The sequence below is a fragment of the Leuresthes tenuis genome, unplaced genomic scaffold (genome assembly GCF_036924035.1).
Source record: "Leuresthes tenuis unplaced genomic scaffold, fLeuTen1.0.hap1 SCAF_24, whole genome shotgun sequence".
Taxonomy (NCBI): domain Eukaryota; kingdom Metazoa; phylum Chordata; class Actinopteri; order Atheriniformes; family Atherinopsidae; genus Leuresthes; species Leuresthes tenuis.
Genome location: NW_027325378.1, coordinates 11,700,456 through 11,923,378, shown reverse-complemented (window position 1 = coordinate 11,923,378; position 222,923 = coordinate 11,700,456). Strand labels below are relative to the sequence as shown.

Sequence of the window (222,923 nt, the reverse complement as noted above, 5' to 3'; positions counted from 1 at the left end):
TCTTTTTTTTTAGACTGTGGCTCGGTTTAGTCACCCCATTTCAGTCTCTCACAGTTTTAATGCTAAATATGGTTCTGCGACATGTTGTTGTACATCTGAGGTTGTATTCATCGAACTTAAGACCCAGTAAGACTGGAAGACATTTTTCATGATGTGTCAATATGTAAAATCTCGGAGTTTAAAAAGGATGAGAGTAGATGGGTTATTATAGTTGACAGTAATGTAGAGAAACAGCTTCCATCATCTAATCAAACTTAAACAACATGACTCTAAACCAACCTCCTCTGAAGGAAAATGGGGGATATAATTATATTATTCTGTTATGGTGTGGCACGTTTTGTTCCCACATTTAGTACCCAGAATTAAATTTACTCCTTTAAAAATCCCCTTGTTGTAGATTCATACACCACCAAACACAACTTTGACCCTGTCAAAGTATTTCAGAGACCAACACAACACAAAGTGCAAAATGTCCTCAAATGAAAACAAATGTGGGAAACACAGCACATCGGCAGCAGAGCAGAAACTGCTTTTAATATAACTTGGTTACTAAAAGTTTTTTTCCTTCCACAGAGATTTATTGTGCGTCTCTCTCTCTGAATAACAGTTTGTCGACAGCGTCATCAGTCTGTGGCTGTATTTTAGGACCACAAAGTGTCCTGAAAATGTGAGCGAAGCAGCTTGTGCAGTAGATGTTGTACAAGCCTTTCATTACACTAGTAAAATACACATTCTCTGTAGATGAACTCACACTTACAACAAAATATAACCTCAGAAGAAATCATTAGAGAGTAGAGTGGAAAACAGTTTAGTTTTGTGTAATGTGCACGTGACTGCAGTCATTTCTTTCCAATAAACTTTCCGTTTTGCTTAAACAAAGCTTGTGCGAGTGTTTTGCTGCATTCCACAGGAGAATGTTGTCTTTATTACTAATGCTCTCCGGAACCAACACGCTCTCTGACCTTTGAGTGGAACAGACTTATATTTATCTTCAGAGCAAAGTCACCCTTCAGACTCGACTTAACAGCATCTACCACTGATTCTGCATCTTGATCATTTCGAACAGCATCAGCTGTCACTATGCAAGAAGGGAAAGCAGAGCCAGCGTGGTAAGCTGTCCAAACCATCTAAAAAATGTGTTGTACTACTGTTGGTTTAAAGTTTGCTTATATCATTTTGTCTGTCATGGAAGAAGAGAACTGAAGGCCGTCCTTCAGAGGGCAGAGAAGGAGTGAAAAGCAAGAAGCAAAGAACATCTCTCTTCAGCACCAGCTCTCTGAATGAAGCTCAGTTGAGCTAAAAACCAAAGATGAGAAGAGTATTTCTCTGGAGAAAGAGAGGGCCAGAGTCCAGTGAGCTGAGGCAAAAGGAGGATGAACTCTGCCAGCTTAAAGATCTCCTGACTAAGACAGATAAGCAGCTCAGCAGGGTCATGAAAAAGAGTTTTCCCAGGACACAAGACCATGCGACATGTTGGTCCAGCTGAAAGAGATGGAGTCAGCTCTCAAGAAGAAGAAGAAGAAATCATCCAACCGTACAGCAGATCCAGCTTCAGGTAGACAGCCTCAGACAGTCGCTTTCAAATGTATCTTTAACTCCCTGAAATGACAACCACCGTTAACATGATATACAGAGCTGTTTATACAGGAGCTCATGGTATGAATTAGAAAAATGGCAAATTTGATAAAAAGATGAAGATCATTTGAATGGACAAAAGCACTTCCGTTATAGTGTAGCTAACCCTGTTCTTTGAAAAAATCTTCCACAACTTAAGGCTACGTGTGGCTAATGTCTATAAAGGTCAGATTGTGCAACGCTCAAAGGAATTGCCTAACAAAAGATATGTGTCAGACTCGACAGGCCTCAGTTAGTATGTTAAATGTTAAAGTTCATGACAGTACAGTTAGAAAAAGATTGAATAAATGTGGAAGAACATGGCAGCACATCTTAGGTTTGCAAAGTTGTATCGGAACAAACCACAGGACACCTGGAACCAACTCTCAAGCACAGTAGTGGAGGACTGATGATTTGGGCTTGTTCTTGCAGCTTGTTCACCGCATTCCCATGGGTGCAACCTGTAGCGCGGTTTCCATGGTTTCAGGCAGTATGGAAGCCAAAACAAAATGACAAGAAGTCAAGACCTGAAACAAATTCATTGTCGGAGGCTATCAGTGACCTTCCATGCCTTCATCACTGCAAATCTTTGACACGATGACATAACAGATGCACAGATTGGCACAATTTCGAAGATGAAAATATTGTTTACCACAAAGTACATATAAAATAAAACTACACATAACTGTGAGACATCGACAAGACGTCACTGATGAAGAGAAGCCAGCAGAGAGGAGCTGGCAACATTTCAGCCTCATCATCAAATTCAGGTCAGGACGGATTCAAGGGTTTCAAGCTCAGCATCTGAATATACACTGTGAAGTACCGGTGATGAAAGTTTCTCATTTACACTGGAGCAGACTTGTTGACTTGTTGTGCCAGAGGAGCACAGGTGTTTCTCATAACTTTAACAGGCATGAAGATACAACAGTGGGGCAGTGATTTTACATCTGTTTTCATTACTGCGGCACGGTGAAATGTATTCGGAAAAGTGCGCTTGGGGCAGTAAATTGTTTGTGTGATAGGGTTAGAGGTTGATGTTTAGTGCGGCGGCCATGCTGTCAGTCAAAGAACAGAGAAAGTGACACACAGACAGAAGAAAACAGGCAGCTTTGGCTTTTTTTCAGGTAAATGTTTGAACACGTTTTATTTGTTTAAATGCGTCCCATCTTCACTGAAGTGAAAATATAGCTTTTATAATATTTAGATTTATACAGCATTCATCATATTAGTTACACCGGTAGTTGTTTAGTCATTGTATGATGGTTTTAATGCTTGTGTATTGCATCTTTATTCTTTTTTCCTCCCAAAGAGCTCCGGTTTTTGCACAAAATTGTCGCTTTGTGTTGCGTTATGCTGGTTTATCATGAACAGGATCTCTTTGACTTCATCCAATCATTGGTCGCCATACTGAGTTGATGCTGCTAAATCAAAAAGTCACAAATAAGGGGTCTCACGCTGACTTCTTCCCACTTAATGTTTGCCCTTGGTTTTAGAGTTTGAGGGGGGCACTGGTAGGGAGAAAAGAGCACTTGAGTCTAGATAGTCACTAGAGCTGTGTGGGTGACTGCAATGGCCAGCAGGAAATCAAAAGGAGTAAATATGGCAGATAATACCAGAATGGAGGCATAAAGGCGCCTAGGACAGCATCCATAAACGTGGGGGGCAGAGGTCACAGTGGAGACGCAGTGGGAGGCAGGCGGAGCTTATTGTGCCAGGCCTGGCGAAGTGAAGGACAGGGTGAATGGGGATTAACCCCGGCCCAGTACCCCTCAATATCCCCTCCTCCACCACAGGGTCTGTGGAAAGTTCCGATGTAACCACCAACTTTATGTGGGTCTCTCTGCAGCCGCAACTCAGCTCCTTCTCTCCTCTCACTTATTTATTTTACAAGCGCAAGTTTTAGAGCAGTGAGAGAGCTCAGCTGACATCAGTTAGAGGGGGTGTTCAGTTTGAGAACAGAAGTGACTTCACTGAGGCTGGAGCCTGCTCAACACACTCACACACAACCCTGAAGGGGGTATCAGACGTATGAAGGGGGGTTGTTTTCTTTACTCATTTAAATGTGCCCCCACTTCACCTCACTGAAGGAGGCTGAAGTCACTCAGAAAAACACACACAGTGCAGCTTGTGCACACACTCGAAGTGTTGTCTTTGATATAGTAACCAAAGAGATGAAGACCCTGTTTGATGGAAGTCTAGATTCTAGAGAGACCTAAAGAAAGAGAAAGGCTTTGGGAACTATTTGTTTTATTTCTACTCTTTTTTTCAGTGTTTCAGCTCTAAATTTACCCTGAGCTGCAGACAGATTTATTGACATGTGCACCTGGAATATTATTTTGTATCTTGAGCACCCTCGCTTAAGTTTATATAGAATATTAAATAGAATGAACACTGAATTGATTGAATTTAACCTAAAAAAAATTAAAGAGGCGTTTCCATATTTCTCTATGTTACTTCAGATAATTTTTTTCTTTTTTATTCTCCAACTTCAGCTTCCTCTAAAAGTTGCAGTGTAGGCTTCAATCCACCAGAGGGCAGTATTAATGTGCTGCTCCAGCTCCAATGTGTGTCTTCAAAGTTTGTGTTGAAATAGTTTTGCCTTACTCTATTTAAAAAGTATAAAAAATCTCATGAAGTTTTCAAATGAAACTGGATTATTAGCAAAAACATGAAAGCGTAACATTAAGTGGAGCTGTACTGAAATATGTAACTTATAATGCGCTTGTTGTATCTTGTTCAATGTTACACTAAATGTTAAACAGGGTAAGAAGAAAACTAAAAAACACAAGTTAGATGTGTAAATCACAGCGTTATTATTATTGTTTTCGTGTGTAGAAGCTTTTTTTTATTTAAAAAAATGACTTCTGCTGCTTTCTCACAAAAACAAAAATTGATTTCCACATCAATTTTAGCACACGCATGGTGTGACACGTGTATATTCGCATGTGTGCACGTCTTCATGTGAGTGGGTGTGTTGGAGTGTCCCGCGCAGCTGTGCGAGGTTCTGATCTGAAGCAGGCTGTTGGCTGATGTGAAAATATTATTGCAAGTGTTTATTATTGCTTCAGTGTGAAACAGTGGGAGTGTTGTGTGTGCTGCACGGGTTGGTGGAGTAATGGAGTGCTTGCGTGTGTGAAGGGATAGTGGAAGGTGGGCGGATGGGGTGAGGGGGGGGGTTGTCTCCCCTCTCTTACTCTCTGTTTCCCACCGGCCAGCCCCCGGCCTGTGGCCCATTGCACCCTGGGTAATGGGGAGGCCTATTGGAGTTGATTAGTTCCGGCTGGATCCCAGATAGAGTTCTGACAGGCAGGAGAAACGAGCTCTCAGCGTGACCCTCCACTTCCCCCACACACCCCTGTCTTAGGCACAATGGGCAATGCAGGAGAAGGACTTTTTAAACAACTGCAGCTTCACTCTACTCCACTCCCCCCCAGTCCAAAACTGTGCTATTATAACTACAAAAACCACATGACACTGCTGCACAAATACAGCCTTTAGAGCCTCAACTTCTCTCCAAATGTGCGTGAACTTTTTTGATTGTTTCCCCCTTTTTTCTTATCTGAGGACTCTGTCAGCATCACACAAATACTTTCTTGCTGTATATGGTGATAAATGTTGGAAATGCAGTATGCTCAGTGTGATGCATAAAGAATTGGCTGCATACATCAGAATCAGCCTCAGCGCTTTGTATTTTCCTTGACAAACCATCACATCCACCATGCTGGACACCTGTGGCATGAACTGACATCCATTAGACACATTCCTCAGTAGAGCAGCATCATTCCTTTCAGCGGCTTTATCCCCTCTATCCTCTTTACACCCACCCCCTCAAAAAAAATCCTCTCTGTCTTCTTCTCTCTTTCTCTCCTTCTTTCTCCACACATAATTGATTAAGGGCCGTTTTCATAAATCAATTTGGGACGCACATCAGTCAGCCCTGAATGGAGGAACCTCCCCTCTGTGCAGTGGTATTAATCTACCTCAGCATGCCCTGCCACTCTCACTTACTTATACACATACATGCACACACACACATGTACATTCACACATCTGTATAGTTTGCTTCCTGTAGTTTAAGCTTTGACAGTCGCAGGTTGCAAAACATGAAATATGCAAATTCTACGAACAACTGCGACCTGGAACAAGCAGTCTGATGGACACGGGAACACTTTCCACTGGGTCTGAACAACTCATGCTGTTATGGAGAAATTACAAGAGAAATGTTGACGTTTGAAAAGATTCATTGAAATCAGAGGCAAGCAAAATAAAAATTTTCTCTTTTTCTCTATGGGATTCAAAGAAAACAAATTCTTTCCATATGTCTTTGCTGTACATCCGTACAGAGACAAATATGTTGTTTGTTCACTCAGCAGTCTGTCTCTAAGACAATTTAATGTAACTGCTGTTTATAATTACAGCAGTTTAATTGTCATTATTATCAAGTGACTTCATCTCCCTTTCTTTCTCTTGCTGAGTCCTTCTCTTCCATTCAGAGCTGTTGTTTTGGGTGTTTTGATATGAATGTAACCATGACACCGCCCTTTCTTATTAGAAAAATCATGCCAAGTTGCAATGGATTCTGGGAACAAGGAGCCTGCAACAGCTGCAAGTGATATGCCTGAGTTTTCTCTCTCCCCTCAGAGTGGATTTTCATACACTTTGCCCTTTTTCTCTCTGACTTTTTCCTTCACCTTGATGTTCCTCTTTGTTCCCCTGGTGCCCCAGCTTCTATATGATTCTTGTTCTTTTACCTTGCCTTCATCTCCCCACCCTCACCCCGCCATCCCCGTCTCCGTGCTCCAGGGTGTTGGCTTTAGTGGCAGTGAAAGCTGCTTTGCCTTTAAAAACAGTTTGTCTTAATGAGAAGGAGGGGGTGAATGCAGGAGAGAAGGGTTGGTGGGTCACAGCTGAAGCCAATTGCATGCCTTTCCTGTCTGAGGCGCTGCAGGCCCGGGTCAAGCCCAGGGTCACGCTGGCCCGTCACTCTGACTGGGTCCCGGTGCCGGTTCTGAATTGCCGCCAGCATGAATGTGTGTACAGGACAGCATGTGCATGTGTTTTTGTATGAGTTAAGAGAAGAGGGGCAGGAGGCACATCTGTTTCTGATCCCCCAGAAAGCCTAACTCTCCTGACCTGGAGGTGCTGGCATGCCTGCGAATGGCTGAGAGGGAAGGAAGGGGAGGAGAGGGTGAGCGAGCAGTCACGCACACAGTATGCGTGGAGTACAGCGTGGCGTGATTTGGCATGTTTTACCACCACCTTTCTTTACTTTCCTCCTGTCTTGCCTTCATCACACTCACATTTTCATAATATCTACTAGTCCTGAAATTATCCATGAGTGTACAATGTAACATACACTGTGCCATAATTAGTTCCTTACCATTTTAGGTATCAAATTCAGTGTCAAAAGTCTTTAAATCTTAATAAGAGATATAAGAATACATTTTACTGCCAGACCTGTGTTGAAAGCCCAGTGAGCATGACCAGTTGGGGTAATGGCCTGTTTATTCTGGGTTGCTGATGTCTACATGACAACCCACACAGGAGCTCATTTTTGCCATTTAAAACAATGCAAACCTCAAAAATCTTTTAGCAGTTTGAGTTAACGCCATATATAGTGATTTCTACACCTCGTCACCATGTCAGCTGAGCCAGTCAGGAGCTGTGTCAGACCTGTTGGATAGCTGGGCATAGCTTTTTCAATTATTCAAGAGGTTATAGGTGTTTATTCATGTCTAGGCCTTTCACTCATTTTTGGTAGTTGGTATTTTTAGGATCTGACCAGCAGATCAGTGTGTTACAGCTAATCAGCAGCAGGCAACATTGGGCAGCCATCATGCATGCAATGACACATTGCAACATGGATATTCTTCAGCTGAGAAAATAATGAAAGAACAAACATCCGTCTAAGATAAAAGTGACAAATTCACTGTATGTAGTGTTGGATTCAAATAGCTAGAATGTGTCCTTATTCTGAGTTGCTTTTAGCTTGACTCCTGCATCTGAATGTTCAAACAGGCTCTCTGATTGCTGTCTACTGCAGAAGACACTGACTATCAATAAATGCTTAATCACATTTCAAACTAAAACAACAACAACAAGAAAAGCTTTTTAAGTTGCATGTACCCAAAAGGAGTTTGAGTTTCTTAAGTTCATAGAGTATAAGACTTCTGTAGAGTTAGAGTAACAGCTGTTCACAAGGGATAGAAACAAATAACTTGATTCTGGAAAAACACATGTTTTTGCTTTATTTTCCTTTTAGACATGGATACTTCTTCAAACAACACCTCCAGAAAACCATTATTGAACACGGAATGCACAAGAATTCAAGTTAAAATCTCAACAATGATGCCTTTCAAGCAAAGGTCATGTATTTAGTAAACTTTTGTGCAGTTATAACTGGCTGAAGTAGGGAAGCTGTGTTTGCATATCATTTAAGTTCTTTGTTCCTTTTTTGCAGACTGATGTAAAATGTGGCAATTCTCGAGAGCCATTAGCAGAGTTACAGAGTGGTAAATCTGATATGTGGTGGTGTTTTCTTAAGCTTTTCGTTTTTGGATGATTGCAAATGTTACTTTTGATTGCAGCATTAAGGCTAATTCATATTTTAGCAGGTACAGACCAATTTGGGCTACACAAACGTACACACTCATACCTCAGTGCAGTTCCTGGTTGGCCTATAAGATCAGCCATAATGACTTCCCCATTGTGCATGTTGTTTAGGCTAAAACAGAATTAAGAACAGTATCATTAAGGTCCAGTTTGAAGCTTTGTGTGTCTTCACTCAAATTACACAGACTCTGGAACCAACATGTTTTTATGGCTACACTGTCTAATAGAGATGTTAAATAATCAATATATATAGTTTTACTAGTATTTTCCCAAAAAATATAGCCAGACAAATTTGGTAGCTTTGGAAAATATAGAGTAAAAGCTTAATTAGGTTTTACTGGCTGCTACATGCCATCAGAACAGAAGTTGTTTTCTCTGTTTTTTAGCAAAAAAATGAATTGCACTCTTTTTCTGCTTCTCTCTGCTCCTTTCTACAGAAACATTTCACCTGTTTTCCTCCTTTGTCTTTTCTTGCTCTCCTAATTTAATTTCAATACGACAGTTTCTATTTTTTCCTGTTTTAAATGTTTTTTTTGTTTTTTTTTACCACAGTAAAATAATGAACATTTTACACATTTCTCACCCCACGTCTCCTCTTCCCTGACTCCAAGCCCAAGTGTCTGTGCGGAGAAGGTAAAGTTGAGATGAAACACCACGTCAGTCTTTGAACAGAGCCCATTAAACAGGCTAATATTAACGAGCATGACTAACAAGCTGCAGGAATTGCAAAGTTGGATCACACTCACGCACAAACACACACTTCTACATCTTATAGTTTCACTTTTTTCTTCCTTCCCATCGGTCTTTTGTTTCTGGCTGCTCTCTCCAAATTCTACGCACATTTTGTGCTTGATATAAACCAGAGCTTTTTTTCTTCTTTTTTTTTGCATGCTTGTGCCAGAGGAAAATTCGACTTTATTTAGTTGCAGACATGGTTTATTTCAGTTAAGATCAGGTTTGATACAACTCTCAAAAGCAGTTGGGTTTGCTTTTGTTTTTGTCAAATGATCTAAATGACTGTATTTGGAAAATCAAACCGGTTAGCTTACCAAAATGTTGATGCCAGCACCATTTCGTTGCAGAGCTACAGAAAGTATCAGGTCAAAGCTGAAGCAGTTCTCCACAACTTCCGAGATCAACAAGATGATTTGGCCCTATGATGGTCCAAATCCAGGAAGCCAGAAAAAACACCTTGGCTCAAGCAAGCTACTATTGAGCCCACAGGATTGCACAAAGCACACTGGCCCAAGTTAGAGTGTAGAAACTGAAACCGGACTGCATTTTGCCAGAATTCAGGTCACAAGTTATGATTTGTTGTCACTCCTTACGTAGCTAAATGTGCCAATTCTCTTCCCGATCTGGCATAAGTTCGTAAGAACAAAACTGGACTGAAAGTGGCAACAGTCCCAAGTCCAAAACCTGTTGACCAAAAGCAAGCTGATCCAAGGTCAGGACTGAGCAGGAACTGGAGGCTGAACATGCTACAGTAATCTTGCTATGGTACCAAAAATTGACCAAATATTTAATACAGTAAAGTCTCATGAATATATCTTGCAGTAGCTATTTGAAAAAAAGAAATAAAACAGTTTGCTTTGTACTCATTATAAGTTGAGGCCATGATAAGAATGAAAAAGTCTCTGCCTTGTTAATAACTTTGTTATTGCATTTACTGTTTTAAAATTTGATGCCGCAAACACTTAATATTGAGGTAGATGAATAATTGAGGTAGAGGCAAAGACAGACTGAGAAGTTTGTTACAAGTTATAAGTTACAAGTGCTTGTGTTCTGGACGAGTCTGGAGGCTAACCCAGCTGCCATCGTACACCCTGGACAGGTCGCCTGTCCACCACAGGGCCACAAAGAGACAAACGACCATACACTAATAAAGGCTCAAACAAATTAACATATCACAATTTTAAATTTATTAAGCTATAGAAAACTTCCCAACCTTCCCAACCAAATGGGGATTGTAATTTCATGCTATGACAGGTTCAGCTAAGCCAAGCTAGAATACAGCAGGATAGCTCAAAAGTCAGCCAAGGTGGATTAAAAAAAAAAAAAGAAAACCCAGCAATGTACACCATAACACATAATTCTTTTAAAAACTTTTTGATCACACTGAGCTCTTAGGTGCTGGCGGGGGATTTTGTGACCTATAGGGCGAGTCAGGCAGCTGTCGACGTGTTGATGGTGAACTAAAGATAACCAGCTGGCTGTAGCTGCACTTCTTCTTTGAAGTTACTCTTGTCTTGCCCCTCTGTCTGTTTTTTTTTCTCTCGATTTTCTTCACTCTTGAACTTACTGCCCTAAAGTATATGAACACATAGCAGCTCACTGTCCACAATTCACGAGTCCCTGCTTCACAGTTCCAGGCTCAACGCTTGGCACACCTGAGCCAATAAAGGGTTTTTGCCAGGAAAATGTATTCATGCTCTCCTTGCCCTCGCCCTCTCTCTGCCTCTTGTTTTCCCCTTTAACCCCACGACACTGGAGTCCCTGGGGCCTTAAAAACTGCCCCATACTTAACTTCTCCCAAACCCACCATTCCCTCCTCCCCAAACCCTTCTCCTGTCCCCCAACTCCTCTCTGGCTTCTTCCCTGAGGGCCTAAAGCCACTGAGCATTTAACTCCTCCTTCTCCTCCCCCTCTTCCCACCCTCCCGCTCCAGGCTACTCCAGAGAGGTTCTTTATAGCCCTGTCATCCCAGCCAGAGCAGTAAAAAAACACATCTGGAATCACACTCTACATTTCTACGCTCTCGCCTCGTGTTTAAGAAGCCCCCCCGCCTTGCTTTCCTCGCCCGCCTCGCCTTCCCTTTCGTTCTCTCCTCACACACACAGACACACTCATGGCGAGGGCCACGCCGCAGGAAAAACACTCCCATAACGAGCTACAAACACTGAAATAACACTGTTACCCTAAGTGAGATGTTTCTAATGAGGGCTGGAGAGGAGCGTGACAGTGAGGCACACATAGTGGTAGGGGTGGAGTGGGGGTGGGGAGGTACACCGTGAAACAAGACACAGGCATGTTGGATTTAACTGTACTCATCCGCCCACACAAGCTGAGGCCATTTTGGATCATGGTCAGGCTTCAGTTTCCTTTCTTGGCTGCCCCTGTAGTCCATCTTTGGAGGAATCTATGACCTTGCCTTCGCTCTTTTCAGCTTTTGTGTGAGAAAGTGTCTCCTGGTCTGAAGCGTGACTATATATACATTTAATGAGGGCCTGTGTGGTTTAGTAATAGGTGGTTGGGCTCTGCTATGGTAGAGGGAGGAAATGTCCGCAACAGATAGTGAGCTTACGAGAGCAGAGAGAAAACAAATTGATTCCTGTAAATTGTCGCATCATTTGTTCTGATTGAGACCTGTGTGAATAAATCTGGCAACAGTGTCTGCACATGTCACACAGGTGTATGTTTCGTAGTTTGCATTTGAATCACTCTATGAGGAATTTTGAGCAACTGTTGCTCCGCTCACTTCTCCGTTTTTCTGAAGTGGCTCCAATGACGGATGATAAAGGCAGTTTTACTCTCCCTCTTTTCATTTTTCTTTTTTTTTTTACTGTGCAGCCTAATCAGGATGAGAAAAAGGGCGAGAAAAAGGGGGAATGATTAAGTAGGCGGGAAGTGGAAAAATCCAATGTAACTCCTCCTATTTCACATTTTCTGAAATTAAGTTTTAGAAGTGAGAGGAATAGCTCCACAAGGGATTGTGTTTCATTTGGAGCTCAGGCCTTTTTAACCAAGAACATGTGCCACCTCTGGGCTCGATGTATATATGCATGTATGTTCATATGAGTAGCAGGAAGAGACAGAGGGTCAGGTTTCGGAGCGGAGGGGAGGTGCTCGGTGCTGTAAGGGAGACAGAGCCGTGCTGCGGTAGGTAAATAGGGCCCTGACCCAGGCCTGCTAGTGGAACGCTCTCTTCTCCCACTGCCAGAATCTTTTTTGTTTTGTTTTTGTGTTGTTTTTTTTTTCCCCTTTTGCCAGACTTGAGGGGGTGAGGAGAGGTGGGGCGAGGGTGGGGTTTAGTTGTGTGTGGGGGGGCTAGCTATTAACGAGCACCATCGTTTTTTCTAATTAGTGCTTTGGGGAATATTTTCTTAAGAACCGTCGACCCTCCCTGTGGAGCTTTTTGGGGGAGAAACATGCATGATTGTGCAAGCATGTGCACATGCACATGCGTGTGTGTGTATACAGTACGTGAATGTATGTTTACTTAAAGTTCTGTGTGGATTTTGCCTTTTTGTGCAGAAATTGACTTTCTCAGTTCAATTTGTAACCTTTATTGGTTAACACACACCTGTATAACATCCTACAGGTAACTATGGAAACATCAACACTGTCACACACACTCTGAAGTCCCAGTTCATTAAATCAAGGGGTTTCAGATCCTCTCTCCTTCCTGTATTCTCAGAACTCAAGAGCACAAGGAAATTTTCCTTTCTCTTTTCTTCCCTCTCAAAACTTTCTTCTCTCTTTTCTTCCCTCTTCTGCTGTTTCTTTTCAGCAAGTCCGCTGCTCTCGTCCTTGCTTTGATCCCCCCTCTCCTTCTTCTCCCTCCACCCCTCCACCCCTCCCGGGGCCTCTAGCCAGCTCACTGGAGCGGTTTCCTGAGTCTGCCCAGATTAATGAGTCCAACTTAGTGTGTATGTATGTGTGTAAGGGAGAAGGAGGGAGAAAGAATGCCTCAGTGTACCACAAATTGTGAGTGTGTGAGTGCGTGTTTTTTTTTTTTGATGTTTGGTTTCCAAACCAAACTTTATTTTGTGGAACTTTTTTCAAAGAATCATCAAAGTAAGTGATTCCGCAGAGGACTGGCTCTCTTGTAGCATCTGGGCTGTTTTAAAGAATTCCCCGATCACAAAGCAGACGGGATACGATTGCAATCAAGCAGCAGGCGTCTGCAAAATAAGCCAAAGTGGCCCAAATGTTCCCAGCCTTGCCTCCGTGACACAATAAGGGGGTCAGTTTATAGAGCTGGGACTGCGAACTTCATTCACACGCGCTGCAAGTGTACAAACTGAGAACAATCACAATACAACTGATTAGCATTCCTCCATGAAAAGCCAGAGTGCTAAAAATAATCTTCTGATTGGAGCCATGTGGTGAATTTGGGGTGGTAGAGCTAGGATTGTGTGTGTGTGTGTGTGTGTGTGTGTTCTGTGGTGGGTCGTAGAGAACGAGGGGAAGCAGCAGAGGGTGGTATGAATCAAACTGGAGTGAAAAAACAGTTTGTCTTTTCTCTGAGCTCTGATAATAATGCCACGTGAGTCCCTGCTGCACTGCGTTTATTTACTCTCACAACTCTCAGTGTACACACTTTCACTCTCACACTCATACACACCGTTGTCAGCACTGCACACGCACAGTCCCTGCACAGCAGACTTACAAATATGGATATAAACATGTAATCACAACCATGCGTGGTCCAGTTTAGCTCGCAGTTTCTCACTCCACTCTGACACACACACACACACACACACACAGATGGGAGGAGGCGTGATGGAGGAGAAGGAGCTCATAATGGCCAGGTGGTTCCAGTTAGTATATGTTCTACCTGAGAGTGTAAGCAAAAACAAAAAAAGACTGAATTAGTTTTCTTGGCTATGTAAGTTTCCAAGTTATTCAACTTGGGTGGTTCTCATAAGTTACAGTAAAATGACACAAAAAACAAAAGCAGCAAAGTTTAGAGTAGAAAAATTTGAGACACACTGCTACTTTGAATGTGAAAAAGAGTTTTAAGCCCTTAAAGGGGTATTCAAATAATTTGATATGCAGGTCCATATATCGGAAAGGCTCCGGAGAGATGTTTAAAAAAAGAAATGGTCAAAAATTGAAGCAGCAGATGTTGAGCTAGCTGTAATGCCGAAGTGTGGATCCTATTTTTCCAATAACTCCAGGCTGTGTACCTTTTATTGGATCATTTATATTTGGCTAATCTCCACATCTTTCATACTCTTTTGCCCCCAGGTTAAAATGTGGAGCCTGTTAAGAATATAGCCTTTACGCTCAAGATTAGACTTCAGAACTTTTTATACAGGATGAAACAGATGACAGGTACGAGTGTCCTCACAACACGGCTTCACTTCCACACTGGCCACCTGTACTGCGACAGGTAGCAATCTGTGTCTCTCTGGGTGAGTGCTTTTAAAGAATGAGAACGTCTGCATTTGGAGGTTGGGCAACTAAAACACACCACTCTCAATCAGGAAAGGCAAGTTGCTGCCCTGTTAAGGCAACAAAGCTTCTTCATTAGGTCGTCATTGTTGGCTTTAAACATGACAACAAATCTGTATTTGATGAGTCGGAAGGGATTTTTACCTTTTAAATTTGTTTGCTTATTGTCATTAATGTTTTGATGTCTACACAGTGAAATATTCAAAGCCAATACAACTATTTTTTTTAATTTCATGTCCACATCAACCAGTGTAATGAATACTCTGTATGTCTTGTATGTCTTTCTACACATTTCTACAGAATCCAGCTTGAGATATTTGACATCTTTGGAGTCTCTGCGGTGAATCTGAAAGCACATATTGACTCCAAAGCCCCCCACTTTGAGACACACCCTTATCTTGCTGTCATAACTGAGGGTGCTGCCATGGCAACAGAGAGAAAATACTGTGTCATCTGTCACATCTGCTCTGAGGATGTGACTGCTCTGAGTATTTCCAAAGACACACTGTAAATCTTTGTGCTGGCTCGGGGTTTTCTTGTCGCGCCCCATGAGGTCCATCCACACTCATCCACGCTGCAGTCACCATCAGCATGTCTGACAGCGATGTGAGTGGTTCAATTTGCTGTCCCTCCATCGTTGTGAACAAGCAGAGACTCCACTGTTTGACAGTCTGGAGAAAAGTAGGCGGGATATCCTCTGGGAACGTGTGGTTGGACAGAAGGCTAGGAGGCAGTGTCTGCTTATTTGATAAGAAGTCGTCCGTCAGGAAGGAAAATAAACAGCCGAGCGTGCTGCTACTGCAGAGCCAGAGGAAGAGCTGTTACTAGAGCACAACACAATATTTACACTGCTGCGCCGACACACACTCATAGACACACACTAACACTTGCCAGCACATATACCTGCACGGATTAAGGCAGAACAAACACAGAAGCCAGTGTACTTACAGCATACAGATGCTCAGAGAGGAATCAGTGACGGATGAAAACAGTAATTGAAAAACATCATTTCAGCTGCAAAAACAACAGAGCTTGTCAAAATTGCACTAGTTTGCCCCCATGTGTAGACATGCATTGACATTTATTTACTGCTTTCTTTTCCAGGATTACTGAGTCGTCTGGAATTCTGACTCCTTTTGCAGCATCACTTTTGTTTACGGCAAACATTTCTGTAAGTCTGAGCCCACTCACCACCAACACATATTGTTTATGTTTCAATGAAGCAATCTGCAAAGTATTTTCTTGTGTTCAGGATTCAGACTGTTAGAGACCCTCGATTTTCAACTGTTTCTTGTACCTCGGCATGCTGACGTCAATTTATCACAGATTATCACAGAATTCCAAGCACAGCACACCAAGTCCAGATAGTACAGCTCTGTCACTAGCCCACATCTGTTGCTGAATGGATTTGTTGTGAATGTGAACTGTACATGCACCATAGTGAATAACCCTACACAAAGCCATAATCCAGACAAATATAAAAATAATAAGAATATATAAAACCTCACAAACACTGAGTGCTGTCCCTTAGCAGCCTTCATGAAGCATTTTTAATCAAATATCCATCGGCGGGTCACAAGAACAACAGTCTGAGCAGATATCTCCCTCTCCCCAGCCACCACCTCCTCCAGCTTTTCTAGAGGGAAAACGAGGGTGTTGCCAAGACAACCGAGAGAAAGAATCTTTCCAGCAAGTCCTGGATCTACCCCATGGCCTGACCAGATGCCCAAACCACCTGAACTGGCTCCTTTACATGCTGAAGAGTGGCACCTCTACTCTGAGCCTGTCTGAATGGCCTAACTCCTCGCCCTCATCAGCCCAGCGACCCCTGCAAGAACGCTAATTTCCGGTTACCTTCACTTCAGGTATCCACCAAGACAATGCTTCATTGCAACCAAAAATTAATACTCGCCTCTGTGTTTAGCATGAGTCAGTCACATTTTGAATAGAATATTCCAGAAAATGAGAACAAAAATCACAAAATCTACATCAGAATTCTTTTTTTTTTTTGGTTACTGTTAGCTTGGATACAAGTCAACACATGACATTATTTGATTTCACTGGACTTTAAGGGCTATAACTTAATGTCCAGTTTCAGTTCTGCATCAGATTCAACTAAAAGAATTCACAACATTAATTTGCTGTCACCTTCAAGCTACATGTGATACACTTGAGCATCTTGTGCTGACTTTGTTCAGCGTCCTGGCATCAGACGGTTACATCCTACAAGGTGTCATTCATGTTATTGCGCCCGACCCATGCACTCATACTCTGCCAGTATGTGAAAGCATTGTGTTTGTTTAGATAAGGAAGGAGGGGAGAGCCGAGGGACTGTAAGAGTCCTGAGCTCCTGGCTCTGAGCCCCACCCTCTGGCTGTGACTGACAGATAGCATCAGTGCAGCTCCTTATCAGCCTCCTGCCCTCTGAACTGGGCAGGAGGCCTTGTAATGTTGAGGGAAGGCAAAGGGGGGAGGGAGGTGGCATGCCAAATTAAGAAGGCATTGAAAACACACAAACATATGCCGTCATATAAATATATGGATAGGTAACGTTATCCAAATAAAACTTTGTTGTGTTTTGTGATTTATGCATCCATTATTGTAATTAGTGTGCGTCAAACGAGAGAAATCGATTCACACAGCCAAAAAAAAAAGAAACCCCTTATTTCTGTTAAATAACTTTGTCTAACTTTCTTAACTTTCTCCTGCTTTCTTGTCAGAATTAGTCATAAAGAGAGTTGGTGCCAGAGGACGGCTTGTGGATGAGTGTGAGGGTGTGTGTTATTGCTCTTGGATAGTAAGCCACTCCATGTTTGCGGCCTGTGTTTGGGAGTCTCTGTAAGTCATTTGGTGTATTTTTTGGAAAGGGGTGAGATCATGCTGACACTGAACATAAAGACGCATTGAATGGAGTGGGACCTTAGGCCAAGTCTGGAGGTGCAGGGGGAACAGAAATCTCTGTATGCACACATACACACACACACACGCACACATATACACAGAGTTCCTCTCTTAGGGCTGTGAGTGGAGAGGGCTCCCGAGGGCCAGGGGGACTATCGTTTTCCTCGTTAATTATGACCGTCTGGCAGGCTGGAAAGCAGGAAGTCAGAGAGGGAGAAATGAAAAGAAGGAGGGATGGTAGATAGATGATAGGAGGCAGAGGGTGGAGGGGAAGGGGTGAGAGCGAGAGTCAAAATAAGGGAGGAGAAGCAATAGCCAAGATGGATGGTGGGAAGGAGGGAAGCGATGGGGGAGTGATAGAGAGGCAGGTCCAAATAAAACCATATGCAGGGAGGGTTTGGATGATAAAACCAGGTGCTTGATAAAAGGTGGAATGTCAGATTCTAAGCCATGACAGTTTTTTGGATGTTTCCCCCTCCCTTCTTTGCTCCTCACTCCCCCAACTCTTGATATACAACATACACTCCCCGACCTTTGCTTTCATTCAACCTTTTGACCCTTTCAGCAACTCTGGCTTGAGCCTATAACTTAACTTTACTATCCACCTTTTTGTGCCATTCTGCTTCTCTGATGGGTCGTTCTTCATACGACTCCTTTAAGAGCAAACAGGGAGAGCGAAAACAAGAGGAGGTACGTTTGGCAGCGTGGCACAACTGACAGATATGAATGTTTGTCGTCTGAAAAGTGAAGCACTGTAAGGGCAGCTCAGGCCAACCCCAGGGCCAAGAAGTTATACGAGCTGAGCTGAGCAGAACGGGTCTTGGATTTAGCTGGCTCCAGGTCCAATTAGGACTGTCTGCTGCATCTGGACACAGTTAGGAGTTTCAGTCAAAACTCACACTTCACTCCAGTTGGGATATAAAGTCCCAACTTTTAGGCTGCAGGCCACTTAGGCTTTAATACCACAAAGAGCAGGCATACGGCTGCCCTGATAAAAACCATAAAGAGGAGAAAGCCGTGTGAGAGGGAGTGAGGCTGGAGTGCTGCCGTCAGGTCGTGTCAATAAGTGGATTCTTTCCATGTTGCAACACACTAGTTATGTTTGAGGGTTTGCGGAGGCCAAACAATTACTGGAACAACTGCACGATCTCTCTGCTAACAAATAAGTTTGAGTTGCTATTAATATCTTGGATACCGATGATAAAACAGTGCACCTATATGTGTTAATGCAAAGCAACCTCACCTTCTGCTTTTTTACATTCTACATCCTGCTTTACTGATTATAGTGAAATCTCTAAAGTACAGGAAAATGTTATCACTCTCTTTCTCTGCATCTAAAATGAGAATCACCAGCTCAAGTTTTCAAGTGAAACAAGTAAGTACATTTAAATCTCTTGAACACAAGGAAGAACACTGATCAATGCATTCCTGCACACTTAGAACAAGTGACAGCGATGACAAGATTAAAAATGAAAGATTTCAGCTTTAGCCACCGATGGTGACCCACTTTGAGGTACAGAATAGATGTCAAGTTGTAAAAGCTCTCAAACAAATCAGTAAACAGAATAAACCAAATGAAACTCATAAAGCCAAACGCTGTCATACACTGCTGTCACAGTCCAACAACATAAAAAAAGTTGCATAAAAATGATAGATTTATAATCTCTTACAATCTGAATTACTTCTGAGAAGAAAAACAGCATCTAATCAGAGCAGTCACAGAGCACATTCCACAACATGACATGCACAGTAACTCAGCCTGAGGTCCGACCCCACCTGAGCCTGGATCTCTGTCTCAACATCTCAACAGCACAATCACACTGGAATGAGAACCAATAACAGCCTATTACCCTCCACATGCCTCCGACACACACACAGGCACACACACTGAAAGTAAGCTTTACATCAGTAAGAATGGAAAAGAACAATAAAATCTCCGGATATGAAAAACTCCCTTGGGCAACGATGCACATTCAAAGTACAGGATTCTTCCCTCATAAGCACGCATTCATATACTTCTAGGGGAGACGTGTTAAAAGAAAAAAGATGCCATAAATCTCCCCCTGCGCCAGTTGTTCTGAGAAATGTGATTGAGTGTCTGGATATGAAGCCGAAGGCAGAGTTCAGCATCAAAATCTGAGGAAAGCAAACCAAGAGGAAAGTATGCTCATTTCAAAAGTGTATTTGTACATTTCATGACTTACTTCATTACATTTATTTGGCAGCTGTAGCTGTCAGCAAATAGAGCAGGTTTCATGCAAAACAAACAAGCTCATTATGATAGTGTTTATTGTCCAATAAAAAAATTTTGAGAGTGAAAACTTTAAGCCAAAACTCTGCAGCTGTTAGTTTTGTTGGATGACATTTTTCTCTAACCATCGGAGCATTAAAAAGGCACGACTGATGCAAATCAGTATTGCTTAATAACTTTGCAGTGATGTACAACTAATCATGAAGAGACACATAGATAACCTTTAAGAAAGTATATACACTGCATCTAAAATCTCCTGGACTAAAGCGTTTTCCAGTTAATCTCACAAATGAAGGTCAAGCTGTTTTTTTTTTCTCAGCGATGCAGTGATCTGCCTCAAAATGTGGTCTCACAACAGTTAATTGAAACAGATATCCTGAATCTGTTATCCTTTCTGGTAAAAATCATGTATAAAACCAAAAAATTGTTTGCCCTAGCATAAATGTTTTATCACTGGTTTGTTGGCAGGTAATTTAACATGGCGTGACTACGTGGCCTGTCTCTGGGTGCCAAAAAAAGTGCAACTGTAAATATTCTCTGACAAGAGATGTGAAGTGGTGCGGTGGTCAGTGTGCTGATTTTGTCAGGAAGCAGCCAAAACTATTAAACCGTTTGCTCCACTGATCGTTACCAAAGCTTTTAACTTGGCAGCTAGCTAAATTTGAATGTAAAAGATGAATTGCACGTTGCATTGCATGTGCCATATGGGAATCCATAGTGGTGTTATGCTTTCTGAAAGGCAGACGGCTGGACCACCAGCTCTACCAGTTAGGACCAAGTGATCCACAGCTTGAAATGCTGCTGCAGGGACATTGGTTGTGTCAGCGCTTGTAATTTGAAGGTTTAGAATGTGAAGATTTAAAAACTGATATAGCTACAAACAAGTATTTGTAACTCACGCCCTCTGGCAGCTGGTGTGGAAGCACATGCGCTTCTGTGCATGTAAGTCCTTTTAGTGCTTCCAGCAAAAACTGATGTCATAGTTTAACTTGTTGTGGTTTTCCCAAGATGGAAAGCCCCATCCCCGTTGAAGGAACCTGACCTAGGTTCCAGCTTCGTTTCCCTTTGTTGTAGACTGAGATGTAACTGCAATCACCCGAAACCCAATGATTTCCTTATGTTGTATGTACGCCTCAAATATTCAAAAATTGCATTGACATGACACTCAAATTGTCCTCAAATTTTCTATTCAGTTATTTAGATATCACGTTTCATGTTGGTCACTGATCGGCTGCTTGAAACAAAATCTTAGGCAAATAAAGCAAATGTGTAGATGTTATGTTAAGTTGTGTTTTCCAAAAAGTAAAGCAGTTCCTTTGATGGTTGAGAAATGCTCCCACATCGCAAGAAAATAGCTGACCCAATGTAAATGCCTGCTGAGTTTGGAGGGTTTTGAGTTTTATGGATTTCAGAACACCGGGACATCTTAGCAATGTCTCTGGTTGTGTTCTGAAAAAAGCCACAGGCTTTACCTACGATAATGCAAAAATGTTCAGCGAAAATAATTCCCAATCAGAGAGTTTTTGTCTGGTTTGAACAACTGAAGCAAAAGCAAAACCGACAACTCACAGGTTGCTTAAGTTTATTTAAGGGATCTCTATGGCAAAATCTTTTAAAAATGTATGGTATTAACTGTCAGGAAGTTGTTTACATGATTTTGACCATACCACTGGTCTTGTGACTCTTACTTTTGTCCTACTTTATCCTCCAACAGATTTTCGATGAATAATGTGCACAAAGTTGCAGTTCAGAGGTCAGAAAACGCTATCGTTCAGTTAAGACAGTTTCCCATGAGGTCCTTCTGGATATTTTTTTAATCTTTAGGAGCAGAGGACAGAAAATTAGGCTCCAGTCAGTGTGTTACGTTCTCTCATGAAGCTCTGACATATGCTCGGCAGTTTCTCAGCTCACATGGGTGTATTTTTAGACGTATATGCTAAAATAAAACGTCTGGAAGCAGAGCTCCTGCTGTACTGGTGATTGTGCCTCCCATCATGCTTCACTTAGTCCTTTGTCAGATGCAGTAGTGGTGTTGTGTGTCATGAATCGAAAGGCCTTTTATGATGACACTAGAGTTACCTGTTGTTTGAATGTTTAAGTTTTCGTTCGGACTTGAACCATGATGGAAGGTGCTGCGACCAGCATTGCATTGTTCATGTGTGCTGAAGACTCCTGAAACTCCCAGTGAGCTTTAGTTCATTGTTATTTTGCCTGAAAATAGCAATTTGTCTCACTGACGGATAGCTTTTGATTTTGTATTCAGGGCAATACTCACATGTCCAAACATTGTAAAAAACTTTAGCCTCTGTTATCATTCCTTCTGTATTTACTGGCTGCTAAGTGATGACTGTACGGATTGAGCACATAGTAGAAGAAATTGAACAAAAACTTCATTCTAAACGCCCCTATACACTGGGTGATAACAGCAATCTTTCCAGATCTTTCCACTGCGATGCAAAAAAATATTTGCAAGTAGAGGCAGGTCATCGGCCCACATCTGCATTACTGTCATGTTTTCAAGATGCAGCAAAACAAAAAAAACAAGCCAACAGGGTTCTCAGTGCCACTGGTACTTTTATTCTTTAACTTCATTCTCATGTTTTTTACTGAATCTTGTCTGCCATCATGTTTATACATCATTTTAATGCTATACTCTGATTGGTAGGTTTTCAGGTACCAGCAGCTAGATACATACTCGTCTGAGAGATTTAACATGTCCGTATTCTTCCGCCAACTTGTTGGACCAGTCGCCGACATCAGAGTTTGCACCCATTGCATCTCACTCTGGCTGGCTTTACAGTCTGCTAACGACAGTGTCTTATTGAACCTTTATTAGCTTCGGATGTGGTCACACAACACGGGATACATGAAATCTGCTGTATCTCAAACGTTGGAGAATCCACCTCTCTGGGCTTCAAGCCAACCTGATTTAATAGAAATACGTGACAAGAGGACAACTTTGTACAGTGTGTTAGTATTACTTGCTCGCACGTCAGAACCACTGTCATTGGACAGTCAAGATGCCGTTAGGTCGGGCAACACACACAGATCCTCTCACTCAGTTTAGACGGTCTGAAGAATCACAGAAGTCCGTGGTTGGATGCATGAGGGCTGGTGGAGTAAGTAGGACTCACTGTTGAGTAGAATTGACTCTCCCTTGCCTTTAACTTAGTGTAGTTTTGTTTTATTTTGATGTTTGACTAAAATAAATAGATTTTCTGGAAATACAATATATGGTTCAGAAGGTCCGATGTTACTTAATTTGATAATAGAGGGACAAGAGATTTGGATTTCTGCGCTCCAGCTAAATACATAAATCGCTAAAATCCTTACAAAACTGGTGAAGTCCTACCAACCATTCCCTGTTCAACACTGTCATTTCATTGTACGGCTGCTGGTAGGTTTTGGGTGTGACCACAGCTGATGATAGAGGCTCCTGAATGGTTAGTGTAAATTCTGCAATGACATCAGTTGTATCAGAACAGCAGAGAACTTCTTTACTGGCAGGATGGCAGAAAATGAATGTGAAGGATTTGAATTTTCCCTAATCTCCCAACTGGCTTTGCAAAAGTCTTATTTTAACCAACTGGCTCTGCTCTGATGCTCTAAATGTCTGGAGCATATGATAGACAGTGAGTATGGTTCATCCATTCACCTTCCAAGTACTTTTTTCTTAATGTGCCAGCTCTTTTTCAAAAAGTTCACGGGGATAACTTTCGAGATGATTTTGTTGAGCCAAACATTTGGCATTTTAGATTAGCAGTCTTCCAAATCTCTGACAAAGCCAAAACCAGGCCTGCCTCGAACAAAACGGTTGCGTTAGAAGAACCAGATAGAAACGACATGAGCTTTAAGTACCATCCAGCTTAAGCAACAAGTTTTATAGATCCCGAAGCACTGCTCACAGGTTATTAACACAATGAGATTGGTGAGACAATTGCTGCATGAATATTAGATGCTGCTTCGGTGATAGTCATTTACCAAAATGAACCAAATAAAGGCCATTAGACATGTGACAGCAAACATATGCTTGTCACTGTACGAACTGTACTGTACGTGGAGAAATTTTTTTTACTATCACATCCTTTATCAGTATGTCTGTGCTCATACTGGAGTCCCTCTAGAAAGGGATGGCTACTGGGATAAGGGATGGTTATTACTGCGACCAAAAGCTTGGTTTATGTACAGTACGATGCTGGTAATGTGGAAAAGCTTTGATTCGTGAATATGAGAGTGAAAGCGTGCAGATTTAGAACACTTTTACACTGCAAAACACAGCGTGTGTGCGTGATTCATTCTGGTTTTGTCACACCAAGGAAGTGACACAGCTGCTAAGGTCAGCAGATACACAGACCGAGGGAAAGAGCAGGTCGTCGTCATGGTGTCCAGCTAAACAATGGACTGATGTGCTTGAAGAGATGGTGTTACACAGATGAGACCTTTGAGGAGAAATCACCTCATGCTGTACACACACACTCACTAATGAACAATACACTTTTCAATAAGGAGACACACTGGATGAATGCACACCTGACAGCCGACACCTAAAACTTGCTTTCACTCAATCCAACTCAGAGTCTTTGTTAGGAAGATGCACAAATCACACCGCATGCTCACACACTACTGGCCCTCCTGTCTCTGCTTCTCACTCTCCATTACTTTCATAATAACATTTATAATCATCTACATGACAATCTGTGTGGGGCTCTATAGTGCAGCTCGGGGGCAACAGGGGTTAGTGCTGAAGGGAAGCGGTGCATGCTGGGATTGCGGCCTGCTGAGAGAGTGGCATTCTGGGAGGCGGTGTCCTGCAGGCAGGGCCTCTGGGGGATGCAGTATGGTTAATAGGCCTTTCATGGCCAGCCCACAAAGGCTTTTGTCCTTGGACTAATTCATCCTGCCCAGCATGGAAAGATGGAGAGGGGGGGGGGGGGGGGGGGGGGGGTACTCCATGGAGGGCTTTTTTTTTTTTAGGGTGGGGAGTCCCCATTTTTTTCACCCATCTTTTTGCTCCGCAGTGTGGTGCAAGGTGGCGCTAGTGTGAGGAAGCCACGTATAAACAGAGCCCTGCTCAGTAGCAACAACACCAAAACATTGGCAGAGTCTGCAACAGTGGAAAACACCCGGGATTAACGACTCCCTGAAAACATTTTAGAGATTAAATATCCTGCTGAATTTTATCATCATGAGATGAGGATAGTTTTTCAATCAAGCGAAACAAGCTGAAAAACTCTCAAAGAGAAAAACTGGGTGTTCACACACACCTGAACAAGAGCAACAGGTGTCATAAAATACCACAGGACTTCTGCGAACGGAGCCCCGCCTGGTTGCAATAACCCCTCGGGTGCATCGTAGTGGGAGTTCCTGCATTCACAGAGGAGATAGGCGGCTAGGCTTCCCACCACCAGTCCCTCTATCAAACTCTGTGATGTGGGAATACCCAGTTATTAATGAACTGGACAGAAGCGGCTCCCCTGGTTTCAAAGTGTGCTGATTGAAGTGAAGAAGAGAATTCAGAGTGAGCAGGGGAGGGGGGGTTCAAGCTGTGATCGCTGTGCTGTGAGAGAGAAGAGTGTGTGTGTGTGTGTGTGTGAAAGAGAGAGAGAGAGCTGCATGGTCCTGACTGGACCTGTCCCGACCACAACAACACAACATTGCACAGCACAGTACACAGCTGCGCTGGAGGGCCTGCAGGCCTCAATGGACGGGGGTCAATACAAACTCTGTGGGGACCAACGCATACCAAATCAGGGGGAACAGAGCAGGAGGAGGGGGAGGGGGCGCACTTTTCTCTCCCAGAACACCTTAGTTTGGAAAAATTAAGTTTAAAGGACTTTCTTTTAGTATAGACCCGTATCCGTGACTTAAAAGCCTCACTCTGGGTTATACTTTTACGCACAATAACTGGAAACTCCAAACGTGCGGTGAGTAGGGACCCAGACAGAGGAGAAACGGCGGTGCAGTACCCAGCTCTGGGATTTTGGGAGCCAGTCCCTATTGTTCAGATCCCTCCTCCTGCTTGGGAAGTGGGAGGACCCGAAAAGGCGTCGCAAAAGGGAGAATTGTTTGAGAGCTCAGTCATCCAAAAACGGCCTTTCAATGTGAGAACTTGGGCAGCCGAAGAAAATGTCGGTGGCATCGCAGTAAATTACGAAAGCAGCGAGGCTTCAGAGGGAAAAAAGAGAAGCAAAACGTTTCGGGTTTTAAGGGACTACAACTCCGAAGACAGACGAGGAGACGGTCGTGTGAAGTGTGAGCACCAAGCAGAGCAGTTTGGGTGAGTTTTATCCTTTCATGCGGTCCATGTTGTTGCGTCGCTACGCTGCTATGAACATGTATTACAGAGTTGTACATAAATGCACCAGCTTCTATGCTTGTTTACTGCCTGTCGGAACTCTCCCCCAACCTATATGCTGCAGTATTCATGGAAAAAGATGTGATTTTGGGAGTTTTACATCTAGCTCACGCCGGTGAAAACTTTGACTACCACTTTAGCCACATTCGTTATGTTTTCTTTTCCCTTTTTTTCTTTTACGCTTTCCGACCCACGTAAACGTTGCCAGACACTTTCCGCATCACACACGGTCACTATTTGGGTCCGAGTGCGTGTTCTGGCTCTCTGTTGTAGAGTTGCTTGCTGTAAGAAGAGTTAACTTTGTTGTCGGACGTAGCCTGTTGTTGATTGGACGAGCCCTGCGTCCATATTTTCCAAACTTTTCCTTAATTCCCTACCTGTGCGGACTGTTACGACACCATACATGTAAAAGAAGAGACATAACCCCCGCGTGACACGTCTCGGAGATAACTAGTGGTGTTTCTAGACGTTTGAGTTTTTTTTTCGTGTGGAAATGTGTGTACGTTCTGCAGGCCGCAGCGTATATGGCTCCCATAGGGTAAGAGAGAACAGACATGAGGTCTACAACCAGATTTACCCCCATAATGTCATCAGGATATACAGAAATTGGTTTGCAGCAAGATGAGCATTATGACGCGTTATGACGTTATCCCGCACAATGCCATGTTTAATGCCCGTCTTCTGATCAGTTTAATGGCGATGCTTCTTATGAATTTGCGTCGTAAAGCTTTAATATCACCCCCAAAATTGGAGGCTATTTTCAGCTGTTTGGCAGCTATATGTCCTGTAACGTGCTGTTATTGCACCAAAGGGCTCGTGGGGGATTGTGGAGTGCCATCCGCGCACCAAAACAATGCTACCTGAGAGCAATCCCCTCAACCCAAACTCCTGAACCCCGGAGTCAGAACGACTGACAGCTGCTGGAGGTACCTTACAGGAGTGTACGTGCTGTCAGCTGAGCCTGGCCCGGTATCAGCCTCTCATTCAGGTCTGATTTAATGAGAAAATGTTTGCCAGTCCCCGAGCTGCTAATGAGTGGAGGGGCGGAGGAGGAGGCCCGCAGGAACAGCCGCGGGGGCTCAAGTTTCCAACCCCAGGTGTCGTTTTGTGATTTGGATTACATTTAGCCTCCGCTGCCTACTTGCATGGAGGAACCTTGGCGATTCATTGGCAGACATGGCATCAGACAAGAGAGCCTGATTGTTCCCGCTGAATCAATGTCACTTGGATTAAAAGTCGAAACGAATGGCCTGGCCTCCTCCAATTAGGCCCACAGCCTATGAGCGAATTAATTGGTCTCAGCAAAAAGGAGCCTTGTTAGTTGCTTGCAGGGTTTGTTGTTTTTGTTGATCATCTTTGACAGGCGGGTGGATCAAAGTTGAACTAAATGATTCCAGTCTGATTAACTGCCTGTTTCTCACACTTCTTTGGCCCCTTTGATCACATGGGGAGCAGAAATACATGGGTTCACCATCAACCTCGCAAGTTCATTAGCAAATATCTTGGAATATTGAAATATTAAGGTTCATGATACTTTATTGATTGGTTTAAGAGGCTTTTAGGGTGCCAAATCGAGATGTGAAAGAGCAGAGATGGTCTTGGTGGTGGTCTTTTAATCCAGAGTGCAGCAAAAAATAATGTGAAACTTTTTGAAAGTTGTTTCAAGTCATTTACAAGCGATAACATCACATTTATTTCAGCTCTTGTCTCAGCAAAGTGAAGATTAGTTGCTTTTTTGATCGTTTGATAGGAAGTTTAGTTTTAAAGTTATTCCAAACTTTTTTTCTTTCAAACAAAACACAAGCTTTTTCTTTTAAGAATCTGCTTTTTCAAGTGCCTTCACAGCCGAAGAATAGCTGACGACTATCAGGTAATGAAAAAACCTCTAATGGGCGTGTTTCATGTTACAAATTGGAGCATTGTGATATGTTGATGTCCAAATGGAGTAATAGGTTTTAAGAAAGGTATCCCTGACCGTATGGCTGTAATGAATACCTTCAAAACCTTAAAAGGTATCCAGAACTGAAGCTGAGAAAAAAGAAACCTCAAGATAGTGATAGAAAGCTGAGTCTTATGGGACTTTTACCAGCAGGGCCTTCACTACGGACCCTTGAAGTTGAATTTTCATTGATTTTGGTTACCTGCCAAACAGACAGTTGAGACACAAGCTGAAAGTTTTCCACTATTTTGGCTATTATGGCTGCTTAATAGTTTTTATCTATCCTATGTGGGCAGAATTTTCATATGTATCAAAGCGTGTGTCTGCAGCCACTAGAAATAGAGTTCTTCGCTCATTTCTTGGTGTTGTTTCAAAACTGACATCGCCATACTGCAGTGTGATGTAAGATATAAGTGGAAGGGTAGGATTCAACTTGCCTGGCTTTGGCATGGTGTGTTTCTTCATCTGTACTTTGGTTTTTAGATTCATTTCAAGGTTGCAAACAGACAGCAGATCCGTAAAGTCTGCTGTGACTGCTTGGATCTCATGTTTGGAAGCCAGCAGTCCAGACTGTGGTGCATGAAAGCTATATTGTTATTGTAGTGGGTGTAACATTGGCGTTAATTGACAAAGGAGGGAAAAAAATCCTTCCTGAGGGCATGCTTTCATCTCTCTGACACTCGTGCAGTCATAACAGCCTGCAGACTGAATCTGTGGGCCTTTGCTACATGTGTGTGTGTGTGTGTGTGTGTTGTCCAATCAAAACCATCTCTTTGCGCTGGAATGTATCACTTGTCATTTCGGTCCACATCCGGCCTCACCTGTGTGGTTGTTTTGGGATTTGTGCGTTAGAGGAAGTGCTCAAGACGTTGAGAGGGAAGAGAGAAGGCTAGTTAATCATTTCAGCTGAATTTTATGGGTTTTTTTTTAAGTTAAGTTTTTTTAAAACCAACAAGAAACGCACTCTTTGCCAGATAAGCTTGCTTGATTTTCCACTGGCAAACATTGTTGGCCTGCATTAGCCCCCCAGCGCTGACAGATTGGAGGCTTGGGCTCAGACCCTCGTGCCCCCAGGAGAGTTTCCGTGTCCAGTCAGACATCGGATAACCGAAGAGGGACACCTGGGCTGGCAGGTGGCCGGGGTCCAGACCCCCTCCCCTGGGGCTGCATACCTCTCTTCTCCTGATTCTTCCCTGCTAGCCAGGACCACAGAGAGGGAGACAGGAATGTGATGCCAAAAAAAAAAAAAGAGGGAGATAGTGAAGGAGAAAGTTCTGACAGAGTTTTAGAGGCTAATTTATCAGGATAAGATCAAACAGATTATCAAAAGGTAAATGCCGATAAATTCAGTGTAAGGGAAGAAAAGACAGGAGGGCGGGTGATAGGTATGCAACTTTTTCCCCGCAGGCAGCACTTGTAAACCATATCTGATTATATATATTATGAATAAAGTCATATTTAAAGATATTGTCTTAACAGCTTAATAGGAATTAAGCAAAGCCTTTAAACCAGTTTTGTTGATTTGTTCCATTACTTAAAGTAAAACTTAAGAAGCTCTTGACTGGATAATGAAGTTACTCCAGCAACATGCGCGCACACATGCAAGCGCACATGTTGAGAGCTGTGTGAGCGTCGCTGGATCATTGATCAACTCCAGACTCGTGTAGGAAAGCTACGTGTGTGTGTAGACAAATAGTCCTGTGTGTGCAAAGCAGATATTTGGACAAAGATTAGGGGGTGTTATTACGAGCCAAGAGCAACCCAGACGCTCTAATAGATCATTCACACAGGCTCAAGATTGCGCTCTTCCTGGGACTCTTCAGTTGTATTCATTTTCTCCTCCCTTCTCTGTCTCACTCACTGATGAAAATCTGTCTTATTTTGTCTGGTTTTATGTCTGCCTGAAAACTGTCTCGCTGGAATATTAACTGCACATTGTAATAATTTCTCCGGCATGTGAGACAGAAACAATAAAAGCAGCAAAAAGACATGTCAGAGAATCTGGATTGTGTTCCAGGGCTTTAACCAGTAATCAGATTTATTGTGTTGCACCAGAGAGAGAAAACTCATCATTGAAGAATGTCAAACTGGCAGGAGAAGACATGATTCAACAGAATAAATCACTGGGCACCAGATTAGTTAGTTATTGGGCCCCTGAGGTTATCAGAGCTGGAATTTTCCATCGACAGAGCGACTCTGTCTGCCGTCCAAGTTGTATCTGTGTGAAGTTTTATTTCATGAAGTTTCAGAGCAGGATCGTGCACAACTGTGGCTCTGAGTGACAGGACAAGTGGTAACTGCAGCATGTCACAGACCAAGCTCCTGAAACTGAGGGCTCTCTTTGAAACGAGCCTCCTCCAGCTGTTTCTCCTCTTAAGAAACAGTTTCAGACTGAGCGGCCTTCACTTAACAACCAGCAGTCAAACCCAGATGCGCCATCTCGAACATGGCTGACGCCCCACGGCCTCACTTTTGGTTCAAAATCCTGCCTCATATCTGTTTTTGCTATAACGTTCTCCTTCGACTGTTCCATATAACTTTACAGGCTTTCTCCATTCCCTCAACTCTCTTTCCGTCCCCCCCTGCCTTATCTCTCTTTCCTAATGCCTTCTCATATCTGTTTTTCATATAATATTTCGCCCGCTCTGCTTTTCTCGTCCTTCCTTCATCGCCCACTGAGAGTTGTGTGGCCAGGCAGTCTCTCGCTCTACTTTTTTATTTTTTTTTCCTTTCTCGGGGTTCCTGCTGAATAATGGGGAGAAATTGCTCTTGATTTATAATTGGTTCCATTCACTCTGATGCATGAGCTGCCAAAAGAGTTGGGGGCCCCTTTAACCCTCCCCACATCCCTCCTCCCTGCCTCCGCCCCTCCCTCCCAGCGATGCAGGAACACACAAGGAGCAGGCTGCGTATACAGTGTGCGCAGCTATGAAAGTCTATATTAGCATGCATGAATGCTGCGGCATGCATGTACAGTATTTTATCTTTCGGGCTGGGGATAAGTGGTAGCCTGTTTTTTAGCCCGTTGACATTTGGCGTTGGGAAAACTTCCTGAGGTTTGCATATTTTTGTGCTTCTGTGAGTATACTTTTACCATGTAATAAGAGTTTGTGTGATTGCTTGCTTGTGTGTCAGCAAGTTTGTGTGTGCAGGGAAAGAATAGTTGTGGGTAAATTAAATATGTAATTGTGTGACTGCATGCATGTTTGTGTAATAAGTGCTCTGATCTATCTATCTATCTATCTATCTATCTATCTATCTATCTATCTATCTATCTATCTATCTATCTATCTATCTATCTATCTATCTATCTATCTATCTATCTATCTATCTATCTATCTATCTATCTATCTATCTATCTATCTATCTATCTATCTATCTATCTTACACATCTTTCCCTCTTCTCCTCCTACCCTCTTCTCCTCCTCTCATCCTACCCTCTTCTCCTCCTCTCATCCTACCCTCTTCTCCTCCTCTCATCCTACCCTCTTCTCCTCCTCTCATCCTACCCTCTTCTCCTCCTCTCATCCTACCCTCTTCCTCCTCCTCTCATCCTATCCTCTTCCTCCTCCTCTCATCCTACCCTCTTCCTCCTCCTCTCATCCTACCCTCTTCCTCCTCCTCTCATCCTACCCTCTTCCTCCTCCTCTCATCCTACCCTCTTCCTCCTCCTCTCATCCTTCCCTCTTCTCCTCCTCTCATCCTACCCTCTTCCTCCTCCTCTCATCCTACCCTCTTCCTCCTCCTCTCATCCTACCCTCTTCCTCCTCCTCTCATCCTACCCTCTTCCTCCTCCTCTCATCCTTCCCTCTTCTCCTCCTCTCATCCTTCCCTCTTCCTCCTCCTCTCATCCTACCCTCTTCTCCTCCTCTCATCCTTCCCTCTTCCTCCTCCTCTCATCCTTCCTTCTTCTCCTCTCAGGTCCACCTCACTCACCAAGCAGCCGTGATTATTATCCCGTTCCCATGGCCCTGGTGGGCACGTTGGCATCCCACACCAGGCGCAGGAATGTGGGTGGATGTGCTCACCACGGCACCATAATTAGCTCTCCGTGGTTAATTTGCTTCGTTATCTAAATTATGCAAATGCTGCAAAGCCTAATTGATTAGAATGCCCCCCTCTCCATCGCAGGCCTGTCCAGATCCCTCTCGTTAATCCTCGAGACGCTCTGCAGCTCGTTAGTGTCAGTTTTGAGGTTGTGGGGGGGATGTTGAAGGAGCGTTTGGACAGCATATAACTCGTTAATACTTTGTGAACTGTGTGGATATGTGTGTGTGTGAGAGAGAAAGTATTATAAAGAGGAGGGGGTACATTCTCAGCCTCGTTAGGGATACTTAGATGCTTTTGATGTGTAATTTTATGGCATAAGAATGAGTGATGTTTTGAGGAGAGGATTTGGACCGGTCCCTTTTCCACCTGTTGAGCAGGGTTTTCGTGCCAAATAAGACTCCATAAGGTTCTTTTCTTGTCTGAGAAATCTCTGAGCTCGGAGGGGGCGGAAGGATTGCTGGGAATCGATTAAGCATTTGTTTTCTGCCAAGTTTCTGGTTGTTCAAACTAAAATAGAAAAAGTATGGAGACCGTCCACTTATAGAGCTTTGTGTTAAAGACAGCCACGCCAAGTAAAAGGTATTTTAAACAGTTTTGATTTTGTGAAACAGAGCTGATTGTTTATGGTGGAATTAGAAATGGAAATAACACAGTCAATTGGGCTCTGCGTCCAACCATTATCTTTTATTCATCTTGTGAGGATCAATTATAAGTAAAAACAGTGGGTAACGGGTAGAAAACTGCATACATTTGTTCCCACTCCTTAAAAAAAACATATATGAATTCAGTGTTGAGTGAGCTATGAAAGGATCAGGCAGCATGTTTAAGCTTCTCAAATGCGAATATTTTAGTCTTTTATGATTTGAAACTAGTTTTTGGGTCCTCCAACTTAAACAATCATAATAGTAAGGAACTTTCATATCAGAATAAGCCACAAACTCCATATAAGTGGGCTGGAGGGAGGGTCTATGAAGTAAATCCGAAGATGTAGAAGCTGAAGACCTGCATTTGAGACCATTGGGGGACTTTTTGTTTTGGTTGGTTTCTTATATATGCATTTTTTAACTTTAATATGCGTTCACTCAGTTTTATTAGATTTAGGCAGCAGGGGATAGTTGCTTATGAAAAGTTAATGGTTGGTGTAAGATTTCACTCTTTAATGATGTACACCACGTTTTGTGTGGCCTGGGTGACAAGTCCTCTGGAGATTTTGCATGCAATTATTTATACAGCCACTAGATGTCCCTTACTTTGGTATGTGACTGTTAAAGTCCAACCGATGCAGGATAGGGAATCTGAGGCAGACACAGAATGTAAGGTATAAAAAATCTGATATCTACTTATTGGCCAATACTCCTTGTGTATATCTACATGCAATATTTGAAAGTTACATTTCCAAACTAGCTTCTAACTTGTTGTGAAATCAACTCTGTCTTGAGAGTTGATTTGATGAAAAGTCTCCCCGCTGGCTTTGTGAAAATGCAGTGGTTGACAGAGCATTTACAGGTGGTTAAAACAAAAAGAATATTTCTCAAAAGTCACGTGATTGTAATCTGTATGGATGGTGTTGTTTTCTTTTTTTTTTTTTTTCTTTTAAAGCAACCTCAGCACTCACCTCATCCTGCTGCTCTCAGCAGAAACCCCAGGCCAGGCTGAGAGGCCAGCAAACAGATTGACAGAGTGAGGGGAAAATATGTTGGGACATTCAGGGACTCTCTCAAACACTCCCTCTCATTGACGAGGCTCTGCTCTCTTCTCCTGCTCGCCTGCCAGTTGACATCCTCTCTATTAATTTGAGTCGCTGTTCGGCTTTCTCAGTCAATCCCCACCCCCCACTGCCTCCATAAACCCCCCTTCAACCATCTCACATCAATCCATAAAGGCACTGCCCCCCCCTCCCACTCTCTTCTCTGCCTCCACAAACTCTCTACTCTCAAACCTCTTGGTCATTGAGCCCCCCCTCTTCTCTGTGGTCATTGAGCAGGGCCCATCAGCTCTTCTCTGGGCCCTTCAGAGTAGCGTCTCCCTTTTCTCCAGGGGTCTGCAGGGTCTTTGTCCATGCACCGGCTCACTGCTTTACAATGACTCTACACTCTATTAAGGTGCGTTCTGCCTGTTAGCGTCGCCAGGGGCAACCGGCCTCCCGCATGGCAGCTATGCGGCGCGGCATTGTGGGCTCTGGACCCGAGCGGGGCAGTTGAACCCCCGGCACTCCTCACACTTGACACCGCATGTGTTTATCTAAAGGGGGGGGGGCTTTGTGGTGTTTGGAGAACCTCAAGGGAGGGAGGGGAGGGATGGGGTGTAAAAAGACGTAAAACTAGAAAATTTGGGGGGGGGGGGTTTGGGAAGGTGATAAATATTCAACAGCTCAGCTCCTCAGAAGGAGTTACTACCCCGATTGCCCTTCACCACCTCCTCTCTCCTGTGTGTCTCCTCCATGCCAGAAAGCAGATGGAATGTGAGAGCTCAGGGAGGAGGCTCCAGTCTGATTTTATCCAATTAGCAGGGTTGTCAAAATGAATTTATCCACAGAGGCAGGGGCACAATGGGACCGGCAGTGGCCCGAGAGAATAAGGGACCTCGGTGGGTTTACTTAGCACGCTCACAATGAACTTCTGTCAAGTGACTCTCGCACACAGCAACATAGAAGACATTCACATACCTACACTCACGATACATGTCGGCACACCACCAACACAGCGTAATACTGTCTGTTAGCTGCTCTTTCATGCAGTCCTCTACACGGGACATCCCACGAGGACGTGCCCTCAGACACCTGCATTCAGAGCTGCTTTAAGGTCTTTAGAGTTGTGTGCAGGTCAAGGTACAGGTTATTCCTAACAAGTCTTTACTTCTTTAGGCTGGACTAAGGCGCATGTTTTCACATGCAAAAGCAAGCCAAGATGCTTTCAGGTCCCTCGGTGACGACCATTAAAATGTCACAGCCTTTGAACACAGTCCTGTAAAGGGCGTGCTATAAGGAGGCACAAGCTCATCGAATTCACTCAGGGAGACAAAATGTTTGGCCACATAATGGCTCAAATCCAGCAAACTAGAAGAGAAAAAAATCAAAGTTTGGCATGAAGGAAGTCTGGATTGAGCTTGGTCTATGTTTTGCCAAAGTACAATTGGCTATGCATGCTCACCGGTCGGTCCAAATGTGCCCCAAATACACATGTGCAAAAAAAACTGACCAAATCTGGCAATCTTCCATGGACCACAGCTGATGCCCAAACACCTATCTATTTAGTTATTTTTATTTATATATATTTTTTAATGAGAATGCAGCATCTGTCATATGTTGCAACATGTGTCACGGGGGCAGGGCGAAACTTTTTCACTACTGATAGCTAATTTAGCCTTACTTGAATATTTGAGTCAAAGATTCACAATTGACGTCAGAGTATCTCTACAAAAACTTGCTGCCCTGTAATTTTTTTTTTTTTTGCTTTTTTTCCATGTCTCATGAGTTGAGTCTGTGCTAGGCAGATGTTATCAAAGTCTCAACTCCTCCACATATTCACAGAGACAATTCTTCTGCTTCTGCCCTGGAAGTGGCAGATTTCTGATATTTAGACAGTTTATACTAAAACACAGTATATCGTAAAACTGTTTGCCATGCATCAGTGTTCCTGATGGTAAGGCTACAACAAAATGGTTACAGGCGCATATTCTCACCAACACACACACACACACACACACACACACACACACGCGCACACACTGGGCTCTTAATTCGGGGGAGCTGTCTGCGTCCAGGCTCTGTTTTTTATCAGTTTCACTGATGCGTAGGAGGCTCTTCTCCCTCTATGTCTGTGACTTCTCCTGGAGGAATGGATGGAAAAAGCTGGACATAGATGTCAGCCAACTTTTCATCTTGAGGCAGGGTATCCACTAAGCAAACACAGGACCCAGCTGACTAATGAATGAGACAGACAGGCTCAGAGGAGTACGGCTGTTTTTAAGGGAGTGATGATGTACAAGGGGCCTTCTCATACCACTGCTGCAACAAAGCGCTATCTCTGTCTCTGCCCTGTCTCTTGTGTAGCTTCATTTTGTAGACAGCTGGACAGGTAAGAGGCTGCATGGCTGTGCAGCACGTCCTGCCGTGTGTCCAGTTGGTTGACTGACTGGTGTGGTTTACAGCTTGCGACTCACAGTTGGGGACAGGTGCTCAGTATACATGTATGTGTCTTTTATGGGCAGCTGTCCTGGGCTGTGTGCATACAGCAAGCAGCCACAGAAGCCACAGGCTTTCAGCTCTGCTGGCTTCTGGACCCACAGTAGCTTGCTGTTTGTTTGCAGAGTCAACCCACTACTGATGGACCACTCTGTGAGGATGAGGGGGTCAATCAAACTGTACGTATCTGCGAGGCTCAGCGTAGGGATGTCCCAGTTTTTCAGTTCGTGTTGGCACTGTCTGTGTAACAATCCAACTGCAAGATTGTGAAACTAGCTGTTGGGACTTTTAGGAATGCTTTGACCCATTAACTTTAGCTGCAGCCGGCAGTTTATTTTTTCTAGAAAAGAAAATATCCAAAGATCATATTAGAAATAAAATAAACAACGAGCACATCGGAGCATTAAGAAACGCTATTTACCCCCAAATACCAAAAGCAGAACTAATGGTTAGCCAGAGCAATGACTTAAAGTGAATAAGTGTTGCTTTGTGCTTGCAGGTTGTGTAGTTTGACTCACAGGATATACTGCCAGTGAAAACCTGCCTAATAACGATTAAGTGGAATTCTGCTCCCTCCTCTGCTTCTGGCATTTTGCTATTTTAAAAATCTCCTTCACTCCAGTCAATAACAACCTGAAAGCTAGCAAGCTACGTACTTCCAGACTTTCATTCACAAGCGAAGTTAATCTAAAGCTGATTTAAAAAAGAAAGAAATGTGAGTCAGACACGTTTCCAGTTTTTAAACAAATTAATTTGTTTGTGAAGTGTCACAAAAGTACGGCGGTATAGGCTACGTTACCAGTGTAGCCTACGTAGCTAGTGTGGGTGTTATTCAGTAGATGAAGTAGTTGTCCTGAACCCTCCAGTAGAAACGGAGAGAACTTTTCCCCTGGAATTAGTTCGGGAAAGACAGCGGTCGGTTTCATGAGTTTTTGGTTGTCGGCACAAAGCAGAAGCAGCGGGTAAGTCAGACCCTCAGGCCAGACGTGCTTTGCAAACTTGTTTCTGTTTCCCTGTAATGTGCATGAAGTCAAGGCAAAAACAACCTAAAGCAAAATTTTTTTTAATGCATCTTTAACATTTTTATTCTGTTTCCATCCATCTTTTCTTGCTTACATCTTCCAGATGAAAATCAAAATGGGCACCTGAAACCCTGAAGTGAATGTGTGACTAAGACACTATTTCGTGCGCTTTTTTTTCCCTGCTGCTTCCCAGTTGACCAAAAACCTCATTGTTTTTCCTCATAGGTTTTGCCCTGCATAAAGTTTTCGTGTGAATGCCGTACTGCTTTGCCTCTGTTAATATTCTCAGAATTCAACAAATCAAAAATGTTTACACTTTCATAATATGCTATTAAAACGCAGCAGAGCAATGTGTGGTCTAGTTTCGAAGTTGCAGACGTTAACAGCTGTTTTTCCATTAGCATACTCCTTTACTCATTTTCAATAAACGTGCCAGGCAACTAAACATTTTTACTGCTTCCATTAGATGATGAAGGTGCGCTGTAAGAGTTTCCATTCTCTTTCTGTCCTGCTTTGGCCCCCCCCCCCGTGTGTGCGTGAGTGTGACTGAGCTCCATTAATCATCCCTCTTGCCGTATTAGGATCAGGGTAAATATGTATGTGAAATTTGTGCTCTGCTCCCACTTTGCAGGACAGTTTGTGTAGGACAGTGGAGTATGTTCAGTGACATGTAGTGTCTGTGAGTGAATGAGTGGGAGAAAGAGGTTCAGTTTTGCAGGACCACCCTCCTCATCCTGACGGGAAGTTGTTAGTTTAACCTGACAGGAAAGAATTCAGGAAACTTGGCAGTAAGCGACAAGGGAGAGAAAAGCTCCCCTCTCTGCATTAACTGTTAATAGACTGACCATTACCATCGCCTTCTCCATTTTCCGCCCAATGCGTGCTGCTCTGAGGTATTAAAGAGCACTCCTTTCCTCCATCTTAAACATACTTCTCACTGCTGTGATATATACCCCCCCTCCTCCTCCTGTCTCTCATTAGTTGCTCTTTGTCCTAACTCTTGAATGCACCCTGTGTTTTTCCCCTCTTCTCCTCTTCTCTCCCTCCCCTTGCCTCCCTCCTTCCTCCTCTTAGTCCCTCTACCTGTATCGGTTACACCTGAGCGGGAAGGCAGGAGCGGGTCGGGTTACGGCCCGCAGAATGAGGGCGCCCCTTTGATGAGCGCTGGCTCGAAGGGTGCGGGCGCAGGCGGAGGGGATGGGGTCAGCGGGGAGATGGGGGCTGAGAGAAAAGAAAGGCTTTATTTGTGTCTGCAGATCTGCTGCTGAGGGTACTGCGGAGTGCACCGCCTCACCTGGCTGCTTGTTTGTGTGTACACAAGTTAGATTTTAGCTTTAGCAGTCAGAGTGGTGCATGTATAAAGCCAAAAGTTTCAAAGTTGAATTTTGGTGGTTTTGTCGTTGGCGCAGATCTTATGTGCGTTTATTTAAGTCAGTCAGAACAACATCGCTTATGCTGTTTGTGTTGAGTGCGCCAATTATGTAGATTACCCTCTAACCACCTTCCATTGTGTTTTTCAGGGGGCAGTGTATGGAAGATGTCTGGAAAGCGAGGCTGGTCTCCTTGGATGAAAAAGAGAAGAGCTCCAGTGTTGTATGCTCTGGGTGCAGTACTCCTGTGCTGCCTGCAGGGCAACGCTTCAATCGCTGGTGAGTAGAGTTGTAAAACGGTGGCTCCTCAACATATTTGTCCCTTCTCTGCTAATTTTCTAAGCAGGTAAAGGACAAGAAGTGAGCTGTGTGGATAGGCGGCAATTGCCAGCATGCATAAACTGAAAATGAAAAGTCGCCTTGTGTTGCAGAACTGCAGAACTGCAGAACTGGTGTTTACGTCTTCTGTTTAGTCAATTCTCCAGTCATGAAGCTGCTGGTCATGGTTTCCAGCATCATTACACAGTATGTATGCTCTTTAGCGACCACTGGAGTGTGCAATCATTTCCAATGATTTCCAGCCGTATTAATCAACTCCTTAAGTGGCTTTGATGAACCAAACGGACTGTATTGGTGTAACCAAAACCAGCCCATCCTGGATCCGCCAGTTGGTTTGGGATCTTTTAAGCTACATATGGAAAACGGGCGCTGGTTAGTAAAGTGAGAATTTACTGCTTTTGTCTGGTTTACACTGTACAAACCTGAAAGCCTCTGGTTTTAGCGTTAGCGGGACAAAATCAGACACTTAATGGCTCAAATGTGCGCTCTAATGATTTATACAATAATGCCAATTAATTGAAATAATTGCATATATCTGAATAAATTCTTAGGTAGTGGTAAGACTGCCACAGAAATCCACAGATTTTTTTCTTTTTACTGCATGATTATGATATTATTGCAGTATCCATAGAAAACGATGGTACAAGTGTAAGGAGGAGGAGTCTTACGGCACTTAAAGCTAATAGACAGCGCAAAGTCAACATTATGTACTGAAAATGCAACACCTAACATCTGCTGTCAACACACTGTTAAATTAAACAAAATCACTCACAGTGTTATCACATGTGAATTATCAGTGTCCGATTTTTGATATCCCAGTTATCATCTATAACGTGGCGGCCCTGGGCAGGAGGTACCGTGTGCAGTTTGACACATATTCATTGGGATATGTCTTCATGAGCTGATTTCTACTGTAAAAGACTGTCGCCGTCTTCCAGTTTGGGTCTTAATGCTTTGTATTATCTTTTCTCCAGATGAGGTGCCAGTGTTCACCGAGGAGCCTTTGTCCGTGGTGCAGAAGTTGGGAGGCAGCGTCACCTTGCGCTGCAGTGCCCGACCCGCCTCGGCCAAAGTCAGCTGGCGTCTCAATGGCGAGCAGTTGATGAATGGAGATGTGGGTGTGGTAGTGGGGCCCAGCAGCCTGTTCATCCCTTCTCTCTCCAACCTAACTCTGGGCAGATACCAGTGTGTGGCCAGCACCGGCGCTGGAGCCCTAGCCAGTGTGCCTGCTAACGTCACTGCTGCCAGTGAGTATCCACCCACACAGTGCTGTGACAAATAAACACAAACACACAGGCCCCTTTTTGGTTTGTTAGAGTATCCAAAGAACGTCTTTGACTTAATTTTCTCCCAGTTGAACAAAAACAGTGAAGGGGGTGGTATTTGTTTGCTTAAAATCTTCACCAACACAACATTGTAAACCCTGTACTTTTCCACTCCTTGTGGCCAGCCTGAATCTAATCATTCAAAGGACAAAAACCAGCTAAAGCTTCACATCACGGATGAGCAATATAACTCATTTTGTGTCCTCAGACAAATCAGCTGCTTTTATGCAACATCACATTCAGCTAATAGAGTTTAAATAAATGACTCCTGATGCTGACGTTTTTAGTGCTTCACTGTTGTGGTCTTATATTTGATATGCATCATGGGACTGAGAGGGGGCCTGAAATTGTGAAACTTGAGCTTCAGGAATGGAGGGGACCCATGGGCCGGGGGCCAGACTGAGTTGGGAAGGAGAGGACCGAGGCTAAGCATGGGGGCCCCCTGCCTCCATTGGCCCCTTTGCTCCCCACAACACCACATTCCTCTCCACAGGGCCTGACAGCAGGGCTCGCCAGAAATTACGGCCCCATTATTGGGTAGAGGGCTGAGGGGCAGATAAGAGCGTTGTGTGTTTGCGTGAGGGGGTGGACAGAGGATATGGGTGTAGGCATCGGCAGAACACACCATTAGGTGGGAAAAGGCAGCTGTTAACAGTATTGTTTTACATGTAGGGATGTGATTGATGTATGAGGCAGCTTTAACTGGAGAAGCTGGAGGTGTTTTAGGCCAGTCGAGACAAGATTCTGACACAAGATGAGACGTGATGTCACATTCTCTGTCTCCTTGAAGCCCTCCGTAACCTCACACTCTCACACAATTCTTTTCACAGTTTTCACTCTTCGCCCTGTCACTTTCTCTCCCTTTGCGTCCTTTCATTATCCCCTACTTTCCCTCCTCTTTTGACATCTTCCCCTCTTGTGTCTTCATTTTTCCTCTCTTCGCCACAGAGCAAGTTTAAAGATATTAAAAGTTCTTGATAGTGCCAATAGTGGATGAATCGTGCTGGGATAACCATATGTGGAGCCCGAGTGGTTGCCCCGCCCATACAAAAAAAAAAACGTCTCTAAATTAATGACTATTTCTCTTTAGCCACCCCCAAATTGCTTAAGGAATTACTCCATGGGGAGTGTGTACGTGCTTGCCTTTCCTTGGGAGCCTTCTTAGTTGTACGCACATGTTTCTTGTGATCAGGGTAGGTTGATCCCAGACCTCCACACTATCTGACTCTGAAGTATCTGCACTTTTTTTTGGCACAAGTTAAAAAGCTCCCCGCTTGAATTCTTGCGCTGACAATCACACACACCCATGTATCTCCACAACGTGAGCGCACAACACGTTGCACAAACACGTTATAATTCAGAGAGGCACACAAGCAGGCCTCCCGCTGCCGCACATAAAGATGATGGATGCACTGTCTCTTTCGAAATATTTAAGTGGGCCCTGCCGAGCAGCCCTGGTGCGGGAGGTCCACTTCACTTTATGCATACAATCAATCCTCCATCCATGCAGGATGCTCTCACAAAAACATCATGCACACACCTGAGAGGCACCCTTGTGGGGTTGTTCCCATGAAGAATGCGGGGCAGTGGAGTTGCGAGTATGTGTGTGTGTGACGAGTTAAAAGGTGTAAATGGAGGAATTTGGGAGTAACAGACAAGAGGAGGATGGTAGGATGGGTAGATACGAGGGGGAGGCTGGTGTCTGAAAAAACAGCACCTGATTGATTTAGCAAATGGAGCGCCACATAGTCTCTCTCCACTCAACGCGCACACACAGCACTAAAGCCTGACATGTCTTGGCTGGGATTCTCATCTCTCAGAATAAAAGCTGACAGAGTCTGAGATGGAGTCATGTTGTGTCTGTGTGTGTGTGTGTGTGTGTGTGTAGACCCTGATCTCCCCCATTTCTCCCATTAAAGCTCCTCCAGATGCAGGCTGGAGGACAGCTCCGGTGCATGGTGAATTAATCAGCTGCCTGCTGTGGATGTGTTTGTTCTGTGCTTTGAGTAAATCACTCTGATGTCCCTATTTGTAGATATCGTGGCCTTTACTGAACTTTGCTCATTGAATTAGAGCTGTATACAATGTCTGATCAGCTGACTGTATATACCAGAAGCTTGGTCTTTTTTCTTTTCTTTTTTTTTGCCACAGTGAGTTTCTGGTCCAAGAAAAACAGACCAGTTATAGCACCTCTGGAAAGAATGGAGAGCCTGTGTTTGTTAAGAATAAATCAACAAAGACTGGTAGACGTTTAATTACGTTCCTAGAGAAGTTTTATTTATCTTTCATTTCACCGTTGGACTCCTTCGTGACAAATTTCTCCAGTTGTTACTTTCCTCCCCCTGTATGTTCCTCTCTTGCCTCTTTTTCTTCTCTTGTACTCATTTCAGTTTCTCTCTGCTTTAAATTTATAGAATAGCAGCATCTCCCCTGCCAAGACTCTTATGGGTTCTGTTTTTTTTTTTTTCCGGCCTCTTAAGAGCAGAGTTTTGTTGCTTCCTCTCAAACCCAAACCGAATATCTTTTCCTGAAACCCTATCGGATGGAGCACTCTCACCTTTGACCCAGTGGTCAGGCCTCCTGACTGCTCAGGCAGGGGTTTAAGGAGGTCAGGGGTCAGAGGAGTGTCTATGCTGTACAGACTGTGTGTCTGCGGGACAGCACATGGCCCCAGTAATCCCACTCCCTTTTTTCCCACAGACTCTGAACCAGATCCAGTCCTGGTATGATGTCTGACAGGATTAATGACACCTACTTGAGTGTAACTAACACCATATTTAGGCTTTTGAAACGCAATAGCTCAAAGTGAAAAAAAGTCAAGCCAGCTTTTATAAAATTCCTGTAACTTTGAGTGGATTGTGCTAAGCACTGGGAAAGAAATGACTAAAGAGAGAACTTTAGGGATGGGAATGTGGTTGCAACACAGCAGAGGAGAGACACTCTATGGAAACAGCACAGTTACTTTTGCTCAGAATACTGTGGTTTTCTCCTTCTGAAGCCGAGGACGGACTGTATACATGTGCAGTTAGATGTGATTTACACAGCTTATTAAGCTGATGAAAGAATGGTGAGCCGTGTTGCTGTTATGCGACGGAGCTGACTTTTCCCTCGCCTGTGTGTTTTTCAGAGCTGCGGGACTTCGAGCCTGATGACCAGCAGGAGATCGAAGTCGACGAAGGCAACACGGCGGTTATTGAATGTCACGTCCCTGAGAGTCAGCCCAAGGCTCAGGTCCGCTACAGTGTCAAGCAGAAATGGCTGATAAAGTCCAAAGGTACCTTGCTGCCACTTATGTCCACTGTGATCTTCCATGATGTTCAATCTCACACAACTTCCCTCTTAATTCCCGTACTATCTTCGTAATTTACCGGAATGCTATAATCCTGCTATCTGACCCTTCATAAAGGCGGTGATAAGGCTGTTATCTGGAGAATGTTGAAACATGGGAATGCAGTTGTTTATTTTTCAAACTATTTACTTCTAAGTTGCTTGGAAGAGAAGAAAAGCTCTAGTGGTTTGTGTATGCTGATGATGCCTGGGAGCTGTAGGTACTGATATCTACTGCTTATCTGTGAGGAAATGAATACCACATTGAGGAGCAGAGCTGACTGTTCTGGGTCATACTCAAGGGCGCCACTCTGTGGCCTCTGCTGGTATTCTATCTATTTTTTGGAACAATACATCGGGTTTATGTTACAGTGTCTCGAGAATATGGGTTAGATTTTTGTCTCGTTCGTATCCCAGAATTTCCTAATGCATTTCCTTTTATATCTTTCAAGCTTTAAACCAAACACCTGACTGTGCCGAAGGTTTGATTACTTGTTTGTCAGATTCCTCTCACTCCAACGTGCCTTCTTTCCTTCAGGGAACTACCTCATCATGCCATCAGGAAACCTGCAGATAGCCAATGCCACGCGGGATGATGAGGGACCGTACAAGTGTGCGGCTTACAACCCCGTCACTCAGGAGGTCAAAACTTCAACATCCACCGATCGTCTGCGCATTCGTCGTGAGTCTTTATCTCTTACGCCGATGCTAAAAGACGGCAAGCCTTTTACAATGACTGTCTGTGCTTAAGGATGAAATGCACGATTACCTGAGCTCTGTAATTGTTATTTCCATTTTTAAAACCACCTTTATTCTGATAGATATTTTTTTCATTTACACTACAGCAATTTGATTTCTCTTCCAACACAATTTTATAGTGTTAAATAGTTAAATTTAACATGATTTTCTATCAGCATGTTAAGTCTGCTTAAAAAGGAAAAAAAAAAGCTTAATCTGAAGACATAATATGGCAGTTTGCAGCTGTTACACGTGTCTCGCATACACTTTACTTTCATGATTTGTGCTTGCCAGCACACAGTTAGTCACACACGCTGACGTGCACAATTCATGCTTTTGCATCTTCACACTTTCATCTCCGATCAAAGTCTTAGATTAAAGTGTGAGGACATTGCGTTTTTATTTAGCTTCTTTGCCATCTGGATTTATTCACAACGATAACAGGCATGCAGCTGCATCATCATTCATATCCCGACTGTCATCTCTGACAGGCTCCACGTCAGAAGCAGCTCGGATCATTTACCCGCCAGCTACCCGTTCCATCATGGTGACCAAAGGCCAGCGGCTGGTGCTGGAATGTGTGGCCAGCGGCATCCCCACGCCGCAGGTCACGTGGGCAAAGGACGGGCAGGTCCTGCGCTCCCATAACAATACAAGCTTCCTGCTTAGCAACCTGCTTATAGACGCAGTGGACGAGGGGGACTCGGGCAAATACATTTGCAGAGCGGACAACGGCATTGGCTCGGCGAGCTCTGCCACGGTCCTCTATGAGGTGCAAGTGTTTGGTAAGCAAACTGGAGTTATTGATTAAGGCTTGTGAGGTTAGTTTGTTAAATGTGAAATCCTCTAAAGGCCTTTCGTATTAAAGGTTTTGTCCATTGACTCAATGAGGTGCATTTATAAGCAGAGTTTTGTCTGTGTCGCGGGTTTGAGAAAGAGTCCTGTTAGGCGGAGTTGGAAGAGTCCGTATGTGCGCAGAAGCATGGAGGGTGGAGACAGAGCTCTCTCTTCTATACCAGCACTTGATTGAATATGTCTGGGCTATGGATGACTGTTTTTACAGTGATTTTGCCTGTGTGTGCGTGCATGCTTGTGTTGTTGGCTTGTCTCTCTGCAGCTGGCTCTAATTAAAGTCAGAGTGCTGGTGTAGCTGTAATGAGCTCTGTCTTTCTCCCCTATTCACAAGCAGCCAACCATCAACTAGCTGGCCTGCCTGGCTCTACAAACACCCCCCTCCCCCGAATATATATCCTACAGACACACTCCCTTGATTGTTTTTTTTACTTAAATGCATTTCTAAAGCTGAACTGACTTGCCTGAAAATTATTAGTAACTTGGATTATCATCAGCTCCACACAATTATTAGTACAAGCACATCTACTGTACAAACATTAGCGTGAAGAATCTCACTCTCTTCCTCCTCCGCCTCCCGCAGAGCCTCCTCAAGTGACCGTGGAGCTACAGCAGCAAGAGGTTGTGTTTGGAGAGACGGTGCGCTTCACCTGCCAGGTCCATGGTAAACCCACGCCGTCTGTGATATGGCTGCACAACGCCCAGCAACTTGCCCCGTCTCCGCGCCACTGCCTCTCCCCGCAGGGACTGAATGTGTCCAGGGTAGGCCCTCAGGATGACGGCCTGTACCAGTGCATGGCAGAGAACGGAGTCGGAAGCTCGCAAGCCTCCGCTCGCCTCATCACGGTATCAACCGGTAAGAGTGTAGCTTTGTGATTTGTCAGGTTACATTCTCTTATTTGGCAGCCTTCAGATGTGATAACGTGTTCTTTTGTAGGGATTTCGTCTCGGGGGCGCATTCGCCCGCCCAGCCCAGACAAGGTGCTGAGAGAACAGCCTCCTGTAAGATCTGGGGCCACTGGTGCCATGTTGCCTCTAGACTGCTCTGAACGGCCAGGGCAGCTGTTGCCTGCAGAAGCCCCCATCATCCTGAGTCAGCCACGCACAGGCAAGGCTGACTACTATGAACTCACCTGGAGGCCGCGGCGTGAGCGAGGAGCCCCTGTGCTGGAATATATGATCAAATACCGAAAGGTACTACGAGGAGCTTGTTGTGTAAACTTTTAACTTTCTTCAAAGATGTGCACTTTGAGCGTAAGTAACTAACCCAATTTTCCTTCTGAAGGAGGGAGACCCTCTAAGTGATTGGACCTCCAGGAGTATCTCGGGTTCTCTCCATAAGCTGACTCTGGCCAAGCTGCAACCAGACAGCCTATATGAAGTAGAGATGGCTGCCAAGAACTGTGCGGGACTTGGACAACCCGCTATGATGACTTTCAGAACTGGCAAAGGTACGACACAGGCATTAGTCACAGCCTGAACAAACGTCAGACAAGAAACGCTGCGCAAAGACAGAAACCAGCCATGAACTCATCCTACAAGCGTCCTTATTTCTGCTTTTAATGAGCTGCACCATTACACCAGATAAAAAAAACATTTGCTCAGCTGCTTTAGAAATATATTTTGACACTTTTAAACTCTCTTGGCTTTTACCAAACTACAGAAAATAATCAGCATTGTTCTCCTATTTGGCTCAGAGGACACTTCCTCAGTCATACATGTGCTCATATTTCTCTCTACAGGTCGCAAAGTTCTGAAAGTGCAAATTGATCCACCAAAAACTCCCGCTGTCCCTTCACCAAGCCTCTCACGTAAGTGCACACCAGTATATCAGCCACAACAAATCCCTCTCTGATTAACAATACTAATATATATGATCTTAGCTAATATTAACATGGCTGCATTCCACACCACAGTATCAGCAGTTGCCGCTGACTAACAATTCTAACTCTCTCTTGCATTTCTGTCTCTGAAGGATGAGCTCCCAGTAAGTGCTGAATGCCATGTGACACATGGAGGTTACATTGTTGTTGTCTGTTATCGGTCTGTTGTTGCCATTTATCTGAAACCACACCTGCTCCTCCTGCAGCTCCCGAAGCTCCCGATAAGCCCACGGTCTCCACGGCTACGGAGACGTCGGCGTACGTGACTTGGATTCCTCGCGGTAACCGCGGCTTCCCTATCCAGTCATTTCGGGTGGAGTACAAAAAGGTGAAGAAAGCCGGGGAGGACTGGGTGACGGCGGTGGAGAACATTCCTCCGTCGAGGCTATCTGTGGAAATCACGGACTTGGAGAAAGGTTGGTCATGAAAACCCGCAAGCTGCACAATGTTGTTGTTCACAGTAGTTTACTCTGACACGCTGGAGGTGGAGGGAGTCATCAGATGTTGTACCATATAATTAAAATGATGATGCCCTGCGTAATTACATTCCTATGGTCGGTAAATTTATCACTATAATGAGTGTTGTTAGAGTCATTCCAGTGATTACTGCCATTAATCAAAAGCATAACTAGATCACAATCAACACAACATTTGCTTTGAGAAGGAAAACTTAAAACAACATCATTAGTCAATACAAGATTTGAAGCCTCGAGAGACAGATGCTGAAAGCTTTGTTCCTCTGCCTGTAGGTACATCCTATAAGTTTCGTGTTGTGGCGGTGAACGTGATCGGTTCCAGTCCCCCCAGTGCCCCTTCGAAGGCGTACACGGTTGTGGGTGGGAGAACACACGAACGCCCCGTGGATGGACCTTACATCACCTACAACGAGGCCATCAACGAGACCACCGTTATTTTGAAATGGACAGTGAGTATCCAGAAGGTTAAAAAATGGCAGCATTAAAGAGAGTCATTTCTTGTGATTGTGACCTGATTTATTTCCCCTCTCAACAGTACACTCCCGTAAACAACACGCCCATCTATGGTTTCTACATCTACTACCGGCCAACAGACAGCGATAATGACAGCGACTACAAGAAGGATGTGGTGGAGGGAGACAGATACTGGCACTCAATCACCGACCTGCAGCCGGAGACCTCTTACGACATCAAGATGCAAAGCTTCAACGAGAAGGGAGAAAGTGAATTCGGCAATGTGGTGATCCTAGAAACAAAAGGTGAGGTCATTTGTGGGGGGAAATGGATTTTTAAGTACATCTAAAGGCAGTGTAGTCAGAGAAAATCTGTTCTCTCGTGAGTTTGTTAACAGTTTTTTTTCACTTTTGGTTTCTCCAGCTCGGCCTCATCACCAGCGGCCCGTTCCTTCAGAGGAGTCGGGCTTGAAGCCAGAAGACCCCAGACTAGTGCTTCGGCAGAGTGACCTCCCCTACCTCATAGTTGGGATCGTCCTGGGAGCCTTTGTCTTCATCATTGTCACCTTCATCCCCTTCTGCCTCTGGAGAGCTTGGGCCAAACAAAGTGAGTGTTCCCCACAGCTCCTCAAGTCTTTCTGAGATTTCAGTTATCTGCCTCTACATGTGTCTCTTTCTTTTTTTGAATTCTTATCTCAGAGCAAACGTCAGACTTGTGTTTCCCCGCCGTGGCTGCCCCGGTGTCCTCATGCCAGTACACGATGGTTCCTCTCCAGGGACTTGCCCTGGTTGGACACTGTCCGCTGGATGCGCACATGGCGGCTCCACATGGCATTTACGCGGCTAATGGCGAACACTGTCAGAACGGAAAGGCTCACCACCCAAAACACTGCCTTCCAGGACTGCAGCAGGTACAACGCTGTTCACTCCAGCTGACACTCCGGATGTACCAGTTATCCCAGTTTCAGGAAAAGGAGTCTTTATTGTTGAATCATTATAGATTCACTTGTGTTTTGCAGGATGAGGTGGACTGTGGTATGGAGTGTGACACACTGCTTCCACAGATGGTGTCAAATGGACAGCTGCCCGTCTACCACTACTCCAGCAGGTATGTTTTGATGTAAACTCACATTCTACAAATAATCAAATCATTGGGAACCCATAAAAATAAAACATATTTGATGTAATTATGAAATAAAAGAGGAAAATACATTTCAAACACCTTAAATTAAAAGAACCCACAATTATCCCCCGTACACTCGTGTTAAAAATGATATCTTCCAGCTCTTATAAATCTGTTTTGCTTGTTTTCCCCAGTGGCCCCGATTATCATGAACAAACCTGCTGTTCTCCCGAGGACTCCACCCTTCAGCTCCTGGCGTCTTCCCATCAGCTCACCAGTGCACAGGAAGTGGGAGGAGACGACAGCTTCTGTGGTGAAGACGGAGCAGAGGACATCACCCAAAGTATGCGCTGATCCTTCCACTGATAACTACAGAAGCCCAAATGTTTCAAATGATAACTTGTATGTTGGCTGTGGTAAAGCCCATAAATGTGTACAGACACGTTCAGAAAGTTTCTCTTTATTTCCAGGTGGAGGCTGACGTAGAGTCAGGCTTATATTTACTCACCAGCTCTCTCTCTCTCTCTCTCTCTTTTTTTTAAGTTTCTCTCCATCTTCTGTCTCTAGAAGATGAGGGAATTTTCACCACATCGTCTTCGATGGCCTCAACACCACAATCCCAGGATACAATACAGGAAGTGAACATCCTCCCGCACGAAGCGTCCCCTGACAACGCAGGGACAGTCGACACTACAGATGCATGAAAGACAGCTGAATGAACAGAGGAACACAGGAGAAAATATTTATTTTTGTATCACAGATATTTATATATTTATGCTTTTGTACATAAGTGTCTGATTATACTGTATATATGGATATTTTCATATTGAAAAAGACTTTATTCATACATCTGCTCACACCACGTCTCGGACAAAGGGAGTTATGACGCCGAACCCTGTCTTCGTTTCCAGGGAGGGATGTAGTTTTGAGACATTATTCCTCGTGAAAAAGAGGGCTCCTCCTCTCGGTTCAGCACTTCACGTCTAGACTCCCCTCCACTCCTCACATCATTCCCCGTAGACATCCCTCCGTCCTACGCGTTTGGACTTTAGGTACTTAGCTTTACGCACAACAGAAACAAAGGGACCATTTGAATCAGTCTGATGCCGTCACTGTGAGGTGCTGTCGCTCTTTACCTCTGTTGCGTTACCATGTTCTCAAGACACAATTGTCATTTTTGTATAGCAGTAACACAAATGTATTATGCATTGCTCATGATTAACAAACTATTAACAAGTGTATGCAACCTAAATCGTTGTTTCAGTAGTGTACAAGAGATTATATATATTGTATAGTTATTTATTTTCTTTTGGAGTTTTGTTATTTTTTTAAAATCACTGAATGGGAGAGATTCTGGAAAATAACTCAGTCATCGATAAGCTGAACTTTATACTGCAGCCACTTCTTTGTTTACTTATTTGCTGGTTACCAAATGACTGCCAGGCGATGGTGCTGTGACAGGCGTGTCAGTATTATTCCTCCATCACTGGTCAGTGCAAAAGTATTAGTCTTCGACAGAGACATCTGCGATTGAAATGAAGGAGATCCTGAATCTACACTCCCTTAAAAGCGCGGCCATTCTATGGCCGCACATGCTGGAGCACTATTGCATGTAAATAAAAGCTTATGAAATTTGTTTGTCGAGTGCATCTTTTTTTTCAAAAGATTTTGGCGAGAATTGTTTAAAATGAAATTTTTTTTTGGATCGAGACTCTTACCGCTGACTGAGGGCTTCTCTCATCGTTTAGATTTAGTAAAATACCTCAAATTCTCCACTGGGGCAATTCTAATAGGAAGCAAAGACATTTCACAAGTTGTAAGTAAATACAAAGGTGTCATTATAAACTTTATTAATCAATCAATTTTTTTTTTATTTACAAATACATACATAATCTAACAATTCTGATATGAAACATCGGTATTTACAAAATAGCTTTTGGAAAAAAATATTCTGTACAGAACAACCTGATAAGTTAGTAAATTACATAAGTAAATAACTGTGCAGAAAGTTTCTTAATGACCAAAAATACATTGAATTCAAGCTCTGAACTTATTTCTGTCTTGTTTTGTTACAAGTCGGTTTAACCAACATTTCAAAACGGGGCTTTAAAGAATCCTATTTTCATGTCCCCATAAGAATTAAGATCAATAAAAATCAAATAACTATGTAATCATACATGTCAACGAGAACACATTTTAAATTGAAATTGTTTAAACAAGTAAACAACAAAAATCTTCATTCGTTGGTGCTTCACCGCTAATTTCTTGAAACATTGAAAGAAACATTTCAAACAGAAACTTAAATTCTTTGCTCCAAAACACCAGTCCATCAAGGTGTTCAGGCTGCAGCATGAGGTCTCCTTACACCGCCGAGGTGCCGTCGTGGCCCAGGATGTGGCTGATGTTGTGGGCGGGGCGGTTCGGCTGCTTGCCGGAGTCGGCAGCCGAGGTGTTGGAGAGAGACAGCAGGGGAGACATTGGCATGGCCGAGCCGTCGGTCGGCATGCCGGTGGCAATTTCAGGGAACAGAGAGGTGAGGCTGAAGTTGGAGATGTGAGGGGTGATTCCAGATGAGTTGGCAATGGGCATAGGAGGCATATCCGGAAGCAGGGGGAAACTGGTCTGTCCGAACCCCACAGGGCGGGGGGGCGAGAGGATGGAGCCGAAGCGGTTGTTGAGTGGAGGAGCGCTGCCCTTGTCAGCACTTGGACTTGTAAACATTTGGTTGGGGAAGTATTGTAGAGTGACATCGCTGGGAAGGCTGGGATGAGCAGCTGGAGAATAAGAGGGATAGAAGGAGGGTAAAGTGTTTTGGGGCTCTACTGGAAGAAGGGATGGAGTCCGGGAGGAGCTGGGCTGGCTGACTGGAGGGATGAATGTGGAGTTTGCATTGATGGGAGGTGGAGGATTCATTCCACCCTCAGAAATAAAAGAGAAACCAAAGTTCTGTGTTAGATGTTGGTCAGTCACCAGGTTGTTGTCTCCAGGAACCTGCGCATTATCTGCCATAAGGCGCACAATGGTGCTGCGTCGCGTCTCTCCTCCAGATTGGGGTCGGCTCAGCAAAGGGTGGCCATCGGGCTCAAAAGGGTTGGTTGGTCTCAGAGTACCTGACCGAGGTCGGTCACCAGGTCTCAGTTTAGTGGGCTGAGTATCTCGGGCAATATGACGAGAGTGTTGGCTAACAGCAGTGGGTGGTCTGGAGGGCGCTGAGGTGCGGCCAGGTTCAGAGCTGCTATGTGGGGTTGGAGGGTGGGGGAGCCCGACTCGCACACCTGGGCCTGCGTGCATATTTCCACTGACCTGAGAAATGTGGCCTTTGTTGCCCTCTGCAAGTCGCATAGCTGGGGCCTTCTGAGTCTGGGGCACACTAGGGCTGGAGGCCTTGGCTTGAATGTCTCCTGAAGAGCTTCCAGGCACACAGCTGTACTCCATGCTGACTGGTGGGCAGCACTGCACGGCTCGCTGGTGGTTGCTCTGCTCAGGAAGGTGGGGGGAAAGGAGGCTCTGCATGAAACTCTGGTGACAGCCTTCTTGTTCCCGAGGTAGTGCTGGGCCAACCTGTACCCCCTGCAGGCCAGGGTGACCTCCACTGAAGCCACCACGGTTTCTGCCATCTGCTGTGGGACCTACATTCATCCTGAACCCTCCCTGCTGCTGCCCTGGAGGGCCCCTTTGGGAAGGAGGCACTGACTTAGTGGCCATGTCACTTCCACGAGACACTTGAGCCTCAAAACCACTGAGCTGATGTGTTCCCCCTCCGCCGCCCATCGTCTTGAAGGGTGGACACTCCGAGACGCGCTGAACATCAGTGGACCCTGGATGCTCGGAGGGAAGGCGGTTCTGTGGGTTGTGTGCAATGCTTGCCTTTCCCCGTGACGACTCCAAGTAACCACGGAGATCTGGTTGCTCCTGAGTGGCGCCACGGCCAGGTTGAAGGTGGACAGCCATGCGCTGCTGCTGCTCGCCACTAGTGGAACTTTTACCGATGAGCGCCTCTGCAGAATAGTTGGACACACGGTGACGCTCCTGGCGAGATGGAGCACAGGCCAGCTCAGATGAGCGGGACACCGGGTTACTGGGAGGAGGAATGAGCTGCTGCTCCAGGCTCCTGGAGTTCATCATCCTCTGCATAGCATTATGGTCCTGACCAGACTGAGGAAGAAAAAACACATTTTTGAAATATCAGTAACGCGAGGCTTGTCACCATAAATCAGTGACAACCCAAAACACACACGCAAATACATAAAAAGCACAGAATAGGTTAAAAAACAGACTAATAACAAGATAGTAAAATAATTTCATCGTATTCTACTTTTCTGTTTAATTTAAGAATTCCAACAGGGAGCTTGAGCTGGAGACTGAACACGGTGAGGGAGTCGTGCTCGTCTGTAGAGAGCAGTGACTTAGAGAAACAAGACCGTAGTTCCTCAGCGACTGCATTCTAAAATACTAATTTAAACACCTTCACCTCAGTGGAAACTTATAAAAAAAAACGTGCCGTGCTGCAGATTCATCTTGACACCAGCTCCTCCTTTCAGTGTCGATTCGATTTGTGCTTTTACCCTGCTCCCCAACAGCTTAAATTGTCTAATCTCCACCAAACTTCATTGGAAACTCTCGCTTTATCATTAGCATTTGATAAGTTGGGTACTTCAACTATTTGATCAAATTTAGATTTAAATGTTTTAACACTTACATTTTGCTTAGAAAAAAATAGATTCACTTTTATACAACCAATGCAACAGTACTTTTTCTAGATAAATCACATGTCAGACTGCATAGTGTGTAACTGACCTTGAGGTGGTCTTGCTGAGACATGTGGCTGCTGTGGTGGGCCCTGGATCCTGCGCCCTGAGCGTCACAGCTCTTGTCCTGATGCCTAAAGTGCTGCTGCTGCTGGATCTGCTGCTGCAGGTGCTGCTGGTGTCTCGAGTGGGAGCTCTGCTGCTGTAACTGCTGCTGCTGCTGCTGCTGTTGGTGTTGTTGATGCTGCGGAGGTTGTTGGTGTGCCTGTTGTTGGTGCTGTTGGGGATGAGACTGTTGGTGTTGTGCTGGTTGTTGATGCTGTTGTGATTGTTGGTGTGGCTGTTGTGGGTGCTGTTGGGACTGCTGCTGTGTGCGCTGTTGATGCTGAGTCTGTTGCTGATGCGAGTGCTGCTGAACTCCAGACTTTTCCAGATGATGCTGCTTCTGCTGCATGCCTGCAGGTGAGCCAGCCTGACTTCCTCTGACAAGTCCTCGTTTCTTCTGAACATGCTGCTGCTGCTCTTGTTGTTGTTGTTGTTGCTGCTGCTGCAGCGCCCTCTGGTGTAGCGAGTGACGATGTGCAGAATCTGGCTGTGTTAGGTGGTGCTGCAAATGATACAGATGGTGTCTCTGCTGCTCCTGCTGTTGCTGCTGTTTCATGTAAGGGTTCCCTCCCAGATGCTGGCCAGGCTGGCTTATTATATGCTGCGGATGACCCTGGGTCAGATGAAGCACCCCCACCTGATTCTGCTCAGGTCCTTGAGCAGGGCAGTGACCTTCAGTGGGGTGAACTGCTGGACTCATGAAAGCATTTGTGGAGAAGAGTGGGCTTCCACTTTCTGCATTAATCCTAGTCATGATGGCCGAGGAGGTGGATGGCAGCTGCCCGGCCATAATCTGACTGTGGTCCGGTGCTTTTACCTCCATATGGCTAACAGTGTTAGTTGGTGGAGGGCAAGGCTTGGGACGTTTTCCTGTGTTTAACATGACTTCTTCTTGAGCTTGCCGCTTAGAAATTATTTTTACTTGTCGCTCACCCACACCACCTCCAGGCTGGGCCCTCATTAATGTAGTCTTTAGGGTGGTGTATTCATTTGCCTGGGCAGCCCCTGGACAGGGTGAGAGGGCATTGTTTGAGGGTTGGGATATACGAGCAGAGGTCCCCACAGGAGAGGGAACTGAGCCCTGCTGGCCAGCAAAATTAGGGGAGCTGGGATAGGGCTGGTGACTGGAGGTGGGCCTAATCAGATTGTTGACACTGAGGCTCGCCACTGTCCCACTCTGGGATGAGCTCTGGGACTGGGCCTGGGGAACAGGCTGAGACTGTGAGTATGCAATATTTTGTTGATGTCTACTTCCAGTTGTCCCGCTGACTGACCCCTCCCCAATTTGTCCTCTGACAGACATCTCAACAACAGGTTTAACTGTTCCAGCATCCATGGGTTTAGTCGCTTTAGCCTGCTGCCCAGCTAAGCCCCTCTCTTTATTAGAGGACATTGGTGGGGTTTTGGGGGGCTCCCATGTGGCTGTGCTGGGGTTAGATGAAGAAGCGCTGTCAGCAGAGCAGCCTGCACCTCTCCTCCCAGGGCTGTCCTGTTCAAGCATGGCCAAGGCAAGCATCTCTGCCTGCTCAGATGTAAATGTAAATGTCCCAAAAGAGCCAGATGACACACCGATACTTTGACCACGTGGAAGCATTGATGCCACAGAGAATCTACCACTGCCAGCCCCTGCAGACATGGGAGAATCTGTCTGTCTGGTAGAACTCATAGGGTGCTCCATACCTTGATCATCAAGGTTAGTGTATACCTGTTGGGAAAGTGCAAAGTCCTTTCTTGTGGGATCATTGGCTGCTATTAAACTGTCTTTTTGGGATGTTGAGGAATGCCTCTCCTCTTGAGCCTCCCTGGTAACTCTAGTGGCCTGGGGTGGTTTCATTTCAACAGGATGGCATGAGGAGTGGTTGGGCATAGACAACTCAGTCTGCTGTGTCAGAGCTCTTGGAGTAGTGGGTCTTTTCCTAATCTCTGAATTTGTTGTGGAGGCTGTAACAGAGCTGTGGGCAACAGAATACACTGGAGCAGGTGATGACAGTGCTACAGTTGTGGATACAGAAGATGAAGTGGTGGAATGAGACTCAGATTTATTACAAGGCATTGGCTCTTGTATTTTAGATCTATGGGAAAGACATGGCGACACTGTGCGGATAGTCTGATTTAAAGATACTGGTGTAGTGGCCGTGGTACTACTGGTGCAGACTTGAGATAAACCTGCAGCTGCATTTGTAGCAGAAGTGTGGCACGAGTCAGTGGCAGCTGCAGACGTGACCATCGATTTGTTTTGTTTGGAAACGGCAGAAGCTGCAGTCGACTTAGTCTGGGTTGTGTTAGTTGTTACACTGGGTGTTGACTGTTTAACCTCTGGAGCAGAGAGTTTGGTTACAGATGAGTTGTTGCCAGAAGCTGCGACTGGTTTACTTTCAGTAGATAAAGCTACACTAAACGATGGCTTTGCCGACGTCGCAGTGACGGTTGTAAATGTGGTTGTGATACTACTAGTGTTGGTATGACTGAAAACTGAATCGGTCGGAGATGCAGTGGCTGAACTTTTACCTTGTTGATGAGACTGACCTAAGACAGCTGGGAAACAGGATGAACTAACAGTAACACTGCCTGTAGCTTCAATGCTATCTGCAGTTGTGGTAGCTGTGGTACACACAGGGTTAATATCTGTGACTTTAACAGTTGAGGACTGCAAAACTTGAGAAACTGTAACCTGAACTGTCTGACTTTCTCCTCCAGTAGCCGTTGATTTTGCCAAAACAACAGCAGGTTGAACCTTATTGAGCTCTTTCTTCTTGGCAGATTTAGTCCTTCTAGCTACTGCTCTCTTTGTATTCAAAGCTGTGCGAAGTTTCTTTCCAGAAGGCTTTGAGGCATTAACCACTGAGCCTGATTTGACTGGGTTCACACAAGGGACCTGTAGTTGTTGGACAGGTTGTACAAGCGTGACTCCAGTAGTGGGTGCTGGAGCAGGAGGATGCTGCTGCTTCTGTTGCAGTACCGATAATGGAGCAGGTGGAGGCAAACAACTGCTCTGGCTAGAAATATTAAGAGGGAGCCCCTGAGAGATGCTCTGGTTCAGACTGCTAAGGGCCCCCAAGCTGTTGAGGGCTACATTAGTAGTTGGCTCCTCGGTGGTGGTGGGCTGGACCAGCTGGAGGGTACTCTGGCCACCCTGTGTGCTGGCTTTGTCAGAGGTCTTCAGAGGCTGCAGAGCAAACACCTGACCGTTCACAGTGATAGTTTTTGGAGTTGTAGGAACTGGTGGAGAAGAGGATGCCTGGGTAACCTGCACGGTATGGTTCACTTGAGGCTGAACAGGACGAGGGAGAATGTGCACAAGCTGCTTTCCCCCTACGCTCTGTATGGGAGTGGCAGAAACTGTGCTACTGGTTGAGGATGTTTGAGTGGACACAGCAGGTACTGGAGCAGGAACCATCCCAACTTGTGGATTCTGAGGAGCAGGTGCAGCCTGATTTGGTGCTTGGATGATTACAATATGCTGACACGGTGTCTGATTTGTTATTTCTTCCCTCACAACTGGCTGGGCAGGGCAGGCACTGGCCTGCTGCAGAATAACAACACTTGGATTGTTTGTATTCTGAGATGCTGTGGCACCTGAAGCAGTTGCTGTGGCTGGGTTTACTTGCAGTACCTGCATGGTCTGAAGGAGGGGCAGCACAGTGGCTTGTGGCTGGGGCACCAGGGCTGGCTGAGGGAGAGGCTGAGGCTGCGGGATAAGGGCTGTTGGAGGGTGGGGAACTAATGATGCTGGTTGAAGTATAGCAGGCTGAGGCTGTGACACGACCGCAGGGTGGGCCACAACAGCTGGCTGTGGTACTATGGCTGACTGGGGAAGAACAGCACAACGTGGTTGGGGGGCTAGGACAGCCTGAGGCTGTGCCTGGTTTAGAACTGCTGGCCGTAGCTGGGGCGGGTTTTGATTGGGCTGTGCTTGAATGTGACCTGTAATGGGTGCCTGCTGTACAGGCACATGTGGTTGCATCTGTATTTGAATGGGATGAACAGATGGTTTGCTGCTCACTGGACACACGGTGACCTGCTGGACAGCCTGGGTGGTACTGCTGACCTCTTGAGAGGGGAGACTCTGGCAGACTGGTTGCACTGTGTTTCCAGCCATCTGCAATGTCGTCCAAGTAGTCTGAGTGCTACCTGCAGCCCCAGCCCTAAGAAGTGTTTGGCTAGTAGGCATAGCAGTGTAATTTACAGTCCTGATGGCAGTGTCTTGTGAAACCCAAGAGCAAACCTCTGAAGTGTTTGCTCTGGTCACAGTTTGGGTGAATGTGGGGTGCGTGGACACAGGCACAGCAGAGTTTTCAGTGGGAACCTGTGAGACTGAAGTAGCTGCTACAGTGAGGGTATGAAGGGGAGCAGGCTGCGTTTGCTGGGGAAGGGTTGTGGTGGCAGCAGGGATCTGAAGGGTGATGTAAGACACAGAAGGTGGCAGAGTGGGGGCTGCAGTCGGTGTCTCAACCACACACTGCTCTATCATTCTCAGACCTGGTGTAGACTGAGTGGGTGCGGAGGCTGACACAGGCAGAAGTGCAGGTGTGGAGGAAGACGTATTAACTTGCAGCACGGCTCCATTAACTCTTAATCGGGGCTCAGATGTTGACTGAAGAATTAATGTTTCAGAGGGCTGCTTCCCTGGACTGGTCTGTTTTCCTGCAGGGCATATCCCATTGCCATTGGAATAAACAACAATCCCCTTTGGGAGCTGGTGAGTGGGAGTCACTTTTGCCACTTTGGCATTGCGCTGTTTGCCCTTCCAGTGGATAGTAGGGTCCTCATGAAGGTTAATATCATGAGCTTTGAGGAGCTCAATGTAGTGAGCGCTCTCCTTCCTCAGTTCCTCCAACTGACGCCGCAGCCGACGTATCTCCTCTGCTGCAAAGGGATCCCAAAAAAAAAAGATATTACCAATCAGGGTCAAACAGAGTCACATTTCAAGTGTTTTAACATACCCTTAAGCATCCTGGTTAGGATTTTTTGAGGATCCAAGTTGCACATGTAAATACAGCTATGTGAAAGAGAAGCTGCACCCCATTTCCATTCTACAGTTTTACTTATCAAGACAGGGTTTAATAAATAAATAATCTAGTTCAAAGCAGGTTCAACGTATTCAGGGGTACTCCAACAGCCCTAACCCCAACAACAGATATTTTGTGAAGTCCTGATTTTTCAATGCAGAAAAAGGCATCGGATGACAAAAATCATATATTTCCTGCAGGCTGAAAGTTAACACAGCTGCTGCAGCCAAGGCAGGAATGAAAGCTGACAAAAATAAATAAAAGCAATCAGCTGCCAACATTATGGATGCTTTAATAAGCTGATTAGTTTTACTGTAATGTCATTAAAGCATGTGTAGATCTGTTCAATTTGGGACAGTGCATCACATTAACGTTGCAGATGTCAACGTTGTCTGTTTGAAATGCTCTTTGCATTGAATAAAATAACACATATGAAAGTGATTCATAATCAGTCAGTGGGCTCATTGTAAATGTATAAATTAACTTTCAGTTATCCAGGCCCTTAAAATACCAAATGGTTTCAGTTGTCCCTAGACACAAGTGTCCTTGGGGAAAAAACTGAACTCCATGTTGCCTCTATTGCATCCATCGATGTGTGAATGTGTGCGAAAGAAAAAAGCACTGGGTAGATAGCCCGTAATATGGCATAGACTTAAATTAGCTGTACGAGTGTGTGTGTGAATAGGTTAACGTAACTTGTGCTCCGAGTGGTCAAATAGACTTGAAAAGCGGTAAAAAAAATTACAGTCCATTTACTAATTAAGATGAAGTTATGCTGCTAAGCCACTACTTCTGCTTCATAGCACAGGCCTAAGGTCTTAAAATGTGCTCAATACAACTACAGATGAACAACAACACAGTATATTACAGAGTCACTATTATCTAACAAAAACTAAGCTAACTTGATTGTGATCAAAACTATGGCAACACTCAGTACCAAGATATCTATATGCATATCAGTGTACTCTATTCTTTACCAGCACAGAATGTTCTGTAAAAGTGGAAAAGGGGATTATATGTTACAATATCCCAGCATTCTTCATTACCTGAAAATTCAGGTATCCAAAACAAGGATAAGAGTCTATGCAAGTTCCTGCAAGCAAAGCATGATGTTCACGTGTGGAACATAAGGCCAAGATAATCTAAAAGTCCAATCAAAACCAAGATAGTTGTACACATAAAACAAAACACGCAAAACAATAAATACAGAGTTTACATGCCATAAAAACATCACTATGACATAAATAGTCAGATTAATCGTGTTGGCACTATTGCGAAAGATATCAGAAGGGTGCCGAAACATACACATTACTTCATCAAACTTTCAAGAACAAATACACTACGACCACAAAAAGAGAAAAAAAAAGAAAAATCCTACCTTGTACTTTATCTCCTCCCTCCACAAGCATGGTGTCGTTCTGCTTCTGCAGTTCAGTGATGTAGCGAAAAGCTTGGTCCAGTATCATGTTCTTACTCTGTATTGAAAATAAAGATTTAAAATAAAAATATCCCAGTCTCCTATAAAGACAATAATTGCAACTGATAAAAAGGGGAAAAAAAAGAATCACGGCAGTTTGTTTCTCACCTGTTTAAGTGCCTGAGAACATGGCAGGAGATTACCAATACGGTTAATTCCTGCATTGATTTTCTCTTTTCTGTGTCTCTCAACTATTAAAAAGACAGAGAGAGATATCGTTTAAAATCCAGTTGGATTTCCAGTTACCCCCCCACCCACACACACACGAAAAGAAAAAAAATCTCTAAGCAAAGTGGTTAGATACACGTGAATAACAGGAAACATTAATTTACCTGCATTGTGAGATTCTTTGTTTTTCTTCTTTCTGAAAAAAAACCCCAAAGAAAACAAAGTCACCTTTTTATGAAATCTGAATACAGATATTATTGTACATGCTGAGAGCTGGGTTAAAACACTGGACTGGCTTACTTAGGTTTACGACCAGGTGCCTGAGTTTCAGTCATCTCTGGCATCCTGTCTCAACAGTTGCCTGAATGATAAGGAACCAGCCAACGCATTCAACAACTGGACCTTAAATCTTTCCTGTGCCCGTCCTGCAAATAAAACGTAGAGCAGTCGTACATATTATGAACGATTCATGAGTGTCATGTATAGAGACAGCTGCATAGTAATACAGCAGAAGCATATGGCTTTAATCAGCTAGAAGCGATACATACAAATAATTCAATACAACAGTAGACATCAGTAAAACTGAATATTATGTTACTCTGAGGTGTTGCTGCTACAACTGGATGCTAACCAGCTAATGTAGATTAATTTAGCTTTACAGCCCATCTAAACTCATGCACCTTCACATTACAGCATAATTAGTCTGTTTGACGAATTGCTAAAACAGTTATTTGTCCTATTTTATCGTAGCAGCGTCGACAAGCAACGTTGTTCAAATAAGCATTAGGTCACTAAACCAGCAACAAACTAGCAACCTGAGCAATTACCTATTCAGCTAGCTTTCTGTTAGCTAGTTAGCGTAAAGCTAACGTAGCTTAGCGTTACCTACATAATTATTAAGCAAATTAACGACGGTATCATTCACGTCTGTTCTCATAAAACGTTACTGAAGAGTATTTTCCACCAACCACTAGACTTGGCATTTTGAAGACTGTTGGTTCCAGTAAGAACTTAGACATTGGAAGCTAAGTATTAGCTAGCAAAGCATTCAACTCAAGTCATCTCTCAAAACAATCTAGATGTACCTAAATCCGTGCAGGAGAGGGAGGGCTCTGAGGGAGGTGACAGCCAATGGCATTCTGAGTTGGAGACGTTTCAGCGAATCACAACACGTGAAGCGAGTTTACGACGAATGCGCCCATAATCAGTGATTGTACGCAGTAAATGTATTTAATTTTTTCCCAACGTATTTATGTGTATGCCATTTCAAGCAATTCACCATGCAAATAAACCCAAAGAAGATGACCAAGAAATATTTTACTGCAAATAGTAATTCCTTTATTAAGACGTTAAAAAGTCTTACAATATAGAGCTCCAGAAAAGATAAAATTCTTCAAAGAAAGGAAAACATGCGTATACTACAGTGGAGAGGACAACTCTCCTTGCATGCAGAGGGGTCGGAGCTTCCTCTGGGTAATACATTGTTAAACAGAGATCCTAGCAAAACTTCTGCGCTATCAGCTGAGGTACCTAATAAAGGTGTGTGTAACAACAGAAGCTGACTGAGGCAAGAAGTTAAAGGAAACCATTTTCCAAGATGGCTACATAACATCCCAAAGGTGGTGAAGGAATTGTGTCTCAAAAGACTTCTGTGTTTGGAGACACGCATGCACACACACCTTTTAGTAATCTACTTGAAAATAATGCCCAAATAAATCCATTCAGCCAATCTATGGTTATTGATACATTCCTCACAAAACAATGTAGAGTGTACATCTCAGAACTACTTCAATACTAAGTAACATTTTGTTTGGTACCCTCATTTCAGATCGTTTTCACTTTGAATTGTAAACCCAGGAGAATCCCCGAACCATTTGCCATCTCATTGTGAAAAATAAAACAACAGTTCAGGGGAATTAAATTAACAGGCTGGAAATGAAAGTTATCTGGAAATTAAGAGCGGTGACCACATTTTCCCAACACCATTAAACCGTTCAGCCTTCCTTATGCCCATATCGAGTATGTGGGGAGGGGGGCATTTCAGCACCTCCCCTTTGGACATGCGAACCAAGTGGTCGGACTCACTTCGCATGGATTCCAGGTTTCAGGTAGTGAGAGATTAGTTGCATCTGTTCCATGGAAGAACGCCACGTCACATTGACCAGCTTGAACCGTGTGTCTGTCAGTGATGGTCTGTCAAACACTTTTACCTCTTCAGACCAACTGTTTCCTTTTGCACAACAAAATAGATATGTCGCCATCAGGTTTCATAACCGCATAAAAACAACTGAAATCACAAACAGTACAATCCGAAAACACCACAACCCCCTTCCCCCCCTCCACCATGTCTAAAACTGTCTGGCATTTTATCTTTAGGAAAACTTTTGGATACTCAGATTTCTTTCATTGTCAATTTTTTTGCCCAAAGGAAAGGGGAGCAATAAAATATGCAAAAAAAACAAAAAAATCACCTTTTCAAAATAAATGCAGCATTTTTTTTTATACTTGAAATTTGTTTTCTATCGTTTAGCGTCCTTTGAAGAAACTGTTGAATGCGTTGACCTTGTGGCATTTGTCACAGTTCTGTTTCTGAGCTGGCGGGCACATACGTGCTCTTTCCCAAAGCTGTGTCCCTATTCCGTCTTCTGAAGCTCTCCGCTGGGCGGTGCGCATGGACTGCGCAGGCTTTTCTGCAACACGTGGGCATCTGCAGGCTCTATCCTCTTGTAGTAATTCTTTTTTGTTTCGATGATCTCAAACCCAAACTTCTGGTAAAAGTCAATGGCTGACTCATTGCTGATCTGCACATGACTGTGGAACAGGAAAGTAAAAGGTTTGTTAGTTGTTGGCACCTTTGGAAAATTGTTAACATACACCAGTTACAATGACTTTAGCGTAAGCTGCTAAATTCTCTATATTCTCTGCTTTAAGACACTTACAGGTAAATGTTGTCAAAAGTGCCGTCCTTCTCACAGATGTTTAGCACATGATTTAGCATCTTTGTACCTGGAGCAATAAATAAAGGCAAAGTTTAATAGGAAAGAACAAAACAAAACAAAAAAGGTGTCAATACAGTCTTTTTTTTTTAAATAAAAGATAAGAGGGTTCCTTACCAATTCCAAGTCTACGATAGGGTGCTAGACAGCCGAGTGTCATGATGTACAATCTCTTCTGGTTCTGAGAGTGGTCCACTCTGCAGCACACAGCCCCAACTGCAATGTCATTGAAGTATGCTGCAAGGAGAAAAACATATCAAAAGACATATTTCTGAAACAACTCCAACATACAGGGACATACTTTTGACATATTTCACCAGAGATTGAACCCTGTCTGTGATAACCACTTTTAAATTCTCAGCCTCTCAACAAAAAAGCGAACAATGTCTTTCTTCTGTTTACAAGAAGATGTGGCAGCAAGTTGGTTATTTCTTACCTAGCTTTGCAAGCTCTCCAACTTCCAGCACATCTTTGTAAAACTTGTCGTTGTAGCTGACAGGAAAGATGACTTGGTTCAGGCGTTTCAGCTGCTTAATGTTGTGGGGCGTAACGTCTCCCAGCTCGATCCGGCTACTGGAACAAGAGCAAAACGGTCAAATAGCTGGCAACAGGTGCGCCATAATAGTTGAGATTATCTGACACACAAGCTGTAAGCTACACAGGAATGACATTTACAACATGATTAAATATCAATATATCTTCAGGGACAAGTCCTACCAAACAACTTTGAGTAATCACATCATTAATCTTAAAATTGGAAAAGTAAATTGCCAAATGCTGAAGATTTAAGAGCCGCTTGCTTCAGCAAACTGAATACCTATTGCAGGTTGCTGGTCAGGCATAAGAAGTCCAAGATGTCAGCCTGTACTTTTAGAAACTATAGACAATAAATTAGACTGAAAATTTGATTGACAGCCTAAGCTGCAACGCTTCCACACAAATGACATCCCACCTAAAATTGAATTTTCAACATAAAACATTACAAAGCAACATATTTGATACGTGTTAAAATAATGTGTTAAGTGTGTCAATTCAGGATTTGCATCATTGTTTTATAAGTGACCCTGAAAGAGCACTCCACTTAGCCTTATTGAGGGGTTCACAGAGGTAAATATAGTACGACTACGCATCCAGAAACAGCTGATGATCACGTGTGTTGTTCACAAGGATGTACAGTAACGTCAGTGAAATCCTATCTGCACGATTTAATAAAAATTAGTGATAATTATCCCATGTCAATTAGGAATTTAGCCGCATATAGTAAAGTTCAAACGTGAGGCACAGCTTCATGTAATTAAAAACACGAAGGAAACCCGCCAGTGAAATACTCTAACAGATCAAGTTTGATCAATAAGACTGAAACAAAGTCTGAAGTTGCAGTAGCGTAATACTGGCAACTTTTTTAACCAATACAAGTTCACAGCTGAACTTCTCCCGTAACTTAGTTCACTGACTTGGCTACTTTTTGTGTTGCAGAAGTTTAGAGCAAAGAGAGATCCAGGGCTGCCTTCTCAATTTAGCTAAACTAGGTTTACTGACTCAGCTTCCAACTAGCACCTAGCAGGTTAGCTTAGCTTATTAGCAACCCAAGCGAACCTATAAACCGCTTGACATAATAAGACCATCCGTTAAAGAGCTGCTCCAGTGACGGTGATGTAGTTTGTATTTTTGTCTTTAACATAACTAAAACTAGCTTAGCGTTCTAGCTAGCCTCGTCGTCACCTCCCCGCCTCCCTTATAGAAAAAAAAACAGACATGAAAAACTTTACTGGTGCTAAGCTAGATATTCGTGACTCAAAAGCTCACACTCACCCTTTCATTTTAAACAGATATTATCCCTTATTTTCGAGTAGGCTGAACTTTGGCGTTGTTTTGGGTAAAAGGTAAGAATTTAGACAGAGTTCGGGTTGGGGATGCCTCCCGTTTAACCCTCCACATGTAGCTAGTTGCGATGGTTGCAGCTAGCTTAGCCGTCACACTTCTACCACGACTGTGTAGAGACTGTCAACCCTGACCCCCGCATGCGCACCAGCACTGCCGCGCGAAAACAGGACTTTTCCACCCGGTTTTAGACTCTCAGGCTGTATTCCGTCCAGAACAAGATTAGTAATTTTAACTGTGGTTAACCTGAGTTCACGCTGTACGCTACTTGTCAGTAGTTCGATTTGAGAACACACATTTAGTAATGGGTAAAATTACAAAAAGCAGGGGGTTTACATCTAACCAAAAACAATAAATCAGTCCTAACTCAGGGTACACACATGACAATAATGATAACTACTTTAATTTTAGGAAGTTTTGTTCTGAATAAAATATGCATGTATATGTGTAAAAATAATAATAATTAAAAAAAACTGAATATGCAAACTAAAAAATGCTTAACTTTATATTACAAAAACAAACATTTTTCACGACTTCAGAGGGAAAGCATATTTATTTGCACTAACATCCCTTAGTGTTTCTGTGTGACAGCTAGGTTCCTGAATACACGGAACAAAATGTGAGCGTCCATTTTGGTTCAACTGTTGCTGCAAAGATAGTCAAATACACGAGAGATAAGCTTAATGGCCTACTTGGTCTAATTTATATGTACATCCACAATAGTTTCCAGTCGTCTTTTACAACTATGCGTACATCGATGTCCAAAGTGGTGTGTTATTTGTATGGGAAGTTACTTTAAGTGTACAAATGTGCAGTTACATATTAGTAAAGATCATATTGAGTCTATGTTTGTGGTTTTATGAGTGTGGTATATTTCTTATATGTATATTGCTCGTGTTGTAGGCATCAGTGAACACTGCACTGTTTAGTTTGGTAAATATTAGACGTCAGATTTAATATAATAAAGAATTGTTTTAAAAAACTACCAATACTAGGACTTCTTAAAGGCTGGCGACAGGTCTACTGACGAATATCGATCTAGTGTGGCGTATTACCACTTTAGGATCTTTGTTGTGGTCCGGGAGCGGATCCAAAATGGCGGCAGTTGCACGGCCCCCGCAGTAAAAAAAAAAACTGAACAGCGAGTGAATGAAGTCAGCTGACTCCAGCCTGCTGTCACGCACCGCAGTATCCAGCAATTCTCTCTCGAGGCAAGACAGCAAAGGGGACACCTCACGACCAGACGGTAAACATGATATTTATGTCAAAATACGTCGCGTACATATGTTGTAAATATATATAAGGATTTAGCCGTTGGATGGTGATAAAATCGTTTTGCTCTCTCGAAGTGATCAAACGGCAGAGGCAGCCAATTTTGAACGAGGCCGACAATTCACTCAGTGTTATTATTTCAAACGCTACCAAATAACCTACACAGCCAGCTTACAGTGTTTTTCTGTGTGGGGTCACGTTAGAATTACAGACCTGCCTATTCGTGATTTCACGGACGGAATTCAGTCTCTCCCCCCCGTGTTAATAAAGCTAGCTAGTTAACAATGTCGAGGAAACCTGCCAGATAGCACTGAAAACAGCTTCCAGGCAGAGACTTGTTTATTATTTGTCATAACCAGGCTTTCATTTTTATGTCTTTGATGTCACTGAGGTAGATCTGCTTTAAAAACGATCAGCAGCGTTGCTTGCTTTCACTTGGTTGCAGTTCACACCAGCATGTCAGGTTGTTTTGTGGTTATTTAACACATATATGCAACATTTCTGAGCTTATTCTTGCCCGCACATCATCTTTTAGTACACATAGTGTACTATCCCTTTGCTCAGAGGCCTATCTGAGTACTCGTGTCTCCCTCGTTTACAAACTCTCTTACTTTTCCCATTTTTAAAACAACACAAGAGACTTTTCCCTCATTAACAATCCACCACAGTAATCGACCAGCACATCAGATGATTTTTCATAGAATAGGGGTACACTGTCTTTATTGTGACTCATGCTCATTTTCTGCAGAGAACTGTAGTCAGGTGGGATAGCTTCTCCACACTTTTCCGCACGCAGTGATAATTTGTACTTCCCAGTTTTGCAACATGCCCGTTTTCCACTTCCTTAAAGCAGCTCGCAGAGTAACACCAGTCGGTCATGTGCCAAAATCATATGACCAAGTGTCTGTTCATCACTGTCATTTGAAGTTAGGCAAAAATGCTTCATTAGGATGTTTTTCTTCTGAAAAGCTGTAATGAACCTGCTAATGTTGCTGTAATAGACCTATTACAAGGCAGTATATTGTAATTCTTTTGTGATTTGTACCATTGTTATTAGTTAAGCAGGCGGACAGTTGTCTCTGATACAATAATCAATGGAATAACTAATATTATTATTCCACTATGTGCTGGAAAGCTTGTACAACAACCCCTCAGAGTTCTTCTTCAGGTTCAACACACAGATATCATCCTTTGGAAAGGCAGGGGATTTTCTTTTTCATCCGACACCAGACAGTTAGAGCGAGACCTTAGTAGGTGTTATCACTGCAGTTCTCCTATTGCTCTGTAGGTGGAGCTGTTTTACCAAAGTAAAGATGAGCAAGCAGCCTAGCATGAACAGGAAGGTTTTTACATCACCGGGAAGGGCAAAAAGAGGACGAAGAGAGGATGAAAATCAGGGGATGCAGAAAATATATAGTGTAAGCATCTGGGTTTGATCCACAGAGGCTGACACATAAAAACAACTTAACTGTGTGCAGAGCATCTGCAGTAAGCACTATGGGGGATGGGTTTATGTCACGACTGATGACAGCTTGAGCTTGTTTCTGTTTGCACAGCGCAAGATTTAGCATACATGCTATGTAGATATCTTAGAAGGGTATCACATCTAATGGGAGTCTGTTATATGGAAGACCAGCATGCAGTGCTCACATGCATGTGAGGGGAAAACATCGTAGCAGTAATTTGCTGCTCTGTAGGATTCCCCTCTAATGTTAGCTTGACACAGCACACAGACTGTAGTAGTGGACCTGTGATGTGTAGCTGATGGGGAGGAGTGGGAGAAGAGAAAGGTGGACAGCTCACTGAGAAATAAGGAGTCACGAGCATCAGTGTTGCTGTATTATCCGTCAGGTTTCTACAGAAGGCGGCATTAGCAAGGTGCCAGGGCAGCACCACATGAATATAATCTTTAATTTTTATACATTTAGAGCATGTTTTTTGTGAGTTAGAATGCAAAATAAGCCAATTGCTGACTGGTCTATTTCTGGGCTGGGTGGGCTTTCACCTAAAGGCCACTTTAGGTGAAAGATAAGGCACAGAATAACCTGTAATGCAAGGAAACAAAATGGTTTTCTAAATTGAGTTGAAGCATTAAATCACTGCGTTTGTTTAAAAAAAAAAAAGAAAAAAGCAGAAATGAAAGTTGCAGTTGTGGATTTTATTGTTTTCACAGTAATCAATTCACGTTTGCTTTAAAGTTGCTTTAAAGCTGCCAGGAGACACTGAAATTCTGACTTGATGATGTTTTCAGTGATTTTTGTCGCTCATAGGTCTCTTCTTCCCTTGTTTCCTGTCAAGACTACTAACCTGCGAAGATGGACATGTCCAAGCTGCCCAAGATCCGGGACGAGGAGAGAGAGAGCCAGTTTGGATACGTCCATGGTGTCTCTGGACCAGGTTGGCCCACCACACTCGCACTTAAATGCTTAGATATCTTTATAAAACTGTTTGTTTTATGAATTACAAAATATAGCTCTTGAATTTTTTCTCTTCTTTTTTGTACACCGTTTAATATATCTGCCCTAATAGCCTAATAATAGCTAGTATGGTCACAGGAACATCAAGCTGCTTGGTGACGAGCTTGTGTGTTTCATTTAATCACGCTTGGTAAAGTTTTTACTTCCTTTTTTCCTGTGGAAAACAGTAGAATGAGCACTCCTATCTTTTTAAACAATCGGAATAACTAACATATGATGTTGCAGACTCCTAATGTAATGTGAAAGCACCACAGTTTGTTTGGAATATCACTGCAATCCACTTATGCATCAACACTAAGGAGTGCGAATAGTCTAATCTCTTCTAGAATAACCTCATACTGGGGTTGGGGACGTAAACAGAAAAGTTCATCAGTAGAATATTATTTCCCTAAATGCATGTAGTTTCATCATAAAACCTGTGCTTGCGTTTCCAGTGGTGACGGCCACATCCATGGCAGGAGCAGCCATGTATGAGCTGGTTCGTGTCGGCCACAGTGAGCTGGTGGGAGAGATTATCAGGCTGGAAGGAGACATGGCCACCATCCAGGTGTATGAGGAGACGTGTATCCTTACTGCTAACACATGTCCATCATATGGTTGCAGCTAACTGCTTCCTGTTTGGAAAAAGTGCCCTAAAGCGCTTATCGCACAACCATACAGTGTAAACGCTTGATTTTGGTCTCTTTTGAAAGCTAAAACACTCTAAGCTTTACCCCCAGGCAGTTAGAATCACTCATAGCGTGTTGTCTACTGTCGCCTGTGGAAATGAAAAGCACCTGTACTCTCAAGTGAGGTGTCAGTCAAAAGCTAAGTAGACTGGCTATATTTTGCAATGACCATATCAAGAATGTTTACATGCAAACTGGTAAACATAGACGGCTCCTCTTTCAAAATTGAGCTTATTTATTTCCTGAGAGAGGATTCAGCCGGCGTGTCAGTTGGAGATCCGGTTCTGCGGACGGGAAAGCCTCTGTCTGTCGAGTTGGGTCCAGGAATCATGGGTTCCATCTTTGATGGTATTCAGCGACCCTTAAAGGACATCAACGACATCACACAGAGCATCTACATCCCCAGAGGGGTCAACATTGGAGCTCTCAACCGAGACCTCAAGTGGGAGTTTTCTCCTTGCAAGAGCCTGCGGGTACGAGTCAGTGATGCCTTCAGGTCTCCACCTTAAAAAAGATTTTATGGAGTAGCTTCACTGTGATTCTCTTCCCTTTTCTCACTGTTAGGTCGGCAGTCACATCACAGGAGGAGACATCTATGGCATGGTCTACGAGAACTCCCTTATCAAGCACAAAATCATGCTGCCTCCCAGGAACCGAGGCACCGTGACCTATGTGGCTCCACCTGGAAACTATGACGTCGCGGTGAGTTTCGCACTCCTCCAGCTCCGTCTGTGCTTTTCAAGCAGCTGTTTGGTGGTGATAATGTGTGTCTTTTTGCCAGGATGTGGTGATGGAGCTGGAGTTTGAGGGCGTTAAGGAGAAGTTCACAATGGTGCAGGTGTGGCCTGTCAGACAGGTGCGGCCTGTCACAGAGAAGCTGCCTGCCAATCACCCGCTGCTGACCGGACAGAGAGTGCTGGACGCCCTTTTCCCGTGAGGCCAGACCTCTCGTTGTTGTGTAAAAGTTTGTCCTAAAGTCAAGGCCTTTTGTTTTTGACTTTCTTTTCTGGGTGAAGATGTGTGCAGGGAGGAACCACTGCCATCCCAGGAGCCTTTGGCTGTGGAAAGACTGTCATCTCTCAGTCACTGTCCAAGTACTCCAACAGTGACGTCATCATCTATGTAGGCTGCGGGGAGCGTGGTAACGAAATGTCAGAAGTACTGCGAGACTTCCCTGAGGTCGGTGATGGTCGTCATAGCGTTACATCCCTTTTTTTTTTAAAGTGGATATGATTAAACTGGTACAGAGCTTAACTCGCATCATTGTCTGATCATCAGCTGACCATGGAGGTGGACGGAAAGACGGAAAGCATCATGAAGAGAACAGCGCTGGTGGCCAACACCTCCAACATGCCTGTCGCTGCCAGAGAGGCCTCCATCTACACAGGTAATCCTTAAAAAAAATACCTTTTTTTTCCCACAGTAAGAGGTATAAAATAACAGCAAACGTATGCCTCGCACAGTTCCAATGCTTAAGTTTTCCTGAGCTCAGTTCTTGATTGTTGTGGTAGGAATCACGCTGTCCGAATACTTCCGAGATATGGGATACAATGTCAGCATGATGGCTGACTCCACCTCCCGTTGGGCTGAGGCACTCAGGGAGATTTCTGGTCGTCTGGCTGAGATGCCTGCTGGTAAGTGTACTTTCTGAAGGAGGTAGAAATATATATATATATATGTACTTTTGAAATGGATGTACTCGTGTTAACAAACTCCTGTTGCACAAATTGAAGCTCCCAATAAATGCATTAGATAATGCAGTTGGGGTTTGATGCACTCTGCATGTATACACAGGACTGGACCCAAACTAGCCTATGCTCGGAAGTTGATTAATTTTGCATCATTTTGTAAGGACGGTCAAGTCTTTTTTTTGTTTCTTTTGTCAGACGGCTTAAAAATGTCAGAAACTGTGACAGAAAATCAGCCCATTAGGATTTCATATCTACTCAGGGACGTTCTCCTCTGACAAAATCACCGTTCAAGTAACTCAAAGGCAACGCCTGCGCAGTGACTTCAGCTAGACTTACATGTACGATGATCTCCAACAGACAAAGTTAGAAGCAGCAGAACGTCTTGAAGGTTTTTTCTCACACAGCATGGCGGCGGACATGCTTCTGTCAATAACTCGATTCCCCTCTCGTGTGTATATACTGGGACAAGATTAAATGGCCAGGCCGAGCTTTCGTAGCTCAACTCATCTGTGCTCGTAACCTGTGCTGAATGACAGACCTCACGATGGATTACATCACCCTGAAAAATTGTGTTGTGGTTTTAGTATGTCAAATAGATCAACACAGCTTGAATTGTGAGGCTTTGTAATGCTTTCCACATATTCTGCATCAAAATTTGAGCCTGGTGAGTGCTTTTTTTGGGGGAACTCTGCTTCATACAGCATTGTGTTCTGTGTCTGCCCACAGATAGCGGTTATCCTGCCTACCTGGGCGCCCGACTTGCCTCCTTCTATGAGCGTGCTGGAAGAGTGAAGTGTCTGGGCAACCCTGAGAGAGAGGGCAGCGTCAGTATTGTGGGAGCGTGAGTACCGCTTTCTGTCACTAGAGGGAGACTTTGTTCTCCACATCTTTCATGGGCCAGAGCACCTTAATGAAACTGTTTTCTTTGTTTGTAGCGTATCGCCTCCTGGTGGTGACTTCTCAGATCCCGTCACTTCGGCCACACTGGGTATTGTTCAGGTAAAGATTCAATTCAGGTCATACTTAATTGAACCGATCACCACTGTCAGCTGGAGCTGCTTTATCATGTGCCTGGTGCGTCTTCTCCCAGGTGTTCTGGGGTCTGGATAAGAAGCTGGCTCAGAGGAAGCATTTCCCCTCTGTCAACTGGCTCATCAGCTACAGCAAATACACTAGAGCTCTGGACGAGTATTACGACAAGCACTTCCCCGAGTTTGTGCCCCTGCGCACCAAGGCCAAGGAGATCCTGCAGGAGGAAGAAGATCTGGCTGAGATTGTGCAGCTCGTCGGAAAGGTAAATCAGGAAGGGGTTAAAAACACATTCTACAAAAAAAGAGTCACTCACTTCACCGCCGTCATGACGTTTATCATGAATGAAGTAATGATTATCATTCTCACAGGCTTCACTGGCAGAAACTGATAAAATCACACTGGAAGTGGCCAAACTGATCAAAGATGACTTCCTGCAGCAGAACGGTTACACTCCTTATGACAGGTAATAGCACAGCCTCAGTGGCATGCATTCAGTGTTTTTTCTCTAAAATAAACGCGTCTAAAAATCAGCTGTTTACTGATTCATCTGACTCTCCTGTCCGTCTCCTCAGGTTTTGCCCCTTCTACAAGACAGTTGGCATTCTGTCCAACATGATAGCTTTCTATGACATGGCACGGCACGCGGTGGAGACCACAGCCCAGAGCGACAACAAGATCACCTGGGCCATGATCAGAGAGCACATGGGAGAGATCCTCTACAGGATCAGCTCCATGAAATTCAAGGTGTGTTGTGGTGTATGTGAGAGTTTATAGTATGAACCCGCTGCTTCCGTTTGGGACCTCTTCAGACATCTTGTTTTGTGAGACGCTCTCTGAGACTGCATTTGTGTGTGTGTGTGCAGGACCCAGTGAAGGAAGGCGAGGCCAAAATAAAGGCAGAGTACACACAGTTGGTGGAGGACATGCAGAACGCCTTCCGTACGCTGGAGGAGTAGGGTCCCACTCTGACAGCCTTTCCACTTTCCATCTCTTGACCCGCTCCACTGCAGAATCACATTCCACCTCTGCGTATTCCCAAACCCAGTGTATGCTCCCCTGTGCTCCTTTGTGAGTGACTGCGTGTGTGTGTGCGCAATTTCATGTGGAGGGTAAAGAGAAAGATGTACTGTATTCATTTTTTATTTTTTTTTGGTGGCCTCACAAAGCCATACTCTGGATCCTCTGCATGGTCACTGGTCGTGTGTATGTGTCTGTGAGAGTTAAATGTGTGTGACAGGCAGATTTCATCGCCCTGTTTCTTCCTTTCTCCGTTTACATGATTTATGTGTGTAGCTGTATTGCTCTTCCTGAAGGGGATCGTTGAGTTGATGTATTGTAATTCACAGACCATCTGTACAGAAGAGTATTGAATATAAATTTAATAAGATCAGTCTATTTATTGCCAGCATTTTGACGTAAAGGCTTTCCTTTTTTTTTTTGTTTTTAATGGTTGTGTTTCACGCTGTGCAGTGTTGTGTACTTTGCTGTGTGAATGTGTAAGAGTCAGACTCTGATGTTCTGCTGTCAAACTGTTCCATCATGGTACTCCCAAAGAATTAAAACATGGGGGAGAAAAAAAACAACAACAAAGAATTGTGATGTGTGAGGATCTCATTGTTTCTAATGATGCTGTCTGTTCTGCTGAACTGGTTTCTCCGCATTTCACAGACACGTCGGAATTTGCAGCCCTTTGAATACACACTTGGATTTCATTTAAAGCACAGCTGAATTTAGTGCTAGTGGTTAAATGTTTCGATGAACTGATTTGGGATAAAAATATATTTTGCATTGTCTTGAAATCCACATCAATGCTTTCAAATGATACCGGGTGCTCTTTCAACTATTTTTGAGCGCAGTTTCGACGATCGCAACTTTTCCCATGTAAAATGCTACGATATTGGCATCAGCTTGTGCTTAAGTGGGCTGTAAACCGGAAGAGAGAAGTCGGGTTGGAGTCTTAGTAGTTGAGAGATGAGCGTCATCAAAGAGGTGACAACTCCCACAAGGTGCCGGATGAGACTCACCTGCGACAATAAGGCGGCGAAGAGGGCATTAAACGCACCAGCAGAGCACCACAGCAGCGCGAGACATTTTTTTAAATTTAGTTTTTTTTGTTTTAATTCTATAAATCTCGGTCAGGTTGACGGAACAGAAATCCTGGGTCCTCTCCGTGTCAGGTAAGCGACAGGTCTAATTTTGTGTTAGATAACCCGCACGAGGAGATGGAAAGATTGAAGTTTTTTTTTCTAAGGTGATTGATAACAGCGCGGGGCTTTATCTGATAATCACTCGTCTCGTTTTGTTAGACGATAACAGACGCTGTGAAATGCTACTCTATGTTGAATACAAATCTGATAATTTAATGACACGTTTTGCAATTTACTCCAGGTTTCTGTTCACTGTTCATACTTACACATCCTAAGTATAGCTCTCCAGTTAAACTGGTTCTGCAGCAGTGACGCGGACCTCTGCTTTGGTGCTGCTTGATTTGCCTGATTGATGACGCTGTAGAAGTTTTGAGGCTCTTAAAATGTAACTCTCAAAAGACCCACGCATGGTTTTTTTTTTTTTTTCCTATTTATGTAATTTCTTGCAGTTCCACAGATGCCAGCACGGGGTTTAAATTTAGGCTAAATCACCCGTATTCCTGTTTTGAATTAATCTTGAATATATGCAGAACTGTAGATTAAATGTAGAGAATTATCATTCCTAAATTTGTGGAAGGCAACACCGAGAGCTTATCCCAGACATCATATTTACATTTCACAGATATTCACAAATATCCGCGGTGCAGGTTGGTCCAGGTGTAGCCTCATTACTTAAAAGTTAAAAGGCGATGTTGAAAGTCTGTTTTCCAGACAACCTTCAAACAGGTGATACTGATTTAGTCTTTTTGTACATGTCTGCTTTATATTTGTATAAATTCTTATTTGAAGTGTGACGCCAGCATTTTAAAATCTCTTGTTCTCAAAGAGATTATGGACTCTGGTCACACCTACTCCATCTCAACGTGTAAAGCAGAAAATGTTCATGTCTCAGCAGTCCAGCAGATGAGATGGACCAGTCATCCAACCGGTCGGGAGTGGGCAGTGATGATATAACAGATGAAACGGCATCCCTGGTGGACATCGGGTGGAGCTCTGAGGAAGATGTAAGGGGGGGAGGGGGATAAAAAACAAACTCCACACTGTGTCAGCTAACATGCAGCTCCTTAAAGAATCTGAGAGTGGCATGTGTGACTTTTACAAAGTATCCTTCTTATAAAGCTCAAGTGTAGCTTGAATTAAACTGAGATGGAAAATCATTCACTGCCCTCTTGTGGCTCAGATTCCTTCTCTCCACCGACAGTACAAGAGTGATGTGTATGTTTTACCTGACGCAAAGCCCATAGGGCCAATAATACGGTTTATCATCTACTCAAACTCACCGTAGATCTCTTTTTAGGTTCTTTTACTTTTTTATTCCTTGTTTGAATCACATCGGCTCTATTCAAACTAATTTGGCTAAAATAGAAAATAAATCAAACAAAACAAAAAAGGATTCATTTGAACTGTATCATTAATGTTCACGTCTCCTCCGTCAGAGCTCCGATACTCAGGGACAGTGTCTAGCAGCGCCTCAAGCTCCTCTGCAGAACTACAAGCAGAGGCTTGAAGAGTTTCAGAGGCTGTTCAGAGAACTGCCTGAATCTGAGAGACTCCTAGTGGGTAAGTATTTAAGGCTGCCTCTCATGATGAAAGCTGAAAATGCACATTATTCTGTTAATCTTTCAGTAAGTTTCTGTTCCACTGAAAACACAAAGTCTGTACTATTAAGGGTGGATAACTCGCCATGTGAAACAGCGTATTCACTAAAACCTCTCGGGCTCCTAAAAATGGTCGTTTTAAGTTGTATCTAAGGGAAACTTGAGTTTATTTCCACGGCTGTATTGCTGAATCGGATGGATTGAGGCTGTGGAAATATTCTCCCAGCATGCTTTTTAAGCTAAGATTTTATAAGCAGTCTGTATCATTGCTTTCCTTTCTTCATTATAGTCCGCCTATTTTGTCACCCCCTATGAAAACTCTTTTGTAATTATTCATCTTCTCATTGCCTTAAAAGGAGTCACATTCTATGTGTGCTTACATTGAACCAAAAGAGGTTAAATGACACTTCAGGGATGCTCCGTTTTCTCCACAGACTATCCGTGTGCTCTCCAGCGAGACATACTCCTTCAGGGACGCCTCTACCTTACAGAGAACTGGATCTGTTTCTACAGCAATGTGTTTCGAGGCACAAAGGTAATGACACTGTTCAGGAGTACACTGTGGAAGTGAGCAGTCCACACATCGACACATGCAGGCAAAACGTAATGCACAAAAATAGCACATGACTGTACTGTATTACAGAGCTGAAAATAGTCCACTTCATATTCGTAAGGCTTTTTTGCATTTGAAAAAAAAAAAAAAAAAGATCCACTTTAAGTGTGACAGCTTTGTTCTAAAGTACAAAGCGCATTGTGCTGTAGTTATGGGAAACAAATTGTCCTGAAACACAGTTATGATGCTTATGGCTTTGTTGCCGTTTCTGCTTGTAGTTAACCAAGCATTATAAGAGGTTCTACAAAAATACAGCCCATATTTGCAGTGATTTACAGTTAACTTGTAGAAGACAGCTCATATACAAAAGGTAAAAAGTACTGATTAAGTTTCCAAAAAAAAGGACTTCTACATGCTGGAAGATCAGTTTTTCACAGTATTCTTTAATGAACATCATTCCTTTTTTTTCTTTTAGATGATATTGTCTCTTCTAGATATCACTGGTATGTCCAGAGAGAAAACTGCTCGACTGATTCCCAATGCTATCCAGATTTACACGGGCACTGAGAAGGTATTTGGGTCGGAAAGCAGTTTATCAGAATGCTCTTCACATTTGATGCACAAACACAAGTATGCTGTATATCTTCGTTTTCTTTCACCCTCAGTACTTCTTCACTTCCTTCTCAGCGAGAGAGAAGAGCTATCAGAGTGTTTTCCGCATGTGGCAGAACACACTGTTGGACAAGGTATGGCTCCCACTATCTATACATTTCTACAACGCAGACACTCGTGAGTGCCATGTTCCTACTTCATGTTGGACTAACAACTGCTCATAGTGGTTTAGCAGTTATCCCTGTTTCATAGCTTCCACACACATGTCAAGGTAAATATATTCTGCAAGACTTTTTTTTAAAAGGCCGTCCACGCTATAGACATTTCTGTTGTCTGGTATCTTGAATGTCAGGCCTTAAAGGGGAACTCCGGTATTTTCAAACCTAGACCTTATTTCTGGCATGAAATATGTTTATCTACTCACCGAGAACAGTTTGGTGAAAGTCGGCATCCTTCGGAAGCTATTTAGATTCTTCGAGATCCATATAACGGAGTGAACAGGGCAAAGACGATGAAGCCTCTAAATAAGGCATTAGCTGTCTTTATTTCACCAATACTTTAAGACGAATGAATGAATAAACGCGTACTATTGCACTGTTAGCTCATAGCTGCAATGTTGTTGTTATTTGCGGCTATCGGGGGGGCTTATAGAGGGCTTTCTACACACTCGTCTACTGGTATGACGTCATCGATGTTCGCCCCTGCAGCATCCCCTTTAAACCTTCCAGAATATCAACAGGTCTGTTACAAAGCACTTATCTAAAAGGTTCAGAGTACGCGTCGTACTGCCTCAGTCACAGACAGTCTTTGAGGTGACCGGTGTTCTTCTGCTCCTGGCACGAAGGCCAAAGATCTGCACACCGCTGCATACATTTGTTTGCTTTTCCACAACCTAAGGTAACTTGTTTGGAGGATTTAACCACGTGTGTCTGGTATGTAGTTAGAAATAAATCCATCCCAGCTTTTACCTAGTTTTTTGTACAGTAAGAGTAAAACTTAGATGTGCTCTCTTGCACTTAGAGTTGCTATTTGCAAAACGGCATGTAAGATGTCCTCAACTAATAATTACATGAGATGTTGAAATATTTGAAAGGCTTGGATAACAATATTTCAAATGAGTTTCAGTGAAATTGTTGAATACTTGCGTAAATGTAGTTGAAACTTTTTAGGCCTGGACGCAGTTGAGTTGTGCGCTTTTTGTATGTCATTGCTGGAAGTAGTTGGAGAGTTTGGCCAAGATATAGAACAACGTCTCCCTTCTTAACCACGTCTTTACAGCTATGTTCATAGCAGACAGTTTTAGCGGGTTGAGAGAGCAACTCTTGTTCATCTCACTCCTCTCTTCTGTGGGATGTTCCTCGTTTGAGATCAGTTTTATAGCTTTGTGTGTCCATGTAAATTTGGGCACACATTTCACTCAATAACCCTCTAAGACTGTTGTGTGGTATGAGAGAGCATAGATGCTAGCCTGAAAGCTCACACTACAAGATGCAGATACTATCTTTTCCCTTTTCTGCCATTCATCCATGGAAAGCTGGTACCAGTCCTTCTAGTCATGCATTGAACTGGCCGAGGTTAGGATAGCCTTGCATTACAGCGAATAAGTAACTTTAGCAGTGAGCCAGAGGACGAGAGATGAGTCAAATTATATTATAATTCCTGTTATATATTGGCTTCATTGTTGGTCCATTGTTGGTTTTAAGTTTCTAAAGGATACTTTTCTGAACTGTTGTTTTTATTGGTGAGGTTTTACTGATATGTACAAGTTTCTGTTGTGATGGTGCTTCTGGTGCTGCAACTGATGCTTTATTCAGTGATAAATGGGAAATTGAACTTTCAGTTCTGAAGGAAAAATCTGGGAATGCCAACAAGAAGTTGGATTTCCTAATGAGTAATATAAAACATTAAACTGTTTGACTATTTTTTTACCTCATTATTTGAATATAAGATTAATGTAAATGTATTGAGCTATTCAGTTTATAGTTTTTAGTTAACTAAGAGCCAGTAATGTTTAATTTAACTTGAGTGAAGCAGAATTTTCACAAGACAAGTATTATGAATCTGACTTCTCAAAGCGAAGTTGTTGTATTTTAAACTCACAAAAAGGGACTATCAGAATGCACTCTGTTAACCTTGATCACATAAGGCAGGCTATGCACTAAACCTTTTTTTTTTAATTACTTTGATTTGGTAGAATAGAAGTACTTTATTCATCCCAAACTGGGAAACTTCTTTGCAGTAGCAACATTTACACCACATCTGCTCAAATAGCTATGGTGCCCTCGTTTTAGTTCTTTATAGCTCTTTAGCAAGGACAATCATTCAGAGGAGCTCATTTAAAAAAAGTGAGAAATGAACTTGAGCTTGTTCATTTTTAGGATGGTGAACTTGGTTCATAATTTGAAATAGTCAACTTTGAACTTGAGTGCAAATTCAGGTTTAATCCGTGTAAACTGAACATTGACTTCTTGTAAAGTGTGAACTAGCACAGCAGGGTTGTATTTCATTTCATTAGTTGGCTGGTTCATTAGATAGCCAAATATATGCTTTACAGCTCAGATAATGTTTTTTTCTTTCTCATGTCTCTTGCAATAAAAGCAGGTGAGACAAAACGGTTGAGGTGTCATTTTTGAGTCGGTTTATGGTGAATTATGACCATACATATACATGCTGCAATGTTGCTTGAAAAAATGGTGTTAACAGAAAATCAGTTTAAATATCAGAAGAATATTTTTTTTTGCCAACCCTTTGCATTGTTGAGAAAGAAACTGCCATAAACGGGAAACGCAAACGCAGCACGATTTCCTCATCTGTCAGCGAGGATTATGAAATAACCGCCAGGTAGGACTTTAACTCTTTAATTTGATCTATGCGCAAACGAGCCTATTTTTGAGAACAGGCACTATGGCAGCCCTCCCACAGGGGCGTGGGTCTGTTGATCCGGGACACAAACACCTGTGTTAAAAACATGAAAGTTCATTGACCCCCTGCAGGTGTGGCCACGAGCGCTAATTTGCATCGACCACCTCCCCCCGGCTAACCCACACGGAGCGCCCTCGTCGCTCCGCTTAACTCGGCGCTGAAGCTGTCTGTGGGGTCGCTTGAAAACGAAAACGGTCGCTAAACGACTGACCGAGCGAGCTTTTATCTCATTTTCGTCTGGCTAATTCTGGGCGGCGCGTCTCTACGCTCAAATCCAGGACTTCCCGAATGTGCGACGACACCACGTTACACATTGCTGTCTGACGGCCAGTTAAAGCTCACAGCTGCGGCAACATGACCGCTGACAGGTGAGTGGGTCTCACGCTTTCTGTAGGTTTTAAAATGGAACGCTACAACCCCGTTTGAGGTCCTTTTGTGGCAAACCGTTCAGTTCCCCGTCGGAATTAACAGACCTCCTTCTACCACTTTATATGTAAAGTTGTTTTTCCTTGACTACCTGCAGCCCGTGTCGTTCTACTCGGATACTTGCTCATATTAACTGCTTTTGGCTGTCGGGGGTTAACACTGAAATGTGAGACGAGGACCAGAGCGCTGGCAAACAAGATGTGCAGGTTGTTTATCTGTCATGGAGATAAGATTGTAAACTATATAGTGCAGAGGTTAGACGTTTCCAGGATATTTGCACCTCCTTCAGGTTAGTTTTACGTTCACCTTCTGGTTCCTGCGTGTGGAGGGGAAAGTGTACATTGGACTAGTTTTAAACATGCCTTGAAGCTGATGTTTCCATGTTCTTGTGTCGCCTCCTTCCCCAGCCTCTGACCAGCTTGGAGTTGTGGCAGATGGTTAAACAGCATTATGGGAATGATCTGGGTCTGAGTCATGAAGAGATGGAGAGTTTACAGGTACCAGCGGAATCAAGCGTCCAGACCAGGTAAGTAAATTTGCATCTGCTCTTCTGAACTCGAGTCCTTGCAAAAAGAAAGTATTTCTAACTTGATTTGAACCCGTTTGTCTGCAGCCTGCCACAGAAGCCTGGTGGTGGTGATGGTCTCAGGAGGCTGGAGCGCCCCCAAAGCCTTCGACTCCCAGGCTTGGAGCATGGGCCACTAGAGAGCTCCACGCCTCAAGGGGAGGACCTTCCCTCCCCAATTGTCTCACAAAGCACTCCCAACGCGGTATCTAAAGTTGTTTGTCTAACACTGGGTGACTTTTTATGTATTTAGAATAGAACTGTATTTTTAACTTTTTTTTTTTTCTTTTTGTGTGTCCTGTTTTTCCTGCAGGATGAGTCTCACAACACGCCACATCAACAGCTTCGCCCTTCTCTCTCGCAGGACCACCAGGCTACAGAGAGGCTGTCCAAATGCTCCTCCAACTCTCTTGACCTCAACGCAAACGAGAACAACTTGTCCGAGCAAAGCGGCTCAGAGAGCACCGAAGAAGGTGGCAGACCACAACCCTCAAAGCTTGACGACTTTTTTGTTTTTTCACTTTCGACTACTTTGATGAATGTTTCCCTCTACTTTCTTTTTGAACCCAACAGTGGAAGAACAAATCGGCCAGCCCCAGGCACCAGGTCGACTGTATCTCAACAAGGTTTTCCACATCAGTGCAAGCAAAATGTTTGAGCTGCTCTTCACCGACTCCAGCTTCACCCGCAGGTTTATGAGCGTCCGTAAGATAACTGGTAAGGCCTTTATTCTGTTTTTCCCTTTTGTTAACCTAACCCGCTCAAAAGCTTTTGAGTGCAGTTTCCAAGGTTGCCTTTTATGCTTTCAGATGCCAGACTTTCTGCTTGGCAAAAAGACCCCTCCGGAAACATAAAGCGGACTCTGAGCTACACTATAACCATCAGCAACCCTCTGATTGGGAAGTCCTCCACTGCTACAGAGACCCAGGTGTGCACACATCCGTGTGACGCGTTTCCGCTTGAGTGGATAGATAAACAGGGTTTTTGGGTGAATTATGGCCTGCTACTCATGCATACCTAAATCATCTCTCAGATGCAGCACAAAGACTCCAAAGATGGCCAGTATTACGTCGTTGATTCAGAGGTGTACACTCATGACGTTCCCTATCATGATTACTTCTACACACACAACCGGTACTACATCATAAGCAACTCAAAGAAGAAGTGTCGACTGAGGTGACGTATAACTTTATCAGTTCATCTGTCGACGTTTAGGTTTGCTCCGACTGACTTGAAATGAACATTTCTGTCGTTATATGCTGTCAGGGTGTACTCTGATGTGAAGTACAGGAAGCAGCCATGGGGCTTGGTCAAGTCCTTCATTACCAAAAACTCCTGGAGCGGCATTGAGGATTATTTCCGACAGCTCGGTGAGTGTAAAGTCTTGTCTGGACACTGCAGAGGCAGCACTTCCCTGTTATTTTATCTGAGCTTGAGATTTGATATGAACCATTTCATATCACTGCTGTGTATTATATTACTGCTGTGTTGGCAAGAGGGAGAAATGAAAGATAAAGGGAAATATTACCAGCTTGGCTGTAGTCGTTCTTTTCAGTCACTTTGAATGCACAGCACACAAAGCTGGGGCTGGAAGCCGTTAGTGACTGTATAAATTTTTTTTTTAACAAGGATTTTCTTGTGTTCAGTTACTCACATGGATTACATAAAAGATGGGTTTAATATGGAATACCACTGATGGTCACTTGCTTTCTCAAAAAAAACAACTCTGGGTTGGCTCTGAGGAAACAAGTCAACATATTTTTCAGCAAAACTTTGTCACCGGCTAAATTCCCTCCATCCGATCAGTGTTTTGGTGCTAATCGCGACCTGCTTCATTGACATGCTTTCTACAACAGTTTCTTTTCTGGGTCTCGTGATTCCACAAAAATCTGCGTCGACATCTTCATGTAGCCAAAAATGTGACAAAGTGGACTTTATGAAGTGCATAAACTGTGAACGAGTTAAGAAAATGTAGTTTTTCTCTTACTTTGTGATATTGTTCTATTGAGCATGTTTGTAGACTTTATTGGTGAGAGCCTGTGAACGGGTGATTTGCCGTATTCGTACATTTATCATTAAGAATAGTATTGCTGGCGCAGCTGCTGCTCCTGTTGCTGTCACAGTCTTACTTTCGCATGTCCATTTGTGGAGTGTGGCAACGTTGTAGTCGGACTAGTGTCTAATTAATGGAGCTGCATACATGCCTGTTAAGACATGTTGACACATTCTAAGCAGAAAGGCACAGGTGTGCTGGTGATGGCTGCATTCCAGTTGGGGTGAGGTGGTACTGTTGTATGTGTTTGTTCATTATTAGTTTACAGGGCCACTAAAATGGGTGTAGACATTGTTGGTGTTGTTCATTATACCTCTGCTTTTCATGCCATCTCAACTGTCTGCTGTGAAAAGGCCTATTGGTCTGCAGACATAAAACATGAGATGGCATCAGGAACTCTCTTTATAGTTGTTGCATTGTGGAAGCAGAGAAAGAGGGCGCATTGGGGGCGTTTGATCAACATTTTTGGGAAACAGCCCAGGAAGTTAAATGACTGAACTGGTATATCTGCCAGATGTGTATGCACTGTTTTTTCTTCCCTTTATCCAGACAGTTTTACAGCATCTTAGTTGGATTAAAATATGCTAACGCTTTCCACCCACATCTCCGCCTCTCAGCACTTCCTTAGAAACTAGAAGGGGCGCCAGAGCGATTGCAGAAAAATAATTTTGAGTAGCCATGTTCTTGAACAGCTTTCTGCATGTGTAAATGATATGATCAATAACAGAGGCACGTTACTGATTAGGCACCCCCTCACCACACAAAACACTCGCGCTACATAATCGAAAGTCATTGTAACCTTTTTACTGTGATCTGATTACTGTAACCTTATTGTTATGAATGGGCGGCGCCAGTCATGTGTCTACATACCCCTCAGAAAGCAGGTAGTTGCACCCCTGATTTGACCTGTAATGCTTGCTCAACAATTTTGCTGTTTTGTTTTGTTTTTTTCCCCTACATGTTTGTGGCCCTGTGGTGACACAGAAGCACAATTGCTGGAGGAGGAGGCAGAGTTGAACCAAGCTGGTGGAGAGCTGGGGAAGATAGGAGGGCTCCGGAGAAGGAGGCGGACTTACAGCCGAACTCTGTCAGAGCACATAAAGCCCAGTAAGCAGTACGGCCAAGATCCTGACAAACACAGAGATGGCAACATGGGTACTGACAACTTTGATAGTTTTTCTTCTTTTTTTTTCAATGTATTGCGTGTAACAAGAACAAGTATTTCTAGTGATGCCAATAATGAGGCCCTGAGCACATTATAAATGCGTCTGAATCTAAGAATGGAGCTGAACTGATACCTCTGCATTTGTCCCAGTTGCTACAGTTCAGTCAAAACATTTCAAAGCCGTCATAACTGCTCAAGTATGACAAGCGTCATCATAGGTGGAGTTACTGTCTTATTGGATTTGACACACTCAGAAAATTGCAATTATCTTAGGCTGTTGCATAATGCTGCCCATATAGGGGATTAAATGTGTTGTTAGCAGCACACGCATGCAAAGCTTTCTCATTGATTACAGTCCTGGTTTTGTTTTCAAGCTGTCTGCATGATTTTTAAAAATGTATTGATATTTTCTGCTGTGTCCCAGGCCCCATCGATATGACGGGCTCCTACACATGGAGCACTACTACGATAGTGGCTGGCATGAGTATGATGTAAGTTGACAACTTAGAAACACAACTGTGAAATAATGTTCTGTTTGTGTATAAAGCTTGTAAATGTTGTTTCAAGCTCTCGAGTGTCTGGATAGAAGTTCTGGTTTTAACAGGTGGTTGTTTGTGTGGCAACCTCTGGTGTCTGCAGTGTGCTTCTAAACTCCCGTCTCTTTTTGTCATTTTGCCCTCCAGTGGTCAGTTTTAACTCGATGCTTTCCTCCTCTCTCAGTTTGCTGCTTCTGACTGTTCTGAATCTGGGATTGTTCTTTAAACTGTGGGCCATGGAGGATGTGGCCCACCGCATGTATCTGACCACAAAGCATCGGCTGAGGGAGAGGAGCGAGGCAAGGTCAGATAGCTTCTTGCTGTTATTTTGTATCCTGTGTATTTCTCTGGATTGCTCACAGAACAGTCAGTCATTGATGCAATCTTTTCGAAAGCTGAGATCTCATTGGTGGATGGGAGGGGGTGTTTAGATTATCTGTGATGCAGCTCAAATTCAAGAGAGCTCATGCTCTAATAACTCAGTGTAGAGGCTTCCTTTCTGCCAGCCTCTATCTTGCATTTTGTTCACTTCCTTGTGTGTTCTGCTGCATTCGTGCAGCAAAAGTAAACGTCTTATTGTGTACATATGAATGAGTTTCTTCTTTCTCCGACAGCTTGGCAACCGAATATGGTCCTAAACGGAGACCTGGGTTCGGGAGCAACGAGGACATGCAACTACTGAAAACTGTCCTGCAGGACTCCATTAACCTTTTAGAACAGGTAGGATGGGGTTTAAACTGGGGTGCTTTGCATAATGCTCACTTGTAGGGCTCATTTGATCGTGTTTGTGTGGGGTGATGGTGAAATTGGCAATACTTAAAAAAAATAAATATATATATAATATAGTGAAGTAAGTGGATTTACTGCAGGTGGTTATAGCTTCACAGTTAATAAATATAGGGATGGGATCTGTTTTTCTTCCTCTTTTAAGGATAAATATGTTGAAGTTGACCTATAGCCATGAAAATGATAAAATAAATCTGTTTTCAATAATTTAGTTGCAGAAATCCATCATATAAATGCACGGTTGCACTATTTAAAAAAAACAATTTACAGCAGGAGCTCCAGCAGCTGAGTCGGTTGTTCTTTCTCTGCAGCTTCGCAGCTCTCTGGTGGTGCTCCAGCGGAACTTTGCTTTAGCCAATCGAACAGCAGTACCGCACTGATGTGACCACACCAGGCGCCTACCGAGAGGCCTGTCCCCAGCTCTGTGGAAAGACGAGGGGACAAAAGCACCAGACTTCCTCTGAGGAATTCCCTGGTATCCACAGGGTGTTGCTATGTAGGCATCCCTAGACGTGTGCCATACGTAGCCAGGGGTTACGCATCAGGTGCCAGGATGTTTTTAAAGCTGTAGACTGACTCTCAGAGGAGGACGACTAACATCAGACTCAGGTGCACATGGAGCAGCAGGTTTAGACTTCTTTGGGATGCTGTTGGCTCATTTTTTGTGATCTTAAACTATATTTTAATGCCTTGTGCCACATACAATGAACTACTGTAAATACTTTAAGTTTGAGAAATATTTAAATTAGTATTTTTGTGAAGATTTTTAATTTTTCCACAAGTCTTGCAAAGACTTTTTTTTTTTTTTAATATTTCCAATAAATACTGTTTAATCAGTGACTCAAACTTGAAAATCTATTAAATTTGTCATCAGAAGTAATTTTCTTTTGTAAGCTGTAGCTGATGTACACCGATGCTGCTAAAGGTGTCTTTTTGTCTACACACAATTGATTTCTATTTCGGTGATAAGGTCCTGCTCGGCTGAGACATGCCTGATCCACCTCAGCCGTGTAGAATTTAGGGTTCTTTTAAATTTTGTCAGAGGTTTAGGGTGACTTGGGACCGTCTATGTACTGCACAGTCCACACTAAATGCAAGTTTCTTATGTTTTTCAAACTTGTGTTGTTTTTTTTCCCTCATTAGTTGGTGATGCTTACTTGCCACGGTGAGCCTTGTTTAATGTTTACACAGTTCTACATTATTTAATGTTGGACAACGCACAGTTTTGCTCCGCTGCCTCTTCCTCATCCTGTACATACGAAACCATTCATTTGACCTGGACTTTGTTTATTTGATTGCCACTTTCTGCACTCAAATGTTGTTTTAATAAAGTCTTTCTCACCTGATATCTTACTTTTTCTTGAAATATTTTAAAATGCTCTATTTTCTTAATTTAATTTCTCCAAGTTCTCACTTTGGTGTATATTTGGATGTGAGAAATGAGGAAACTAACAGACTTATTCACAATGTCTGTGTTCACTGATTGAACAGCTTTTAGTTCCAACATACTGTTTTAAATAAAACATTTTAAAAAGTTATTTAAAGCTGTACAGACTGCTTTCTGCTGCTGGATAAAGATTAAGTTGAAACAGAAGCCAAACTCCTTTCCTGTCTTTTGTCACAAGTGAAACATGACACAGGTAAGAGTGTCTTTAATTATTGACCAGCAGCCCATCTATGGATTCCTGGAGGAAATATTATATTGCCCTTATGTCTTTGTGACACATTATCTCAAGCTTACTCTTTTTACGCTGGTTGAGCAGATAGTTACAAAACCATTGAGTTTTATCTTGAAATTCAATTTATACTACATTACCTGGTTATTTGTCTAGCATTAAAAAGACACAGCACCACTTTGAGGGCAAAAAAGGTTCCTTATGTTCTAGTAATCCCAATTAAAATAGTCATATCCATATTTCACAGTAACCCTGCTGTGGATATTGGGGTTTCTTTTCTTCTACACACCTACAGCCATAAGTTGGGAACCAATGGACGACAGCCCCATTACCAACCAGTCAGAGGTATACTCATGCTTGGCCATAATATCCCCAATTATATGCCGTCACTTTTGACATTACAGTATACGTGTACTTTTTTTCAAATATTTGTATTTTGACCATAAAAATGTGCGACATGTCCCTCTTGTATGTGACACAACATATGAGTATGTGGGAGGACACGAGTCCTGGGCGGGGTAAGTCTTCCTCCTTTTGACGTCAGGAGGGGAAACAGTTCACTTCAGCAGTTGAACCTCAGGACAGTCCTCCAAACCGAACCAAACCAGAACGTGGAAACAGCCCCGGAAACGAAGCTCCCGGTCGACTCATACACGGACGCAGCCTTCAGTTTCATCAGCTTCCGTCCTTCTTGTGACTTTCGCGGCACACCGAGCGTCATGTAGCGAGAAGAAACGCCGGATACGACCGCTGCTGCCCGGGAACAAGACTTCCGTTGACAAGGAGCCGTTTCAAGCGATGTCTCGCGCTCCTGGGAGCATCAGAATGTAGCAGCCCAGTGTTCAGGTATGTTAGAGTGTCTTTGAGGCAGCACTGTGCCTGGTTTGAGACAGGTAAAATAACTGGCAGCGTGGGTTAACTGGGACCTCCTGTCAAGAGATAAGTGTTGAACATAAAAGTGTTAGGAAGTCTTATTTTATAGCTCAGCAGGTTTCCTTTTATATATTAACTGTGTTTACAGTACCCGGAAACCAGACCCACCCAGTCGATAGTTGTTTTCTTTACTATCCAACAAACGTTTGTTGTTTTCTGATAAGTTTTAAGGGCACGGATGGTTTAATCAATTCAGAATACAGAATGAACGATAAGTGGAAACCCTACAGGTGAATGGGGCAAATATTTGCAACTGATATACAAATGACACTTCCATGAAATTTGTCCAACTGATTAAAAGTTTAAGGCATCACTCATCCCCACCAAAAAGGTGTAAACCAAAGAGCTTTCAGTGCTAATTGCTGATGGCAAATAAGGACAATTGTGGCACACAGTTGCTGGGTTGGCAGCCTATGTTAACAGCCTATTTTCACAGTCCCACCTGTGAATTAACTCTAAGAGCCGCAGCTGCCTTCCTCTTTCCTCTCAGGGGCTTAAAAAATATCTTGTACCAGTTGCAGTTGAGAAACACTGCACACCTCTGGCAGAAACTGCTGGGCGCTACAGTGGCAGTATGAATCATTGCAGCCCTGCTTATTTTTATTTATTTATTTCCTTTTCTTTTTTTTTTTTTGTCATGGAGCAGATGTGCCTGCTGTTTGGTGCCACCACACACCCACTAATCAGTAGGTGTGATACAGCCGGTAACCACGGAGATGCTGCAGAGTCACTGGTGTGAGACTGTGGTTATTATGACTGCCGAAAACACCTCAAACTTAAATCCATTTGTACAATAAGATCTGCACTGGTGGCAGGGCTCTCGTGCTGTAAATTATTACAGCGTGACAGATGTGTGACAGATGTGTGTGAAGCGTTCAGGGTTGGGTTGGGTCAAATAACCGGGGTCTGCTTCGCAGTGCTGTGTGGGAAATTTTTTAGCTTGGAGCCACTCCATAATCTAAAACACATGCAAATGGATGATAATCTGCTGTATGCGCAGATCATTTCAGCAAAGTGGGCTTAAAGAGGACTTCATTTATTGTGTTTTACCCCCTGAGGCTCAGTGTAGTTAATGTCAAAACCTTTTTTTCTTTTTTTTTTTACAGGCTGTGGTGCTGTCTGTCATGAAGAAGCGAGCGAGCAAGGTGCTAAAGGAGGAAGAGGAGGAGTCGGAGTCGGGCCTGTGCTGCTGCGAGTATGTGAACAGACACGGAGAGCGCAGCCACGTCGCAGCCTGCTGCTGTGACTGCGAGGACCTGGATGATGCCTGTGACAGGTGAGAGGAGGGAAGCTGATGCTGGGGCTGCTGTTTGTGGTCATTTTTCATTGGCCGTTGATTTGTAGTTTCTGAAATGTCAGAGAAACAAACAAACAAACAAAAAAAAAACGGAGCTTAAATAAGCATCTGTAGATTCTCTGTTTTATCCAGACAACAGTCCGAAAGGTTACCATGACAACAGAGCATAAGAAGCCTTCATATTTGAGAAGCTGGAAACAAAGGTGTTTACTATCTCCACCTTTGCTCGTTGTCTCTCTTTAAGGTTGTGGTCTTTTGGTTGGTTGAATATTCAGTTTGTTTCAGACTGAAAAAATGTTTTTTCTTGTATTTTCAATGGCCCCTTGGAGCAAAAAATACTTTTCTGTTACCCCTACGCACACATCACAGTGTTTCAGTTGCACCTTCTTTGGTCAGTGCTGCAGCATCACGGTTATTTAGCTTTCATATTACTGATTTTGAAAGCTGCCGGTATGATGCGACTCATAGTTGGTCTGAAACAGGACATGAGGATATCGGTTTTGACTCATGATTTGCCTCAGCTGGGATCAAGTTGAGGTGTGTGGCCACCGCTGTGATGACGGTATGTCTTTAAAGATAACAGTATTAGTCTTTTGGCCAACGCTATTATCCCTAAATACAGATGCTGTCTTAAAAGCTGAGAGAATGTTTAATTAAAATTCCCCAGTGGCAACTGAACAAGACACCTTTTAAGACCTTTCCCCTCTGGGAACACTGATGTTAAAGGTGGTGCAACCTGACCAGCTGGATCATAACAAGCCTGTATAATTGGCACAAGGGATGATGTAAACAGCACATCATCACCGTGGACCAGAGTAAATCTGGACTTGTCAGACCACACAACTTTTTTCCATTACTCCGGAGTTCAGTCTTTTTGATCCCTTGCAAATTGAAACTATTTTTTCTTTGATTAAACCCATTGATGTGTGGTTTTCACACATTCTTCCTCAAAGGTGATGGTTGACCACTGTACTTTCAGGTTTAATAATGCGTCGGACAGTTCTTAAAACATTTTCAGAGTTTCATAATTCTCCTTTGTTGTGTTTGCCTGATGCAGGCCAGTTATTGGACACATCTGAAACAGAGTAATCAGAGTTTGGTTTTAAAGGTTTTATTTTTAATTGTCCTGACAGCTGAACTGGCAAGTATATTACCAGCCTCAGACATTATTTGCATTCTAAGATTTGTCTGATTTCACAAACATTTACTTGTCATTGGAGGTGCTAATAGCATTCATCAGCGCAGTGCAGTATCGATAAAAATACCATTGATGATCAAATGTGTATAAAAGTGTATATGGGTATCCTGGTTAAAAGGAAGTTCTTTGCTCACTCAGGTTTCTGAAGAGGGAGCCTCAGAAACCTGAATCCCTGTCACAGGTGGCTGAAGTCGTCTCAGATCGGATTCGTGTACCCTGGTTGTGGGGCGGAGCCCGAAAACTGGACTTGTCCATCATCCCTCCTCTTATTCTTCTTCCTGCCCTGCTGCACCTCGCCGCTCTCCACTACCTGCTTGGCGTTGTGGTTCTGACGGCTCTGCCTGGCTTAGTGTTGTGGTACTACTACTTCACCCACCGCAAGAAAGGACGGACACTCTTCTTCCTCAGCCTGGCCCTCTTCTCCTTGGCTTACATGTACTACTTGTTCATCGTAGAGGTGCTTCCCCGTGGAGATGTCGGTCTGCTGGAGCTGGCAGCTGTAAGTCTAGGAGTCATCCTCACCCTGGTAGCGCTCGTCCTCACCAAGAGAGATCCTGGCATCGTTCGACCAAACAAAGAGACCATCCACAGCACGGTGACATATTACAGTCCCATGACAGACAGAGACTCCTCCTTCAGCAGGGAGAGTCAGGATGTGACAATGATGGTGGCCAACCGGACAAGTGCCCTGGAGCCGGAGGGGAAGGATCAGAAGGAAAGTAGCCGGAGGAACTGGTGTCCGACGTGCAGGATGGTGCGTCCTCCGAGGGCGGGACACTGTCGGATGTGTGGTGTCTGCGTGCTGCGTCTCGACCATCACTGTGTCTGGTGGGTGTCATTAAAAAGCGCGGTTTCTTCCTCTTTGTTTATTGTATTCTCTAATCAGAGCCTGCTCAACAAATCAAATCACAAAAGTTCAGTGGAACTTTCTTTCCAAAAGGTTCAGCTGCTGTTTTTTCTTTGCTGGGGTAGGATAAACAGCTGCGTTGGACAGGCCAATCACCGCAGCTTCCTGCTCACGCTGCTCTTCTTCCTGATGACGTCCCTGTACGGTATCAGGCTCGTGTTGCAGAGTGTGTGTCCACAGCAAAACGTCTTCACCGCCTTGCTGTACTGCCCCGGAGTCTACAGCCAGTACAGGTACTGAGAACGTTTACGCGTAGTTTGTAAAAATGGGGATGAATATGTGACTTTCACCTCCTCTTTGTCTCGTATGCCGCTGTGTTGGCCCTGCAGTAGGCAGACAATCTGTCCCAATATGGAGTTTCTGCAGTACCACAAATCATTGTTTTTTCACAGGAGTTATGGTGAGAGGAAGAAGAGAGCTGCGAATCTTGCAAAGCTAGACTTAAAATATAGAACGAGCATAAGGGATTCCTTTGGGTTTTGCACAAATTTAAAAAAGGAATACTTTAGGAATCATTTTAATTAGCATTGGTAGTCTAAATTTGTTATCTGCAGACAGCACTAAGCTACGATACCCATTTTTAGTTTTTCTTTTTGGTAATTTAAAGTATCTACTTTAAATTTGCTGTAAATATTTAAGGCTCTATAAGCAAGTTTTTGTTTGCCGTTGAATGGAGACAAGTTGTAAAAGACATGCCTGTAATAAACATCCAGAGTTCAGAAGGAGCCCGTGCAAACGGGGAACCTTTCAGCAGCCATCAAGAGCAGAATTATGTTCTTTTAATAGAAAGAAAGAGAAACCGAGACACTGAGACACTTTCCTCAGAACTAAAGAAGTGGTATTTTCTGTGCAGTTCTTGCTTCTTGGACATCACGCTTCCATCGCTGCAGAGTTGCATCAGTTGCATATCCTCAGAGGGTTGCCCGTCAAGCTTTTGGAGAAAGACTCACTGTTTTTGCTCATAGCCATAAGTAGTGTTTAAAAGGATCTGTGCCAGCACAGACAACACTTACAACAGGCTTTCAAAAGAGTTCCGGTGAATAGCTGCCATTCCCTGATCACGTGGAGCAATGATCTGCCCAGTGCAGTGCTTCTTGCTGTGTTTTATATTATGATTGAACACCTGCCCTCTCTGTTCTCCAGCTCTGCACTTTGTTTCACCTGTGCGTGGTACAGCAGTATCGTGACCGTCGGGCTGCTTCACCTACTGGTCTTGCAAATCATCAACATCAGCTACAATGTGACGGAGCGTGAGGCACGAATAGCTCTGAGAGAGAAAACTGCCCGCAGCGCCTACTGGGGACTCGTCGTGGACACCGGCGTTTACTCTCAAGGCTTCCGTAACAACTGGTCTGAGTTCATGACCATGGGAGACAAACCTGGCCCCCCACCTCCCACAGACCTGGTGTGAGAGACTGTTGCAAATATAGCTGCTATTCCACTGCTGTCCACTGGATGGCAACGTGGTCCCTTTTTTCGATTTAAAACGACTCTTACCGCTGGCTGCGAACCTGAGCGAGTGTCTGGAGTGCTGTCAGCATTGTGTTAAGGTGCAACTGCAGCTCAAGAGTTGCACTGAGATTTAGCAAGAACAACTTCACAACCTAATGACATGGATTCACTGCCATTAACGTGACTGACAACTGGCATCTCATCCGTACGGCTGCATCCACCCACCACTCAAATCTATACGCCTACCACTGCTGCCTCATTCTCATCAATCACACACAATTATCACCCTTTTCTTCACTCTGACTGACTTCCTTGGACTTGCATACTGACTTCATGCCTTTGTTACATTTTAGTGCCTTGGTGGAAGATGAACAAGAAAACAGAAGTGAAACAATAATCCTGGCGGTTTAGTGCTTGTAGAGACTAAGAATAAGACGCCTCTGGATACATAGATTCACCTAATGAAGACTGGTGTGTTTCCTCACTATACGTCCTTCTTTATCTTTCTCAAACACTGACAGCACTTGGCCTTACTTGACTTTGTGAAATGCGTCATAGATATTTGCCACAGATGGATGAACATCTCAGCATGAGGTTAATTGAAGTATTTATGGAATTTATTGCTTTGACATATTCATAGTTCCTTTTTTAACCATTTTAAGATGAACCATCTTCACATGAAACAACTTGGGATGCATTTAAAAAAAAAAACTTGAATGTAAGTTGCATCTTTTCTCCACTCCACTGCCCTCAAGAGAATCTAAAAATGTTCCCTTGTTTGTATTGGTCCTGCTGTGTCCCTGTGTGTTTTGTATGGACTGATTTTAATTTATTTTCATTAAATGAAACCGAGATCATCATTCCCTCCTCTGAGATATTTGTTGCCCCTCTGAGGGAGAAGTTTGTTGCCTTTGCCGACAGCTTTCCCCAGAAGCTTTACAGTGCCTGGGAGCAGAAATCGGGCAGAACCTCGGCGACTCTCCGGCTCAGCTTCTCCCGCCGCCCGTCCCTCGCCCTTTCCCTGCGCAGCACACACGGAAGCCGCCTCCAGGCCAAGAAACATCTTTGTAGCACCCGTCTGAGGAGCAAACAGATGGAAGGACAGACGGGAACAAAGCAAGTGAGCAATAACCAACTGGATTATAGGGACCTCTAGCTTGACAACACCTAATTAGTTTTCACATGTTATTTGGGGCTTGTTGACAGTGGCAGCTGGGGTGCCGGTGAGAATTCACCCGTAGCCTGCGGTCATGGAGCAGACCTCACCTGACAGCTGAAGTTTAAAAACAGTTTGTGGAATTGACAGTGAAGCGATACAGAAATCAAAATGGGTACATGGGAGACCTTAAAATACAACTAATTGATTCAGTAAACATTATCTGTGCAACCTGTAGGTTATACAGAAAAAAACTATTTGAGTGCAAGTCAATAAGACAAAAACAATCAGGGTGTCAGTTGGTTTATGTTGACGACTGCTTGATAAAATGTTATTTACTGGAGGATCAACTTCAGACTGAAGGGAACCTCTGAATTTTCCTCTCGCCCCATCAAGCCAAAACTACAGCCACTGCCATCATCATCTCATATAAACTGGATTAGATGATTAAGTGTTAGAGAATACATCTTTCACTGATTGTCACATGTATCTAGCCCAGCATTTTTTTTTCTTTTGATACACTTCATAGTAATTAGTCAATAGTTGTCCCCCAATAGTTCTTGGGGGACAATGGAAAATGGAAGTAACTCAACCTGCACTCGGTGGGGTGGGGGGGCTGGAGAGTGACTGTGGGGGGAAAATAAAGACATTGGTCACAATGAGTGAATCTAGCTAACGATGCCATAATATTTTGTTAGAAAAATGTATTTGTTCAATATTTTACGAGAGAAGTTGATGATTTTTTAATTCAACTATGTACCTATTTCACCCAGATTTTACATCGCTGTCTTCTACTAAGTCTTAAAAGAAGTAAACTTTTCATGGAACAGCCCTTTTAAAGTCTTTAAATTGAGTGAATGTTTGTCTTGAATGCCTTCGAGACATTGTCATTTCTGAGATTTAAGCTCATGTTGCGTTTCACCGTCAAATTCAATATAACACCTGCCACCGGGTCATATTACTTCAATATTGGTTCAGCCATGCAGTGAACATATGGCGGAGTCAGCGGTAGCAGACCTGTTATTGTGCTCTTGAGCCAGCTCCTGATGGTCCCACTCCACCAGCCTCTCTTGGGTCACATGGTCCACCAACGCGAGCAGAAACCTCCTCAGAGTGCGTCTGCGGTAGAAACGCTCGGCCCGCTCTTCCTGAATCATCCACATGTCTCTCAGCTGTAAAAGTTCAGTCGATGAGAGGTCAGGATGTAGCAACAGTGGGTAAGTGGTAAGTAGTAGATTTAGAAGTACATAGTAGTACATAAGAAGGTGGGAAAACACTGCTTATTGGAATTCGACCCAACTTCTAACAATACAATTCAAAATGTGTTCAGAAAGGTTGTAATTTCAAATTTGTCAACATATAATCGTTTGAGATTGGACATCTGAAAACCTGATTGAGTGCATATAGAGACAGATTTTGAAAAGGCTTTGCTAAGCATTTTCGGACAAATTACCATTTTTTTTATTTCTTGTGTGTGTGTGTGTGTGTGTGTGCAGGTAAATACATACACCCTTCCAGCGGTTTAAGCTTCTCCGAAGTAAGAAATGCTGGTGTAGTTGGTCGGCTAAAGCCTCTTTCTCACACAGGGACTCTGTTGCAGATTGCTGCCATCGCAGTATGCACTGCCTCAGGAGGGAGCGATTGTGATGATCCTCGGCCAGCTGGTGGGGAATTTATTTATATATGTTCAAGGTAGAAACGGTATGAGTATGAAATGACAAAGCCCCCGTCTTATCTTTCGCTGTGAGAGGTGTAGTGGTGGTGCGCAAAGACGGGAACATTTCTTAGATGAGATGATAAGTGTCGGGGGACTTGGGTTGGAGGACCGTGCCTTTTGCTTTGAGTTTTTATTTTTATTTGCTTTACGTGTGGGTGTCCAGTACACTGGAAGTGTATTATCCAGTGGTGGGCAAAATCTAACCAGCGCAGAGCATCTTAAATCCAGAATGATGCAGAAATGCTTTATAGAAAATTGAGCAAAAAATGGAGAATATTTTCATATATATTCATTTAATCGTCTGAATTATCTTCACCCAAACAGACCTTTTATCATTCAAATTGCTGGTGTGCACCTGGACTTGTAATTTTTCAGCGTTGAACATATAAAGTCTTGATTATCTTGTAGTTCCTCAGTAATGGGCAGCCTGAGCTACTCCTCTCCCAGTTTTCTTCACAGATATAACTACACTTCTCACAGCTATGATATGTTGGGGGACTCAGGCCAGACAGTTACTCTGTACCATATATGTTACTGTAAGCCAACAGGACAGCTGATTTACCTCCATGCTGGTTTGTCTGTGCTGAATCAGTCGTTTCCATGGTGCCAGGCCTCGTCGTAGCAGTAAGGTCCTGTGGTAGTGTTGACGGGCGGATCTCATGAACTCCTGTTGCCTTTTCAGTTGCCTCTGTTTTTCCTCCTCCCTCTGCACGGACGGAAAGTGACAATCATTTTAATCTTCTGTGTCACAGGAGAGTCTGCGCATGTCGTGCATTCTGACTCGAGTGACTCGGCTCTTCTGTGAACGTTAATAGAGCGTAAAGCACATCTCACCTCTCTTTCCAGCCTCTTCTCCTCCCTCCGCTTTTCTGCAGCCTTGCGTTTCTCTTCTTCTTCCTCCCTCTGCCTTTGCTCCTCAGCGGCTTTAATTTCAGCCTGACAGTTTTCCATTCAAAATGTGTATGTGGGTTTAATGTCCAAAAGTCCCAAAATAGCATCGCTCGGGAATGATTTTTTTTCAATCTCACCAGCTTTTCCTCGTCCTTCTTTCTCTTGAGCTCCTCGATCTCCTTCCTACGCTCCGCACGCTGTCTTGCGCGGGCCTCCATTGCTTCAGAGAAACAGAGGGGAGCTGAACACATGGGCTTCTTCAGGTTTATCAGCAGTTTACACTTCAATTTCACTGACTGAATTTTTAAAAAGTCCGACTAATAAGGTGATGTCATGCTTCAAGGACATGGTGCGAGGAGGAAATTCAATGAACTTCAGGCTGACTTGGAACGGTGCTTTTAGTCAGTGCCATATGCTGCACATTCAACTAAGTAGGACTTAATGGGCAAAATCCATGAAGGTCACTAATTGTAAGAAAGAAATCAAATAAATAACGACTTGGATAACATTTTACTGAGAGATGAAACCAAAGTAGAGCTCTAAATGGAACAGGGTGCATTGATTTAAATAATGAAGAGAATAGAAAGGAGAATGCCATACATTTTTAACTTCTGTCTTTTTTCAAATAGTGAAACACGCAAACTATTAAACCCAAGGTCATTTGCTATCCTGCAAGGTTTTGCATGCATGTTGTGAGGTGTGGGGGGTTTGAGAGCATCGGGAAAAGTCACGCTGAGTGAAGCCATGGAATGATGGCAAAACAAATCGGCTCCTTCTGAACTGCAGGACAGGAGACCTGGTGTTACACAAAACATTTTTTACCCCTTTTGGGGCTGATATAATTCTCTTTCCCCCAAGTTTCTGCTAACAGAAATGGCGTTAAAGAGTTTTGTTCCTCTTCAGTATTATGGTCGTCTTCACCGATGTCAAGGCCACTAAAATGAACATTTAGAGATGCTGTGGGATTGTGAGTGTGGAAAGGTCGTCCAAAAGACAGATGGATGGGGAAGAGTGGGATGCTGAGGCTGAGGATGTTGGACAGCTCTTCCATTACTTTCAACCAGACATGAGAGAAAACAGCTGCGCAGAGCCGCAGTTCGTGGAAATGGTTATCTTTTTAAAGGGAGACACTGTGAAGCCCATGTGAGAGGTGATGTGTATTCTGTGACGAACCTTGTTCTGAATAATCTGAATTTAAAAGTTAATTGAAATGGAGAACATATTTTTCCAGGTTTGCCATTTGATATCTGACGGATGTAAATTAAAGTCTGACGCCCCTTTGTCCACGGAAATGAAGCTACATTGTCAAGGGTGAGAGAACAGCAAGTAAATGTGTGACAGTAATTGTTAAACAGCCGGGGAGGAGGGAAGTCGGAGTCACAGAAATTAATTTCCTGTTTTTCTAAGACTTTTCTTTATGCACTGATAGTGGAAATGCCATGGTAAGTTGTTTTGTTTGAGAAGGTTGAAGGTCATAAGCGATGCCACAGAAAAGATGCCCCAGGCGGATTACTCTTCTTCTCTTCCACGCAGGAAAAATTGACAGGCACCTTATCATGGGTTTTGTGCCAGACAGAAGCGAGAGACGACAGACACAGCTTTGAATAAAGTAGGCTATTTGCTTTCCACCAGGCTGTGAGGGCAATATTAATGGTGTCAAATCTGAGGCGGCTGTTAGTTTTAATTGATGTATCTATTGAAGGCTACGTGCTGAGGGAGGAGATTGTTAAGAGTTGGTCTAACAAGTCAGGCAGAAGGGAAGTTCTTTGTGTTAGTGTCAGATATACTGAAGCTGACGAGGGAGGAAGTAGTCAGAAAGGTTTGGTGCATCAAGTCTGCTATTTTGTTTGGGCTAACATAAATTCAGAGAGGAGAACCCGCCCGGGGGGGGGGGGGATAACAGGAGTGACTTAAAAAAAGATTTATCATCCTGATAGTGGAAAAGTGCCCAGTTAAGGAGAGCTGGAGTTTATTCCATCTCTCCAAGTCTTCTTTGATGTTATGAAGTGATGGGGGGGGGGGATTTAGTTTGAGCATGCCTTTTGGATTAGTTAAAACGTGTTACAGATACAGTGACTACCGAGGTTCAATCATGCTGTGGGGCCGCGCTGCTGCCTCTGGTACTGGAGGCGTTGAACGTATGGGGAACTCAGAAGATTGCTAATGCGTTCAAGAGAGAAATGTTTTACACAATGTAAGAAAACTGGGTTGGAGGCAGAGGTCATGGGTGAAGCAGTTCTGGCTGAGATCCCGCAAAGATTAAAGAGGAAGGGTGTCAGAAACAAGAAGCTTCCTGATGGCCAAGAGAAACATTTAAAAGCTGTCATTGATGCAATTAAATGTTAGTGGGAGGTGACATTTAAATTATATTATTATTCGACTGTTATTAAGGTTTTTTGCTGTAGTCGTCTTGTACATTTTTCTTAAAATCAGAATCAAGTTTATTGCCACGTAGGTTTGCACTTACAAGGAATTTGACTTGGTGTAGTTGGTGCAGACAATATAGATAAATATATATATAGAATCTAAATATATATACAAATAGAGACTGTGCTTTAATGTAACGCAAAAGGTCCGAAGATGCTATGTTAATGTAGCTTGTAGGTCTGGAAGGGGAGAAGGAGAGAGTCAGTGTCATGGGGGGCTCTGGGCCTTGTTAATAAGGCTAGTAGTGGATGGGAAAAAACTGTTCTTGTGGTGTGAGGTTTTGGTCCTGATGGACCGCAGCCTCCTGCCAGAGGGGACTGTCTCAGAGAGATTGTGACTGGGGTGGGAGAGATCGGTCACAATCTTCCCTGTACGCCTCAGAGTGCTGGAGGCGCACAGGTCCTGGGGAGATGGAAGATTGCAGCCAATCACCTTCTCTGCAGATCGATTGACACGCTGCAGTCTGCCCTTGTCCTTGGAGGTGGCAGCAGTGTACCAGATGGAGATGGAAGAGGTGAGGATGGACTCCATGATGGAGGAGTAGAAGTGCATCATCACTGTGATCTCCAGTGAGGTGTTGAAATATTCTGTTACCTACTGTTTACATTTATATCAGAAAAACTATCAACTATCTTGCTGAAATTTAGGGGTCAAATAACAAACTATAACATCCACAGTTATTAGGTGGGATCCAGAGGCACTGCAAGTTTGAAAAAAGGAACCGTACCTTCTGCTTGTGCTTACACTGCATGCATTTGTGAGTTTGTGTATGTATTCTGCAGCTTAGCTCGGGGACTGAGGGAGCTGTCGGACTCACCCGTGATGGCGGGATGGGGGCAGGTCTGCTGTTGGACAGTTTTCCGTGAAGGTGCGCTCTGACGGCCAGGCTCTCCAGCAACTCTCGATGCTCTGCAGCAGGTGTCATCACAGCCAGAAGCACAGAAACAAAACTCTGTCATACCTTCTCCTTCCCTGACGACAAATTTGTACTTTTTATTTAAAGAGTTTCTAAAGAAAGGAGAACTAACTGGCATCAACCTGTGATAACTCTAAATCCACTCCAGTTTCATTTGTATTTAATAAGGAAAGCTGTTTCTAGAGTTTTTTTTTTTACTTCAGTTCATCTTGATGCAGCTCATGAACACAACAAGTGTTTGTAACAAACTAGAAATGTGGGATATTATCCTTTTAACCCATGTTTAGTTTAGCAATAAACCTGAGTCTATACACAAAATCTAGAAAAAAGAAATAAACAGTTATTCATCATCTCGGAAGGGTTTTTCAGGTCTGTCTTTAGAGCTTCAGTAATGAACCAGCATAATGTCGCAGGGGAGTTTGTTCAGAGCCAGTTTTGTTTAGCCACTCTTTATCTCTTTTCAGCAGGGGGTATAGCTAAATCGTGGACTCACTCTCATCTCTTTCCCTTTTCTTCTTAAAGGGAGACACTGCAGGCAAAAGCATTGTTTTGTCTGCGTCATTTCGCTTCAATAATGTGTCATCTTTTCAAACTAGTGAAAATTGAAACTGTCAAAGTCCTGATATAATAGGTGTTTACTTTAGACTTTTAAGCAAATATGTGCAGACCTCACTGGATATCACCCAGTTTGCCTATTCAGACATAAAATGTAATTAGTAATTAGCCTGTTGTTAACCTTTAGTATCTCCACTTTTCACTGAGGGGAAAAAACTTAATTTACAGTCACTCCACGTCATTCTGCACTGGGGAATTATTTATGTACCATTTCAACAATATTCATATGAACATGTCCTTGTATTTAGTAAGAGTAAAGTTGTTGCTATATACACATATATTTATATAAATCGTCCATCCATCATTTCTGATACATCGTGACCAACTTAAGTATTAAACATGAACATTTTCTAACCTGACTAATACACACTCACCAGTCATCATTCCCTGACATCAGCTGCTATGAACAACATCACAGAGATTATAAGATGCTTTTCCGGACAATGGTTTGGCTGTCAGGTTGTGATAAATGTCTCCTGCTGCGGTTCGTCCTTCTCCAGCCTGTGCACTTGATGGATCATCTAACCTATGACTTTGTGGGGAAACTGCTGCGTAACCTCTGTGTGTCCAGATGTTATGCACTTCTGCAACTATTCACATTTCCAGTTGTAGGCGCAGTGGACTATTGTGCCAACGCTTCATTATGACGTATGACTATTCAGAGTTATACGTGACTTAGTGAGGCTGGGTTAACACCTTATGAGATGATCCTAATATTTTAATGTGGAAAGCCGCAGAAATGATAGTTTGTTACCCTTTTGCTGGGAACCCCTTTGTGTGAGTGTGAGAAGGGTTTAAACCCAAAAGTCGCTCTTTGCCTTCCCAGTTATCTGATACAGCATCTGTAAATGATCTATTATCCAAAGGAATTAATTACACATTTTAAATAGTTCATAAAAGGAGCCTTATATGACAGTCTCACCCTGTAAACTGCTTTAAAGATTAGGTGGCTATGAAGTGACATTGATACAAAAATCAGCCAATTTACCCCCACTTTGAAGATGATCTTCGGTGGCTTAAATTTTTATCAAGTGCAGTGAGCTTACCTCGGCTCCCTGGGGTTAAAGCTGTGGCTCTGTGGTCTGGTGCCTCCTGGTACTGATAGTTGACTAAGCTGTGCAGGTTTCTCCATTTCGAGCCGCAAACCCATCGCATTCTGCTTTTCTTTCAGCCGGGCAATTTGCTCCTGCTGATCCTTCAGCAGCTTCCTCTGTTGTACGATGATCTGCTGCTGAACAGTTGGCCTGTTTTCCACCTCCACTCTCTGCCGTGCTTCACGGAGCTCTGCAACAGTGGGCGCTGCCTGGCGCCGGGTCACCTGCCATGGCTGAAACGGCCGGGACGCAATTCTCCCAGAGGTCTTGTCCTGATGTACTGCACTGTCGCCAGGGGCTAAAGTGCTGAACCTGTGGCGATCCTTCAACAGAGCAAATAACAGACCGGAGATGAGGTGATTATACATGGAAAATCAAACTAAGTCTGTAAAGATCTTTGGGCACTTTAAATAAGACTTTTTCCTGCTCTGATAATTCTTATACATAAGCAGCTGAGCCTCTTTCTTGACCAAATCTACCCATCCTGTTTCTTCAATCATCAGAGTCCCTATGGGTTCCCTGTTTGTGGGAAATTAGAGCAGGGCAATGACAAGTGGTAAAGATCTAGGCAGCCTAGATGTCTCATTTCAGTATAGAACCACTTCCATATGATCTATGGCCGCTGCTGTTCTTCTTTCCCACACTTTTTCTACAGTTGTAAACATTCCAGTAGCAAAGGTTTTCCCTCTTATCTGATAAAGTTCAACTCATTCCGTGCTGAGAAAAAAGTTAGAGGAGAATACTATTATTCACTTTAGTTCCCAAACATATTTATTGCCTCAGTAAATAAACCTTTAGCGTGGCTGCCCAGGGCAGGGCTGATGTTTTAGTCAAGCTTGTGATCCAGGGGTCACTTTTAAAAAAGAATAATCATCAGGTTGTTTTAGTGGCAAGCATTAATGAAGGGCTTGTTGTGTAGCTGAGAATTTGTGAGAGGCTCTCTCACCTCTGCCGTGGTCTCAGATTCGTTTGGAGGCACCGGTGGGACCCTTATTGGCTGATCAGCAGGGGTTTCTGTGGCCATGAGTTTGCCTGTGGATGCAGCACTGAGTAAGGCAGTCATCTTGCGTTTGATCTCCTGCTGCTGGCCTAGAAGTTTCCGTTGTTCCTTCTCCAATCGACACCATAGCTGCCACTCATTCAGACATCCCCGTAACAGCCGCCTTCGGTCGCTTTCCACAGCCAGCTGGTGTTGCCTGGAGGAGGTGACAGATGGGATCATATCCTTTATTACCCTCCATTACTAATGAGTCAGGCAAAATATAAATGTTCTCAATCCGTGAGTAGCCTATTAAAACATTTCATCAACAGTCTATTTGTGTAGCGTGTTAGACTGTGTAAACGAAGGCTGGTATAATACAGTAAGAGCTTAGCGGCATTCTTTAACATCAGAGGTCGATGCTTCCTGCCTCTTTTCCATTCGCAGTGCCGCCTCTGTTCTTGCCACCTCTCGCTGCTTTCGCTCTGCCCACACCACCGCTCGCCATGCCCGCCATGCTCTCAGCTGCCTCCTCCAGTCACAAAGGGCGATGGCTTTATCCATGTGTAGCCTTCGGTTCAACACCACTGAAAGCCATCCAGATAAATGCCTCTGCAGACACTAAAACAAGGACAAAAAGGCATGCATGCAGGACCACAAGTTAGAGAATGTCTATAAATGCATACTGTACGTGGCATCAATCTCTCAATAAACCCACACATAGACAGTACAGGCAACCAACCTTAAGGTTGCTCATGTGAACTTTAGTCTGGATCTTGTGTTCTTGACGTAGTCGCTCAATGTGCTGCGGCTGTTTGGGGAGAGTTGTAAGGGCTGACTGGAGGCCACGGGCTGGCCTCTGCACTTCAGCTTTTTCTCTTTCTCTATACGAGAACACAAATAATACCAGGTCCAACAGTTTCCCAAGAAGAATCATAGCGATAAAGATAAAGAAATATGACTCAAACAACAGAGCAAGGATTTGCAAACCATTCAAATCCAACACTCAACTTAAAAATCGTCCAATGACAACATATCATATGTTGAGAAATTTCTTGAAACAATATCAAATTAATTTTGGAATTCATGTTGATAACTCTTTCGGAAAAAAGTGTGGACAGGACAACAAAGCACTTGAAAAGTCGTGTAATGCTGAAAAAAACAAGAAACAAAGCAAAACAAACAAAAGTAAATGAATCTCACGACTGATTCATTGTTATCAGTGAAACTATTTGATGTGAAAGGAGCATCTCAGAGAGGCTGAGTTCTTAAGGAGAGACGGGGAGGCATCCAGCACTCAGGGAGTGCTTACCCTACCCTACACTACACTACACTACCCTACACTACACTACACTACCCTACACTACACTACACTACACTAACCTAACCTAACCTACCCTACCCTACCCTACCCTACCCTACCCTACACTACACTACACTACCCTACCCTACCCTACCCTACCCTACCCTACCCTACCCTACCCTACCCTACCCTACCCTACCCTACCCTACCCTACACTACACTACACTACACTACACTACCCTACACTAACCTACCCTACACTACACTACCCTACCCTACCCTACACTACCCTACACTACCCTACACTAACCTACCCTACCCTACACTACACTACACTAACCTACACTACACTACACTACCCTACCCTACCCTACCCTACCCTACCCTACCCTACCCTACACTACACTACACTACCCTACCCTACCCTACACTAACCTACCCTACCCTACCCTACCCTACCCTACCCTACCCTACCTTCACTGTGAGAAAACAGTGTAGCAACTAAAGAATAGTTTCTAAACTCAAAAATCTCAATTTTCTTCATGTGGATCATAAATGATACACAGTGTCATGAAAAGATAAAGCTGGAGAAATACTGCACTAATAATCCAGTATAGTATGTTTGTATTGCAAGATACCTTTTTTTTTTTGGTTTGCAGTTTCACTTCCCATCTCTCCAATTACATCTCTCCAAGGTTTCTTGTTTCTTAAGTGTTTCAGTGTCATGTCAATTCCCACACGGCCTTGTTTGTTCTAAAAATGTCCTTTAATCTCTATCACCACAGGCTGCTTTCCACAAACAAAGTCAAAAGTTACCTTGTGACACATTTACAGAGGAGTGAGTAAACACAGAGATAGATGGTTACACAACAGCACTTATGTTCCCTCCACAGAGCCTCTTTGTCAACAGTTTTTAAGTAAGAAAGAGTTCATCAGAGACACACTTGTTACCAGTAATCAATTCAATCTACAAGAGGAGGGTGGAACAGATCAGATCACAAACTGTCCAATCAAATGGAAATTTGAGAGAGAGTTCAGATGAATGGAACTGATTACTTGCTGTGAATACCTTACCTCTGTCGAACTAGCTGCTCCAGGCCTCTCCTCTCTTCCATCTGGCGTCGCAATCTCACCATCTCCTGCTGCACCATTTCATCCTGCCAGCGTTCCTCCTGCTTCTTCCTCATCTCCTCCTCTCGCTCCATTCTCTTCGCCTCCTTTCTGGCATCCTGCTGAGCCTCCCTCTCCCTCTGCTGCCTCTGTCTCTCAGCCTCCCGCCGTGCCCTGTTCTCTCTCACCTCCAGAGAAAATCAGTAGCAATTAGCGTTAACTGAGAACACAACGCGAGCGCCCATCGTTCCTACTGATTCCCCATTCACGTCCCAGCATGCAAGCTGAAGAACGGGACATGCACGCTGGTCACACACCTGTTGGTGGCGTGCTTCCATGGTGACTTTCGGGTCTCGGAATCTTTTTCGTGTTTCTCGATCATCAAGTACCAGTTCCTCCATTCTACCAGAGTCAAGCACCTCCTGTTTCATCAGATCTTGTAGGAAGCTATTAACCGCAGTATGTTCTTCTTCTTCAGCCAGGCAGTTATAAAGATCTACGTTTTGGGGGTTTTTTTGCACAAAGAAGTGTGAAAGTAAAGTAGCAGGTTGCAAATAAATTTTTTTTTTGTTTGTTTCTTTTTTCAGGAAGGACCATACCAATGATTTTCATGTTTTCATCTCATCAACCCAAACACATTTGTTTTACTTTGCATCGTATAAATGAGTTTTTTATTGATGAATAACAGATTTTAGGTTTCCATCTATCTTGGCAGTCACTGGTTTCAGCTCATTTGACTGTGGTGTGTAAAACAGTGTACTTTCGATTAAGACAGGTAGTTTGCTATAATGGAAATATGTATATCACATGCAGCAAAACTCTTAGAAACTATTACGTAAGCTGCTTTAAACTAAACCACCCTCAAACTAAGTAAGTAGCTAACAGTTTTCATACCATCAAAATTGTTGTAGGTGAAGGCATTTGGCTGAGCAATAGCTTGTGCCGCAGGCTGTGTCGTCTCAGCGGAGCACTTCAGGTCATCTTCATCGTCCATCTCCAGCTCCAGCCGTAACTTAGTGCTCAACCAGTCACCTAGGAGAGCCTGAGCTGCAAGATGCAACAGATCACACAACTGAGCTTAAAAGTTTGTGAACCCATGAGTACGTGTCGTGAATTTTTCTTTTAGACTCTGCTGGTATCATTTATGTCAGTGATTGTCGAGCCGTCCAGCCCCAGATGCTGCAAAACCAGCCCACATTACGATACTACCACCATCAGCATATTTCACACACCAGATGACGTTGTTATGCCAGAACTTATTGTTTTTTTTTTTGGTGGGTAAACCAGAAAGTTCCATTTTGGCCTCATCTATCTGCAAAACGCTTTTCTAACAGTCTTGTTAAGTGCAGTGGTTTCCTCCCTGCAGCCCACATACAATCATCATCGTTGTCCAGTGTTCTCCTGATAGTGGACTCAAACATTAACACTAGTCAACACTTTAACCTTAAACACAACTGCTATTCTGAAATGTAAGTTATAATGTTTGTTCATTTGGGTTCCCTTTATCTAGTTTTAGCAGTGGTGTGGAAGTATTGCGTTATTTCTGGTTATATTCATCTAGAAAATTCTGAGGGGGTTTACATACTTTTACATTTTTTGGGGAGATGTATTATTTATGTTGCAGGTCGACCTACCTTCACTGTAGGCACTGTCGTGATCTCTTAGCTGTTCTGAGCTTTGCAGAGGCACGACTTGGCTGCTGATTCCTGGATGAGCTCTCCTGTGGGAGAACACCTCAGAGACAGCAAACTCAGAGGCCATCTCCACTCGCTACAGAAAAGGAAAACGCAACGCAGGGCTGTGAGTAAAAGAACAAATATTGTCCAAAATAATAATACAACAATGGGGCTAATGAAAAATGTAGCCAGACCAAAACAAGTTTTTTCTCACCTTTCTCCACTGATCAATGTCATCGTTCCCCACTGGCATCTGTAAAAAGATATTTAAAGAGAAAGCTGATAGTACTCGAAAGAAAGACTATTTGCCCCAACAATACACGTTTGCCTACTTAAAAAACCTAGACAAGCGTAGTGACTTAAGCTGCATATGTAGTGTAAATTTGGGCTGAGCTAAGCTGGCCTGGTGTCTGTGGATCATGTCACGGGAAAGCTTAGCTTATGTCATAAATTGATTACTTGAGAATCATTTTTCAGACCTAAAAAAGGTCAGCGCTTTACCAGCAGCGATTCGGCTGTATCAGTCTCAGGCTGCAGATGTGTACAGCCAAAAGCACGCCAGTAAATGAGAAAGACCTGCATGACATTAATCTTCCCGACACGAACCACAACTCTATAAATAACGTCAACGTGTTTCTCTTTCATTTACAGATGCAAATAGACCCGTTTAGACCCGATGGTGAAAGTAGATTTAATGAATGTTTTAGATTTCTAATTTAGATTAAGTTAAGTTGATGACCTTTAATTTACTACGTGTAACGAGCGGCTACAGTTTAATTTACACCTCCTTTTCTCAACAGTGAAATATGATCCAACCGCTACAGACATTGTCAGTTTTCCAATAATCCATGCTTACCTTATTTGCAGACCCGACCCTTTTCCACCTGAAAAGGTGAGGTTTGTGACCTGAGAATGTCATTTTACACTGCGACGTCAAACCTTATTACAATCCACATTTCACTTTTGTAGGTTAATGCCCCCAATGGCAGCATGTGTGAAACACATTAGTCAACTAATAATAATTCAGTTCGCCAAAGCGAATTGAGAGTTATCTACAAAGCACCCTAGTAAAACACGAGTCGTAACGACTATCTATTTGAATAATAAAGAATTGTGGGTAATGGAGTGAACTAACTTTTTTTTGGCCGAATGTCGCATAAATGAAGACGCCTAGGACTACGTATCCCGTTGTTCTCTAGCTGTGTATTTAGCGTCTCTTTAGTAGCCATGGTGACATAGTTACTTTGCCATGGTAACTTCGCCTCTGTAAACTGGATAAAATTATCTTTATAGGTGAACATGTTTAGAATATTGAAAATAGATAGTTTAAAACAGCTTCATGTTTGATTTAGCAGACTATAACAAATTACTCTTCTGCGCATATGGCTTAAGAGTTTCAAAAGGAGAGAAAAAAACCCAAAACGGACGTAGTTATTTTTTTGGTTGCGCGTCATCATTGCCGTCGCTGTTGGTGACGTCATAGTCCCGGAACTTGTAGTTCCTTAGAGGCAGTATTTCTAATAAGATAGATGCTCTCGAAGTAAACGAATATCATATCAAGCTAACTGGATTGTAAACATAAATATTTAAAAGGGGTGCTTTTAATGTAGCATCACACACCTCAAATCAGACGAATTTTTGACAGACGTTGTTGCACGTGATTGACAAGGCTAGCTAGCTACGTGGCTAACTCTAGTCATCTGTGTACTATCTCTGCTCGTAAATTGTATTTAACTGTGACTGCAAAGTCTTGTATAGGATTTTGACTGAAGCCACTGGTATGGCTGGTACCATGATGCAGCTGGAGCTGTGTCGTGTGGTTCAGGGGAGATGTCGTTTGGGTGTACTGAAGGGGCTCGGTAAGACTGGGCAGCACACGCTGGAGGTACCGGGGTGTCTGCTGCACACTCACTTTGGCACAGTCCCCCACCTCACCCAGGACACGCTGCATAACCTCACCAATCTTCCCTCTGTCACTCAGATCACTCTTTCCGACGTGTAAGCAGATACCCATCGCACAGTTTCTCACACGCTGAACTCTGTTTTAAGTCTAACCTACATGTCTATCACGTCTCTTTCCAGAGCAGAGCATCAAGACGTTTTGGAAGAGTACAAGGATGGATTCAGGAAGTTTGCAGGTACAAATATGGTTCCTTCCAAGTTTACCGCTTCTGTTCGTCTTTTGTTCTATCTATCTCACTGAGGGGATAATCAGGAAAGGAAATTGGGACATTCAAGAAGAACAAACAGCACTTGATAAATGCTGACACTCTAGGCACTATCCAGATGTTTTCAGTATTAAAAGGCAACTTATCATAGGGCTGTTTGCCACTAATCATTATGTCTTGTATTAATACTGTGCAGTTATATTTTTCCAGATATCTGCACCAGTTTTAAACTGCTTGTTTACATTTTAAGAACAATTCAATTTGTGCAGATGAAAGTTGGGATTAAGAAATTGACTCTTTTTGGAAGGTTTCTTTTAAAATGTAATGGATTGTGGTTGACGTTTTCCTTGTAAGTCTGTGTTGATTCTCAGTTATCCAGGTCATGGTAATTCTAAGCAGTTAAATAACCATTTTTCACCTACATCTCAAGGAGAGGGGACACTTTTGAGGATAGTAATGTACACATTCTGAACAGAGAATGTGGTCACAGGAATCACCTTCCCAGCAGTTTTGACTCTCCTCCCCAGGGGATCTCACAATCATTCGCTCATTGGATCTTGAGACCAAAACGTTCAGGGAGGTAAACAACTCACAGGCGAGAATGACTTAAAAGACCCACACATTGGTCAGGTTTGTAGGCTTGTAGACTTGGGTTGCCTAAATAACTGTGAACTGATTTGAATGACAATTTAGGGGTGGTACAAATTCAGTCAAGAAAGCCAAAATTTCTGTGTATCCTGCCAAATGTATTTAACCTGTCCACGTGTAGAAAAAGCTCTTTTGTAAATCATTCCTCCCACAATGGTGTTGCTCTCAAAATAATGTCTTTTTTGACCTACATTAATGAGAAATATTCAAAACATGCAAAGCAACATAGGTTGTATTCTACGTAACACTAAGACATATTTTTATCTTGATCATTGCGACTGATAGCAGTAACAGTGATTTTGAAATGAATGGTCCAGATATGAGATGAAACGGTTACATTAAACCTCAGATGAACAAGAGCCGGTGTTTTCCAAGTTCACTTTACAAGAACTATTTCGAAGTTCAGTTCACGTAGACTAGATTAAAACTGAACTCGTTCATGTTCATAGTTCACCATTTGAAATTCAGAGCCAAGTTGACAGTCCCCAAACTCGCGAGTTTGTCTTATAGATTATTTACAGTGCTGTGAGGTACAGAAACATGGGCCCCCTTGCCATCTGAGTAGATGCGTGCACATCTTTGCATGATTTTTTTTATTTATTACTAAAAATCACTAAAGTCAAACTGTCATTAAAAACGAAAAATGTTTTCAGAGCATATCCGACTGTGTTTGATCATTTTCACACACTGATGAAAGCAGATTGGCCGGCTGAGGTGCAGTGACAAACGCTTCAGTTTCATACATCACTTCTCTCTACTTCTGCAGAGTTGTCTGTTGTCCTTTGTCCTCCTTTTGTTTTGTACGGAATTTGTCCGTTTTTGTAATGATGTTGCTGCGTAGTTCCACACGTCCGTAACGACACGCGTCTGTAATTGTCCTAATTCAGCCGTGTTAGTTGCACATAAATATTTATGCTTGTGACTGGTGCAGAAATAATCGCATGGTCTGTCACTTCCCCCGGAAAGCCAACCCTGTGGTGTGTGCATGCACAATTCATTATGACATGTTCACTGTTGACAAGAATGCTGTTTAATGATAAAAGAGCTGCGTTCACTTAACTTCAACCGCCCCGTCTATTGATGTGATGTAATGTAATGCGATCATGCACAATACTGATAACAGCACATGAAATATTACACCATGTAATTAATAATTTAACAAAAGTAAAGTAAAAATGCATTGACTGTTTGAACCTTGAATGCATCGAGTTTGCACTCAGCTGATAACACTTTGTTATAATATGTCTACTGGTCCCAGTTGGCCAGAGTGAGATGTTTTTATTTTTTTTAAAAACCCCAATAAAATTAGTTTAATAGTTTTTTTTCTTCTTGTTTTTTATAAAGATTCTATTAATCGAAACAATCGTCAGTCCGTAACCGCCAACTTTGAGCCAATAAACCGAGGTTTCTTCTGGGGAAAAACTGTGCGTCTGCAGTGTTTGATGCAACAGAAGCAAGCCACGCTGGGCAACCTTTGAAAGAGGGTTTTTAAAGAGTTTTTAAAGATGTGTCCAAATGCAGGGACCCCCTGGTTGGAAGGGATGAAAGGAAAAAAAAACTTCCAGGAACATACAATCTACAATTTCTGTTAGATTTTGAATTGCCTAATTCAAACATGCACAAATCTGTGCTGCCACTCAAAATATCTTGTTGTCTCCCCCTCCTTACCAGTAATGGATTCCTAAGTGTCTCTCAGCTTCATTCTGCATGCAGACTTTGTGACCCTTTTACCAACCGTAGGACTGGCTGTCTTTAGAGAGATAATTAAGGGACCCCATTGAACTACAGTGAGAGAATGTTGTCACTGTTTTGCTTCTGTCTGGTTGTTTTGTAACCTTTCTGATTCTGGATTACTGCATCAGAGCAACCTGTGCTTGTTGTGACGAGTAACTCAATGAGCACATTTCCTCTGAGGAGCTTACACTTTATAAAAAAAACCCGACTCCTGCCGGCTGAACAAAAACGCTGCGATTCTACATAAACATTGTGTCAAAATCAATATTAAGAAGCGCATTAGCTCTGCGAGCGTAACCGAAAAGTTGTTCCGTTCTTTGTAATATTTACATTAATTCCCCAGAAAAGTTGCCTCATTAGCCTTTGCTGTTCAACAGTAGCTGCAGTATTAAGCTTCACCCGGTCTCTGGCAGCCAGATTTGAAATTAGAAATGGAATCTGTAAACTGTCAGGGATTACCGCAGTGTTGTCTGTAAAGCCCCAGAAAGCCAGAGCAGTGATGGAATGAGAAATAATAACTGCATTTGCTGTTATTAAGGCCTTAGTGCTCTCACCTTCTGATATTGGGCTATAGCTGGGTTCACTGATAAGGCCACGCATCACTGCATTAGTGTGTGATAACAAAGCACTTTTCTCCGTCACCTTGTTTTGTGCTCGTCTGCTGCTCACTGAGAGTCCATTGTCAGGTTTTATATTCCGTAAGTAATGCAGGGTGTTGTGTTTTTCAGGCCTTCATGATACTGTGCTGTACTGCTCTCTTCACGACCCCGGGAACATCTATCCGACAGGTCACACTACCAACAAGGTGAGACGAGGCCTGTGTCTCACGAGTAACGCAACACCATCATAAGTTTGTGTATTTCTGACCTCCAGGGGTGTAGTTTCTCACTGGGCTCCAGCTCCTGTTACGACACCATTAATGGGCGTAGTTACAGGCACAACGGGAGCACGTTTCTGATCAAACCCAGCGGGGAAACCAGCTTGTGACGCCAGAGCAGGCAGCTTGTCTCCTCTGGCCCGTTTGTCTTATCGAGTGAAATTTCTGTTGTTCTCAGACGGTGTCTGTGTGGGGCAGCGGTGGGCGGATAGAGCTGACGGTGGCTAAGTTCATGGCTCTCCAGAAGACGGTGCAGCCAGACTGGTACCAGAGCATGGCTGACGGAGAGACCTGGGAAACAAACACCTCTCGCAAAAGGGTTCGAAAATCGGTGGATCGAACCCTGGCTCATTTGGATGAGTGTCTGCTGGTACACCAGAAGTCACAGGTACGCACACATTGAGCAGTCCCTAAACGCGCCGTGCTTCTCTAACAGCTTGTAGCTTTTTTTGTTTTGTTTTAAAGTCAGTCATGCTCAGCAAAAGCACACCAGGTAATCACTGATGTACAGTAGCTACCACAAGCTGTAGTACAGCTGGGAAAAAAAAAAAAAAAGTGTAATTGCTTGACTGCAAACCAGATGTTCCTTTGCACAAGACAGGGGTAAAACACCTAGAGCCAAGAGAACTGAGAGAGTACTTCAGGTAATTCTGAGTCAACATCATCTCCTGTGAGCTGCATGATTGCTGCCAGGCTCTCAAAACCCTGCAGTGAGTCTGTCCTCCTCCAGATTTTCTACTTCCAGTTGAGTCATCAAAATCCAGATGATGTCTGATAAGAGCCCTTAAAGAAAAATCCCAGAGGCAAGCTTCTACAAGCATTGTGTGTAATTGTGAAAATGCAGATTTTCTTGTTTTTTTGTCTCTCTTCTGTGTCTGGCTGAGTGTTCCCTCCGTCTTTCTAAAAGTTTCTCCTCACTTCTTCATCACCAGCCTGTCTGTCTCCTGCCAGGAATTGGATGGAGTCGGGGTGTTTGGGGTGGTGGAGGGAGGAGACATCCTGGAGGAGAGGATACACTCAGCCAGGGAGACGGCCAAGAGGCCTGTGGCAGGATTCTGTCTGGATGGCCTCCGGACGGGCTCTATGGACCAGACCCTGCGGACCCAGCTGATCACTGCTGTAACCAAGGAGCTTCCTGAGGCTAAACCCAGGTTAGCCTGCTTATCGATCTGTGTGAGAAAAGAGAACTGAGTCATTTATTTATCTAGTTTTCACCCTGAAATTATGCAAACTTCCCCATTTTTGTTGAGTAAGGAGCAGTTGCTGACGGCAGTCACTCCAACAGAACCAAACAAAAAGAAGTTGGTGCAAAACAATCGCTGCCCTGAATGGTGACGGCATTGATTTTGCCTCACCAGTAAGAACAATGGGATGCAAAACTGGCTGTGTATTTATCTTCCAGGTAGACATGATTTATTAATCCTTTGATTTGAACAGATTATACACTATAACAGGCTAAAAACGATGTTTTCCTTGTCAAATATTCAGTTTCAAGCAGAAAGCAGTCATGGGATGACTTGTAGCACAAGATCATGATAGAAATATCATGACAAAAAGAAACGATATTTCAAAATCACCTCAGAAATATGCAGGGCTGGTTGTTTTCTTCCATTTTGCATGATTAACTTCAGTAGAGCTGATAAGTGGTCAATTACGCGAGAAACCAAGACTGATCGGTCGTTTTTTTTAATGGTTTATTGATTGCAAATTTAGTCAGAAAAACACAAAAGGACTCTGGGAGCTTATTGTTATTTTACTTAAGGACAGGAGTGTTGGAAAGAAAACAATTACAATGTGACTTGCAGTAGGTTTGGGTTGTATGAGAGGTAAATGATGGAGTCATTGTTTCTTAAGGGTTTCATAAATCGGAACAGGAACTCTTGGCCTGGGTATTAGTTATCGGATTTTTACCTGGCTTCTCAGGAGTCCCTGAAATACAGTATTAGCTGTTCCCTCCGGTGGCTACCTGCTGAAAGCTGGTTGAAAGACTGCAGGGAAGCAGCTCTCTGTAGTCTCAGTGGTAGTTGAATTTTCTGATCCTTCTTACTGGGAGATCAGAGCAAACGGATGGAAATGTGCAACCATGAATCGACTGAATATATTATCATTCATCAGACCACATGTCAGTGTGCAGTCCCTCTTAAAGACACCAGGACAAGCTTTCCTTAGAAGTTGTTTATACTCCAGACTGAATTAGCCTCCATGGAGGCCCTCGCACATACATGGCTGCTCTTCTTCTGGAGGGGATGGAGGATATCTGCTCATTGCCAGTGGCTCTGAGTGTTACAGCGGAACTGCGAGGAGCAGGAGTCCGTTACCAGGAGCTCCCTCTGAGCGATGCTCACTTGGCTGATCTCTAATACTATAGGGCATCTACCCCGCTGGTCGGTCTAGCTGCAGGGAGGTGCAGCTTCTAGCCAGAAAGAGGAGAAGAGTCATTATCGAATGCTAAATTGGGCTTGACCTTGATGTCTGCAGGCAGAGAGCCAGATAGCTGACAGCTCTAGCACTCAAGGGAGCGCGTGATGTCATGGAGTGGAGGAATGCTGTGTGTGTTTGTGTACACCACTGTTACCATCTTGCAGACATGTTACATTGCTGTTAAATGTCTCCTGCTGTTTTTTTTTTGTGCTTGTTGACTCTCAGATTGCTCCAGGGTGTCGGGCGACCTGATGAGGTGCTCGCTTGCGTGGAGGCTGGCATTGACCTGTTCGAGGGTTTTTTCCCCTACCAGGTGACCGGTTCAGGCTGCGCTCTCTGCTTCAACTTTGACATCGCCCCGGATCCAGAGCGCGCAGGTAGAGTGTGTGTGTCGTCCCCCCCCCCTCATACCACAGGTGTGGTGAAGAACTGTGCTGTACTAAAAAAAAAGAAAAAAGCAATCTAAAACTAAATGAAAGAAACTTAACGACTAATGGGTTGCACAGAAGTCTACTAATTAATTGTATATGCAGCCCCTTGGCACAAAACGCTCATTACGTCTTTCACTTTCCTGCAGCAGTGTTTTGATCTTATTGCATGTGTCGGCACGGATCAAGATCGTCAATTTCCTGCTGCTTTAGCTTTCCCACCATTTGTACATCCCCTGATGTTATTATGAACACAATGTTTCATGCTCTGTAGCACGCAGGTTTTCCTCAAACAAGATTTCCTGTACTTATTAAACTGCTGCCTGTAACTGTCAATCTTTTCCGATAGCGTGGGGCTAAAAGTAGGATTTTGTATATATTTTTTTCTCACTTTGACAGCATTTATTTTATTCAATTCTGCTCTTTTACAAACAAATGACCTTTCCAGGTAAATGTACCTTGCCCAAAGCCACAGAGTGACATTTTTTAATGAAACTGCGAAGAAAGAAATGAGCCCCAAAAGATGGAAAACACTGGCATTTCACTTTAGGAGCTTGTATGTATGCGCCTGGAGCAAAGTTAGATTAGTGTAATTTGGAAGTTTGCATTTGGGATTTTTCCTCGGATTATAATGACCCCTTAATGGAATGCGATCGTCATGGGAAATTTGATTCCTCTTGCATCAAGTAAGCTTTTTTTAAGTACCATTTCAATACATAAAAGAGATACTGATGGAGCAGTGAGACAAGACTGCGGCATTTGAATATGCTGAGATGCCATGTACAGAGAAGTGTTGGTGTTGGCACATTAGAAAACATGGGAACGAGCTTTGATGTCTTTAATTACACAGAGTTGCATTTAACTGATAAAACTGTACCGATGATTGAATAATGAGGTTAGCAGAGTTTGTTAATTTCCATAAGACGAGCCTCTGATGTTGAGTTTAAAATGTATGCAGAGTTACTCCTCCTGGTCCTTGCGCAAATGTAAAGAACTATTCATCTCGCGCTGCTCTGCAGGGAATTACTTCCACATTTAATCACACTCACGGTAAGTGGTTCAGTGTAAAGATTCTTCAGTGTTGTCAGTAAATGAATAGCCCTTCATCCAGTTTAACTTTGCTGAGGAATGTGGCCGAGTCTGACGGCTGTGAGCCAGTTTTCTTGTAATTTAAAGGAAGCCCGTGTGTGTTAGTGCCCGTGTGTGGCTGTGGGGGTCATGGCACTCTGGAGCTGGGGCATTAACATCAGACACAAGTGTAATGGCCCATGAAAATATGCATGCATTGCTGTGTGTATAGTGGCTGGTGAGAGTTTTGTAGCCCCAGATCAGTTGCATAATTGGATGGGGAGAAGTAAAGCCAGTGAAATAAAATCAATGATGCGTCTCTTTGCAGCTTCAGCGAGGCAACAGTTAAGTGCGAGCCCGTCACCTTGATTGTTGTCATGAAAGGCGAGAGTTGTTGGAAATGCCCTGGCTTGGCCTTCTGGTGGACTTTGTGGTTAATTAAAAAAGCTGCGTCAAACTCCTCTGACTGAGGGAAGTTTGGCATCTGGGAGCATCTCGTGTCAGGAGGCGCTAATCAATTCCGCACAGAGTATAATGGAGTTCAGTGGAGGTGAGAGCAGAGATGCTGTCAAACCGGAGGAGAAATTCTAATTCACCTCCCAGTCGATTACAAAACTCCCAGGGAGGGGCGTTGACCCCCCCCACCCCCCGGAAGGGTTCTTTTTGTCTTGTCAAATTATATACTAGTTCACCCGTTGCTTCCTTTTTGCCCTCTCTTTGTCTTCCTCAGTCACACTTTGCTTGCACAGCTCCCTCTTTTCATCATCTGTTTTTCTGCCCTCATCGTACATATCCAGTTGGGTACGGGGGCAAATCAGTATACTGAAGAAACATCTCATTCTGGAGAAAGGCACCTCACTTACGAATGGAGGAATCTTCCTCGTTCTAGGCAGTCATTCATTTTATCTTTGGGTTGGATTAAAAATGCAAGACACTAAAAAGATCATCACTGTGAAGCAGAATGTTCAGAACTGTTTTATCTTTTAAATTGTTCTAATACTGAGATTTGTTTTTCTAACAGTCAGGGAGAAAGTTGAAATAAAACTGTATTTATTACACAGCTCTACTAAGAACTTTTGGGATGTATTTCTTGGAGACCTGAAGCTATTAGGTGCTGACTTTTTAAATGGTTTAGAAATGAATTTTCACCCACTGGGAAACACTGTCGTGGAATGAGGACACAAATGTAAAAAGATCTGCTTTCACAACGTACAACTCAGTTCCCATATGGTTATGTAAATTCAGGCTACTTATACAAGCCAAGTTTCCATTTGAATATTTTGCAGCTGCCTTGATTAGCACTCACTCGTTTATTCGCAGCAACACCGTTTAGTGACAGCATTTGTGCGCGTTACGTTTTTAACAATTTACCTTTATGTGAGCATTTCGGGATCTCAACATCTGCCCCTGGCCGGCTTACGTTGGCAGGCAGGTGGGTGATTTTCACCAGAGAATACATCTTGTCGCGCTCTGTTGAATCCATCTGTGGCTAAAACAAAAAGGCTGTAGCAGAGCGGGTGTTTGGCTGTGATGACAATCAACATGACCTGCTCCTATTCACTAACTGGCTTCACAGATATTCTTCACTGATCTGATTGGTTGAACAGTTATAGATGTTCCATCCCTTCTTTTAAGCATATAAGCACCTGCCAAGCAAACTGTGCAGCCTTTGCGGATGGTTCTATGAGACGGACCATCTGGCATGTCAGGGCAGCCCAGCTAGTTACAGCAACTCCTGTTTTTCTTTTTCTTTTTGTCTATTAAGAATAAGAATTAATGCTCAAAGATGTTGTACAAAAAATGCTAATAAAGCAGGAGCAATATTTCTGGTTTATACATCTTGGACTCTCATAGTGGGCTCTGATTTTTGATTATAGAGCATATATCTTTTATTAAAGGAAGAAAATCAAGTCAAAGATTGAACTTTTCATTGCTGCAATGAATAGAAATATTTTTAGAGGGGTAAAGGTTGAGCATTCAGCCATAAGAGTGTCGGACAAACTGTACGGCAAGCTGAAGGCGGCTATTATGCTCTGAGGCGGTTTTGCAGCCACTGGAGCTGGCAGATTGAACAAAGCTGTTGGAGCAACGAACTGCGGGGATCTACCTCAGAACGCCTCAGAACATCTTGAAGCCAACCTGCCAACAGCTTGGTGTTCCAACAGGACATCTACCCCAAAGTTGTCAAATGAATAGAATCAAATAAATCATACTCTATTGTCTTAGCTCATATGTTAAGATAGTCCATCTAAAGATCCACAATGTGTGCGCTCTGAAGGGTTCGTGACAGTGACTGACTGGAAGGGCACTTGAAGGCCACCAAAGCCTAATTTTTAGATTTCAAAGAAAATTGTCTGGATCTTTACCTGAATTTAATGGGTTCCTCCTTTGGCCACCTCATCACCAGTTTGAATGAGATTTAACTCAGGAGCTTTTGTGCAATTCAGCTTATTGGCAAAAAGACAAAGAGCACTTAAAACATACCTCATTTGATTTCCAGCACGGAGAAAGAGTCTAAAGGGCATGAAATTATGGTTTCTGTCGCTTTTAGAGGCTCAGCAGCATTTTTTTGCTTCTGTATGTGTTGTTGTTGCAGTCTGCGTTTGTAATATAGAACTTATCTTAAGCAGAAGTTACAGCTCCCACCTTTGTGTTTTGTTATCTTTGGTCAAGCCTCATTTTGCCCCATTTTATTGTCGTGCTTATCAACTGCCCAGCTTCATGCTCCACACAGACCCCGTGATAATTTCCTTTTTCATGCTTGCTTTATAGTTTGTTGCTCGCTGCCTCACCTCTTCCAGCTCCCTGTAAACCTATTACGCTCCCCTGTTGCCTTTAAATCTGTGCCTGTAATCATATGCATTACTGCAGACCACTTCTTTTTTTCTCCCTCCTCCTTTATTTTGCTCACGCCCGTTGTGTCTGCAGCTGTCGAGAGAGATGGTCCTCATATAAACAACATCCCTCCTGTTAAAAAACAGCTCTACTTACTGTTCTCCATTTCTATTCAATGACTGTAAATTAAATCACATTTATAATAAACACACATCTGTATGGAACAGACTTTAGCATTCAGAGCAAGGCCAGTAAGAATTTATGCAGTAGTGGTGGAGAAAATGTAAGACACAGCAGGGCTTACTGGGGGTCTAGGTATGATATGTTTTGACGTTTGCTATTTGGTGCTTAGTGCAAACACAGGGACGTCTTTTCTATCAGAGGAGATTACGCTGTGAATGGTTTGTGTTGGGATTAATGAGGCGCATGTGTGTTTTTGCAGTGCTGGAGCTGAATGAAGAGAAGCACACAGCAGGGGAAATGCAACAGAATGGAGATCTTAATTGTGATGATCAAACACAAACGACACGCTTTGAAATTAATCTCAAAGACAAAAGGTTTGTTGCAGCACTGTAAAACCTCACGGGGGTTTTCAGAAGCAGACGTGCTCGTTAAACCTCTGCTTTCATGTGTTTGATTTATACTTCCAGTCACTGTTCCTGAACTCAACTCAAACTTTTGTTGAACTTCTGCATAGGTATCGGGATGACTTCAGGCCCCTGGTGGATGGGTGTGGCTGCTACTGCTGTAAGAACCACCAGAGGGCATACCTGCACCACCTGCTGGTGACCAATGAGCTGCTGGCTGGAGTCCTGCTCATGATCCACAACACAAGCCACTATCAAAGCTTCTTTGGCACGCTGAGAGAAGCTTTGGCCACTGATAAACTGGACCTTCTCAAGAAGCGGGTGCTTGGGGACGGAGGCCAGCCGACAGAAAGAAAGGACTAATTTGGAAAAGTCAGAGAGATATGAGAGGGATTCACCTGAGGGGACAGGGAGGAAGTTAACTTTTAAACTTTGATGGCACGGCAAGAGGAAGTTTGGGCAAATGTGTTGCTCTGCCAAGTCCAGTCAAAGGATGATGAGTTTTTATCCTGCAGAGACCTTAAAATGACTCACTGCTCGCTTGGTACACTTCAAGAGGACCACTCCTTTATACTTTTGTGTTTGTCTGAGATAGGCAGTAGTCAGAGTTTGGTGATGGAAAGGGGAAAGGAGGTGAATGATGGGTCTGAAAGAATCTGCATGAAGCAAAAACTCAGGATGGATCAAATGACTGAATCCTCATTGTGGCCTAAAAGCTGGTCAGTGGCTCACAGATGTCTAAACTTGCTGACATAGCAACACACCAGGGAGATCAGTTCTTACAGAGGCTTCCTCCTTGTCAAGGATGTTTCCCATTAAATGGTTGATTTCTAAAATAAGTTTTCTAAATGCTTCGTCTTGTTCCCTGCCATGTTATACTTTATTCATCTAGCTTATTAATTTATTGGTCTACTTTTCATGTGCATCCTGAATATTTTTTTCAATCTCATTAACTAGCCGGTGAGTGGATGATGGGCTTGAGCACGGCACTGAAGAAACTGCTCGCTAGTTAACAGGAGCTCCGAGCTGACAGCTCCACCCTTCCTGCTGCCTGAGAAAGGATAAAGATCAGATACAGTTATGGGTCTCTGCTGCCTCCCGTGCAATGATGGAGCAAGGCTGTTTTTGAAGGCGAGGGGATATAATTGACTGCCAGACCGTGGAGATGTCTGTGGGGGACGGGGGACAGACTGAGGGAGAGGAGAGTATGTCAGATTTATAGACCAGCAGTGAGGATTTTTTTTTTCTTACACTCTACCTTAACTGCATCCAGCATTATTATAAAAAGTGGGTTGGAGGATTTGCTGTCATCAGTAGGTGGGCGCCTTGCATAAGTACTTCAAAATTAAGAGCAGAAAAAAGAAAGTGAAAGATGAGAATACAGAATTTTATTAATACCTTTTGGGAAATGGGTGAAAGCTTAAACAAGCTCTGACCTCTGGACTATGTTTATTTTAAGGGCTTATGGGATTGCAGCACACTGAAACTTATCGCAGAGAAGGTTGTAAAGACAATCCCCCAGATTAGCTGGTAAAAATAGAAAAATACGTGATTGGCTGTTGCCCTCCTTTCTCTGGAAACCCTGCAGCAGGAATTTTTATTCTGAAGCATTTCCAGATGAGATTTTCAGCCGCTAACAAGACAGCAGCTTTCTTTTGTAAATGTGCATCTGACAAATATTTACATGAACGCCAGTCCATGCTTACTGAGTATGCACTGGTTAAAACCAAGGTTTCCTTCAGAACCTCAGACAGTTATTCATTTACACACATTTATCAAGCTTGTAACCCTCAGACATGCAAAAAAATAACACCTAAATGATCGGTAAGCACACAGCACATACTGTAATGAGGTGTTTCAACTGAGAGTTTGTTGCCTCAGTGTGCGAAAAAGAAAAATATGGCTTTAAAAGAATGAAACATATGTGAATTTAGTACTTGTAGAGCAAACCGGAGATCTCACGGTTGGCAATAACGGGTCCACATAGGGCTTCAGTCTTTTTCCTCCAGGTACACAGTGAATGTGCAGCGTTCAAAACTAAACGCATGGGTTGCATCCAGTGAGATCAGAATTTTTGTATGTGAAAATGTTCAGATTTAGCTACGAGCTAATTCCCATTTGAGATCAGAGATCAGGAGAGTGAACATGATACAAACATACAACCAAGATACAAAATATAAATAAGACGACATGATCAAATACATTAGAATGTAAAGCTTTGATCAAAATTCTTGTCTGTGTGAATAGTTCATAGAGGATGAACCGACCTCCAAACGAGAAACATTATTATTAAGATTATTTTGATTTGTGCAATTTTAGAGGGAACATACAAGGAGCAACGTGTAAAAGTGTGGGCCCCACAGGAAATTTGACTTTTTAGATAACTTAGACCTCAATTATATCTTTGGGACTATGTCTTGCACGCAAGTATTGTTAAGGAAGTCCAGGAGAAGCTTAATGAATACACAAATCTATTCCCGAACAGATCAGAAGCCACGGGCTCTTCGAAGCAACTGTGTAGTGCTCTGAGAATATAAATAATTGATGCTGAAAAAGTAGAAGAGATATGTAAGAAGATCTAAAAGTGCTTTTAGGAAACTGAGGTCGGAAAGACAAGAAAATGTGCTACTATGATTGCTGGAAAGTTGCATCAAAAACCCTTGATGGCTTTCAGGGAAATTTAACAGACGCTGGAGCGGCGGTACCCTGTTCTGCTGTGCAGACGGCACAAATATGAGAGGAGAGGGAACTATTCTGCATATTTACCACAAAATTCTGTGCCAGATGTGTGCTCATGAACATCTACACAAGCCTGTTTGTGGTCATGCGGACTGATGAAGTTGAAACGAAACCTTTAGGCTGCGATGAGCAAACGTTACCTTTAGAGTCAAAAAGAGTGAAAAGAGAGCATCTTAGCTGTAAAGCACACAGGTGGATCGATTCGTACCAAATTTCAATTACATACCAGCTAAAAAGGAAAGATGAGAAGACGATGGCTTCTACAGCAGGGTAATGATCCTAAAGACTCAGCAATGGGATATATGAACAGACTCAAGCTGAAGGTTTCCCTTAAACAGCCCCAAAATCCCCAAAACAAAAGTCTTTTAACTGGAGGAATGACTGAAAACCTGGCAAACAAGAATTTGTTTAGCTGCTGCAAAAAGCATATATACAGCTCTCAGATTGGCCCTTCTTTTTTTTCTTTGTATCCCAAGGAAAAAGATCAAATCTGCACATTTGAAAACCATCAGGGACGTTTTTCAATTCCAAGAAGTCTTAAAGAAAAAAACCCAGATAAAATAAAGGCAGAGCTTATTTCCAGAGACTCTACACTCTCCTTTAGCACTTGACCATGAATCTCTGTTCTTCTGTTCGGAGCGACGTCGATAACAATCAAACCGATTCACATGATTGAATATCAAATTAGATGAGTGAAAAACGGCATTTGGTGTTGAATAAGCACAGAATTACGTTGTTTCCCCACCGTGGTTCTTAAGGCTTCTTTATAAGCTTTGATTTCAAAGTGAAGCTATGGGCCGTAAAATCTAAACTGTGACCAGAGGCAATAAAATCCGTAACTGTGGATTCTTTTAGATTACATTTCAAATAAAAACAATGACTCGTGCATCTTTAAACTGGCAGCACTGCAGGAAACAATAGACGCAGACAAGTGTCAGGTGTGACGTAGCAATGGGTTTGATTTGAAGTTTTCTTGAATCTGATGCCTTATTGTTGCTGTTATGTTTGTGGCATGCAGTTTAAACCGTTTTTGTGGCATTTAAGGTGAAACATTTTCATTCGTGGGTATGCATCAACTAAAATTATGTGTCAGTAATGCTGGTTATATTGCTCATATGCGCCTCATTTCTCTGCTGAACCAACAGACACTGGGGACAGTTTCCTACTCTAAATGGCACGGTTAGCAGGTGGCCCTCATTCTTCATTTCAGCCAATTATACAGATGCAGAGTGCCATTCAGACTGCATAACTACAAGTTTCCTTTTTCTCCCCCCTCCTGGATGAGTCTGCTGCGAGAGCCGAGCTTCATATCACATTTCACATGGCAGCTTGATAGTTATCTGCTGTCTGGATAGCACAACATGAAAAAAGTATGAGCTCAGCTGCTCCCTCAGAACAGCATGGCTACATGACAATGTCTCATAAAACCAGCGGTGTGAGGTGCAGTGAGTGTCATCGAGGGGGAAATGATGGCCGGTGAATGGGTTTATCTGAAGGATTGTGGTATAAGAGCAGAGTATCCAGAGACAGGAGATGGTGCCAGTATTCGTCATCTTGGGCGGTAAGTGTCTACCGAGTGGAAGCTTAAATCTTTGACATGACAAGGTGTTTACTGTAGTCAGTGCCATGGATGGTTCCACAGGAGACTGGAGAGGGTCAGTCCTGGAGGAGTCCACTTTGAACACATCTTGCTCGAGAGTCAAACAAATGCAAATAAATGCAAAATGACAACAACTGCTCAACAAAACAACAACAACGAGACCAGAAACAGACGCAAAGACTCTTAAAAGAACACAAATGACCACAGAGGTGAAGAAATACGGAGAGATGCACAACGATTTCAAAGAAACACAAAATCTGAAGACGAGTACAGTCCAATGTTAGACAGCAGAAAAACTAACTAACTACAAAGAAACAATATTTCTGGAGTGGTGCAGTAGCTCTGGTCACATGTTATACGTCGTATTTTCTTGAGATTTACTGACAAGCTTTTTTTTCCTGTGAAAACAGGCACTTTGGAAACATTTTTCAACACTGTGCTGTGGTTACTGTGCTGCTTCAGGGATTTCTGCTCGTACGTTTTCCACCCCTGTTATGACGCGCAAACATGCTGGGAAAACGTTGCACAGATGTTGGAGCAGATTATTAAGCTCTCCAAAACCCAAGTGGGACCCTGAAACAGTTAAGTTGAAGAGTTGTAGAATGGAGGGAAGGACCAAAATAGATGAATGATCATGGGGAACCTGACAAAGAACCAGCAGGAATATCAGGAATAAAGTATTATGTGTGAGACATAGCTCTCTACCAAGCTTTCAGACTGTACAGGCCGATGGAGACTTCAGACAGAGCAGCTAAATGAAGGAGGAGGGACTACAGTGCTTGGTAAGAACAGATGCTGTAATCTTAACATGTCACTGAGACGAAGCATCTCAGCACACAAGGGACTGAACTGTTTTCATTGACTGTGGAGAAAGGTCACCTGTGTTATATGCTGACGTGATGTCACTGGATGTGATGTCATCAGCTCAGGTGTTGCCAAGCAACAAACACAACACTCCGATGCATTCAGGGCGACTGCTGGAGATTTCAGCCACTCCTCACTCTATGTGTCACTTCAAGCTGTGTAACAGTTTGTCATTTGATTTTATCTATTTATTCTCCCCTTTTCATTTCTGCAAACAATCACCAACAACGCTGGAAGGTATACATAGATGTTAGAGCAGTATCTGCTCCCATCCAGATGTTGTCTTTTGACTGTTGAGCAGTTAGAATTCAATATCAGACAAACGGGGAAGCATTCCTCTCCCAAAAGGGTCCAGCAGCTGGTCTTCTCAGTCCCCAGATGTTTATGAATTGTTTTTGCTGTACAGTGGTAAACATGGTCCTGTCTTTTTATTTTCTCATCTGAAAATGTTTTTTTCTTGCTGCCATCAAATTCAAAATTAGCTCATTTTTTTCATGAAATACAAAAATGTCTCACTTTCAACATTTAGAATATCTTTTTTTAACATTATATGGTAAATGATTATCAGTTTGTGATATTTGTAACCCACTGTGTTTTATTTTATTTTATTTTTAATTTTTTAATTTTACAGATACTGGGATAACAATAGTGTAATCCATATCAACTCACCTTACCTCCCTGGGGTCATGTTTCATGAAAATTCCCCATTATTAATTTCAAAGGACTGTGCAAAATGCTAAAGCTCATCTCCAGGGACTCTTTTAGTCTGGAATTCAGTGTAAATTAAATAATGTTTGCATATCTTTTTGAGGCCCACCAAAATGTTAAATGTTAAGTCATTCCTCATGAGCCTCTCAGGGAGTTTGTAACTAAAGGGTTGTTTTATACTTATTGAAATGTTCTTACTTCATTATTTTCTCTAACCAAATGAAAAATCTTGTGGTCTAACTAATTGTCATGTCCTTTGATTCTGTGTCGTATTAACATTGTTTCATCATATCTATAACCTCGTCATCAAAAACAGTCATTAATGTTAATAATGGTATTAATGTGATTACTTCAAAACATTCAAATCACATACAGCTGAGGCTTAGAAATAATTATCGTGGGTAAGAATGATTTTTGAAAGGTCCCATGATCTTAAGAAAAGTTTTCACATCAAGTTTGATTAAGCAAATCTGGTCAGATGATCTCACTGTCTGAACACCTAACAAGTATAGTTCTGTGATATCATCACATTCAGCAGGTTTTCTTATCAGACAAACATGTACATACATGTAGGTTGTGATGCGTTGCAGAAATTGTTAGATATGCAGTCTGATTGACAGGATCTGTCCTGTAAAGGAGCTGAACTGCAGAGCTGTCTCCGAATAAATGGTATTGTCCGTATTTTTGGCATGAAGAAACATTCATTCATTGCCAAAATGTGGCTCATTGACGTGATTTAAACAGTTAAAGGAAACAATTTGGCCCCATGGCAAAGATGAAAAAACTAAATCACACTGGACACTAATAAAACACTTAGTTTGATAAATTCTGCTTTTTTCTTTTTCTCCTCATGAGATTTGCTGACAAAATGAAAAATGCAGAAAATCACCAGCCTTAATCTTTAGCTGCTCTCGGGCACAGCGTATGAGTACAGAGCCACCTCACCTAACAGGTTCACCTCCATTTCATCCAATGAAAAACAATCAGGACACCATGAACCGAGACAAATACGTCTCCCTCACCGCCTTCTGACCCTCTCCTCTGTCCCCATGGTAACCCTTGACCACCAGCAGGGAACAGTCGGGACTTTTGTCTCTGTGCTGGCTATAAATGATTGCTCACTAAACAGAAGGCCAAATGCCTTATTAGCTACTTGATGTATCTCAGGATTCATTTATACAAAATATATCATCAGTTGACAGTGCATTAAATCAACGGGGACATTCCACTGCCGCTGGATCCCCTGAGTGAATATTTTATTTCAGGGCTGGGACTCTGTGTATCATAATGCATGTGGCAGTACTGCGCTGAAATAAAGAGAGGTCAGAACAACGTTGCTTCATACTTTTTGGTTAAAATGCCTCATCTTAACCCTGTTGTTTACTGATAATGGGATGTCATAAGATGAACACTTTTCTTTTAGTAAAAATGGATTTATTTTTTGTGTCCTTGTACACATCTATAACTGGTTTCTATCCAGCTTGTACCACACAGTATCACACTGTTTGGACGATATTGCAGCACTGTGTAGAGACCTGATTGCTTGTCAAGCTTCATTATTGGGATTTTTAAACATTCAAAGGATATCTAGTGGTTCACTGGAGGAGCTGTAATGGGATTTCCTATCTGGAACGTGGTCTCATGAGCAGGTCTCATGGCACGTGACACAAGCAGGTGTGTCTACAGATCCATCCTCAGAAAAGTTGGGACATTGAACAAATGATTCGAACCCTTTATTTAACTGACAATACAAATATCAAACGCTGAAACTAGGAAATTTTTTGTGAAATAGTGGTCAAAAGTTCTGACACATCTATTCCACCATACTGAATAAATACTCACAAACCCCCAGCTGAACACCTGGTTGGAGTTTCCACGGTGAGCAAGAGGGTTTCCTCGCTGCAGCTACAAGTTGCAGGAGGGATGGTTCTATGCACCAAACAGCGGCTCAGATTACCCGGCCTTCTTGGAGTTTCTGGGCAGTGTCCTGGGGGTTGCCACCTGGGGATTTTATTGTTTTCCTGGGGGACCTGGAGATGCGTGACTGGGAGGAACGTCTTCCATGTTCTTTAGTTCTGCAAATATTTGGTCGTAATGTTTGATGTTCGTTGGATGTTTGAATAGTATATTTATGGTAGTGCAAGGTGAAAAGGGAAGGAATTAACTAAATTTTGAAACCTCTCCAGAAGAGGAAATGACATTCACTCATGCTACATGTATGGACCTCATGATGATACTGTAAGAATTCAGTGCACAATTAGAGTCAACAGGGTTATCCTCTTGGGAACATGTTGTGTGTGAGAACATGCTAGCAGTGAAAAATGCATTCAGATGCAGTGAAAAATATTTCATTGTAGAAAACAGGAGGGGCAGAAAATCTCTGGAATAAGAGGAGGTTCAATAAACGGATTATTTGTTTTTTTCCTGTTGTGGTCAGTGATAATGAAAAATGATTTACAGACTCTCTAGACCGCCTGTGATGAAGCACAAACTACTTAAAAAGATGTGCAGCGAAACTGATTGGGGAAGTTGGCTGAGTTTGCCCCAAAATAATATTTTATTGGAAAGAGTATTATATTTGCCTCTGTGTCAGCAAAAAATGAGAACTTCACAGTGAGGGTTTTTTAGACAGTATTTAAAAAATGTCTTTTTCTTAGACACATTTATCATGCTGACCTAAAGTGGTACACTGTATAATATGTTTTGGATACATGGGCAAAGAGGATTTTTCATTTCTGGCACCTTGAAATTGTGGGAGTGATGATCTGTCTGGACAGTTATTCACTTCCTGGAGGCATGAATACTGTGATGCAACAGCTGCACTGGCTGGGAATGATTTCTAACAACAGCACTGCTTTGACCTTTCTCTCAATTAGACTAATGTGAACAATCCCTTCGTAAAGCTAAAATAAATGGCTTTTTTTTTTTATCAATGACACCAAGGACTGGGTGCACTTGTGCATCTGTGGTTTCTGTATTTCACCAAAGTGGAACTTTCATTGTTATCGCTCTGGTGGCTCAGAGGTCAGTGGGAGTTGAGGGAAAGGTCAGCTGTGTTCAGTTTGGTAGAAAAGAGGAAAGACAAAAAGGCTGCAAAAGATTTGACCTTTACTGAAGAGTGCGGGAAAATGGGGAAGAAAATCTCCATTCAGTCAGTTCAGCATAAATTCAAGCATGCACTGTATGCAGAAATAGGTGGAGGACTGATGCTTGAAGGAAAATAATGTTACTGAGGGTAAAACATGAATGCTTAAAGTTACCCTGCGGCTCATGTAGAACATCTCCCTCTTCAATCTGCAGGGAGTTTTTACAGCCAAAGGTGTCTCTGAGGATCACTCATGATGGTATTTCTAGAAAGGCAGTGGTTTGAAAACTTTATCTTATCTTATCTTATCTTATTTATCTAACGTGTAATCAAACTCCAAACCAGTTGCATTTAATGGAAATGGATGTTTATAGCTCATGTTGAGGTTATAAAAGAAGAGTCTCAAAGGAGGCAGTGATTACCTCCTAAACAGAGATAACAAGCCAGTAAACTTTACAGCTGCCCAAGAGATGAATGGAAATTGTTGAAAATTCCACAGAGAGCAGGAAAAGATTTTGGATCCAGGCTAGTTTAATGGTGGACTGAGGTCCCCTGAGTTCCAAAAGCTGTCAAAGCCCACAGTATTCAAAATGCAAAACTCAGATCTCCTGTCATAAGACTTTTCTCTTAAAACCACAAGGAGAACATGACCTTAAGTCTATGTATGTCTATGTATTTTATTTGTAAAAAAAAAAAAAAAAATCTGACCATGCAATTACTCACTTAGAAATTGGACATCAGTTTAGTCTGGGACAGTTTCTGTAACTGATCACATTGTTAGTATTTCGCTATACTTACAATAAAATAATCTTGAATCAAATATGCAAAGAAAAAAACTGCGAAAAATTTATATTCCGGACAACGACTGGTTTCAGGTGTCTTGTACAGCAGATGCCATTTCTGTTAAATGTGGCAGGCTGTAAAGTACGACTTTGGAACTTTTTTACATATTGAGCTGAATGAAGCTTTACTGCCATGCTACCTATGTCAACAAATAAGGAGAAAAACACAGCCAAGATCAAAAACCAAGTAAGATCATTGAGAAATATTGACAACTTACATTTTCTACAAGATTTTGAGGGAAGTGAGTCAACAAGAAAACACAATTGATGAAAATGTTAAAAAAAGATCATATTACAATCCCCTGACTACAGATACTGGTTTTGTCCCCTAGGTGCTCATACGTTCAGTAACATTTGCATACATGACACCTGCTCATATGCAGCACTGTAAATTAATTTGTTCATGAGCATGTTAGTATTTTCTGAGAATTTTGACCTTTTTCCTGAGGGAAATTTTAACTGACTCACATTAAGTGAGTGCAGCTCCTTTTCAAGGCATTGAACAACGATCTTCTGTGCCAGTCAAAGATGTAACTCCCAATTATACAACCAATACAGCTGCATTAGGACAGCAGACAGCAAGATGGAAACTGTCAAAAATTGGAGAAATAAAACAAAAGCAGGGATCAGGGGATGGCTATAAAAGAGTTAGTAAGGCCTACCAGCTAATTCTGAAGGATTTAAGCAACAAATTTGCTGAGGAGAAAGCCAGAGGAGGGAACCCATAAGCTGAACTTTAATTTGGCCTTGGAGCAAACAGCTGCACTGCACACTGATGCTGTCCTCATCTGTGTCATGCACTAGCAATAAGTATGATTTTATCTGAGGTTATGCTTCCACTGCAGATTTCATCCCGCGGCTGCTGCTCTGTCTTCTTAGTTTCTTTTAGGTGTACTTTGTTGTTGCTGTTTGTTCTGAAGTTACAATTATCTACCTGCTGTTGAAGCTACCCAGTCTATGTTAGTCTGATGTTTATTGTGCGACCAGAGCGTGTTACACTGGTCCTTTTGGTGTGTGAAAAATGTTGACTTGCAGATAGGACAAGAGGCAGGAGGAAGTCAGGCTGCAGACTCAACAGTAAGCTTCCATACTCAGGATACATTGTGATGGGCAGAACCCGCTCTGACCATCTTGACCAAGCCACATTTGAATAACAAGAATGGTATTATCAACGTCTTTAACGACTTCCGAGGGCAGAGTTGTTGTATTTAAACTTGCAAATTATACTGTCAGGACTCAAAGGCACTCTGTTAAACTCAATCAAATAATGCAATATTGTAGATTTTTTTCTTTTTCTAATCCCATTTAGCAAAACATTAATTTCAAAGTAAAGTTACTTCTGGATGTAAATCAATAGATTTGGACCTTGCATGTGGTTGAGCACAGCCAGCCTCAAGAGGTTGTTTCCAGTGTTAGTCCTCTGATGCCGGCAAGGTAGCATATTTTCTTCATCCCTTTCTACACCCTTTCTCCATTTCTCTAATGGATCTTTACTCATGCCTGTTTGTCTTGTGAGAACCTTCCAAGAGGCATTTAACTACAAACAGGATAGCCCTAAGGATTACTACTAAAGCCCTCTGCCACCCTATTAAAGAAGGGTTGGATGAACTGGAGGAATCTGAGACGGGAAGACAAAGAGTCCCTGCTTCCTCTGTTGACACTGTGATTCTGAAATGGACAAGGCCATTTGGAGAATGGTTGGGTGGATGTATTGATGACACCAAATGAAAAACAGAATTGCTGTTTTTAATCGCTATTATGTCTTCTTTGGAGTGTGAGTGTGCATGGCTGTTCATCTAGTTTCTCTCTGTGTGGCCCTGTGGTGGACTAGCGACCTGTCCGAAGTGTACCCTGCCTCTCGCCCAGTGACAGCTGGGATGGGCTCCAGCCTCCCTGCAACCCTGAATTGGATTAGGCAGTAAATGGATGGAAGGATGGATGAATGTTTGCTTTGTCTGAGTTTGGTGTAGTCAATCAATTCTGTCTGTAATGCACTAACCTTAATACGGTAATAAAAAAACCCAAAACCATTTCAAACATTTGAGTTATACTTAAGGTGTGTTTGCATTAATTCATTCTCTTTCTTTGCAGATCCACAAATACAAGTGAAAACTCTATCATTCAAAGAAGAAACCACATGTAAACATGATCCTGAAATGATGCCATCTTTTCTACGCTAAAGCTTGTTTAAAATTGACTGTGGCAAAATGGAAATGATGGACTCCACATCCTCCAGACTAAAGAGGAAAAGGACTATCAGGATTTCTTTTTTATCAGTGCTCAGTACAAAAGCCTGCATCTTGACGGTATGGGGGTGCATTAGTGCCTATGGAACTGGCTACTTACACATCTGGAAAGGCAACATCAATGCTGAAAGGTGTATAAAGGTTTTAGAGCAACATGTGCTCCCAACCAGGAGCCGTTTGTTTTTCAAGGAAGACCGTGCATATTTAAGTAGGACGATGGTAAACATCTATTACAACTGTCTTTCACAACTGTGTGCTTCATGAAATGCAAAATATACCAATGAAGGCACAGCAGCTAAAATCCTATTTCAGACAAAAATAAGACAACATTCCTCTCCCAAAGATACAGCAACTCACCTCCTCAGTTCACAGATATATTGTTATATTATATTATATATAAGAGGGCATGCTTAGTGGTAAACACGACCCTGTTCCAACGTTTTCGGATGCTTTGCTGACATCAGAATCAACGTGTGGTGATATTTTTCATGACATACTAAAAGACCTCTCTTTCAACATTTCATATGTTTTCCACATTCTATTGTGAATAAAATCTTGATTTTCATGTTCAGATCATTGCCTTCTGTTTTCATTTCGGTCCCATCTTTTTTGGAATTAGGGCTGTACTTGTTAAAGGTTTCACACTTAAGAAAAATCTTATTTCATATTTACGAGCTCAGAATAAAAGAATCCTGGTCTCAGTTATTATATATTCTGCTGTGGTCGATTAAAAAAAAATCAAGGATACAAAAAAAAAAGAAATACAAAGAAATAAAAAGGCTTTTCATGTTTTAAGGTTTAGTGCCTCAATAAAACCAACCTTTCACAGCTTAATTCACAGCCTTTAGCCCCCCACACACACACAGTAATTTCGCCCCATATGTCAGTACTAAAGTGTAAACAAATAAAAAAGTGATTTGCCATTTTCACGCTTTATTGTGTTCTTCCATTCTCACTTATGTCAGCACTGGCAGGAGGCCAAACACAGACTATTACATCACAAGCAGTCAGGCTGAAATCCATATCATTTGATTGCCAAAGAGTTTTACTATCAAGAGCGTGACCCATCAGGTTGAATAAATACTGATTGAATTCACAGTGGCGTTTTTGTACGTACGAGGTCAAGAGTGAATGCTGCAGTACCTAGTTTGTGGTATTTTTGCTCTATTCTTAATGCTGCTTTCCTTTTAAGCTACAGTATTGATGATATTCTTTCCCTGAAAAACACAATAAGATTAAGTTTCTCTTCTTTTTAGGTCTGGTTGTGGTATGAAAAGAAATATAGACATGTGGGACCAAAGGGATGACAGAGAAATGAAAGCTGACAGCAGCCTTTGAGGGAGCAGAAGTCCAGCTCAGAAAGTGAAATTCTAAGTGAGAGAGGGAAGAGCGTGGCGAGAAATCCAATTCTTTCTGCTCTTAAACATGAAGTTTTCTTTCTCCTCGCCTTTTTAAGGGGGAGATAGCCGATAGCAGAGAATTAAAAGTTCATCTGAATTTTATGGAACTTCAAAAGCAGATTCGCTTGTCAGGCTTTAAGTCACATTGCATATCTGTTGCTCAGCATGGAGTACACTCAGCCACAGCTGGTGGTGTTTTTGAGCAGAGTTTCCTTTAAAGATCGTCTTTGCAAAAAATATAGGAAACACTGAGTTATCTTTCACCGAGTTGTATGTATTCTGTGATGGATTTTCCACAAAGATAAGTTTAATAATAGCTAGAGAAAATATCTTGAACAACACATCCAGTCCCTCAATGAGAAATCCAATGAATATGTAAGTGGGCAGCTGCCTAAGGCCTTCTGCTCCACCGTCTAACACCATCACTGGTCTGCTCATGTAGCTCTGAATCACAAAAGCCAGCTGCCACATACGCCAAGTCGCTCAAAAGCTGGTGCCTCTTTATGCTTTACGTCTATATGCTCATAAATGAGTAGAGTTCCGAAGATGCTTTTCATTTAATAAGAGGTCAGAGGTCATATTAAACTTTTGAATGTTCATAATCAAATGTAACGTATGAAGTAAAAAATATGAAGAGCTCTCACAGCATCTGTCTGTTATATAGTAACATAAAGAAATCAATGGTTTCACAGCTGTTACCATCAAACTCTCTTAGGACGTCTCGCCACATCGTTCATAGAAGAAGACCACTGTAAACATACCGTCTGATTCAATCTACTAGCTAACTACAGCTGCTAGCAGGAAGCTAACAATATCAAAGTCTGAACGTGAAGAGAAAGATTTCTCTTGAGGGTTTGTTTAATGAAATAAATACTGACACAGACTCTGACTTATATTTTTTGCCTCAGGATAAGATAGGATGGTTTCAGGCTTTAGAATAAAATTGCTAGCAAATAAAATCCAATTTGTCTCAGCACAGTGAGCTTAAAATTGTAAAGAGGCTGGTGAATCTGGATTGGAAGCTGAACCTGTACTTTCATGTTTCATTTCAGAAGATTAATCACTTGACGCATGCTGTCTTCAATGAGAATTCTGTTGTCTGGCTGTCACAAATGATGCTCGTGTATGCACATCTCCAGCTAAGATTTAAAGGAAAAACATGGAAGCCCAGTCTTTAAACACAGAAAATAGAAGTCTTCTCAGTTTATGTTTATTAAGACAAATGTACAAAGGAAGCACCATTTGAAAAAAAGAGGTAATTTAAAGCATTTCTCAAGTTGTTTTGGGAAATATACTGATTGATTGATTGATGCTGCCACTGTGATAAATACACCGACTTGCTTTGAGTTTGAAGGCAATTTCCTTGTACCTTGATTAAATCAAGAGATAGATGTCCCGGTTACTTTGCCCTCGATTCAATGCGTTCAGCTGATAGGACGTCTGTTGGATGTCTCCTTCACCCTGAACTTCTTTTTGGCGTATGCAATCTGAGCAGATTGTTGCACCTAATCGCTCCAGACAGAAGGGAGTGTGCGTTTCTGTGAATGATGGAACATGTATGCTCGTCGAAACTCATCAAAACTCTGGCCTTAGTCCAGTGTTTCGACGTCGACGATGAATAGGCTGTCAGACAGCAATGCCTCCCCACAAATCTCGCCTCTTGTCCACCTCTGTAGAACCACAGCTCTGTGGTATGCCTCAGCTTGTTAGTCACACTTGGGACATTTATCAGAGCAAAGACTCCAGCTTTGCGATCAGTTGGGAGCATGAGTCAACTGGGACAGTTGCATGTGTTTTTCAAGTAGAGTCAAAATCATTTTAAATGCATAAGATGGGGCTGTGGTATATCCATGTGCAATCATCACTATTCCACCCGCTTCTCATGTCATTACACCGCTGACGTGATGTTTGTGACACTATGTAATTTACTGTATACATTCATGTGTGGTGGTGATTCATAAAACATTCATTACTGCATGTTGAATTGTTTACTTTCTGGGCTTTTGAGGTTGCTGAACAAATGGGGTTTGTTGAAAGGTTGTGACCTCATTGTGACCTCATTGTCCTTGTTCAGGTAAACAGAGGGCTTTTACAGCAACAGTTATAATGCCTTAGCTCAGTATACATCACTGCAGTTTCAAATTCGGAGTCAGATAGCTTAGGAAAACAATTTCTGATAAAAGAATAAGTAACCGGACGTGAGCATGGAAAAAGAACAAAACACGCCTTTTGTCACAAAGACAAATGAACAGGGTCACAAAAACAGCCTAAAGTACGGAAACTGAATCAGGAGTGGAACATTTTTATTACAGCCAGCTGGATCCCAAGGCCGCATACCTCAATGGTAATGGCCTTAGTGTGTTGCTGTCACTAATTCACAAAGGCGCCTGCATTAGCATTATTTCAATTCAGTAGCCATCGAAAATGCTATTTTTCTATTTTATTATTTTCTTTTCTATCAAACTAACAAAAGTCAAACTTTTTTCTTTGACTTTGATTTTGACTTAGGGCTAACTGGCTCTGCTAAACGGATGCAGTGAAACAACCAAAGACAAGATGCAAAAGGTGGACATAGCTGCTGGGTTTGAGAAATGAAGCCCGTGAGGAAGGACCTTGAAATGCAATAGCCAATCGGTGCTCAGATCATTGTATTCTGTTTTCATTTCAGTCCCATCTTCATTGGAATTGGGGTTGTACTCCTTAAATGTCTCACACTTTTGCACAGTGTTATCTTATTTCATATTTATGAGTTCAGAATAAAAGAATCCTGGTCTCATTTAGTTATTATGTATTCTGTTGTGGCCGATAAGATCAAGGCTACAAAAAAAATAAAAAAATAAAAAGGCTTTTCATGTTTTAAGGTTTAGTGCCTGAATAAAGCCAACCTTTCACAACTTAATTCATGGCCTTCATTCACACACATACACACATAAAAAGGAAAAATAAAAAAGTGATTTGCCATTTTCACACTTTGTAATGGAGAGCCTAAATCTGCAATTTACAGAGAAAACCAGAGTCCAAGTTCAGAGATGTAGATTTTGCAGTTTATACTTTGTATCTGTACCTAAGAGTTAATACATTTCATGGAGAAAAAATATCTGTACATTTATTTTAGTCCACAGCTTGGTTAAGGGTTAGATCTGAGTTAGTTAAGTTAAAAATATTCAAATTAGGTTCATTATTGATGTTTAGAGAAAAGGTTAAATTGCACATGGAAAATAATCCTGATTCCCAGGTTCACAAGTCAAATATTTTGCCAATGTTATAATTAAAGGGTTAACAACAATAAAAATAGCTTATTAGAGATCACAATGATGTGGCAAAAAATGTCCCCCCCAAACATTATAGCTGTCTCACAACTGTGCTCACATTTAACAGGGAGTATACAGTGGATTGTAAACTCTAATTTCATCCATGCTAACAGTTTTGCATTACAATGGTTTGACTGAAATAAAAGATGTTAGCACGAACCTATCTGTATACAACTAGATTGATTTGTGACACCTTAGTTTCACTGATAGATCCCTATTTGAAGTAAAATGAGGCAACCAGTCTCTCATATGCATTCAGGCTTTGCTTTGTGAATTTTCTAAGCACAGGAATGATGTACAAATAAACACCAGGAAATCAGTTTTCAGACCAAATGTGAAGTATGTGGTCGTGAAATTCTTTCAAAGCTAGCAAAGATTGATAATAACATTGCAAAATTAATAGAGTATTTCTCTGCAACTACAAACTATGTGTAAACCATCTTGGTATGAAAATAAAGCTAACACTTGTGAGACTTCATTAGAGCCCAATCAAACTGGATCTTCCTCTCCCGTCCTGGCCTTTCAAAAAAAGCAGATAATTTTCGTTGCCAAACCCGATGGAAACCCGACTATCTACTCCTTGTCATGTGTTGGTGTTTTTTTTCAAAATAATTACATTTATAGCATTTATCAGGCATCCAAGATACACAGTCAGGGCTGCATGGTGGTGTTGCCTCACAGCAAGAGGATTCCCAATTTAAATCTCGGCTGAGGCCTTTCTGTGCAGTTTGCATGTTCTCCCCATACCCGTGTTGATTCTCTCCAGGAACACCAGCTTTCTTCCTCTGTTGAAAAACACGCATGTTTGGCTAAAGGGTAATTCTGAAGTGACTCCCTGCCTCTTGGCTGATGGCAGCTGGGATAGACTCCAGTCCCATTGTGACCTTGATTTGGATTAAGTGGGTATATAAAATTGATGGTTTAGTATCACTCTTCAGCTCTAGTCTTACGTCCAAATGTGATCAATTCTGGTTTTCAAACAATCCAAGATTGCGACAAAGGCTTCTGAGCAGGAATCCACAAACCAAAGGAAACAGCCATTAACAACATCACAATTCATCAAAATTTTAAGCATATTTATGCCCTGCATTCCTTTTGCCTCTTGTCCCAGCAGCTTTCTCTCATCATTACACACACACACAATTGTGATTAACAGTAACTTAACGAACACATGAAGCAATGACAGAATGCAGCTTCAAAAACAACAACAACAACAACAAAAATGTTCTGCACATTAAACACCAGAAAGAATAGATTCTGAGGAAAACAGACCAGCACTCTATGAGGGGAAATCTGGTGGGAGCAATTATATGTGGTCGCATTGAATAGGCATGTTTACAAAGTTCAAGGTGCACTCTCTGGGCTCTCTGCGGTGCATTGTTGTTTATTAAGCCCTTTAGATTCGGCTGGTAGGCACAACCTTTGCCATCTATTTTTGCTTATCTATGCTTTTTCCCCACTGAAACCCACTTTTGTGTTTGTTCTACATTGTTTGGAAACTTCTCTCCTTCTATCCGCTGTGGGAATGTTGCCTTGCAATAATACATGTCCATAATAACCATGACTCAGTCTTGAGTCTGAACTTCAAATCATGTTTTAACCCTCACTGAAACTTTATTTTGAAAGAAAAATCTAAGTCCAAATAAAGTATGTATTGTATAAAGTTCTGAGTTAATGAACCGAACTATGTAGCACGCATGAGTGCATCTTCTGCATGGGTATAGCAGTCGGTTTCACATTTAATGGCTTCAGTGGCTCTAGTGATAGAAATATTGGTCTGATAACGAGTCCACTAGTTTGGTCCAGTCAGCTATACCCCAAGAACTGTTTGATGTACTGACATTTAGCTCAGACATTTATAGAACACAGAAGAATCTCAGTGGTATTTGTGATCGTTTGATTTTTCTCCCCCCTGAGGCCATTTGTTGTTCTTAGAGAATGAACTCAACAACTGGATAGACCGCCATTTACTCAGTTTAATGTTTGTTAAAGACTAAATATTTGTGAAACTTTTGGGATTCCAATTAAGAAATATTGGCATGCCAACACGCTGAATTTAGGTGCTCACATTAGAGACTAACATCAGCATTTAAGCTCGGCAATGTCAGCATTTCGCTTCAGGTAGCACTGCAAGCAAGGCTGCTGAGTCTTGGTAATATTACTGAGTAGCTATCAGGACATGTGAATGTATACAAAGCTGACAAATGACAGCAAAGCAATGAAAAATGGCACAATGGCAGAAATCAAAGCACATTTAAGCAGACTAACAAATAAAAAATTTAAATAACAAAAAGCAGACATAACATTTATCGGACACAGACATAACAATGGGGCCAGTTTGATGTGGATGACTACTCTTAAAGTAAATTGGAAAAGATTTTTTTTTTTATGAAAACAGAACTTGTCGCACTCAGCTCTGCTCTGTTTAAGCAATGAAGCAGAAAAGTCGCGGCCTCTGAAAGAGTTCAACAATCTGAAGTAGATTCTGTGCAAACAGGAAAGGTCAGCTGTTCCTAATATTTTTTCTTTGACCTCAGCCTTTCAAACTCCACGTCACTGTCTGAAAGCCATAAATTGAACCGTGTGTTGCCCCCTTTTGTCAGCAGGTGACCCTGATTGCCATTTGTCACCTTGTGTCACTGAGTGTTACCATGGGAACAGCTCCTAGCCAGACTGAGATATTCCATCACATATTTTGTGAAACTGTAAAACTTACACTTGACTTGATCTAAGGTTAAAACCAGCGGAGAATACATTTTCATGAAAGAACTGCTGAAGTTCACCTTTAAAAGTACAGATCTCACGGCCATGCCTCAGGACTGTTTTGGCTATTTCGAGAGAGCTGGCCGTATGTTTTTTTTGTGATTCATGCCTTCATTTTTGTGAATTTGCATTTTGGTGATGTTGTGGGTGCTATTGATGTTCAAGCCAGCTGTGTGAGACTGATGTTGTTGGAAATGTGGAGGTCAGACACAGAGTTAGCTGCAGGGGCAAAAGAACAGCTGGGTGAAACAGGATGCCGCCTGCAGCTGAAGAAAGGCCAGGCTCCCCTCTGTCTCACTTCTGTGTGCACATGTGTTCATGCCACGTTTAAAGCATGAATATTTTGTCTTATTTTTTACATGGCTAGGCACTTCATTTGCATATAACCTCTATCCCTGCTTTTTGTGAATTGGAGGCAACTCAGTCTGGCTTCGGTAATGAGATGACAGTGGCTTGTTAAAGGGAACCTCTTCTACTACGCATTCTGTACTCATTAAGTCACCAAGAGGCGCGCGATCTTTCCTGCTTTAGCTGACATATCGACAGCACATGGGAGGGGTAGAGGAGAGCCAGGAATAACAAAGCTAGAGGAAAATGGCAGACTGCTAAAAGCAGAAGATAAACTATTTCATTTCTGTGTGTGTAACTACTGGGACAAGGAGATTGGTATGGCATCTATTAATTAACCGAGACTGCTCTTGTGCTTTTTTAGTGTCCAAGTGCCAACATGCAGAATTCTCTTAAATGGGCCAAGAATTGGGAAAGGGTTGTGGGATGAATCGCGTAGAAAGAAAGTCATCTATTTGTGTTCATCGATTAAACATTATTGCCAGAGGATCTTCCAATCTGCAGATTTAATTAAGAAGTTCCACAGGACTAATAAGCAGCAGGGCACTGCAGCTGGGGGGACCAGAGCGAATTATGGCAGAGATGAGAAGTAGAATATGATATAAAAGGGACGGTTTGAGAGACAAAAAAAAAATCGGTTTGATAATTGGATGAGGCACTTGAAAACAGACGAGAGAGAGCAAAAACTTTCAGGTGTTGATAGATTAGAGAGGAAAAGGAACAATTACAAGTCAGCTTTACTTTGCCATACACACTTTCTTAATGCTTAATGGAGAAAACATCCAAAGTACACATTTAGATGTTTATTTTAGTGACATTGCTTCTGTTGGATAATTATGCAGCTCCACCATTATCTTAATGAGATAATGGTGGATTTACATTTAAAAACTTTTTAAGACCTAACTCTTTAACTTCTGCAATGAGAAAAAATATATAGAATCAACACTTTTTTCAACAATGACTGGGGTGACATAAGTAAAGTCATGACACATACTTTCTTTTAGCATTACATAGATAAACCACGTTTTCAAGACGGTTTAAGCAGGTTCACTTCCAGTAATCTTTGATAACACAGAGCATAGTCAGAGAAAGCATCCCTTCCATTCTCTCTAGGTGGATTTTCATCACGGGAGTCTTGGAGGGGTCCTTTCCTCTGCCATCCTAGAAAAAAGTAGAACTCCGGAAAGGAAGTTTCTGTCCCAAAAGAGCACCGGTAGGTAAGTAAACATTTAGAGATTTTCCTAAACCTTTAGTGTGAACCTTTCTAATTGTTCCACTATTGCCAGCATTTTATTTCCACCTTTTTGTCACAGTAATCTGAAATCTGTATCTCTAACTCTTCTTATTTCAACTTTGCACAAAGCTAAAGGGAAGTCAATTTGGCCGAGCAGTAACAACCAATTGTACATCAACAGTCAGCAGTCAATAGATGATAACATATTGGGACATAAAGGACATAACAAAGCCACATGTTCAGCTGCGAAGCAGAATGAGCTGGAGAAAGAAATGGTGACACGAGAAAAAGATGGAGGTGAGGAGGCAAATAACCGTGAGTGGACCCTCTTTAGTATGGCTCTAAGAATTTGTAGAGGTGCTCTCACACAGAAGAGGAAACGGAGGATGTGAAAATAGAAACTGAGAGCAAGCAGGGTGGAAAGTAGAGAGCTGCACTCATTGAGCAGGAAGATGGAGTGTGTCTGTGAGCTGATTAATGTAACCGATTGCATCCAGGTGCTTGTGAGTTTGAGGTAAATAATTAGAAGTAAATGCAGACTCTGGAAATTCAGAAAGCTTTCCAAATAAGCATGAATGTGAAAAAAGAGGTGGTAATTCTTTGCCCCTCCCAGTTCTGGTGCAGTACATCTTGTCAAAGCATCAGCAGCCTGCTTAAAATGGATGACGAGCACTACACCAAAGTATGTAATTAGTGAGTCATTGTGGCAGCTTGGGTATAAGTGTGCTATAATTATACATTAGATGCTACGTGTTCTTTGACCTCTTTAGGAATGAAAAAAAAAAACACCAATTCCTCACCAACTCTTTATGTGACCGTCGTTCTGTGTCTACATCCCTTGCATGCACATACACTTATGGATCCTCACACACATGAATGCTGATTTTGTCCGTAACCTCTTCACACAGTACCTCACTCTTCCAAAGGTGGTAGGGAGGTCCTGATATAATAAGGTGGAATCCAGGTGCTGAGGGTCCACAGTGACAAAGGTGGGACGATGCATAGGAAGCATTACTTATGCATGCCCACCCCTGATACATTACTGGATGTCTTCCTCCATTTAAGGAGCCAGCTGATTTGCAATTAAGCGCAAATTGCAAGATACAGTACACCATTCCAAGAGGGTAAAATAATAGCGTATTGCCATAATGCCCTCCATTTCACTTGGGAAATACCGGTCTGTATTAAAGGATATTCCCATGTTGACCTCTCTCCAAGCGAAGTGGGAGGGCAGATTGTTCCTCAGAGGAATCCTGATTGGTATGGAGGGATTGTTCTGACCTAAATGCTGTCGTCCACTTTTCCCCTGTTCATTAGCTCTTGAGGTAGCTCCCTGCTTGAGACCTGACTTGATGATCATAATCCACTGCCGCTTTGTGATGGAAATTCAAAGGGCAGCAACGTTTGGACTTTCAGCTCATCTACAGGAGAGGGTCTTTAGAAAACCCGAGACGCTGCAGTCACCCTGAAGAGCTGAGATCCATTCATGTGTCTGCTGATGCATGACTGTGTGTACATGTGTTATTGCTCTGTGGAATTGCACAATTTGAAGTTTCTTCTCAGGATTTACTGGTAAAAAGGTTCTTAGTTGACCTCTTACACAGTGCATGCAATGACCAGTTGTTGGTATATTTATGCTGCAGCTGGACTTCATGTGTCTTACATGTCAACTGAGTTTTCACACTTCTTGTCTCCTGTTTATGTCTTTGCTGGGAAAAAAAACAGCGCTGCTCTCTGTATGTTGACATTAAAAAGTTTAATACTGAAGTACAGTGATTCACATTGAAAAGTCCTTTGAAATATCCACGTTCCCCTTTTATTTACCTACGCTCCGCATCACTAACCATCTAGAACTAATGAGATTTAATCACACTGAATGGTTTCCTTAAAAAGCTCAGTGCTGCTAAAGAACGCCGGTCACGAACGACACAATGCATACTGTCCTCTTGAGGCTTCCATTCCTCCACTTGTACCACTTACTCCTTATCAAAGGAGTGAGATAAAGGTGGCTGGGGAAACGTGGAGAAGATTTTAGGGAGATCAAAGCATGGCCACACCTATCAGGGTTTAGTTCGCAAAAGGAGGTTAAGACTTTGTCAGGGCGGAATCAGAATTTGCATGCAATCAATGAGTTCCCACAAAGCTGGTGATGATAAAAAAGAAGGAAAAAAAATCCTCAAGTCGAGTCACGTTTGGTTTCTTAACAAATTACTGTTAATGAGCTGGCAAATCAATGCAGAAAAACCCTGAAACAAAGTACGGTTGAGTCCACTGCAGAATTTTGGATTATAGTATTTACGGTCTAGTATTTACAGATAAAAGTGAGAGAGATGATCACATATGTGAGGGAGGCCTCTGCATTGAAAGGTCAAAAACATTAGTGCCTTCAAACAGGGCTGGTTTTACTGTGTTTACCAGGGGAGTCCATTTGAATATCTCCCTCTTGTGGTTTTGAGGAACTTGTACAATATGTGGAAATTTCCCGAAAGAGCTCAGGAGTTGTTTTGTGTTTGGTCGTGTTTTCAGAGCTGTGTCCCTTAATGAAAATGCAAATTTATAGTTGCTTTTCAGTTTAAATTGTATAAATTCTCATTATAATTGTGATATGTGTGAGGACCCTGCATCTTTTGATTGCTGGACTGGCTCTTTGTCTTTGTGTTTTGTGTTGCAGGTGCCCAGTAGGCGTGGTCGGGCTGTATATGCGATGGAGCCCTGATTTCAGACTCACAATAATCAACGATCTATCTCCATAATTCAGAACGACTTATTTTCACTCACCCTGAAGGTCGGTGATCTCAAAAGTTTTACCTTCCTACCCGGTCTGTTTAGGATATCTCCCCCAGAACTTTGTGTAGCCCCAGCTGTCAGGGTTTTTTTCATGTTACCTCCCAGTGTGTGTGTGTGGCTCCTGTTCCCAGTGGGTTTGGCGGCTGGTGGTGCCTTGATCTCTCATCGTCCTCACATGTGGCTGATCCTATGTCCTCTGCTTAAAAGCTCCAGTGTTCTCTCCTCTCATTGCCAGTTCATTTGTTCTTCTTAGTGGTACAACAGCTGCCAAGATTTCATGTCGCTCAAGTTCCAGTCAAGTTTTTGTGGCTCTTGTCTTGTCCTGTTTTTATTTACCCCTCAGGAAGATTGTCGCCAGATCCGCCAGTGCTTCACCAAGCAACAAACCAAAGGAAAGCCACTCTGTACTGCCACTACTACTACTGTTTCCATTACCATTACAAGTTTGTTTCATCACATAGTAGTTCAAAAACCAAAAGAAATTCCTGCTGACCTCCTCTTGTTCACTTGTTCTTGTTGATCGTTCAGTAAGAAAGCAAATATGTTAAACTTTTGTCTCATAGGACAGATGAGCCACTGTAATGGTACTTAATCTAGACCCAAATTATTAAAATGTCCATCCATCCCAGCTGCCATAAGGCAAGAGGCACGGTACACCATGAAGAGGTCGCCAATCCATTGCAGAGATTGATTAGAACACAAGATATAAAGATAAAACCAATAATGCCAGCTTGTTTCCCACCACTGCAGTAAGTTTTCACACATGACCTTTTAACCTTAAGAGGTCATGTGATCAGTGAAGGCAGCATAGATGACAGAGAGGTGATCATTATGTCGTTTAGAACAAACTGGTGGGAGGATAAAACTGAGGCTTAAGTGAAAGAAGACAGTGACAGGCTCATGGCATGTAGCTACTTCTGACCATAATCAGCATCCATCATCACTAGAAACTGTTGCTACAAGTGTCCCTCCTACCACCCACAGACATGCAGAAAGCCTCTAAAATCCATTAGGACGGAGACAAGATCTGTGCCATAACTGGATTCATCAAGTCGTACTGTGATTATGCAGTGCCAGTCAAATGTTTGGACACAGCTACCCACTCATGAGTTGGTGTGTCCAAGCTTTTCACAGGCACTGTAAATCTTACCTCCTCAGGCTCAACTGGAACTGAAAGTAAGAAGTCTGAGCACACCAAAATCATTAGGTAATGAGCAGATATCTCTCAAGCAAGCATCTTCTTCCTTCTGAGACTTGCGATAATCATGCAAAGGCTGCATTGCATTCATCCATCACTTCCTCTGTGCTATTGTGAAAATAATGAGCAGTACAGTCAAACCCTCCCTCTGTCTTTCACTTATGGATGGGCTCCTTTGTTTATGAACTTCCCCACTCCCGTAGACCTGTTCAGACACGTCCTGTCATGCACGTTACGCGGATGCATACAGACGGAAAGAAAGCACCTGTTTGTGCTTGCAAAGACACGCGTGCATGAGCAAATTAGTATTATCCCTGGAGGCCATGTTTGTGTCCTCCCAGGCACAATGCTGCATAGCATACGTAATAAGTATAGTGTGCTCATATAAAACTGCATGCAGTATGCATGAAGTAAAGGCTAAAACACAGGTAAAATCATTTTGCATAGAAGTTTATCCCACACTAGATGCTCCGGGATATAACTGCTTTGATACCTCACACCCCCAAGTTTATTCTTTATTATATATCTATATGTAATTATCTATTTTTTTCTCTATCAGAAGCTAACCATTGCTTTGGTCTAGAGAACAATAAGTAAACACCGTCATTGGTTCTCAAATTTTTTAGACGACAAAAACAGATGGGACCCTTCATTGATTTTAATCACCTATTAACAATACACAAGAGATTGGAAAGAAATGAGTTTTGTTGTTAAAATAAAACAACATAAGTGGCCTTAAAAGAGCACAATGAAGCACACAGTAAGTAATCTTTCTAGCTGCATATTTTCTTCAGTTTTTAACAATAACAAAACATTTTCAATTCCAAGATTTTGCTCAGAAGTGTATGATAAAAAATAATCCAGTCCTTACCAGGTCTTAAGATATGCAAGACCAAAGTGGAGATGTCTGGTCATAATGCACTCGATGTTTGGAAACATAGAGCCAGGAATAATTGCACTATGCTTTCATATGTACAATCATGAAGTTAATGTATAACTTATTTGGTTGATGAATGATATCAGGTACTGTAGAGCTTGGATGACTTGACACACAGAATACTATGAGTACTTCTGACTAACTTTAAAAGCTTAGTTGTTATTGGTATACTTTGAATGTATCTTTCTGTCCAAAAAATGTCTATATTATAGGAGCAAGATGAATCAACTTAACAAAAAAAAATATGATATGAAGGGTCCCAAAACTGTATTTCTCTTTGCAGTTGAATTATTTGCATATACTGTGGGAAATTTATGCCTTTAGTCGGTCAACTTTAGCCAGCTGAGGCACTTCCTGCATCTTATACATTAGTTTTCTGTACTGGTACTAAAATGTCACCAGAAAATATCAGCATCACTGGCATGTAGTTTATGAATATTTTATGTTGTGTGGCACATTGTTATATACTTCTGCGACTAGAGGAGGTAACGGGGATATGACAGCACTGCAGAATTCATGAGACCCACGAGATCAAAAATATGAGGGAATCCATCTTGTCAGGCTCCTCCTATCTGCGGTTTCCTGTGGTGGAAATGTCAGTCATTGATCATTTGGGTCTTGTGGGTTGTTGGGTGGGATCATTGAGCTTGTGACATGCACGCTTGACCACAAGGTTTAGATTTCCTTTGATAATTTTTTTTTTATTTCCAATAAACTCAAATCTTACTGCTGTGAAAGCACTCATCTATTAATCAGTTTCACTTAACTTTAGCTCTCCATTGCAAGCCCCGCTCCAGTGAGGCCACTTTTAGGGGGTGATCTTAAAGAAAGAGTACAAAGAAAGATCTGAAAGAAAACTTTTCATATGAGATAGCATAGAGCTTCATCAGACAGCTCAGCGCACACAGAGGTTGATATTAAAGACTTCAGATGCTCAGCACCCCACAGGGCCGCTCCATGAGGTCTATCCAAGAACCAGTAGGAGTGCAGCAAAGAGGACTTTGAACACTTTGAACTTAAGACTGAAACTGATGGTGGTGGGTGAGTCTACCAGCATGTGTACCTGACAAGGACTGTGAACCAATAACTTCATTAAAAAAATACTACAATAGTGGTCAATTCTTTCCTAATATTTTCATATTCTGTATTTTCCTGCTTAAAACTTGTTTATTACCAATTATTTTCAGATCTTGAAATTTTATTTTGACAATCCTCGATTCAAAACAAAATGTACATTCAATTTGTTTTGGACACTAGTTTAAAAAAGTCAAGATATACACTAGATGTGGTTACTCACGTTGCTGTATGAGTTTTCACTGCCTTCAAGACATTATGTCAACACACTGGACGTCTTTCAATGTAAAAACAGATTGCCATGAAATTGGATGAGCACATACATGATCCCGAAGGGGTAAAGTCTTTTGTTTTTAATGACCCTGTAACCTTTCCTCTGACAGCATTTAAGGACAAATTAAACATTTTTAGCATCACTGCTGATAAAGATGCACAGCCTAACTTTAATATATTTCACCCCTTTGGCCGTTTCACATTACTGGACGTAATTATTTTGCAGTCTTTCATCGTTTGGAGCTCTAGGTTTATTTGCATTCCATTTACAAAAAGGCAGATAAGGCTTTTTATTTATTTTTCTTTTCTTATCAAATTCATCATTGTTACACCTAGTAATTGAAACGTAGTAATCTCGAAAAGCATGTCCACAACTGTGCAGTGTTTACATCATAAAATGGAACTGATTTAGATTCAGTTAAAGAAGAGACACGCAAGTCCTTTATCTGATCACTCTGGAACCTAAGCCTCAGTCTGCCTTATGTTATAATTACAGCGCTGAAATTGAATATGCAATTATTAAAGACCTCCCTATGAATTATATATTGATCTCAAGTTCATAAAGTTTTATAATCGACGGGAAACATAAATCCCTGCAATGTATTATTGATGTTTACCTTAAGAAGATCCCAACCTGCTAGTTTCACTCACATCTCAAATCCATAAATAAAAGCATGCACACACACACAGATACACACAAGTGCGTCATCATCGTAAGCACTTTCAGCGGAACGAGGCTGAGTCGACGAAATGGCAAAAAGTGACAGGGAAGCAGGTGTTTATGCCTCTCAGAGAAATAAGGAGCCTGAGATGTAAGGTGAGAGGAACAGCCTTCTCCCGTTTTTTTCACTCCCCCATCTATCCACAATCCATCTCCTTTTTGCTCCTCCAGTCATCTTTGATCTTTGCTCTTTTAGCTCATTTCTTTCATTTTTTTCGGCTTAATGCAGTACCTCTCAGCGCACTCATCATTCTTTATCTCACTCTCTGCTTTTCCTGTCACACTCACTCTCTTTACTGTATCTAAATACCTCAGTATCACCTTCACTCATCTTAACTCTTCTGTCGGATTCCCAGAAAACCAGCACGACAGTGAGGCTATATCTTATGGCATCTTTCATGAGCAAAATTCAGATATGCAAACATGAGCGTGGAAAATGTTTAATATATATTTTTTTTTATTTACAACACAATGCACCACATAGTTTACAATCCTGCTTAATTTGTTGAGATTACAAAGTGTTTACCTTCTCCAACAGCAGCGGGTGGGCAGCTCTGAGCAATGGAGAGGACTGTCAATAGTCACAGCTCCTTTGAAAAACACTGAAAATGTTTTCACATCAAAATCTCACATTTTTAATTTTGATGAATCGACACTGAGCACAATGCCTGCACATCAATATAAATCACAATCTTCAAAATGAGCCTACTATCGGCGCATTTCAAATACACATTTGCGAATTTTGATTTGTGGATGCGCTGCTGAGTAACTGAAGGTCAGGGTGATGAAGGAGGGGGCGGATGGGGCGGTGAGTAACATTAGTTAGTCCACACAGTGTGGAGGCTGAGGGCCTTCAGATGAAGTGACCCACAAGTCCATTTATCAGCCTTGAAACTCCATTTGGACTCTTAAGAGCTTTCCAACTTGTATTGACATGAAACTCCTGAATGAGGGACTGCAAATTAACAGTACACATACTATACAATATATATCTAAAAAGAAAGCTTACACTTTGTGCTTTCGGTAAAACTGTATTCATGAACTGTATACAGTTCAAATGGAATCTCAGCCTTGTTGAGAAAGAAAAGAGTCTGTGCTGGAGTAAGAACTCTCTTTTGTTTGCATTCATTACAAACCACAACGCTGTTCCCTTTCCAAGCTTCACCTCGCTGCTTGCTGTTTGCCTCCCTTGATCATAACCACTGTACATTTGGGGTCACCATTTACAAAATGCACGATGGCTGAGTTATTCCACGGTCTCATTTCCTTTTTTAACCTCCTGAAAATGTTTTCCTCCTCAGCAGCTGAGGATCTTGATGAAGGCCCGTCTGAACTCGATGTTGAAGGTGGTGTAGATGACAGGGTTAAGGGCACTGTTCACATACCCCAGCCAGGTGAAAGCACTGTAAAGTGCAGGAGGCACGTAGCATGTCCTGCAGTGGGTGTTCAGAATGTGAGTCACAAAAAAAGGGAGCCAGCAGATGAGAAACACCCCTAAAGCAGGCAGACAGCAAAGCAGAATGGAGAAAGGACAATAGGGAATTAAATAGGATGCAAATAGGACAAAGTGGTAGACACAGAAAAGAGATGCATGGACAAAAATGAAAGTGGAACAATGGGATTTGATTTTACAATTCAGGGGGGGGGGGGGGGGGGGGGGGGGTTGCGAAGGAGATGGGGACAAGCAGAGAAAAGAGAGTTCATGTTATTTATGGTCAGCGTTTAATAGCTCCCCTAAGCAGTTAGCCTGTTGTTGAAACACTTCTTTATCAATGACTATGTTGTACCTACATATGTCGAAACTTAAGGATGCCTTTTCAAATTTACAGAAACTTAATTTTAGTGTTTCTAAAACCAGAGTGAACAACATTTTTTTAAAGAGCTGTTTCAATTCTGCTCTTATTTAGCTAACTGTCTGACTCCTCTGTTTTGTTATTGTGTTTTCTGAGATGTGGTTTTCCTCTGTCCAGTGCTGTTGTGTTGCACACCTCAGGTACACCACATTTATTCAATTCACCCAGCAGTACCCAGCAAGGAATGGTGTTGAATAAATTCAAGCCCTATAACTGAAATCTGAAAATTACAGGAAATGGTGATGAGGTGGTTGAAAAACAGGTGAGAAACTCTTTGGACTTGGATCGTGTAGTGGTCATGGTTATCATCACCATCGTCATCATCAGATCATGGTTATGGACGTAGCCATACGTTTCTGTTCTGTTGCACTTGCCCGCATTTACAGAGCGGTCTCGCTCAAAATGAGACAGCATTTGCCTATTATAAACCTGATACTTTTGCTTTCTATTGTTACCCCTGACATTGCTTTTGAACCCTTTTATCCAATGGCACCAGTGTAATATCATCAAAAACCCTTAGTGTTTAGAGTTTTGTAAGGGAAATCTATGAGCTAGAGTTAACTGTACCAGGCTTAAAGTAACCTGGATGGTAACTGGAGCATGGGAAAGCTGTGTTTCTTTTTTGACATTTCAGCTTGATTTATTGCAGCTCTGCAAGACGTACAGCTAATGTGCCCAAGCTGAACAAATGCATTGGTGTTAATGACCAAATCAGAGTGTGTAAGTAAGTATACGAGGTAAAAAAAAAAAAAAAAAGGTAATCAACTAAACATTTAGGGTTAAAAAACTTGGCCTTATATCGCTTCTTTGAATTAGCTGTATTATGTTCTGTGACATTTACAATTTCTTTCCATGACATTCTGCACTCACCGAGCACAATGGCCAGCATCTGAGTAGCCTTTTTCTCCCGGGCGTGCATACTCCTGAATCGTTGATTGGTGTGCAAATGAGACATTGGCCGAAGTGATGTGTGTGTCCGTCCGTTTGACAGATCCTTCACCTCGCAGCTCATCCTGACAGAAGGATGTTCCATCTCGTTGATATCCCCTGCATCCTGCTCCCTTCGCTCCTGCTCCAGATCCATCTCTGTGCGGCCGCAAGAGGCATGGCTGATGCTGCAGTAGTTCTGCGTGTCCACTGGGGGCAGCACTGAGTTCTCCACTGGTCCTGTCTTTGGGCGTTTGTGCCACAGGCAACCTGAGAGCAGATTGGGTTTGGATGGACCTGTTGTTTCCACACTCTGCTGAAAGAACAAGTGATTAACTATCAGTACAAGAATTAAGTGCAAGAGCCAACTCCTGAATGCTTTTAGTCTAGCGCTAAAGCCACTCTAATCTGTCTTTTTACACAGTCAGTATCAGTATCAGACCATTATCATAAGCTAATGCACTGGCTACTTCTGGTAGTGGAGATGTTGGCAGTACCATATTAGCACATCCACATAATTATTACCGCTTTAATGTTTCAATAATCACACTTCATTGTTCTATCATTTTTATTCCCCTCAAACCTTGTCTGTAGAGTTATTTTTATTGAAAGCTGGCCTTTAGCCTATTCTCCTTGACTTTTTGTGGGAAATATTTGCAGCTTAGAGCTACATGACTATGTCAACAAAGTGGTAAATGAGGCTCAGAAAATTGGATGTTATAACCGATTCAAACTGTTCTGTTCAGATGGTCTAAAAGTGCCTTGACGCCTTGATGTAAAATCACAGCCCCACATGAACATTCAGGACACATCAGAAAGTGAGTGTTATGTGTAGAACTGAATGCAGTCTTTAATTTACCTAAACCTCCAGCAAACTCAGCAGCCTCAATCAGTCTTTTCCCTCATGAGTAATGAGAACCATTGACAAGTTTTAAGTCTTGTGTAGTGTGTATTTCCAGTAAAATTTCCCCTTTATCTTCTTACTCCGAGGAAAATTACAGATTGTCATTTCTTCTGCCTTATTATGCAGGAGTTGCACAGACTATGCTCATCTGACTAGTGACCGGGTGACGCAAGACATCTATGCTTCAGAATCATAATTTCCGGCTCCTTCCCAGACTCCTGGACTGGGACCACATAGCGAAAGGAAAAACTCAGGTTTGCATGAACACACACATAGAGACATCATACGAAAAGCTAAAAACAGAACCGGCTTGCATGCCGGCATTTCGCAACACACCAGCACAGTCAGTGTGAGAGTTAGTCAGGCATTAAACCGCACTGTATTCAATAAAACTACTTTACAGCACAAATCACAAAATAAATAAATAAAAATCAAGCCCAAAGCTGTACTTGATTCGTATTTTGAAATACCACCCACCACTTTAATCCTTATAGGTGATAAGTCTTCCTTTGCCTTGGGAGTCTCCTCTTGCAGACAGGTCTCCTAAGGAAACAGAGAGAAGTTCAAGATAGAAAATATTTTCCAAATATTCATATAAAATGAGTCCCCCTCCCTCCTCCCCATCCCCAAACAGCCCTACGAGTCTGCAGGTAGAACATTTGCGGGCTGTTCATTTGAAACTCATCGATTATCTCGAAGGACACTTTTATTAAAATTCAAATAATCACTGCGTGTTCCTGACAGAGAAAACAAATCAGGAAAATAAGGTTTCATGTCACTTTTGTTTTCAGTCACTCTCACTCCAAAGCCAAAGACTGTGCAACTCAATTACAATTTACAATAAACATAAAGATGGGCCCTTTTGAAACATGGGGGGAAAAAAAAGAAAGACTCCTTCATATTGAATTTTTGCTCACTTCGCCGAGCCAGACTCCTTTTATGCTAATTCAAAACACTCTTTCATTATACTGTAAATCACTCACCCAGAACCACTCCAGTTTGGGATCTCATGGTTCACATCACAACTACAACCAGTTATTTGTAACCTTGTGTTAAAACGCAGGAAATGACTGAAAATGTATGTGCACTGAAGGGGGAAATTGGAGTACAACAAATGCAGCCGCATTTGACAGAAAGCCTCTGGATGTGCCAAAGCAGATCACTGCGCTGGATTGAATTAATTAACAGTCTCTTTTTATACATTATATCTCAAAAATAGGTTTGATACAGATGCAAAGCACATGAACTGTCTCCTTTTCCAAGGTTATAAAGAGAAAGCAATTATCTATCTATCTATCTATCTATCTATCTATCTATCTATCTATCTATCTATCTATCTATCTATCTATCTATCTATCTATCTATCTATCTATCTATCTATCTATCTATCTATCTATCTATCTATCTATCTATCTATCTATCTATCTATCTATCTATCTATCTATCTATCTAAACTTGATTATTGACACAATAAACTAAGATGATGAAATGGTAAAGACTACAATGATCCATTGTCATCCACACAGCACTGATCCAATTAACGTGCTAAGATGTTGAGCCTGACATTTGGCAGCGTGACAATTCATTTTTTTCTCAATATGGGTCTATTCACCCACTACTGTGATTACTTATGGATATTTTTTTCTCTTAAAAAAGACACAGATCAGTTACAATATTAACACAATATTAACAGCAGATCCCTCAAGTCCTGAGAGGTGCATCTTTCATAGATCCATGGATCAGACTGAGATCTGGAGAAATGGACTGATCCTCAAACCATCCCCAAACAATTTTTGTAGTGGGGAAGGACACGCTAATCTTCAGCCCTCTAGGTACTTCTGACACAAGACGGAGTAAGCTTGGGCACTTTCAGTGATGTAAGCTCATATACGGCAAACTAGGATGCACTGTGTTATTTTTCATCAATCTGCTGTGGCCAGCACAGCAGATTGCCACAATTTACTCTACAGTAGATTCTCTGTGGGATCAGACCACAGCGGAGATCCATGACCTTGTTGGTGGTTCACCTGTTTTCCTTTATTTGGTATGTTTAAATCACTGCATTCCCCAAATACTCCAGTTACATTTTGGAGATGCTTAGACAGTCATCAAGTCATCACAATTTGAACCTTTATAAAGTGGCTCAGAACTTTAAATTGTCCATTTTGACAGAGACAAAAGTCAAACTGTAGAAATGTGACTGTTAATTCACAGCCTTAAACTGTATAACCGTATAAACTATTGAAACAAGTCAGTTATTCACTTCACCTGTTAGTGTTTTTAAGGTTGTGCCTGATCAGTTTTCATAGTTTACTATCAATTAGCTCAAAAACTTGGGAAAACATGAAATATACCCCTCATGATCAAATCCAGTATTTTTAACTTGACAAACTACTTTAATTAAGAAGAGCCTTATATGTACAGACAGGCGTGTCCTTTGCTCGTGGACATAGCCATACATTTCCATTTCATTCTTGACAACTACTCAACTGAGGACTCTGTCGCACTGCCTGCATTTACAGAGCAGCCTCATTCAAAATGTCACAGCTTTTGCCTATTATAACCCTAAGACTTTTGTGTTCCATTGTTTCTCCTGACATTGCTTTTGAACCCTTTTATAAAAAAAGGTTTTTCTTAGAAATCAAAAAACAGCTTTTACCCGTATCTTTCTGACAGCTGCGCTTGGGTCTATCAATCTGTCTGCACTTAGCATTTTCTACTTTAAAGAACCAGCTATGAGGCATGAGCGCGTCTAACGGAATAAAGGTGGATTTTAATTTGAAAGTTAACATCAGTGTGAACACATCAAGGCGAATCACAAAGATACGGCACAGAAATCTAAAGTTGCTTTGAGGAGAAGACTTTGGTGATTATAACCTATGGGGGGCTTAAAAAAAAGTATAAAATCATAACAATTCCAAGCAAATCTGAATGTCTAACAAGTCATTGCCAAATCAATGATAAATAAATAATTTATTAACACCAAACTAGTCTGCAGTTGTAAGTCAATACTAATCAAAAACACAGCCACTGAGTCTGAAGAAATAAACCTTATGAATTCACAGATAATTAGAGATAAAAGATAAGTCTGCAGTTATACATTTTGATTGGTCATTAATAAAACGTTGAAGTGATATAATAATTAATCAGTGGTCTATTATAAAGGTTAAAGTATAAGGCGCTGAATGAGTGTTATTCATTTATTGATGAATGAATTTTCTTAGAGGCCGTGCAGCTCCTTGAGACAAAAAGAGTCAGAGAACTGCAAATTACAAAGCAGACTTCCAGACAGAGGAGGATAAACTGCCTCAAGTTGTTCTATATCAATTATTTACAAACTATTACTCAAATAGATCAATATAAATGCTTTATAAAAAGGTCTGCCAATCCACTGTTGTGCACCGTAGTTTCGCAAAAGTGAAAAAAATGGACAAAGAGAAAAAAACTAAAAGACGGTAACAGAATTCAGATGATGACCTCACCGCGGATGGTTGCGTATAGCCCGGCTGCACTTTTCCGCTGGCCTGTCCGAAGGTGATCCTCTTCCGCCTCATTCTCAGGAAAATGTAGATGCGGATGTAGACCAGCAGAGTGACAATAAATGGCAGGTAGAAGGACACCACAGAAGAGTAGATCACAAAGTCAGGGTTGGAGATGGAGCACACCATGGGGTCGTCTGCGGGTAAAAGCTGAATATGATTACACGAAATATCCACAAGATCACAAGATTAATTTAAAGAACACAGAGGGTTTCATTTGCAGCTGACCTCTGATCCTGGTGAATGCTCTCTGTCTTGAAAACTACCTTGACGGATTGTCCTTTGCATACACGCTAAACTGCACTGTGCTGCACACCTGCACTCACAGGGGTGACTGTGAGATGGAAGTGTGATTGATCTGACAGAAATTGCACTAATTCAGGATAAGAAATCGTATAGACTTTCATGTAAATGAAAAATTTCAGGTTCAAATATCTCTCAAGTAAGCTAATAGAGCTGTCAGTTAAAGTTGATGAAAAAAATGCACAATCAATTTCAGCAGCACAAACAAAGTGAGGTGGTTTGCCTGTCTGATCCTAAGACAGGCAAACCACCTCACTTTGTTTGTGCTGCTGAAGCCACGATACTAAAAACACACTAAAATATGGAAAAATATGGCCAGAAAGTTAGAAATCTTTGTGTGGCTGTCTCCAAACTGCCAGCAATTTCTATATTCATATGATTAAGACATTTCATTTGTCAGTTATACACCATTTTTCCTGTCAGACTGCTCCTTTTCAAGTCATTGCTTTCAAGGCAAGACAAGAGATTCGAGACTTGATCTGAACCCACTAGTCTCACCTTCTTGTTCAGGTTTAAACACAATTAAAGCAGCGCAGTTCCTGCAATCAGCAGCCATTGTATGATGTTGATTGTAAGCCAAATGCTTGAATTGGGATACGTAGCTTTACACTGTGTTTAACTAATGCTTTTAACCATGCATGTGCATTCATTAATCTTCACTACAGGCTTTAGTGATGTCTCACATTTCACTGTTAGGTGTTGGATTTTTTCATGTTCACACTTCAGAGAAAGTTTTCTTTGACCACATGCTTCAAACATCATCAAGAAGACAAGGTCTGAGCAGATGTGTACTAAACCCAGTGCAACAAACAGAATAACTTTCTTTACTTAACATTATACAATAGATCTTCTACTGTATAATGAAGTATAAAGAAGTAGAACTTCTACTTCTACTTCTAATGACAGCGATAACTAATATTAGCATGAGGCGTTAATGCAGAAGCCACTCATTTTAATGATCACCAGTGATAAATGTCATTTTAAGTTTCTAAAATCCACAATTACATAGATTCTTAAAGTTTATGAAGATGCCATTTTACCTTTTCTTAAAATTGCCCCGGGCAGTTTCAAGAAGGGTTACAGGGCTGATGTTGTGGGGGTTGATTCAGTGGACTTTTGTCGGTGAGACCTGACAAAACCGAGAGGCTGCTGTTTTCGCCTCCTCCTGCCTTGAGCTCAGATTTCTTTTCCAAACTTTATGCTTCCTTATTCTGTGGTTTGGGTAAGCGTAGGGCAACAAAGCTAGTTGCTTAAGCATAGATATATATCACGGCGTGTCGTAAAACATGACCTTGCAAAAGTCCTGATTATTCCTCATGAAGAGTTAGGAATTCATATTATGAGTCATCACATAAAATGGCAAACACAGTTTGCTGGCCAATTGGGTGTCTAAGGCAGATCATTTTGATATTGTGCCTTAGATACAGAGAACAATTTTAGAGTATTGGAATGGTTAAACATTGCACTTCAGCAAGCCCCAAATGAATTGGATCTTACATTTCTTGTTCAAAAGCTTTATAGATTTAAATAGCTCAAATTTGACTGTAATGGAGCTGAAATGTATTCTTGATGAGACGTTCTTGTTAATTATAATGGCTTTGGAGAGGTTTTTTTCTTTCTTTCCTTTTAAATCAAGTGAGATTTTGCAGCTAAATATCAAACTCTAGGTTGTATTTAAAGGGTGAACTGTTTTCCCCACACATTTAGCTTGAAGCATTTATTCATTAATATGACAATATGCCAGTAATACTGAATTAAACCCTGCCAAAAAAAAACTAAAAAAAACTTACATATGCTTGAAACACACACCTTCTTTAGCACCACTACCACTTGACAAAGCTCAACACATTACCACTGAGGACAGGGCGATTGATTGAATGCATCATTAAACCCAATTTAAGTTTATGTTTCATGTCCCCTGTCACTCTAAAAGGCAAGCTGACATTTGCTCATGACATGCTGCCTTTGTACTGTGCATTCTGTGCAACTTCATCACGACTCATCTGGAAAGGAGGACAAAGTTAAAATATTGTTGATGACCTGACCTGTGGTGTTGAAGCCAAACAAAAGGGGACAGGAGACGGCGAAGGCCAGAACCCACACTGTGGCAATCATTGCAAAAACTCTCTTCTTTGAGCGATGGGTAGTGTTGTACAAGACTGGCATCACTACTGCTGTATACCTGCTCACACACACACACGCACACACACACACATATACACACAATAATTGGAGTCTGGCCAGCTTTGAAAATGTGATTTTACAAAAGGATAATGATGATGACATTTGAATGAAGAGAAAATTGCTGATACAGGACTATAAAGAAGAGTAATTAGATATGGGGAAAAAAGATTGGGCTTTGGGGATGCCAAGAAATACATGGCTGAGAGAGGGGTTGATATAAAGGCCAACAATGGAGAGGCACACTAGGCATTTCTATTTAGAAACAATTTAGGCATTCAGCAATAAACCTAGAGGGGCTTTGATTTAAGAGTTAATCAGCACCCTATTTGCCAAGAGTGTATAATGAGCCTGACAAAACTGGGTTTAGCAACGGCTCTGAAGAAGCAGCAATTATGGTGGACCTCAACCCAAACTGGAAGCGATGTAATGTTGTTTAGAGCCAGTTAACTGCCATGATTGTTTATAATCATCAGAACAATTACTCTGTTCCTGCTCTGGGCAACTTGCAGACTGAAACCCCAAACCAAACAGGCAGCAAAGTTTGCTATAAATACTTTCTCTTAAAAAAAAAACACCTCCCTTGTGCTTTCTGGTTAAATAAAAGCAGAGATGAGAAAAAAAAAAGTAGTTAAAGATAACGTACGTGGTTTATTGATGTTACACTTTTAGTTTAGATAGAAAACAAGGCTCATCGATTCTGGATATGCTCTAAATATGAGTTGCACTGCAGTGTATGTGCGTTCACAAAGACAATTCAGCTTATTTGATATCAGAATTTCCTTTCTTGTGAATTCATGCTGTGCCTGGAGAACCCAGAGCAGATAATTACTATGAACAAGAAAATAAACAGTGACTTCAAAAAGGTAATACAGGTTTGTTGTCAGTGACTGAAAATGCTGCTGGCGCTTTAATTATGAAGACCCTCACAAACATGTGAGGCTTTAAGTGCATTGCTGAGTCGTGTAAGAATCAATCACAGAGAACTGCAGGGCTCCAAATGACTTCACTGCACAGGTGCAAATTAGCTATAGTGCTAAGACAGCAGGCATCTAACGATATGCTGTAAAGGAGACAAAAGATGCTAAAAGTGTTAATGAATTATCTGTCATTTAATCAGTGTTGCTGTGCAGTGCTAAAATTAGATTGTAAAGTTGTGACTGTCATGTAGTTTTGGAGACATCAGTGAAGAAAAAATAACAGGCGAATAAAGCAAAGTTTGTCAAATTTGCAAGCGCTACTTTCAGTTGGACTCATTAAAGAAGAAAAAGTTAGAGACCTTTATATTCACATGAGCATTGACAGATGAAGCTGTTTTGAAGCACTGGCTATTTTGAAGCATGGATTTGCCTTTGGACCTCCCACACATTCAGCCTTGTGTACAGCAAGTGCCATGTTGAATCTGAGTTCAAAACCTTTGCTGCGTGTTTTCTTTTTTTTTTAATCTTAAATGTCAGGTGGTTTGTTGCACAAAATTCCTCGTGAACTCATCTGGAAAAACTGTTTGGAAAAGGGCAGACAGATTCAAAACAATGCTGAGCAAATCAAGAACCAATTGGATCCATGAAGTTAGCCAGGAAAAGATTTAAAACAACTTTGCGGCTGAGGAAAACCTTCAGTGACACTCCTTGCTCTTTTTGTCAGTGAAGACATATTAAGCCTGATTAAGCCTGATGATGTCCTGTACAATGGGTTTGCATGTGACCATCACTAAAAATAAAGAAACCTTTATGAATCCCTTAAAAACTCATCTGCGTTCATCAAATTGCTACATACAAACAATCTCTCGTGGCTTTAAAATGGCTGCGAGCATGGCAGTGTGCAGCTGTACATTTAAACCAGAGGGCATTTTACAAAAAACACAGGCAAAATATCAGAATGCTAATGTTCTTAGTTTTCTGTCACTTTCAACAGTATCACATATACACCTAGCAGCTAGGCCACTGCTGCAAACAGCGGTTTGTTCACTGCCAGCGTGTGGTGCATTTCTATCTTTTTTTAAACATGGTTGAAATAAGTAGGAATTTAATACACAGACTGGTCTGAGCGTTTGGCTAAGGAGAAGAAATTATTTTATATATTATTATCATTGGATAATAATGCAGGAGCATATTATTGCAAGCAAAGAAACACACAGTGAACCTGGAACTAATGGAACATTAGGTGTCATGCAATCTTATGAAAGCACCATCCTCCTCTGCACTCAGTCTAACTTGCTCCTCCATATGAGCTGTATAAATAGATCCCTCATTACCTTTAGTTCTTATGTGTACGTTTATTTATTCTACTGGATGTAGTTGAACTCTTGATGCCTGTGGCTTGTAAGTTCAAAGACCCTGGAGAATTGTTAAATATTAATTGTGACACAAGAAAATCCTAAGCATGTAAATAATGTAAATATGCCATGCATATGAACAGCAAAGGTTTAAAGTAAAAAACAACAGAATTCCCCTGATTAATGCAAACAAAACCATAGAAACTGAATGTGAATCCAAGACGCAGTGTGTATGATACCTGATTATGTTTGTCACTTTCTGACATAAATGGATGCACATCAAGAGGAAATGAGCAACATGGGAAATTTACGCTTTCTTGCAGCAGTCAACTTTGAATTATCTATGAGGTGAGGTGAAAGAAAGAAAGAAAGAACCCCAGAAAAATGAAAATCCCAAATAAATGGCATTTACGCTGGAGACGTCGCGGAACATCTGCAGTCATACACAACAAACGTGGAAAGAGTGCACTCTGCACACTCACCTGTCAATGCTGATAGCACACAGGTTGAGAATACTGGCGGTGCACATCATCACATCCAGCGTGACAAAGATGTTACAGTAGAGCCTGCTGAAAAGCCAGGCGCCGCCGACCACCTGCACAGGACACACAGGCGGATTAACAAAGCACATGTTCCTCTTCCTCTCTGTCACAGTGAAGTGTGAAGCACCTATGAAGGCACACACTTGAACAGGTGACAGAGAAGAAAAGAAGGAGGATAATTGGGCACATAAGAGACGGTTTTGTCCACATTAAACACAGGAAAACAGACCTGAGCTTCCAACATTAGTTCCATTTTTACTCATACATATTGGACTAAGGATTCATGTCTATAAAGGTAAAGATCTGCATCATTTCTGTATGTTTTTATTCACATATACAACACCTGCCTTTACATAGGCTTTGTCCTCTGCAGATTTAAAGTGCATATTTTCTGTAATGTTGGTGCAATGATGGACAATGTTGTTAGTATAACGAGAAAGTTGAGAGAAGAAAACTGTTTAACAAGGTGCCTAACTGCCTTGAACGGAGCTATTTACAACTCCGCAAGGGCACAAATCACTGGCTGACCCAACAATACCCCAGTCCCCACCCCAACCCTTGCAGAGCTTAGATTTGAATGTTAGGCTTTCACTTAGACTCTATAATGCTTGGTAATAACTGTCTGACAGAGATAAATGGGATCCAAGTTCCTGTGCCTCACTTCTGCATCTCTCAAATCCTGAATGATAACACGTGCCTCCCGACACAGAGAGGTGGAAAGCTGACAAGGGAATACACACAGACACACACTTATAAAAAGTGTGAAAAGACTGTGTCCTCTGCCTCACATAGAGCAGGGGGGTTGTACAAACTTAGAGCCATTTATTCATAGCAAAGAAATAGCAATTTACGAGTAGCTGAGAAAACTCCAAATAACTTCCAACATGTTTTTTGTTAAAGATTAGAGCTCCTTCTTTAGTCCTTCACTTATTCACTTCCTTCAATTTTTAAGAGCCTACTGCATTTTTTTGCCTTATACTATGACTCCTTGGAAATTGCCTTGCTGTTACACAAGCATTATTTTCCAGTCAGTCAAACTATGTTATATTTCGCATTTTTTGTGGATTCAGCTAAAGAAATTAGAACAAATTATGTGTTTTCTACAGATTGCACATTAACAAAGTGCCAATGATACTATATTGCAAACGGGTTATTTGCTAAGTAGTCTGTTATGTGTAACACATTAAATAACTAACTAAATAGATAAGTTAATCAAAACATTCCTCTGAAAATGGCCAAGTATAAGGACTGGACTGAAAATGTCCCTCAGAAATCCTGGACAACAATTGCTCAAAAATGTTAGAAAGTGTGGCTCTGTGGAGGCAAATAATAAAGAAATAAGGAATGGCAAAGACCTCTGTACAGTACTGTTTCTGATTTTCAGAAATAAACTCTGCCTTTTCGTCTTCCTGTTCTGGAGCTCTCCTTGCTCCCTTTCATTTGTGTCGGGGCTTAATTGCAGCCCGTGTGGAGCAAGGTGCCCAGCTGCAGCCTATCCACACTCAAGCTCCAACAAAGTGCCTGCTCTGCAAACAGCTCAGAGCAAGATCTTACAGTTCATGCTGTTTGTTATGCTCCAGCCACCTCTTATTTTTGCTGCTCTGGTGGCATTCTGATTTTTAATCCTTGGTTTTCTTTTGTTTGCACTTTTCCTGGCTCTTCTGCGTGTGAGTTCCTCGTGATCCTGGCTCTTTCTGTTTTTCTCCTGCCTTCATTTCCTGCTTCAGTCTCTGTCAATTACTAATGATGAAATGAGATATCTTTTCACCTTTGCCCCTGTCTGCTCCAGAGTTGTTGTTGTTTTTTTTAATGCTAACTGTGAACATTATACTGTGATAATTAGAACTGTAAAAATTTAATGCATTTAGCATTATGTATGTAACTGGCTCTCAGCAGAGGACTAGAACTATTATCCACCCCACTGCTGCATTGAGCTGGATTCTTTTTATGGTATTTCTTTTTAAGCCTGATGCTAAATTACAACAATAACTCTTTAATCTCATATACAAATATAGAACTAAGGTTAAAATATAAAGTATATACCTTGTTTGTGGTCAGTCACCCCTGCACACTCTTACAGACTGATACACACATTTGTATATATCTAATATGCGTGCACCGTGGGACTCTGCACACACCTCATATTGACTGTGTTTGAACATATGTGATCACTCTCAGCAGGGAGGTGTATTGCAAGTCTCAGTAAAAGAAAAATAAGACACCGCAGGTGAAGATAGGGCCAGCAGACGGGGATCAGACCTGGATTATCAGGGTGAGGAAAAACAGTTTGATAAAGTCGTTTGAACTGGAAATGACATTTAAAGTTGTTTTTCGGTGAAGGAAAAACAAAGTAATAAGAAGGTTGTCTTTGCAAACGCCTGTAAAATGATTCTCTTCTGAGAAAATAATCCCTTTAGGCTGATCAACCTTTTCTGTATTATTCTGAATATAGAAGTTCGTACAAGTCCTAAAAGAAGATTTAGAAAATACAAAAAAAAAGTCAGAATATCATTGTTGGCCAATTATTTATTAATGGGAATGATCCAACATGACAGATTCGTGAGAGGAATAAGTATGTGAAGCTTTGTTTTAAGTGTTTTATTTGACTTCTATATGCAACAATAACTTCACATTGTTCTGCACATTGGTTTGGAGGCAATTTAGTCTGGTCCTCAGAACAACTATAGCTCTGGGATGTTGGTGAGTCTGTGGATCTTTAAATTGCTTGCTTTGGTCATGAAACAACTGTTCTATTCCATAAAGGTGAAGATTTAGTGGCCTGTCCAAAACAGATTTTATCCTTCTTTGACATTTCTTCAGCAACGGATGCTTCTTTTTATCATTCCTCTGTTTAACTCAGACTGCACTGCTCCATCAATGATGCAAAGCCATCCTGGACCAGATGCAGAAAATAAACAGGACAGGCCCAAGCCATGATATTGTTGCTGATATGTATCACTGATGAGATGAACTAAAGATTTACACCAAAAGGTTCTCTTTTGGTCCCATTCGCCCACCTTCTTTAAGAACTGCAGTGGCTTACTTGTGTTATTCCACTGGTTGACTCTCAAGTGTTATGTGAATTTGTAAAAAATGTTATTACTATTTGAGAAAGGCTTAGAAAATCAGACTTCAAGACATTTCCAGCACCTTAAACGTGTATCTGATTGTCATTCCACAGACTGAAAACTCAAATTTGACCTCCACATTAACTTGGCTCACATGTTTTTGCCACTCACAGATTTGTCACGTCCTCCTCAATAAATGCATTACCATTTTTATCACTCGTCAGCATATTGGATTTGTTTAATTTGATAATATTTAAGATCACATCTATGCAGAAATATCTATGGTTTGCAAACTTTCCACCATGTCTATAGATAAGACAGATTGTGCGGTTCTTGCTTTCTGTCAGATTTAATTCAAGTCAGTGAATCAAAACACCTGTCTGAACTGACAGTCAGACTATCTTCCACGCTACAAATGAAGCTGTTTCCATGGACAGATCATATATTTGCAGAAGCTGAGAAGCATCATTTAGGGTGAGTTGTGGAAAGTGAGTCATTGCTGCCAATACAGCTACTTTGTTGAAGTATAAGTCATAGATCAAGTCTACCATCCAGCAATGAGGTGACTTGCGCAAGGGCACATGATTTGTACCTTGTCAGGGCAGAGAGTGAACATTGCTTTTCTTACTGACGCACGACTCCAGAGGCAAACCAGCAACCTTCTGGTCACATGCTAACCCCCCATATCTCTGATTAGGGTTTACAAGGTGTTTGCTTGGGAAGTCTTCAAAGGTCTTTGCCTCTGATGTTGTGAAAATTGTCCCCCCCCCCCCCTCCTTATCCAAGATCTTATTCTCATTTTTCTTAATGTTAAATTAATTAATTCAAGACAATTGTATCTTTTAATTCTTCTGTTTTATGGTATTAAAAGCCTTCATTTGAATCAGAAATGTAGACGTACAGACTGAATCAATATAATGACGCACATGCTCTGGACAGCATGAGTGCTCGCAAGGAAGTTAAACTCATGACTCATGACCTCCCGTCAAGGTTCTTGCCTGCCTTAATTTACCATTCATAGGAATTAATCATGTTTAATTTGTCAGCTTTTGCTCAATTCTCAAGTCTTTTTCGGTTGTACAAGGATGCTTTCCTACACACACTCTCATGTCTGTGCTTCTAAAACAGTCTGGCACATCATTTCCAGTGTGCAGTGTATTACTCCGATGAAATATGGATGCCTGAAGGCCGTGTGTGTCTTTACATGTAAGGGGGTTTCTAAACTGGGAATTAAACAATGAGAGAGGCTTAGGTAACTAACAATTTTCTGGCAAGCTATGTTAAACTAGTGAATATTCTGTAAAATTCAAGCAAAGAATTATCACCACAGATAGCCATTTGCTTTAAACTTTGGAAAAAAAATTTAATTCGTAGGTTTGCACTCGCTTTGTTGTCATTTGACGGTCAGCCAATTACCCAAAGACATGAGGTCATTCTTCAAATTTCAATATGCCTGTCAGCAATTACCTATTATCTACATAAATAGTGAAGCACTGCCTAAAATATCTTTTATCATCCTCACTGTCTTGTAATCACCTGCAAAGATAAGCTCTGAATAAACCTCATCTTTCCCTCTGACGTTGGCTGCTTATGCATTCCTTCAGAAAACTTTAAAGCTTCTGTTCACTCACTGCCAAGCACTCCTCTCTCTTTCACATACTCTGTGGTCCACTTTGTCTCTGCTTTCTTAACCCTCATTGTCCAATTAGGGAGAAGATGCACCCCAGGGGGTGGGAATCTTTCTGCCAGAGTCAGGCTGTCAGTGGGAATTGCTGGTTTAAATAGCTACTGTGGGGAATCAACAAATTTAAAAAAAACGAATGAAGTAGCAATTAATAATTGACACAATGTTTAAATAAAGGTATCGAAGCAGTTTGGATTACAAATTGTTGGCATGCAAAAAGAGAACATGGAACGGTTTTCTAAAAGCAAATGTTCAAATGCAAATGCTACAAAGTTAAATAACTATTCACTAAAATATGCTTAAGTTAAAGGATCAGTGGTAGAAGTGACTAATGGATGAACATTAGACATTTACCAAGAAATAATGGATAAACCATTAAGATGATAACTTTAAATATGACATTCAGTAAATAGATTACACTAATTATGCTGAAAATTAATGTATTGTTGCAACAATATCTTGGTTCATGCTAAACTGCTGAAATACCTAAAAATGAAGAATAAAAAATAAAATATTCAAATTCTTAACTGTCATGAAAAAGGGAAACATTAAATACCTCAAATTTGATGAATGATGAAAAATGATATTAGCAAGTTAGTGATGAGTAAACAGTTGAAGCGGCTTACAAATAAAAGCTTTTCATTTACAGTTTAGATAATCAGCTTGATTAATTGATAGTTTCAAGCTATCTAATAGCTTAAAAGTATAAAAACTATGCATAACCAATTCATCGACATACATTTTTGGTATTTTGTCAGGATTATTCAAATAAGATAAAATTTTTCTTAGTTCATTGTTTTGTAATTGTAAATTAAGCATTATTTTTAACTGAAATATCTTTTTTTTATTCTAATTTTGTCAAATATGTATTTGCTGGAAAACGTTTATGGTATGTCATCATTTCAACATTTTACAGAGCATCTTTTTCAGCAATATGTCATGTAAAAAAAATTTAAATGTATTGCTGCTTGTTGCAATATATATACTGTTACCAATTTATATTTGACAGCCCAGTAGGTGCCCTAAAACTAACTTCTTAGGGCTCTTGGAATAATAAGTTTAAATCAGTAGATTGGGTTTGACTCAGTTTCTGCCACTTCAGACTCTGCTAGCAGGAATACAAGCTTGACAAAACAGATGTAAACAAATCCTAACAAGTTCTCGGATCGAAATGTCCATATAAGTTATTTGTTAATACCTATGACCGATAAGGACATCAAAGAACTGCTTCAACTACTGGCAGGAGGGGAATATAATGTGTGCTCTTCCACATTGTAGCAGACATCTTTCTTTCCATTAACAAGTCACACAATCCTCATGAGGATAAAACATTTCTTCATGTCTTGTTTGGGGTTTTGGTTAAGGACAAAAATCTAAACTACAACATCAGGTTTGTAAATGATCATGTTTTGGTTTTTTTTACGGTGCAGATGTTATATCCATGTAGCCTGCTTTTAACAATTCACTTGCAGTTGCTCTCACAGCCAAAGGTTAGCAAAGGTTATGTATAGATAACTATAGGCCATTTTGGCCTGTATGAACCAAATGCCTCTAAGGGTTGTTTAAGAGAGGACAGTCATATATGGATGGCATAATGTTGCATGTAATCATATGAAACTATACACTTTGTTTCAATGAAAATGTGGAGCATGAAAGTATATGAGATAAAATTAGAGTTGGACTACCTGCTGTAGATGTGTCTACTGTCAATCCAGATACTCACCTCCAGGTACACGGCCCAGGGCATGACCAGTGAGGCCACCAGCAGGTCAGCCACAGCCAGGCTGACCACCAGGTAGTTGGTGGTGGTCTGGAGTGAACGCTCTCGCAGCACAGCCAGACACACCAACACATTTCCAAACACAATGGCAAGGATGAGCACGGAGTATAGCATGGCATAGTAGTTGAGCTCCCCTTCATCCTTCCCTAAAGCGTCTGAGCTCTCATTCCTTTCATCCCATCCGATGCGGTCTGACTCGTTCCAGAGCCGCTCTGAGCTGCTAAACATGGCCATGGAGACGTTCCGGTGACATTGGAGATGAGATGTTTGGCAAACCTACCCAAAGAAAGATGCACTGTTTGATGTTTGTTCATTTGTCACAAAAAAGAAAGTTTTTCTTTGGATTCTCATGAAAACACAGACAGTATATTTCTCACACCTCACTCATCAGATACGGGCAGCATAAGCCATCAGATGACTACAGCATCATTTCATGATAAAGGCCTACTGGGAGACTGACAAATAAAATGTAATGGTTTAATTGCATCCCATTTTTGTTGTTTTTCTGCTGAATGAGAAACAGAGGCACATGTTTGTGAATCAAAAGCCTATCAGAACTGTACGCTTCCATTGTGCAACACATTTATGGTTGCGTCAGTCAGCATTTCAGTTGTTCTTCTTTCATTCCTCTACATGATGGGTAAAACACATATCAAAAACAGACACTACAAAGCAGAAGGGGTCATTTGAATGAGGGGCTGGCAGCCTTGTTTTGAGCTGGTCAGTAAGGTTTGCTCATCCTGGAGGGATAAGATGTCCATGCTGCCACCCTGAGCAGTCCAGTTGGCTCTGGTCCTTACACTCCATCCTTCCTCTCATTTATCTCCAAGCCTTCCTATCTGTCCAGATGTCAGAGCTGTGGTAATGCTCACACCTGTGTCTAGATGGTAAACAAACTGATCCATCTTATTTAACTGTCCCCTCTTTCAGTGACAGAAACAGGGAGAAAAGAGAAAGACAGAGAAAGTCAGATAACATTCAAACCTGGCACACACTCAGGCTCTTAAAGATTTCCCCGTCTATAATTCCACTCAGTTCCTGAACAGCTACAGTATCAGTATTGTTTTCCACAAGAGAAGCAGAAGAAGGAGAGGGGAAAAAAAAACAGGTGCGTATAGCTTTCACCTTCAAGTCTCCTATGATAGAGGTGTAGCAGGGAGTTTTTTTTTAAAAATGCGGTGTGCCAGGCACAATAACTGATCATCATAAAACATTTTCGGAAAACCACAAGTATATACACAAACACAGGCTCATAAACACCCGTGCCTATCTAATCTGAAGGCACCGGTTATCGAGTACAAGGTTACAAACTGCTTTATTGAAAGGTTTGTTTCTACTTGTAAAACAAGTACTACTCAAAAACTGTTTGTCCCCTTCACTCTGTTGTCCATGCCACCTCCCACTGGCGTTGTCAGGTTCTCTCCATGTCATTATGCAGCAATCTGAACATTTACAGCCTGTGTGAAAAGGACATTACCAGACCCTCCAGTTCACACATGCATGCTCACACACACTTTTTTCCCCTCAGTCCCATTCTCTTAAGTCTGTTAGTGGGAGGGTATTTAATTGCATATAAAACCTATCATGATAGTTTACAGTACAACCACATTTTTGGGGGGGATCAAGACCTAGCTGACAGTATCTGATAGATTTTTCTCACGTTTCCTTTTTGTGAAAATTAATACAGCTGCCAAGCAGTCAACCCTAAATCGAACAATTCAATTAGATCTCATGATTGAGTGCTTAGGCTAAATGCACTCAGTCCCACACAGAGGAATAATTATACGATTCCATCTCAGCACTTGCTGCAGGAAACACTAAATACACAAAACATCAGTTAACTGAATAGCCGGAAACTCATGGATCAGAAGGCTGAAAAAACTCACCTCATTTAACGTTTCTTTAATGTGTTTCCTCTCAAAAACTAAAAGTGTAAAGACTTACGCACCTTTTACCGTTTCTCAGTCGAGAAATCATCAGATGCCATCCCGGAGGTGTATCATCCTTGCAGAGTAAAAAGTTATCCGGTCGCAGCGTCCAGGAGCAGGAGGAGCGCTCGGTGCCATTGCGCACGGGTGAATGTGAATGAAAGAAGCTCGTAGAGGAACCGCTAGGCATGCGCTCACTTACACCATCTCCTCGAAATCTCCTTGGCGCTGCAAACGGCCGTTAACACGCATGGAGCTCTTTTACTCTTTTATTTTTGCAGCGCGTGAGTGGAGATGTCAGGTGTCCCTCTTTGCGCGTTTGGGAAATGACGGAGACCATTTATTACAAGCAGAATATCTAATTTGATTTAACGTCGCAGCTACTGACACACACTTATTATTCTTTAATGACAGCAACTATCCCATCTGAATGAGTTGAGCAGAATGTTGTCCCATGTCTGCATTCTTCATGACCCTGAGCCAGTCTGGGTCGTGCATTGCTGGAAGTGGCATTCAAATAAAAATAGCCTAATGACGCCCTCATTAAACAACCAGATGAGAGAAGGAGTCAGACCCACAGAGCACAAATTAGGTCAGCCTGTGGTGGTGGGGGTGGGGGGTGCATAGACTAGCACACCTTTGAGTCTCTTGCATCCTGCGAGTCCCTTTATAACCTTTTCACTCCAGACTTGCTTGAAGAAATAAAACCTCAGAGCGGATAAAGAATATCTGGAGCTTGTGTCTTATATCTCGCTTTACCAGCCGAGGTGCTTTGTTTTGCTGTCTGCTTTATTTAAGATAAGACTCTCAGCCTTGCAGGAGGCCCTGCGGTGCACACCAATCATCGGAGATGGTGGGCAAACCGTAATAAATGTGGCAAAGGAAGGTGTAACAGTCAGTTATGATGCAAATGAAGACATTTGCATTTTCAGATATCCTTAATAAGAGACACCGAAAGCATGATATTGCTGTTGTTTTTATTACAAGGCTTCAATGAAGTGCATTCTAAAAAGAAGTGAGCAGCAGGAAGTTGATGGCCTGTTCTATGTAACCGCAGTAGCTGACAAACAACCACGAACTGATCATTTTTCACTTTAAACCACCCACCAGTTTGGGATTTCACTAATGCAAAAGTGTCCAAATGTCCTTGGCGCTCATTGGAAATTTGACCCATCTCTCTTGTCTTTAGTAGTATGCTAGCAAATGTCTCGAAAGTATGAGAAATTTGAATCTTGACTAAAGTAATGACTAATAGATTTAAGATGATAATGCAGAGTACAGGGATTCCTCTGCTTATTCAAGCAGTCCACTAAATTTAAGATTACCTTTGCACAGTTTACATACATAATGCAACCTTCAGGAAATCCATCTCAGTCTCTCCTACTCCGATGGCAGCCGGTGGAAGTGTGTGATTTATTTTTGATTGGCTATTGCCTCACTGAGTTGGTGATTTATGGCACGGAGTTGAACACAAACTAAAGTTAGGTGTTGGGGGTCAGAGCCTCCGCCAAGCTCATTACTTTAGATGCAGGCCATCAAAACAGTCCTCCTGCCTCCATACAGAGATAATAAACGCTCCACACACAGACGAGGGGGAATAGGTAGGGAGTAAAGAGCACTGCTTCCCCTGTGAATGAAGGATGCATGGACCTTGTGCAGATCAGGCTTTTGACAGCTGCTCACAGAGCTCTCACTGTCCAGATGTATATATCTGTCTAGATCAATATCACTGTGAAGGTCAGGCCAGAGCGAGCAATGCAGCAATAATCATAAAAGACAGCTGTTATAGAAAAAAAAAGAAGTCCCTTTTATTTCAAAGTTTGCTGAAATTTTGCTGCCATCTACTGGTTCACGGGCTGAAACGCTTTAATCCCTAACAGCGTGCATCTGATGGACATTTAACCGCTCGCTCCACACACACACACACACACACACACAAATACAATGAAAGAGAATATATCTTACATATATACATAAAATAACTTGCCGTCTCTTCAATAATAATGTGCAGAGTTTGAGGATTGTTGGATTTGTGAAATCAGAGTCAGGCGGGATTGGACGGCTGACTTTGTTTAAAGATCATTGATCTATCAAAGTCCAACTTCCCTAGCACGTGTCTGTAGAGTGTGCTGTGCCATTGACAAAGGAGATTTCTGAGTTTTCTCAGAAAAAAAAAAAAAAGAGTTGTTGATTCTTGTCAGTATGGAAAGATAAAAATATCTCCAGAATTCACCCATCGACAGTCATCTAGATTGTAAACAACTGGAGGATATTCAAAAGCTTTGTTATCCTCACAAGGAGTGTGCAAAAAAACTCCAAAAGCAAGGAGTGTCACAGGCGCAATGGAACCCAAAGTAACTTCCAGCCACATGCATGTTGGCCATTGTTCATTTTTGCAATGCCACAGATCCATCAGGGGAACAGGGAAGAACAAAGGTGAGCTTTGCAGGGCTGGAAGGAGACATGCACACGCTTTCCAAAAAGAACATTCCTGCTGGTCTGCAGTGGCGACAGATAAAATAGACAAACACAAAAACATTTTGTAGAGGAGTGAAGCTAAAATGAGAAATATTCTGTGTAATCAAGATGTGACGTGTTTGTATGAGAACCTTATCCAATGGTGGTAGTATGATGATTTGGGTCGACAGTACATCTGGCCAAGGACGACTTCCCATTATTGTCAGAACTGTAAAATCTTCAGAATGGATTAATACTAAAAAAAAAAAAAAAAAAGAATCTGAATCTTTAGAGAAAGTGGATTCACATAAGTCACTGTTCCATATTAATTCTAAATTTTAAATTGCCAAATTGAAACCGAGACCCTAATCTAATAGAAATGTTGTGGAAGGACCTGAAGGAAGCAGTTGTGAGGAAACACACCAACATCTCAGAGCTGAAGCTGTTATGGACGAAGGAATGCACTGTTATTCCAAGAAGCTGATGTGCAGGACTGATAAACAGTTACCAGAAACATTGTTGGACAGTGCACTGAAAACTAAGTTTAGCCACTTACAGATGCTACAGATCCACAAATATTACAATAAATAATAAATGCTCACTTTTGTCTAGTTTGAGAGGTTTTTAAAAAAACATTTTTTCTTCTCAATCGACTTTTTGGACTTGTGAGGAAATCTCGTTTAAGATCATGTTTATTCAGATAGAGGAAATTCTAAAGTGTACAAACTGCCGAGCACCAGAGTTCAGTCTTTTAAACAACTTTGAAACCAGAAACCTAATAAAAGGCCGACACAAAGAAAAGATTTAGTTTCTTATAATCCTTTATTAACAGTTAACATAATACATTTTATGTCTTTATTCAGAATATAAAGGACACTTGTGGCCTTTACTCAACAGTAACTGTTCATCTGAATAAAATAATTCATAGTAACTAGCTCTTTTAAAGTAACTTTGTAAGCATCAACAAGCTGTCCAGGAGTACATCTTATCTTATTTTGGAGTCAAGCAATCAGCTGCTCCTGGATTCATTTTCCTGTTAGCTCGACCCACTCGGAGTACCCTCCTTTGTAATGTCTTGCCCTGAGAAAAAGAAGCGTAAAAGGGAAAATAAAGAGCTAATGTTTCTATACTGAAAGGCTTGTTGAAGCACCAGGACTTTAATGAAATAAACATCTATGAAGGGCTGTTCTAGCTCTGGGTTCATTTGTATCTGTGCTAACATATAGATATGCACAACATGTATGTTTGATGTGCACTGGCTGCCATTTACCTGACAAATCCCAGCTGGTGGGCGATGCCCAGCGCTTTGGAGCTCCTCACTCCAATTCTGCAATGGAACACAATGTTGTCGTCGTCTTTCTCTGGAGCCCTCACACTAAACTTCTGCTCAAAGAGCTCAGGGGACAGCTTCAGAGACTCCTCCAGGGTGCCTACTGATATGCATTCACACACAAGAACGGTAAACATACAAATCCATGTGCAGTCAAGACTGGACTGGACCGCACATGCATGACAACCTACGTGGGATGTTGACAGCCTGTGGAATGCGGCCCTCCTGGAATTCATCTGGGTTTCTCACATCAAAAAGCTGAATGTTCCGGTTTGCCAGCATGGTCGTCAGCTGGGAGTAGGTCACCACTGAGGCTTATCCAAAAACATTGGCAGAAGTGAAGAAGTGGCACAGCTGAATGCATACACTAACGCTTGTTGTCAATAAAAACATTGAAACTCACCATCAACTGAGTGAAACTTGAACCCTAAACTATTGCTGCTGATGCCTGCACTGAAGGTTGACTAAAGCCTTCCAAAAACAAACCTGAGTCACTCACATTTCCCAAAAAAACAATCAACCAAAATTTGTGTTTCAACCAATCACACAGTGGACACGCACACGCACGCGCACACACACTCTGATTGAGGGTGCACAGAAACCCACAAACCACCACAGTTATGTCATTTCCTACAGGAGCTCGTCTTTTTCGCGCTGGTAAAGGAATATTATGTCAACAAGTAGAATTAATGTAATGCTTAGAGACACGTGAGCACGCAAACGTGTAGGAATAATATACAAGGTTATAAAGAAGATTATTGGAGAACGCAGCCGACTGAACCCGAGCTTAGTTAGAAAATTACCATTGTCGTCCGCTCCTCCGCAAGTTGGAGTTGAGGTTGCAAAAGTCCGAATAACCGAAGCGAAGCTCGTGTGAGACTTAAGGTTGGCTTCCGTAAAAGCCTGGCAAAAGCCTCGAGACAGCAGGAACGACAACATCACGAGGAGCTGCGCGTAGCGCGGACTGATGTCAAACAACATCATGACGCACGCTTTATTCTTCAGCAATTCAAATACGTGTTCTTCTTCTTTTTGTTTTAATATGGTCGTCATTTCTTCTTCTTCTTGTTTGGGATGTTGTGATTCTTGGTATTTTTTTCCCATTACTGTCCCCCTCTGGCCGTTCCCCATTGACCCTCTTCGACTGCTTTGTTCATGGCTTTTTTTTTTAAATGGCCCATTCTGTGCCATCACTTTTTTTTTTAAAGCAACATTTGAAGTAAACTGTTGAGATCACAGAGAAATTTACTTGAACTGTAAGAAGCATAATGTCTCATAAGGCCATTCGTGAACTTATTATTTCCATCAGAACTTATTATTTCCATTAGTTAAAAAGTCAGCCACATGTTCAACTTTAGAATCCAAGTTAAGGTTAGCTTCTAACTTAACAATGCTAACTTTATGTTAGCTTAAAAAACTTCACAGGAAGGACCAACAATGAAGCCCTGGGGATTATCAAACAAGTGTTTTGATTTGTTTGCCACTCAGTTTGCTAATCTAGAAATCTGGTGCATCAACAGTAAGTAAGCACAGAGCGATCTCAAATGCTTCTGTCATAAATAAGATTATTGGAAAAGTAACATGTTGTAGATGGATGACATTCTTGACACCTTTCAGGTTTTCATTCACATCACAGCTCTGAAAGTGCTCACATAAAGATTTTAAATTGCATTTACCTCAGTAATTGAGGGTATCTGACAGCCCTGGTGTCATTAAGTGTTTGATCTCATGGACTTTTAGATAAACTGGAAGACTTGGTGGGGCTCTCAGGAACAGTCATGACATGGCCCAAATCAAGTAGAGGTTATAATGAAAGTACTGCAGTGATGTATGGAGACTCACAGGATCAATTCTCCTGCCCCTCCTTTTCAATCTGTGTGTCCTTCTAATTCTTCATATTCTCAAAGACTACGGGGAAGCTTATTACATAAATGACTCCCAGATCTATCTAATACTCTCACCGGATGATTACAGACGTTCTATCTGTGCCTTGAGAAAGTTAAACAACTGGATGCAAGAAGGCTTCCTTCAACTTAAAAACTAATTAAATCCTTATTTTTTGCAACAAAGGAAGGAAGGCTAGTACTAAGTGCTTAAAAGACTAAAAAATACCCACTGTAGCCATTACTGAAATTAAACTTGAAAGTTGAAGGTTATGATCGATGTAAAGTTCTTTGAATTGCCTTTGCTTTGCTCTTTCTTTGCCTACTCTTACAAAACTTGTTTTTCTCCCTCCGCACTATCCAATAGTAGATCATCAAGTTTTGAAATTCTGCCAGACTGGCATTTCTCCTGCCCCAGCTTGAATCACACACACTTGTGCTGTTTTCACAGTCCCTAGGCAAATCCCCAGAGCTCAAGAGTGAATGACATCCAGGTCTGACAGCAATGACTTGGCTGCTGAGCCTTGCAAAACACACCCATAATCTATTCTTGCCTGGATTAGTACCACAGCTCTCTATTTCAACAATGCAACACCAGCTCCCCATTCTCACCTCATTAGACATCTCATGACAGTAATGACTTTCTTTCTTCTCCTCTCTATCCCACCACCATGCTCTCTTTTTCCTAAGTTAGTCTGCCATAATACTGTACTGCAAAAAAAGATAAACACACAAAACACTATACTACGTCAGATTCCTTTAGTTCATGATTATTTTATTTGTGAAGAATATAACTTGGATTTATAAAATCACACTCCCTCCCTTCATCTTTCAGAAATATTACTCATCAGAAGCTGAAAATTATCACCGTCCTCAGGTTGGGAAAATTATAGCATCAAACCTTACAAACCCTGTGATTTTGCTCCACTCGTTATCGTGTTGAAAAAAACCTGAATAATGAACCTCATACTTGTGTTTGAACACTCTAAAGTCTGTGATGAAGCATAATTTCCAACCTGCTGTCACAGAAATGTGTGAAATAAAACCCAACTTATTTGACAGTGGTGGCATGCTATCCGAGCTGATGATTCACTCATTCTGCTGCAGGAAACTGATGCTCATGTGAGGACTGTGCAACAGTTCAAAAGCGGTCAAAACTGTTTGCAGCTGATTGAGTGGACTGGTTAAAAACAGAAAAATATGCAGTATGTTTCTTATTTTATGGTGGCCTGAGATTTGCTGGTAGAACTTAGTGTCTTTGGAGTTCTGTTTCGTGGTTTAAAGCCATTTTGAGTATCAACAACTTCAGGAAATTTGTGGATTTTAACAGCTCTCATTTGGACTGAAGTCAAGCGATAAACAACATAAACCTGCCTGAAGGAGTTTGCAGTCTCTCTGCAAATCTTCCAAGTTAGATTCCAATCAAGCAAAGCCTACAGACATTGGACTGACTGAGCTCTTTCCAGCTTTAAATACGGCTCACATCTCATGCACATATATTATTCCAGCTAAGACAAACAAGCTTATTTGCAAGCTTTATTGAGATGGTAACAAGAAAAATGTGGTAGATATTCTTAAAAATACTGCATCGATCATTTCTTTTGGGCAGTGTCTTAGAAGAGTTCTTTTTGTGAGGTTTCAACGGTACTTTTGTTTGTCATTAGTGGACAATATCTCTGATAATCCTCCTAATATTGCTGCCATTACATTCACTCATCTCTTTGTCTCCAGAGTTGTCATAGTCAAAGAAACAGCCCTCAAGTGACCACCCAACACCCACAGATGGATGAATATTGCATGCAGCTCAACGCATCTGCCCTCAGGTGATGTTTTGCCCCATCTGTTGGCATAATGGTGAGTGAATGTGTTCAGTGCAGCCTTGTTATCATGGCTGAAAACATGTCTTCAGTGCTTGTTAAAGCATCTTATAAATGACCTTCAATAGATGAGCTTTATTTCTGACAACGTGAATACCCACAATCTTTGTGTAGCCCCCACATATTTTATTCTTGTTAAATTTTGTCAAAACAGATTTAGTTTCCATATCCTCTGTTAACTTTTGCTGCACGTCTTTGCCAGCGATCCTTTTGGCATCAGCAAGAACTGATTTTTTTATACAAAAACCCTCATACAATGTTGTGAATCTCGATCAGGTGGCCAAATTTAGAATAAAAGGTGTATTATTCTGTTTCTCACTGATGAGTCACTGATGAGTCACAGTTGAGGTTGTCATTGATCAATGGTTTGTCACACTTGTCCAGCATATGCCCTCATTGTGTGTCTGGTTTTCTTTTTTCTGGAATCGTTGATCTGTGAAAGTAAACAGCCTCAAAGGAAAACCCAACCAAACTTACTTTCTAGAAGCACTCGATCAAGACAAACAATATTATGAGAAAAGCTTTAAAAAGGTTCACGCTGATCCTGTTGATCTGAAGGACGCTGTTGTCTACTTTAATGAAGTTACAAAAAATATGTGGCAGGAATGTTCTGGAAATGTTGAGGATCCTGTTAACAAATTAGTGAGTTTGCAAGTTAGGATTACACCTATATCACATGTTAAACATTTTTATACAAAAATGATCTAGATTTAACTTCATAGCAGCTAGTGTGTGGATGTTGAGGTGGTGATTATGAGCTTATGCTGTGACCTCAAGCCTTTCTCATGCCATCAAAAGAAAGGTTTGATGAGACCATCAAAGTAACTGTTCATATGATATGATGCACAAGACATCTCATACATTTCTATCTGACAGTACAGAAGTAGGGATCAAACCCCAAGAACGAAAATATATCAAGTCACCTCATAAAAGCATGCTCCCTGTCTAAATGCAGACTGGGGAAAAATGAGCAAGTTGATGCCATCTGAATGATTAAAAAAAACTGTAAAGCTTCATGAGGGGGGAAAAGGAGGGTAGGGAGGGAGAGAGTCAGAAGAGCTTTCAGATCCTCTTATATGTCAGTGATTCTCAGTGGGAATACACAAGGGTCATAAAAGAGTTCCCAAGCTGAGTCTTAGGGGGATTTAAGATGTGGGCAGAATAAGGAGGAGGACAAAACACTTTTTCTTAACTGATTACTACAAGGAATTAGATGCTCCATTTGACTTTGAGTGGTAGATTAATGACATGTTGTAATATGTAAAGGAGTGCGCAACCACACAAAATCGCCTGATCATCAGAAGCATCTTTGACGTGAAATCAATGATGCTTCTGATAATCGGGCTCCTCTTGTCCTCATATCAGCGTGTTGAGCTGTCTTGCTCAATCTATCTGCATCTTATCTCTCCTTCAACGTGACTTAATAAATCAAGCTGTCAAAGTTGATTACAAGCATAAATTTTATGGTCACAGGCTCCTGGTCTCAAACACGTAACATGTCTCTTGTGTGGCCCCTTTTATGTGTCCCTCCGACACAGAGACAAGACACTCAGAGTGCAAGAAAGACTAAATATACAATGCAGGTATCTTTTGCATCTGTCTGCAAATGTCTCGTCTTCACTGACACTTTATGGATGTCTTTCTGATCAGCAAGTAGTTGTTTATTTTGCACTCATTTGCGATCACCCTACTTGCCAATGCTGCTGATGTCAACTTGAAAAGGATGCCAGTTGCAAATATACTTTCCACCAAGGCAAAAAGTTGAGATTAGCTTCAAAGTGAACGAAGAAAAGACAATTATTCTGGTTTAATATTAGTGTTTTGATTTTGATTCTAGAGGATGAATTACAAACTCAGTTCAGTAAAATGGCATATCTATACCACACAGAGAGAATTATTTAATTCAACCAATGCCACCTCGTTGGGAAACCGTGATTCACTGCAGTCCAAATGTGACAAAAGAGGACAAACGGCAAAGAATACGGGAGGCTTATGAAATTGTTTGGTTAGTTCATGAGTCATCTTTGATGACCTCCAAAACTCACACTCACATGACTTTTCCACTCCACTCCCCAGTCTAACATCTGATAAGTTTACTTCCCAGTAGTATGTTGAACACAATATTGGGCTGTCAAACAGCAAAACCCAGCAACTCCTCGGACTGATCCACGCGACTGCCGAGGGGGTGAACAATGGAAGGGTGAAAAAACCTCTGTAAGTCTCTGTATTTCAAGTGACCAAAATAATTTCTCCTACTGAGACATATTTAAGTAGCAGACCATTATTAATAAATGGACGCGAAGTTTTTTATTTCCTTACTCTTTTGGCGACTACTTTGAAATGATCACCCACCCACACTGATGGTACGCTCCAAAACACATCATATGATTCACTGACTCAACTTGAACGCCTCACAGGACCGGACTCAGTCTGTTTAGTTCATTTTATAGGTAGTCTTTGCTTAAAAAACAAACAAACAGAAGTTGTCACGATGCCGAAGTGTGGTGGGACCTCTGAGGCAAAGGATGCCGATGATAAAGTTCAGCAGATCTGTGATGAAGTAAGTAGAAGTGGGATTGTTGCTATCTCAATGCTATATCAATTAAAACAACTGGGGCCTGTGTTTCATTTAGTTGTTCATTTCCTCCTCGTTGTTTCTCAGATCAAACCTCACGCGGAGCAGAAAGCAGGGAAGACCTTTGATGTTTTCACTGCGAAGATCTACAAGACTCAGGTTGTTGCCGGGACCAACTACTTCATTAAGGTAACAATCGTTACCTTACCACACATCATAGAAGCGAAACCGCTAAGCTTTCGAAGTTTGATTTCTTTCTTTTTCTGCACGCGCGATGGAAATGTGCTCTTTGAGGGTAACAGACCCATAACTGTCAAAGCAGCTATCATTACCAGCTTTTCCTAAACAAAAGATCCCACGACCAATTAATTGTTGCAAATACAAATGTGTGATCACAATCAGCTGGCATTCCTGTGCGTCTGTTGTTTTAAGCTGTAAGTAATAGTTAACACCAGTTTTAAACATATTAGCCACCACAGAACTATAAGAAGGACACATTGATAGTTGGTGAGGCTACTTCATTGGGTGTTTCAAGGTGCTACATGTAAGTATTTTCGCTCGATAGTTGAGTGACTTCTCGCCAACACATTCCTCTCCTGTTTACCCACTTGAGCTGGTTACATTGCTGTAGTGGTGGTCCTCGCCTTGATGTCATTCAGCTGCTGCACCAGTGAGTGTGTGTTGTCCAGCTGTGGGACTCTGCAGGTGCACACAGTACTACCGTGTTGGCCTTCAAGGGAACGGCTGGAATATGGGGATGCAGACCAAACAACCAGAACCTGCAGCAATAAAACTAAAGAACAGATCGAGGACTACTGTCACCAGCTGCAGTCCAAGACAGTGACACAGATGTCTGTTTGTGAGATAAGAGACTAATTGGTGAAGCAGCTTTACAATCCACAAACTCATTTGTGACATTAAAAAAAAACAAACTGTAAAATGTATTGTTTTCTTGAAATTACACTGATTTTGGAGTTTTAAACATTTCCGCTGGTCTGATTGGTCCTCATAACCCCGCCCCCTTCCCCTAATGTAAGGGTTCTTTGCTCTGGCCCAGCAAAGTGTTGGCACTATCAGCTTTTCAGGCCTCCTGGAGTCCAAACAGGTAGAATTGGTTCTTATTTAGGCACTAGCACCAAACCGGCAACTGCTTTGGTGGAAAAACTCCCTTTGAGGGCTGCTACAACGGTGACCTTGGCAAGTAGCAGGCTGTCATCTCATAAGATGGGGCCAGTTTGGTCAGTTTTTTTAAGTGTGCAAACTGAAAAAGGTGACAGGAAATGCACTGTCGTGCTCGACAGGCATGTAGAAAATCCACATTGCTCCAAACGGCAGATAGAAAAAGAGCATAATTGAACATTTAGCACCTAAATGATGCCGATTGCATTTGATAAAAGAAATATATCCACGCTGCTTGGTGTCACTGCAGCGAAGACGCCAAATATTAATGAATGCAGGTAAGGACCCAATCTAACTTCCTGTGTGCTTTCTTTCAGGTCCATGTGGGAGGAGACGATCATGTTCACCTCCGCATTTGGAAAAAGCTCCCATGTAATGGAGGAGAACTTGAGCTGAGTGATATGCAGCACTCCAAAAGCCACCAGGACCCAATTGAGTACTTCTAATACTAAAGGGATCACAAACCAAGCAAAGAACCAGTGCCTACAGGCTTATTTAGTTAATATCCTGCCTAACTCTATGAAATAATGTTTTTTGCACTTCCTGTTACTCACCTGTAATAACAAACTATACATGCACTGTAGATCATAACTGATGATAGAAGTGTGTTTCTAAATTGAACTGTTTTGTACAAGACGCATGAATAAAAATACAAATCCGATTTGTTGAGATCCTGTTTTTCCGACCTCCTCTTTCTGTTGTGGTGTCTGATGTGTGAAATAGCTTCAGGCCTTCAGGTGACCACTGCGCCTTCAGCTAGATGATGATGATGATGATGATGATGATGATGTCCTGGAGACACTGAAGCGGTGAAGACAAACAAATGTCTCTTCCTCTCTCGTGAGCTTTAGTGTCTGCGTACCGTGGCGGCCGCTGGCAGGGCTCTAAGCCTTTTATTGATTTGTGTATCTCAAGATTACAAAGTCCCATTTACATTTAGTCTCATTACTCACAAACTCCCATAAGTTTGAGAGATCACAGATTTGTCGAGGCACCAAACGCTTCAGTCTGAGCTCTAAATGAAGCTCCTTCAACAATGTAGGTTTCATGTGTAAATCTTTAAATCGTTGAAGTTTTATATGTTTTATACGTTTGCATTTTTCACGTCATGATTGCCAGCAGGTTCACAGTTTCATGTCTTACTGGCACACTTATCTAAGTTATTCAACAAAAATGATTTAATCAGTGAGCAGAAGCTTCTTTTCCATTGTTTACCTAAAAGTAAAACGGCACAACACAATCTGATCTTGTATCTCATCTCTAAGTACCTCGCTGACGACAGGGTTGAAATCAAAGCCCCTTTCTTTTGATTTTGAGATATCTTTTAGTTACATTTCCGTGAATGTGGAGCCATTTCATCTTTCCCAAATCAAGAGTCTCAGCCTGCATGTGGCATGAAGTTACAAGTTGAACCTTTTAACTGACAAAACGCTTTCAGCCACAAAATGAGCAAAAACAATACAAGTTGTAAATGTTGAATATAGAGCCATGAAAAAGAAAGTTGCATTGATGTTCAGCATCAGGCAGGGTCAACCTCTAAAAAAATGCTGCATTTAATTATTAATGTAATTCTTTATATAAATCAAAATGTAAATGTGAGCAGCTGTTGTTGTGAAGTCCAGTTGAAATACATGGAATCATTTAGGACATCTGCATGAGTCACATGAGACACTCCTTCCTCCTCTGTTTCCAGAGAAATTCTTGTGTAAACTAACCTTGTGTCATGAATCACACCCTTTACACGAATGTTTGAACTTATCAGTGTGTAAAGGGAAGCTTGGGATTTTTATTCTATTGTGCGAATATATAAAAGTATGGAAAAATTTTACTTAAGCCATGCAGTTTAACAAAGGTTTCTAGGATGTATACACAGTAATGATAACTAATCTGGCTGTATTTTAACAAGTGTGTTATATATTTATTTTGTTCATGTGTTTGTCATTGTGCTTCGTTATTATTTCTTAAAACGACCATTTTTCATTGCTTCTTTGTTGTCTCACAGTAGCTGTCGTTTTCTTACCAAACTCAATGTCTTTAACTACGATGAAACAGTCGAATCTTCAATGTGCAGCGCTTTTAATCTGAAGCGCAAGCCGCTCTTAACACAAAATAGAGTTAAGTCTGCTGTCATACCAGCTGTCAGCTGCGATATTTCTGATTGGAGGAATCTTGTGCTCATGCCACACAAATTTCTGCAACACAAATAAGGAGACTTTACCATCTCTTTTCATGACTTGATTATGAAATCACACTGCAGATGTGCTTAACCGCATTAGCTTGTCAGCATTTTAGTTTTTATTTCTCTATTTGTCACATCTCTGATTCATCTTTTGACCGATGTTCCTCTTTGTTTAGCAGAAACCGTCTGACTTGTGTTCCATATGATAACTGAAATGCTGACCTTTGACTCCACAATCTGTGTACATGAATGTATTTTGAACACTTATTGGACACAAAAAACACCCGTTGTTGCTCACAGCTTGCTTGTGGATCTGCAAACACCACTTCACCTTCAAAGTTTTAAACTTTAAATCTAACAAAGACAAAGACATTTCTTCAGTTTTAAGTGGAATTATTGACAAAAGTCACAAGACAAAGATTCAACCTTTGATTGATAGTGTTCTTTTTCTGTCTGGTTTACCTGCAGGTTTTGTGAAACCCTTTGACGTCTGTTTCTGTTAAAAAACTACTATGACTCGTTTAGGTTTGACTCCATAGTCATTTCTTTTTTTATATGTAATCTATCAAACCTCAGCCTGAAAGTTTGCTGTATTGTTGTTGAAACCTTTCTTTAATTCTGAATGTGTAATGAAGACTCTTAGAGAAAATGCTTTATTGCTCTCTGAAAAACTGGACACAATAAGTATTAGAATCAAAATTTTAGCTGACAACGACTCAATAAGAAGCTCTTTGTGTTTCCTGATAATAATAATTGGAAACATAATTAAAAGTGTTTTATTAATGTTTCTGCTGCTGACTGTTAACATAAATCTAACATTCTATGTTTGATGCCCCTTTTTACCAGTGTCACTGAATGGTGCCGTCACTGCACATGTATTTCTAACTGGGAGGAGGCTCGTCTCATTTGTCTAATTTACACATCCTCCTCACTTCTCTTCTCCTACTTGTGAAATGGAACTCGGTGGCAGCAAAACATTTTGGATGACGTCTTTAATCCCAAAATGCATTGATAGGCGAACGGACGCTCGCCTGAGGTCTTAAAAGGAAGCAGACACACAAGTTTCTTCTGCAGAAGAATCCTTGATATCTGGGACATCTAAAGGGGGCACGATATATGCTCATCTGGTAGAAATGATACGTTACAGCCACAGGAAGGAACAAAACAAAACAAACATTTTGCTGACGTATCATTTTGTCGGATGCTTGTTACCTTGACTCCCCTTATCCTCACCCCCTCCGTTCCAAACCTCGGTGGGAGGACAAAGATGCAAAAATTCCCACTAAAAAGTGTTGGTGAAAACAAATGAATAAGGCTAAAATGACACAAAACGGTTTTCTGTGTGGAGTACCTGTTCACTGTGCTCCCGAGCTGGACTCGCTGTTCACAGATACCAGTGGGTCTTTTTCATAGATAGCATTGTACACACCCCTCCACCATCTTGGACACAATATTGATTAACTTCGTCCCAGCACCGACTCCCACATCCACTCAACAGGAAATCCCCTCCCAGCCTCTCTGTGGACGACGTGCACACACAAACACACACATCTTTTTCTGCATAGCACTGTAGAAAACAATGTATGACCTGCATCTCATGAGGGATGACACCAACTAACCCATCAACGGTGAATATCACCAAAGCACCTCACACAGAAAACCGAATAATGGCTCCGGCACGCTATGTATTTGATGTAGGACAGAAAACAAAGATTTTGCAGAGAGAAATATCATAACATTGTTGCAACACTTAAACACTCCTATCCCCCCCCTTTCCAAAGCCGTGACATTACAAGTTTATACAGTTAAATGCTTAATGACATGGCATCAAAATGCTTTGCTTGTCTATTCTGAAATGATTCGGTAACTTACTAAATGTGGACTATGCAGAAGGTGCAATTTTAAAACCATACTTTCTGAAGAAAACAATAGAGCTCCTTTAATGCCACTGATGCTTTTCCTCTAATCGAGTCTGATTTATCTGATTCCACAGCTGATAGAAATGGTTACAAATAAAACAACAAAGGAAGATGAAACAATGAATCTAAAATGTGGACGAAGTCTCGCAGATATTTAACTTATTTAGTCCCACGGATTCTGCAGGGTGGATGTGTGAGATGCACTGCAAAGTTTTAAAAGGACAGAAAGTTTAGTCTCTAAATGTGGAAGAATACCGTGGCACTGATCAATACTGAAGACAGCTTGTTATGGCTGGGTGAGATCTTAAGGCCGGCTTTATTAAAAAACTCCCTTGGTCTACACAAATCTTGTAGGTTTGAAACAAAAATGTGTTCAGGCCTCAGAGATGTGAAAACTTCAAACTGAACTTTGATTCAACAGCCCAGGGAACTCTTTCTTGTTGGCACTTAGTTCACTGAGATCAAACAGCATGAGCATACTAACCGCTGACGGTCCATTTTGTTCCAGAAATGAATAAAGGTAATCGTACTTTGATATCCACATACACACACACATTGAAACAGGAAAAGAAATGATGCTACATCAGACAGGAGCAGGCGCAGAGACAGAATAACCAAATAACCTTTGTCTGATCAGATGGGATCAGAAGCAGCTTCTAATGTGAGCTTTAACTGCTGAAAAGGCGAGAATTTTTCATTTGAACTACATAAAATAACTTTAAATGCTCGCATCAGTTGCAGTTTTCTTTTTGTCCATTCATCCGTGAATTTTAGCCACTTGTTCTTCTTGATACTTGTTCATATTTGTTATACTCTTAGTCAGGTATCTTATTGCATTCTATTTACTTTGCTCATTCATTTTCATTTCATTATTTTACGCTCAGGTTTATTTCTAATGTAGCCTATAAATTAAATATACATTTTCGTTTTATGGTCTAGTTTCCTCAGTGCAAACACTAAGGAGATCCGATGATGTTTCATTAATACCAGAGTTCCTTGTATTGAATTATTTTCCACAACCTGCTTTGGGCTGGGAGTTTTTAATGCTTCTTTTGGTTTCTGTGGTTTTTTTAAATGAAAAGGGGTAGAAAAAATAGAGTCTGACTGATAGATTAAACAGGAGCACTTCCAGTCCATGAGTGTGTGGTGGCAGTGATCACCCTGAGGCACCCCTCGGTTCTGCCCGTGCCTTTGAAATTGTGTGGCCACAGGTGCAGTAACTGCTTGAAGAACAAGCCTTCTCTTTTGAGCTGAACTAACTTTTAAGTCATTTACTCAAATACTAAAATCAGCCTCTCATTTTGGTATGTTACCACTTTGGAATTAATATAAAAAGCACAATAGAAGCCAGTGGAAGCTTCATTCATTTTGCTGGTGTTTGGAACAGACTGATGGTGGGAGCTGAAAAGGTTTGAACAAAGATTTGCCCTGAGAGAGACACCAACTTCTGTAAAATACTCCATCGATTAACTGATGAGATTATTTTAGAGCGAACCAGAGTTGTGGACTTCCCAATTAAAAGATTATAAGTATGCAATAAGTTTGCAAAGATGACAATATACCGCTTGAATCAATTGCGTGTCAGAGCACGGACCTCCTCAAAATCCTTGCAAATGATGTAAAACACAGAAAAGTCACTTGAGAACAGTTCACCGTCTTTTTAAAAAAAAAAAAAACTACTTTTGTACAGTAATTCTCTGTTAGGAGGCACACAGACGACTCTTTTACAGCGATGGTAATGCAATACAATAATCATATGGAATATGAGCGAGATGGAGAGGAGGTCAGAGTGGTCTGGATGGTGAGCAGCCTGCAGGCAGAACTCAGCAGCAGCTCACAGTCTCAGCTCCAGTTCGAGCGAAGCGGCTCCTTTTCTTCCAACGGAGCTTCACTTCACCTTTGGAGGCGTGTAGTGGATTCTGCACCTTTCATTGAAAATCTGCACAAAGGAAACCAGCAATAAGTCACCTGAAAGACATTTATGCATTATCAAGTAAGAGCGAGTCTACTGTACCTTCAGACTTCTATCATTGACAACTTCTTCAACATTCAGCTCTGACTGCATTAGCTTTAACTGCAGACAACAGAAGAAAAAGAAATAACACAGAGTAGTTTTAGATTTCTATCCTCCTATTGAAATGTTTCCCTGTTTAAAATGAAAAATGGCCATATTCAGCCCTGCAGCTGAGATAATTTGCTTTAATTGTGTTGAGATACACATCTAACATTTGTGTTAACACTCCACATACATAGGAGAACATACATTTTTGTGATGTACAAAGTACAAAACCTTTGACTGAATTAGACATAAACTACTCTGACTTTAGCAGATCTATTATTGTGAAACAAAAATGTGATGTGCAACAGCAGGACGGACTGATGTGCAACAGCAGGACGGACTGATGTGGGGCATGCTGTTACTGCCATCCACTGGAATTAAAACAAAACTACAGTTGGATGTGAAACAGGCCCCTTTGCAGTTAATTAAACTTGACAAGTGCTTAATCCTGTAGGAAAATGTTTAAAATTGAATGATCACATCAATGAATTTATAAAAGGGGTAAATATTTAAATTTTTTCATCTCTGGCGTGCGTATACAGCGACAGCCTTCAGCTTTCAGGGATATTCACATATATGCACTTTGCAATCAAAGTCCACTGCAGAGTAATGTAGGTTTTTAGAGAAGACCATTATGAAGCTTTAGATTATTTCTTCAAGGGGCAGAATTCATTAAACAGTTGGTTTTCAGGGGTGTGGTAGTAGTTAACATTACTTTATGTTGAGCTTTGTCTGTTATATTGGTGGCATAGCCCTTTAAAAAAGAAAAAAAACAGTATTGGCTGTCTTATTCAGGTTAAAAGATTAAAGATGAATCCCTATGAAAACAATCTGCATTGAGTCTTACTGTGTTGTGTATTCAGATATCACTTTTCAATGCCACGAGCTGCACAAACAAATCAACTTGCCTTCATTTAATTTACATGACAGCAGGAGTGAATATCTCAGAACATCTGCACGGTAAAATGAAATTATCTGCATGGCTTTGTTCCATTTTGGGTTTTGGGGCACTTACATTGGTCTGCTCCTTTCGGAGCTGTTTAAGTAGTGCCAGGTTTTCGCTGTCCTTAGTCCGTTCTTCACGCAGCTGTCCCACCACCTCAGATGTTTGAGCTATACAGGCCTTGATTGCTTTGTCTCTGCTCAGATGGGCCTCCATCATCTGTGCGAGACACAAAATTTAGTTATTACTACGTTAATAACCTGAGCGGTCATACATTCCTAACTAATACGAACACATCATCTCTGTAATGAGACTCACAGACTCGTAAAGCTGCTTGCATGTTTGCGAGGCATCCACTTTTCCTGAGAAGGAGACTGTGGGCACAGTGGTGTTCAGAGCGTGGACGATGCGGTCATCGATGGTGCGCATCACCTTCAGCACCTCCTAGAAACAGAGGCATACAAAGATGGAAAACTGCAGACATTGGAGCATTGACTGAATGGACGCAGAATAGATTTAACTTTTAATCAATCTAATCTTTTAAAATGCTGCCCTTAGACTGATTGTATTTGAGTTTTGAACAAAGCCTCGTGTGGTACGTATGTTGCTCAACAGGACCGTGTAACATGAAGCCACTCGATCACCAGCAATATGACATACTGATAAGTAACAGCGCAGTCTTTATTTTACCTAAGGGGAAAGTGTCATGTCTAGCATTTGTATAAAAGCTAATATTAACCAGTACTATTAAATGAGTATAACTCAAAGAATAGTGTTTAAGGAAGACTTTGGGATCCAACTGTGTACCCAAATAGAGCATCATTGAAAGTAGTAGTGTGTGAGATTTATTGACACCTAGTGGCGGAGTCAGAGAATGCAGCCAAAATGCAAGAAGGTTGATGATAGCGTTTTTTTAATTTAATTCATTTTAGAAAAATTAGTAATTCATGACTTGACCTCCTATTAAGCTGTTGCTCTCTCGTGTAGTACAGCCTTTCCAATGTACCACAACAGACCTTTAAGTACATTAGTAAAAAAAAAGTATGACAGCACAGTCAAAAACTGGGCGGTTTTGTTTTTTTTCCTTGAACCACTGCATGTTCATGACAAGGGTGAAAAAAAATAATCCAACAGAACAATTTGCTTCCATGACAGAATGTAAAGGATGTCGGAAGCCTGAGAAGATGAGAGGGGGAAAAAGAAAAAAGCAACGAATAAGTTTGTTACAGTAGCACCAATTTTCTGTCCAATCATTTTCAAGATTGGTCAAGTCCAGAACTTTCGAACCAGCATTACAACTTTTGCAGTTTTCTCTTTGTGCGTCACTCTGGATTTTAAATTAAGCAAATAAGATATGACTGGTATTTAGACTCATATTTGATTTATCTGAAAGAATGCATTAACAGTCAATTTTACAAGCTCAAAAGTATTGGACAAAATATCAAAATGATAAATATAAGGATTATTTTTTTATACTTGGGACATAAAACATCTGATATCAATGACTGCCTGAAGTCTAGACTTTTATTTTGTAAGTCTTTTGGTGTAATATATATATATTTTTTTCATTTTAGGAGAGAAGCTAATTTGTGACTTTACCTTTTGTGAAATTGTCGCTATTCTTGTATATTCCCGTTGAGTCTTTTTGGTCAAATGAGGGCTCTCTCCCTCGTTCATTTTAAGCAAAATAACAAGGAAATAGGACGTTTCCATGAAACGGCATATCAGTCAAATGTTAAATGTCAAATACTAATGAACCTGTAAAAAGTTGATAGATTGCATAAAATGGCAGGAAATCATTGACAATATTTTTGCTTTCACCTAGAATTCAAAGCTCAAAACGTTTACCATTTAATCTTATTTTAACAGCTTAATTTCAAACCCAAGGTATAAGTATGCAGAGGCTCAACTTGTGTAACTGTCCAAATACTTATGGATCTGGCAGTGTATTTTCGTTTTAATACCAATGGAAAAGAGCCTAGTTTGAATTTCAGAGACACTAAAGACATTAGTCAACGGGCCAGATGTCATCTGTGCCCGGGTAAGTGGACCTGGACTCCTGTGTGACGGTAACCCTTTAAATCTATGATGCCAGTTATCAGTCCTGTGATCCAGTCTGGATCCTTGAGCACAGTGCGACCATGAAGTAAGAAGAAGGGTCACCTTACAGACGCAGAGAGACGTCGGGCAAGTTACCCCACGAAATGCAATGAATCGGATCGCTGCCCCTCCGCGACAAGTTTGCAAATATCGATTAACACTTTGCGTAAATTACCTGAAACATCGAAAAGTCCTCACAGTTTAAAGTTCCATCGGGCGCCGCCATGATGGACTGGAGGGTCCTTGAGAGAATCAGCGAGAGGTGGCTGTTCAAGACAGTGCCTGAAAGGATAACATTAAAAGCGTTCAGGCTAAATCCACAGTCGCATTATATCGTGTTACCCAATTTTATATCCTGTATCAGTAGAAAGTATATATTTAGACAAATACACAATTTAACTAATTACATACGCTGATATGATACAATGATAAACGTCTTTGTTTAGCCTCCTTCCTTATTGATATTGCACAGTATCTTAAACTAAACCTAAACCATGCCGCTTTATTACACTTAACCACAGCTTAATTTGAGTATAACCCAGCCACTGAGGGTAAATTGTAAATATGTGGAGCCAAATTATGAAAGTTTTGAAAAGGCACGGAACAGAGACTCCACCATTTATGCGACAGGTCCTGTTTTGGGCAGTTACTTGACTTTCAGCCGCTGAAGGGGGCTGGAGTTGGATCGGTTGTGTTTGCGACCATTTTCACAAACACGCTGAATTTAGCTATCGTATCAAAACATGAATTTCCTTAGGTCTCGTCTCTCCACCGGCAGCCTCGTCGGTTCGTATATTTAACTTGAATTTCTGTGTTTCTATCGCTGACAAGAGATTGTGCTTACGATCTTAAAGTTGTGTTAAATTACCAGTTGTTACCAGTTGTTGCTATCTTATCCCTGTTCTTATTTTGTGTTCTTTATTGCAGCCTTGATTTTGTTGTTATGTCATGGTTTGATTAAATGTCGCTAAATGTCGGTTGGTACGTAGTTATATTGACAGGTATGTTGATAGTACTTATCAGATTTTGGCTCATAACACTTTTGACCCAGCATACTTTTAGTTTTCATTTTTATTCACCGTCTCAGGCTTTGTTTACCTGAACAAAAAGGCCACATTTTACCTTTATTATTGTATGTGACGGCGCATTTTGTATTCGTCATATAATAATGTCATTTAAGAAAAAGTCACTTTCAGGGTTTAGTGAATTCAGTTAATTTTTGTGCCTATTAAAAAACCTTGACATTTCACAGATTAAATATTAGATTAAGCAGAAAATAAACTGCATACTGGTGTGTATTATTTTCCCTTTAAACATGGTAAAGTTTTGGAAAAAAAATATTCAGAATAATCTGGAGATGGTAAAGATAACTATTGGCTGTGGCTCTACTACACACCTATACTTGTTTTGTTTAATTTCTGCACAGGTCAGAGATACAGAGGGATGTGCAATAAACTGCAGGAGACCAAGTCAGAGTCCTCTCCTGCGACTGGACCACAAGGTGGAGTTTTGGATCATAAACTGTCTTTTCCTTTTAACCCCCTTTGCTTAACATGTAGCTGCATGCCCATCGATCATTTCACTTCTAGTGCAGAATGCTGTTGCATGTCTGATCGATCAGGTACAAGCTTTTACACAAACTGGCGTAAAAATGCTCAAAAGAGTAGAAAGAAAAATGTGAAATTGACTTTTTGCATCCCGGGTTCGAGTACTTTCCGTAGTTAAATGTTTGAATGTTTATTTTCAGTCCCCAAAAGACCGAGAGGTACAGGAAGTGGAGTTGATGACAGAGCGTATCACTGCTTTGTCCTGTTTATGTGGATGAGCTGAATGATAATCTGTTTGTTTGCTCATTATTATGTGTTCTGTGCTCTTTTATACAGCACCACGGCCCTCTTTCAAAGTCCCTGGCTGCAGGCCGTCTGAGTTGGACAAGAAGATTTTCATATGGTCTGGTCGCTTCAAGTCCATGGATGAGATACCAGAGACTGTGTCGTAAGTAGCCTTTTCCTGTTTATACCAGACCTCCCACCGCTCTTGTCCGATTTTCTCGACATCACAAGAACAGAGCTAACTAACTTGATGAGCGGCAGTGCAGTGTGTAGCTGGTCCTCCAAGACAGCTGTAGTTCAAACAAGGCGTCTGCTTATGCTAGGAGGTAATTGCTGAGGCTACTGACATCAGGGTGGAGATCACATCTAATCTGCTGCTGCAATAAGAGATTTATTTGTCATGCTTTCACTGGGCTCGACGTCAACAACAGACCTATACGTGACAAGGATCAGGACAGAGAGTTAGATGACCCAATTGTTCTTGTTATAAATATTGACATGATATGCTGAGATAAGCTTAAATAGCAGGTAATGCTAATTGACTTCACTGGTTTTGCACGTCTTTGTTCAGATGCACGCACAGCTTAAAAGGCAGCGCAAAAATATCCACAGAGAACATAAACATGTATGTCTTCCATTAGTGTCTCATGACCATGTTCAGACCACGTGGGTTTAAGTCAAAGCTTTTGATTAAAGTGAGTGACGCTTGTCTCCTCCACAGGTTCGAGACCATCGATGCCGCCAGAAACAGAATCAGAGTGAAAGTTGCCTATATTATGATGGGCACCACAATAGGGGCCTGTTTGTTGATGGTGCTTGTGGGCAAAAGGGTGAGTAACAATTCATATCATTGTGCACGTGTAGAAGTAGATTACAACAATGCTAAATTGTTTTGTCTCTACATCACAATAGTTGCAGGTGTACTGACCATTGAAGCTATGATTTTAGAGAAGTACACTGAAGTGCAAACAAAAAATATATATTTTTTTAATTTTATACAGGCTGCAGGCAGGAATGAGTCACTGACTGCCCACAACATGGAGAAGAAAGCCAGGTGGAGGGAGGAACTCCAGAGAGAGAACATGAACGCCCTGCCTGAGAAGTCTCAGTAAAGGAGGGAAACTCACCGGAACACTCTCACCATACTTTCCCCAAACACCGGGTATAGATTTGCCTCCTTCTGGTGTACCACAACTCCCGTTGTATGGAGCAGACATACAAAATCAGAGCAGTTATTACTTCGTAGTAGATTTTCCAACCAGGAGATTGTCCTTAATGCACAGCCACTTGCAGATATGTTGAAACTTCTTTAAGCTTCTCGACAAATGTCTTTAATGAGGTTATAAAGTGGCACCTAATGAGGGAAAGGCACAAACAATGTTTTGTTTTGGAAGCGTCTGGGTTTCTCTGAAGAGAATATTGAAATTTGACGTTGCTAAAACCATTACTGTGATTGAGAATTTATAGGAGACGGACTCTGTTTTCGATTGGATCAGCGCTCAGCTTTGAGCACTCACTTCTCAAGTCTTGTGTTTTTCTGCCTTATGACGGCATGTCAGTCTTCAGGTTTTTTTTGGGGTTTTTTTGGAACATCATGTGGTGGATCAGAAACAAATGTCTTGTCTGTAGACAAATGTAATCAGGGTTGTTTATGGTCCTTCTGACTTCAGTATTTATAGTGATCATCATTAATAAAAAATCAGTCCAATAAAGTGGTACGTCATTGGATGGGTCATCTGAGTTTTGTGACTCCAGAATTAAAACAAGATCATTTTCAGTAGAAATAGGAATGCTGGCTTCTACTTGTCAAATACAAGCTAATTAAGTATGTTCATCCTCTCAAATGGTACAATTGTCTGGTTTTCCCATATTCAGTCAGTTTGGCTTCTGCCAGCTTAAAAAAGGCTATTTGACAATCAGCAACGTAACCTGACGGGAACGTGTGAACACTTAATGAATAACCTGTAGTAGTACTGAAAATAACTGTCCTTTTAGGAGGTACATTACTGTAGTCAAACCAAAATAATATACCTTCCATAAAGAGATAAATCACATGCACCAACTTCAAAGAAACTGATTCGCTTACCACTGCAGAAGTTCATGAAACAACTTTTATGCAAATGGCATTTAACAGGGGACAGATGCACAAACTCAGTACAATAAACAGTAATGAACATATAGAGCTGGTCATCTCTTGCTGAGATTTTGACAAAAGTAAGCAATGCAAAGAGGACTTGGTAAACAACCAACAAACATTCAGCTGTGCTAACTAAGGTGATCACCAGGATTTTCAAGTTTTAATCTGGATCTTTGTTGAAATTATGTGGAAGGATTTCTGTAGAAGGATTATGGCACCATCAGCTATATGACAGATGCTAACCCCCAAATTTAATAATATTAATAATTAAAAATAAAATAAAATAAAAAGACCAACCTCAGACCTAAGAGCTGACAAACTGGTAGATTTGGCATGATCAAATTGGAAAATACTACTTGAATATGTGTTGGAAAGTCATGTTTTAGACTATTGCAACTAAACAGCCAATTGTTGCTTAGAATAAAGTTCTAGCTTCACTGAGGCAACATGATCTTATGATTGTGATAAGTGTATGCTGATAGCTTCAGTCCACAATCTGATTGAGTCTCTTCTGGGAAGGATAAACAGTGTAATCTTTTGAATGCCAGGAGGGGGCCGAGGATATAGACCACCCCTCTTTACACCTCGCTTCCTGAGGAGGTAAGAGCCATGTCACCAACCAATTAAATAGCTAATGTATAAACTACTGTCGATGAGCAGGCATCAGTCCAGAACTAAAGTGCTGCAAATGAAATGAAATTATGGTATGATAGTAAAAATTTCCGCTGGTTTGCTGCTGGACAGAATCCAGAGTGATATAGTCTGTTTTGTCTTGTCCAAGTCCGTCCAATTGTCTCAGTGCGAGGGAAGACTCCAATTCCCATGGTTCCATGGGGTTATTCACATCACACCAGAAGGCAGGAGGCAAAACTCTTGAAGATGGAGCCTGTGCAGGTTGAAATATCCCAATATTAGATCGAGGAATGATAAGATCCAGGTGGGAATGCAAGCAGCCTGATTCGACAAGCTCCACCCCTCAGCCACACAGTCAAATTTCTAATTAGTCTATCTGTGGTTAGAGAGGAAGAAAGGGAATTCAACCTCCATTTTTGAGTCATTTAAGTGCCTTTCATAAAGGTTAGATGAGTCCTGTGACACAGTCAAACATGTGGTCAAAGTCCCATGGTCAGTCCAGTGCTTAGGTTAGATCATTCTTCTCCGTGTCTGTGTGGAAAGGAGGGGGTCGGCAACCAGGTTGATGTCTGTCTGTCTTGAGAGTCATTAATGCTTCAGACAAGCAGTGCAGTCCAAATATTCCCACTGACTCCGAGATAGCACCTGCCAATCTGACGGGATGAAGGGGAGGGGCTTCTTGCCTCGGATGAGCAGAGGAGGAATTCCAAAAAGTCATACAGGGAGGGTGTTGCCAGGACAATCTGCTAGTGAGTGATACTGGAGCATGAGCAGGTAAATAGGAGTTCAGATGCTAAAGAAGTCAGCACAAAACAGAATAAGTGAAACCTTCACAAACTGGCTGACAAGACTGCAGAAACTGACCCATGTTGAACGTACACACAGACGTGTGCTCCTTTAATGTTATACTCTTAATAATCATGATAATGATTAAATCCGCTTCTCTGACAGCGAGTAGAGGAGGAGGAGAATAGGCCGAGGGTTGTTTTAACCCTGGATCTTGGCTGCGGGCAGAGACTGAGAGAGGTGAAGGTAGGTGAGGATGAAGGTGGAGCATGATGAGAGGGAGGATTCATCATTATAGCTGGAAGCCCTCCATTGGGGCCTCGCACTGCTGGAAGAGGAACTGCTGCTGCTGCAGGTCGACGGCCGGAGCCAGAGAGGGGTCCTCATCTTCAGTGTTGAAGTAGCGCTCGATCAGGTCAAAGGCTTTCTGGTAGATCTCCTGGTTCTCATGGCCCTGCAGGAACTCCAGCTTGTCCAAACCTGAGAAGAGGAATATTAAGAGCTGAAATTACTGCTCTGAGGTCTCCACTTTCCCAGTCAAAAATGACAAATATTTCAGCTTATTTCAGCTTCTTCTGCTTCTTTGACAATTATTAATACAGAACTGAAAATCTTTTGGTTTTGTACTGATAGCAGAAATCAAGGAATACAGGTCTATCCTCTGAGCCAGTGGAACGGTGATAATATCTGTTTGGGCCAAACGCTGTCAGAATGTTTTACAAACTTTTAATAGATTATTCTTATATTTTTTAGATTCAAATAATCTATTAATCAAAACATATAACAAAGATTTAGGATACATTTTTTTGCTTTAAATGGAAAAACTATTTTTTCAGGATCTTTCCACACATTGTAATGGGTGGAAGCTACCCACGCCAAACTGGTTAATACATTATTTGATAAGTCAAAAAGACTTGCTGTGAAGGGTGCGATTGTCCTATTATGAAAAGCAGCATTCAAACATTCAATTGTCTGAACTATTAATACTTCTACTACTAATTGGCTGTATTTGCTGGTGACTACTTCACAAGTTTGCATAGAGAACGTAAACAAGAACGATTCTAATTTTATGTAATAATTTTAATGCTGAGTGCACTCACCATAGGCCTCTTCGATGAGTGCACAGTAAGGGTTGATGCCTCCTCCCCTTTTGGCCTCCAGTTCTCCCAGTCGCAGGATGTTCTCCAGACCATTTAGAGCCACTTGAACAATTTTGGAATCCATGAGTGTGAGCAGGTCACAAAGAGGTTTTATACAGCCAAGGTCCACCAGATGCCTGCAGGTGGCAGCACACACACACACACACACACACAGATACACAAATGAGCTTTCATGACCAATTCAAAACAATTGGATAAACTGTGGATTTAAAGATTTATTTATTCTAAAATATAAACGGAGGCTTAGATAAACTCTGTCCATGGGTAAGAATCAATGAAGCAAACATGTCTAATGCCATTCTTAAGGCATTAGAAAAACCTAAACCACATTTTAATGGATACACATTGGCTGTATACTAGTATGTAAACCTTCATCAAAGTCTTACCTTATCTGCTCTGCAGAGCCCCCTGAAGTAGCGTTGGTGATGGCCCATGCTGCCTCTTTCCTTGTGCGAAATTCTGCTACTTGCAGGATAGAGATGAGAGGGGGCAGCAGACCCGCATCGATCACCATCTGTGAACAGGAAAAATTAACCATTTGGTATATAATAAGAACTCAAATATCCAACTTAACAAACTTTATGAAGAAAAAGGAAAAGAATGTCACACATGTAAGCGTACCTGTATTTGTGCTCGATTCCCTGCAGTGATGTTTGAGATCGTCCAACAGGCCTCCTTCTTGATAGATTCCTTGGGGCTGCTCAGAAGGTGAAGCAGGGACTGCAGTGCTGAACAGTTCAGAATCACCTTCAAACATACAAATGACACAAATTCAGAATCTCATTCCTTCAACACGGACATCAAAGACTCGGTTTGTGTAGATGCTGCTATTACCTGCGTTTGCCGATCATCTCCAGTGACTATGTTTCCAACGGCCCGCAGAGCAGGAGATACCACCTTATAGTCAGAGTGCCTGCAAGAAAGAAGAATTGTAGCTTGTGATCGCTCTGACGTTACTTATCCTGCCTGATGCAGCTCGAGAAACATTGGTTGAACTGATATGCAGTCACTGAAATATTCCTAACACACACGTCTGTAAATTGTAACAGCTGAAGCATTACTGGTTGCCCGTTTACAGCCATTAAACTGGAGATTTACATGTTTCTCTAACAACAAATAAATCAGGACAATCATCCTTCGGTATTATAAGTGCATGTGTTTAATGTCTCACATCAGTAATTCGACCAGTCTGCGACAGACTCCTGAGTCAATAACAGCCTGGATTTTGTCATTGGGTCCATCGGATAGGTAGGATAGCGCCCAGCATGCATCAGCTAGAATGTCTGTGTCGTTGACAAACAGCAGCCAAGACAACACACTGAGACATGGGGACACCTAGAGGACACAGTGGAACAAGGAGAGGCACAGGGAGAGAACACAGTTGTGAGTTCAGTGAGCAAAAGTGTTTTTCACTTCATATATACACAGCTATGTACAGGTTGTGATCTGTAAAGGAGATACATGAGCTACACTAGCAATGTGAGAGGTGTACAGTTGCCATAGTGATAAGTTTATATGACAAATTACCTTTGAGAAGTCTGGAGGTGGGTTCTTTCCTCTGCAAAGGTTTGAGAGCGCCCACACTGCATTCCTCATCATCGTTAGACGATTCTGTTTGGCCAGCAACCTGCAAGAGGGATTTTACTGAGTAAAACTGTTATTCCAAGCACAAGAGTATTTAGAGGATGACAATATTACACCGAGTTGCTACTTACTGCACCAGGGAAGGCAGAATGTTGCAGTCAATGACAAAGTCTCTGCATTCTGTGCTATCACCTGCTATGTTTCCCAAGGCCCACACTGCCTGTGGGGTAAATCAATAACTCAAGTCAGACAGTAGTAAAGATATAAATGTAAACTACTACAGGACAAGTCTTAAAGTCATGGAAAACAATTAGTTGACAGAGGATAGTGACCACGATGAAAGTGTGAAAATGTTTACCTGTTCCTGTACGTCTTCAAAATCTGAGCTGAGCATCTCAATGAATATGGGCACTGCTCCTGCCTGGATTACAACCCGTGTCTGGTGGGATGTACCTGAAGCGATGTTGGTCAACACCCAAGCAGCTTCGAACTGAGACAAAACACAAAATATGTAAAAAAAAAAAGTTGTTGCACCATATATGAAATGTGCAGTATCTACAAGATAAAAAAAAAAAAAAAAACGCACAAACAAGTCAGGACAGGAAGAGCACATCAGCTAACGAGAAAAAAACAAAACAAAACGATGCTGTCTCATGCCTCTTGTACCATTAGAAGCGAAGTGTACCTGCAATGTGCAGTTTTCTCTCCTCTTCAGGAACTCAACAAAACGCTCCACCACCCCCTGAGTGGCAATGACTTCATCAATAGGTGGGTTGGGCTCTGTATGGAACGTAAATGATCATTTATTGATTTAGATTATTACCAGAAGGGATAAGGAATACTGCTGAGGCAATGACGAGTTAAAGTAGCCGAGTTTGAACACCTTGAGACTTATCACACCTGAAAGTGTGCATTCAGTGATCATCCAGGACTTAAAAATATCATGTTATCTGCTGAATAAAGTCCGCTGTCATGAACAGTGAAAACATGCATACATAAGGAAAGACACACTCGAGGACTTGTACCTTTAGAAAGAAGCTTCCGAAAGCGCTGAGTGCCTATTAGCTGCTGCTCAGGAGCACTGGAGAAGATCATCTGGATCATGTCTTCAGAGATCACCCCACCCTGTATGTCACAGTGACAAGAAATGCTCTCGCATCTGATCTGATCCACAGCAGAAAATGATGATATCAAAGAAAAACAGGATTCTTTCATAAATGCTATCTCACCATAAGTGGGTCCATGTTGTTAGCCTGGGATTCCAGGTAGCCACTATCTGCCATTCCATCATCCTCCAGGATGCCATCTTCTCCCACAGTGGCAACATTTCTCCTTTTGAAAAGCTGCAACAGAATAGCATTTAGGAAAACCATTATGATATTTCAGAGCTGAATTCTCAATGTTACATTAGTAAGAAGACATTGCAGGATTAGTACTGCTGTTCCTTCACTTTCATATTTCACACTGTGCTTACTTGTTCGTCTTTTTTCTGTTTGCGAAGCTGCAGGCCTTCCTCTTCCCTCCTTCTTCTCATCTCATCTGTGTTGAGAGACTTGTTCTTGTAGCTCTTGAGTCGTGCATTGTCCTTACCTTGACTCATTGTGCAGCCTGAGGAGGTAAAAAAAAGTCCGTGATAGTGGCAGACTTTAATATCGATTGGCGCAATTATTCGACCCCATTTAGAAAAGAACATCATTTAGATACAGAGTGAAATATTTCATTTCGATCAAATAGTGAAACAACACATGTGAAATGATAATTGTTCTGCTAAACTTGACAATAACCAACCAAAGTATCAAAGTTTATGATAAAACCAGCTGCCGCTTACACAGCTAACGGGGCATCATTCCTCTCCACAAAGATTGCTTAACAACTAGGGGGAATCTGATGATAGCTAGCTAGCAAGTTAGCATTATGTGACTTTACGCTGTGGTATTACTACGAAATCAAACACATCAGCATCCACGAATCTGGAGTGAAGCTTCCAACGATATATTCTCATTTCGGGATAACACAGGGCAAAACTAAATTTATGAAGCGCATGTCCACGTTCGGTCAGCTTGCTAATGTCACAGGCGTTGTTAGCCTCCTCTCCTACTGAAAGCTAGCTGACAAACAGTGGCTAGCTGAGTGTTAGCTTAGCTCGAGACCCTGCGTAAACGAAAGCTCACGCGACAGCCCAACGTTTCCCGGAAGCTTTTGACTTTACAAACGAAGTCTATCTTATCATTAGAAAGAGTTGCCAAGCATAAATAGCAAACAATCTATACATTTTTAGAAATTTGACCTGTCAGATTGGGCTCCGTAATCCCCTTATTCGTTAGGCCACCGTTTCTTCAGCCGTCGCCGGTATGACACTGCGCATGCGTGATATTAAACGCACCCTGAGGCTCCCCTCGCGCTCCTCTCGCTCCACCCACGCTACGCTTTCCCTTTGTAAATAATAAGGAAATCGAGAGATCGTACTCAGATTCGCAGTGGCCTTGTGCGGTTGTTAAAAGAGTACTTTTAACTTCAAGGAGGAATACGGGCAGCCGTCCGCCTCCTGCTTTATGAACTTGAGGCCCGATAGTGCAGGTGTGAGATTAAATGTGACACTGTTTTGAAGTGGACCATAAGGACACTCCGGCGCCTGCGGCCATCAGGCGATCTGAACGAGACGCGCAATAACTAATAATAGGCTCAACACTCTCAGACACTTGTTAACGCACATCATCATCTTCATCATCATCTTCATCACCCCCACCCTCTGCGCACACAGCTGAAATAAGACAAACACAGAGATGGACTAGTTGGCCTTGTAACAGTGACAACACTTCGTTCATTTAATGCATGCGTACTCTTAAAAACAAACAAACAAACAAACAAATAATAATGATAACAATTTTGTCCACTTCTTTAATAATAAACCAACAAGCATAATACATTTTTTTAAAACAGAGAGAAAGGCCAAACAAAGAGGTTCAGCAAACTTTAGGCTATTTACCTGTTGCGCATCTAATGATAATAATAAAAAACAGCTTGTAATTACTTTTTCAGTAAACCTCCACCTGGAAATTACCTTTAGATAGATCAAATAAACGAAAAGATAAAAATGTTGAAATGTTGACACATGGGTAGTTTCTGCGTATATGAACATGGTAATAGTCTTCAATAAAGATTACGCATTTACCCATTTGTATTTCTTCATATTTTGTGTAATTGTGCTTGCGTGTGTCGGGGTGCGACATAAGGTCATAGATTAAAGGTAACTATTCAGATGGGAAGAAAACACCTGCTATCGATCGAAAGCATGTAAACAGTGTTGCAATTTAAAGCATTTTCCAGCCGTCTATAAGTACGAGACCCCCCACAGAACGTAAGCGCGATTGTTTACTCTAAAAAAGTCCACAATGCAAAGGGTTGATGTCCAGAGCTCGCTCATCTGCAACGGGAGCAGCTTTGACATGTGGCACGACTACATGAACCTGGGCAGACTGTTGGAGAGGCTGTGCGACCGGCGCGAGGTGGACCGCGAAGATCCCGCAGAGCCAAAGAAGGAGCAGACGTCGCAGTGGAGCCACATGCAGACCTCAACGGAGGAGGGGAACGGCAAACACTCCTGGGAGAGCAGCTCGGCCAGCAGCCTGTCGGACACCAGCTGCAGCGGGACCAAGACGAGCTGCTGCCGCTTCTGCAAGCAGAACGGGGAGTCTGCGCGGGTGTACCGGTCGCACACGCTCAGATCGGACGACGGGAAAGTCATCTGCCCCATCCTCCGGAGCTACACCTGTCCCATATGTGACGCCACCGGGGATTACGCTCACACACGCAAGTACTGCCCGCAGGCGCAGCAGCGGGAGGCCGCGAGGATGTTGCCTGGGTTCAAGTTCTGGTAACCGTTGATGGACAGTGATGAGACTGAAAATGACTGTACATAATTACTAATGAATGTTAAGGAAATGCGTTAACTTGGTCTCCGAATGACTGCTAACTTTAGATGAGACTGTACGCGTTCACTGTTTCCGTTCAGCTGGTTCATGTTTGACCTGAAAAGCAAGTTTGAGGACCTCTCTGCCGCAAACGGACACGTCCGCAGCCTTCTGTTAAAGAACTCACGCTCCATCCCGAGAACTGGCGTTGTTGAACACGTGAAGAGTTCACAGTGTTTTTGTTATGTTGTCAGTGTTTGCAGTGGGTTTACGAACAGAACGATGGAAACTATGACTCTCTTGTTGGACTGTAAAAAAAATAATAAATAGTTTAAAAAAGTCATTTCTTTTACTTGTTTTATTCGTTTTTTTTTAACTAATCCTCAACATCTAACGCGGATGGTGATTTCCTAGAATTAATTTACATAAAGCATCTTGCCATTTTCTTTTCATGGAAACATTTTATGTAGTAACATTTCTCAAGACTCATGGTTTTATAAGAGCAAACGGAAACAGCTATGAGTATGAGATGAGTCAACAGAGACAGACCGTTTTCACAGTTTCTCAAGTAAATGCAGATATTTTGTTATATCAGTATTTTTTATGTAATTCGCATTTTAATGCTGCAGCAAGCACATTCAAATGCGTTTGTCATATTTCAATCAGCCACATAGTTCGTTATGTCAGGCTGCCAAAGGTTTTTTTTACATAAATCAGTTGGTTTAGAAAAAAATTTAAAAACAAAATACAACTCTGTCACGCAGAAAAGAGGGCTTAAATGAGTCCTTCACTTGGAGTTTTGTCTTTTATTACCTGTAAAACAATCTCAAAAGTATAAAAAAATATTTGCCAAAAGACCTGTTGGAATAGATTACCTGAAAAAGACGGTTGTCAAATATATTTGCAGTCATTTCAACAAGGAATTCATGAGAAAACATTCCAAGTTTCAAGCTGGATGTCTCTGCAATCTTTGTGGTATGCTTATAGCCAACAACTGAAAACTAAACTCATAGAAACATCATCACTTCTAACAACACCACTGTTCTGAGAAATCTCATGTGTAAATTCATTTTACCACTTAAATGAACCTTTTTTGTTCAATCTAACACAAGGTAAATACATGCAATCCCAGCCGTTCGGAGCAGGACGTGATGGAGAACAAACGAACACGTGAGAGATGGAGAACTGAGTCAAACAAACTGGACAAGAACAAGAAAAAAAAAGGGATATAAAACGACTTTTGTTAGGTTCATAACGATCTGAAAAACACTAAAGGAACGACAAAGACCTGAAATGACATGAAACGTCAAATCAGTGAAACTTTGTGTCTCGCTTTGATCGTAGGAAGGGCGTGGGGCAGGGATCATTTGTATTATAACATAAACTTACTGCTCCCATGTTTTAACATCTTTTATAACAATAGTTCACCCTTTCACCCAGTACAGAACACACAATTGGCTCTTTTCATTTATCTATATAAGGACATTGATAAATTTGACAACATTTCATAACTGCGGAGGAGGTAAAAGCTGAGACAATTTATTGGCCAATCCCAACAGAGCAAACTCATGTCTCACCTGCGGAGGCAGGGCCAAAGAGCTATCATGAATGGGTGATAAAAAACAGTGTTACCAAAGAGAATACAGGGGCAAAGTCTTCCTATTCTGTATATCTATATAATTATGTGATTGAGTTATACAGCAGTCAACTGAGGTGACTGTTTTTTTTTTTCTCTCGCTTCCCTCAATTTAGCTTCTTAGCTGAAAACAATAGTAGGATGTGTCTTAACTGTGGTGATGTAAATGTAAAACATGTACACGTGCTCGTGGCTCATAAAAGCTGTTGCACAACGAGTCATTTTAAATAAATTACACCCTTCGTCGACAGCGGTCTTTCAGTTTTCGGCTGTCTTCCAAGACCAAACGGTATGTCAGCGCCTCTTTGTTCACGCTGTTTTCGGTTCAGTTTGGGCTTGACTTGCTATTTACGCTACCGCTGACTGTTTCCTCCCAACATCATACTGTGTGGTGAGTTTTTTTTTTTTAACTCTTCTGCTTTTAGATTCATCCACAATGGCAGGACACAACATTGGCCTCCTGATTGCTATGGTGCTGTCACTCGTCGTCTTCATCATCACTATGGTATTCTCTGCTCTGGCTGCACCCGGAATATGTAAGTTTGACTTCTAAAATGACGAATAACGAATGATTTAATATCTAAGTATAGGTATTGTTTTACAAAATAAGAATCAGGCTTTTCATGAGAAAAATAGCAGGCATGATGTTGCATCCTTTGAACTTTTACAGAATCTTCAATAAATCTCTCATGTGCTCTAATTTATGAATTTGTGCCCCACAGACCCATTTTTGTACAGCACCGGCAACACTTCAGATGATTTTGTGACCCAGATCACACCATCAGGATGGACCTTCGCCATCTGGTCCATCATTTATGTCTTTCTGGCGTTAGTGGTGGTGTACTTTCTCTCCGGCATCTGTAGAAAGTAAGAAGCAGTCTAATTAGAAATTAAATAAGAAGTGTCTTAGCTTGTATTTGGTTTGTTGAGCTGATTTGTGGTCTGTCCACAGGAATGCTTATGGTTACTTCTACTGCAGCCCTGCTATTCTGCCACTTGGATTTTTTGGCTCTTGGTGCTTGAATCTGGCCCTCAATGTTGGATGGTTGTTCCTGTGGGACAGAAGGTGAGATGGGAATCTTTCTTTATGTCAACACCATCTTCAACTGCAGTCAGTTTGCATTTTATTTGGATTAAAATTTTGCAGAAACCAGCGTAAAAAGTAGGTGTATTGTATAATTTCTGCAATGTGAAGGATGCTGGTTCTCTCATGTCAATTTTTGTTGCTACTTTTCTCATCACATGACAGCACATTTCGCCAGACTGATTATTGATCATATGTGTAAAGTGATAACATGATGACGATTATATGTAACTGTTAGTTGTCAACCCTGGTTACCTTATAGCATGTTTCAGACATACAGCTAGCTCAGTATGGATCTGTGTCCTTTTTAAAGTTGTTATTTAAAGAGGAATCTTCAGTTTAAAGGCTTTATTGAAAATCCTTTTTGGGGAGCTTTCCTCATTAGAACAGTGAGTTTACATATTAACAGCGGCGCATGCTGCATGGACTCCTGTGTGACTTAGGGCTCAGTGTGGCGATAAAAAGCTGATCTTGCAGCAAGCGTGAGGAGAGAAAACACACGAGAAACATGTAGTTGTATGGCTGTTCACAAATGCACTTTGCTCTGTTTATCTTTCCCATCAAAGGTCCATGGTTGCTGCACTCGTTTTCCTCATCCTAATTACTTTGACTAACTACGCCATGATATTCTTCTCCTGCTATGGTCTAAAGAACTATGGCGCTTGGCTAAACAAATACCATAAAGTAGACCTGTGGCTGCACCGTGTGTTGGTGAGTAAGGCAGTTGAAAAGGTTTTGTGTCAAATCTCTTCTGTAGCGAAAGATATATCTCTGCATCTAAATGTTCTTTGTTATCTGCATTGCAGATTCAGAACGGAATTGCCATTTATGCAACCTGGACAACAATTGCATCCCACGTTAACCTGGCCATTGTGCTTGATTATAATGCCAACATGACCAGCACAGACGCTGGCACCGTCTCTCTTTCTATTTTAACTGTCGTGTTGCTTGTGTGGTAAGAGCAAGAGAGAGAAACGGAATATTAAGTAAAATATCAAAGTGAAGAAACGTGTGAAGAAACGTGTTTCCTCTCTCACAGGTTTCTCCTGGAGAACTCCATCCTCGACAAACACGTGAGGTTCATTCTCAGCATCTACCCTTTTGTGATTTGGGCGCTGACGGGTGTATACACGAAAAACTACAACACAGCTGCTCCCACTCGCAACAACGTCTTCATTGGTGAGAAAACTGCACCTTCATCAATCTCCGCTTTCCTCACTTTGTCTTCTTACAGCGTGCACACTAACGTCCTTATTCTCTTCTATTCAGCTGTGCTGTTGGCAATAGCCTGCGTTTTGTTTGCCACACGTGTGCTTCTGGTCGTCTGGCGGCAGATCAAAAGGCCGCTTTACAGGGATGTTAACCCCGATGCCATGTCTCCGATGGAAATTGCCGACAAGCAGAAAATGATATTTAAGTGAGAGTGTTGATTTAATATGTTCCTGTTAAGCCTTTCAGTATCGATGCAGTTACTGTGGCTCCTGTTTATTATGCAGACACTGCTGGCACATGCTGGCAAATCAAAAAGAAATGAAGTTATTTGATAATGAAATCATTTTTAAATTCACATACTTACCTGACAACATTTATTCAACACCACTGTCAATATGAGTGAGCAGATCTTATTTAAGATGTATTTTTCTAAATGTAAATACGAGATGTAGTGTTATATCGTTGTCATCCATTCTGATTTTGTTTTCTATGCTGTTTGAAATAAATAATAATTTGACTCAGTTTTATGTTTTTTGGAATACTTTAACAGATTATAGCTATACACTGAAATAGTACAGAAAGCATAAAAAAACCCATATCTATCTATCAGGATAAATTACGGTGAGAACTACAAAAGGTGTTATATTTCTATAAAAGAAACAGACTGATAAGGGATATCTGATGCATGTGCATTATACTACAGACGTGAGCTTTACAATGTTCTTGAGTGCAGAATAGCTGAAGTATACAGCAGAATAATATAGAACAGGTGTTTTTTTTAGTGAGAATGGCTGATAGGATGGATCACTCTACAACATGCAGGTTGCAATAAAATCAGGCTACATTGTGTTGCCTATTGATAGATATATTCATGTATATCAATTTATAAGCATAGCTGTTTTTGCACTACAATGTAACATTCTTGCCCCATCCTTAGCCTTGCAATGACGACTTTGAACTCTCCTCCTCATCTGTTAAGTATTAAACCTATATGGGTATCTACCTCAGGGGTCATTAGCAACAACCCAATAAATATATAAGGTGACAAATTAGTCTAAAAAAACACAGACATAAAATGTGCCACCATAACAGTTTCATGGCAAAATTGACTTGATTCTACATGAACTCTGCTGAAGAGAATATGTGGTGATATTTAGTGTTTACACGATAATCTGCTTATTTGGGCTTAAATCTGGTTACTGAGAATGCCAGGGGCATTTCATTCATATCATTCTCATACCCATCGCGTGTCACTGATGTCTCTCAAGGACGTCTCTAGAATCTGTCATCCTCCGTCGCCTCAGTTTCCTTCTCCACTCTGTGTAATTACAGAAGTGGCTCGAGGTGTGCCACAGCTGGGTCCCGCCTGCTTGACATCTCCAATAATAGCCAGCCATAAAGGATAGGCATAGGCTCTTAGACTGTGAGATTGCCAAGAATGTGATAACACAGGTAAAACTGCATTTTATTAGGTTGTCATAGATTAAACAGAAGCTAAAGCTATAAACAAGAAGAGATATAAAAGATCTGCGGTAGGAATGATGGAATTCTGACAAAACTCAAAATTGCACAGGTTGGGAAATAAATCAATATTCATTATGGAGAAACATTGTGGACAATTTGAGACATATAATGAGGATGAAACTGCAAAATCTATGTCATCACAAGTTGTGGACATCTGTGAGGTCACAGAAGAGAAACATTCTAAAGTAATGTAGAAGCAATGAGAGAAGTATTTGATTTTAGTGAATTGAAAAAAATGTTGCATATAAAGTAATGAACTATCTAAGTTTCTGAGAAGAACTGGACTGTTAAAGAATATAGAATCTGAATATGACGTTAGTTTCTCTTTTCCTTATTGCTTGACTGTAAGCCAGTTGTAGCCTATAGGCCATTGTAGGAACAGCGAATGGCCCTGCTATAGTGATTGCAATAATCATAATTCAGAGTATGGAGTGCCACCGCTGTATGAAGTCCAGAAGAGGAAGACTGACCAGATCGTAGACTGGCCAATAAGTGATTTGTTTGTGAGCTATTCTTGCTGAAAGTACTCTCATTTCAGAGAAAGAGAAACATTCATATGATAAAAGAACAACACAGAACAGCTTTGTTTTGACTTGGAATGATTCTTCCCTTTATAAGAACAAGAAAACCTAACGTACACGAGCATGATGCCTTAACAAAATATAACACAGCTACTAGGCAAAATGTAATGTTTGTCCTTTAATTGGTCACCCAGCTCTCAAACTGACTGATGATGGTGACTCTAAGTGTGCAAGTACAGTTCTCCTGCATAGAACCAGCGAGTCTTACATAGCAGGTGCTTCATGGTTAAGACAAAGCAGAGAACTCGTGAAAAATTTAATTTGGGGAGTAAGTGTGGCGGCGTTGCCAAGTCTATGAGTGATGTAAGGCGTTCAAAACGTGATATGATGTTCATACCACTGGCACCATTATGTTCATTCACTTTGTGATTATTCCACATTCCTTAAAGATACACAAAAACCCAACACAGTATAGATAATCAGCTGGTGATTTTGGTGTTGTTTTTAGTTATTCATTGTAAGAAACATTATGTTAATAAACAGGATATTTAAAATATGAGTATTTTCTAATGTTTGTTTCTAATGAAATGTTTAGAGAGAAAGGTAAATGTTTTATGGTCGTCAGGGCTGGTGTAAAAATGTATATACGAGATAAGAGAGGCACGTGGTGCTTAGATAGATCATAAACGCCCTCTTACCTAAAAGCTGTCCTATAAAGCAGGTAGTACCCTGTCCTGTTGACAGATACTCTTCCTCCTCACGTTGCTGATTCAACTCACATAAGAACAACAAAAAGAGGTATGCTGTGATTGATCTTATTGGTTCTTGATAGTGTGAACCCTGTCTCTGGTATAGTGCCAGCTTTTTAATGACATGGATAAACTGAAGGGGGAGTAGTAACACGTGAGTTACACAAGTGTTTTTTTTCTTGCATGTGATTAATCTTTTTTTCTTTAAGAATGAACGGTTCAAATACAGTCCATCAATATTTTAGTTAGAGATAAAATGCCTTTCTGAAGGACACCTCGACATATTTTCTCGATCAAAACACAAATCATCCTAAAGGCACCAAAGATTTAATCATCAAATATGGAACTGTACTGTGTGACAAATTCAGCTTTTCCTCTTTCGTCATCAAATTTCTCTCTGTCGTTAAGGAAGCTCTGATTTATTTCCTCAGACCATTTTTCTAATATTTTTCATTGATTTCAGGAGACTACAATGGCAAAACACAACTATGGGCGTCTTGCCGCTGTGATTGTGTCTGTTGTTGGCTTCGGAATAAGCCTGGTGTTCAACGGGTTGGCTGTAGTTGGAATTGGCAAGTCAGATCTTTTAGTTAAATTCAAAGGATGTAAAGTAAACACTTTAGGAAAATGCATACATAACAACTATTAACATAACAAATATTAGTCTTACAGTCTTGACTCAATGTTTACATTTCTCTTTCCATAGGTCCCTATCAAACAACTACAGCCAATGTGTCTGCTGTGTTTGACACAGAGATCACGCCAGCAGGATGGACCTTTAACATCTGGGCTTTCATCTACATCCGGCTGTCTGCAATGATTGTCTATATTGTGACGTGTCTTTTCAGAAAGTTAGGGCCTATCTAGTCTCGTTCAACACTAAATACATATGTTCAATATATAGTTTTTACACTTGTTTTAGCACGAGATTCTGTGCATTTTTCCATGACTGTGCTATCCACAAGCTTTTAGGCCATTTAAACACTGTTCTACAGACTGACAGATAACCTCTTTTTCTTGTAGAAATGAATATGGATATGTCTACTGTAGCCCTGCAGTATTGCCATATGGATTCTTCATTAGCTGGTGTTTGAATATGTGTTTCAATATTGGCTGGCTTCTTGTATGGGACAGAGGGTGAGCATTTCAAGTGCCTTTATATAGTTTTTATGAGAGTTTTCATATTCAATCTAAATTAAGTGAGCACTGCTACAAGATAATGGTGTTTTACAGCACACTCACATCAAAAGATGCAACACAAGCAGTATAATTTTGTGATTTCTACTGTTTTCTTTTTCTGCAAGAATGATGATTCCTTCACTGGTTTTGCTCATTCTGGTCATCTGCACAAACTACTCAATGATAGGCTTCATCTGCCATGGACTTCATACTTACGGACCTTGGCTTAAGAAATACCACAGAGCAGACCTGTGGGTCACTCGCATGTTGGTTAGTGTGTATAATTTTGTTTAAGTGTGCAGGATTCATTGAAAAAAAGTGTCTCTCTAACCCTTTAAATCTACATTTGCAGGTTCAGAATAGTGTGATTATGTACGCCACATGGACAACCATAGCAACGCTCATAAACCTGACCATTGTGCTGACTTATGATGTTAAGATGGCGCCGGCAGATGCTGCCACCCTTTCATACTCTCTTTTGACTGTGGTGTTGGTTGTGTGGTGAGTGCACTGAATTTTAAAATCGCTCCTTCTGAAATGTTGGGGAGTCGTCAGGGATATTCACTGGTAATCCGTTCACAGGTTTGTTTTGGAGAACACTGTCCTTGACAAGCACATGCGGTACGTTTGCATCACCTATCCGGTCGTGATCTTGGCACTGTCTGGAAACCTAGACAAAAATTATGATGCCAACTCACCCAGTCGCAATGGCATCTTCATTGGTAAGGCACAGAGAACTTCACATCAACTGTATATGTTGTGATAAATATGTAAAATAGAATAACTCAAAATTGCACAAACTAACCAGAAGCAATGATCCCACCTAATAACCACCGACGTTTTGAGGTATTCATGGGTCCATCTGAGTTGTACGCATCACTAATCTCTCTGACCATAAAAATCTGTGGAAAAGTTGTGCTAATAGATTTTACTCTCATAGCTGTGCTGCTGGCTTTAGCCTGTGTGCTGTTTTTCATCCGGATGATTCTGGTGGTGTGGAGAAACATTAAACAGCCTCTCTATGAAGACCCCAGTCCGGATACCATGGAGGTGATGGTGCTTGCTGAGAAGCAGAAAAAGATGTTTCGCTAAGCATTTTAGTATTAAAACATGCCTGCAAAGGTCTGTCATAGGAAATCATGATGTCTAACCCAACTGCCACTGTTTTCCATTAATTTGTAGTTATGAAAGCAAATGCTTTCATCTAACTTTTAGCACATTATAATGACCTCTTGCATATTTCAGAGATAGTATTTCTCAACCTTGACTTACTGTTCTATCAGCCTTTTATGACTGTTTTCTGGCATTCTGACTGAACTCTGACGTGACTGAAACATCAGTGGAAAGAGTGAAAGCATGACAACCAACCCCTTTATGACAGTGTGTTTAAAGTTTCCCAAGAGTTTCTTGTTGTAATGTACGAAACGTCAACTTAAAATCCAAAGCCAATCCAATCCATTGGTAGTTATCCTGGTAGTTAACATAATATGTACATAATCTTTTAAAGGTTTAACATTGCAGTCTCATTTGGTCACGGTAGAATGTATGTTGCTATAAATGTAACAGATGTTATTGGATTTTTATGGCTGAAGATTTTGTATTTTGTTGCTGATTTTTATTTCAATTGCCATTAATTATAGGAATATTTTGTCACTTCACAGTTTTTGTCCCTTTTCTTGGTGGGTATCCTCTAATGAATACAGGATTGACTTTATCAAGATATAATTTGCAGACCATATCTTCATTTGCCTACATTTCCATGACAGAAAAAGTAAGGTGTGGTAGTGGTGGGGTGGGGGACAAGGTCGCCAGTTGATCACAGGGCCACACAGAGATAAATGAGACACACAACCATGCAGCTCACACTCACTCCGAGGTTCGATTTAGAGTCACCAATTAACCTAACATGCATGTTTTTTGGGTGGTGGGAGGAAGCCGGAGTACCTGGAGAGAACCCGCGCATGCATGGGGAGAACATGCAAACTTCACACAGACAGGCCCCAATGGGATTCGACCCAGGAACCCTCTTTCTGTGAGGTGACAGTGCTAACCACCACATGCTAAATACATAATGTACATAAATATGTAGTGATTTACACAAATATTCAAAAAGACCACACTGCATTATTCGTGCAAGGATTTTCTACACACACAAAAAAATTTGACCTTTGCGTATAATTGATAAGTAAGTTGTAAACATACCCTAGTGGCAAAGAGCAATTAAGCACTCAGGCACATGAACCAACACCGAGATCTGCAGGTGCAGTCTCCAGAGAGCAGTTATGGGGTTGATACCATGCTCAAGTTGCCTGACATCAGAGAGGATTGTGGACAGTTCACTTTGAGTTTCAAAGATACTAGTCAACAGTTGTTGTGGAAAGTTTTTCCACAATCTGCACCCAGCAATTTCAGCAAAAAAAAAAAAAAAAAAAAACAGCAAAAAAAAGAGGCATAGTTTCCAACTGACATATACAGTACAACGAGGAGCTAATCACACATTTTGCACGTTTTTTTCTAATAATTTGGTAGAAGAGATAAAAAAAAAGGAATCCTTTATTTTTTTTTTTAGTATGTCATCTGAAGCTGTAGATGGCAGCAAGTCAAATTCAAACTCCATATGTTGGACAATGAAATGTAGAAGAAGAACATTGTGTCTCAATTTATCTTTATATAGCCCCGTACATAATCTTTCAGGTAGCTAATCCATAACAAGTCAGACTTTCCCTGAAAGCAACAAACTCATAAAACTAACTTTTCCCTTTCAAAAATTTCAAGATGATTTTATAGAAGAAGCAAAATGTGCATCTACGTCTATGATATTCGACACATTGCTGCCTGTGAGACTGTACGCGGGGAAACAATCTCTGCCTCTGCTTAGTGCGCGGGTTATTTACAAATCGTCAGCAGCGCCATTGTTTTGCTAACGCTAACGCTAACGTTGGTTACAAGTATAATGTAATAGCATGTCGACCAGCTTTCACACTGCTTTCCAGTTCTTCCTCGTTTAATTGCGACAGAGCGGATTAAAACAAATGCAACCTGGGGGCTGAGTAAATACACAGTTGTCAAAAACGAAATGATAGCCGACGTTAGCGGTTAGCGGTTAACTGCTGTGTTGCTTTTGGAACAGTCTAGTAATTTACCGTTGAAAACGGACAACCGACAAACCCAAATGGAGACAAAGTACCCTACTTTGGTGAGTTATAGTAATCGTTTGGTCGTTTCTTCCTTTGTCCAGCGGTATAAGGAGAGCTGAGCTAGCGTAAACACAACGCTGTTTCTAATTCATGAACCCTGTATCGTTGCTCTTCATTGTGTTTGGATTTCCGCACGAATACTGCTATTAACCATAGTCCTGTTATGTCAAGGTACATGATAGACCTATAGACAATAGACATATATGTAAACCACTGAAAACTCACAAAATAATGTTTTGTGAACATTGTATGATTTGCCGTCCCTAATCATGCTCATGTTTACATTTGGATGTCAGCCATCGCACACTCATTTATAATCACAGTAATTATGGCTGTTTACAACAGCCGCAACCATAAACGCTACACCTGTTATTGTCAAGGTTTTTAAGAAAAATCATTTTTATGTTAATTAAGGTTCATGGTCATGTTGAAGGCTGCAGTTTGTGATGTTTCTAACAGGTGTTGCTTAATCCTTTTCTTTTTTTGTGCACCCCATGAAGAGGCTGCATTAGATGACACACTGCATTCATTTTCATAATAATTTATACCTGAATGAGTTGGACATTTACGTTGATTTGATGATCTGGTGGATGATTTAGTTCCTAATGGAGAGATGGCCAAATTTTAGTAGCTGCAGTTAAAAATCTTGTTGTCTGTTCACAGAGGCGACCCAAAAGGAAACTCTGCTACGTAACAGACAAGGAAAGGTATGCTTAGACATGTTTTTACCATAATTTCTGAAAGTAAATCGTGAAATTGATCATTTTATTTGCTGTGTGACTAAGCATTGTTTAATGTCAGATAGTAGGGATCTCATATGGGCTCTATGCTAACAATAACATCTTGATTGATTACTTAGAACATAGGAAACGGTTTTATTTTTGTGCCTTGCTGAGATTTTCCCACAATCTTTTCCATAATCTATCAAACTATAACCGTCTCTCACAAATGGTTTATATCTGATGGATATATCTCTATATGTCTCCAACATTTAATTTTTGAGATAAAAAAGAAGCCTTTGTTACTGCAGAGTTCTTGTTAGGAGATATTTCATCATTCATGTTAGGATTGCAGCCAATTTTTTCAATCTTAACTTTGTCTTTCAGTCCATCGAAGCAGTGGGGAGGTGTGCTAACCCTACAAGATGTTGACAAAATGTTTGATGACATCGGTGAGGGAGATTAGTTCGCTCTAATTTTGTGCGTTTAGTTTGACATTTTCATCACGCCAACCTTCACTCTTATTTATTCATCTTTTCAGACTCATGCACACCTCTACATCCGCCATCTCCCCTGCTCCAGAGTTCTGATACGGAGACGAATCCGAGTGAGACACCAGTCTCTGCAGGCCCACAGGAGAAATGTGTGACAGAAAAACCTTCAGGGCACCAAATGGTATTACAGTCAGTTCAGTACAAGGACCTCTCCTGATGTTGCATAAATAGAGTAAAAAAAAAAAAGTATCCTGCACTCCTGGGTTGTAAATATACTTTGTCTTCTGCAGCATGGTTAGAAAACATCTATGTTATAATCACAAGCTTGTACAGCTATTACACCTCAGTTTCTGGGTTTGTTGAATTAGACTAAATTAAATCCAGTTTGGTGTGTTGAGTCATTGAATGTATGTTTTTCTCTTTAGGGTCCGAAAGGAGATGTCCCAGATCCTGCAGCGGGATCACCAAGTCCTAAACTGGACATTGGTAAGACATTCATACTTGCATTTTACCGAAAAATGTTATGTGTAAAAATGGTTCTACCTTTTAAAGAGCAGTTATTTTCCCCGTTGCAGATTTGGAAATCCCATTCAAAGCGCACGGGCCAGTAAAGACTTCCAGCCCTATTGAACAGAATATAGGCGTAAAAGAGCAGGACAATGAAAAAGACGTATCTCCAATTCTCTTCAATTGTGAAGACCAAGCAGCAGAGGAACCTAACAAAGACCCTTCTCCCACCCAGGAGCCCCACCGTAATGGACTAAGCACAGAGGAGTAGGAACATTTATTTGATTTTATCCTTGTTGTTGGAAACAAGATGATTGAAATTAATTCTGCTCTTGCATTTGTGTTTTTTGAGTGTTTAAAACATTCCTGTTATACCCAGGAGTGCTGATGCTGATCTGGAGTCTCCTCCAAGCAGGATTACTCTTACCAAGATGTCTTGTCACAAAGTGAAGGCGAAGACATCATGGTAAGATTTCTATTTGATCTTTTCCTCAGTACTCAAGAATGTGCTTGTTTTTAAGAGCAGTTAATGTCATACTGCAACCAGGTGGAACAGTTGCACACCCCTAATGTGTATATGTGTGCGTGTTTTAAACTCCTATGTGGCACAAGAGCCTTACAGCCCAGGAAAAACAAAAACAACCTAAGAAATCTCCAGCATCTCCTATGAATGGCAAAAGAATCACTTCAGATTCTGAAGTTATATGTTTTTAATGTACTGGTGTAATTGGCTTTGTGCTCTCATTTCAGTTTCAGCCTCCTAATGATACTGAACACCCACACCATTAGCAATATTTAGGTGTAAGAAGTAGTGATGATATTATGGGTAATATCTTCTTCTAATGATATTATTACACATTATTGCAGTAAACATTTTTGGGAGCTCTCCACTTTGCTCTTAACATAACTGTGACACCACTCGTGTTGTGATGGAGCATCAGTTACACCATGAACATGATCCACTTTGCTCTTAACATAACACTTTGGGAGTAAAAGTATACAGTAACTACCGTAAACTTGACTAATGCCATGAGGTGTTATAACATCAACAGGTTTGAATAGGACAAACTCTATACTACATTCTTATACCTTTATAACAGAATTTGCAATGGATATACATAAAAACTTAACATTAAAGCATGTCCTATCAATGATAATTCAGCCTCAGCATATGTAGGTATCATTTATATTTTCTTCTTTATGTTTAATAGTAGGCAAGAAAATACGCAGATGCCCGTTTCAGCAGTGAGACAGGAGCCTGAACTCGCAGCTCCTGGGAAGAACTCTGAAAGCGTTCACACAAGGCCACCTGCGGAGATGTCTTTACGAGTGGGAAAAGATATGGCCGCTTTTCTGGAGAAGCTCAAACTGGCTGGAAAGTCGAGACCTACATGGTGAGTTAAAGGGGAACTCCGGGATTTTAAACGTAGACCTTATTTCTGGCATGAAATAGTAGCCACATAACAGTAGCTATGTGCTAACAGAGCAATAGTACGCATTCGTTCATTCATTTGCCTTCAAGTATTGGTAAAATAAAGACAGATAATGCCTTATTTAGAGGTTGCATCGTCTTTGCCCCGTTCATTCCGTTATATGGATCGCGAGTTATCTAAATAGCTTCCGAAGGACGCCGACTTTCGCCAAACTGTTCTCGGTGAGTAGATAAATGTATTTCATGCCAGAAATAAGGTCTAGGTTTAAAAATACTGGAGATCCGCTTTAAAATTAAAGCACATCATAGATATTTTGTTTCTGTGTGACCAGGTCTGAGTCACCACAACTGAAACATGTTTTAAATATTACCATCAGTATTAACTATAGTTTGTTTTTCATGAAACAAAGAGTAATCTATTTGTTTCGTGTTTTTAAGTTCTAAGAAGTCACCGGTTAAAGCACCCCCTCCTCCTGCCCCGCCTGAGCCAGAGGACGATTTTCTGATTCTGGAAGATGATGCTCCTCTTTGGTTTTCCATCCCAAGTAAGAGCGCCACAAGTAAGCGACGAGGACTGAGCAAGACTTCCAGCACCGACAAAGAGAGCTCAGCTGACAAGGGGACCAATAACAGTCCATTAGAGAGTCAACAAGAACTGCAGGAACTGGAAAAGGCCAACAGTAAAGAAGAAAGTCAGGCTATTAAGCGGAAAACTAAGAAGAAAGTGAGGAACTCGGAGATGACTGGGTCTGAAAATGATAAGCATGATTTGCCTACTTCCCAGGATCTTCCTGAGAGTGACTTGACGGAACAGCAGAAACCAAAGAAGAAGAAACGACAGCTGAAGAAGTTTTCATCAAAAGAGAGAGACAACACAGAGGATCAACCAAAAGACCTACCTGGTGTGGAAAAAGAAAAAACGTCCCTGGAAACAAAAACAGAAGCACACAAATCCTTTGAGAGGAAGAACTCAAAAGATTGTAAAGAAAATACCAACAAAAGCAGGGTTAACACATTAAAAGAGGCCAGAAAACGACAGCAGAGATCGCATGATGTAAAGGAGATGGAACATGTAGATGTTGGTGTTGTCGAGAAACAAAGTCAGGAGCAGAGCAGTAAAGATCCTACAGATGCTGAATTCCAGGGTTCTTTTTCAGGTAAGATTGTTATCCCTTTCTGTTAACCACCATCACAAGTTATTTCATCTCAAAGTGGCTAAATGTCTTCAGCATACAGTATATTATGATTTCACTGCCAGCTGACACTGAAATGAATTCTTACAGCCACTCTGTGCAAGAGCTAAACAAACACAAAAGACATAAACTCACACCAGTTTTTGCTTCTGCGATCCCAAACTGTTGGCTGGAAACATCAGTATTTGTGAATACAATAGTTGTAAAGCTGAAAACTTAAAATATCTCAAAACTCTGCAGTGAAGTAAATAGTTTGTTGTGAATATTTGATCAAAAGTAAAGTTGATGAAATCTTACCAGTTCTGGCTGTTTTACTGGATTAATGATCACTTGCTGCCCTCAAAAAGGCTCATTTATATTTGGTTCTAAACCAGGCAACAATACAAACAGTTTGATACATTTGATCATTGGGTGCGCAAACAATGTCTTTGCAGGAAGTAAAGCACTGGATTCATTTACTGTGGGGGGAAAAAAGATAAAGGATTCAAAGGGAATTCTTTTTTCCCAACATCATTTGCCTGGTAATTCACTCATATATTGATCATCATCATCATCATCGTTGTTGTTGTTGTCGTCCCACAGACAGAGAAACCCAAAATTCTTACGCAGATGAAAGGACTAAAGGAAGCAAACAGCCAGCAGTGTGTGTTGGAAGTTCATCCGAAGATGCTGAAGGTCATGGGAAAAGGAAAAGAAAGCATACTGGCCAGTGGTGGCTGAGCAGCCCTCATGGCACAGAGGAAACGGAGAGCCAGCAGGCTATGCTCAAGAGGTCAAAACAGAAAAGTGTAGAGCCCAACACAGCAGTCCTTTTGCCGGTGAAGGCCAAGAATGAAAGAGTTAACAGGAAGATAAATCAGAAACACCCTGTGCAGTTATCCAGCAAGCGTACTAAGAAATCTAAAGAGAAGACGACCAAGCAGACCAAAAAAAGAAAAGCAAAAGGAGACGTTCCAGACAAGATTGAAGCTGCAGATGAAATATTCAGCACAGATGTGGCAGAGCAGGAGCAGCAGGAGATCTGTGATGAAGACCTGGATCAGCAGGAGCCTAGTCCCTTCGTCTTTTCACACAGAGATCACAGTGTCAGCTCTGGTAAGTTCACCGGTGGTGGCACAGACTCGAATCCTTAATGTCTGCAAAAGTACTGCGATTGCAAAATACTGCACTGATACTTCACCGTGACATTCTGTCTGATAGTTAAGTTCAACCAAATGATTAGTTTCCCTTCAAAACAATTGTGAGGTAAATGTTGATAGACTGCAAACTGATTAGTTGGGACAGAAAAAAAGAAAAACTAAACTTCTTGATGAAATGAAAAAATATACTATTAAACCACAAACTCCACAAGCATCAAATATTTCAGTTGGGTATATGTGGCTTGTTCCGCTGTTCAGAGTCACAAACAAGCTGAATTTAACTTAATTTACTTGTGTTACAGGAGGTCAAATATTTCAGAGGGTCTATCACCATGGCTCCAGCGACAAAACAGCAGCACCTGTCTCTCACAGACAACCAAAGGTGGAGCTCAGGGAGGCAGAATCAGCAAAACGAAGGAGAAAGCCACCGGGTAACTGGTGGGCAATTAACAGCATGACTGACGATTCGGAGAGCATCTCCCCACAGCCTCAGCAACCTCATCCCAAGGAGCCCAAACCTCGACAGGAAAGGAAGAAACAGTCGAAACAGAGGGAATCTAACGTGTTAGTCCCATCAAAACCACCAGGAGGAGCTCCAATGCCTCCTCTGAAACCTCTGTCGGCTCCGAAGACTGTCAAACGCTCTTTGGCAACCTTTAAAGACATTTTCACCTCTGTCATAGAGACTCCGATTGTGGTCGGCAACAGAGATGCACATCAGAGTGACGGGTGTAACGTCACCTCGCATCCTGCCGAGGAAGTCTCAGCCACTGACTTTACAACCTGCAGTAGGACTGATAGAGATGTGCTCGGTGGGGATGTTGGGGGATGCAGAGGCACACAGCCCAACCCCAGCACCCCACAACACGGAGGGTGTCAGTCAGACAACACGTAAGGAAAAGTCTCAATCATTCTCACGCCTCTGTTTGGTATTATAAAGTTTGTTCTTACTATTTTGTAATTATTTCGGCAGGTTAAAGGTCCCAATAAGTGGGCCGTCCTCCATGATCGATCTGGAGCAGTACGAAGAAAATGACGACATGAGTACGTTTTTATTGATGTCATTATATTTACTTTCCTCATTTTCTGTGTATGCCTTCGTGTGTGCGCAACAACTCTATTTTCTGGATATTTTTTTTTTAGAAACGTCTGCCAATTGTGCTCCTTGCACAATGTCAGGTTTTTGATATGGGTTTGCAGCTCATGTTTGAGAAAGATACAGAAAAATCACTGGAGACTTTCAATAAGAATAAGTCCTCATTGCATTGATAACTACCAGAGACGGAGAACACCTTAGCTGTGATACTGGGTGAAATAAAACTGTTTTAACTAAGCTGTGTCTCCATTAGGGCTGTCACAATATCAGATGTTCACTTCACGATTGTCATGTTTCAAAGCGTTCATCAGAACAATATCATTGTGCTTTCAGTAGAAAACCTCTATGCAAAACCTGGGAGTTTTGACTCGTGGATGTGTGGCACATATCACCGGGTTATACAGCGGATGTCTTTTTTTTCCGTTAACCTCACTTTTCTCTGTTTTGTTCCAGTTTTGCCATCATCCAGAGTCCAAGCTGTGCTGTCTGTATCGGATCTTTGTGCCCCTCCTCTCAAACCGCTGACCTTGCACCCCAAGGATAAGGCCAACCTCACCGAGTGGTTCCAGAGTCTCTGGTCCACCGATGCTGATGGTAGGGACTTTTTTTTAAGTCACTGAAGAAAGCTTATTTATTTGCAGAACCTTTGATTATGTGAAATTTAGGTTATGAGGTGGCGTAAATAATGTGTGTGGTATGTTGAAGTCGGCCATGTATACAGTAGGCTGTTACCACTATTTAACAGCCAGCTTTTGACTCTCGCAGCAATGTAAGACATCAGTGGTACTTATTAACTAACTCAAAAATCAAAAAATGTCACAAAACATCAATAAATACGTAAATAATACAAAAGCAGATAAATGATTTTCCTTTTGTTTGTGTGTGCACAAAACAAGTTTAATAAAACACAACTCCCTGATGCAGATGGTGCCGCCATCACTCCAGACCAGTTTGACTGGTACTCCTACCAAAACCGAGCCCTCGGCTTCCAGGTGAACCTGAACAGCGGCTCCATCTGTTCTGGAAAGATCCTGCTGGGATCTAACTCGAAGAAGCCTCTCTGGGTGGATCACAGTGCAACAACAGTCGGTTCACTCTTTCTTATCTATGATTATGATGCACTTGTTTTCCACACACGCACATCAAAGGCTTTGAAATACGTCCGACATCCAGTTCAGTCTTCCTCAATTCCTTTCCTTCTTTATTGTCCTTTTTAAAGGTTTTTAATTTATTAACGAGCTTGGTGAGTGTTACCATCGATGGTGGCGTGTCACGCTACAGGCCTGGACAAGCCTTCATGGTAGAGTGTGGTAAGACTTCCCTTTCATTGCTTCCACTGCATTGAGACGTACTCGTGTGTGCTTGCTGGGAAAGGTGTGATCCAATCAGATATGGACATTCTGTGTATACATTTGATGTTGTACAGATCTTCGGTGTATGAGAAACGGTCTTAGTTGCTTTTGACTCTCATTGCTAATTTGTTCTCACAGGAAGAGCCTACAGCATCCAGAATAACAACGCACAGCCGGCCGTCCTGTACTTCACCAGGATTTTAGCAGAAAGTCCAGACTGACATTGGTAAATTTGATATGAAGTCACCCAAACACCTGCACGTGTTGTAAAAGAGACTTGGCATGTATGACTATTATTTGACTCTAAATCGTCTTACTTTAAGTATAGGATATGAGTTGTAATGACAAAATCGGCTGTCATTTTTTTAAACCAAACTTTTTCCAGCCTAAGGCAGAAAACATCCTTGTAAATAAATGAGTTTTCTTTGTCTTTTGTTGTTGCTGACTTTCATTTGGCCATTTCTTCCAAGTAGCAGAAGAGTAGTTATTTCAATATATACACTTAAATTGAAAGCTCTTGGATGTAGTTTTGTTTTTGAAAAAAAATAAATCTTACATTTCTCAGCTTATTAAAACACTCGCCTTTAAAGGCATATAAAGAGTTCAGTGTTTGAGATGCAACTAAACAACAGGATGTTTCATGTCGAATGAAGCTAAACTAGATAAAAATGAACAGGAATGGGATGTTTTTTTGCTATAAACCAATCAGGATTTTCTATTAAACGGCAACAAAATAGTTCTGGTCAGTTCTCATAATTCATTTCACTGACTTCAGATCTCATGAACTTGAACCTTTCTTGACACTGAACAGCTTGAACTCTGGTCTAAAAATTGGCCTAACCTTTACTCAGGCGCGTGAGCTGTTGTTGGCACTGGGTGTGCGCCGCTGTTTGACCCATCCCACACAAACCTCGACAAACAAATCACAAGGGGATCCCTGCCGCTGATCCGCAACTGGCACTGGCCTTTATTTTCAGTGACCTTTGGTGTGGCGATGGAAGCTTGATGAGTGCATTGCATCCGCGTGGGCACAGTGAACAAGGAAAAAGGGAGGGCTTGTCAGCTTCAAGAGACTGGGTTTTACCATAGAGAAGCAATGGCTGAATAGAAACATTTCTTTCTTTTGGAGGCCCAAGTTCAGTGTCAAAGCACAAAAAGCAGCTCAGCTATTCAAATGATTTTACAAATGTAAATTAAGTTCAAATGTGGGTGAACTGCCAGTTTGAACAGATGTGGAAATGTGTTTTTTTTTTTTCAGCGTTACATACACGTCACCAGCATGTAAGCAGCATTTTAATATAATTAACTCTGATAGCACGAAATGATCGGAACGCTGTAAAAAAAGAATAAATCTGGTAAAGAATTAGGAAATGCTCTATGAAAAAGGGAGACCTAAGTAAACGAGTATGCTCGGGAAATGTCGGAAGCAATATGGAAAATAGTAAAAATATAAAGAATTTCAAAGAAATACGTACACAAAAAAGAATGCATGCATCCAGAAACATGCACAGTAGATAATCGCAATACTTTGGGTTTATGCCATGAAAGAATACATAAAGAGATTTGCTCTGAAAGGACATAGAAACAAAATGATCTAAACTATTAAGCAGTAGTTATTCAAAACTGTACATAAGTGTTGTTCAGTTAAGCTGCCACAATACCTCAAAGGGTTTCTGTTGTCACTAAATATTGAATATCAATAAGTGTTTGGCTGGTTCAGAACAACTGTGGATGTGTTCAGACCTTCTGGTCCTAATAGTGTTCAGAGATATCGGAGGATCACGGGCTGTCTCTCGTGGCTGTGTTCAGGTGTCATGAGAGAAGCATTTAAATGTTTGAGTCATCCTTGGAGCCGATACCAGCAACTGACTTGTTAAAGATTTAAAAACAACCTTCTATCGATCAGTGTTGGAGGAATGCAATTACCGCAGTACAGAGATGGTTCAATCTCACTATTCTGTGATTTTAGGCCTGAAATTCAACTTTATTACCACGAACTTTGCAACATGTTGATTAGTTACAGATCAATGGGCTGCTCATCATGACTTTGACAGCAGATAACAGATGGTGCAGTGAACAACCACCTGTCCATATTCACTCGGCAGTTTGGTCTTAATTCTTTTGTGCCTCTGAACAACAGGCCTTCAGCTTTAGGAATTGCATCTGAAAACTATAGTGGCAGTAGTTTTAAAAAACTGCTACAAAATGTTCATTATAGCATTAAAAGCTGAGATTT

General features: G+C 41.8%; 17 protein-coding genes across 24 annotated transcripts; 10 read left to right on the top strand and 7 right to left on the bottom strand.

The window, feature by feature from the left end:
- Positions 1 to 25,592: 25,592 nt before the first annotated feature.
- boc (BOC cell adhesion associated, oncogene regulated) lies at positions 25,593 to 50,631 on the top strand. Its single transcript, XM_072378340.1, has 18 exons — positions 25,593 to 25,838; positions 38,631 to 38,759; positions 39,794 to 40,066; positions 43,272 to 43,418; positions 44,010 to 44,153; positions 44,701 to 44,994; positions 45,645 to 45,917; positions 45,999 to 46,255; positions 46,347 to 46,512; positions 46,804 to 46,872; positions 47,151 to 47,360; positions 47,694 to 47,869; positions 47,956 to 48,178; positions 48,297 to 48,479; positions 48,572 to 48,783; positions 48,892 to 48,980; positions 49,190 to 49,338; positions 49,539 to 50,631. The coding sequence occupies exons 2-18, from the start codon at positions 38,648 to 38,650 to the stop codon at positions 49,697 to 49,699; spliced, it is 3,138 nt and encodes a 1,045-aa protein (XP_072234441.1). The 5' UTR covers positions 25,593 to 25,838; positions 38,631 to 38,647; the 3' UTR covers positions 49,700 to 50,631.
- A 197-nt stretch (positions 50,632 to 50,828) lies between these two features.
- On the bottom strand, positions 50,829 to 61,582 carry LOC140284267 (basic helix-loop-helix domain-containing protein USF3). Its single transcript, XM_072378100.1, has 7 exons — positions 61,471 to 61,582; positions 60,803 to 60,927; positions 60,667 to 60,698; positions 60,443 to 60,525; positions 60,236 to 60,332; positions 53,793 to 58,714; positions 50,829 to 53,150 (listed from the first exon to the last, which is right to left on the bottom strand). The coding sequence occupies exons 2-7, from the start codon at positions 60,844 to 60,846 to the stop codon at positions 51,357 to 51,359; spliced, it is 6,972 nt and encodes a 2,323-aa protein (XP_072234201.1). The 5' UTR covers positions 60,847 to 60,927; positions 61,471 to 61,582; the 3' UTR covers positions 50,829 to 51,356.
- Positions 61,583 to 61,815: 233 nt separating this feature from the next.
- On the bottom strand, positions 61,816 to 65,505 carry naa50 (N-alpha-acetyltransferase 50, NatE catalytic subunit). 2 transcript variants are annotated; one of them, XM_072378425.1, is made up of 5 exons: positions 65,311 to 65,505; positions 63,935 to 64,071; positions 63,616 to 63,735; positions 63,442 to 63,508; positions 61,816 to 63,313 (listed from the first exon to the last, which is right to left on the bottom strand). In XM_072378425.1, exons 1-5 carry the CDS (start codon positions 65,316 to 65,318, stop codon positions 63,136 to 63,138), a joined length of 510 nt encoding a protein of 169 aa, XP_072234526.1. In that variant the 5' UTR covers positions 65,319 to 65,505; the 3' UTR covers positions 61,816 to 63,135. The 2 variants fall into 2 exon arrangements, with proteins under 2 accessions (XP_072234526.1, XP_072234527.1); XM_072378426.1 differs by having other exon boundaries at positions 63,935 to 64,068.
- A 992-nt stretch (positions 65,506 to 66,497) lies between these two features.
- atp6v1ab (ATPase H+ transporting V1 subunit Ab) lies at positions 66,498 to 74,121 on the top strand. 3 transcript variants are annotated; one of them, XM_072378198.1, is made up of 15 exons: positions 66,498 to 66,625; positions 68,950 to 69,048; positions 69,563 to 69,691; positions 70,055 to 70,269; positions 70,361 to 70,498; positions 70,578 to 70,729; positions 70,813 to 70,975; positions 71,075 to 71,183; positions 71,308 to 71,430; positions 72,214 to 72,328; positions 72,423 to 72,486; positions 72,578 to 72,781; positions 72,888 to 72,982; positions 73,092 to 73,263; positions 73,383 to 74,121. In XM_072378198.1, the coding sequence occupies exons 2-15, from the start codon at positions 68,967 to 68,969 to the stop codon at positions 73,473 to 73,475; spliced, it is 1,854 nt and encodes a 617-aa protein (XP_072234299.1). In that variant the 5' UTR covers positions 66,498 to 66,625; positions 68,950 to 68,966; the 3' UTR covers positions 73,476 to 74,121. The 3 variants fall into 3 exon arrangements, with proteins under 3 accessions (XP_072234299.1, XP_072234298.1, XP_072234300.1); XM_072378197.1 differs by having other exon boundaries at positions 68,945 to 69,048; XM_072378199.1 differs by having other exon boundaries at positions 68,922 to 69,048.
- A 511-nt stretch (positions 74,122 to 74,632) lies between these two features.
- Positions 74,633 to 87,228, top strand: gramd1c (GRAM domain containing 1c). Its single transcript, XM_072378323.1, has 18 exons — positions 74,633 to 74,696; positions 75,559 to 75,670; positions 76,103 to 76,226; positions 76,699 to 76,799; positions 77,293 to 77,388; positions 77,483 to 77,563; positions 81,185 to 81,303; positions 81,391 to 81,547; positions 81,656 to 81,815; positions 81,916 to 82,059; positions 82,152 to 82,270; positions 82,376 to 82,518; positions 82,609 to 82,712; positions 84,380 to 84,550; positions 84,985 to 85,051; positions 85,281 to 85,400; positions 85,711 to 85,816; positions 86,194 to 87,228. Exons 2-18 carry the CDS (start codon positions 75,575 to 75,577, stop codon positions 86,260 to 86,262), a joined length of 1,977 nt encoding a protein of 658 aa, XP_072234424.1. The 5' UTR covers positions 74,633 to 74,696; positions 75,559 to 75,574; the 3' UTR covers positions 86,263 to 87,228.
- Positions 87,229 to 88,109: 881 nt separating this feature from the next.
- On the top strand, positions 88,110 to 93,359 carry zdhhc23b (zinc finger DHHC-type palmitoyltransferase 23b). The gene is made up of 5 exons (XM_072378589.1): positions 88,110 to 88,404; positions 89,598 to 89,767; positions 91,125 to 91,814; positions 91,959 to 92,126; positions 93,037 to 93,359. The coding sequence occupies exons 2-5, from the start codon at positions 89,616 to 89,618 to the stop codon at positions 93,302 to 93,304; spliced, it is 1,278 nt and encodes a 425-aa protein (XP_072234690.1). The 5' UTR covers positions 88,110 to 88,404; positions 89,598 to 89,615; the 3' UTR covers positions 93,305 to 93,359.
- An 855-nt stretch (positions 93,360 to 94,214) lies between these two features.
- Positions 94,215 to 108,302, bottom strand: ccdc191 (coiled-coil domain containing 191). Its single transcript, XM_072378590.1, has 17 exons — positions 108,086 to 108,302; positions 107,444 to 107,482; positions 107,188 to 107,323; positions 106,448 to 106,600; positions 105,871 to 106,049; positions 105,518 to 105,741; positions 103,883 to 104,024; positions 103,543 to 103,761; positions 103,108 to 103,359; positions 102,114 to 102,484; positions 100,354 to 100,445; positions 97,247 to 97,329; positions 97,053 to 97,154; positions 96,781 to 96,924; positions 96,010 to 96,162; positions 95,519 to 95,673; positions 94,215 to 94,423 (listed from the first exon to the last, which is right to left on the bottom strand). Exons 1-17 carry the CDS (start codon positions 108,146 to 108,148, stop codon positions 94,282 to 94,284), a joined length of 2,649 nt encoding a protein of 882 aa, XP_072234691.1. The 5' UTR covers positions 108,149 to 108,302; the 3' UTR covers positions 94,215 to 94,281.
- A 398-nt stretch (positions 108,303 to 108,700) lies between these two features.
- On the top strand, positions 108,701 to 120,834 carry qtrt2 (queuine tRNA-ribosyltransferase accessory subunit 2). Of its 2 annotated transcripts, XM_072378624.1 has the most exons (9): positions 108,701 to 108,824; positions 108,988 to 109,227; positions 109,312 to 109,367; positions 112,508 to 112,584; positions 112,835 to 113,044; positions 113,608 to 113,807; positions 115,303 to 115,454; positions 119,851 to 119,965; positions 120,106 to 120,834. In XM_072378624.1, exons 2-9 carry the CDS (start codon positions 109,010 to 109,012, stop codon positions 120,356 to 120,358), a joined length of 1,281 nt encoding a protein of 426 aa, XP_072234725.1. In that variant the 5' UTR covers positions 108,701 to 108,824; positions 108,988 to 109,009; the 3' UTR covers positions 120,359 to 120,834. The 2 variants fall into 2 exon arrangements, with proteins under 2 accessions (XP_072234725.1, XP_072234724.1); XM_072378623.1 differs by having other exon boundaries at positions 108,701 to 109,227.
- Positions 120,835 to 148,597: 27,763 nt separating this feature from the next.
- Positions 148,598 to 169,302, bottom strand: drd3 (dopamine receptor D3). 3 transcript variants are annotated; one of them, XM_072378865.1, is made up of 8 exons: positions 169,130 to 169,302; positions 167,125 to 167,457; positions 160,590 to 160,702; positions 157,697 to 157,833; positions 155,292 to 155,485; positions 152,287 to 152,352; positions 150,849 to 151,221; positions 148,598 to 149,619 (listed from the first exon to the last, which is right to left on the bottom strand). In XM_072378865.1, the coding sequence occupies exons 2-8, from the start codon at positions 167,413 to 167,415 to the stop codon at positions 149,423 to 149,425; spliced, it is 1,371 nt and encodes a 456-aa protein (XP_072234966.1). In that variant the 5' UTR covers positions 167,416 to 167,457; positions 169,130 to 169,302; the 3' UTR covers positions 148,598 to 149,422. The 3 variants fall into 3 exon arrangements, with proteins under 3 accessions (XP_072234966.1, XP_072234968.1, XP_072234967.1); XM_072378867.1 differs by having other exon boundaries at positions 148,598 to 149,558; XM_072378866.1 differs by having other exon boundaries at positions 150,849 to 151,218.
- Positions 169,303 to 172,387: 3,085 nt separating this feature from the next.
- Positions 172,388 to 173,905, bottom strand: LOC140284355 (thiosulfate:glutathione sulfurtransferase). The gene is made up of 4 exons (XM_072378222.1): positions 173,700 to 173,905; positions 173,088 to 173,210; positions 172,837 to 172,999; positions 172,388 to 172,646 (listed from the first exon to the last, which is right to left on the bottom strand). The coding sequence occupies exons 1-4, from the start codon at positions 173,878 to 173,880 to the stop codon at positions 172,592 to 172,594; spliced, it is 522 nt and encodes a 173-aa protein (XP_072234323.1). The 5' UTR covers positions 173,881 to 173,905; the 3' UTR covers positions 172,388 to 172,591.
- Positions 173,906 to 179,078: 5,173 nt separating this feature from the next.
- cst14a.2 (cystatin 14a, tandem duplicate 2) lies at positions 179,079 to 181,060 on the top strand. Its single transcript, XM_072378754.1, has 3 exons — positions 179,079 to 179,216; positions 179,319 to 179,420; positions 180,728 to 181,060. Exons 1-3 carry the CDS (start codon positions 179,148 to 179,150, stop codon positions 180,854 to 180,856), a joined length of 300 nt encoding a protein of 99 aa, XP_072234855.1. The 5' UTR covers positions 179,079 to 179,147; the 3' UTR covers positions 180,857 to 181,060.
- A 5,081-nt stretch (positions 181,061 to 186,141) lies between these two features.
- On the bottom strand, positions 186,142 to 189,858 carry mix23 (mitochondrial matrix import factor 23). The gene is made up of 5 exons (XM_072378846.1): positions 189,786 to 189,858; positions 187,829 to 187,954; positions 187,583 to 187,729; positions 186,523 to 186,582; positions 186,142 to 186,447 (listed from the first exon to the last, which is right to left on the bottom strand). The coding sequence occupies exons 1-5, from the start codon at positions 189,834 to 189,836 to the stop codon at positions 186,397 to 186,399; spliced, it is 435 nt and encodes a 144-aa protein (XP_072234947.1). The 5' UTR covers positions 189,837 to 189,858; the 3' UTR covers positions 186,142 to 186,396.
- Positions 189,859 to 190,253: 395 nt separating this feature from the next.
- Positions 190,254 to 193,187, top strand: fam162a (family with sequence similarity 162 member A). Its single transcript, XM_072378919.1, has 5 exons — positions 190,254 to 190,396; positions 191,037 to 191,111; positions 191,494 to 191,605; positions 192,164 to 192,272; positions 192,444 to 193,187. Exons 1-5 carry the CDS (start codon positions 190,354 to 190,356, stop codon positions 192,552 to 192,554), a joined length of 450 nt encoding a protein of 149 aa, XP_072235020.1. The 5' UTR covers positions 190,254 to 190,353; the 3' UTR covers positions 192,555 to 193,187.
- A 348-nt stretch (positions 193,188 to 193,535) lies between these two features.
- kpna1 (karyopherin alpha 1 (importin alpha 5)) lies at positions 193,536 to 201,400 on the bottom strand. 2 transcript variants are annotated; one of them, XM_072378917.1, is made up of 14 exons: positions 201,314 to 201,400; positions 199,217 to 199,350; positions 198,972 to 199,085; positions 198,768 to 198,867; positions 198,428 to 198,522; positions 198,101 to 198,232; positions 197,874 to 197,962; positions 197,686 to 197,785; positions 197,330 to 197,493; positions 196,993 to 197,071; positions 196,780 to 196,905; positions 196,545 to 196,672; positions 196,099 to 196,274; positions 193,536 to 195,478 (listed from the first exon to the last, which is right to left on the bottom strand). In XM_072378917.1, exons 2-14 carry the CDS (start codon positions 199,340 to 199,342, stop codon positions 195,291 to 195,293), a joined length of 1,617 nt encoding a protein of 538 aa, XP_072235018.1. In that variant the 5' UTR covers positions 199,343 to 199,350; positions 201,314 to 201,400; the 3' UTR covers positions 193,536 to 195,290. The 2 variants fall into 2 exon arrangements, with proteins under 2 accessions (XP_072235018.1, XP_072235017.1); XM_072378916.1 differs by lacking the exon at positions 201,314 to 201,400 and adding an exon at positions 200,030 to 200,351.
- nanos2 (nanos homolog 2) lies at positions 201,135 to 201,620 on the top strand. The gene has a single exon (XM_072378920.1). It carries the CDS (start codon positions 201,135 to 201,137, stop codon positions 201,618 to 201,620), a length of 486 nt encoding a protein of 161 aa, XP_072235021.1.
- A 2,074-nt stretch (positions 201,621 to 203,694) lies between these two features.
- Positions 203,695 to 206,107, top strand: LOC140284901 (uncharacterized). Its single transcript, XM_072378918.1, has 7 exons — positions 203,695 to 203,825; positions 204,012 to 204,156; positions 204,242 to 204,355; positions 204,940 to 205,084; positions 205,180 to 205,328; positions 205,413 to 205,552; positions 205,643 to 206,107. The coding sequence occupies exons 1-7, from the start codon at positions 203,726 to 203,728 to the stop codon at positions 205,792 to 205,794; spliced, it is 945 nt and encodes a 314-aa protein (XP_072235019.1). The 5' UTR covers positions 203,695 to 203,725; the 3' UTR covers positions 205,795 to 206,107.
- A 6,310-nt stretch (positions 206,108 to 212,417) lies between these two features.
- LOC140284648 (uncharacterized) lies at positions 212,418 to 221,138 on the top strand. Its single transcript, XM_072378568.1, has 16 exons — positions 212,418 to 212,754; positions 213,419 to 213,462; positions 213,862 to 213,926; positions 214,016 to 214,149; positions 214,394 to 214,454; positions 214,544 to 214,742; positions 214,855 to 214,941; positions 215,687 to 215,869; positions 216,346 to 217,064; positions 217,683 to 218,195; positions 218,542 to 219,130; positions 219,213 to 219,283; positions 219,789 to 219,929; positions 220,260 to 220,420; positions 220,555 to 220,645; positions 220,826 to 221,138. Exons 1-16 carry the CDS (start codon positions 212,731 to 212,733, stop codon positions 220,906 to 220,908), a joined length of 3,165 nt encoding a protein of 1,054 aa, XP_072234669.1. The 5' UTR covers positions 212,418 to 212,730; the 3' UTR covers positions 220,909 to 221,138.
- The last annotated feature ends 1,785 nt before the right edge of the window (positions 221,139 to 222,923 follow it).

Coding starts and splice junctions, on each gene's coding strand:
- boc (XM_072378340.1), top strand. CDS start 38,648: ATGTCTGGAAAGCGAGGCTGGTCTCCTTGGATGAAAAAGAGAAGAGCT. Junction 38,760..39,793: donor GGGCAACGCTTCAATCGCTG/GTGAGTAGAGTT, acceptor TCTTTTCTCCAG/ATGAGGTGCCAGTGTTCACC. Junction 48,480..48,571: donor GAGAGCTTGGGCCAAACAAA/GTGAGTGTTCCC, acceptor TTCTTATCTCAG/AGCAAACGTCAGACTTGTGT.
- LOC140284267 (XM_072378100.1), bottom strand. CDS start 60,846: ATGCCAGAGATGACTGAAACTCAGGCACCTGGTCGTAAACCTAA. Junction 60,526..60,666: donor CAAAGAATCTCACAATGCAG/GTAAATTAATGT, acceptor TCTTTTTAATAG/TTGAGAGACACAGAAAAGAG. Junction 53,151..53,792: donor CTCAGCAAGACCACCTCAAG/GTCAGTTACACA, acceptor TTTCTTCCTCAG/TCTGGTCAGGACCATAATGC.
- naa50 (XM_072378425.1), bottom strand. Junction 63,509..63,615: donor CTATCGTAGACTTGGAATTG/GTAAGGAACCCT, acceptor TTATTGCTCCAG/GTACAAAGATGCTAAATCAT. Junction 63,314..63,441: donor ACTTTTGACAACATTTACCT/GTAAGTGTCTTA, acceptor CCTGTTCCACAG/TCATGTGCAGATCAGCAATG.
- atp6v1ab (XM_072378198.1), top strand. CDS start 68,967: ATGGACATGTCCAAGCTGCCCAAGATCCGGGACGAGGAGAGAGAGAGC. Junction 71,184..71,307: donor AGAGGCCTCCATCTACACAG/GTAATCCTTAAA, acceptor TTGTTGTGGTAG/GAATCACGCTGTCCGAATAC. Junction 72,782..72,887: donor TTGTGCAGCTCGTCGGAAAG/GTAAATCAGGAA, acceptor TCATTCTCACAG/GCTTCACTGGCAGAAACTGA.
- gramd1c (XM_072378323.1), top strand. CDS start 75,575: ATGGACCAGTCATCCAACCGGTCGGGAGTGGGCAGTGATGATATAACA. Junction 76,227..76,698: donor ATCTGAGAGACTCCTAGTGG/GTAAGTATTTAA, acceptor TTTTCTCCACAG/ACTATCCGTGTGCTCTCCAG. Junction 76,800..77,292: donor ATGTGTTTCGAGGCACAAAG/GTAATGACACTG, acceptor TTTTTCTTTTAG/ATGATATTGTCTCTTCTAGA.
- zdhhc23b (XM_072378589.1), top strand. CDS start 89,616: ATGAAGAAGCGAGCGAGCAAGGTGCTAAAGGAGGAAGAGGAGGAGTCG. Junction 91,815..91,958: donor CTCGACCATCACTGTGTCTG/GTGGGTGTCATT, acceptor TTGCTGGGGTAG/GATAAACAGCTGCGTTGGAC. Junction 92,127..93,036: donor GGAGTCTACAGCCAGTACAG/GTACTGAGAACG, acceptor TCTGTTCTCCAG/CTCTGCACTTTGTTTCACCT.
- ccdc191 (XM_072378590.1), bottom strand. CDS start 108,148: ATGACATTCTCAGGTCACAAACCTCACCTTTTCAGGTGGAAAAGGGTC. Junction 107,324..107,443: donor ACATTGATCAGTGGAGAAAG/GTGAGAAAAAAC, acceptor CCTTTTCTGTAG/CGAGTGGAGATGGCCTCTGA. Junction 100,446..102,113: donor TTTAACCCCAGGGAGCCGAG/GTAAGCTCACTG, acceptor CACCTGCTGCAG/AGCATCGAGAGTTGCTGGAG.
- qtrt2 (XM_072378624.1), top strand. CDS start 109,010: ATGGCTGGTACCATGATGCAGCTGGAGCTGTGTCGTGTGGTTCAGGGG. Junction 109,228..109,311: donor CAGATCACTCTTTCCGACGT/GTAAGCAGATAC, acceptor GTCTCTTTCCAG/AGCAGAGCATCAAGACGTTT. Junction 113,045..113,607: donor TGGTACACCAGAAGTCACAG/GTACGCACACAT, acceptor GTCTCCTGCCAG/GAATTGGATGGAGTCGGGGT.
- drd3 (XM_072378865.1), bottom strand. CDS start 167,415: ATGGCCATGTTTAGCAGCTCAGAGCGGCTCTGGAACGAGTCAGACCGC. Junction 157,834..160,589: donor TGTGCTATCAGCATTGACAG/GTGAGTGTGCAG, acceptor GTGTGTGAGCAG/GTATACAGCAGTAGTGATGC. Junction 149,620..150,848: donor GATGCTGGCCATTGTGCTCG/GTGAGTGCAGAA, acceptor TGCCTGCTTTAG/GGGTGTTTCTCATCTGCTGG.
- LOC140284355 (XM_072378222.1), bottom strand. CDS start 173,880: ATGATGTTGTTTGACATCAGTCCGCGCTACGCGCAGCTCCTCGTGATG. Junction 173,000..173,087: donor ACAGGCTGTCAACATCCCAC/GTAGGTTGTCAT, acceptor AATGCATATCAG/TAGGCACCCTGGAGGAGTCT. Junction 172,647..172,836: donor CACCAGCTGGGATTTGTCAG/GTAAATGGCAGC, acceptor TCTTTTTCTCAG/GGCAAGACATTACAAAGGAG.
- cst14a.2 (XM_072378754.1), top strand. CDS start 179,148: ATGCCGAAGTGTGGTGGGACCTCTGAGGCAAAGGATGCCGATGATAAA. Junction 179,217..179,318: donor TTCAGCAGATCTGTGATGAA/GTAAGTAGAAGT, acceptor GTTGTTTCTCAG/ATCAAACCTCACGCGGAGCA. Junction 179,421..180,727: donor GGACCAACTACTTCATTAAG/GTAACAATCGTT, acceptor GCTTTCTTTCAG/GTCCATGTGGGAGGAGACGA.
- mix23 (XM_072378846.1), bottom strand. CDS start 189,836: ATGGCGGCGCCCGATGGAACTTTAAACTGTGAGGACTTTTCGATGTTT. Junction 187,730..187,828: donor GCAAGCAGCTTTACGAGTCT/GTGAGTCTCATT, acceptor TGTCTCGCACAG/ATGATGGAGGCCCATCTGAG. Junction 186,583..187,582: donor TCCGAAAGGAGCAGACCAAT/GTAAGTGCCCCA, acceptor TGTTGTCTGCAG/TTAAAGCTAATGCAGTCAGA.
- fam162a (XM_072378919.1), top strand. CDS start 190,354: ATGAATTTCCTTAGGTCTCGTCTCTCCACCGGCAGCCTCGTCG. Junction 191,112..191,493: donor TCCTGCGACTGGACCACAAG/GTGGAGTTTTGG, acceptor TCTTTTATACAG/CACCACGGCCCTCTTTCAAA. Junction 192,273..192,443: donor TGGTGCTTGTGGGCAAAAGG/GTGAGTAACAAT, acceptor AATTTTATACAG/GCTGCAGGCAGGAATGAGTC.
- kpna1 (XM_072378917.1), bottom strand. CDS start 199,342: ATGAGTCAAGGTAAGGACAATGCACGACTCAAGAGCTACAAGAACAAG. Junction 198,233..198,427: donor GAGAAAACTGCACATTGCAG/GTACACTTCGCT, acceptor GTTTTGTCTCAG/TTCGAAGCTGCTTGGGTGTT. Junction 196,906..196,992: donor GAGATGATCGGCAAACGCAG/GTAATAGCAGCA, acceptor GTATGTTTGAAG/GTGATTCTGAACTGTTCAGC.
- nanos2 (XM_072378920.1), top strand. CDS start 201,135: ATGCAAAGGGTTGATGTCCAGAGCTCGCTCATCTGCAACGGGAGCAGC.
- LOC140284901 (XM_072378918.1), top strand. CDS start 203,726: ATGGCAGGACACAACATTGGCCTCCTGATTGCTATGGTGCTGTCACTC. Junction 204,157..204,241: donor CTCTCCGGCATCTGTAGAAA/GTAAGAAGCAGT, acceptor GTCTGTCCACAG/GAATGCTTATGGTTACTTCT. Junction 205,085..205,179: donor TGTGGCTGCACCGTGTGTTG/GTGAGTAAGGCA, acceptor TCTGCATTGCAG/ATTCAGAACGGAATTGCCAT.
- LOC140284648 (XM_072378568.1), top strand. CDS start 212,731: ATGGAGACAAAGTACCCTACTTTG. Junction 213,463..213,861: donor TACGTAACAGACAAGGAAAG/GTATGCTTAGAC, acceptor TTTGTCTTTCAG/TCCATCGAAGCAGTGGGGAG. Junction 218,196..218,541: donor AGATCACAGTGTCAGCTCTG/GTAAGTTCACCG, acceptor CTTGTGTTACAG/GAGGTCAAATATTTCAGAGG.